Source organism: Aquarana catesbeiana, linkage group LG02 (genome assembly GCF_042186555.1).
Source record: "Aquarana catesbeiana isolate 2022-GZ linkage group LG02, ASM4218655v1, whole genome shotgun sequence".
NCBI lineage: Eukaryota > Metazoa > Chordata > Amphibia > Anura > Ranidae > Aquarana > Aquarana catesbeiana.
This window is the reverse complement of record NC_133325.1, coordinates 29,858,680-30,065,828: the sequence shown is the minus strand read 5'-3', so window position 1 is coordinate 30,065,828 and position 207,149 is coordinate 29,858,680. Positions and strand designations below refer to the sequence as shown.

At 44.2% G+C, this 207,149-nt stretch overlaps 2 protein-coding genes across 7 annotated transcripts; both read right to left on the bottom strand.

Moving 5' to 3' along the window:
* Positions 1–11,333: 11,333 nt before the first annotated feature.
* LOC141126753 (ecto-ADP-ribosyltransferase 5-like) lies at positions 11,334–81,565 on the bottom strand. Of its 2 annotated transcripts, XM_073612728.1 has the most exons (8): positions 81,355–81,563; positions 81,194–81,241; positions 76,878–76,943; positions 66,855–67,536; positions 58,453–58,485; positions 55,800–55,875; positions 46,542–46,615; positions 11,334–11,628 (listed from the first exon to the last, which is right to left on the bottom strand). In XM_073612728.1, exons 3-8 carry the CDS (start codon positions 76,935–76,937, stop codon positions 11,582–11,584), a joined length of 972 nt encoding a protein of 323 aa, XP_073468829.1. In that variant the 5' UTR covers positions 76,938–76,943; positions 81,194–81,241; positions 81,355–81,563; the 3' UTR covers positions 11,334–11,581. The 2 variants fall into 2 exon arrangements, with proteins under 2 accessions (XP_073468829.1, XP_073468828.1); XM_073612727.1 differs by lacking the exon at positions 11,334–11,628 and having other exon boundaries at positions 46,328–46,615; positions 81,355–81,565.
* Positions 81,566–93,648: 12,083 nt separating this feature from the next.
* On the bottom strand, positions 93,649–196,213 carry LOC141126752 (ecto-ADP-ribosyltransferase 5-like). Of its 5 annotated transcripts, none has more exons than XM_073612722.1 (6): positions 196,016–196,213; positions 189,909–190,093; positions 178,956–179,041; positions 140,040–140,745; positions 100,291–100,323; positions 93,649–94,396 (listed from the first exon to the last, which is right to left on the bottom strand). In XM_073612722.1, the coding sequence occupies exons 3-6, from the start codon at positions 179,007–179,009 to the stop codon at positions 94,305–94,307; spliced, it is 885 nt and encodes a 294-aa protein (XP_073468823.1). In that variant the 5' UTR covers positions 179,010–179,041; positions 189,909–190,093; positions 196,016–196,213; the 3' UTR covers positions 93,649–94,304. The 5 variants fall into 5 exon arrangements, with proteins under 5 accessions (XP_073468823.1, XP_073468826.1, XP_073468822.1 ...); XM_073612725.1 differs by lacking the exon at positions 189,909–190,093 and adding an exon at positions 96,232–96,282 and having other exon boundaries at positions 196,016–196,212; XM_073612721.1 differs by lacking the exon at positions 189,909–190,093 and having other exon boundaries at positions 196,016–196,212.
* Between the last annotated feature and the right edge of the window lie 10,936 nt (positions 196,214–207,149).

Genomic DNA, 207,149 nt, shown 5'->3' with positions numbered 1-207,149 from the left:
GTGTTTCTCATTTATGTGGAAGGATGAAGGGGGCAACCAGGATCGTGCTGGCCTTGTACTGAGAGGGAGAATTTCGCTCTTGGTGAAGTTTATTTTCAGGCCAGAGCATTTGCGAAAGGAGTCAAATACTGTTTGGATGGCAGAAATATCAGTTTGGGGGGAGGTAGTGAAAATCAAGATATCATCCGCAAACAGAGCGACCCGCATGCCGCCTTGCCCGAATGGGATTCCTTGGATGGAGGATGTGGTACTGGGATATTGTGACAGGGGTTCCATGGCCAAATTAAAGAGCAAAGGGGAGAGGAGGCAACCCTGTCTCGTGCCCTTGGGTAGCCGTATGGGGTTGGACTGTATGCCTACAGCTATTACCGTGGCTGAAGGGGCAGAATAGAGACTATGAATAAAGTGATAGAAGGGGCCTGAGACTCCTAATTTTTGCATCACTAAAGATAGCCATTGAAAACTTACGTTATCAAAACCTTTTCAGCATCTAAAGTGATAATTGCTACCTCTTCCAACTTTTTTTTCCTTTCGCGATGAGCGACAGGCAGTGCTGACAGCTGTCTGGTATGACTCATGAGGGGGGACGCCGCGCCAAATTTAAAAAGACCAGGGCCAGGGTTGTCGGGAAGAGGCCCTTGTCCTCATCAACATGGGGACAAGGTGCTTTGGTGTGGGGGGGCCCGCAGGGCTCCCCCCCCCTTCCCCAAAGCACCCACCCCCCCATGTTGAGGGCATGCGGCCTGGTACGGTCCAGGTGGGGGGCGCTCGCTCGTCCCCACCCCCTTTCCTGACCGGCCGGGCTGCGTGCTCGGATAAGGGTCTGGTATGGATTTTGGGGGGGACCCCCACGCCGATTTTTCCCCTTACAATCCATACCAGACCTAAGGGCCTGGTATGCCCCTGGGGGGAACCCACACCGGTTTTTTATTTAAAATTTGGCGCTGCGTTCCCCCTCATGAGTCATACCAGACAGCTGTCAGCACTGCCGGTCAGGAAAGGGGTCCCCATGTTGATGAGGACAAGGGCCTCTTCCCGACAACCCTGGCCCTGGTCTTTTTAAAATTTGGCGCTGCATTCCCCCTCATGAGTCATACCAGACAGCTGTCAGCACTGCCTGTCGCTCATCGGGAAAGGAAAAAAAGTTTTCCTTTCCCGATAAGTGAGCTAGCTCGGTGCTCGCAGGTGTCAAATCTCGCCGATAACAGCGGCGAGATTGACACAATATCGCGGTCACCTACTGTAGTCAAGTCTGGCAAAAGAGTTATGAACCGGGGAGAAAAAGGTAAATTCTCTATCCAGGGGGTGGTGGAGCCTCCATGTATCTATTAAACAGAGGGCATGAACCATGTGGTAGATATGTGTATTGGTCAAGTGTGTTTGGTTTCGGACAATGGCGTGGACTGGATCTGTCTTCATTGTCGCTAAGGGTCGAATTAAAGTCGACCCCTATGAGGTGAGGGATATTACAATTGTTCCCTATTTTAGATGTTAAGTCAGTGAAATAGGACTTGTCTTGAGAGTTCGGGGCATAAACGTTGGTTATCCTTATTTTGCTTGTCGGAAATTTGAGGTGAATTGACACTAACCTGCCGTCCTCGTCGTTGTCAACGGAAATTAAATCGTAAGTTACGTTTTTGTGCAGAAGTATAATTATTATTATTTTATTTATTTATTTCAGGTACTTATATAGCGCCATCAATTTACTCAGCGCTTTACATATACGATTGTACATTCACATCAGTCCCTGCCCTCAAGGAACTTACAATCTAAGATCCCTAATTCACATTCATACATACTAGGGACAATTTAGACAGGATCCAATTAACCTACCAGCATGTCTTTGGAGTGTGGGAGGAAACCGGAGTACCCGGAGGAAACCCACGCAGGCACAGGGAGAACATGCAAACTTCAGGCAGGTAGTGTCGTGGTTGGGATTCAAACCATTACACCTGCCTTACGGCCTTTGGAAGCTGAGCCTTCCCTACCCATAGCTTCCGCTTGCGGAAGAAATCGCTTTCCACCAGGTGTGACTCCTGGAGTAAAGCGATGTCCGATTTTAGTCTTTTTAGGTGCCTGAGGATCTTAATTTGTTTTGTTGGGGAGAGTAACCCCTTAACATTCCAAGATGTTATTTGAATAGATTGCAAAGTGTATGAAGTTGTATGTGTATTTTACCTGCGAAGAGTATTCCAGGGTCAGATTAGGGTGAATTGATTTGGGTTGCCATCGGTGTGGTTGGAGGAACCTTTCCTTCTCAAGATAGGCGGGTGTGATAGGAAAAAGGGAGAACAGAAAAATGAAAGGTTAACGTTAAGAAATAAAACTTTATGTGACTTCACTTTTTTCTGTATGCAATTTCACCACCGGATGAACCGCTAGCCCGCAAGGCAAAAAGATGTATGCATAAGGTCAGGCGCTGCTCCTCAGACGTAGAAGATGTGTAAGGGTTGGGACTCCACATTCCTATGTCAGTGTAATGCCTTAATGGGAGTATCCTGCGATGAAATTGCATAGAGCTTCTCCAGTTGGAGAAAAGAACATGGTAGAGACTGCTAAACAAACTAAAAAAAACGTAACTGATAACTGATCAAACTTAGGAGAAGGTAGCATATGTATCCATATGTCCACCTGAAGGAACCTACTGCCAGGTGGCCAGTTGTTTTTTTTTTTTTTAATTTTTTATTTATATAAATTTTCCAATACAAAAAGAAAAAGAGGGTATATGACTCTCCTCCAACAGAGAGTCTACAACAACATCTTAACAATAACATTCCATTGTAAACCCTCTCACACCCCCCCCCCTCCACCCCCCATCCCCTCCCATCCCCTCCCCCACCCCCCCTGCAGATTAGGGTACTGCTTTTATGCCTGAACTATCCAAAATTCACTCCCCGTCAGTCACTCCTTGTTACCTCTTCCAGGTAACTCCATGACCTTTTGTACTCCCGCCAGCCTGTCCATTTATCCACTCGGTCCTCCCCCTCTTCCATACAGGTTCCCTCTCCATCTACACTCCATGTTATATATTTCATTTATACAGAAGAGCCAGTCTCGGATATTTGGACTATTTGGCTCTAACCAATTCTTCACGATCTGCCTCTTGGCCGAGTCCAGAAGTATAGGAACTGTAGAATTTTGATATTGCTTTATGGGCTCTTCTGTACCATGAAACAGACAAACCCAAGGATCTTCTACCACTTTTTTGCCCGTGATATCCTTAATCAGTTTTATTATCTTTTCCCAGAAGGTTTTGATGACAGCACACTCCCACCAAACATACGCCATCGTCCCCACAGCTCCGCACCTCCTCCAGCATTTGTCCGATCTTGCCGGGTCAAACTTGTTCATTTTGTCTGGGGTGGCATACCACCTTGCTAGACATTTAAAATTAATCTCGGTCCTCTTACTATCTACTGCTGATTTGTGTAACATCTTCAAAATTTTACCTAATGTGGATTTACTACACCGTGACCCTAATTCCCTTTCCCATGCCTTGATATACTGGGGCACCTCCTGCTCCTCCCTCTCGCTCAGAACCTTATAAACTTGTGAGACCAGGCCCTTCTGCCGCTCCCCCTCACAGAGCCGTTCAAAGGGCCTATACTCATCATCCCCTCTGAGTGGTTTCGGCAAATTTCCAATAAAAAGAGACAGCTGGAGGTACCTCCATGGATCAATAGCAAGGTTGTCAGTCTTATCTTTTAATTCAAAATACGTGCATATTTTCCCTTCACTAATTACATATTTTATTTGTAAACTGTCCCTTTTAATCCAATTCCCTCCCTCCTCCCTGGTTCAAAAAAATTATCATCTTTAAGATATATCAAAGGTGAGTTGTACGACCACTTATTGTGCATGTGTACCTGGTCCCACAACTTCAGTGCATTTTGTGTTAGTGCAGAAATCTCTGTGTTAAGTGCTCTATACTTAGGTGGGTTCCAAATTATGTGGCTTAGGTCCTTACCACTCATACTGTATTCTAAATTTACCCATCTCCTATCTAAAACCCCCTTTGACCATTCTATAACTCGTGTTAGTACCACCACTTTATAATATTTATTAAAATCTGGCAACGCCAGTCCTCCTTTTTCTTTCCTCCTACACAGGACCGATCCGGCAATTCGGGATTTTTTGCCACCCCAGACAAACCTCGATATCTGGCCTCTTAAGGCCCTAAAATACAACTGGGGGAGGGGGATAGGGAGCATCTGGAACTTGTACAATATTTTAGGCATAATAGCCATTTTCACCGCATTAATGCATCCAATCCAAGAAAGGGGGCGGGAGGCCAGGCCTCTAACCTCTCGTCTAATTTCATCTAACAGAGGGATGTAGTTGTTCAAATACAATTCCCTCAGGTTGTTCGACAATTTGACCCCCAAATAGCTTATAGCTTTCCTCCAAGGAAAAGGAAACAATCCTGTAAGGTTCTTTTCCTCTTGCATTCCCACACTCACATTGAGCACCTCAGACTTCCCGAGGTTGATTTTGAAATTTGAGATCTCCCCAAATCTTTTTAGAATCCTAAGAATATTTGGGATCGTTATCCTAGGGTTTGAGATGAAGAACATCACATTATCGGCAAAGGCCGCTAATTTATGTTCCTCTGCTCCTATCCTCACCCCACTACAGTCTGGATTATTACGAATGGTAGATAGTAAAGGTTCTAATGTTAAAACAAATAGTAGGGGGGACAATGGACAACCTTGCCTTGTACCATTATCCATTCGGAAGGGCTCAGGGGTCACTCCATTAGACTTTACAAATGCTGTTGGTCTAGTATATATTATTTTCACCCAGGAGATGTATCTCGGGCCTATTCCCATTGTTTCTAGTGTTTTAATCATCCACCCCCAGTCTACCCTGTCGAATGCTTTTTCTGCGTCCAATGACAGGAATAGAACTGGGGGCCCCCCTCGTTTGATGGACTCTGCCAGGAGTACTGAGCGCACTCCGTTGTCTCTACTCTGCCTTCCCGGCACAAACCCTACCTGATCTGGATGGACCAGGGTGGTCATTCTATCTCTTAATCTTCCTGCCAGGACTTTGGCATATAGCTTTACGTCGGCATTTAATAATAAGATGGGTCTATAACTAGAGCACTGATCCCTATTTTTGCCTTCTTTATGTATTAGTGTTAACAGGGCCTCACCCCCCATTGTACAGTCAGGGCCTAATTCATTCCAATAATGGGTCAATTTGGGTACCAGAATCTGTTTAAATTTTTCTAGGTATAATGAGGTAAAGCCATCGGGACCAGGACTTTTTCCCTTGGGGATACTCTTTAAAGCAGCAAGAATTTCCGCCTCCTCTATAGGTCTGTCCAGGAGATCTCTCTCCTCTTCAGAGATCTTAACTACCTCTGCTTCCTTTTGGAATTCTACCATCTTCCCTTCCTTTATACTTTCTCCTTCTCCCTTCTGTCTGATAGAATATAGATCTTTAAAATACTTTCTAAATTCTTCCACTATACCTAATACTTGTACCAACTGCTTCTCCTTTTTTATTTTGTATTTTCAGGATGTAGTTCCTCTCCCTTTTCTTCCTCAGTATCCTTGCCAGATGTTTGCTAGATTTATTTCCCCACATATATCTGTCTTTTGATAATTTATCTAGGGCCCTTTTTGAATCTTGCTCCATAATGTCCCTCAACTCTTCCCTTTTTGCAACTAACTGTCGATAGCTGTCATGACCTTGGCCCTTTGATTTTTTTATGATCCTATTCTAATGTCTGAATCTCCTCAATGAGATTTTCCCTCTCCTCTCTTCTTTTTCTTTTCACCCCTGCCCCTATGGAAATCAATACCCCTCTTATATACGCTTTAAGCGTCTCCCATAGGATCGCAGGTGAAATTCCTTCTGTATAATTAACTCTAAAAAAAAATTCCATTTCTTCTTTAATCTTATCTATCACTTTGGGATCTCGGAGTAAGTTCTCATTCAACTTCCATGAATATAACTGTCTTTGTGGTTCTACAAACCTGATCCTTAATGTAACTGGCGCGTGATCTGATACGGAAGTGGCCAGTTGTTTTAGTCCGTCTTAAGGGCTATAGGCTCTTGGGAGGTGGTAGCTCCTAAAAGAATAATTGCCCGCACCCCACTGTGCATGTGAGGAGTGTCATTGACTGTGTTCAGCGGTACTCAGGTTGGTCAGGTAGGGAGGTGGGCTTTAGACGTTTATGGGGGTCTTTCCTCGGGCTCCTTTGGTCTCTTGGCCCATGTTTCACTTTATCCGCGTAGGTGTCGGATGCTGCTTATCTGAGCGGGAGTGCTCGTAGAAATGCGTTTGCCTTTTCCAGAGACTGGAAGGTGAGCTGCTCCCCATCTGGGGCTTGTAGGCGAAGAATTGCCGGGTACGCCAATGTGAAGTGGATGCTCCTCTTGTAAAGCTCTGCACAAATTGGTTGGAATTCTTTGCGTTTATGGGATACCTCCACAGAGTAATCTGCGAAGAGTAGAAGCTTGTGACCCTCTATCACCACGGACCGCGCTTTCCTGAAGCTCTGTAATATGTCAGTGTGGTCAGCGAAATTGAGAATCTTCGCTATGACAGGTCTTGGGTGCTTACGATCATTTGCCGGGGCTCCGATTCGGTGAGCCCTTTCCACTGTACAGCGGCGGTTTATGCCGAGGGCCTCTGGAAGGGTGGAGGTACATAGGTTTAGTAAGGAGCCCTGTTTGTGAGATTCAGGGAGGCCAATTATCCTCAGATTGTTCCTCCTGGAACGATTCTCGAGATCCTCTATTCGATCATGCAGATGTTGCTGATCTTGTATGGATTTTTCCATTTCAGAGCTCATGTGATATTGATCATTTCCACTGATGATATGCGCTGTTCGGCTTTAGTCAGTCTCTGTGAGTGTTCTCCCAACTCTTTCCGCAGCTGCAGTATTCCCTCAGACACCGCTCTGTCTTCTGCAGCTGTGATGGTGTGTGAAAGCAAAGCAGCCACCGCCTGAGCAATTTTATCATGGGAGCTGTGTGACTCCTGGCTCCTTGTCAGGCTGGTTTCCATAGCCTCGTGTGGAGTCTCCCTCTCACTAAGGCAGCTGGGGATGTGTAGTTACTGAGCGCTCTGTGTGGGTGAGGAGGCTTGTGCTGAGGCGGCCATCTTAGATGACACAGGCGCTCCTGAAGGAGAGGGAGAAGTGCTCCTCGATCTGGAGTCTGAGCGCGATCGTGGCTGGTTAAGGTACCACTTTATCCTCGGCAGCATGGGGGAAGGTAGATGGGTGGGTAGATGGGTGGTTTACCGGGGCTTTATAAACCGATATTTCTGTACGGCACCGGAACCGGAAGTCAAAAACTCCTTTCCAACGCCTACCTAACCACTTGTCCCCTGGACCCTATTCCCTCTCAAACACTACGGTCGCCCTCTGACTCTATCCTACACTCTCTAACTCACATCTTCAATCTCTCCCTCACCTCTGGCATTTTCCCCAGTGCTCTAAAACATGCACTGGTCACCCCCATACTTAAAAATCCGTCCTTGGACCCCATCAATCTTAACAACCTACGCCCTATCTCCTTGCTCCCCTTTTCCTCTAAACTCCTTGAATGTCTGGTTTACAACCAACTGAGCATAGATGTGCGCAGCCTATTGCATTAGGGTGTGCACCCCAACTCTCAAACACACATGAACGCCACCTGCTGTCACAGAAAGGAGGCTCTGGTGGTGGGAGACAGTTGATAGGGAGCATGTTAAGTTACGCCCTAAATACAGGTGTAACGTGTTCCTACTGTTGAACCTAGCCTTTAATATAATGAGGGCATTTACACTGGTCACTGGCACCCTCAACCACCCACCTGGTGCTGTTCCTGGATAATGCTAATGAACATGGGGTGATTAGGGTGTGCCCAGGCACACCTGGCACACCCTGTGCGCACGCCTATGCAACTGAGTGACCACCTCATTAAGAATAACCTTCTTGATCCCCTTCAATCTGGATTTCGCCCTCAACACTCCACAGAAACTGCTCTTTTAAAACTCACAAATGACCTCCTAACTGCAAAAACCAACAGACACTATTCTGTACTTCCTACTTTTGGACCTTTCAGCTGCCTTTGACACGGTTGACCACCCCCTCCTCAAAAAAAAACTTTACTCCCTTGGTCTCCGTGACTGTGCTCTTCAGTGGCTCTCATCCTACCTATCCCATCGCACCTTCAGTGTCACTTACAACTCTACTTCCTCCACTCCTCTTCCCTTCTCCATCGGGGTTCCCCAAGTTTCTGTTCTTGGTCCTCTTTTATTTTCAATCTACACCTCTTCCCTGGGTCAGCTGATAGCCTCTCATGGCTTTCAATATCATTTCTATGCTGACGACACACAAATCTATCTCTCCACCCCTCAACTCACTCTATCAGTCTCCTCACGCATCACTAACGTACTAACAGACATATCTGTATGGATGTCACACCACTTCCTCAAACTCAACTTGTCCAAAACCGAATTTATAATATTTCCTCCCCCACGTGCCTCTTCCCCTGACTTGTCTGTCAAGAGAAATGGCACAACAATCCACCCATCCCCACATGTCAGCATGCTAGGTGTTATCTTGGACTCTGAACTCTCCTTTCGGCCCCACATCCAATCACTTTCCAAAGCTTGCTGCCTCAACCTCCACAACATCTCTAAACTACGTCCTTTCCTAACCAATGAAACCACAAAGCTCCTGATTCACTCCCTGGTTATCTCTCGCCTCGACTACTGCAACTCACTCCTCATTGGCTTACCTTTAAATAGACTATCCCCCCTTCAGTCCATCATGAATGCTGCTGCCAGACTCATCCACCTTACAAACCGCCCCTCTCTGCCAATCCCTCCATTGGCTGCCACTCACCCAACAAATTCAATTCAAAATACTAACAATAAGTTACAAAGCCATCCACAACTCTGCCCCCAGCTACATCACTAGCCTAGTCTCAAAATACCAACCTAATCGCCCTCTTTGTTCCTCCCAAGACCGCCTGCTCTCTAGCTCCCTCATCGCCTCCTCCCATATCCGCCTCCAGGACTTCTCCTGAGCCTCGCCCATGCTCTGGAATTTCCTACCCAATCTGTCAGACTGTCTCCAAATTTATCCACTTTTAGGCGATCCCTGAAAGCATTCCTCTTCAGAGAAGGCTATCCTGCCTCCAACAACTGCACTATTTTCTCCATTAGCTCATCCCCCACAGCTATTACCCTTTTGTATAACTTCACCCTTCCTCCTAGATTGTAAGCTCTAACGAGCAGGGCTCTCTGATTCCCCCCTGTATCGAATTGTATTGTAATTGTACTGTCTGCCCTAATGTTGTAAAGCGCTGTGTAAACCGTGGACGCTATAAAAATCCTGTATAATAATAATAATCTTTATTTAGTATATTTTTGTAGTTTAAGTCGTGTTGCACTAATTGCATATTGATTATAAAAGCAAAGGGCCACATCTGGGCCACGGTTTGCAGACCACAGCTCTATACAGTATAATAAAATGAAAACTGCCAAGGTTGCCCCAGAGTGGCAAATTCTCTCTGTGAGTCTTTTTTTTGTATTTATATTTTTTGTATTTTTTGGTATTAGTCACATTTATAAATACTCTGCTTTGTTGGCAAAATATTTCTCCTTCCAGGCACTATGATGTATTTTTATTTATTTCATTATAGTCAGGGCACTGGAGTGCAGTGCAGGGGGAAAACCTATGGCCATAGGCTACCCGACCTTCCACTATGCAATGGGAAGAGCAGGCAACACCAGCAAATAGTGGAGAGAAATTCTATGGCCAGGAGGAAGGGAAGGTGGCAAGATTAAGGTGTGGCTGCAAAATAAATATACAGAATAGCAATCCTTTCAGATTCAATTATGATTATGAGTAATGAGTTAGCACATTTTATCTTTCTCCTTTTTACCCCTATGACTTTCTTTGTTTGCATTACGCATTCAGATTTCCCTAGGTGAATTTATCAGCATGTCTGCAGACAAGTAAAAATAGTTATGAAGTGTACCCAGACTTAGAGAGATTTGACAGAAGTGTGGCATACTAAGTAAAGTTTTAGTGTAACATTTCCAGGTATTTATTACATCTCACAGAGATCACTGTATGCCTGCTGACAATACTTTCCTCTGCTTTTTTCTCCGGAAGGATAGCACCATCTTTGTTCAGGAATCAAGGTCACAATCTACTTTCTAGACTTTAATGGTGGCTCAGAGATGACACAATTATGTAAATGCTGGACTCTCTGAGTCTGAAGTAACCTTTATATTCTGGGCTGTTTCGTATCCATGGTGCCTTAGTGGGCATGTCACCAGGGCCGGATTGGCCTACCGGGAAACCGGGAAATTTCCCTGCCCTGGGGCCGCTTTGAGGGCAGCAACGCCAGTAAAAAATATAGCTTCAGGCCAACATGTCAACTGCCCATGTGCCGCTCAGGAAATCTCATACACGCTCGGCCATTTTCAGGCAGGTGGGCGCATGCGCAGTGACCTATTGGCGCCGGGCGGCACCATTTTTAAATGTAAGACAGCAGAGCAGTGGCACTCGTCTCTGTGAGATCTCAGCAGTGGCACGCGCCTCATCACAGCCTGGTAAGACCCCTCTGCAGCCTCTGACCACCTCCTGTTATTGCTCTCCTGTACCACGTCCACAGCCTCTGCATCTCCTGTACTATGTCTGCAGTCTCTGCACCTTCTGTACCATGTCCACAGCCTCTGCACCTCCTGTACCATGTCCGCAGCCTCTGCACCTCCTGTACGATGTCCACAGACTCTGACATCTCCTATACCATGTCCACAGCCTCTGACATCTCCTATACCATGTCCGCAGCCTCTGACCATCTCCTCCTGTACCATGTCCACAGCTTCTGACATGTCATCCTGTACCATGTCCACAGCTTCTGACATGTCATCCTGTACCATGTCTGCAGCCATGTACCGTCTTGACATTTAGCACAATTCAAGTCCATTGTTCGCCATGGCGCGAGCCGCATTGTTTCTTCTGTGCCTAGGTCCCACTTTTTATCTTGCACACAGACCCACTCATTTTATGATACGCCCCTGTGCCCGAGCCTGTGACTGGACAGTTCAGAAGCAGAAAGACACAGATTAGGCAATCACTGTACTCTCTACCCCTGAAAATGGATATCAAGAAAATGAAAGGATTTAACCCCCCCCCGCCAAAATCCCAAAGTCTTAGCTCCCTCTTTTTCTCCAATTTTTCCATTTTTCTTTTTTTTTCAAGGCCTTCCCATCTTTAAGCCCCACTGTTTTTAAGCTGTTTCTGCTGCGGCCATTCCTCTATATCAGGGGTCTCCAAACTGTCAGAAACCATGAAATTAGACCGAGACAGAAGTACAGTTAAATCACACTTGTTTAATAATAAAAGTAAAAAGAACAAAACGTAGTCAAAATATAGCCAAAGTTCATTAACCGGAAACGTTAGTCGTCCAAGCCAGAAGTCAAGGATCAATGTAGTGGAACAGCAAGCAGGATATGGAGCCAGAAGGGATGTCAGCCAAGCAAGTCTTTAAACAGGAACGCAGGAGATAGTCTCTGTAATGTTGACCAAGGCGAAGGCAGAGATCCTCTGGGCTGGATGGCTTAAGTAGGCAGGACTGACGAGCAGGATATCATCAACAGCTGAGTAACTGTGGAGAGATAAGAGCTGGCAATTAGCCGACAGCTGAGCAGCCAGCTTAGTGAAGGAAGGGCTGAGCCCAGTCCTGACACAAACTTTCTAAACAAAGGGCCAGTTTACTATCCTTCAGGCTTTAGAGGGGCTGGACTGTGGCCAGTGGGAATAGAAAATGTCCTTGGGTTGTTAACAATGCCCCTTTACTGGTGTTCATGAGAAGAATAGTACACCGTTATACTTGTCAGTAGGAGGAATATCGCCCCATCGTTGGTATTAGTGGGTTGAATATTGCCCCATCATTGGTGTCAGTGGGAGGAATAGTACCCCACTGTTGGTGTCAATGGGGGGAATAGGGCCCCACTGTCGGTGTCAGTGGCAGGAACTATGCTCCATTGTAAATGTCAGTTGGAGAAATAGTGCCCCAAGGGCTGGATAAAGGCAAGCAAAGCCCCTACTCTACCCCTACTGAGGAAGTCCACACCCAGGGACGTAAGGCGTATGGGTGGGCAGAGCCTTCTGATCTGATTTCATCCCATGGCCATCTTGTTGTATAGAAGTCTAACTGATAGGTGTGTAACAGCTAGCACTGCGGAAGTGCCTTATATGTAAGTGTACCACTATTTTTGTTTTTGGGATTAAAATGTATAAATGGAGAACACTAGATGTTTTATTCCTCTGTTTAAATTGCCATACCCTGTGTGTACCTGAGACTTTGGGAGGTGACAGGAGGAAATTGGAGGCACGGAGGACTAGAACGCTACACAGACCTCACATTATCCCCTGAGGAGAACAGCTGTTTGTGACCCACTGGTGAAATAAGGGGTCATAATGTTAGGTGAGCAGTTGGAATACACTGGTGGAGGATAAGCATAAGCACTTTATGGATTTATTTTATTCACATTATGGTGGATCAGTACCTGATTGAAATCACTTATCAAGATTAAAGGATCATTTAATTGAAGTTGATCTATTTATGGACACTTTGCACTTTATTGAAATGGATTATTTTATGGACACTTTGCATTTTATTCACTAATAGTTTGATCATAGGCGTGCGCACAGGGTGTGCCAGGTGTGCCTGGGCACACCCTAATCGCCTTGTGTGGTGCATATTCCCCCCTGTTTAGAGCACTGATATTTCATCACAAAAAAAAAATGTTACAAAATAAAATAATTTAAAAAGAATAAAAATAAAACTACTGACACTGTCCACTGCCCTACTGACACCATCAGTACATATACACATGCATATGTATTTGAGCTTTGGGGTGCACACCCTAATGCAAGAGGCTGCGCACACCTATGAGTTTGATTATAACATATGTGTTGTGTATAATGTTGAACTTTATTTATTTTTTTTTTTTTTGTTTCTCAAAGGTTTGAACTTTATATAGTAGATGCAATTGTATATGGTTTGTATTTGATACATTGTTGTAGGTTAGACAGATATTTGTAGTGCACTGGTATACACTGAAGGTCCACGGTTTGCAGACCACTGCTCTATATAATCAAGTAAAAATTGCCAAGGTTGCCCCAGAGTGGCAAATTCTCTCTGTGAGTCTTTTTTTTTTTTTGTATTTATATTTTTTGTATTTTTTGATATTAGTCACGTTTATAAATCCTCTGCTCAAAATATTTCTCCTTCCAGGCACTATGATGTATTTTTATTTATTTCATTATAGTCAGGGCACTGGAGTGCAGTGCAGGGGGAAAACCTATGGCCATAGGCTACCCGACCTTCCACTATGCAATGGGAAGAGCAGGCAACACCAGCAAATAGTGGAGAGAAATTCTATGGCCAGAAGGAAGGGAAGGTGGCAAGGTTAAGGTGTGGCTGCAAATTAAATATACAGAATAGCAATCCTTTCAGATTCAATTACGATTATGAGTAACTAGTTAGCACATTTTATCTTTCTCCCTTTACCTCTATTGACTTTCTTTGTTTGCATTACGCATTCAGATTTCTCAAGGTGAATTCATCAGCATGTCTTCAGAGAATTAAAAATAGTTATGAATCTTTTCTTTATGGGATTACTCAGTTACTTCTATCTATCAGGTACATTATGACATATACGCACCCAGAGGGGAATTCTTAAGAGAGTGTTAACCAGAGTATCCGAAGTACCCCTTCTTCTCCTCGCTAGAAGTTCACTAGTTATCGCTAGTTACACTCTCTAACTCACATCTTCAATCTCTCCCTCACCTCTGGCATTTTCCCCAACGCTCTAAAACATGCACTGGTCACCCCCATACTTAAAAATCCTTCCTTGGACCCATCAATCTTAACAACCTATGCCCTATCTCCTTGCTCCCCTTTTCCTCTAAACTCCTTGAATGCCTGGTTTACAACCAACTGAGTGACCACCTCATTAAGAACAACCTTCTTGATCCCCTTCAATCATGATTTCGCCCTCAACACTCCCCAGAAACTGCTCTTTTCAAACTCACAAATGACCTACTAACTGCAAAAACCAACAGACACTATTCTGTACTCCTACTTCTGGACCTTTCAGCTGCCTTTGACACGGTTGACCACCCCCTCCTCCTCAAAAAACTTTACTCCCTCTGTCTCCGTGACTGTGCTCTTCAGTGGCTCTCATCCTACCTATCCCAACGCACCTTCAGTGTCACTTACAATTCTACTTCCTCCACTCCTCTTCCCTTCTCCGTCGGAGTTCCCCAAGGTTCTGTTCTTGGACCTCTTTTATTTTCATTCTACACCTCTTCCCTGGGTCAGCTGATAGCCTCTCACGGCTTTCAATATCATTTCTATGCTGATGACACACAAATCTATCTCTCCACCCCTCAACTCACTCTATCAGTCTCCTCACGCATCACTAACGTACTAACAGACATATCTGTATGGATGTCACACCACTTCCTCAAACTCAACTTGTCCAAAACCGAGCTTATAATATTTCCTCCCCCACATGCCTCTTCCCCTGATTTGTCTGTCAAGAGAAATGGCACAACCATCCACCCGTCCCCACATGTCAGGGTGCTAGGTGTTATCCTGGACTCTGAACTCCCCTTTCGGCCCCACGTCCAATCACTTTCCAAAGCTTGCCGCCTCAACCTCCGCAACATCTCTAAACTACGTCCCTTTCTAACAAATGAAACAACAAAGCTCCTGATTCACTCCCTGGTTATCTCTCGCCTTGACAACTGCAACTCCCTCTTCATTGGCTTACCTTTAAATAGACTATCCCCCCTTCAGTCCATCATGAATGCTGCTGCCAGACTCATCCACCTTACAAACTGCCCCTCTCTGCCAATCCCTCCATTGGCTGCCACTCACCCAACAAATGAAATTCAAAATACTAACAATAAGTTACAAAGCCATCCACAACTCTGCCCCCAGCTACATTACTAGCCTAGTCTCAAAATACCAACCTAATTGCCCTCTTCGTTCCTCCCAAGACCGCCTGCTCTCTAGCTCCCTCATCAGCTCCTCCCATATCCGCCTCCAGGACTTCTCCTGAGCCTCGCCCATCCTCTGGCATTCCCTACCCCAATCTGTCAGACTGTCTCCAAATTTATCCACTTTTAGGCGATCCCTGAAAGCATTCCTCTTCAGAGAAGCCTATCCTGCCTCCAACAACTGCACTATTTTCTCCATTAGCTCATCCCCCACAGCTATTACCCTTTTGTAAAACTTGACCCTCCCTCCTAGATTGTAAGCTCTAAAGAGCAGAGCCCTCTGATTTCTCCTGTATTGAATTGTATTGTAATTGTACTGTATGCCGTAATGTTGTAAAGCGCTGTGTAAACTGTCGGCGCTATAAAAATCCTGTATAATAATAATAATAATCTTTATTTAGTATATTTTTGTAGTTTAAGTCATGTTGCACTAATTGCATATTGATTATAAAAGCAAAGGGCCACATCTGGCCCCTTGGCCACGGTTTGCAGACCACAGCTCTATAAAGTATAATAAAATGAAAATTGCCAAGGTTGCCCCAGAGTGGCAAATTCTCTCTGTGAGTCTTTTTTTTTTTTGTATTTATATTTTTTGTATCTTTTGATATTAGTCACGTTTATAAATCCTCTGCTCAAAATATTTCTCCTTCCAGGCACTATGATGTATTTTTATTTATTTCATTATAGTCAGGGCACTGGAGTGCAGTGCAGGGGGAAAACCTATGGCCATAGGCTACCCGACCTTCCACTATGCAATGGGAAGAGCAGGCAACACCAGCAAATAGTGGAGAGAAATTCTATGGCCAGAAGGAAGGGAAGGTGGCAAGGTTAAGGTGTGGCTGCAAATTAAATATACAGAATAGCAATCCTTTCAGATTCAATTACGATTATGAGTAACTAGTTAGCACATTTTATCTTTCTCCCTTTACCTCTATTGACTTTCTTTGTTTGCATTACGCATTCAGATTTCTCAAGGTGAATTCATCAGCATGTCTTCAGAGAATTAAAAATAGTTATGAATCTTTTCTTTATGGGATTACTCAGTTACTTCTATCTATCAGGTACATTATGACATATACGCACCCAGAGGGGAATTCTTAAGAGAGTGTTAACCAGAGTATCCGAAGTACCCCTTCTTCTCCTCGCTAGAAGTTCACTAGTTATCGCTAGTTACACTCTCTAACTCACATCTTCAATCTCTCCCTCACCTCTGGCATTTTCCCCAACGCTCTAAAACATGCACTGGTCACCCCCATACTTAAAAATCCTTCCTTGGACCCATCAATCTTAACAACCTATGCCCTATCTCCTTGCTCCCCTTTTCCTCTAAACTCCTTGAATGCCTGGTTTACAACCAACTGAGTGACCACCTCATTAAGAACAACCTTCTTGATCCCCTTCAATCATGATTTCGCCCTCAACACTCCCCAGAAACTGCTCTTTTCAAACTCACAAATGACCTACTAACTGCAAAAACCAACAGACACTATTCTGTACTCCTACTTCTGGACCTTTCAGCTGCCTTTGACACGGTTGACCACCCCCTCCTCCTCAAAAAACTTTACTCCCTCTGTCTCCGTGACTGTGCTCTTCAGTGGCTTTCATCCTACCTATCCCAGCGCAACTTCAGTGTCACTTACAATTCTACTTCCTCCACTCCTCTTCCCTTCTCCGTCGGAGTTCCCCAAGGTTCTGTTCTTGGACCTCTTTTATTTTCATTCTACACCTCTTCCCTGGGTCAGCTGATAGCCTCTCACGGCTTTCAATATCATTTCTATGCTGATGACACACAAATCTATCTCTCCACCCCTCAACTCACTCTATCAGTCTCCTCACGCATCACTAACGTACTAACAGACATATCTGTATGGATGTCACACCACTTCCTCAAACTCAACTTGTCCAAAACCGAGCTTATAATATTTCCTCCCCCACATGCCTCTTCCCCTGATTTGTCTGTCAAGAGAAATGGCACAACCATCCACCCATCCCCACATGTCAGGGTGCTAGGTGTTATCCTGGACTCTGAACTCCCCTTTCGGCCCCACGTCCAATCACTTTCCAAAGCTTGCCGCCTCAACCTCCGCAACATCTCTAAACTACGTCCCTTTCTAACAAATGAAACAACAAAGCTCCTGATTCACTCCCTGGTTATCTCTCGCCTTGACAACTGCAACTCCCTCTTCATTGGCTTACCTTTAAATAGACTATCCCCCCTTCAGTCCATCATGAATGCTGCTGCCAGACTCATCCACCTTACAAACTGCCCCTCTCTGCCAATCCCTCCATTGGCTGCCACTCACCCAACAAATGAAATTCAAAATACTAACAATAAGTTACAAAGCCATCCACAACTCTGCCCCCAGCTACATTACTAGCCTAGTCTCAAAATACCAACCTAATTGCCCTCTTCGTTCCTCCCAAGACCGCCTGCTCTCTAGCTCCCTCATCAGCTCCTCCCATATCCGCCTCCAGGACTTCTCCTGAGCCTCGCCCATCCTCTGGCATTCCCTACCCCAATCTGTCAGACTGTCTCCAAATTTATCCACTTTTAGGCGATCCCTGAAAGCATTCCTCTTCAGAGAAGCCTATCCTGCCTCCAACAACTGCACTATTTTCTCCATTAGCTCATCCCCCACAGCTATTACCCTTTTGTAAAACTTGACCCTCCCTCCTAGATTGTAAGCTCTAAAGAGCAGAGCCCTCTGATTTCTCCTGTATTGAATTGTATTGTAATTGTACTGTATGCCGTAATGTTGTAAAGCGCTGTGCAAACTGTCGGCGCTATAAAAATCCTGTATAATAATAATAATAATCTTTATTTAGTATATTTTTGTAGTTTAAGTCATGTTGCACTAATTGCATATTGATTATAAAAGCAAAGGGCCACATCTGGCCCCTTGGCCACGGTTTGCAGACCACAGCTCTATAAAGTATAATAAAATGAAAATTGCCAAGGTTGCCCCAGAGTGGCAAATTCTCTCTGTGAGTCTTTTTTTTTTTTTTTTGTATTTATATTTTTTGTATTTTTTGGTATTAGTCACGTTTATAAATGCTCTGCTCAAAATATTTCTCCTTCCAGGCACTATGATGTATTTTTATTTATTTCATTATAGTCAGGGCACTGGAGTGCAGTGCAGGGGGAAAACCTATGGCCATAGGCTACCCGACCTTCCACTATGCAATGGGAAGAGCAGGCAACACCAGCAAATAGTGGAGAGAAATTCTATGGCCAGGAGGAAGGGAAGGTGGCAAGGTTAAGGTGTGGCTGCAAATTAAATATACAGAATAGCAATCCTTTCAGATTCAATTACGATTATGAGTAACTAGTTAGCACATTTTATCTTTCTCCCTTTACCTCTATTGACTTTCTTTGTTTGCATTACGCATTCAGATTTCTCAAGGTGAATTCATCAGCATGTCTTCAGACAATTAAAAATAGTTATGAATCTTTTCTTTATGGGATTACTCAGTTACTTCTATCTATCAGGTACATTATGACATATACGCACCCAGAGGGGAATTCTTAAGAGATTGTTAACCAGAGTATCCGAAGGACCCCTTCTTCTCCTCGCTAGAAGTTCACTAGTTATCGCAGTTGTGGACTGGATGTGGACTGGAAGTGGAGGGCTCCGCTTTTATAGCCCTTCCAATCAGTTCATAACGCTCCTGGGGGAGTTGGCTGATTCAGGGCAGAACCTAAACACACCTACACGAAGATCCCACAGGGGGGGTGTGTGAGGGTTCTCTGGGTCATCCGGCATTCATCCCTCAGAGACAAATCCCCACATCTACCTTTCCTCCCGCACAGATGGGCTCCCTCGGGTAATTCCGTACAGTAAATACAGACTCACTGACTCGAATGTACCTCTCTGTCTCTTGAGGTCTCCAATGGAAATCGCAGAAGGTTCATTAATTGTCATATTACCCTCATGGGGTTATTCTCTGATCCTTGAGCACCTGTATAGTTCTCTGACATACAGGACTGTTCATACTTTGTTTATTGGTTTCTTTATATTAATACATCAAAATGTTTTTCTTTTTATTTCTTTGCTTTGAACAGAGAAGTTTGCTACACTACTGAGTTAAGCTTGACTACAGGACATAACTGAGCCTCTTATAGCAGTAGTGAGTTATTTTGGTAGTGACAGTTTTGCAACTTTAATACTCAGTTCAACTTACAATTGATGCTCACAAATGTAAGATACTTTCTGTGTAACTTTTCTTACTTCATTTGAAATGTACGCAATTTCTTGTACAGTATCCAAAAACTCTAATAAAAATGATTTAAACTAAAAATAGTTATGAAGTGGACTCAGCCTTATGCCCCGTACACACAATTGGAAATTCCGATGTGAGCTTTTGGTCGGAAATTCCGACCGTGTGTATGCTCCATCGGACTTTTGCTGGCGGAATTTCCGCCAGCAAAAGATTGAGAACAGGTTTTCTATTTTTCGACAGAACAAGTTCCTATCGGAAATTCCGATCGTCTGTAGCAATTCCGACATGCAAAATTCCTATGCATGCTCGGAAACAATTTGACACATGCTTGGAAGCATTGAACTTAATTTTCTCAGCTCGTCGTAGTGTTGTACGTCACCGCGTTCTTGACGGTCGAAAATTAAGAGAACTTTTGTGTGACCATGTGTATGCAAGGCAAACTTGAGCGGAATTCCGTCTGAAAAAGCATCCAAGGTTTTTCCGACGGAAATTCCGATTGTGTGTACGGGGCATTAGAGAGATTTGACAGAAGTGTGGCATACTAAGTAAAGTTTTAGTGTAACACTTCCAGGTATTTATTACATCTCACAGAGATCACTGTACGCCTCCTGACAATACCTTTCTCTGCTTTTATCTCTGAAAGGATAGCACCATCTTTGTTCAGGAATCAAGGTCACAATCTACTTTCTAGACTTTAATGGTGGCTCAGAGATGACACAATTATGTAAATGCTGAACTCTCTGAGTCTGAAGTAACCTTTATATTCTGGGCTGTTTTATATCCATGTTGCCTTAGTGGGCATGTCACCAGGGCCGGACTGGCCTACGAGTAAACCGGGAAATTTCCCGGTAGGCCGGCAAGGCCGCCTGCCCTGGGGCCGCTTTGGGGGCAGCGGCGCCAATAAAAAATATAGCTTCAGGCCAATATGTCAACTGCACATGTGCCGCTCGGGAAATTACATACACGCTCGGCCATTTTCAGGCAGGTGGGCGCATGCGCAGTGACCTAATGGCGCTGGGCGGCGCATTTTTTTAAATGTAAGGCAGCAGAGCAGTGGCACTCGTCTCTGTGAGGTCTCAGCAGTGGCAAGCGCCTCATCACAGCCTGGTAAGAACCCTCTGCAGCCTCTGACCACCTCCTGTTATTGCTCTCCTGTACCATGTCCACAGCATCTGCTTCTCCTGTACTATATCTGCAGCCTCTGCACCTCCTGTACTATGTCCACAGCCTCTGACATCTCCTATACCATGTTTGCAGCCTCTGACCATCTCCTCCTGTACCATGTCCACAGCTTCTGACATGTCCATCTGTACCATGTCCGCAGCCTCTGACATGTCCCCCTGTACCATGTCCACAGCCTCTGACATGTCATGACATGTTGCACAAAATAGTCATTTGTACTTAGTGTATGCTTCCCTAAACACAAGGCATTTTAACCAACCTTAAAGCTGAACTCCTGGGACTGGTAAAAAACAACCCTTGCAGTAGGGCTAATATTAACAGTATATGTGTGTGTAGCCCTAACCCTGCAGGGGCCACTGATATTAATTGATTCTTTCCCAAACATTACAGAGACCATCAGTTGCCCAAGCTACAATCCATTCACTCTGGCTACAATAAACAGTCTAGGGCAGTGGTTCACAACCTGGGGGTCAAATGATGATTTGCCACGGGTCACCAAATCCTTGGCTGTTCCTGAAGCCTGCACCGCTCTCCCAGCCTTTTTGCAGCCGCCCAGCAGGGCTGTCCCTGGAGCCTGCAGCTGCCCACTCAGTCTCTTCGCAGCCGCCCATTCAGTTCACGGCATGGCAGGGGCCGAGACTAGAGGTCAGCTGACTGGAGAGGAATGTGAAGTGGGAGGGGCTAGAGGAGACCCTATCTCCTGATTTTGGCATAGGTGTCACTGCTACGAGACACCATTTAAAGGTCCCCACTACAGTTCTCAGATCAGCAGATGACCTTGATCAAGAGCACCTAAGTTGGCTGATCAGAACTCCCCGCCAACACTGCCACTTATCCCATTCCCCCCACCAAGTAAGAGAAGGAATAAAAATAGAGAATACATGGAAGGGAGAGGAAAAAAGGGGGAGGTACAAAGAAAAAGGGAGGGAAAGAATAAGAGAAAGAACAAGAAAGACGTCTAGAAAGAGGGATGGGGGAAAAAATTAGGATAGTGAGAGATAAAAGGGAAAGAAAGGAGAACAAAGAGAAAGAGTGGTACATCCTAAAATGTACCATAAAGGGTTTTAATACTGTACGAGTGGAAGGGACTCAGGAAGTGCAAAATGTCCATGGGTTAGGGGCACCAATTACTTGTCTTTGCTTGGGTGCTAACAACCCATGCTACGAAAATAATTTTATGGTTGGGGGTCTCCACAACTTAGGATATTTTATCAAGGGGTCATGGCACTAGAAGGGGTTGAGAACCACTGGTCTAGGGGATGTCTTTTTGTAATTTATTGCCTGTAGATCTTGTCACGGAGAAGGGTTAAGGGCATGGAATACTCCAAAATGCTCAGCAACATTGACCAGAGGACACTCTTCTCCTTGTGGATATAGCACAGGCTAAGGCAGAGGTACTGAATTAAAATTCACTGAGGACCAGTCAGTAACATTTTCTTTCTCCAGGGGTCCGAATCTCATTTTTGTTCTATGACTCAGGTCCTTCACATTACAGCCCCCCCTTTACATCAGTGTCTTCAGTCCCCTCTTTCACATCATAGACCCCCCTTCACATCAGAGCCCCCTCTACTCACACCACAGCCCCCTTTTCATCACAGCCCCCCCCTTTCACATCAGAGCCCCTTCTCCTCATGTTGCAGCCCCCCTTTTTATCACAGTCCCCCCTTTCAAATCAGAGCCCCTCTCTCACATCATAGCCCCCAAACTTCATAGCCCCCACCCCTAACATCACAATCCCCCTTGCAATCACAACCCCCTACATCACTGCCCCCCGTATCACTGCTCCCCCTCTTACATCACAGCCCCCAATATCACTGCTCCCCCATCTCACATCAAAGCCTACCCATATCACAGCCACCCATATCACACTCCTCCCTCTTACATCACAATCCCCCCATATCACTGCTCTGCCCTCTCACATCAAAGCCTGCCCATATCACAGCTCCCCTCTCACATCACAGCCCCCCATCTCACTGCTCCCCCATATCACTTCTCCCCCCTCTCACATCACAGCCCCCCTATATCACTGCCCCCCCCCACATCAAACCCTGCCCATATCACAGTTCCCCCCTTTAACATTACAGCCCCTCATATCACAGCCCCCCCCATATCAAAGTTCCCCCCAAACACAGTGCTCCCTTGCAAACACAAACTTCAGTCCATCATTTAGTGACGCCTGGCCTAAGGCCTTACAGCTGAAGACCATGAGGAAAGTCTCTTTGGCATCTGGTTACCCTGGAGCAGGGGTAGGCAACCTGGGGCCCTCCAGCTGTTGCAGAACTACAGGTCCCATCATGCCTCTGGGAGAATTTGTAACTGCCAGCTTTGCAATGCCTCATGTGAAATGTAGTTCCACAACAGCTGGAGGGCCCCAGGTTGCCTACCCCTGCCATGGAGGATTGCACAGCTAGAGGTACCCTGTGCAATTGTAGGGCAATGTAAGGGTATTTTCTCATAAGTCCCCAGGACAGATGGCTCCTTCTAGCCTACTCCAGACACAGTCCAGTGAGTGAAACTCCAGACTCGATCCCCTTGTACAGAAATCCTGCATTCAGCTCCAGATTATTGCCAGGTCTCCAGCCCTTCCACAGCTGAAACCCTACAGAACAGCAACTCAGTCCATAGGATGTCTCAGGGGCCCCCTAAACCTTTCCTGATAGGAAAAAGAACAGTCTTCCCAGGGCTCCAGACCACCTCCCGGACCACCTTCTGGACACAACTGCCTAGGGATTCGCCAGGGCATGGTAAATATTCAGACCAGTTATCTCAGCCTGTGAAACCATGAGAAGACCTCAGCAAATAATAAGTGCTGCCTTGTTTAACCACTTCCCGTTGGCCGGCCGTCAAATGACGCCTGGGCGGTGTGGCTCTCTTTCTGGGTGGACGTCATATGACGGCCTCCCAGAACGACCGCTCTTGCGTGCCCCCAGGGGTACTGACAGAGTGTGAGGAGAGGAGAGACGATCAGCGGCATCTCCTCACAGGGGACAGCTAGGGATGTAATCAGGGCACTGATCATCAGTGCCCTGATTACAAGTAAGTGCCCACCAGTGCCAAAACTCTGTGCCCATCACTGCCAGCAATCAGTTCCAACCAGTGCCCACAATTGCCACCAATCTGTGCCCACAAGTGCCAGCAATCAGTGGCCATTAGTGATGCCAGTCAGTGCTGGCTATCAGTGCTGCCCATCAATGCCCCTCACCGCTGCTCATCAATGCTCATCACTGCTGCTCATCAATGCCACCCAATGCCCATCAGTGCCACCCATCCATGCCCACCAGTGCCACCTATCTGTGCCCAGTGCCGCCCATCAGTTCCGCCTATCAGTGCTCATCATCAGTGCCACATATCAGTGCCACCTATCAGTGCCCATAAGTGCGGCATATTCATGCCTCCTCATCAGTGCCACCTAATCAGTGCCCATAAGTGCCACCTCACCTATAAGTGCCCATCAGTGGTGCCTCATCAGTGCCCATCAGTGAAGGAGAAAAATGACTTATTTACAAAATTTACTGACAGAAACTAAGAAAAACTTTTTTTTTCAAAATGTTTGGTCTTTTAATTTTTTTTTTAGGAAAAAATAAAAAACCCAGGAGTGATTAAACACCACCGAAAGAAAGCTCTATTTGTGTGAAGAAAATTATAAAAATTTCACATAGTTACAGTGTAGCATAACCAAGCAATTGTCATTCAAAGTGTGCAGCGCTGAAAGCTGAAAAATGGCCTGGGCAGGAAGGGGGTGTAAGTGCCCTGTGACTGGACAATGTAGGAGCAGCAGCACACAGATTAAGTGATCACTTTGCTCTCTGCACCAAAAATGGATATGGTAGGGAAGAGTGGTATCTTTTTCGTTTTCTTTTCTTTTATTTGATTATTACTTGTGTACTCATAGGTGCAAACATAAATAAATAAGTCCACAAAATGTATATAACTGAATCAAAGTTCATAAAATTAACTAGTGACTGATTAGTGGATCCAAAATTATCAATTCATCCAAGGTGCCAATATTCAAAAAAGTGTTTATGCTCGCCTCCACCAGTATCACAGGCTGCTCACCTCACATAGGAGTCAAAATCAGCAGTGTTCCCCTCTGGGGATAATGAAGATTACTGGCGTAGTGTGGACACTTAAACTTCTTTATCCCAGACACCTTCTTTGGGTTCTGCAGAACCCGGATCGCCCTACCAAATAGGATATAATATGCAAAAAAAGGCAAAGTCTAGTGCTCTTCGTCTGAGATTAACATAAAAAAAAATGATAGGCAAAAAAAAATGAAACAGCATTCAAGCAACCAAGTCTCAAGATGGCCGAGATGTAACGTCAATACGCAGGCTCCGCCCCTAGACACGTGTCGTCAGGGCGTTGACTTCTTCAGTGGGGCGACTGGCCACTGCTGATCGGCAAGAAGGAAGATAGGACCGATTGGCTTGTGCTGTGACTAATCACAGCCAGCACACCGGGCGTGTGTGCGCACCCCCTACTTGGAAGTGCTGGATCACATACTGGGGACTAGATAGATGGCTGGCCAGAACTCTTGCGGGAACTCGGCATTAGATCAGATAACTGTTTTCCACAGAGATAACTAACGGAGTCTCTAAGGGGATATTTCCTTTAACAGACTTCCCTTCCCCAGTGGCACTGTGCAGTGCCACCTACAGGAAAGAAAAATCACTACACCTGCCTACATAGCTAAATCCTTTTTAGTTTTGGATGGAGTGAGTTAAAATTAGAACCCCTGTCTTGTTTTTACTGCTATCCAGGGCTCCTTTAGAAAGATTTCTCCTCTCTTGTCACCGTGACAAAAGTTTTAGAATCAAAGCCTTTGAATCGGCTGAGAGGCCAGATAACCAGCATTTATGAAAAGGAGGGTTCAGTAATGGCAGTTTATGTTTACTTCTAAGTACACCTCTCCTTTAAAGTGGTTGTAAACCCTGTTACACCACTTTTACCTACAAGTAAGCCTATAACAAGGCTTACCTGTAGGTACCTTGAATATCCACTAAACTTGCACAGTTTAGGAGATATTGAGTATATGCGCTGCTGCTGACGTCATCGGCACATGCGCACTAAAGAAACGGGCCGCTGGTGCCATCTCTTCAGGAGTCATGTCATGACCAGCGGCTCCCGCGTGCATGACGTCATCACAGCACCAGAGCCACAAACCCGAAAGTAAATCTAGTGGAAGATGTCTGCGCTGTACTCGGAGGGCCGACACCGATCCAGGGCATAGTTCTAAGGTAAGTATTTCATAATGAGCTAGTGTCCGATACATACTAGCTCCTTATGCCTTTGTCTTGCAGGGTTTGTTTATTTTTTTTTCTGAGGTTTACAACCTCTTAAACTATGTGGCTGGTTTCACATGGGCATTCCGTTTTTTAGTTAATTTCAGTCACGTTTGTTGGTAAAAAAAACGTATCAAAAACGGATACGGATGTCAATTTTTACATCCGTTTTCATGTCTGCTGACATCCGTTTTCATGTCCACTGACAACCGTTTTTTTGTTTGTTTGTTTTTTTTAGAAAATGTATTTTATTGAAAAATAAGAAGCATTGACAAGTATCTTGAACAACAGATATACATTGGGGATTTACAAGGCCAAAGACTACCACAGTATAAAACAGCGTATACTACAAAGTTATAACATGTGTGGAATGAGGTTAGGGGTGATGCCCCAACCTGTTAGTCTAGGCATGTTGAAATATAACAGGCAACAGAAACTTATGCCACGTACACACGATCAGGATTTTGGTCGGAAAAAGGTATGATGACTTTTCAAACAGGATTCCGCTCAAATTTCATTTGCAATCTGTAATCTATATGTCAAATATACAATGTGACAAACTGAAACAAAAACACATTTTTAAGAAGTGTCCATAAACAGTTATTAAGTACAACAGGTTCTCCGTGTAGATGAAGATGAAACTCAATCTTGTAAATAGGCGAATAAACCAAATTGTGATGAAAACCACCACCAAGTAAAGGGGAGGCTTACCAGAGAGTTTGAACACGTAAGAGCATATGCTCAACGTGTCAAACTAGCTTGTATATATTGAAAATGGACTCTGGATCGATGTCCTCAGGCTGGCGTCCCCCAAAGATTAGAATCACATGGGATGTATTGCAGCAAACGAACCGAAACTCAGATGTCCTCATATATGGAAAGTTGTCAAAGAAGAAAGCAAAAAAGGACCATAGCGTAATTCCATTTATAAATTAAAATTTAATATAATGAAATGACACTCACATGATTGAAGATAAAAACAGCGCTGATATAAAATCGATACAGACAACAGTGAGGATTGTCCCCGGTGAACTGGTCGATAGGTGGAGCGCACGTCGGATGTGTGCATAGTGCGCGCACCCAGGGCCCTTAGAATACCATTATCGTGAGACTATTAGGTTCAGTCTTTCGATGCACAGCGTCGGATCACGTGTCCCAGCCGATACACGGAAGTTTATTTTTGTTCACGCAGTATTTTCAGATGCTGGCAACGCAAGTTGTAATGAATGGAACGCATCTTCATATTGCTCGGATAGCGGCGTGGAATGCATGCCAGATCGCCATTTTAAACTACCGGAAGTATACTCCCCATACACCGCAAAGGCCTGTGGGCTGGACTCTTATGATAGGGGTCATATATTCTATATAATAAGGATGGCAACAGTAGAGGGGCACCCCAGATGATGTCCTATAGAGACGAAACGCGTCGGGGCGATCCTCACTGTTGCCTGTATCAATTTTATATCAGCGCTGATTTTATCTTCAATCATGTGAGTGTCATTTCATTATAATAAATTTTATTTTATATAAAAAAAAAAGGGACAATCCTCACTGTTGCCTGTATCGATTTTATATCAGCACAGTTTTTATCTTCAATCATGTGAGTGTCATTTCATTATATTAAATTTTATTTCATAAATGGAATTACGCTATGGTCCTTTTTTGCTTTCTTCTTTGATAACTTTCCATATATGAGGACATCTGAGTTTCGGTTCATTTGCTGCAATACATCCCATGTGATTCTAATCTTTGGGGGACGCCAGCCTGAGGACATCGATCCAGAGTCCATTTTCAATATATACAAGCTAGTTTGACACATTGAGCATATGCTCTTACGTGTTCAAACTCTCTGGTAAGCCTCCCCTTTACTTGGTGGTGGTTTTCGTCACAATTTGGTTTATTCACCTATTTACAAGATTGAGTTTCATCTTCATCTACACGGAGAACCTGTTGCACTTAATAACTGTTTATGGACACTTCTTATTTTTTTTTTTTCGTTTCAGTTCATCACATTGTATATTTGACATATAGATTACAGATTGCAAATGAAATTAGAACATATTTTATGTCTAATATTTTTATAGGCAATCCAGAACGATAGTTTGTATCTAACTCACTCACTCTAAACTCATCTCCTGTTTTCATTGTTATGGAAATTCACCTATGCATATTGCACTAGGCACGTCATTTTAGCGCTACACTTTTGCTATATTTGTTTTGTTACCATTAATTTTATATGTGGTGTGTCAGCTGCTATTTAAGAGCAGCGCAGAATTTACTGGTTTTTATTTCGGGATTCCGCTCAAGCTTGCCTTGCATACACACAGTCACACAAAAGTTCCGAGCATGAGTCGAATTGTTTCCAAGCATGCATGATTTTTTGCGTGTCCGACTTGCATACAGACGATCACTTTTTTGGATAGGAACTTTTTCTGACCGAAAAATAGAGAACCTGCTCTTAATCCTTTGCTTGCTGGAATTCCACCAGCAAAAGTCCGATGGAGCATACACACGGTCGCATTTTGCGACCAAAAGCTCACAACGGTCTTTTGCTGGCGGCATTTCCGATCGTGTGTACGGGGCATTAGAGAAAGAACTAAAGATAGTACGATAGGGGCTTGGTTAATAAGATCTGTGTTACGGAGAGGATGTCAGTCGAACGTGAGGAATCCACGTAGTATACTTTCAAATCAGTGGGAGGGTGGTCAGAAATAAGGTAGAGAGAGCTGTTTCTTGGTCCAGGACCTCATAAATGGGGAGGGTGGATTAGCAATGTGTAATGTAGGTAGATGGTGTTAGTGTGTGGATATGTAGGTGGAAGATTTGGAAGGGATGGGGTAAGATGTTGATGGGATGAAGGGAGGGATGGGAAGGGGGGAGGGGGGGGTGGATGGGGGATGAATGGGGAAGAGGAAGGGAGGAAGGGAAGGGGGACGTGTCTGACTTCCCGTGGCTGTTTATGTTTGGAGGGGGAGCTCCAGCTTAGAGAATAAGTGTGTGTAGGTAAGTGGCAATCTCGAGAAGGGAAGGGGTGTCAAGAAGGGGAATGGAGAAAGGTGAAAGTGGGTTATAGAGTGCAATAGGTGAGGTCTATCATGATTCAGGTTGTTGTAGGAGTAGATGGATCCATTATATTAATGTATTCAGATGTTGTCTGGTAATGGGACCAGCAGGCCCACTTTTTGCTAAATTTCCTGGGAGTGTCTCGTGCAATGTGGATTTTTTTTTTTTTCATTTCAGCCACTTTGCGGATTCTGAGGAACTATTCTGTGAGTGTAGGTGTTCGAGTTGAATTCCAGTATAAGGGAATACACTGTTTTGCTGCTTTGATTATATGCATCACTAATGATTTGTGGTATGAGTTGTGTGGTATGGATGAGTGGTGGAGAAGGAATTGAGCTGGGGAGAGTTCTAGGGCATAGGAAGTCACCTGGGAGGTGATACGACAGACTTCCTTCCAGAAAGTTTGTAGGGCCGTGCAGGACCACCAGATGTGGAGTAGAGAGCCTTTTCCTGATGGCATCGCCAACAAATATCTGGTGTAGCGGGGTTACATTTATGTAGGAGGGATGTGGTACGGTACATCGTAATCCGGATTGGATTTTGTATCCGTTTTCTTGAGTGGTGACATTTGTGGACCCTTTATGAATGTTTAGAAAAATCTGTTCCCAGTTCTCTGTCGAGAGTGAGATGGCTAGGTCTTTCTCCCAATTTTTGCAAGCAGGGCTCTCGTTGGTTAAAATGTCAGCGAAAATGAATTCATGTGTAGTAGATATTAGGTGAGGTTGTGGTGTCTTCTGAATACATAATCATAAGGGCGTGAGCTGTCTTGAGCTTTGCAGATCTCTGTTTAGGGATTTTAGAAAGTGGGTCAGCAATAGGTAAGTCCAAGGGGGGATAGGTGCTTTTTCCAATTTGGTGGATAGCTGAGAAGCGGATAAGGGTTCGCTCTGGTGAAAGAACTGGCCAATTTTCTGTAAGAAAATGGCTATGCATTCCTAGCGGGAAGTCAGGGTTTAAGAGAGTCCAGTCGCAGGTTGGTGAAAGATGCTTCCAGGGAGACTCAGTCTTTTTGAAGTGAATGTACATTCCAGTCCACTATTCTTGTGAGATGGGTAACTGTGTGATAGTTTAGGAGGTCTGGGAGGCCTATGCCTCCAAGTCGCTTTGGTCGGGTAAGTAATGAGTAACGTATTCTGGGTTTGCGGTCCCCCCAGAGGAATCTGGAACAAATACTTCTGTACGTTTTAAATAATGCAGGTGATGGTTGTATAGGAACTGTCTAATATGTAGAGCATTCTCGGTAAAACATTCATTTTTAGCACTGCCGTTTTGCCAAACCATGAGAATAGTGGTTTGTTCCAAGATTTGAGGTCAGAGGTCAGTCTATTTAGGAGGGGGAGATGGTTCAGTGTATATAAATCAGAGAGCTTGGATGGGAGCTGTATACCCAGGTATGTAATTGATTTGCGTTTCCACTGGAATGGGAAGTTTTCTTTGCATTGGGCTACTAGAGATGGAGGCAAGGATATTTTTAGGGCAAAGGATTTTGAAAAATTAATTTTTAGGTTGGAGAGTAGTTGGAATTGTTTGAATTCTGACAATAGCATCGGTAGGGAAGTTACCGGGTTCGTAAGGAATAGCAATATGTCATCAGCAAAGGCGGCATATTTATATTCCTTTTTGGGCGTTTGGATTCCCTGGATATCGGGGTTGAACCTCAGTTTACGGAGGAATGGTTCGAGCGTGAGTATGAAAAGAATGGGGGATAGGGGGCACCCTTGTCTCATTCCGTTACGGATGGGGAAGGCATTCCACAGAGTGTTGTTTACCCGGACTTTAGCTGATGGGCCCGTGTAGAGCGAAAAGGATCAGGTCAGATAAGTGTGGTCCCAGGCCTGTTTAGAGCCCTCTCATGTAGTCCCATGCCACTCTGTCGAATGCCTTCTCTGCATCTAGGGATATGAAGAAGCCTTTTTGGTTCGTATGTGTCATCAGGTGGTGTAAGTTAATTACATAGTTACATAGTAGGTGAGGTTGAAAAAAGACACAAGTCCATCAAGTCCAACCTATGTGTGTGATTATGTGTCAGTATTACATTACATATCCCTGTATGTTGCGGTCATTCAGGTGATTATCTAATAGTTTCTTGAAGCTATCAATGCTCCCCGCTGAGACCACCGCCTGTGGAAGGGAATTCCACATCCTTGCCGCTCTTACAGTAAAGAACCCTCTACGTAGTTTAAGGTTAAACCTCTTTTCTTCTAATTGTAATGAGTGGCCACGAGTCTTATTAAACTCTCTTCTGTGAATAAGTTTTATCCTTATTGTGGGGTCACCAGTACAGTATTTGTAAATTGAAATCATATCCCCTCTCAATCGTCTCTTCTCCAGAGAGAATAAGTTCAGTGCTCGCAACCTTTCCTCATAACTAAGATCCTCCAGACCCTTTATTAGCTTTGTTGCCCTTCTTTGTACTCGCTCCATTTCCAGTACATCCCTCCTGAGGACTGGTGCCCAGAACTGGACAGCATACTCCAGGTGCGGCCGGACCAGAGTCTTGTAGAGCGTGAGAATTATCATTTTATCTCTGGAGTTGATCCCCCTTTTAATGCATGCCAATATTCTGTTTGCTTTATTAGCAGCAGCTTGGCATTGCATGCCATTGCTGAGCCTATCATCTACTAGGACCCCCAGGTCCTTTTCCATCCTAGATTCCCCCAGAGGTTCTCCCCCCAGTGTATAGATTGCATTCATATTTTTGCCACCCAAATGCATTATTTTGCATTTTTCTACATTGAACCTCATTTGCCATGTAGTCGCCCACCCCATTAATTTGTTCAGGTCTTTTTGCAAGATTTCCACATCCTGCGGAGCAGTTATTGCCCTGCTTAGCTTAGTATCGTCTGCAAATACAGAGATTGAACTGTTTATCCCATCCTCCAGGTCGTTTATGAACAAATTAAATAGGATTGGTCCCAGCACAGAACCCTGGGGAACCCCACTACCCACCCCTGACCATTCTGAGTACTCCCCATTTATCACCACCCTCTGAACACGCCCTTGTAGCCAGTTTTCAATCCATGTACTCACCCTATGGTTCATGCCAATGCACCTTATTTTGTACAGTAAACGTTTATGGGGAACTGTGTCAAATGCTTTTGCAAAATCCAGATACACCACGTCTACGGGCCTTCCTTTATCTAGATGGCAACTCACCTCCTCATAGAAGGTTAATAGATTGGTTTGGCAAGAACGATTCTTCATGAATCCATGCTGACTGCTAATGATATCATTCTTATTACTAAAATATTGTATATAGTCCCTTATCATCCCCTCCAAGAGTTTACATACTATTGATGTTAGGCTAACTGGTCTGTAATTCCCAGGGATGTTTTTTGGGCCCTTTTTAAATATTGGTGCTACATTGGCTTTTCTCCAATCAGCTGGTACCATTCCAGTCAATAGACTGTCTGTAAAAATTAGGAACAACGGTCTGGCAATCACCTGACTGAGTTCCCTAAGTACCCTCGGATGCAAGCCATCTGGTCCCGGTGATTTATTAATGTTAAGTTTCTCAAGTCTAATTTTAATTCCGTCCTCTGTTAACCATGTAGGTGCTTCTTGTGTTGTGTCATGAGGATAAACACTGCAGTTTTGGTTATTGAAGCCCCCTGATTCACTCGTGAAGACTGAGGAGAAGAATAAATTCAATACCTTTGCCATCTCCCCATCCTTTGTAACCAGATGTCCTTCCTCATTCTTTATGGGGCCAATATTGTCTGTCCTCCCTTTTTTACTGTTTACATACTTAAAGAATTTCTTGGGATTTTTTTTGCTCTCCTCCGCTATGTGTCTTTCATGTTCTATCTTAGCCATCCTAATTGCACCCTTACATTTCTTATTGCATTCTTTATAAAGTCTGAATGCTGAGGATGATCCCTCAACCTTGTATTTTTTGAAGGCCTTCTCCTTTGCTTTTATATGCATTTTTACATTGGAGTTAGGCCATCCAGGATTTTTGTTCGCTCTTTTAAATTTATTACCCAATGGGATACATTGGCTAATGCCCTTATTTAATATGCTCTTAAAGCAAACCCATCTCTCCTCCGTATTCTTTGTTCCTAATATTTTATCCCAATTTATGCCTTTTAGCAAGGTTTGTAGTTTAGGGAAGTTGGCTCTTTTGAAATTCAGTGTCTTTGTGTTCCCTTCATGTTTCCTATTTGTGTGATTTATACTGAAACTAATTGACCTGTGATCACTGTTACCTAAATTGCCCCGTATTTCCACATCTGTGATCAGGTCTGTATTGTTGGTAATCAGTAGATCCAGTAATGTTTTATTTCTAGTTGGTGCGTCTACCATCTGACCCATAAAATTGTCCTGCAAGACATTAAGGAACTTGCGAGCCTTAGATGAATGCGCGGTTCCCTCCGCCCAGTCTATGTCTGGATAATTAAAATCCCCCATTATGATAACACTTCCCATCCTTGCTGCTAATCCAATTTGTGATAGGAGATCCGTCTCCACTTCCTCCCTCAGGTTAGGGGGCCTATAGCATACTCTCAGTATTATTTTCCCCTTAGCTTCATCCCTTTGGAGCTCTACCCATAAAGATTCCACCTCCTCCCTAGCTCCCTCAGTGATGTCATCTCTCACATTTACTTGTACATTATTCTTGATATATAGGCATACCCCTCCCCCTTTTTTACCCTCTCTATCCTTGCGGTATAGGGTATACCCTTGAATGTTTGCCAGCCAATCATGAGAGCTGTTGAACCAGGTCTCTGAAATTCCCACAAAATCCAAATCCTCCTTGTACAACAGTATCTCTAGTTCACCCATCTTGTCCGCCATGCTCCTGGCATTAGTGAGCATGCCACATAGTTTAGACCGGTCGCATATTGTCCTCGTATTGGGTGTTTCAAGATTGCAACTAGGACTTGCTACTATACTCACCTTGTGTTTTTGTGCTTTGGTTAACCTACCACTAATGCCCCCAATACTACCCTCTGGAATATCTTCCGTGCTGGCTATCACTGTCTCTGGACCCTCCCCCCCATCGCCTAGTTTAAAAACCCCTCTAACTTTTTGGCCATCTTCATTCCCAGCAGATCTGCACCCTCCTCATTTAGGTGCAGTCCGTCCCTTCTATAGTACCGGTTACCGACTGAGAAGTCGGCCCAGTCCTCCAGGAACCCAAACCCCTCCTTACTACACCAGCTCTTCAGCCACTTGTTTACTTCCCTAATCTCCCTCTGCCTTTCTGGTGTGGCTCGATGTACCGGTAGTATTCCTGAGAACACTACCTTGGAGGTCCTTTTCCTCAATTTAGCACCTAAATCCCTAAAATCGTTCTTTAGGACACTCCATCTGCCTCTGACTTTGTCATTGGTGCCAACGTGCACCATGACAGCCGGGTCTTTCCCAGCCCTTCCCAGTAATCTGTCCACAAGATCCGTGATGTGCCGAACCCGAGCGCCCGGTAGACAACATACTGTTCGGCGCTTCAGGTCTTGGTTACAGATTGCCCTCTCTGTCCTTCTAAGAATTGAGTCCCCTACCACCAGAATCTGTCTTTCCTTTCCCTTTGCTGCCCCCCCACTCTCACTGGAGGAGTTCTTCCCCTGGCAGCTAGGAGAGTCCCTCATCTCCAGCAGTGCTGGTCCCTGACTGGTTTCACCAATGTCACTCAATGGAGCGTACTTATTGGGATGCTCCAGTCCTGGATCGGCCTCTCTGGCACTTCCCCCTCTACTCCTCCTGACTGTCACCCATCTACTCTTTGCTAGTGCCTGCACCTCTTTGTCTCCACCCGCCTCTGTGCTGGCCCCTGCCGGCACCTGCCGTGTACGTTCCTGGCTCACCTTTAGTATGGAGGGACTTCTCAGTGCTGACAGTTGCTTCCCCAGATTCAGAACCTGGGCTTCCAGGGAAAAAATGTGCTTACATTTTTTTTTTTTTTAATTGTATTTTTATTAGGCTTTTTTTTTTAACATTGTAGAATGAACAAGTACAGCAGTAATGTTGTACAATATAAAATATAAAAATTTGAGGACATCTTTATAACGAAACAAGGTAAAATACATAGGAACAGAGTTCACAATTACAGGGCACAAATCGCTCTGTACTTTTTGTTCAGGATACAGAAAAAGAGTATTCCTAAAATAGAAGTGCAGGATCAAAGGTATAAGTTAGTTACATAAAAGAGAGGAGCATAGATTCTATGAAGGATATGTGGTATGTAATAATAAGTTCTGAATAACACATATGAAAATGGGGCAAATGGGGGGGATGGGATTTCATGATCATATGGGATGCCCATGCCAGTATAGAACAAAAAAGCTTAAAGAACGGTGTTTGGCATAGGAGTCCCAAATTCCGACTCATCCCAGGGTTTCCACAATTTTTCAAATTGGGGGATAGTATCATGTACTGAGGCCGTTAGATATTCCATCCTTCGGATATCAGTTACTAATTGTAGAAATTTGGGCCAAGGGGGAGGGGCATCGGACAGCCAACACAGGGGAATAAGTCGTTTGGCAGCCAATAGTATATAAGAAAGAAGGCGGTTAGCTCTTTTGGTTAAGCCAGGGAAAGGAAGGCTCAACAAATAGTGTAATGGGTCTAATGGGAGAGTTTTATCCAGCACTTTCTGTATCAGGAGCCCCACCTCCCTCCAGAAAGGTTGTATCCTTGAACACTGCCAAAATATATGGAATAAAGAACGCGTGTCAATCCCACAACGCCAACAGCGCAGCGGGACTGAGGGGTCGTACTTATGGATAACGTCAGGGGTTCTATACTAAAACATAAGAATTTTCATAGAAGTCTCCCGTTGGGTCACACACTTAGAGGACTTGGAGACAGAAGACCAAATCTTGTCCCATAACTGAATTGAGATAGTTCTGCCTAACAAATGGGACCACTTTCCCATATAATGATGCATGGTCTCAGTCAGAGGTGTCGACTCATGAAGGATACGATGGATGGTAGATATTAAGTGTAACTGGTGGGGTCCCTGAGCACATATGTGTTCGAAATTAGTTAGACTTTCGAGGGATAATGATGAAGATTTAGAGTGGAAAAAGTGTCTGACCTGCAGGTAGAAGTAAAAAAGTTGGTGAGGGATATTAAATTTCTCACGTAAGGTGTCGAAGGGATGTAGCTTTCGCGTAACCGGGTTTACCAGATTTCGAAGTTGAAAAAGGGAGGCGTTAAGCCATGGGGAGATCCTGCTCAAGGACAAACTGTCTGGTATGAGTGGGTTAAACAGTACATTGATGAGCGGGGAGCAGGGCGAGACGAGTTGGTATTTTTTGAAACATTTACGCCAAATAGTTATAGTAAAATTCATTGGGCCAGTGCACTGGTGTCTAAAAGTGGGATCTATAGGAAAGGAATCATCCCAAACCAAGGTACATGGGTGAACCGGGTATATCACACCCTTCTCAATAGCGGACCATTGATTTGGAGCAAAGAGGGATGCCCAAGAAATAATAGGCCTTAAATGTGAGGCATAATAATATTTGAAAATGTCCGGTGCACCCATTCCACCCCTGGACCTCGGAGCAAACACCACTGAACTGGCTATACGGTGGGCCCTATCGCCCCATATGAACTTTAGAAAGTTACGTTGGAGTGTCTTTAATTGGGATGAGGGTAAAGCAATTGGTAACGTTTCAAAATAGTATAACAGTCTAGGTAAAATAGACATTTTTAAAATGTTTATCCTGCCCAATAAGGATAACGGATACTTAGTCCAAGACCTCAAGGATTTATTAATTTCTAAAACTAGGGGTGGAAAATTTGCAGAGTATAGAGAAGAGTAGGATGGGGTGAGAAGAATACCTAAATATTTGAGAGAGGTTTTACACCATTTATAAGGATAGGACTCTGAGTTGTAATAGTATGGGTAATGGGATATGTATGGGCAGAGCTTCAGTTTTAGACGTGTTAACCTTATAGCCCGAAATGGCCCCAAAAGAAGACAACAATTTGTATAGGGAGGGGAGAGAAATCATTGGATTAGTGATCGTGAGCAAGATGTCATCCGCAAAGAGTGATAGTTTATATTCCCCTTGTCGCATTACCACCCCCTGTATATCCGGATGGGTGCAGATGGACTCGGCCAGGGGTTCCAGGCAGAGAATAAAAAGCAATGGCGACAAAGGACAGCCCTGCCGAGTACCATTAGTCATGGGGAAGCTTGGCGACAAGAAGGATGACATCTGTACTTGAGCTGTGATTGTTGAATATATAGCCTTCAAAGCCTTCAGATAAGGACCCCTAAAGCCATACATCTCTAAAACATTGAACATATAGGGCCAGCTTAACCTATCAAAGGCCTTTTGTGCATCTAAGGATCAACGCCTGTCTAGAGGTTCTATCTAAAAGATCTATCAGGTTAATTGTACAACGGGTGTTGTCCCCCGCGTGTCTACCAGGCACAAAACCTACTTGGTCCCTATGAATCAATTTGGGGATAATCCTAGATAATCTGGATGCAAGAATTTTTGTAAAAATCTTATAATCTGAATTTAGAAGAGCTATCGGCCTATAATTATCTGGGATAGAGGGATCCTTACCCGGCTTCGGAATGACAGAGATAAATGAATGAGAGAATTGTGAGATAGGAGATATACCTTTAAGCAGGGATTCATAGAGGGTTAGCATATGTGGAGATAGGATATCAAAAAAAGATTTGTACTAAAAATAGGGTAGACCATCAGGGCCGGGCGATTTGTGTAATGGAAGTTTCTTAACTATGGACAAAAGTTCTTCAGTCGTTATATCTATATTCAAACTGTCCAAGTTTTCAGAAGTCAGCTTCGGGAGTTTTATATTAGAAAAAAATGTTTTAAATTTTTCCTGAGTAAAGTTAAAACCATGCTCAGGAGTGAGGCAATTATATAATTTATGGTAAAATTTGCCGAAGGCGCTAGACATTCCACGGGGGCAGTAAACTCTAGATCCATCTGTCTGCTGAAGGAAATCAGGGAATGAGTTGAAAGGACGTGGACGGAGTTTATTTACTAGCATTCTATGCGGTTTATTTGAGTACTCGTAAAACTTCTGTTTTGTCCATAGCAAAGATCTGACTGCCCTACCCAGATGAAGTGATTTAATTTGCTCCCTAAGAGAGGTTACCCTTCGAAGTTTTGAAACTGTAGGGCCTCTCAACAATCTCCGCTCCGCAGCAACCAAAGCAGCGGTAAGAGATTGCAAAAGACTATTTCTATCCTTCTTTATCCTGGAGATTTCGGCTATGCAGGCGCCGCGAAAGACAGTTTTATGTGCTTCCCAAAGTGTGGAGAAATCTGAAACAGAACCTATGTTATGTTGAAAAAATTCTTCTAAATTTTTTGCTAGTATATTACGTGAGATCTCGGATTGTAGTAGATGGTCGTTTAGGCGCCAATGACATGACTTAGGGTAGGCCTGGAAAAGCACAAGATGTAACATAATGGGAGCATGGTCTGACCATGTAATAGGTGATATATCAACCTCAACCACATAAGATATGAGTGGGGCCGATATAAAGAAGTGGTCAAGGCGTGAATTCCTTTTTATGGGCCGAGGAATAGAAGGTGAACTGTTTAGAGGAGGGATGTCTGATCCTCCATGAGTCGAATAACCTATGAGATCTTATACATTTGCGAAAAGAGTTAGCTTGGGATGAAATCTTTTTAGAAGGCACAGTATTAAAAAGGGTTTGTCTGTCTCTATTGGGGGACATAACCAGATTGAAATCCCCTCCTATAATCATGAAAGGTTGCGATGGATAGTTAGGAGAATCAAATAATGTGTTAAGGAATTCAATCTGGCCTGTATTAGGAGCATAAACATTAATGAGAGAAAACGATGTAGTCACATAATCACAATCCAGAATGAGATATCTACCTAGAGGGTCAGCATAAGATCTTTTTACCTTAATAGGACATGACTTCCTAATCAAAATCGCCACCCCTGCCCTGCCCGAGTGATCCGAGGCAAGGAAGGAAGTGGGGAAATACCTTGAGGCAAATTTAAGCGTACCAGTAGACTTAAAATGGGTCTCTTGAACCATTACCACATCTGCGTTAGAGGCCCTGAAATCCTTCAGGGCCATCCAGCGCTTACGGACAGAACCCAGACCTTTGACATTATACGACATAATTTTCAAAGCCATATGATTAGACCCATTAGATTCGCTTTTGTAAGTTTGCAGACACTAAGGGATGAAGAAACATACCCACATATCAGCAGACATAACCCACAATAAAACTGCATTTGATTAGAAAGGTAGGAATAAAACATTTGTATCCTTAGCACCAGAGTGATATCCTTGAACATAGGAAAAAAAAGAAAAAAAAACAAGAACCAACTGAAAAAACAATAAGAACAAAAACAAAAATTCTCTAAGGCCTGAGAGGCAATTGCGTCTCAGGAGGCCTTGAACAAATGTCAAGGCCAGGTAGGGGCGTATACTGACTTCCATCAGGAGACTCCAGGTGGAGAACTGGGAAGTACCCGCCGCTCACCTTATGAGCTTGTTAGCATAAAAGTAAATTCTGCCATTGCTAAAGTGATTAGCAAATCAGCGAGGTATATTAAACGATATGTCAGCTGAGTCACTCATGACCGGGAAGAAGAATGGGCATTAGCTATAAGATTACGCAGGTTTAAGAAGAACCAAAACCAAAAGGAGCAGGGTGGGCGCCTAAAAAAAAAAAAAAAAAGAAAAAAAAAGAAAAGTTATAATAGATCAGAGTATTAATTTCTACCACTCTAAAAACATATAAAATGTTCCGAGTAGTACAATGTGTATGGATCCATGAAAACAGGTGTTGAGCCTTCAAGGAGGTTGCTTGGAGTTACGGAGACGCTGAGGTGTGGAGAAGCGTTTCCTGGTTCTGTCTCTCACTGGAGTCCAGATGCGGCTAGGTGTATTGGGAGGAGGACGAGCCTGATTATTTGGGGGGATTAAATCCTCTTCCGGGAGTGGCGGTAGACCCAGACTTTTCAAAAATGCCTCACCTTCCAGTAATTCACGTAGAGTATGCTGAGTACCATCTTTGGATACGGTGAGGCGAAATGGAAAGCCCCAGTAATATGGGATCTTATGATGTTGTAGGTGGAGTGTGATTGGGCGTAGGCTCCTACGTTTGGCAAGGGTAATGGGAGACAGGTCGCTGAAAATTTGAAGTTTTGCCCCCTTGTATGTAAGTTGGGGTTTGTTGCAGGTGGCAATAATGAGTGCTTCTTTGCATTCGAAATAATGAAATTTCACTATGACATCTCTGGGTCTGGCTCCCGCTGGAGGCCTGGGGGCCAGAGACCGATGTGCCCTATCAAGGCGCCAATCAATATCCACCACTGTAGGGGCCAGAGTATTAAAGAGACCCAGAAGATAGGTACGTAGATCTGAGTCTTCCACCGTCTCCGGGATACCTCGAAAGCGTAGGTTTTGTCTCCTTTCTCTATTTTCCAAATCCTCCTGCTGTAACTGCAATTGAGAAACTGATAGGCGCAAATTGTGGTTTTCCTCTTCAATTGCTTGTACATAATTTATCATCTCATCAAATTTATTTTCAAGAGTATCAGTGCGTTCGCCGATTTGATCGATCTCTCCTCTTAGTTCCGTAGCTAACTTATTTACCTCTAACGAGACATTATTTGTAATTTGTTGTAACAAGAGCTGTAATTTGGCATCAAGTTTGGCGTCTAGTATGTCTGGGGTAAGAATCTCACGTGGGGTGCAAGAGTCGAGATTTGGACCTTGAGCAATAGTAGATAAGTTTACAGTGTTTTCTGCTCCCATGGATGTGTCCATCACCACAGCGGGGTCTGTGGGAGTGTTTGAGGTCATAAGTTGTGGTCTGGTGACATAGCGTTCCATATTTGAACCTTCACGTGACCCGAATAGGGGTTTATATGTTCGCTGTTGTTGGCCAACTTTGCCCATGTAGTAAACAGGAATTGTGGCAGGGAATCTGGCTTACCTCTGAATCTATAGGTGTTTAATATGGCGTAGCAGAGGTCTCGGTGAGCAAACGGGTCTCCAAGCTCATTTAGTGCACATAGTTCATTCTCAGCGGAACCGCCACCATTCGTTCGTTATTTACATCTGCTTGAGACACTGTAGGTTGGGGTGCTTGGGGCACTGTGGTGTAGGATGGGCTCAGATCACCGGTCAAATAGTGCAGGGGTATATTGCAGGCAGAGCAAGACGGGTGAGGTGTGTATATACTCCCGTCCCCACACGGGCCTCTTAAGATATTGTAAATGTCCAGATTTAAATTAACAACAGAAGATATATAGCCCAGCTGTATGTATAAAGGATCTTGCTGAAGGATGAGTGCTATGGGAGAGATTTAATGAGTCAATAGAGCAGGGAGGCTGAAGGAGTACCTGGAGTACCAAGATGGCCGCCGTCCTCCAGATGTAGGCCGAAGCCGGGGACTTTCCTGACGGCTGTAACCGGCCGGGTGAGCGCCGCTATTATTAAAGGTTGTGGAGTGAGTGAGGGGGGTAACTGCTACTCACTGCGGTCCAAAGAGGGACAGATCCGCTGTATGCCAGCTCCCGGAATGTAGATAGTGTAGACTGGAGGCTTTTGATAAGCAGCAGGCCGCGGGATGGAGTTAGGCCTCCGTGGAGCCGGACAGAGGGGCCGGGATCACTGGCGCTTTCTCCCCCAATTATCCCGGAGGGCGGAGGGCTGCCCGACCGGGATGATCGATCCCACAGTGCCCGGTTTATAGGGGACGATTGCCAGAGGCAGCGATCGGGCCGTAGGCCCCAAGATGGCGGCCGTCTTCTCTGGCGTGGATCAATCTGTAGGCCCGGGATATGGAGGACAAACGATCTGAGAAATAGTTCTCTAATTGTGTAGCAGAGTGGCCTAGAATGCTATTTAGATGTATGATTAGGCTCTCAGGACGGATTGGGGCCTGGATGGAGTTGGATTGTCCAAGCCTTGGAGGAGCTCAGCCGAGACACGTCCTCTCCTGTGTACGTCCAGACACGCCCCTCTTATGTGCTTACATTTTGCACAGCAGTATTCGCCCTCGATCGGATGATCAAGGAACGCATACATGCGGCAAGATGTACAAAGAGTCGCCTCTCCACACCCGCTGGGAATCGTACCTATTGAATATAGTGAGGATTTGGGGATTTTACCCTGTCCAAATTACCTAACAGCTAGCTTCCTGGCACTAATACTCAAGACAATACACAGGTACACAACAAGACAATACACAGGTACACAACAAGACAATACACAGGTACACAACAAGACAATACACAGGTACTCACAGACCTATGTGCACTCGCAATACACAAGTATACAGTACACAATACACAAGTACTAACGATCCACACACACTACTCAGACAACACTCAGATACTCACACTACACAGGTACTATGACCCCTGTTATAACCTCCTGTTTTAAACTCTGTTTTTTTAACTCCCACTTATTCCAGCTCCACTTACACCAAGTTCCACAGCTTCAGACTGAGCACGCTCAGACTGAGTCCTACAACCAGTTAAATAGGCACCTGTGAGCAATTAACCACACCCCTTAATTGATGGTACCAGAGAAAAAAAAAAAAAAAGCTATTTAAAAAGTCACAGCAAAAGGCAAATTAAAAACTAAAAGGAAAAGCCCCAAAAATGCAACCCAGTAAACAAACAGCAAACAAACAGCAAGCAAACAGCAAGATTTGTACACTCTAACTCTGTTTTTTTAACTCCCACTTATTCCAGCTCCACTTACACCAAGTTCCACAGCTTCAGACTAAGCACGCTCAGACTGAGTCCTACAACCAGTTAAATAGGCACCTGTGAGCAATTAACCACACCCCTTAATTGACGGAACCAGAGAAAAAAAAAAAAAGCTATTTAAAAAGTGACAGCAAAAGGCAAATTAAAAACTAAAAGGAAAAGCCCCAAAAATGCAACCCAGTAAACAAACAGCAAACAAACAGCAAACAAACAGCAAGCAAACAGCAAGACTTGTACACTCTAACTCTGGTTTTTTAACTCCCACTTATTCCAGCTCCACTTACACCAAGTTCCACAGCTTCAGACTGAGCACGCTCAGACTGAGTCCTACAACCAGTTAAATAGGCACCTGTGAGCAATTAACCACACCCCTTAATTGATGGAACCAGAGAAAAATAAAATAAGATAAAATTGCTTTAATGGTATTATCTCTGGCTTCTTGGCCAGGGACAAATCCTACTTGTTCCTGGGAGTAGCGGTAAGAGTCTGTTTGCTAGTATTTTTGAAAAAATCTTAATGTCCGCATTTAATAGTGATATTGGTCTGTAGTTACTTGTACATGTAGGATCTTTGTCATCTTTAGGGATGACTACAATGTGAGCTTCCAACATCTCTCTTGTAAGAGGGTTTGAGGGGAAGAATGAGTTGAAGGCATTTAAAAAGGATGTTTGGAGGGTGTCAGCGAATGTCTTGTACCATCAGGGCCTGGGCTCTTGCCTGGTTTCAATTGTTTTATTGCCTGCTTCCATTCTGCTACAGTGATCGGGGATTCAAGGTTTGTGACAACGTCTTTGGGAATCTTTTCTGGGGCATATTGAGCTAGGAATGTTTTTATTTCTAGTGCGTTTGGTGGGCGAGGTCGTAATGGGATTGGACGTGTTGAGATCATATAGGGAGGCATAGTATTTTTCAAATTCTTCTTCTATTTCTATGTTATTTGTAAGTGTTTTGCCTGTGTGGGAATGCAATTGGTGAACCGTGGTGTTGGCTCTTTTCTTACACAGGGCTTGCACGAGGAGGTGGCCACATTTGTTTCCGAATTCGTAAAAGAGTTTCTGGGATAAAGTGAATTTTTTCCTGAGATTTTGGCCTAATTCCTCCTCTATTTGAGTGCGTGTTTCAATTACCGCTATTTATCGGCGTATAACACGCACTTTTTTCCCTTAAAATCAGGGGAAAATCGTGGGTGCGTGTTTTACGCCGATCCCCCGCTGATTGTGAGCGGAGGATCGTGCCGCCGAGATACATAGTCGAGTGTACTCGGTTCGGCTCACAGTCATGCCCAGTCCCGCCCTATGATGGACATAACACAGGGACTGGGCGTGACTGTGAGCGGAGCCGTGCTTAGTACACTCGGCTACTTTCGACTCCGCTCGGGACTGCGAGAGGACCCAAGAGCCGCCGAGAGGACCCGAGTGCCACTGAAAGGACCCGAGAGCCGCCGAGAGAACCCGATAGCCGCCGAGAGGAGACCGCCATTTTTAAACTGGAAGAATGCAATGAAAAGGCTGCAATGACAATTCTGCACTGACAAGGCTACACTGCAAGGCTACACTGACAAGGCTACACTGACAAGGCTACACTGCAAGGCCGCACTGACAAGGTACACTGACAAGGCTGCAAATGACAATGACAAGGCTGCAAATGACACTGACAAGGCTGCAGATGGACACTGATAAGGTTGCATTGATGGGCATTTAAATGTAAGTTTTTTCCTTAAACTTCCCTTCTAAAAGTTTTTTTCCTTAAAATTCTCTCCTAAACTTGGGGTGCGTGTTATACGCCAATAAATACGGTAGTTCTCGGTGTGTTTGTGTAGCTAGATTGTGCTTATGTAGTTTTTTAAGTTTGGTGTAGAGTGTAGCCAGTTTTATTTAAAGTCCCATTTAAAAAAAAAAAAAAAAATTAAAAGTCAGCAGCTACAAATACTGCAGCTGCTGACTTTTAATCGGACACTTACCTGTCCCAGGGTCCACCGATGCGGGGGATCAAAGCCCTGCTCGTCCCCCCTCCGCTCGGTGGCGCCGGCATTTTAACTGTGGGTGCCCAGCTGTGGCTTCACTGCCGGGCACCCACTGTGCATGCGCGAGCCGCGCCGCGCGCCGTCACTGGCCCCATAATCATCTGGGACCGGTCACGTGTCCCAGATGATTGACAAGAGGGAGGGTGGAGAGGCGATCTCCCTTCCTGCGCCGAGGGAAGTGATGTCACCAGCCCAGGCACCAAAGGAGGCAAACTACGAGGGACCCCCTAGCAACAGCCATTTAGAGGTGAGTAAAAAAAAAAAATTTCTCCAAATGTTTTTTTTTAATTTTTTTTAAGCACATTACTATTTTTTTTTTTGGGTGGAACTCCACTTTAAGGATATCAGCCTGCCCCGTATTACACATTTCTGGGCCTCCCATTGTGTCAGTCTTGAGGTATCTGGGGTGTCATTTTCGGCGAAGTAGTTGGGTAAGCATTTGCAAATCTCTTGTTCTTTTGTGTTGTCTGTTAGGATGGTAGGGTCCAATCTCCATATGTATGTGTGGTTGAGTTTGTCTGGGAAAGTGAGTGTCATTGAAATAGGGTGGTGGTCTGAAAGTGTCATCTGTTCTATAGTTGCTGTTGTCAGAGTGGGGAGGTCTTGTTGCGTAAGGAATAAATAGTCAAGACGTGAGTAGTGTACTTGTGGGGAGCCGAGAAAAAGGTGAAGTCTTTATCACGCGGGTGAAGGGTACGCCAAGTGTCATGTAATAGTAGGTCTTGGAAGCATCTTCTGATTTGTTTGAGAGCCCTGTGGGGCGTCTGAAATGTTGATTGGAACATTTTTGGATAGGAGTATTGAGGTTCCTTTTGACTTTGAGATCGGGGAGGTGGAATGGTAGCTATGGAGGTAGAATCGGCTTGTTAGAGTTGGTACTTTCTTGCCGCAAAAATGGGTTTCCTGTAGAAAGATTACGTCTGTTTTCATGCTTCTCATATTAGCTAGTAGTTGGGAACATTTCTCTGGGGTGTTCAGGCCTTTGGCGTTCAGGGATAGTAGTTTTAGGGAGAGGTTAGAGGTGTTAGGCTTCAATGATGTCAGGGTAAGTGTAGATGTGGGGAGTCCCAATCGTTTAGATTGGTGCAGGGAAGTCAGAGACGTTGGGGGGGGGGGGGCAAGGAGTAGTGGGACTTGGTGTGTGGGTAGGGGAGGTAGAGTGGGTCTGGGGTAGGGAGGGGTAGTGAACTGTGGTGGACTAGGATATATTAGAAGCTAAGAAGGGGGGATCGTAAGATTGTACCGGATGTGGGAATTGACTTGCAAGCCCACCTGAGGATAGGGGGAATTCCAGTTCGCATCAGCGGTATCTACCAGAGTCTGCTGTTGGTGGGGGTAGTAGGTGATGCTCAGCAAGAGGGTGAGTTCTGTGTCCCTGGGAGGTCTATAGGGTTGTGTAAGACGTTCATAGTGAGTGCTGTCGGAGACCAGGTGAGGGTTAGACACCCCTCCTGATCTCCCTGGATAGCCAGTCAGAAATATGTTGGCATGGTGAGAGAATCAACATTTGATGTGATAGGACAGATCCGGTTTGGGATGTTTGTCTGGTGAGAAAGGGTTCTAGGTCTGTAAGATTATATGCGGGTACGTGTGGGGTTCTAATTTGTCAGGAGACATGGGCGGGAATAGTGTCCAGGAGGAGTTTTATGGCTTGAGTTTGAATGTAGTATTATCATACAACTTAAAACTTAAAACTGGGTGTTTAAAGTTTACATGACTCAGGGTAGGAAACTAATGTTTAAACAAGAACATCAACATCAACAATAACATCATTAAAAACAGTATCAATGATAACTAGAACTATAAATGTACCCGTGTAAGACATGAGTAGTATTCTACAGTACGTTCCGAGGGGGCTATGCCCAGCCCTGATTTAGAAGGCAAAGCCGTATGAGTGGCCCTATATGGCCAATGAGAGAAGGATGAGGTGTAATTTTTTTTTTTTTTTTTTGGGGGGGGGGCATTCACCTGCTTCAGCAGGGAAGATGAGCATGTGAATGTTCTTAGGCTTTTTGACAGTCTTACCTGAGCGTGGTCCTCTCGGAGCCCTGGTCCCATGTTCGTGGCTGAGCCACGAGAGGAGTAGTTGCCATGGTTCCCTATGGTAGGAGAAAGGGTTAGTAACATGACAAATTTAGTACGCATATTAGTAAACATTTGTTATCCTGAGAACTAGTACCAGAAAAGAGGGGAGATAAGAGTTGAGGGAGAGAGAGGGAGGTGGAAAAGACAAGGGTGAGGTGTAGAACCAGTTGTAGATAAAGAGAGATGGTAATAGGAAGGGAAGAAGAAGGGATGCAGGTAGTGGAGAGGTGGTGGTGAGAGCTCGGTCCATTTCTGGGAGGATTTGAGGTCTCCACTATCATGGTCTTAAAAGTCATTTAGGGAAGGTATCGTGGGGCATATGATACCCTATGGTTGTGTAGCATAAGTCACCTGAAGGTTCCGATACAGAACTGCAGAGGAAAAGAAAGCACCCGACCCGGTACATTGAGTACAGAATGGGTGTTGAGAATGGTGTCCAAAAGGGCAGGGATCCCTTGTCTTGAGCTCTTCAGGGCAGTCTCTTCTTTTGCATTGAAGGTTGGAAAGTATTAGTTCAGTGAGGGAGGGAGAGGTAGCCAGCGGATATGTTAGTGGGGATCATAGTCCTCAGCGTTTTGGAGTAGATGGACTCAGGATATGTTGCTTGCTTCTGACTTGGTTAAATTGATTATAGGCAACTCCTATTCTCATATTGATTAGTGGTTCCAAATTAATAATAACTACTGCAGTAGGGAACAGACACAAAAAATACGCTCAGCATCTTTCCAAATAACTGTTCTGCTTTATTATGACGCAATTGAAGGTTTTTATGCACATGATTACGTAGGTATCACATTAATATTACAATTGTATGTTTATGGTAACAAGGGGCGTTACATAGGCAGGCTAATTCTAATCAGGACTCGAAAGAATGTAAACATGTACTGAAAACATTTTTAGTGCCGTGTGCACCGTGATGGCAGTGTGCAATACATACAACATAGAATACAATTATATACAGAGCTTACAAATTTCCATTACACTTCTTTGGTTGTCCGAAGGTTGTGTCAATGGGACAGGACAATTGAGTTAAAGAGATCAAGCGGACCGTGAAAGTGGTGGTCTAGGGGCCTCTCTAGGAGATCATTAAAGATATTGGTGACCGTTAGGGAAAGATGACTGGGGTCGATTGATTCCGGGATTCCCCTTACCCTAAGGTTTTGGCGTCTTCCACGATTGTCCAGGTCCTCCATGTGGCGATTAATCTCTGTTGTCGCCTGCTGTCTGACATCTGTTATATAGCCATGGGGTGTAGCTATCTGATGACATCACCCGGAGAGCCCACCCTTGATGTCACAGGGGACAGGCTCTCCGGGTGACGTCATCTGATGGCCATGCACCATGGCTATATAACAGATTCCGGACAGCGGGCAACAATACAATGGAGGAAGACAGCCAGAGAACAACAGCGGCTTCTTTTTTTTTGCGGGTAACCAGCGGCGAGGAAGAAGACAGCACCAGGAGAGACGGCGGCAGGAGAAGACGGTGGTGGGAGAGACAGCGTCAGGAGAAGATAGCTCGGGGAGAGATGGCGACGGGAGAAAACAGCTCAAAGCTATTAATAAAGGACTTGTCAAAAACCGGCTCTTGTTTTTTTTTTTTTACTGATTTTTTGGTGAATGGGTATGGGTACTGATACCCATTCACATAGGGGGGTGTCGGGATCTGGGGGCCCTCTTATTAAAGGGGGTTTCCAGATTCTGATAAGCCCCCCACCCACAGACCCCAACAACCAGCGGCCGGGGGGGGGGGGGCAGTTGCTCATCCCCTCCCTTTCCTGACCTGCTGGGCTGCAAGCTCGGATAAGGATCTGGTATGGATTTTGGGGAGGAACCCCACGGCTTCTTTTTTTTTAAATTTGGCATGGCCTAGTATGGCAAGGGCCTAGTATGACCCTGCGGGGGGGGGGGGGGGCACCCCATATCGTTATTTTCCCAATTTTTTTTTTTAACTGGAATTTTTTTTTTTTTTTACATTCAGCTGTCAGTGTTAGCTGATGACTCATTGGTTGTTAAGTATGTGGCAACTGGCTTCCCAGGCCCCCTCGTTAGCAACCAGCTATATACAGGGTGTTTAATGAGGGAAAGAAAAAAAAAGGGTTTAAAAAGGATGTCAGCGGATCGGATGTAACAGAAGAAAAATAGGGTTTTCTTCCGTCTTAAAAAATGGAACTTAGCGGAGACGGATGTCAGCGGATGATCATCCTCTGACATCTGCTAGCCAAAGTGAAGTGCAGTCGCTGTAAATTGAGGGGTAGATCTGAAATGAGGGGAAGCTCTGCTGATTTTATTATCCAATCATGTGCAAGCTAACATGCTGTTTTTTATCTTCCTTGTATGTCCCCCTCGGATCTACAGCGACTGCACCTCCAAGTGCACTTTCAGTGCAATTTCAAGTGCACTTTGTACTTGTAGTTTGCACTTGTAGTGCAAAGGGGATTTGCCTTTAGTAAATAACCCCCTATATCTTTTACTTTTTGCTATAATAAATATCACACATTTTTTATCAAAAAAACTCATTTTTTCCTCAGTTTAAGCTGATATGTATTCTTCTACATATTTTTGGTTTAAAAAAATCTCAATAAGCGTATATTGATTGGTTTGCACAAAAATTATAGTGTCTACAAACGAGGGGATAGATTTATGGCATTTTTATTATTTTTTTTTACTAGTAATGGTGGTGATCTGAAATTTTTATTGGGACTGCGATATTGCGGCGGACAAATTGAACACTTTTGACACATTTTTTGGACCATAGACAATTATACAGCGATCAGTGCTATAAAAATGCACTGATTACTGTATAAATGTCACTGGCAGGGAAGGGGTCAACACTAGGGGGCGATAAAGAGGTTAACTGTGTTCCCTATGTGTGTTCTAACTGTAGGGGGGGTGGGACTGTCTAGGAGGAGAGAGAGATCGGTGTTCATACTTAGTATGAACACACGATCTGTCTCTACTCCCCTGAAAGAAGCCGGATCTGTGTGTTTACACACACAGATCCTAGTTCTTGCTCTGTCACAAGCGATCGCGGGTGCCCGGCGGTCATCGGATTGGCTCCGGGCACATGCTGCGGGCGCGTGCGCTCCTAGTGGCCAAAAGGCAAAGCGATGTAAGGTAACGTAGTTTCACCCAACCATGCCATTCTGCCGCAGTAAAACTGCGGCAGCTGGTCAGCAAGCGATTAAATTGGAAGTAAACCCATCCATTTAACAGTTTCGAAAAACACATTTCCGGCACGTGCCAGGAATGTAACACTCACACTGGTTGTGCTCTCAACCAAACTTTCAAACCATCCAATGGCTGGTGTCATAACTAATCACCTGTGCAGCATCATGGCAGTTGTAGATTAAACTGAGGCCAAGATGCACTTACCGACCGGCCACTGTATATATACGTCATTAGTTTGAAGGTAGGTATCTCGGTAACGGCAGCAGAAGCTGCCACAACCGAGGTATCCATCTTTAGGGCCGGCGGTTCTGTGTATGATAATGGTGGTCTCTGCGGTGGATTCGCCGCGAGATCACCGTTATTGGCAGTGGGAGGGGTGCCACCCCCCCTCCCGCCACTCTCCCGCACCCTCTGGCGCTTACCAGAGCCGTTGGTAGCAGTGGAGGCGATCGGGACCTGTCACGTCCATAAGTCTTAAAGGCATATTTTTTTGTTGTCATTTTTTCAAATGACAATTTTTTTTTTTTTTTTTTGCATTTAAGTCCAAATATGAGATCTGAGGATTTTTTGACCCCAGACCTCATATTTAAGAGGATCGGTCATGCTTTTTCTATTACAAGGGATGTTTATATTCCTTGTAATAAGAATAAAAGTGATCCAATTTTTTTTTTTTTTTTTTTTAAACAGTGAAAAAAGAAATAAAATAAAGTAAAATAAATAAGAAAAAAAAAAAGTTTAAAGCTCCCCGTCCCGACGAGCTCGCGTGCAGAAGCGAACACGTACGTGAGTAGCGCCCGCATATGAAAACGGTGGTCAAACCACGCATGTGAAGTATCGCCACGACCAGTAAAGCGAGAGCAATAGTTTTAGCCCTAGACCTTCTCTGTAACTCAAAACATGCAACCTGTAGAATTTTTTTAACGTCGCCTATGGAGATTTTTAAGGGTAAAAGTTTGACGCCATTCCACGAGCGGGCGCAATTTTGAAGCATGACATGTTGGGTATCAATTTACTTGGTGTAACATTATATTTTACAATATAAAGAAAATTGGGCTATTTTTACTGTTGTCTTTTTTTTTTTATTCAAAAAAGTGAATTTTTTCCAAAAAAAGTGCGCTTATAAGACCGCTGCGCAAATACGGTGCAAAAACAAGTATTGCAATGACTGCCATTTTATTCTCTAGGGTGTTAGAAAAAAAAAAACAATATATAATGTTTGGGGGTTCTAAGTAATTTTCTAGCAAAAAAACCTGTTTTAAACTTGTAAACACCTAAAATCCAAAACGAAGCTGGTCCTTAAGTGGTTAATGCGGCTAAATCTCTAATACCATTACTGTGGGAACAAAAACAGGATCCTACTATTAAACAGCGGTTTAAAAAAATTAACTAACTCAGCCTCATGGAAGAACTTAAGCCTGGTACACACGAACCAAATATCGGATGAATAATCAAACGTTTTTTGTTGCATGCTAGTCTGATATCGAAAGTGAAGAGGTTACTCAGCTTCTGAAAATTCTCGTATGACAGAATACAAACTTTGGAAGTGATAATGTGTTGAATTGTTTTGTAATGTAGTCTTTAATTTCCAAGCAGGCATAGCCTTGCTTTTACATTTTTTTTCAGATAAAAATTATACTAATTAAACAAAATCGTACGTTGTGTTCAGTTTGATTTACCAATATCCGTTTAATGCTGGTACACCTAAATGTTGAGATATTTTGTGAAGACTTGCATTTACCACTCTGGAGTTATACCTTTTCAACCATAGGTAATGTAAATGTTTACTCTTCTGTGTTGAACCAATTTATAACTGGTCATATATTCTCTATATGCAAAATTTCTTAATAAAAATGTATTAAACAACAAATAAATCAAGTACCAGTAAGGGCATAATAGAAATTAAAGGATAAATCATAATGATAATAATGATCATACCCAAGAAAATGTTGATAACAATGAAATTGATCAGAAAAATAATACTAAAAGTTGGCAATGAAGGTAAAGCACAAAATTGATATTAATAGTGATAATAATATTAGTAAAAGTGGTAATTATTATTAAATAATGAAACATAAAGAATAATGAGAGTACAACAAATAATAATGATATAATAAATGTACTACCATATTAAATATGGTTAAATTTAATTGTAATGATTTATTAATGTATGAAATGGAATAATTAAAAAAATCACACATCTTATAATATAATATTGTAAATAAATAAACAAATATAAAATTAACGTATAAAAAAATGATGATGGTAAAATGATGGTCTAAAATGCAATCCCTAAAATACTACTATATTTTTAACTATATAAAGTAAAAACTATGAATGAATATATATTAAGTAAAAGTAAAATATGTGCAGCAATACTTAAGATGTGAACTAATTAAGTGAGCACACTGCACACTATTTGATTTGAGTTACAGATTCACCTGAGCACCATGTGGACTTTTGGACTACACTTGTATATAATTTATCATTTGAACTGAGAATTTATGTGAAGATATTTAAGTATTTTATATTTATGTATTCTGATGATGGTAATTTATGTGTATGATTCACTTAACTAGTTCACATTGTAAGTAGCGCTGCACTACTGCAATATTTTTAGAGTGTGAAATACTTTATTGTGCTTTATTGTGGTGTTCGCTTTTAAGGGGAGTGCACAGGCAGAGGCTCAGAGCCAATAGCCGCAGCAACAGCATGGTAGCGGCGTGCGTTCCACAGCCTGCCTACCAAAAAACGGAAGTCTCTAGCAGAAAGCGACGTATGCGTACCACGTGATCATGCCTTACGCCTTTCGTCATCAAGACATCATCTGAAGCACATGCCGCCGAACGCCGCTACCATGCTGTTGCTGTGGCTATTGGCTCTGAGCCAGCCGGCGGAGCTGTGTCAGCTACACCTTTTTAACTGTTTTAAATAAATATCGCTTTTTGGATTTACGCTATGGGGCTCCTCTTTTCTCATTATTTATGGATACATGCCGGTGGGGATTACCAAGAAAACAGCAGTGGCATACTGGAATAGGAGAGAAGGATACTGCTGAGAGGAACATCGATCGCTAAGGAACATCACTACTGGATTGATATCTACATGCCTATTACCCCTGCAGGGGTTGGGCGCTCTGGTGAGGGCACAAGTGGGGGCACAACAGAAGACGGGGAACACCAGTGACAGCATCATTCCACGATTTTTATTGGATTATTTGGATGAACACATCACTACTTCATTGCAGTCATTTATAGAACACTTTATCGGTTTTTCTCACTTTTCATTCATCAAACAATTTTTTTGCTTCTTACTTATACACTCATTATCAATATTTGGGATTTTTTGTCCTTTTTTATACATTGGCTGAGAGAACTAATAGATGACATTTGATGCACTGTCACACTAATTTTTTGGGACTTCTACAATGATTGAAATTTGTATATATGTCAATTAATTCACAAATAATTTGTGTTATTTGTGTATTATAGCTTATTTGATATACACATTTTTAGGTTCTAGCACTTTATAGGATTTCATTTAATTTTAGGTGCAATTCCACGCACATACACTCCCCTTTTTTCATATATTTGTATATATTTATTTTCTGAACAGCGCCATTTCCCCTATCAGAGTTTTTTGTTTTTTGGATTTCACTTTGGTGATTTTCTTTTTTGGGGGGGCTGCAGTTCCTTTTTTCTCTGTCCTAAGAGCGGAATAATTGATTTTTAATACAAGTAAAATGATTGTCCAAAAGAAGAAATGAGGGAGACAAAAGTTACTGGGAGAAGAATATCCACAATCTAATAACAATGTGTTTTTTGCTCCTGTATCTGTCTCTGCTGGAAAAAAATCTACAAAAACCCAACAGAGGTCTTAACCTTTCCCAGCTCTATTTATCAGCTTGCCGACCGGCTCAGGCCGATATACATCGGCAGAAGGACATGTACAGGCATACTAACATACCTGTACGTTGCCCTTTAAGAAGCGGTTTGAGCACAAGCCCGCCGCGAGCTCCGTGAGTGTGATCGCAGGTCCCGCAGACTCGATGTCCGCGGGGATACCTGCAATCGTCTCACTGAGAGGAAGAACAGGGAAATGCTAATGTAAACAAGCATTTCCCCATTCTGCCTAGTGACAGGACACTGATCACAGCTCCCTGTAATCGGGAGCGGTGATCAGTGTCATGTCACACGTAGCCCCTCCCCCCCACAGTTAGAATCACTCCCTAAGACACATTTAACCCCTTCACTGCCCCCTAGTGGTTAACTCCTTCACTGACAGTACTGTAGGGTGGTGACACGAACTTTACGGAAGGAGACAACCATCCCACATCCCTATATTCATATACACTGGAAGATTTTTTTCCTCTTAAGCAGGATTTTAAAGGGCGGAAGTCTCAAACAAAATATAACAAAGTATAAAAAATATCAAAATTTTATTATATCAAAGATTTAAAAGTATGACATATACTGAATAGAGAATGAGGACTGTGGGAGGACTGGGAGGACACTGAACCTATGGTGCAGCTGCTATGACTTGCTCAAGCTGCTGAACTTAGACGCCTTTCTGCGATTCTTCCCTGAAGCGTGGTATCTAAGATCAACCAGCCATTATAGACAACACTTCTATGCGAGTCAGCATAGGGACTAACCCTCCACTATGCATCAATAGTCCAGAATACCTCATATAGTCCCCACAGTTGGGGTGTTGTCAGTTGCTGGATACTCGCTCCAGGAGTCAGCTTATAGACAATCCTAGTCCTCACACGACAATAGCTGATTAGATAACTTCCAACACAGCTGACGGACGTGACGCCCTTTATGTCTATTCCTGACCCGCTGGCGGTCTTGGTTTTGCAGCAGCGGCGCTATCACTCGGGTTTGGACCCCGGTGGCTAACCATTCTCTCCCTCCCCCATACCGAATTGGATGCCATATGATGTTGATCTCACAATAGCATGACAGATATACACTTCACCTCCAGCCCCTGAAGAAGAGGTTGCAACCTCGAAACGCGTTGGCCTGCACTGTCAATTAGCTCCTTGCTGATACAGCCTCAGTGGGGTTATGTGTAGTTCTGTCGACTTGTCGTGTATATCCTGGTTGTATTATCATTATTTGTAAATTTTGGCATCCATTTTTCTTTTATTCATCGTTCTCTATTCAGTATATGTCATACTTTTAAATCTTTGATATAATAAAATTTTGATATTTTTTTATACTTTCTGTTATATTTTGTTTGAGACTTCCGCCCTTTAAAATCCCCCTTAAGAGGAAAAAATCTTCCAGTGTATAACTCCTTCACTGACAGTCACATTTACACAGTAATCAATGCATTTTTAATTGCACTGATCACTGTATAAATGTGAATGGTCCCAAAATAGCTCCGATGTGTCCGCCATAATGTCGCAGTCATGATAAAAATCACTGATCGCTGCCATTACTAGTAAAAAAAAAAAAAAATCAATAAAAATGCCATAAAACTATCCCCTATTTTGTAGACATTATAACTTTTGCGCAAACCAATCAATAAACACTTTTTTTTTTACCAAAAATATGTAGAATACGTATCGACCTAAACTGAGGAAAAAAAAAAGTTTTTTTATATATTTTTTTGGGGATATTTATTATAGCAAAAAGTAAAAAATAATGCATTTTTTTCAAAATTGTCGCTATTTTTTTTATTTATAGCGTAAGAAATTGAAAACTGCAGAGGTGATCAAATACCACCAAAAGAAAGCTCTATTTATGGGGAAGAAAGGACGTCAATTTTGTTTGGGAGCAACGTCGCACGACCGTGCATTTGTCAGTTAAAGCGACGCAGTGCCAAATCGCAAAAAGTGCTCTGGTCTTTTGCCAGCCAAATGGTCCGGGGCTGAAGTGGTTAAGACTAGAACTAAAGTCTTGGATGGAGTTTCACAATGGCACCATATCAGCACATTTATCAAGATGGGATGGTGATAATGGAGTTTCACACAGTGCTGAGATGACACATTAGCATGATGAGACCTCAGAAAAAGATGATAAACCTTAGATTAAGTATAACAATCAGTCCAGTGATGATGAAGTGAGTCCTGGGCCCAGAATACAGAAATCCTGCTGAACCTGATGAGATGATGAGATATAATAATTAATTCAGGTCAATATGCCATCTGTATATATATATATATATATATATAATTTACAAAAATGTGAGGGGTGTGCTCACTTTTGTGAGATACTGTATATATATATATATATATATACAGTATCTCACAAAAGTGAGTACACCCCTCACATTTTTGTAAATATTTTATTCTATCTTTTCATGTGACAACACTGAAGAAATGACACTTTGCTACAATGTAAAGTTGCTGTCCCCTCAAAATAACTCAATACACAGCCATTAATGTCCAAACCGCTGGCAACAAAAGTGAGTACACCCCTAAATGAAAATGTCCAAATTGGGCCCAAAGTGTAAAAATCTTGTGTGGCCACCATTATTTTCCAGCCATCACGGAGCTGGTGGATGTTAGAGACCTTGCACTCATCCACCTTCCTTTTGAAGATGTCCCACAGATGCTCAATAGGGTTTAGGTCTGGAGACATGCTTGACCAGTCCATCACCTTTACTTTCAGCTTCTTTAGCAAGGCAGTGGTTGTCTTGGAGGTGTGTTTGGGGTCGTTATCATGTTGGAATACTGCCCTGTGGCCCAGTCTCTGAAGGGAGGGGATCATGCTCTCCTTCAGTATGTCACAGTACATGTTGGCATTTATGGTTCCCTCAATGAAGTGTAGCTCCCCAGTGCCGGCAACACTCATACAGCCCCAGACCATGACACTCCCACCACCATGCTTGGCTGTAGGCAAGACACACTTGTCTTTGTACTCCTCACCTGGTTGCCGCCACACACGTTTAACACCATCTGAACCAAATAAGTTTATCTTGGTCTCATCAGACCACAGGACATGATTCTAGTAATCCATGTCCTTAGTCTGCTTGTCTTCAGCAGACTGTTTGCGAGCTTTCTTGTGTATCATCTTTAGAAGAGGCTTCCTTCTGGGACGACAGCCACGCAGGCCAATTTAATGCAGTGTGCGGCGTATGGTCTGAGCACTGACAGGCTGACCTCCCACCCCTTCAACCTCTGCATCAATGCTGGCAGCACTCATATGTCTATTTCCCAAAGACAACCTCTGGATATGACGCTGAGAATGTGCACTCAACTTCTTTGGTGGACCATGGCGAGGCCTGATCTGAGTGGAACCTGTCCTGTTAAACTGCTGTATGGCCACCGTGTTCCAGCTCAGTTTCAGGGTCTTGGCAATCTTCTTATAGCCTAGGCCATCTTTATGTAGAGCAACAATTCTTTTTTCAGATCCTCAGAGAGTTCTTTGCCATGAGGTGCCATGTTGAACTTCCAGTGACCAGTATGAGAGAGTGAGAGCGATAACACCAAATTTTACACTCCTGCTCACCATTCACACCTGAGACCTTGTAACACTAACGAGTCACATGACACCGGGGAGGGAAAATGGCTAATTGGGCCCAATTTGGACATTTTCACTTAGGGGTGTACTCACTTTTGTTGCCAGCGGTTTAGACATTAATTGCTGTGTGTTGAGTTATTTTGAGGGGACAGAAAATTTACACTGTTATACAAGCTGTACACTCACTACTTTACATTGTAGAAAAGTGTCATTTCTTCAGAGTTGTCACATGAAAAGATAGAATAAAATATTTCCAAAAATGTGAGGGGTGTACTCACTTTTGTGAGATACTGTATATATATATATATATATATATATATATATATATATATATATATATATATATATATATATATATATATATATATATATATATATATATATAAAATCCCCTGGCTAATATATATATATTTTTATATACATTTTAATAATTTCATATAGCTCTGACATATACTGCAGTGCTGTACAGAGAACGCTGAGCCAGTCATATCAGTCTCTGCACCAGGGGAGCTTGCACTCTAATTCACCCCCCCCCCCCTCGTTCTATTTTATTCCTTCCCCTTTATGACTTGTTTACACTGATTTCACGTCTCTGCTTGCTGTAACAATGATCATAATAATAATATGTTTATCGCTAGTGCTTTCTCATATATAAATGTGTGGAGAAAAATGTTTTTAGATTTATAGCTGGACAAGTTTTAAAGTTTTATTCAAACAGGTTAGTACACCTTGAGGTCCCCTCCAAACACAGTGTCCTAATATGAATGTGCTCCTAATGCCTAGGTATCTGGCCACATGATCCCTTCTAAAGGGGAGAACTGGTCAGTCTGGACCAGGGTTGCCAACCGCTAGTAAATAATGACAATTTGTAAAAATCAGTGTTTTTTTCAACTGCCACTAAATATCAGGGGCTGATAATTTCATGCTGTGTTGACTTTTTAAGTCTAAATCAAGTAAATTACTTTGGTATAGGTATTGTCAGTTTCCATATCATGTTGGTTATACTGTTTAAATATTCACTGTGTTAGTTTTCAATAGGAGTTCTGTAATTTCTCAGGTTACCAGTAAAAAAAATGTGCTCTGCCAGTAAAATTTCCATGTTTTGTCAGTAAAAAATGCTGCGGGAGGTTGGCAACCCTGGTCTGGACACTGATCCGCCTCTTCAGCACATAACCCTATATATTTCAATTAGTACATTTTTAGTTCTCTTACCAGCATTGCACACAGGGCTGTCTCTCTTCTCACCTGTAAATATAAAATTATATTGGAAATTAATTAAATAGAACATTGAAAAATACCAGCCCCCATTCACATAATCGAACCTACATACTGTAGGTTGTAAACCCTCCAAAACGTAAAACTGGTTCAACTTTGAGCCCCGCCCCTCATCTACTGAAATCCCACTATCAATCAAAAAATGACCCATTTTTCACCCCTTCTAGTCCAAACTCCACCTTATGCAAAAACACGTCCACATTGCTGAAAATCCCCCAAAATTACAACATAATACAACCATGCCTTAGCTTGGTGAAATTGTACAATATTCTATGTAGCCTTTCTCACCCAGGGTTCTGTGGAACACTAGGGTCCTTCCAGAGGTTCCTTAAGCAAGGCGCAACTTCTGACACCAAGGATCTTTTTAGCAATCCATAAGGGGGGATCTTTAAAATGTCTGCAAGCAGTGGCGGCCACTCCATTGGGGGCACAGGGGCGCCGCCCCCCTAATCCATGCGCCTGGCCCTTAATCTACATGAAGAGTGCTGGATGCAAGAATTTCTATGGGGTTCTTTTTTGTTTTTGTTTTTTGAAGGACGTGATTAGAGCCAGAGGCTCTATTTGGCTTCAAAAAAGAGTGGGCTCGGGGCGCAAAGCACTGTGCCCCGAGCCCACTCACTTGTGTGACAATAGCAAATTAATATTCTCTATTGTCTTACTGCTTCTCCTCCCGGGGCAATCAGGAGGCAGGTCTTAAGACCCAATTGGCCGAGAGGAGAAGCAACCGTATTGGCTGGGAGCAGGGGAGGGAGGCGCTGAGGAGGAGACGCAGGGGGAAGCCTCCGAAGCTGCCCGCGGCCTGGTAGGGGTAAGTGCAGGGCTGATGGATGGATGAACAATGGGGGTTTTACCGACTGAACAATCGAGCAACGGTTGTGTGGGTTTTGACCGATCGATCGCCCGAACGAACGGGGGAGGGGGGTCGGTTGGTTTGTTTGCCGCCCCTTCTCCCCTAAGAAGCTAAGGATAATCTGTGAAGGCTGTTTGGATGCCAAGGTGGCAATTTTTGCACATTTTAAAGATTCTGATATAAGTGTAATGATTTTAAACTTTTTAATAAGCCTTGCAGTATTACACTATATGCCCTCTTCTCTTCACTTGTCCAAACTTTACTACTCCAACCGTCTTTGACTAAGTAAAGTATGTAGGATCTACATCAAGTGGTGGAGGAGAGGAGATTCCATTCTCTGAGGCACAACCAATCTACATATCTGCTGGACAGGAGACACCATCTTGATATACACAGGCGTATTTATCATCTCTATCTGGTGAGTGGGGATCCAGGAGGGGAGCACAGGAAGTCACCAAGATTACATCAATGTGTCACCAGCCCAGTACCTCACACTTGATGAACTTTATTGATTGCGCCTTATTTTGTATTTTTTTTAACTTTATTGAATGCACTTTTTTTTTTCACTATATTGGCACTTTGTTATACATGTTGTCATATGACACATATTTGATGCGAGTATATGTACATTTATGATTTAGAGAGGCAGCGCTGAGTATAAATTTTCTGTTGTCACTTTTTTGGGGTACTTACCTTGCCATATAGCGGCAGCCCTATTACATATGTACATGTGGGTGGGTGTGTAAACGCACACGTATATTTTGTATTTATTCTATCATTTATTTGCAATTTTATTTACAATTTTATTTATTCTTCTCCACGGCACGGGTCTATCTTTATTATCTTTACCAGCCACCACTGCCTGCAACTGGGGAGCATTATTCCCACTGACTATCACACTAATATACTGTGATCTGTAGATATAGTAATTATTATCAGGGGCTCCCTGAGACCAGAAAGTTATTTCAAGGGTTCCTTCATGTTAAAAAGTTGAGACAGGCTGTTCTAAAGAAAGTACATTTAAAGCCAAAGCATTTTTTGATGGAAAGGTGAGTAGTTAGATCCACTATTAGGGCTTTTTTACTCCATTGGAGAGAATCCATTGGGGAGAATTGCTATCACTTCCTGTCCTGGAGAGGCAAAACAGGAAGGGTGAGGAAATCTCCTCAAAGTGATGGGAAATCCAGCGTTTTCCAGGTGACCCCACTGGAAGATTTCCACTCTTTTCCTATCCTGGTGATGTGCTGTGCAGAAGGGCTGACAGAAGAGGTGGCTGCCTTGGGCACTTCAACAGGTAAGGCAGAATCTAAAACTAAAACAATTCAGATGACTAAAATACAACAAAAACTAAAATGGCATTGGCTGAATCTATGTCTATAGTGCATGTTGAAACCTTTAATACCATAAATAATAACATGTTATTAGATTTTTACTCCAGGAGCATATAACGAGTTGCAAAATTCTAGAGAAATAAATAATGCATTACAATTTAACTAAACACATTTGATTTTAGCCAACTAAAATTATTTTAGTAGACTAAAATGTACTACAGATTTTAGTTGACTATAATACGACTAAAACTAAAACAATTCAGATGGCTAAAATACAACTAAACTAAAATGGCATTTTAGTCAAAAGACTATGACTAAAGCTAAATTGAAATTTGACATAAAAATTAACACTGGTGCTGAGGGAGTTTACAGTTCATGGGGGAACATAGTTTGTCCTTTTTGCAAATGGGTGCTAAAAGACCTTGTCCCAGTGACAACTGTACAGTGTTGGATTTCACATTACTTTCTGTGTTTGTGACGATAGTCACTAGAACAAATGGGAGGATATGGGGGAAGGGCACACAATTTAGTTTGGCAGCATGGAGTAAAATTGGTGATCTAGAGTGCAAGGATCTTGCATTTGCAAGCCTTTTACAGTACATGGAAGGGCATCAAAAGGATATCTTGAAGTTGAGGTTAGGGATGTAGGACAAGAATACAGCAATGGTGCACAAACTAGATAAAGCAGTTTTTATGAAAAAAAAATGCTGGTGGCATTCCATTAAAATCTAACATGTATAACTTTATTGTTCCAGACAAACATTGAGCCACACCTGAGACCTCTTTGTCTAACCAATTTCACCCAAAAACTGGGCTTAATCATAGAGATCACTATATTATTAGGCCCAGTTTATTGATGAAACTCATTAGAGGAGCTCCAAGGCAGGGCTTCTTGTTTGTCTGGAACATTAAAGCTCCACATGTGGAGCACTTTCAATGTATTTTTTTATTAATTTGCACTTTGGGCATTGCAACAAGCCCTGCTTGGTTTTGGCACCAACTTGTAAGGGATATACCAGGATTATTTCACCACTAAATCCAATCATCCTCCAGTGTCCGCCATTCCTTCCTATCCAGCCATTAGAACCCTTGAGTTTTTGGCAGCCTCTGAATTGTGTTGGTTTGCAACCTTGGATTTTATGATGTCATAAATACTTTTTGACTCCAAAACTGTTGGTCTGGCTCCATTACTTCTACAAGCCCAGAAAATAAAACATTGCAGTGGTTCTCACCCTCCCCTGCTCCTTTCAAAAGAGGTTTAACCTTAAACTATGTAGAGGGTTCTTTACTGAAAGGATGTGGAATTCCAGGGCCGATCCTGGCCGGGGTGCATGGGGTGCAGTGCACCCGGGCGCCACAGAGGTGGGGGCGCTGAAGCGCCAGAGTGCTCCCCTCCCTCCTCCTCTCCTTGTCCTTAGGCGGCTCTCTCTGCCGGTCACCGCCGCCGCTGTGCCCATCCCCCCTCCCTCCTCCTATCATAGGAAGAGAGGGAAACAGCCAGTGACTCTGTGTACAGAGAGAGACCAGTCGCGGCCACGCAGTGACATCACGGGGGCGTGGGGGTGGTCTGAGCCCGACCCCGATGTGTTCCACTTCTCCTCCTGTGTAACTCCCGCCTGCTGCCCAAGCCTGACACGCTCTATTCTCCACCCGGGCAGCACGGCTGCACACCGTTCTCTCCTCTCCAGCTGCCGCCCAGGTGTTTTTAATTAGCCTAATGGAGGGGGGTGTCTGTACTAATGTAGGGGGGTGGTTTGTCCTGGGGGGTCTATACTAATGCAGGGGGGTGATTTGTCCTGGGGTCTAAACTAATGTAGGGGGAAGTGCTTTGTCCTGGGGGGTCTGTACTAATGTGGGGGGTGGTTTGTCCTTGGGGGTCTATACTAATGTGGGGGGGTGATTTGTCCTGGGGGGTCTAAACTAATGTGGGGGGGTGATTTGTCCTAGGGGGTATGTACTAATGTGGGGAGGTGGTTTGTCCTGGGGGGGTCTATACTAATGTAGGGGGGTGACTTGTCCTGGGGGGTCTAAACTAATGTGGGGGGTGATTTGTCCTGGGGAGTCTGTATTAATATGTAGAGGGGGTGGTTTGTCCTGGGGGGTCTATACTAATGTAGGGGGATGATTTGTCCTGGGGGGTCTGCACTAATGTAGGGGGGTGGTTTGTCCTGGGGGGTCAAAACTAATGTAGGGGGGAGGTGATTTGTCCTGGGGGGGTCTGTACTAATGTGTGTGGGGGGGTGGTTTGTCCTGGGGGGGTCTATACTAATGTGGGGGGGATTTGTCCTGGGGGGTCTAAACTAATGTGGGGGGTAATTTGTCCTGGGGGTCTGTACTAATGTGGGGGTGGTTTGTCCTGGGGGGTCTATACTAATGTAGGGGGATGATTTGACCTGGGGGGTCTGTACTAATGTGGGGGGGTGGTTTGTCCTGGGGGGTCTATACTAATCTAGGGGGGGTGATTTGTCCTGGGGGGTCTATACTAATGTAGGGGAGGTGATTTGTCCTGGGGGGTCTGTACTAATGTAGGGGGGTGGTTTGTCCTGGGGGGTCTATACTAATGTAGGGGGGGTGATTTGTCCAGGGGGTCTAAACTAATGTAGGGAAGGTGATTTGCCCTGGGGGGGTCTGTACTAATGTAGGGGGGTGGTTTGTCCTGGGGGGGTCTAAACTAATGTAGGGGGGTGATTTTTCCTGGGGAGTCTGTACTAATATGTAGAGGGGGTGGTTTGTCCTGGGGGGGTCTATACTAATGTAGGGGGGTGATTTGTCCTGGGGGGTCTATACTAATGTAGGGTGGGGTGATTTGTCCTGGGGGGTCTGTACTAATGTAGGGGGGTGGTTTGTTCTGGGGGATCTATACTAATGTAGGGGGGTGGTTTGTCCTGGGGGGTCTATACTAATGTAGGGGGGATGTTTTGTCCTGGGGGTCTAAACTAATGTAGGGGGAGGTGATTTGTCCTGGGGGGTTTGTACTAATGTAGGGGGGTGGTTTCTTCTGGGGGTCTGTACTAATGTAGGGGGGTGGTTTGTTCTGGGGGGTCTGTACTAATGGAGGGGGTGGTTTGTCCTGAGGGGGGTCTGTACTAATTTAGGGGGGTGTTTTGTCCTGAGGGGGGTCTGTACTAATGTAGGGGGTGGTTTGTCCTGGGGGGAGTCAGTACTAATGGAGGGGGGTGGTTTGTTCTGGGGGGGTCTGTACTAATGGAGGGTGGTGGCTTGTTCTGGGGGTCTGTACTAATGGAGGGGGGTGGTTTGTTTTGGGGGTTCTGTACTAATGGAGGGGGTGGTTTTGTACTAATGGAGGGGATGGTTTGTCCTGAGGGGGGTCTGTACTAATGGAGGGGGGGTGGTTTGTCCTGAGGGGGGTCTATTCTGATAAAGGGGGGTGTTTTGTCCTGGGGGGGGTCTATACTGAGGGAGGGGTTTATACTTAGTGGGGGTCTGCACTGACGGAGGGGGGGTCTATACTTAGTGTAGGGGGGTCTGTACTGAGGGGCAACTATAGTTGGTGGAGGGGGTGATACCATGTTTTGCCGCACTGGGTGACACCAACCCTAGTGACGCCACTGCAGCCGCAGGCTCTTGTTTCCCCTCTCCCTCTCCTCCTCGTGCGCGCTGCTGTACTAGTGAGTGGCGCACTATGTTTCTTCCCCCGCCTTCATATCGGCCAGGGAAGAAAAAAAAAAGGAGCAAAGAAGAGGATTGTGGGACATGTAGTCCCAAGGACTGGCAGCCCCACTGTAACACAGAAAATGCAGCCCACACAGCATGCTCAGCTGAATGGGAGAGAGAGAGCCAGGAGCCCGGGAAAGCTTTCAGGGAAGTGCACCCAGGACTCCAGAGGGAGAGGACAGTGCTGAGGGAACACCATCAGTGAGAGAACTCCGCTGACCTGCACCACATGAAGGAAAGCCACACAGCCTGGTGCCATCCCTGGTGGAGAAAGGAATGGAGTCATTGCCAGAATACAGATCTAGGCTCTACCCAGTGGAGTCGCCACGGGCAATTCAGAGTGAGCTGACTCCTGATCAGAGGAACCGTTGTTGCTGTATCGCTGGGTCAGGTGAGAGGGCCGATCGGCCATTATTTACTAACGTCCATAGGAACTGCAGTCTCTGACCATCTCTTGTAACATGTCTGCAGTCTCTGACCATCTCTTGTATCATGTCTGCAGTCTTTGACCATCTTTTGTATCATATCTGCAGTCTCTGACTATCTCCTGTAGTATGTCTGCAGTCTCTGACCATCTTCTGTACTATGTCTGCAGTCTCTGACCATCTCCTGTATCATGTCTGCAGTCTCTGACCATCTTCTGTAGTATGTCTGCAGTCTCTGACCGTCTCCTGTAATATGTCTGCAGTCTCTGACCGTCTCCTATATTATATATCCAGTCTTTGACCATCTCCTGCAATATGTCCGCATTCTCTGACCATCTCCTGTAATATGTCCGCAATCTCTGACCATCTCTTGTAACATGTCTGCAGTCTCTGACCATCTCTTGTATCATGTCTGCAGTCTCTGACCATCTCTTGTATCATATCTGCAGTCACTGACAGTCTCCTGTAGTATGTCTGCAGTCTCTGACCATCTTCTGTACTATGTCTGCAGTCTCTGACCGTCTCCTGTAGTATGTCTGCAGTCTCTGACCATCTCCTGTAGTATGTCTGCAGTCTCTGACCGTCTCCTGTAGTATGTCTGCAGTCTCTGACCATCTCTTGCAACATGTCTGCAGTCTCTGACCATCTCTTGTAACATGTCTGCAGTCTCTGACCATCTCTTGTAACATGTCTGCAGTCTCTGACCATCTCTTGTAACATGTCTGCAGTCTCTGACCATCTCTTGTAACATGTCTGTAGTCTCTGACCATCTCTTGTATCATGTCTGCAGTCTCAGACCATCTCTTGTATTATGTCTGCAGTCTCTGACCATCTCCTGTAGTATGTCTGCAGTCTCTGACCATCTCCTGTAGTATGTCTGCAGTCTCTGACCATCTCCTGTACTATGTCTGTAGTCTCTGACCATCTCCTGTACTATGTCTGCATTCTCTGACCATCTCCTGTATTATATCTCCAGTCTCTGACCGTCTCCTGTAGTATGTCTGCAGTCTCTGACCATCTCTTGTATTATGTCTGCAGTCTCTGACCATCTCCTGTAGTATGTCTGCAGTCTCTGATCATCTCCTGTACTATGTCTGCAGTCTCTGACCATCTCCTGTACTATGTCTGCATTCTCTGACCATCTCCTGTATTATATCTCCAGTCTCTGACCGTCTCCTGTAGTATGTCTGCAGTCTCTGACCATCTCTTGTATTATGTCTGCAGTCTCTGACCATCTCCTGTAGTATGTCTGCAGTCTCTGACCATCTCCTGTACCATGTCTGCAGTCTCTGACCATCTCTTGTATTATGTCTGCAGTCTCTGACCATCTCCTGTAGTATGTCTGCAGTCTCTGACCATCTCCTGTACCATGTCTGCAGTCTCTAACCATCTCTTGTAACATGTCTGCAGTCTCTGATCATCACCTGTACTATGATTGCAGTCTCTGATTACCTCCTGTAGTATGTCTGGGGGCTCTTTCTAACAGACTCTCTAACAGAAGCCATCTCTGTGTGTATCAGAGAGACTCCCCTCCAGGTCTCATTAGTGTAAGCTCTTCCTGTATTTTCTTTATTGTTAAAAGATCATGGGAGGATCCTAGGGTAATGAAGAGTTCTTAGGGGAACATCTCTGTGTTTGAGTCGTTGCCATAGAAACATTTGTAAAGGGGAGGAGTTGGTAAGATGACCACGCCCACTTGGGGGCGCCAGAAATATTTCTGCACCAATGCGTCTGTGACCCTAGGATTGGCCCTGTGGAATACCCTTCCACAGGCGGTGGTTTCAGCGGGGGGCATCAATTGTTTCAAAAAACTATTAGATAAGCACCTGAATGACCGCAACATACAGGGATATACAATGTAATACTGACATATATTCACACACATAGGTTGGACTTGATGGACTTGTGTCTTTTTTCAACCTCACCTACTATGTACTATGTATATAGTCCTAATTTACTCCACCACACCAATTTATGGAATTCTACCCCTTGGTAGGCACAGATTAGGACTAGTTTAGAATAACAGAAGGCTTTTAAACAGAGAGATGTAGTCCTCACCTCCTAAGTAAGCACAGTTGAAGTAGCTGCAGAGTTTGCCGGTGCTCTCTAGCTTATACGTGGCTTCAATCTTGTTTGCCAAGTTAAATGTTTCTCCAATGGGAATAAGGATTTCTTTCTGTTTATACACTGATAAATCTTCTATGTCCACACCATAGCAGGTTGATATGTTGAAAAAAGGGGTCTTTCCAAACCGTTCAGCAACTGTTATGTTTTCAGAGGAAGATGTAAACCGATCAAAACGCATTTCCTTAGCTACATCTACATCACCGATCCTTGTACCCCTGTAGACATGAGTCTCCTTCGCACAGCCTGTTCTCAGCACCTGTAAGGCTCGGGTCAGGTAAAAGTGAAGAGCTTTAAAATGGAAATTTTTCATGTAGAAATCTCTAGACTTTCCCGCTATTGAGACATTTGCGTTAAGCTGTTGGTATATGGGATATGGCTTTCCCATTGTGTACAATACAACTGCTATGCCATACTTGTCATCATATTGATTTAGGACTGATCTTTTTTTCTTCCATGTCTTACTAGCTTCTCCCCACATTACAGCAAACTGCTCGTCTTTCAGCTCTTCTTCTAGTATGTTTGGCATTTTGAGCTCCATTAATTCTGCGCAGCCAATATACTGGTCATCAAATGTATCTGGCATCATGTCCAAAACTACAGCTTGATGGCTCATCTGTGAACAAAAGTGTTTGGAAAATAACTTATTGAGAGTTAGCTGGTTAAGCCTTGAGGCAGTCAGAGCTCATTGACTCCTAGTATTGGTCAACCCAGATTACCTTTATAGTAAGATGGATCTGAGGTATAGGGTATATATTTTTACCAATTCCCTTTCTACATTTTCAAGTGATCAAGTAGATAGGCTATAGTACTGCAGTCAGCTTAGCTGTTACTATTTGATATGTATCCCTAAGCACAGAGTCTTATTTCCTCTGCCAGATTATGTTGAGCATGCAATCTCAGGTGCTGCTTGAGGAAAAATCGCTTGTGTTACCACCTGTGTTATACTTCTTGTAGCATGGCTTTTTATTCTAGACTCAGGCCGTAGGAGGATATGTGTAAACCCTCTATAGCTTTATTCTTGGGTTTAGACCTAAGAATATGGAAGCTGCAGGAGTCTTCCCTTCTGAAAAGCCCTTAACCTCCCTGGCGGTTAAATTTCAGCACCATTAGAGGTAACCCCGAGCCACATTTGGGATTGCATTGCAGGATCCTGGTGCGGTGTACTTACCTTGTTCCCAGGATCCTGCGATGTCCCCCCGCTGTGTCCGTGGGCTCTGTCCTCCGCCCGAAGCCTCTCTGTGCCGGGCTCCATTCCCTGCAAGTGTTGTCACGCACTGGGGCGGAGCCCGGTGGCAAATTCAAAAAAGTGATACATACAGTACACTGTAATCTTACAGATTACATTACTCTATGAAATTATTTCACATCCCCTTTGTCCCCAGTGCTTTGTCCAATGCCCTGCATGCAGTTTTATATTATATATATACTGTTCTTTCTGCCTGGAAACCTGAGATTGTCCATAGCAACCAAAAAGTGTCCCTTTACATCAAAAGTGGTTTTAGACCAGCTAGAAAATAGCGATAGTAAATTAGAACACTTGCAGAATTGAGCGATAGTGAATTGTGGGGAAATTAATTTTATTATTATTATTATTATTATTATTATTATTATTATTATTATTATTATTATATTATATTATTATTTTTTATAATTATTTATATTTATTTATTATATTATAATTTATGATTTTGTGTTTCAAACTTCATCATACCTGGGATATGTACTAGACTCTTGGTGGACAGATTTAAGTGTGTTATTGCTAAGAATTACAGTCCTACAATATAAAACGCCAAATTTCTATGCAAAATAATTGTACCGCTTTGAGACGCAAAAATATGACATAATCATACCGCCAGGGAGGCTACAGATGTTAACTTACTAAAGTCAGAGTATTTGGCCTTGAAAAAGCAGATGTGGCTGCCCCCCCTCCCCCCCATTGGATAGATGTGGTGAGTAATTGGCTGAGCGAGAAGATACCATTATTGGATCCTCTTCAGCTCTCCATCCTTGGAAGATTGAGATCAAGGTACTACAAGAACCTTCTCGGCTCTCCTACATTAGAAGTCTGTGATAGAAATACCACAAGAATGTCCTATGCTTTCCTTTAGATCATGGGTAGAACCATTAAACCAGACCTCCCTCTTATGACACCATCCCTTTTTCAATTTCAAGTACTATAGTAATATTTCTCCACTACCTCCATCTGGAAGTGGAGAAAGTGAATTGGAACTTTAAAAAGAACATAACCCAAGAGAAAATAAAATGAAAACAACTTTATTACATAGTTAAAATCTTGTTAAAAATGCAAGAAACAACACAAATCACCATAATAAGTTTAGTATAATGGACACATATTTGCAGCTCCAAGATGGTGTAATATATCATCAATGTACACCAAGATACTACATGAACCTTCTTACTCTCCTTCCTTAGAAGTCTATCAAGGTACCACAGGATCCTTCTCTGCTCTACTGCCTTATGCCATGTAAACACGGGTCGACTTTTCGGCATCAAAGGTCCGACGGTCTTTCTGACTGACTTTCGACAGACTTTTGAACGAACGGACTTGCCTACACACGATCCCACAAAAGTCCGACGGATTCGTACGTGATGATGTACGACCGGACTAAAATAAGGAAGTTGATAGCCAGTAGCCAATAGCTGCTATAGCGTCGGTTTTTGTCCATCGGACTAGCATACAGACGAGCAGATTTTTCGACCGGACTCGAGTCCGTCGGAAAGATTTGAAACATGTTCCAAATCTAAAGTCCGTCTGATTTTCGACTGAAAAAGTCAGCTGCAGGTCCGATGAAGCCCACACACGGTCACATTGTCCAACGAATTCGTCCCGTCGGGCCAGTCCGGTCGAAAAGTCCGCCGTGTGTACACGGCATTAGAAGTCTATAGTCAATATACCACAAGAATCTATCATGCGGCACAGGAAGGCAACCATTTAGCAGAGCACGTGGATCAGACAGATATTCAAAGTGATAAAAAGTAAGGCCTTTGACGAGGATTTGAGCTTAGTGTGGTGATTGAGACTAACTGTATTTCAAGGGCATCCTGATTCACCACTCACCCTTCTTCCCATATTTTTGCTACCTGTTAAAAAATGAGTATAACATTTTATCTAAAGCCAAAGCTTTTTTATATTTTGGATGGAGTGGTGAGAGTTTAGAACCTCTGTCAGCTCTTTTTGCTGTCTGTTTCCCTGCTGGGGAGATTCACCCTCTCTATTTAGCCTGGTGACCATTGTTACTCGAGACTGAAAGTTGTGGGAAATAAAAAAATAAAAAAAAAACGAGTTGTCATTAGAGCAGGAATAGAGGAGAAATCTTTCAATGTGGACACTAATGCCCTGTACACACAATAGGATTTTCCGATGGAAAATGTGTGATAGGACCTTGTTGTCGGAAATTCCGACCGTGTGTGCTATAAAATTTTCCGACAACAAAATCCGTTGTCGGAAATTCCGATCATGTGTAGACAAATCCGACACACAAAGTGCCATGCATGCTCAGAATAAATAAAGAGATGAAAGCTATTGGCTACTGCCCCATTTATAGTACCGATGTACGTGTTTTACGTCACCACGTTCAGGACGATCAGATTTTCCGACAACTTTGTGTGACCGTGTGTATGCAAGACAAGTTTGAGCCAACATCCGTCGGAAAAAATCCATTGATTTTGTTGTCGGAATGTCCGATCAATGTCCGACCGTGTGTACGGGGCATTATTCTGGTGGCAACTGTCTGATAGAACATTTCTCTCACTTTAGAGACAATTCTTTTCACTTCCTGTTGTGTCTATAAGACAGAAAATGAAAGGAAATCTCCCAAATGGAGCACAAAGAAGAAAAAAAAAAAACTGTCTACTCCCTACTCTATCCAATATGAATGAAATGCTTTAACAAAGTGACTGGTGCCTATTTTTGTTCGACAAGCTGGAGAAGAACCACACCCAGGACTGAATGTGCCTGTGTCTTTATCGCTATGTTTGTGTTCTTGAGATATTTGTAGTGCGGCTTATTTGTTTAGCTGAAGGTTAAAATTTTCTGAAGGGCTGCACTGAAGGTGCAATGAATGTTTCTGTAAAAACTAGAGACATTAAAGGCCTTGGATGGTTCATTTGAAGGAAAAGTATAGCACATATGTGCATATTTTGAGATACTGCTGCAAAATGTACCTTTAAAGTTGACCTTGTGTCACAGCTAACATCACTGTATATGGAGCTGAACAGGCTGATGTCTGAGGGAAAGTTTCCTTTCTGTGGCAGACTCAACCAGGACAGGGGCTTTTGGAGAGGCATGCAGGGTAGCCTCTTGCCTACTGACTATGGGCTCTGGTATTTGAAGGAGCTACAAGCATTCAGGAAGATGTCCTATTTTATGACATGTTATTAACACATTTAACAGTCAAGAAAGCCATTATGGTCTTTGCCAACGTGAAATTCAGTGAGAAGATGGAAGTGAAAAGAAAGCTGGTCAATGAGATTTGAACAGCCCTGGTTATTCTTAAATGATGAAGAATTGTTGCCGGACTATCTGGGGTGGGCACTCCCTGACTAATCACAGCTGTCTGGGTGCCTGGCTGTTGATTAGCTCACTTTTTAAGTAGGTTACTGTTAGCTGTTCATTAAATGTAGCGTTAGATGTAATGATGATGATATCACTGTTTAAAGTTTGCATTGTTTAGGCTAATGTGATCAAGCGCTTCTCTGATTTTGTGCGGTATAAATTCTATGCAAACTTACAATAAAGAGAGTTCCTGTTTGCATCTAAGCTAGTGTCGTCTAGTTCTCGGATGCAATTCCCAGCTGTAACACCCTTTTTCTGTGTTCCAGCAGCAAGGAAGCAGCTCTTTGCAGGGTGCCAGCTGGTCCATCATAATTTCCAAAAACCTTATTCACCTTTCTACTGAAGAGACAGGAAATGGATCCTAATTTCAAGGGTGTCACATGACACAGTGCACCCCATTCAGTGTGCAAATTTACCCAGGGACAGGGCCTCTTTAGGAGCAGAAAAAGCTACTGATTTAGGGCTACTAGTTTAGGTGGCCAACCAAACCCAGGACTAGCCATTAAATGGAGATAAATTCCACCTTTTTCATTTTCTGGGTTACAAAACTTCAACCATCTTGATTGGCTGGATAAAAATGACATAACACTTGCACATATGCACATATATGGGAGTTAATTTATCTCTTCACTGAGAGATGCTAAGGTTGTACACTGGGCTGAGCATGCGCAGGTTAGTGTATGTTCCAAAGAAGTTTGCAAGCAGGCAGGCAAGAAAATTTTATTACAGAAGTATGTCTTTTATTCAATAAAAACCTCTCTGCTCTCAAAGCTTTAGGATGAAGGCACCAGATTTTGAATGTCAGTGTCATAGTTAGGGATGGTCCCGATGTTTGAGTCAAACATAAGTGCGACTCGAACATCGGGTGTTCGCCGAATAGCGGTTACGTAAACGGTTACGTAACCGTGTGGCCCCGCCCCCCTCTGACGCTACGGGAAAGCCATAGAGATGTCCCCATGCATGAGAGGGGGGCGGGGTCACCCGGCGACGTAATTGTGTGGCCCCGCCCTCAGTTATAAAAGAGTTGTCACCTGAGAGCGGCTGGTCATTACAGCGTGTGCCCCCCATGGAGGCAGATCGTAGGCAACGTGCGGCTTTTTTTTTTTTTTTTTCAGTCCGTCGGAGCGTGAGAAGAAGAAGACTCCATGGGACAGTTTTATTTTTTGATTTTTTTAATAAAGGACTTGTCCCAAGGCGTGTATTGTGTTTTTTTTACAATTTTCACACATTTTTTGTGAAATGGTACGGGTACATTTGTACCCCATTACCATTTCACACGGGGGGGGCGGGATCTGGGGGTACCCTTGTTAAAGATTCTGATAAGCCCCCTGCCCACAGACCCCCACAACCACCGGGCAAGGGTTGTGGGGATGAGGCCCTTTTCCCCATCAACATGGGGACAAGGTGCTTTGGGGGGCTACCCCAAAGCACCCTCCCAATGTTGAGGTCATGTGGCCTGGTACGGTTCAGGAGGAGGGGGCGCTCTCTCGTCCCCCCTCTTTTCCTGCGGCCTGCCAAGTTGCGTGCTTGGCTAAGAGTCTGCTATGGATTTTGAAGGGGCCCCCACACCATTTTTTTTTAATTTTGGCACGGGTTCCCCTTAATATCTATACCAAACCTGAAGGGCCTTGTATGAAATTTGGGGGGACCCCCAGGCATTTTTTTTTTAATTTTGGTTCGGGGTTCCCCAGTGGGGAATTCCCATGCTGTTTTTATCAATTAACTTTTATGTGTATTGCCGGACCGACAATTCATTAATAGCAGCGAGTATTTTTAAATGACTTTTTTCCTTTAGAAATGTCATTTTGCTGTCAGACTGTTCTAAACACGGGAAACATGCCCCTCTTTACAGGCATACTATAGACACCCCCCGAGGTACAAATTTTAAAGGAATATTACACTTTTATTGTTTCACTTTAAGCATTATTAAAATCACTGCTCCCGAAAAAACGGCCGTTTTTAAAACTTTTTTTTGCATTGATACATGTCCCCTGGGGCAGGACCCAGGTCCCCAAACACTTTTTATGACAATAACTTGCATATAAACCTTTAAAATTAGCACTTTTGATTTTTCATGTTCATGTCCCATAGACTTTAATGGTGTTTGCGTGTTCGTACAAATTTTTTGCCTGTTCGCATGTTCTGGTGCGAACCGAACCGGGGGGTGTTCGGCCCATCCCTAGTCATAGTTGTCAACAGCCCCAAATTGCCTGGGACACTCATGAATTTGGAACAGCTGTCAAGGTATTTCCTTGTCCCGGGCTGATTCCCGGAAATCAGTCACAGACAGCTGTGAACTGTGCATTTAAATTATTGGGAAAAACAGAGCGGGGCTGGTTGCATCCAAAACATCACATGATGCGGCACACACTGCTGGGGACACAGATCGGATCCTTCCCCCGGACCTACCTCCTTCCCCAGCAGAAGCTGAGCTGTTCAGGCAGCTAAAAGTGGAGTTCCACCCCCCCAAAAAAAATATGCTTAAAAAAAATAAAAAAAAACATTTGGAGAAAAAAATTTTTTTTACTCACCTCTAAATGCCTGTTGCTAGGGGGTCCCACGTAGTCTGCCTCCTTCGGCGCCTTGGCTCCTGATGTCACTTCCCTCAGCGCAGGAAGGGAGATCGCCTCTCCCCCTCCCTCTTGTCAATCATCTGGGACACGTGACCAGTCCCAGATGATTGCGTGGCCAGTGACGGCCAGCTCACACATGCGCAGTGGGTGCCCGGCTGTGAAGCCACAGCCGGGCGCCCACAGTTGAAATGCCAGCGCCGCCGAGCGGAGGGGGGACAAGCGGGGCTTCGATCCCCTGCATCGCTGGACCCTGGGATAGGTAAGTGTCCTATTATTAAAAGTCAGCAGCTGCATTATTTGTAGCTGCTGAATTTTATTTATTTATTTTTTTTAAGTGGGAACCCCGCTTTAAGTATTCAGGACTCTCATTCACTGAGGTCTGGTGAGGTTAGGTAGAGCCTGCTTCTCAGTGATTGGGTGGGACTCAGGGAGGGGGTGTGGCCAGCCTCGGACGGGTGATGATCAAAATGCTAGCCTGCCTTGAGCCTTGAAGTGCAACACATGTGTGAGGCAGGAGGAGGCTTCAGCAGAGTGGACCCAAACGGAGGTATGTTTAGTGCTGCAATTTGGGCTCTCTCTGCATCTCCACCTCTGGGGGGAAGATCGTGATGGCTGGGGGGGGTCTCTATCTGTTTGCAAGCAGCAGCCCATTGGGGTCTCTATCTCATGGGGATGGCTGTCAGTCATCTCCATCCTGCACACTCACAGTCATCTCCATCATGTCATCTCTATCCTGTCTTCTCCATCCTGCACACATACAGTCATCTCAATCCTGTACACACACACAGTCATGTTTACATTCCTTGTAACAGCAATAAAAGTGATAAAAAGAAAATTAAAGAAACGGTGTAAATAAATAAAATGTAAAAAAAAAAATTAAAAGCACCCCCATCCCCCCCCCCCCCCCCCCCGTGCTTGTGCACACGGGTGAACGCAAGCGTTGGTCCTGCACGCATACGTAACCCATACATGTGAACTATCACTGCGAACAACAGAGTGAGAGCAATAAATCTAGCACCAGACCTCCTCTAAAACTCTAAACTGGTAACCTGTAAAGGCTCTTAAAATGTCGCCTGGGGCGACGTAGTTTGTTACCATTCCATGAGTGTGCACAATTTTAAAGCGTGACATGTTGGGTATCTATTTACTTGGCGTAATACCATCTTTTTTATTTTACCAAAAATTGGTTATTATATTGTGTTTGTGTGCATTAAAATTAATTAGTGTATTTTTTCCAAATTTGCTTTCAAAAATTGCTGGGCAAATACCATGTGACATAAAATATTGCAAAACCCACCATTTTATTCACTAGGGCCTCTGCTAAAAAAAAAACATAAATAATGTTTGAGTGTTATAGTAATTTTCTAGCAAAAAATCCTCTTTTTTACTTGCAAACAAAAAGTGTCAGAAAAAAGCCTTGACTGATGCCCCTCATTCTAAACATCCAGAGGCAAGAATCACTCCCTGAGATGAATGTGCCTAGGACCCTAATGGCAAGTATGTGGGCCTAGGACATGCACAATATACAGTAGTCGCTGGTGAGTTGAAAATTAATACGAGTGATTAGGGTTGCACCAATACAAGTGTCAGTATCAGCGCCGATGCTGAGCATTTGCACGAGTACTCGTGCAAATGCTCTGATAAGCTAATGGATACTTTTGTGGTGCAATTTGAGCCCATCCAAAATAAATACGCTCAAATCACACTGCAAAGAATTGCATTTGAGTTGAACAGAAATGCGGAGCGATTCCTGTCTGAATCCAATGCGGTTTGCGGCACCGTTCCTGTGTGAACCCAGGCTTGTCATAGTGACTTCAGCTTGGGTCCACACAGGAGCAGTGTGGGAAATCGCATGAGATTCAGACAGGAATTGCACCACATTCCTGGTCAAATCACATATGATTCTTTGCAGTGCGATTTGAGCCTATTCATTTTGGGTGGGTTCAAAGGTCATCCGTACTTGTATCGGCGGGTACTTGACCGAAAGTATCTGTACTCTTACTCGCTGGTAAAAAAAAAAATGGTAGTGCAAACCTAAGACTCCTTTCACACTGGGGCCATTTTCAGGTGCTTTAGCGCTAGAAATAGCCTCTGCAAAGCACCTGAAAACCGCCTCCCTTTCATTCCAGTGTGTCTTTTCACAATCGGGCGGTGCGCTTGCGGGACGTTCCGAAAAGTCCTGCAAGCAGCATCTTTGGGGTGGGTTGGAAGCGCTGTATTTAGCGCTCCCAAAACGCCCTGCCCATTGGAATGAATGTGCAGCAATTTCAAAGCGCCTAAAAAGCGCTTTGAAAGCGCCGCAAAATTGGACTTTTTGGGGGTAAAAAGCGCCCCACTAGCAGCCAAAAAGCGTTGCAAAAGTATCGCTTAAACAGCACTTAAGCACCGCTAAAACGAGCGGCCAGCGCTTTCAGTGTGAATATAGCCTAATAGTAATCATTAAAAAAGAGCTCGGGTGTCCTCCAAACCCATCTCTAACCCAATCCCCAAACCTGCTTTTTTGTACTCCAAGGAGCTGCAGGCTGGGCCATTTCCTGACCCTCAGCTCATGTGAGTACAAGAAAATGGCAGTTCGGACGTTAGAGATTGGTTGAGGACACCTAAGCTCTTCTCTAATGATAACTAAAGACAGAGCTAACACTCCATCGTGAAAAGCAGTTGTTTTTTTTCCATTAGTGGTTCAGTGTTATGTAACATTCCTTCACCCTCAGGTCACCAAGCCTCAGATCTCTGTGACCTGACCCCATGTGTAATAATATATATATTTATAGGACATGACTGAACGTTTCAGGGTGTAAGGTTTACCTGGAAAGATAAGAACAGGTGCAAAACACACAGCGTTTTCCCCAACAATTCCAACAGCATCTTTATCTGTAAAGACAATTGATGTAGATGTAAACCAAAGCACCAAAACCTCATATAAGCCAACACATGTTAAGGTCATTTTAAAGTCATTTTAAGTCTTTTCAAATCTGAAGCTCTTATTAAAATATTCCTGGTGATCCTGCCACATAGGTCCTTGTTCAGCCAGTTCCTGTTATGGGATGATAACTGTCTCCCAATTGTGCTTCTGCATTGTCACCCTGTCACATGCACCCTTGATGAAGGCCACAACTGGTTGTGCTAACACACCTTGCTAAGGCATGGTCCACCATTGTCACCACCAGGAATCCAGTCCACTTCAGAGCAAAGCAGTTGATCCTGGAGCAGGTGACTGTAGACAGAAAGTGGTTGAGAAAGCTTGGAGGAGATCTGAGGCACTTTGATGGTTAAAAAAAAAAAAAAAAATGTGACAGCAAGATTTATTGGGAAAAGAAAGCATGGGGATTTATGATACACTGTGCTGCCGCATACACACCCGAAGGTTTCTCCAACGGAACTCAGACAGAATTCCATTCAAGCGGTCTTGCCTACACACGGTCAAACCAAAGTTCGACCAAAGTCCAACTGTCCAGAACGCGGTGACGTACAACACGTACGACGGGACTAGAAAAGTGCAATAGCCAGTAGCTAATAGCTTCTGTCTTGTACTTGCTTCAGAGCATGCATTGTTTTTGGTCCGTCGGACCAGCATACAGACGATCGGTTTTCCCGATAGGAATTGGTTCCATCAGAAATATTTAGAACATGTTCTATTTCTAGGTCCGTCAGAATTTTCGAAAAAAAAATTCAGATAAGGCACACACATGATCGGAATAGACAATAAAAAGCTTCCGTCTGACTTTTTCTGTCGGACATTCCGCTCATGTGTACGTGGCTTTAGGGGTTGATTTAGGCTACTTTCACACTTAGGGTGGTTTTCAGGAGCTTTAGCGCTAGAAATAGCCTGTAAAAAGCTCATAAAAAACGCCTCCCATTCATTCCAGTGTGTCTTTTCAGACTGGGGTGGTGCGCTTGCGGGACGTAACGAAAAGTCATGCAAGCAGCATCTTTGGGGAGCCCCAAAAACACCCTGCCCATTGCAATAAAGGGGCAGTGCTTCCAAAAGTGCTTTGAAAGCGCTGCAAAACAGAACTTTTTACCACTCTTTTTTTTTTTTAAAGCGCTCCACTGGCAGGCGAAAAGAGCTGCTAAAACAGTGCTAAAGAGCTGCAAAAATGAGCGGCGCTTTAGCGCTAACGGCACAGGCGCTCAGTGTGAAAGTAGTCTTATGCCCTGTACACACGGTCGGACTTTCTGACGGAATATGTACGATCGGAGCTTGTTGTCGGAAATTCCGACCGTGTGTGGGCTCCATCAGACTTTTTCCATCGGAATTTCCAACACACAAAGTTTGAGAGCAGGCTATAAAATTTTCTGGCAACAAAATCTGTTTGTGTAAATTCCGACCGCGTGTGGCCAATTCTGACGCACAAAGTGCCACGCATGCTCAGATTAAATGAAGAGACAATGGCTATTGGCTACTGCCCCGTTTATAGTCCCGACGTACGTGTTTTACATCACCGCGTTCAGAACGATCGGATTTTTCGATAACTTTGTGCAACTGTGTGTATGCAAGACAAGTTTGAGCCAACATCCGTCAGAAAAAATCCATGGATCTTGTTGTCGATATGTCTGATCAATGTCCGACCGTGTGTACAGGGCATAACTAAAACTGCATAGTCTGGTTCACCTGTGAATGGTAGCCAATCAGCTTCTAACTTCAGCTTGATTAATTAAGCTTTGACGAAGAAAAAAAAAAAACTGAAAGCTGATTGGTTCCAATGCAAAGCTGCACCAGATTTTGCACTTTCCCGTTTTAGTAAATCAACCCCTAAATATCAATGTAATTTTCTAAATTTTTAAACCTGTAATTTACATTAAAGGGACCCTATCACCAGTCCATTCATTTCAACAACAATCTTCCCATAAGACTGTATGTGCATGTAATGTGTTTTATTCATCCTATTCACCTGTACAGCCCCCCTGGTGTAGACATGATAATGCCCAGAGACTATCGCTGTGCTCTGCTGTCTTGGATATGATGTCAGCAGCCCCAGCAGACTCAGAGCTGTCACCCAAGTGACCCTCTATAGCATTTGTCTTCTCTCCTCTCCCAGAAGCTATATAAAAGGTTATGTAGGTAGGCGAAAGGGAGAGGTGAAGGAGCTGGGCCAGCACAGACAAAAAATAGACACTCTCAGGAAAAGAAAGGGCTATGACGTGCAAGGAGGGAAGGACTGTCTCCTAAATGTGTTGCTGTGTTGTCATCCTGTTACACACACTGTGGGTGGAGACTGCAACTGGCCATTTCTACACACATTACATTTGCATGGTCTACTTTTGCCACCATTAGGCAACCCGCCCTGGGAAATTCCATGCAGCTATCCCTGGAGGGCTGGTAAATAGCAAGTGGATGCAGAGAATCTTCAGGAGATCAGTAGGACTGAGATTCAACAAAGGATTAAAAAAAAAGTAAAAACAATATTTAATCAAAAAAAAGTAAATTGTTTATGATACACCAAGTTGTAGACACTGGGCATACTACACTGAGCCTACATTGTTCAAACAAGAGAGACTGATACACAGTAACAATGTTTTTTAAACATTGATCATACAAGACCACACAAGCGATAGAGAGATACAAAGTAACATTGTTTATAAACATTGTTCAAGCAGCAGATAAAGATACAAAGTAACATGGTTTATTAACATTGATCAGGTAGGAGATAGAGAGATACAATGATCAGACATAGAGAGATGCAACGTAACATTGATCAGGTAGGAGATAGCGAGATACAACATGACATTGTTTATAAACATTGATCAGACAAGAAATAGAGAGATACAAAGTATCATTATTTATAAACATTGTATCTCTCTATCTCTTGTATGATCAATGTTTATAAATAATGCTACTTTGTATCTCTCTATCTCCCATCTGATCAATGTTTATAAACAATGTTACATGGTATCTCTTTATCTTCTGTCTGATCAATGTTTATAAACAATATTACCTTGTATCTCTCTATCTCTGTCTGATCAATGTTTATAAACAATGTTACTTTGTATCTCTCTATCTTCTGTCTGAACAATATTTATAAACAATGTTACTTTGTATCTTTCTATCTCTTGTGTGATCAAAGTAACATTGTTTATAAACATTGTTCAGACAGAAAATAGAGAGATACAAAGCAACATTATTTATAAATAGTGTTCAGACATGACATATAAAGATACAAATGAACATGGTTTATAAACATTCTTCATACGGGAGATAGAGAGATACAAAGTAACATTGTTTATAAATATTGATCAGACAGAGATAGAGAGATACAAAGTAACATTGTTTATAAATATTGATCAGACAGAGATAGAGAGATACAAAGTAACATTGTTTATAAACATTGATCAGATGGGAGATAGAGAGATACAAAGTAACATTGTTTATAAATATTGATCAGACAGAGATAGAGAGATACAAAGTAACATTGTTTATAAATATTGATCAGACAGAGATAGAGAGATACAAAGTAGCATTATTTATAAACATTGATCATACAAGAGCTAGAGATACAAAGTAACAGTGTTTGCAAACATTGTTCAGAGAGATCATAGAGAGATACAAAGCGACATTATTTATACATATTGTTCAGACAGGAGATATAAAGATACAAAGTAACTTTGTTTATAAACATTCTTCAGACAGGAGATAGAGAGATACAAAGTAACATTGTTTGTAAACAGTGTTCAGACAGGAGATAAAAAAATACAAAGTATTGCTGTTTATAAACATTGTTTAGACAGAGAGAGATACAAAGTAACATTGTTACTCTTTGGCTTGTCCTTCTGACCCTTTTTTGGAATATTGTGGTATCTGGACCTCTTAGCAGTGGTGAAGGGCTTCAATTTCTACACTACAAGCCAGAGACCATGAAGAAGCTGCCTGCCAGGAACCAGATTATTTACATCAACATGTAAGATAGCAATACCAATAAGATAACATTATGGGTCCAGGGGCTATTTTTCTACTTTTCTCAGTATAGGGTCTAACCCTTCCACAGTCGATCCAAAACAAAAAAAAATGTCTTTGATGCACATTATATTAATCCAGTTTTTTATCCATCAACTACGGCCATGAAAACAAGGAACAACAAGGGTGTAGGGATGTGACAATGGCATGGTTAATGACCTTTACTCACATTTTACGATGAGGACACAGTATGGAACCTCTGTGAACACGATGCAGCCTGTGTTTCAAAGAAAAAGGCCAAAATGGATGAGAAAAAAATATTTCCATATTTCCATAGTGTATTAAGATTACTTATGATGAGAAGAGGAATAAGGTGAAGTTGTATCTTACCTGTCTGCAGGTCTGTGTGTGCCCAATATCCCTCCTCTAAGATATATATACAGAATGGCAATACTTTCAGTTTTGTTTACCATTATTAATCATAAATGATGAAGTTGTATTACTTTGTCATACACCTCTGTGACTATGTTCCTTTGTGGCACACATTCAGATTTCTCCAAGTGCATTAATCAGCATGTTTGTAGATAAAAAACATAATTAGAAAGCAGACCCAGCCTTAGAGATATGTGGCAAGTTAAATAATGTGTCAGTGTAACAATTACAATCATGTACGGTATTACAGTCATAGAGATCATAGCACTGCCCCTGACAATACCTTTTCACTGCAGGACAGCCATATCTCTATTCAGAAACCAAGGTCACCATTTACTTCCTGGCCTGGGATGGCTGCTAAAGAATGCTCCCTTTACAGTGATGGTCATTGGAAAGAACGCTCCCCCTATAATGATGGTAAATGGAAAGAATCCTCTCTTTATAGTGGTAGTCAGTGGAAAGAATCCTCTCTTTATAGTGGTAGTCAGTGGAAAGAATCCTCCCTTTATAGTGGTGGTCAGTGGAAAGAATCCTCCCTTTATAGTGGTGGTCAGTGGAAAGAATCCTCTCTTTATAGCGGTGGTCAGTGGAAAGAATGCTCCCTTTACAGCGGTGGTCAGTGGAAAGAATCCTCCTTCTACAGTGGTGGTCAGTGGAAAGAAAACTCCCCCTATAGTGGTGGTCAATGGAAAGAATCCTCGCCTTTATAGTGGTGGTCAATGAACAGAACACTTCCTTATAGTGGTGGTCGATGGAAAGAATGCTCCCTTTACAGTGATGATCAGTGGAAAGAATGCTCCCTTTATAGTGGTGGTCATTGGAAAGAATCTTCTCTTTATAGCGGTGGTCAGTGGAAAGAATGCTCCTCCTATAGTGGTGGTCAATGGAAAGAATCCTCTTTTATAGTGGTGGTCAGTGGAAAGAATCCTCCCCTTATAGTGGTGGTCAGTGTAAAGAAAGCTACCTTTATAGTGGTGGTCAGAGGAAAATACGCTCCCCCTATAGTGGTGGTCAATGGAAATAATCCTCTCTTTATAGTGGTAGTCAGTGAAAAGAACACTCCCTTTATAGTGGTGGTCAGTGGAAAGAACATTCCCTTATAGTGGTGGTCAATAGAAAGAATCCTCCCTTTACAGTGATGATCAGAGGAAAGAACCCTTATAGTGGTGGTCATTGGAAAGAATCCTTTCTTTATGGTGGTGGTCAGTGGAAAGAATCCTCCACTTATAGTGGTGGTCAATGGAAAGAATACAGTGGTGGTCAGTGGAAAGAATTCTCTCTTTATGGTGGTGGTCAATGGAAAGAATCCTTCCTTTACGGTGGTGGTCAGTGGAAAGAATGCTCCCCCTATAGTGGTGGTCAATGGAAAGAATCCTCTCTTTATAGTGGTGGTCAGTGGAAAGAACACTCCCTTTATAGTGGTGGTCAATGGAAAGAATCCTCCCTCTACAGTGGTGGTCAGTGAAAAGAAAACTCCCCCTATAGTGATGGTAAATGGAAAAAAATCCTCTCGTTATAGTGGTGGTCAGTGGGAAGAATCCTCCTTTTATAGTTGTGGTCAGTGGAAAGAATCCTCCCTTTATAGTGGAGGTTAGTGGAAAGAATCCTCCCTTTATAGTGGTGGTCAGTGGAAAGAATCCTCCCTTTATAGTGGTGGTCAGTGGAAAGAATCCTCCCTTTATAGTGGTGGTCAGTGGAAAGAATCCTCTCTTTATAGTGGTGGTCAATGGAAAGAACGCTCCCCTATAGTGATGGTCAATGGAAATAATCCTCTCTTTATAGTGGAGGTCAGTGAAAGAATCCACTCCTTATGGTGGTGGTCAGTGGAAAGAAAGCTCCCTTTACAGTGGTGGTCAGTGGAAAGAATGCTTCCTTTATAGTGGTGGTCAGAGGAAAATACGCTCCCCCTATAGTGGTGGTTAATGGAAATAATCCTCTCTTTATAGTGGTAGTCAGTGGAAAGAACGCTCCCTTATAGTGGTGGTCAGTGGAAAGAACACTCCCTTATAGTGGTGGTCAATGGAAAGAATCCTCCCTTTACAGTGGTGGTCAGTGGAAAGAATGCTTACTTTATAGTGGTGAAGATCGATGGAAAGAATGCTCCCTTTTCAATGATGATCAGTGGAAAGAAAGCTCCCCTTATAGTGCTGGTCATTGGAAAGAATCCTCCCTTTATGGTGGTGGTCAGTGGAAAGAATGCTCCCCTTATTGTGCTGGTCATTGGAAAGAATCCTCCCTTTATGGTGGTGGTCAGTGGAAAGAATCCTCCACTTATAGTGGTGGTCAGTGGAAAGAATACAGTGAAGGTCAGTGGAAAGAATGCTCCCCTTATAGTGCTGGTCATTGGAAAGAATCCTCCCTTTATAGTGGTGGTCATTGGAAAGAATCCTCTCTTTATGGTGGTGGTCAATGGAAAGAATCCTTCCTTTACAGTGTTGGCCAGTGGAAAGAATCCTCCCTTTATAGTGGTGGTCAGTGGAAAGAGTCCTCCCTTTATAGTGGTGGTCAGTGGAAAGAACGCTTCCCCTATAGTGGTGGTCAATGGAAAGAGTCCTCTCTTTATAGTGGTGGTCAGTGGAAAGAACGCTCCCCCTCTAGTGGTGGTCATTGGAAAGAATCCTCTCTTTATGGTGGTGGTCAATGGAAAGAATCCTTACTTTACAGTGGTGATCAGTGGAAAGAATCCTCCCTTTATAGTGGTGGTCAGTGGAAAGAGTCCTCCCTTTATAGTGGTGGTCAATGGAAAGAATGCTCCCCCTATAGTGGTGGTCAATGGAAAGAGTCCTCTCTTTATAGTGGCGGTCAGTGGAAAAAATCCTTCCTTTATAGTGGTGGTCAGTGGAAAGAATCCTCCCTTTATAGTGGTGGTCAATGGAAAGAACGCTCCCCCTATAGTGGTGGTCAATGGAAAGAATCCTCTGTTTATAGTGGTGGTCAGTGGAAAGAATCCTCCCCTTATAGTGGTGGTTAGTGGAAGAATCCTCTCCTTATAGTGGTGGTCAGTGGAAAGAATGCTTCCTTTATAGTGGTGGTCAGAGGAAAATACGCTCCCCCTATAGTTGTGGTCAATGGAAATAATCATCTCTTTATAGAGGTAGTCAGTGAAAAGAACACTCCCTTATAGTGGTGGTCAGTGGAAAGAACACCCCCTTATAGTGGTGGTCAATGGAAATAATCCTCCCTTTACAGTGATGATCAGTGGAAAGAATGCCCCCCTTATAGTGTTGGTGATTGGAAAGAATCCTCTCTTTATGGTGGTGGTCAGTGGAAAGAATCCTCCACTTATAGTGGGGTTCAATGGAAAGAATACAGTGGTGGTCAGTGGAAAGAATCCTCTCTTTATGGTGGTGGTCAATGGAAAGAATCCTTCCTTTACAGTGGTGTTCAGTGGAAAGAATGCTCCCTTTACAGCGGTGGTCAGTGGAAAGAATGCTCCCCCTATCGTGGTGGTCAATGGAAAGAATCCTCTCTTTATAGTGGTGGTCAGTGGAAAGAACGCTCCCTTTATAGTGGCGGTCAGTGAAAAGAAAACTCCCCCTATAGTGATGGTAAATGGAAAAAATCTCCTCTTTATAGTGGTGATCAGTGGAAAGAATCCTCCCTTTATAGTGGTGGTCAGTGGAAAGAATCCTCCCTTTATAGTGGTGGTCAGTGGAAAGAATCCTCCCTTTATAGTGGTGGTCAGTGGAAAGAATCCTCTCTTTATAGTGGTGGTCAGTGGAAAGAATCCTCCCTTTATAGTGGTGGTCAGTGGAAAGAATCCTCCCTTTATAGTGGTGGTCAGTGGAAAGAATCCTCCCTTTATAGTGGTGGTCAGTGGAAAGAACGCTTCCCCTGTAGTGGCGGTTAGGGATGAGCCGAACAGCCCCCGGTTCGGTTCGCACCTGAACTTGCGAACGGACCAAAAATTTGCACGAACGTTAGAACCCCATTGACGTCTATGGGACTCGAACGTTCAAAATCAAAAGTGCTCATTTTAAAGGCTAATTTGCATGGTATTGTCCTAAAAAAGGGTTTGGGGACCTGGGTCAATGCAAAAAAAACTTTTAAAAACAGACGTTTTTTCGGGAGCAGTGATTTTAATGATGCTTAACCACTTCAGCCCCGGAAGGATTTACCCCCTTCCTGACCAGAGCACTTTTTACAATTTGGCACTGCGTCGCTTTAACTGCTAATTGCGCGGTCATGCAATGCTGTAACCAAACGAAATTTGCGTCCTTTTCTTCCCACAAATAGAGCTTTCTTTTGATGGTATTTGATCACCTCTGCCGTTTTTATTTTTTGCGCTATACACGGAAAAAGACCGAAAATTTTGAAAAAAAATGATATTTTCTACTTTTTGTTCTAAAAAAAATCCAATAAACTCAATTTAATCATACATTTAGGCCAAAATGTATTTGGCCACATGTCTTTGGTAAAAAAAATGTCAATAAGTGTATATTTATTGGTTTGCGCAAAAGTTATAGCGCCTACAAACTAGGGTACATTTTCTGGAATTTACACAGTCTTTAATTTATGACTGCCTATGTCATTTCTTGAGGTGCTAAAATGACAGGGCAGTACAAAACCCCCACAAATGACCCCATTTTGGAAAGTAGACACCCCAAGGAAATTGCTGAGAGGCATGTTGAGCCCATTGAATATTCATTTTTTTTGTCCCAAGTGATTGAATAATGAAAAAAAAAAAAAAAAATTACAAAAAGTTGTCACTAAATGATATATTGCTCACACAGGCCATGGGCATATGTGGAATTGCACCCCAAAATACATTTAGCTGCTTCTTCTGAGTATGGGGATACCACATGTGTGGGACTTTTTGGGAGCCTAGCCGCATACGGGGCCCCGAAAACCAATCACTGCCTTCAGGATTTCTAAGGGCGTACATTTTTGATTTTACTCCTCACTACCTATCACAGTTTTGAAGGCCATAAAATGCCCAGATGGCACAAACCCCCCCCCAAATGACCCCATTTTGGAAAGTAGACACGCCAAGCTATTTGCTGAGAGGCATGTTGAGTCCATGGAATATTTTATATTTTGACACAAGTTGCGGGAAAGTGACAATTTATTTATTTTTTTTTTTTTTTTTGCACAAAGTTGTCACTAAATGATATATTGCTCACACAGGTCATGGGCATATGTGGAATTGCACCCCAAAATACATTCTGCTGCTTCTCTTGAGTACGGGGATACCACATGTGTGGGACTTTTTAGGAGCCTAGCCGCGTACGGGACCCCGAAAACCAATCACCGCCTTCAGGATTTCTAAGGGTGTACATTTTTGATTTCACTCTTCACTGCCTATCACAGTTTCGGAGGCCATGGAATGCCCAGGTGGCACAAACCCCCCCCAAATGACCCCATTTTGGAAAGTAGACACCCCAAGCTATTTGCTGAGAGGCATGGTGAGTATTTTGCAGCTCTCATTTGTTTTTGAAAATGAAGAAAGACAAAAAAAAAAATTTTTTTTTTCTTTTTTTAATTTTCAAAACTTTGTGACAAAAAGTGAGGTCTGCAAAATACTCACTATACCTCTCAGCAAATAGCTTGGGGTGTCTACTTTCCAAAATGGGGTCATTTGGGGGGGGTTTGTGCCACCTGGGCATTCCATGGCCTCCGAGACTGTGATAGGCAGTGAAGAGTGAAATCAAAAATTTACGCCCTTAGAAAGCCTGAAGGCGGTGCTTGGTTTTCGGGGTCCCATACGTGGCTAGGCTCCCAAAAAGTCTCACACATGTGGTATCCCCGTACTCAGGAGAAGCAACAGAATGTATTTTGGGGTGTAATTTCACATATTCCCATGGCATGTTTGAGCAATATATCATTTAGTGACAACTTTGTGCAAAAAAAAAAAAAAATAATAATAATTTGTCTCTTTCCCGCAACTTGTGTCACAATATAAAATATTCCATGGACTCGACATGCCTCTCAGCAAATAGCTTGGGGTGTCTACTTTCCAAAATGGGGTCATTTGGGGGGGTTTGAACTGTCCTGGCATTTTATGCACAACATTTAGAAGCTTATGTCACACATCACCCACTCTTCTAACCACTTGAAGACAAAGCCCTTTCTGACACTTTTTGATTACATGAAAAAATAATTTTTTTTTGCAAGAAAATTACTTTGAACCCCCACACATTATATATTTTTTTAAAGCAAATGCCCTACAGATTAAAATGGTGGGTGTTTAATTTTTTTTTTTCACACAGTATTTGCGCAGCGATTTTTCAAACGCATTTTTTGGGGAAAAAACACACTTTTTTACATTTTAATGCACTAAAACACACTATATTGCCCAAATGTTTGATGAAATAAAAAAGATGATCTTAGGCCGAGTACATGGATACCAAACATGACATGCTTTACAATTGCGCACAAACGTGCAGTGACAACAAAATAAATACATTTTTAAAAGCCTTTAAAAGCCTTTACAGGTTACCACTTTAGATTTACAGAGGAGGTCTACTGCTAAAATTACTGCCCTCGATCTGACCGTCGTGGTGATACCTCACATGTATGGTGCAATTGCTGTTTACATTTGACGCCAGACCGACGCTTGCGTTCGCCTTAGCGCGAGAGCAGGGGGGACAGGGGTGCTTTTTTTTTTTTTTTTTTTTCTTTATTATTTTTTTGCTTTTTTATCTTATTTTAAAACTGTTCCTTTCATTTTTTTTTTTTTTAATCATTTTTATTGTTATCTCAGGGAATGTAAATATCCCCTATGATAGCAATAGGTAGTGACAGGTACTCTTTTTTGAAAAAATTGGGGTCTATTAGACCCTAGATTTCTCCTCTGCCCTCAAAGCATCTGACCACACCAAGATAGGTATGATAAAATGCTTTCCCAATTTCCCAATGGCGCTATTTACATCCGGCGAAATCTAAGTCATAAAATGCTCGTAGCTTCCGGTTTCTTAGGCCATAGAGATGTTTGGAGCCACTCTGGTCTCTGATCAGCTCTATGGTCAGCTGGCTGAATCACCGGCTGCATTCTCAGGTTCCCTGTTGAGACAGGAGAGCCAGAGAAAAACACGGAAGACGGTGGGGGGGGGGGGCATTCTCTCCCACTGCTTGTAAAAGCAGTCTCGAGGCTAATTAGCCGCTAGGATTGCTTCTACATGAAAGCCGACCGCTGGCTGAAAAGAATGATACCAAGATGATACCTAAACCTGCAAGCATCATTCTGGTATAACCACTCAAAGTCGTGAATGCTGTACCTGAAGACAAAAATATGGTTAACAATAAAGCACAGTAAACGGTAAAGTATAAAAAATTGCAGACCTGAAAAGCAAACATGATAAAACATAATAACAATAAAACATTGCAGAATAGAATACAGTAAAAAAGAGCAGAACAATAGAGAGAATAGAGAAAGAGAGAATAGAGAGAGAACAATAAAACGACAACTATTATTTTTTATTTTATATTTTTGTTTGTGTTTTTTTTTACACTTTTTTTGTAACTGTAACTTTTATAACTGTAACCGGTTCCAGGTTCGGGTCTCTCAAAATGCAATGGCATCTTGGGAGACCCTGTGAAAGTGTGCCTAGTCTGTGGAATGCTGTACCCTACGCTAATACTCAGCTAGTGAATGGTAGCGTTCAAAACATTCACCAATGCAAAGACCAGGATTGTCAGGACAGGAGGGACAATAATAGTGGGTGTCACGCCTATATCCGCGCTTGCTGCAGACACAACATCTTTTTTGGGGGGGTTCGTTGGGTAGGGGTACTCGGGAGGACATAAAAATGCCTCTCATGCAGCCGACTGCATTTGGTTGGGGATGTGAATGGGGGAAGTACGGGCGCTGCAGAAGTGGTGGGTTCCCAATTAGGATTGGCGAATGCAGCAGGAAGGGCACTATGGGCATGACGGGCCTGTGTTTGTCTTCTTGGTGGCAGCGGGACACTATTTGTGCTTGCCACCTCACCAGCTTGAACTGCACTTATGGGACTCGCCACGTCACCAAGTGTTACTGCAGTGCTGGTTTGACTACGACCGGGGTGTACTAGGCCGCTGGCGCTTGCCAGTTCACCAAAACGCTACCAAAAAAACTGTTAACGATCGCAAGGATCAGGCCTGACTCTGCGAACGCTGCAGTTATGCATTTAGTGTTTTGTAAGTGACAGTGATCGATCGATACTGCACTTGGGAGGGCTGGGCTGGGCCGGGCGGAGGGGCAAAACGCAGGTGCTAGCAGGTATCTGGGCTGATCCCGCTAACACTGCGTTTTTGGGAACCCTAAACTGCTGGGGACGCCAGTATAGATCTGATCGGATCAGATATTGATCAGTTCAGATACTATACCACTAAGGGAGGTGTACAGTGCGTGCGTGGGTGTTAGCGCTACTGGCACTAACCTGACGCTGCCTGGGGCTGGTGCTTGCCAGTTCACCAAAACGCTACAAAAATAATTGTTAGCGATCGCAGGGATCAGGCCTGACTCTGCGAACGCTGCAGTTATGCGTTTAGTGTTTTGTAAGTGACAGTGATCGATCGATACTGCACTTGGGTGGGCTGGGCTGGGCCGGGCGGAGGGGTAAAACGCAGTTGCTAGCAGGTATCTGGGTTGATCCCGCTAACACTGCGTTTTTGGGAACCCTAAACTGCTGGGGACGCTAGTATAGATCTGATCGGATCAGATATTGATGCGTTCAGATACTATACCACTAAGGGAGGTGTACGGTGCGTGGGTGTTAGCGGTACTGGCACTAACCTGACGCTGCCTGGGGCTGGTGCTTGCCATTTCACCAAAATGCTACCAAAAAAACTGTTAGCGATCGCAGGGATCAGGCCTGACTCTGCGAACGCTGCAGTTATGCGTTTAGTGTTTTGTAAGTGACAGTGATCGATCGATACTGCACTTGGGTGGGCTGGGCCGAGCTGGGCGGAGGGGCAAAACGCAGGTGCTAGCAGGTATCTGGGCTGATCCCGCTAACACTGTGTTTTTGGGAACCCTAAACTGCTGGGGGCGCTAGTATAGATCTGATCGGATCAGATATTGATCCGTTCAGATACTATACCACTAAGGGAGGCGTATGCTGCGTGCGTGGGTGTTAGCGGTACTGGCGCTTATCTGACGCTGCCTGGGGCGACGCATATCACCGCCGGGCGATCAGGGGGCTAAATCTTTATTCGGTAATAAACGGCGGGTGCCCTGACACTATAAAAAATAAACAAACTAACCAGCGTCACCCGTAACGGTTATACAGTGATCAGTGGTGAAAGGGTTAACTAGGGGGCAATCAAGGGGTTAAAACATTTATTAGATAGTATATGGGGGTCCCTGTCGCTATAAAACTCTGACGGCGAACCTAAATATTTACGTCCCTAACTAGCATCACCAGCGACACTAATACAGCGATCAGAAAAATGATCGCTTAGCGACACTGGTGACAGGGGGTGATCAAGGGGTTAAAACTTTATTAGGGGGGGTTAGGGGGGTACCCTAGACCTACAGGGGGCCTAACACTCACTGCCCTGACACTGTAACTGTCACAAACTGACACCAATACAGTAATCAGAAAAAAAAAAAAAAAAAAACCTGCTTGGTGTCAGTTTGTGACGGGGGGGGGGGTGATTGGGGGGGGATCGGGGGGCGATCGGGGGGGGGATCGGGGTGTTTAGTGTGCCTGGCATGTTCTACTGTGTGTAGTGTGTTGGTGCACTTACATTGCAGTCTTCTCTCCTCGGCCCGGAACGGAAAATACCGAGCCGAGGAGAGATGACATCATTTCCTCTGCCTCTGTGTACAATACAGAGGCAGGGAAATGATCCTATTGGCTGAGAGCGATCGCGAGGGGGGGGCCACGAATGGATGGCCTCCCCCTCACCTCCGATCGCCGGGGGAGATTTGCCGACCGCCGCAGGCACCGGGGGGGGGGTCCGATCGGACCCCCCACCCGCGGGCAGGCAAGGACGTACATACACGTCTTTTGCCTGCCCGTGCCGCTCTGTCGACGTATATAGTCGTGCGGCGGTCGGCAAGTGGTTAAAGTAAAAAAAAAAAAGTGAAATATTCCTTTAAATATCGTACCTGGGGGGTGTCTATAGTATGCCTGTAAAGTTGCGCGTGTTTCCCGTGCTTAGAACAGTCCCTGCACTAAATGTCATTTTTAAAGGAAAAAAAGTCATTTAAATGCCCCTGAGCGTGGCATACATCTAAAAAATGGTACGCAGAATCTGCCATTCTCATGGAGCCGATACATTGAATTCTATGATCTCCTAGAAGCAATACATTTTTGCTTTGATGTTGCTACTTGCACTATAAGATCACCACAAAACATCCTGATTCTCCTCAGTCTGCATCTTCCCTCCTCCATAAAAAGACCAAGACGTTCTGTAAGTAGTATCAGTGGCTGCCATTGGGACATTTCCTCACCCAGATAAAACTTTTCCGCCACTTCAACACAGCCATCAACACTAGAAACAGATAACTCCACCACAATGGCAACCACAGGCTTGAAGGTGGGGCCCCTCTTAGGTGCCTTGCACAAAGTGTATAATGCAATATCCTTTATATAAGTCTTGAGCAATTTTGTTGAAGAAACAGACAAATAGGTCGTTGGCAATGATATACCTAAATGCAATGCAAAATTATACAGCCTTGGTATTAACCAGATGTGTTACCAGAGGACAGCTTCAGTTAATGGAGGTAGTGTCCCTTCATGAAATATGTACTGGGAGCTCCATGCCTCCGTACCAATCACCAGAGTGTAGGCCCCCTCTGGCGGGAAAGCACCTGACCGGGAACACTTACAGAATGCAACAGTGATGTGTAGCAGGGCAGGTCTTGGATATGCCTACAGCATCTGAGGGGTGGGATGTCACCTGGCTGGTTTGTGCACAAATGGGGATGCCTCCAGGAAGGTTGGCTTGTCCCTATCTATTCCCTACTCATCTGGAATCTCTCCCCACATCTAATCACTGTCCCTGACAGACGGGTTACCTGTGTCCACACTACCTACGCACGAAATGCACGTCAAGTCTCAGAGTCATGGTCTTAAATAGACTCTGCCTGACCCAAGATTGCCACCAGAGTCACATGGGAAGGCAGCATCCAATCGGATAGCTTCCTCAGTGATCCAGGAAACCATAGAGGAACCATTTTCCTTTTGACTTCCTCTCCCTCTTCAAAGCCACTGCGGTTGAGTGCAACCTGCAGTAGAGAAAGTAGACCGCACCTTCCTACAACTGCCCTGACCTCAGCTTGTCTTGGAATAACGCTACCAACTACTGCCTGTCCTGACCACTACCAGCCTTTGGACATTCATAAGAACTCGCTTCTGCAGCACTACAGCTCCAGCCTGATCTGCCTCAAGACTACAGGTACTGTATCCTTTACCTTCACGCAGTCCCAGTGCCATCAAGCTATGAACTATAGCAGTGGTCTCCAAACTGTGGCCCTGGGGCCGGATGCGGCCCTTTGCTTGCACCTGTCTGACCCTTAAGGAACTATTCCTGCCACTGATACAAGGCACTATTTCCCCCACTGACACCAACAATGGGGCACTATTGCTCCACTAATGCTAATGATGAAGCACTATTCCTCCCACTGATACCAATGATGGGGCACTATTCTTCCCACTGATACCAATGATGGGACACTATTCTTCCCACTGATACCAATGATAGGGCACTATTCCTCCCACTGACACCAATGATGGGGCACTATTTCTCCCAGTGATAACAATGATGGGGCATTGTTTACTCCCAGGGCATTTTCTACTGACACTGGCCAAAGTCCACCCCCCCAATGTCTGAAGGACAGTAAACTGTCACAAGTGATTGAAAAATGACAAAAAAAATTACAGAAAGTTGTCACTAAATGATATATTGCTCAAACATGCCATGGGCATATGTGAAATTACACCCCAAAATACATTCTGCTGCTTCTCCTGAGTACGGGGATACCACATGTGTGAGACTTTTTGGGAGCCTAGCCGTGTACGGGACCCCGAAAACCAATCACCGCCTTCAGGCTTTCTAAGGGTGTAAATCTTTGATTTCGCTCCTCACTACCTATCACAGTCTCGGAGGCCATGAATTGATCAGACAGCACAACCCCCCCCTCAAATCACCCCATTTTGGAAAGTAGACACCCCAAGCTATTTGCTGAGAGGCATGTTGAGTATTTGGCAATAACTGCTCTTAGAAATTCCAGGCAACAATCACTAGAGCACATGTAGAGAGGACATGGCTGCAAAGAGGCTGGAGCAGATCAGCAGTACTAAGATGTAACAGTGGATGAACTTGAGGTGGAAACAGGTTTTTATTTTAAAAATAAATGCAATTGCTTATGATACAAGAAGGAGCAAACTAAATGTCATCCAGTCATGGTTCACATTGCATTAAAAATTAATTAAATCACAGAATTGTTTTCATTAAGAAAAGCTGCTAAAATCACTTAAAAGAAAATGTACCTTTATATTGATTACCCATATTTCCATCTCTGCAGCAACATTATAACTATAATTAAAGCTGAAATCCAATAGCTAACAAAATGTTATCCATCACACCACTTATGTATTTGCTGAAAAATCATAGAATGTACTTTTCACCAGTTGTAGATGTGGATGTGCTACACTCATCCAGAGAATCTCATGGAGGTACACAGGGCGTGTGTAGTACGTCCTGTCCTTCTGCATGCTGTCCCTCCCCCTTTCTTACAATTGCCAGCAATTCCCAACTGTCAAAATGACAGCCAAGTGTTGCTGTATAAATACAGTAGCTATTAGACTTCATGGCCATGGAGGGGCTGTACAGCATGCATAGTGACAGTCCTGGGAATAGAATGTAGCAAATCTGTCCTCAAAACAGTCATCATTCATTTGCATTATATGTTTATTCAGTCCAAATCAATTTCTTCATCCGCACTGCATTTCAACTCCAAATTCCAAAGTGTAGCTTCAGTTAATCAGGCCAAATGATGTGAGGGCAATGCTAAACCCGACCAGCAGGGGCGCTGTGATTTCATTTCTGTTCTTTAGTGTTGCTGGGGCTGAAAGACAAAATGTATAACAAAATAAAAAAACAGGAAAATGGAAATCTACACAGATAGGGGCAGTGCGGCGATCGGCGGTGCGCCATCTGCATCACAGATCATGGTAAAGAGCCTATGACGTAGGCTCTTTACCATGTGATCACCTGTGTCCAATCACACTTGATCACAGGGTAAACGGGCAAATGCCAGTTATCGGCATTCCTCTCCTCACACTAGGGTTGCCACCTGTCCAGGATTCACCCAGACTGTCCAGGTTTTGAATCATGTGTCCGGGTTTCAGTCCCCCTGAAACTCGGACACATTATTTAGACAAGAACAGGACCTGACAGGAGGGCGAGGGGGCACTATGCTGCATTATTATTCTCTTTGGAGCGCCCAAAGGTGTCCCAGGTCTGTTATCCTATAGTGTATATACTAAAACATTTTTTTTAAAAAGATGCTAAAGTGTTCGAGTTTGGCTTAAAGAAAAAGTGGCATCCCTACCTCACACTGACAGTGTGTGAGGAGAAGAGAGCCAGTAAGAAGCATTCCTCAGCGGGGACATCTGCACTGACAATCAGGGCACTGATCATCAGTGTCCTGGTGATCAGTGCAGCCCCAACAGTGCCCACCAGTGTTGACAATCAGTGCCTACTATCAGCCTGGGTTCACATGTGTGCGAACACAGACATCGCATGTGATTCGCACCTGCACTGCAGTGCCGATCACAGTTGTATTGTTGAACTTGCATTGGATTAGCAGGAAAATAGTGCAGGGACTTTTTTTATCCCGCACTGGAATCCCATGGGTGTTCTCACCCATTCGATCTGATTCCTGTGCGGGTTCACAGTTCGCACTGCGATCTGTGAACTGATCTGGGGTTGTCATTACCATTGTATTAACACCCGTATCGGTTCGCAGAGGGCAATGTGAACCGCCTGCGGGAGAGATGCGATGCGGAAACCGGCGCTGTAATTGCGCTGGTCCTTGCATTGCTACAGTGTGAACCCAAGGCTCAGTGTCCATAAGTGCTGCATATCAGTGCCCATCAGTGTTGCATATCAGTGCCTCTTCATCAGTGCCCATCAGTGCCAACTCATCAGTGCCTGTCAGTGCCAGTTCATCAGTGCCCATCAGTGCCAACTCATCAGTGCCTGTCAGTGCCAACTCATAGCGCACATCAGTTAAAGAGAAAAATTACTTATTTACTAAATTTTATAACAGAAACTAATAAAAAATGTTTTTGTTTTGTTTTTTTTTTCTATTTTCGGTTTGTTTTTGTTTGTTTAGCAAAAAAAAAAAAAAAACAGTGCTGATTAATTACCACCAAAAGAAAGTTCTATCTGTCTCAAAAAAATTATAAAAATGTCATATGGGTGCAGCGCTGTATGACCACGCAATTGTCATTCAAAGTGTCAAAGCGCCGAAAGCTGAAAATTGGCCTGGGCAGGAAGGGGGTGAGAGTGCCCGGTAGGCAAGTGGTTAAAATCAGCCTTTATGGGATTGGTGGTCATTTTGTATGGCCCGGGTATAATACAGGGGTGTTACTAGAACTTTACAAGACCTGGGGCCACCTTTTGGGCACCCGAACTGGAGCAGTAATGTTACGCGCACAGCGAACATTGGGTGTTGGCCGAAACTGCGTTGAACAGTGAATGGGCTTTAAAGAGCGCGGCTTATTGAATCCAACCTTTGTGAACGAAGAGAGGCTTTGATTGCTGTGCCACAAGAAATAGTCTCACAGATATGCACACACATCAGCATTATTGTTTTTAATAATGAAATGCTACCATTGCATATGACTTTATGTGCACTGAAAATAAACAGAAAGCTAACTCTTTGTCTGAGCCTACCTTAAAGAAGACCTTCCTTAAAATAGTCAGGGACTGATTAGCAACCAGAAACTGTGGAGACAATGAACACTTTGGTCAGAAATGTGTAATGTACAATAGTGTATAGTGTTTATAGTGCAGGAGTCTGTTAACCAACATCATCGATTTGCAGTGGTCACCTACTGGCATCATCCAGGTATGAAAATTTTAACTTGGCGATTCCCTCTAATGCAGAAGTGATTCGGGTGGCGGCAGGGGGGTGGCGGAAGGGGGGTTCCAACCCCCACCCCCTTTCCCAGGTTCTGCCATCTCGATTGGTGGAGATGGCTGCACAGAACAGAGAGAGAGAGAGAGAGGGGACCTGACGTCGTTCCTCCCACTCCCCCCCCTGTAGTGTGTTTCTGCAAAACTGAAATCACGCTAAAAAAATTCATAGGTGTGAACCAGACCTAAATTTTGATTCACCAGACCTCCTGTGTACCTCTAAGCTATAAAGGCATTTAAAGCGTCACCTATGGAGAATTTTCTGTGCCGTAGTTTGCCGCCATTCCACGGGCGGGCGCAATTTTAAAGCATGACATTTTATGGATCTATTTATTGGGCATAACATCATAACATCGGAGGATCGAGCCGCCGAGATACATAGCCGAGTGTACTCGGCTCGGGTCCGTTCACAGTCACGCCCAGTCCAGCCCTACAATGGACATGACAGGGACTGGGCGTGACTGTGAGCGGAGCCGAGCCGAGTACACTCTGCTCCGCTCAGGACTGCGAGATGACCCGAGAGCCACCGAGAGGACCCGAGAGCCGCTGAGATACAAAGGACATCCAGCTCTGTATCTCGGCGGCGCAATTTTTAAACTGGAAGACTGCAATGACAAGGCTACACTGACACTTGACAAGGATGCAGATGTACACTGATGATGCTGCATTGATGGGCATTTAAAAGTATTTTCCTTAACCGCTTGCCGACCGCCTCACGCAGATATACTGCGGCAGAAGGGCTCGTGCAGGCAGAATCACGTAGAATTACGTACCTATACGTTCCCCTTTAAGAGGCGGCCAGCGGGCGCGCGCCGACAGCAAGCTCCGTGAGTCGGGTTGCGGGTCCCGCGGACCCGATCGCTGCGGGGATACCCGCGATCGCCTCAAGGGGAGGAAGAACGGGGAGATGCTAATGTAAACAAGCATCTCCCCATTCTGCCTAGTGACAGTGTCACTGATCTCTGCTCCCTGTGATGGGAGCAGAGATCAGTGACATGTCACACACAGCCATGCCCCTCACAGTTAGAAACACGCCCCTAGGACACACTTAACCCCTACACTGCCACCTAGTGGTTTTACCCCTTCACTGCCAGTGTTATTTACACAGGAATCAGTGCATTTGTATAGCAATGATTGCTGTATAAATGACAATGGTTCCAAAAACGTGTCAAAAATGTCCGATGTGTCGCCATAATGTTGCAGTCACAATAAAAATCGCTGATCACCGCTATTTAAAAAAAAATAAATTAAAAATGCCATAAAACTATCCCCTATTTTGTAAACGCTATAACTTTTGTGCAAACCAATGAATAATCACTTATTGCGATTTTTTTTTTTTACCAAAAATATGTAGAAGAATACGTATTGGCCTAAACTGAGGAAAAAAAATATATATATTTTTGGGGGATATTTATTATAGCAAAAAGTAAAAAATAATGCGTTTTTTTCAAAATTGTCGCTCTTTTTTTGTTTATAGCGCAAAAAATAAAAAGCGCAGGGGTGATCAAATACCACCAAAAGAAAGCTCTATTTGTGGGAAAAAAAGGACATCAGTTTTGTTTGGGAGCCACGTCGCACGACCGCACATTGTTTTTTAATTTTTGTTTTTAAATGTTTTTCGTTTTTTTTTTCATTGTTATATGATGACGCTGTAGAGTACTGCACTGGTGACAGTAAGTAAAAAAAAAAAAAAAAAAGTAATTTCTTAATTTCCCCAAAAATTAAAACTCACCAAGCTTCTTATTAAAAAGACCTTTGACTGTCTACATTCCAAAAAGGGGCATTTTAGGAAATATTTTGCACTGTCCTGACATTTTTGGGCCTCAAGAAAAGATAAGCCATCAGGGCTGATCAATTTTCAAATATATCCCATAGTTTGTGGACTCTATAACTTTCTTACAGACTAAATAATATCCACTGATTTGGGTTATTGTCACCAAAGAAATGGAGCAGAATACATTTGGCCTAAATTTATGAAGAAAGATTATTTATTTGCAAAATTGTATAGCAGAAACAAAGAAAAATGCAGTCTTTCTTTTTTTTTTCATTCCGTCACGGCCATCTTGGTACACCCCACACTCGTCCACAGTAAGCCTACAGTCTGAAGTCGGCAAGCGGACATCTTTTTACACCCACCGAAATCTTGCATTTCACAAGAAAAATTTTAAAAGCAGCGGTCTTCTGTCAGATTAGCAAACGTGTGAGATCAGCAACTGCTTTTAAAATTCAACATCAAAACAGTGTCACAGACTTCTAAGCAGGGCCATCTTAATTGCATCATGGGCCCCTGGGCAAAGTAATGCACTGGGGCCCCTACAATGGAGATAGCGCAGGTAAACAGACATCAAGTAGATAGGAGGCAGACAAGCGGAGCTTCCCCTTTTGGGTGGAGCTCCGCTTTAACTACATGAACAATCATTCTGTACAGCAAAAAACAGTAGGAAAATACTACATACATAAAGTAACAAAGCTGTCCTCTACATATAATATATTTGCTAGAATGATGCTCAGGACAGTTGTAGCAAGTATAGACACGGCCACCAATAGAAATCATGAGGCACCATCCAGCCTGACAGGGCCTCAGATACCCCCAACATTGTAACCCCCTCTACATCTTATATACATCCAGCACTCCCAACTCCCCCATACACCCTTGATATCCCCCAGCACCATTATTCCATCCATGTAGTACCCCCCTTTCCAGTGGAGATACAGTGCATGTGAACTTTTGGCTATGTGCCCACCTCCAGCACTGTGACTCAATCAATATACCAATCAAGTCATGCAGGCAGAAGGAGGGGTGGAGGAGGAAGCATCCCTCCGGCATTCCAAGCCCTTTGGTGCAAACAGTGCTGGACAGCTGGGCTCACCATGACACCATCCACAGTGCCACTTCTGCAGGCGGGCTCTCAGTGCTGCCAACTCAGCAGCTCCCACTCCAGCTCCTAACCCACGGTCTCTGAGTCCCGAGCATTCAAGCTGCATGGGGCAGGGTCAAAGCATCACTGGCGCTCCAACCCTGTCCCTCCCTGCTGGATGTGAAATAGGTATCGTTCTGCACAGCACGGCGCACCGCTGCCAGCCCGCATCCCCTGTGTATCCATCACTCTGAGTGCCATCATGGAGCCCCCAATTTCCAGGCAGCGTGGGCTCAAGGAGCAGCTTCTTTGGAGAAAGTACAGGGGCCCCCATGCAGCTGGGTCCCCTGGGCAGTGCCCAAGTGTGCCCTCTCATTAAGACGGCCCTGCTTCTAAATACTGCATTTCACTATATAAGCTCAGTTTAGTGGTAAAAATAAGTGTGAAATACAAGACTTGGGTGGATGTAAAAAGATGTCTGCTTGGCGACTTCAGAATGTAGGCTTAATGTGGATGAGTGCGAGGTGTACCAAGATGGCCGTGATGGAATGTCACTTCCATTACGAAATCTGACGGGTCGCCTAATCTGAGGGACCAGAGGTACTAATCTGACCTATTCTAACCTTTCCAGCAGCCTGTGTGTTGAAGTACCACCACATTACTGCACTGCAGGTATTCCACATCTCCAGGTGTGTGGCTACCTGCTCCTTTTACTGGATGCAATGGTTTCTCTTGCTGACTTGTATGTTAAAGACATTAGAGATGATGGAAGGAACCATACTTTGCTGAGCAAAAAAGAAACAAGGATCTCCCACTTCTGCCGTCCCAGGGATGGGTGCCACGCATATCTTCTATTCTCCAAATCACAAAATTGTGTTTCACATTCCCGCCAGCAACCTCAGGTGTGATACACGATGGGCAAAGCCTATTTCTAATTCCAAAGAAAGGGCGTTCTTACCTGAATTGTATGTGCAGTTCTGTCTCTTAATGCCTGGAAAGACAAAACATGAGCAAGTGAGAGAGAAATTAAAAAAAATATATGCAAAAATATATGCAAAAAAAAAAAAAAGTGTATATATATATATATATATATATATATATATATCGTATTTATCAGTGTATAACACACACTTTTTTCCCCTTAAAATGAGGTGAAAATCGTGGGTGTGTGTTATAAGCCGATCCCCCGCAGATCCCCCGCTGATTGTGAGCGGAGGATCGAGCCACCGAGATACATAGCCGAGTGTACTCGGCTCAGCTCCATTCACAGTATATATATATATTATATATATATATATATATATATATATATATATATATATATATATATATATATATATATATATATATATATATATAAATATATGAGTGATGGTTATCACCAATGTTAATTTTGTTACCGAAAACATTTTCATCATAGTTTTCATCAGCTGCATGTTTTGAGTGCCGAAAACAAAACGAAAACATTTTTTGAATTAAGTCAATTGATGAAAACTATGATGAAAATCAATTTTTTTGTCAATGAATGAAAACAGAACAAAAGTGTGAGGGAGGGACATTTACCCACCTAAACTTCTGTTTTCCTTGGAGCTCCGCCTGTCTGTAAAAGCTCCAACCCCCTATGGGCAAGCTGTGTTGGGTGAGAGGAGCAGGCTCCCATCAATTATTTCCTTTTCTTATGCCAGGGGTGTCCAAACTTTTTTCAAAGAGGGCCAGATTTGATGAAGTGAACATGCGTGAGGGCCGACCATTTTGCTTGGAATTCTTTGAACCATTAAAATTAAATGCAAATTAACTAATACACTGCCCAACAAGAATTCTCTCGCCTTTGTGGCTGTGTGTGGTGAAGAGTCTAAGGATGAGCTTGGGCGTGTTATTTTGATATACCGTATTTATCGGCGTGTAACACGTACCTTCACTTTAAGAGGGAAGTTTCAGGAAAAAAATGTCATTTTAAATGCAGTGAAGCAAAATAAGGGTCAGTGCCCATCAATGCAGCCTAATCAGTGCCCATCTGCAGCCTCGACATTGCCATGAATGCAGCCTCACCATTGCCTGGAATGCAGCCTCACCATTGCCATCAGTGCAGCCTGATCCATGCCTATCTGCAGCCTCAGAGGGGACAGGGAGGGGGGCGGGACGAGCGCCAACAGATTACATAGAGAATCTCCTGTTTACTCGGCGGCCTCTTTAATACAAAGTTCTGCCTCCTATGATATACTGAACAGTCCTCCAATGTCAGCCCAGGAGACGGGACTTCCTATTACAGACGCCACAGAGTAAACAGGAGATTCTCCTGTATGTAATCTGATGGCACTCGTCCCGTCCCCTCCCAGGAATAATAAATATGGTATATATCTTTTGTGGCCCCCCCAACGAATCCCTGAGTGCCACACGGTGCTTGGGGATATGTTGGGGGCCACAAAAGAGATTATATATATATATAATATATATATATATATATATATATATATATATATATATATATATATATATATACACACACACACACATATACAAATTACCTGTGGGGCCATATGAAACCGGAACACTGGCCGCAATTGGCCCGCGGGCTGGACTTTGGACATGCTTGTCTTATGCAGTGCCACACATTACACTCATTAGCGCTATCTCTTTGGCACCCTCTGCTGGCCTTTTCTAAATCAACAACACAATTCCATCCCCAGCCTGTAATAATAGCACATTTAAAATTTAAACATGTTTTGCACTGTTGCACTACCACATAAGAATAAGTAGGGGGCATCTACTACGCTGATGAAAGGAAAATAAATTAAGAAAAAGGCTTTTCTTATTTTTTCTCAGTATTTAATGTTGTTAATATATTTCAATAATATGTGCAATGGTATTACAGTCAATAGAGTTTACAGTTTATTGTTTTTTTTTTTTTTTTTATATTTTAAAGTTGCACTTCTGTTTTTCAAAATGCAATATTTTTGTTTGTTTATGAAACTTGGTTTTATTTCTGAAGACGTTCTATATCACAATGGCTAAATTTGTGTCTGTAGTGCATGTTCAACCCTTAATACCAGAAATAATAACGTGTTATTAGATTTTTACTCCAGGGGTATATAATGAGTTTGGTAATTCTAAAGAAATGTTTAAAGTGGAGATCCACCCTTTTTTTCAAGTTCATAGTTTCTCAATAGAGAGAGAGTATCACTGCTTCAGGTGGTTTATATCAAAGTAAAAGGCATCTCCTTCAGTCTAGAAGTCTTTCAGATCTGGAGGCTTGACCGATTCGGGGATCCCCCGAATTTTGACATTGTTATGCCTCGATCTGTCCTCTAAATCAGCCAGTTTTGTTTTAATGGTGGTAAGTTCATCATCCTTGTCGTTATGGGTGTCTACCAGGTCATTGAAGGTGGACGCAAACTCACCCATCTTTGATTCAGTCTACTGCTGCCACCTCTGATTTGAATTGCTGTGTGATTGCTAACATGTCAGCATGTAAGGTAGAATGCAGTGACACCAACATGTCTTTGAGCGTCGTGTCCAAGACCAGCTGGTTTTGTGTGGGGAAATCTATAACGGATTCCTGTAGTTCCCTGGTATCGTCTAGGGAGGATTCAAATCCACTGATGTCTGCTGTATCTGCAGAGGCTGAGGACATTTTCAACTTGCTTTTAGCAGGGCTAGATGATGCAGATGGAGGTGGTGGGTACTGACCTTGTCCCTGTGATTTGTTGCCGTATGTGTGGCTGGAACCTTGCCTCCCATTCTGTCCACTCTGTGTGCTGAGGCCGCGTGTCTCTCCTACATGTCTGCCGGCGCCATCTTGGACAGGGAGATGGCGCGGCTGTATTAGAAAGTCTGTCATCTTCCCTGGTCTCGTGGGTTCCTTTCTTTTGCGGGAAGGCATCCGGGAGTGAGTCCACTGTGGGTCCGGTGTATGGTGCTGTGAAACGAGGCTCTGGGTCATTGTTTTCCCCCGTCTAAGCCCAGGATACTGTGGAGCTAGGTTAGCATGCGACCATCGTCTCCGCTGGATAGCCACGCCCCCCTGTTGGAGAATGTTTTGTAGTATTCGTTATTAAATCCATCAGGTCCTGGGGCTTTGTGTAGTGGTAATGAGGCCGTAGCTTTAATAATTTCTGATGGAGTAAAGGGGATGAGAGAGCCTGTATCTGTTCTTGGGAGAGTGAGGGTAGCTGTAACTTGTTCAGGAAAGTTTCAATATCAGCATGTGAGGGAGGTGACGTGGTAGTAGAGGACGTGAGGTTGTATAATTTAGCATAGAAAGAGCCCAATTGATTAGCGATATCTTTAGGATTAGTACTGTATGTCAGGTACCACATTGATCAGTGAGGTAGGGAATTTTGGCTTGGGCTAATTTGCATTTTACTTGCTTGGCCAAGTATGCACCGGGTTTTTTGTTTTGTGAGTAAAATTGTAGACAAAGTTGTTCGAGGTGGAGATCGAAATTATTATGAAGGTGATCACTGAGGGATTGTTTTACCGAGCGTAGTTCAGAGATAAGGAGAGGTGTGGGTTGAGACTTGTTGGCCCTCTCAAGAGCGCGTATTTGCTCTAGTAGGTGATCCATCATAGCATTGTGTTGTTTTTCCTTATTTTGATGAGAAGCCCTCTAATGCAGGTTTTGTGAGTGTTCCAGAGCACAGCGGGGTTACTTACAGATTCAACATTAATACTGAAATCGTTTTCAATTTCAGATGCAATCTGTTTTTGATAGTGGGGACAAGAGATGAAAGAGGAGTTAAGTCTCTAGGTCGTTCCTTTTTGGACATGTTGGGCTGGGTATAGTTTTATTGAGATAGGGGCGTGGTCAGACCATGTTATAGTGCCAATTTTGGTTTCCTAAACTGCTTGGAGGGTATGTTAACAATCAAAAACAGATCTATCCAGGAGTACGTTTTTTGCGTGTGTTAATAGAAGGTGCCTCCTTTCAACACCATGGAGGCACCTCCAAGGGTCGTATAGGTCTTCTGAGTGCACGAGGGAGGAGAGAGCAGTAGAGCGTTTGCAAGAGGGGTTTGAGGAATCTAGGGTGGAGTCAGCTATTTGGTTAAAATTATATGATTAAGGAACCCTGCCTAAAAGGTTTCCGTTTCTCCATAACAGTCTTATAGAAGCATTTTTGTTTAGTATGTGGGGCATAAATATTGGCAATGGTGATAGTGCAGTTATTGATGGAAGCATTTAGAATTAGGTATCTGCCATCAGGATCAAGCTCGGAGTGAAGACGTTGGAAGGAGACCGAGGAGCGCACAGCTACAAGGACTCCTGCTTTCTTTTGAGTGGAATTCGCAAAAAAAACAGTGTGGGAACTCTTTATGAGAGCAGGCAGGGAATTTGCGAGAGGAAAAGTGTGTCTCTTGTATGCATAATATGTCAGAGTTGGGCCTCTTTCCAAAGTAAGCTTTGCTTAAACGGAGAGTTAAGGCCCTTAACATTGATGGATGTGATGGTAACAGACTTACATGAAAAACAAAAAAAAGACAATAGAAATACTAAGATCACATAACAATAGAGAACAGGATCATATCAATCCACAGTAGTTTTGCTGAAACTTGTAATAAACAGTATAGCTCAGACATGGGCGTCCTCAGAACTTTTTTCAGGGGGGCATCATTTTAAGGTCACCCATACTATGACCCTTTTCAACAATGTCATTATCACATTATCACTGTCAGAGACTGCAGATGTAGTACAGGAGATGGTCAGAGACTACAGACATGGCACAAGAGACGGTCAGAGACTGCAGACATGGCACAAAAGACTGTCAGAGACTGCGGACATGGCACAAGAGATTACCAGAGACTGCATACATGGCCCAAGAGACTGTCAGAGACTGCATACATGGCCCAAGAGACTGTCAGTGACTGCATACATGGCTCAAGAGACTTTCAGAAACTGCATACATGGCTCAAGAGACTATAAGAGACTGCGGACATGGCCCAAGAGACTGTCAGAGACTACATACATGGCCAAGAGACTGTCAGAGACTGCATACATAGCTCAAGAGACCGTAAGAAACTGCAGACATGGCACAAGAGATGACCAGAGACTGCATACATGGCCCAAAAGACTGTCAGAAACTGCATACATGGCTCAAGAAACTATAAGAGACTGCATACATGTGGGGAGTTACAGAGAGAGACAGAGGGGGTGACAGAGAGAAAGGGGGTGACAGAGAGAAAGGGGGTGACAGAAAGAGACAGAGGGGGTGACAGAGAGAGAGACAGAGGGGGTGACAGAGAGACAGAGGGGGGTGACAGAGAGAGAGGAGTGTGACAGAGAGAGAAGGGGTGAAAAAGACAGAGGGGTGACAGAGAGAGAGAGGGGGTGACAGAGAGGGGTGATGAGGGGTCAGAGAGAGGGACCCCCTAGCCCTGTCTGCAGTCCCTCAAGTGCCCCTATGTCCCAGTGGTGTGTGTAATGCTCAGTACGGTACCTTGAATGCCAGTAGGATGTCCATGATGGCAAGCAGCTGGCAAGACCCATTTTCATTCTGGGTGAGGACAGGAAGTGCTGTGTTCCTTCCATCAGATCTATGATGTGACATGGAGCGGCCCCTGGATGCTTGCATTTTATTCCCGTCCTTGCTCTCTGAAATCCCAGTCATTCTGTCCTCCAGGCCTGGGAGAAGTGAGGAGGTTTAAGGAGTCCAGGTGTTCCAGGGTCTGGGAGGTGTTGTGCCCGATGTTCCTGGTGTCTTGCTGCTCTCCTTTCCCCGGCTTCCATCTCCTGGGCCACTCGCTCGTACTATGTAGACCGGGTGATGTCATCCTGCCCACCTCTTGAGGCCTTCACTGTCCCGTTCCTCGCACCAGCTGCCACCGGCCCTGCTAAACTGTGTACAGGTGCGAGCAGGGCCGGCGCTAAGATAAAAACAGAGTGGGGAACTCCTAATCTGATCCCTGATTCCGGGGGGGGGGGCTCTTGCCCCCCCTTGCCCCTACCTGCAGACGCCCATGAGCTCAGAACAGAATTTAAACATAAACGAGAGAAGGCAGTGAATGAGGAGAGGGTGCTAAGCACCGTTTACTTCTCAGGGGGGAAGAGTGTGAGGTAAAAATAGTGTCACATTCGTCCAAGACAGTCATTGAGTCATGGAAATAAGATAAAGAAAGCAGAATTGCACTTTTGTTAGGAATAACAGGTTTCATCCTACAACTGGCAGGCATGTTAGTGGTTAAAGTTAGTGATGAGTCAGAGCAGGTTAGTGCGCCGTAGATCCGGAGGTTGTGCAGGTGGTTGCTGCATCTGAGAAGCAGGTGGAGGAGAGTTAAGCAGGCTACTAAACTGGGGCCTGCTTAACTAATACAATACAATACAATACATTGCGTGGGTTTGACGTAGGTAGACAATTTGGTTTAGCAATTCTGTGTGCGCTGTCAATGGATATATCAGATTGGCTCAGTTGGGGGAAGAGCAGGAGAAATAAATGTTGTAGGTAGATTAGATCTTGAAGTTTTACGGTTTCTGGTATGCCCCTGAACTTGATGTTATTCCTCCTGGAGCGATCCTCTAAATCTGCCACTTTGGCTTGAAGGAAACTGATTTCTTCAGTGTGGTGACCATAGGCATCCGCCATTTCATTATAAACTGTAGTGTGTTCTGTTACCGCTTTCTCTAGGTCCACTGTGCGCTCCTCTACTTGATCAACTCTTTGCTTTAGCGTGGAAATAGAGGCACGCAGTTCATTACCTAAGTCCCTTTGCATAGATAGCAGCATTAGCTTTAAAGTTTGCTCTGATGCTGGCTGGTCACTAGCAGGGAGGGCTGCAAGGGAATCTGAACGATTCTCCTCAAGGCTTGTGTCTGCCTGTGACTCCCAGTGTTGCTTTTGAATGAAGAGGTTCTTTAGTAGGGGAAAGTGCTGGGGACAGTGCTGCCCTCTTACCTCTGTCAGAGGGTGATTGCTGGGGTGATCCAGGGTCGAGTGCCAAGTTGTCCATCGGTTCTGATTGCTCAGTGAGTCCCTGTGAGCCGCCGGTGTTCTGTGTGGAGGCAAGAGACCCGATCCGGTGCCATCTAGGAGTCCCTGCATTGTCCGCTTGGAAAAGAAGTCCAGGAGGTGGCGTGGCTTGTAGAGGCTGCTGTATTTCTTTTTGGACATGCCTGTAAGCCGCGGAGGATGAGGGCTCCCCTCTGGTGTGTCAGGGAGGGGAGAGATGCTGCAAGGTAACGCTAAGAGCCGCTTAATGTCCCGAGACCGAGCGGAGCTGTGTGATTAGGCATCCATCTTGCTCCACGGCCGGCCACGCCCCATATTATATCTTTTCATGTGACAACAGTGAAGAAATGACACTTTGCTACAATGTAAAGTAGTGAGTAGGGATGAGCCGAACACCCCCCTGTTCGGTTCGCACCAGAACATGCGAACAGGAAAAAAGTTCGTTCGAACATGCGAACACCGTTAAAGTCTATGGGACACGAACATGAATAATCAAAAGTGCTAATTTTAAAGGCTTATATGCAAGTTATTGTCATAAAAAGTGTTTGGGGACCTGGGTCCTGCCCCAGGGGACATGGATCAATGCAAAAAAAAGTTTTAAAAACGGCCGTTTTTTCAGGAGCAGTGATTTTAATAATGCTTAAAGTCAAACAATAAAAGTGTAATATCCCTTTAAATTTCGTACCTGGGGGGTGTCTATAGTATGCCTGTAAAGGGGCGCATGTTTCCTGTGTTTAGAACAGTCTGACAGCAAAATGACATTTTAAAGGAAAAAACTCATTTAAAACTACCCGCGGCTATTGCATTGCCGACAATACACATAGAAGTTCATTGATAAAAACGGCATGGGAATTCCCCAAAGGGGAACCCCGAACCAAAATTAAAAAAAAAAAATGACGTGGGAGTCCTCCTAAATTCCATACCAGGCCCTTCAGGTCTGGTATGGATATTAAGGGGAACCCCGGCCAAAATTTAAAAAAAAAATGACGTGGGGTTCCCCCTAAATTCCATACCAGACCCTTCAGGTCTGGTATGGATTTTAAGGGGAACCCCGCGCCAAAAAAAAAAAAAAAAAACGGCGTGGGGTCCCCCCAAAAATCCATACCAGACCCTTATCCGAGCACGCAACCTGGCAGGCCGCAGGAAAAAAGGGGGGGACGAGAGTGCGGCCCCCCTCCCTCCTGAACCATACCAGGCCACATGCCCTCAACATTGGGAGGGTGCTTTGGGGTAGCCCCCCAAAACACCTTGTCCCCATGTTGATGAGGACAAGGGCCTCATCCCCACAACCCTGGCCGGTGGTTGTGGGGGTCTGCGGGCGGGGGGCTTATCGGAATCTGGAAGCCCCCTTTAACAAGGTGACCCCCAGATCCCGGCCCCCCCCCCTGTGTGAAATGGTAAGGGGGTACGTAAGTACCCCTACCATTTCACGAAAAAAGTGTCAAAAATGTTAAAAATGACAAGAGACAGTTTTTGACAATTCCTTTATTTAAATGCTTCTTCTTTCTTCTATCTTCCTTCATCTTCTGGTTCTTCTGGCTCTTCTGGTTCTTCCTCCGGCGTTCTCGTCCAGCATCTCCTCCGCGGCGTCTTCTATCTTCTTCTCCTCGGGCCGCTCCGCACCCATTATCATGGGGGAGAGGCTCCCGCTCTTCTCTTCTTCTTTTCTTCTCTTCTTCATTTTCTTCTCCGGGCCGCTCCGCAATCCATGCTGGCATGGAGGGAGGCTCCCGCTGTGTGACGGCGCTCCTCGTCTGACAGTTCTTAAATAACGGGGGGCGGGGCCACCCGGTGACCCCCCCCCCCCCCTCTGACGCACGGTGACTTGACGGGACTTCCCTGTGACGTCACGGGGAATGCCGCAGGGAAGTCCCGTCATGTCCCGTGCGTCAGAGGGGGCGGGGTCACCGGGTGGCCCCGCCCCCCGTTATTTAAGAACTGTCAGACGAGGAGCGCCGTCACACAGCGGGAGCCTCCCTCCATGCCAGCATGGATTGCGGAGCGGCCCGGAGAAGAAAATGAAGAAGAGAAGAAGAGAAGAAAAGAAGAAGAGAAGAGCGGGAGCCTCCCCCCCATGCCATGGGTGTGGAGCGGCCCGAGGAGAAGAAGATAGAAGACGCCGCAGAGGAGATGCTGGACGAGAACGCCGGAGGAAGAACCAGAAGAGCCAGAAGAACCAGAAGATGAAGGAAGATAGAAGAAAGAAGAAGCATTTAAATAAAGGAATTGTCAAAAACTGTCTCTTGTCATTTTTAACATTTTTGACACTTTTTTCGTGAAATGGTAGGGGTACTTATGTACCCCCTTACCATTTCACACAGGGGGGGGCCGGGATCTGGGGGTCACCTTGTTAAAGGGGGCTTCCAGATTCCGATAAGCCCCCCGCCCGCAGACCCCCACAACCACCGGCCAGGGTTGTGGGGATGAGGCCCTTGTCCTCATCAACATGGGGACAAGGTGTTTTGGGGGGCTACCCCAAAGCACCCTCCCAATGTTGAGGGCATGTGGCCTGGTATGGTTCAGGAGGGAGGGGGGGCCGCACTCTCGTCCCCCCCTCTTTTCCTGCGGCCTGCCAGGTTGCGTGCTCGGATAAGGGTCTGGTATGGATTCTTGGGGGGACCCCACGCCGTTTTTTTTTTTTTTTTGGCGCGGAGTTCCCCTTAAAATCCATACCAGACCTGAAGGGTCTGGTATGGAATTTAGGGGGAACCCCACGTCATTTTTTTTTTTAAATTTTGGCCGGGGTTCCCCTTAATATCCATACCAGACCTGAAGGGCCTGGTATGGAATTTAGGGGGACTCCCACGTCATTTTTTTTTTTTAATTTTGGTTCGGGGTTCCCCTTTGGGGAATTCCCATGCCGTTTTTATCAATGAACTTCTATGTGTATTGTCGGCAATGCAATAGCCGCGGGTAGTTTTAAATGAGTTTTTTCCTTCAAAATGTCATTTTGCTGTCAGACTGTTCTAAACACAGGAAACATGCGCCCCTTTACAGGCACACTATAGACACCCCCCAGGTACGAAATTTAAAGGGATATTACACTTTTATTGATTGACTTTAAGCATTATTAAAATCACTGCTCCTGAAAAAACGGCCGTTTTTAAAACTTTTTTTTGCATTGATCCATGTCCCCTGGGGCAGGACCCAGGTCCCCAAACACTTTTTATGACAATAACTTGCATATTAGCCTTTAAAATTAGCACTTTTGATTTCTCCCATAGACTTTTAAAGGGTGTTCCGCGGCATTCGAATTTGCCGCGAACACCCCAAATTGTTCGCTGTTCGGCGAACTTGCGAACAGCCAATGTTCGAGTCGAACATGAGTTCGACTCGAACTCGAAGCTCATCCCTAGTAGTGAGTGTACAGCTTGTATAACGGTGTAAATTTGTTGTCCCCTCAAAATAACTCAACACACAGCCTTTAATGTCTAATTTTCAGTGGTTTTTATTGTAGTTTTTCACAGTACAGGAAAAGACCTTGACATCAATTTTTAACTTTTAACAGTTTGCATACTTTTTCAAATGTCTAATAAAGGTACTGTATAAACAGTATATCTTTTGTTCTTTTAAGACTATTTTTCTAAGGTTCTAGTACCTGTTTTGCCTTTCCTACTACATCAGTTGTGGTTTAAAGAACATACTATACTGTGGATTTTCTATCTTGAGCAGTATATCATAGTCTGTAGGCTTATGTTGTTTTCTTGATGTAGGTCCCAGAGCACGCCCCCCCGAACCAGGAGACACTCACACCCCAGTAAATCTCTGGGTGGGCCCGGTTACCCAGACCACAGAGGGACGCCCTCCAGATTCCGCAATGTCAGGGTCTTAGGCAGGATAAAAGGGGGATAGATAATAGAAATGAGGAAAGAAGAACTTGGAGGGGATGAGAGACAGGATTGGGGGGGGGTAATCCACGCTCCTGGTCTTGTTATTCAGGAAGGGTCCTGCTTAGTAATTGTCCGGGGGTCATTTGTCAAGTATCTGATCCATGGGTCCCATATTTTATTAAACAACTTAATTTTATCCTGTTAATCTTTCTTTTAGCATAAGCCAGGACATTTTAGTTGGTCGAATGGTAGGGCTGCTGACTTTCAGTTTCTTGCTATTGTAATTTTTGCTGAGATGAATATAAATGTGAGGAGCCTTTTTTGTTTTTTTGAGGCTTCTATTACCCTGCTACCCAAGAGTGCATGCTTTGTGGACTTATTGAGGTTAATCAGTGTAAGAGTGTATATAAAAATGTAGACCTTGATCCAAAACCTCCGTACCTTGGGACACGTCCACCATATATGGTATGCCGTTCCCATCTGACCGCAGCACCGAAAGCACTCTGGAGTAGCTCTGGGCACAAATTTTGCCAGTCTAGCCAGTACCATATACCACCTTAGTAGAACCTTATAATTTGCTTCTATAATGAAGGTATTAACAAGCGATCTAGAGGCTGCTATTGCTATCGCGTGCCATTCCTCTAGGTCCAGGGTTTCTTGTAAGTCCTGGTCCCATTGAGTCATATAGGTCAATTTTACTGAGACATATGTCAAAATTGTATATATTGCTGATATGTGACCTCTAATGTTATTATCTTGTCGACACATGTGTTCCATGGGAGACATTGTTACTAGGTCTCCTTTGCATGCTAAGGTTTGTACATAATGGTGTATTTGGGTGAATCTGTAGTATTCAGAGTTTGATATTTATCTATTAGTAAGCTTTTGGATAGCATACCTTTGTGGTCACAGAGAGTCTGCTATCCTCATAAAGCCCTTGTTGGACCACCACTCAAATTTCTCTATTACCCAAGAGAGGTGCAAGCTGATTATGGGGTGATTTAAATTTCTGTGTCCTTTAAAGTGTGTCCCAAATGTCTAACGACAAGGGGAGAGTGGGGCATAATATGGTCGGTAGCCACATAATATGGGGAATTGGGTTGGGGTGACAGGAGAAAGACTCCATGGTCATCCATAGTGCTTGGGGTTGTTGGGAGTGAAACTTAGTGAGCTGGGACAACTGGGCAGCATAGAAGTATTTCTGCAGATCAGGCAGTCCAAGACCTCCCTTTTGTTTTGGTGTAAACAAGGTAGCTTTGTTCATTTTTATTGGAGGTATGAGGATTTTCAGCGCCATCTAATGTCTGTTTATTTTATTTTTTCAGACATCTGATATAATGATGATAACTTACCTATAATTTCATGTTACATATTATATTGGGCCCATAATGGAGGCCTTCATGTTGTAAACATTTTTTTCTATCTGATAAAATCACAAATATTTAAAAAGTCTATAAATAAGTAGTACCTAACTCATTTTCAGATATTCAATTCAAATAGAATTTGGTTCAAATCAAACTCAAATCGAATATGGACAAAAAATTCTAATTGAATCAAGCAAAAAAACTAAATGAAAACTAAACAAATTACGAAAACAAATTATTCCAACATAATGAATGTAACTAAATGCAGTGTTTAGCTTAACAAATCCATCCAAAACTAAACAATTTTTGTTTTCATTCTGCACATGTCTGTGGCAAAAGGGCAAGTTCTCGCCTTAAAATTTAATAATGGACTGGACATGGTGGCCACCAGGTGGCTTGAGAGAGTGCCAGCCTGAGTTAGCCATCATTTACATTATGCAAATATTTATAGGAATTTCTAAGTAAGTTTTTTTAGGTTTGTTACGGAAAAGGCGTGTCACCCTCACATGGGGGTGGGGCCCCGTTTCATCTGTACTTATGTTTATATATATTATAGAGTGTATTTACACTGCTTTGTTGCTCTCGGCTGAGAGTAATTAATATTTAAGTAAAAGAAACAGGTGCGCTAATCTATAAGAATATTCATAGTGCAAAAATACACATGACACAAATTTAAGGGCATAAAGTCCACTCCTGCAAAAGCAATTGTATAAAAATAAATTAAAAAAATTAATGAAATGACTCATAAAGTGAAAAATATACGATTCAGTTCATAAAAGGTGTATAAAAAAAATGTGCATACAAAGATGTGCATAAAAAAATGTTCAACTGGCAAACCCTTATAGAAAAGGGAACTAAGTGAACCAAGTATGTGAAAAACTTCTGTGCTCTTCAAGGGAATTGGGTGAATTAAATATAAGGCAACTTCAGTGCTCTTCAAAACACAAAGACTTTAATATCCCATCATCACATAGATTTACTTCTTACCAGATAGCACTATTTTAAAGCATTGCATAATAATCCCACCATGCTCCATCAGAGGCGGGACTTCGTCTGACAGCCAGGTAAGCAGGAGATCCCCGCTCTGTATAATCCGGCGGCGCTCGCCTAGTGGGACTTAACGGAGAATGGGAGGAGGTGCACCGCCGCTAAGGATGAGCTTCAAGTTCGAGTCGAACTCATGTTCGACTCGAACATCGACTGTTCGCCACTTCGCCGAACAGTGAACAATTTGGGGTGTTTGCGGCAAATTCAAAAGCCACAGAACACCCTTTAAAAGTCTATGGGAGGAACCAAAAGTGCTAATTTTAAAGGATTATATGCAAGTTATTGTCATAAAAAGTGTTTGGGGACCTGTTCCCCTGTTGTAGCAAATTGGAGCATGCTCTGCTGGGGTTTTTGCCTTCCTCTGGATCAACTGAGGGTATAAAATTGGATATATTGGATTGTACGATAGTTTTTATTTTATTTATTTATTGTTTTTAAGGTTGAACTGGATTGATTGTGTCTTTTTTCAACCTGACTAACTATGTAACTATGTAACAAGCCGACCTCAATGTACTGTCTAATTGGGCAACTATGTGGCAAATGAGATTTAATGTTGATAAATGTAAAGTTATGCATTTGGTGGCTAGGAATATGCATGCATCATACATATTATATGCATGCATCATACATACTAGGGGGAGTACAACCAGTGGCATCTCCAGCTTTCATATTCAGGGGGGGCACATGGGGGGACAGGGACAAAAGTAGGGGGGCAACTATAAAATGCAATTATATATATATATAGCTCTTTTCCTACTGTATTGGGCCCCCCAGGGTGGCAGAAAACAAGAGATATATGTCACCAGCATACCAAGAAAAAATAAGGGTCCAAAGCAGTGGGAGAACTATCAGGGTTGCAAAGGTTGTCTTGCCACCGGGCACTGGTGTTCTGCCACTGTGGGGTTTCCCAGCCTCCTCTTGCTGTCCTGCTCCTGCTATTGACAGTGCTGGTCTGGCATCTCTTGGAATTTACAGGCTGGTTCTCCTGTCCTAAGAACGGGAGAAATCAGTCTGTTTTTTCAGTAACTGAGAGTCCTGGTGGAGTCCCTCCTGCAACTCGTTCTTCTCCCTGCCAATGAGAATGCAGGGGAAGGAGCAGATCGGGTGGCTGTGGTTGTGTGAGCGCTCGCATTATGCAGTGTCAGCAAGCAGAGGGAAGGGGGAGGAATCACCTGCAGGAGCTGACTGGGGACTCTCTCCCTCTCAATAGAGACTGTGTTACTCCATCGGCGGCCTGAGTAAGATGCGACGCATCCGCTATGAATGCAAACAAAAAGACAATTTTGGATCATGCTTTGCCAGGTTTTCGCCTTCCTCTGGATCAACTGTGGGTGAAGGATTGTGTATATGGGATTGTATTTTTTTTTTCTTGGTTCTACTAGATGGACTTGTGTCGTTTTCCAACCTGACTAACTATGTAATTATGTAATTATTAGAGTTAAAAAAGTGCGGAAACTTTTTAAAGAACCCTCGTACAATAAAAAATAAAAAAAAAATTGCAATGATGATTAAGTACCACCAAAAGGAGGCTCTTATTATCTGTAGTCCTAACTCTGTACATTTATGAAAGCCTTCATAGTAGAAGAACATGCATTCTAATGGATAGGTAGAGGGCAGGTGAGCCTGAAGGTGACCTCTTCAATGTGCTCCTTGCTGTGAAGGCCAGTTATAGGTGGGGGCAGTGGCCAGTTGGTTGTTACTGATGTAATACTGGTAAGGGAATGCACTGGACACCTTTGCTGCCATTGTGTTATGTGCTGGGTGTCCAGTGTGCCTCTGTGCCTTTGGGGAAGGGTGGGCCCCATCCAGGCTCACCTGCCCTCTATCTATCCATTAGAATGCATGTGCTTCTACAATGAAGGCTCTTTTAAATTTAAAGAATTAGGACTGTAGATAATAATGGGATGCCTTGGAGCGGCTCTGCAGCTTGTGCATGCATTTGCAAATGTGTGCTAACTAAACCCCTGCTTTTAACACAAATTGTTAGACAGGCTAATTCATTTGGTAGCAGGCTGGCTGGCGAGTTGAGCTGGGAATTTTCTTTGTTTTTTTTGTTTTTTTAAGTGCTCTTGTCATGAGAAGTAAGCAGCTAAATTCACCTCTCACCTCAAAAACAGTAACTCTCAAGTTCCCACTCTTCACACCGCACAATGTCGTCATCAACTCAAAAGCCCCGACCCTGGGACCCTCCAGCAGGGAATTTTCTCATTTACCTTAGAATGTCAAAGGCTTGGGCACCCTCTTCTGTATTGATCAGTGATAAAGTAGTTGAGAAAGCAGGCCAGCCCTTGATTCTCTAGGTAAGTCCAAATTTCCAAATCGCACCACTGGCTCTGCAGAGTGGTGCCAAAACTATGCAGGCACTGTCAGGTGGAAGACCAATCTGCTGCTGTTTAAAGAAAAAGTCACATTCCCATTTTAACTGTGTGTTCTGTTTCCCAAGGGACATATTACATTGCATTTTTCCCATCTTCCTGTGTGCTGTCTAATGCTTGTTGTGAGGTCAGACATGGCATCCCTCCTCCCTCCGCAGCTGTCCGACAATGCAGCTAGCAAGGAGATGCCTGCATTGACAAAGTGCACTTTTCTCCATCTCCAAGCTTTTAATGGTCATCCTGGAACCCTGTATCTAACAAGCCTCCATTTCTCATTAGCAGCTTGTTTTAGGCAAGTGCTTGGTGATAGAGTACTAGCTGCATTGCCGGACAACCATGAAAGGAAGGGGGTGTCCTCTCCGACAATCACAGCTAGTCTTAGACAGCACATAGTAATACATGAACTTTGCTGACTCCCCCCAACCCCCCACAGAACACAATTTAAAAATGAAAGAGAGATTTCTTCTTTAACCACTTCAGCCCCGGAAGGATTTACCCCCTTCCTGACCAGAGCACTTTTTACAATTTGGCACTGCGTCGCTTTAACTGCTAATTGCGTGGTCATGCAATGCTGTACCCAAACGAAATTGGTGTCCTTTTCTTCCCACAAATAGAACTTTCTTTTGATGGTATTTGATCACCTCTGCCGTTTTTATTTTTTGCGCTATAAACGGAAAAAGACCAAAAGTTTTGAAAAAAAAAATGATGTTTTCTACTTTTTGTTATAAAAAAATCCAATAAACCCAATTTTAGTCATACATTTAGGCCAAAATGTATTCGGCCACATGTCTTTGGTAAAAAAATGTCAATAAGTGTATATTTATTGGCTTGCGCAAAAGTTATAGCGTCTACAAGCTAGGGTACATTTTTTGGAATTTACACAGCTTTTAGTTTATGACTGCCTATGTCATTTCTTGAGGTGCTAAAATGGCAGGGCAGTACAACCCCCCCCCCAAATGACCCCATTTTGGAAAGTAGACACCCCAAGGAAATTGCTGAGAGGCATGTTGAGCCCATTGAATATTATTTTTTTTGTCCCAAGTGAGTGAATAATGACAAAAAAAAAAAATACAAAAAGTTGTCACTAAATGATATATTGCTCACACAGGCCATGGGCATATGTGGAATTGCACCCCAAAATACATTCAGCTGCTTCTCCTGAGTACGGGGATACCACATGTGTGGGGCTTTTTGGGAGCCTAGCCGCGTACGGGGCCCCGAAAACCAATCACCGCCTTCAGGATTTCTAAAGGCGTAAATTTTTGATTTCACTTCTCACTACCTATCACAGTTTTGAAGGCCATAAAATGCCCAGATGGCACAACCCCCCCCCCAAATGACCCCATTTTGGAAAGTAGACACCACAAGCTATTTGCTGAGAGGCATGTTGAGTCCATGGAATATTTTATATTTTGACACAAGTTGCGGGAAAGTGACATTTTTTTTTTTTTTATTGCACAAAGTTGTCACTAAATGATATATTGCTCACACAGGCCATGGGCATATGTGGAATTACACCCCAAAATACATTTAGCTGCTTCTCCTGAGTACGGGGATACCACATGTGTGGGACTCTTTGGGAGCCTAGTCGCGTACAGGGCCACGAAAACCAATCTCTGCCTTCAGGATTTCTAAGGGTGTAAATTTTTGATTTCACTCTTTACTGCCTATCACAGTTTCAGAGGCCATAGAATGCCCAGGTGGCACAACCCCCCCCCCCAAATGACCCCATTTTGGAAAGTAGACACCCCAAGCTATTTGCTGAGAGGCATGGTGAGTATTTTGCAGCTCTCATTTGTTTTTGACAATGAAGAAAGACAAGAAAAAACATTTTTTTTTCTTTTTTCAATTTTCAAAACTTTGTGACAAAAAGTGAGGTTTGCAAAATACTCACTATACCTCTCAGCAAATAGCTTGGGGTGTCTACTTTCCAAAATAGGGTCATTTGGGGGGGTTTTGTGCCACCTGGGCATTCCATTGCCTCCGAAACTGTGATAGGCAGTGAAGAGTGAAATTCAAAAATTTACGCCCTTAGAAAGCCTAAAGGCCCTGCTTGGTTTTGGGGGTCCCGTACGCGGCTAGGCTCCCAAAAAGTCTCACACATGTGGTATTCCCGTACTCAGGACAAGCAACAGAATGTATTTTGGGGTGTAATTTCACATATTCCCATGGCATGTTTGAGCAATATATCATTTAGTGACAACTTTGTTCAAAAAAAAAAAAATTGTCTCTTTCCTACAACTTGTGTCACAATATAAAATATTCCATGGACTTGACATGCCTCCCAGCAAATAGCTTGGGGTGTCTGCTTTCCAAAATGGGGTCATTTGGGGAGGTTTTGAACTGTCCTGGCATTTTATGAACAACATTTAGAAGCTTATGTCACTCATAACCCACTCTAACCACTTGAAGACAAAGCCCTTTCTGACACTTTTTGTTTACATGAAAAAAAAAAAAAAAATTGCAAGAAAATTACTTTGAACCCCCAAACATTATATATTTTTTTAAAGCAAATGCCCTACAGATTAAAATGGTGGGTGTTTCATTTTTTTTTTTTCACACAGTATTTGCGCAGCGATTTTTCAAACGCATTTTTTGGGGAAAAACACACTTTTTTAAATTTTAATGCACTAAAACACACTATATTGCCCAAATGTTTGATGAAATAAAAAAGATGATCTTAGGCCGAGTACATGGATACCAAACATGACATGCTTTAAAATTGCGCACAAACGTGCAGTGGCAACAAAATAAATACATTTTTAAAAGCCTTTAAAAGCCTTTACAGGTTACCACTTTAGATTTACAGAGGAGGTCTACTGCTAAAATTACTGCCCTCGATCTGACCTTCGCGGTGATACCTCACATGCATGGTGCAATTGCTGTTTACATTTGACGCCAAACCAACGCTTGCGTTCGCCTTAGCGCTAGAGCAGGGGGGGACAGGGGTGCTTTTTTTTTTTGCTTTTTTATCTTATTTTTAAACTGTTCCTTTCATTTTTTTTTTTTTTTTTTTAATCATTTTTATTGTTATCTCAGGGAATGTAAATATCCCCTATGATAGCAATAGGTAGTGACAGGTACTCTTTTTTGAAAAAATTGGGGTCTATTAGACCTTAGATCTGTCCTCTGCCCTCAAAGCATCTGACCACACCAAGATCGGTGTGATAAAATGCTTTCCCAATTTCCCAATGGCGCTGTTTACATCCGGCGAAATCTAAGTCATGAAATGCTCGCAGCTTCCGGTTTCTTAGGCCATAGAGATGTTTGGAGCCACTCTGGTCTCTGATCAGCTCTATGGTCAGCTGGCTGAATCACCGGCTGCATTTTCAGATTCCCTGTTGAGACAGGAGAGCCAGAGAAAAACACAGAAGACGGTGGGGGGGGCATTCCCTCCCACTGCTTGTAAAAGCAGTCTAGAGGCTAATTAGCCACTAGGATTGCTTTTACATGCTGAAAAGAATGATACCAAAATGATACCTAAACCTGCAGGCATCATTCTGGTATAACCACTCAAAGTCGTGAATGGCGTACCTGAAGACAAAAAAATGGTTAACAATAAAACACAGTAAACGGTAAAGTATAAAAATTTGCATACCTGAAAAGCAAACATGATAAAACATAATAACAATAAAACAATTCAGAATAGAATACAGTAAAAAAGAGCAGAACAATAGAGAGAGAATAGAGAGAGAGAGAGAACAATAAAACGACAACTTTATATATATATATATATATATATATATATATATATATATATATACTTTTTTTTGTAAATAACTTTTATAACGGTAACCAGTTCCAGGTTCGGGTCTCTCAAAATGCGATGGCATCTTGGGAGACCCTGTGAAAGTGTGCCTAGTTTGTGCAATGCTGTACCCTACGCTAATACTCAACTAGTGCATGGTAGCGTTCAAAACATTCACCAATGCAAAGACCAGGAATGTCAGGACAGGAGGGACAATAATAGCGGGTGTCACGCCTATATCCGCGCTTGCTGCAGACACAACATCTTTTTTGGGGTGGTTCGTTGGGTAGGGGTACTCGGGAGGACATAAAGAAAATGCCTCTCATGCAGCCGACTGCATTTGGTTGGGGATGTGAATGGGGGAAGTACGGGCGCTGCAGAAGTGGTGGGTTCCCAATTAGGATTGGCCAATGCAGCAGGAAGGGCATTATGGGCACAACGGGCCTGTGTTTGTCTTCTTGTCCCGATTGGAGGCTGTCCCGAATCGGGATTTTCCATAAGGAAAATCGGGAATGTTGTTTTTTTTAATTTTTGGAGCAGCTGGCTCCAGCAAAATGGCGGCCGGCGACGCCGCTCGATCTTCCCCCTAGTGTTCAGTCAGTGGAGAGAGGAAGGGGGCTCGATCCGTGCAGTCAATGAATCGGCATCTTTAGCTGCACGGCCCCTTCCCTCTCCACTGAAGACACAGCGCCGCCGAAAAGTTCCCCAGCTCAGCTATTTCCGCCGGCAGGGGATCCTTACTTGCTGAGGGGAACTTTCTTGGCAGAACACCGGCCGCTCCTGGACGAGAGGAGGGTCTGCACTGAGGGGGGGCTGCATTGAGGGGGTCTGCACTAATTGAGGGGGGGTCTGCACTAATTGAGGGGGGGGGTCTGCACTAATAGAGGGGAGTCTGCACTAATAGAGGGGGCTGCACTAATTGAGGGGGGTCTGCACTAATTGAGGGGGGTATGCACTAATTGAGGGGGGTCTGCACTAATAGAGGGAGTTTTGCACTAATAGAGGGGGGTCTGCACTAATAGGGGGGAGCTGCACTAATAGAGGGGGGTCTGCACTAATAGAGGGGGGTCTGCACTAATAGAGGGGGGTCTGCACTAATAGAGGGGGGCTGCACTAATAGAGGGGGGGCTACACTAATAGGGGGGAGGCTGCACTGAGGGGGGGCTGCACTGAGGGGGGGCTGCACTAATAGAGGGGGGCTGCACTGAGGGGGGGCTGCACCAATTGAGGGGGGTCTGCACTAATAGAGGGGGGCTGCACTGAGGGGGGTCTGCACTAATAGGGGGGGCTGCACTGAGGGGGGGTCTGCACTAATAGAGGGGGGCTGCACTGAGGGGGTCTGCACTAATAGAGGGGGGCTGCACCGAGGGGACTAATAGAGGGGGTCTGCACTGATGGAGGGGGTCTGCACTGATGGAGGGGGTCTGCAATGATGGAGGGGGTTTGATTTGAGTAGTCACTTCCACCAAGAATTAGTGATACATTCAAGCAGATGCTGCAAATTTTATAGCTACATTTGTGACTATCGATGAGGCTCAAGCACACCGCTATCAGCGCAAAACAAAGTATTAGTGAAGAATGAAAACACGCGGGGGGGCATGGTCTGCCAGCGTCAGGAATGGATGCTTAGACACTGAGCTCGTCAGCCAAGGGAGAGCACTGGAGCCACTAGGGCCCAAACCACGGCACAATCCACAGCCATCCTACCTCTGCACAACCTGCTCATCATCCCCAGCCATGTCACGGCTGACCGAGCATTACCCGCAGAAGCTGACGGCCTTCTTCAAACCGCCAGACAAGGTCAGTCAAAGCCAAAATGGCGCCGGCGCGGCCGTGACTTCGGCGGCCTATACTGACCTCCCGGAAAATCCGGACCCCACAGGCACACCCGACTCCTACACCCACAAAACGAGAAAAAACCCCATTACTGGCAGCCCAGCGAAAGCCCGCATGCGGATGGAGCCAGCACCGCCGCCGTCACAGTCACCAGCACAAATAGAGGCCCAGGCTTTCAACCACTTCCAGGCGAACCAGGCCCTACTATGGCCTCTTTCCCCACCGCAGGACAGCTCGTGCTCGACACCACATTAAAGGAGATGCTCCTATCACTCCAATCCTCCTTAATGACAGACCTCTCATTCCTCTTTACCAGAATAAACACAGACTTACATAATATGGATGGAAGAGTAGCTCACTTAGAAAACAGCATGGAAGAATGCACCACTACTGTAAATGATCTCATTGACACTTATGATTTGGAAGATCGTTCCAGGAGGAACAATATCAAAATTAGAGGAGTTCCTGAGTCCATCTTACCGATAGATCTCCCTAAATATGCCAAGGAACTTATGCACATGATCCTCCCAGACGCATCACCCAGGGATCTACTTGTGGATCAGATCCACAGAATAGCCAAACCCTCACATCTCGCAGCCTCCGTCCCTAGAGATGTCCTAATGAGGGTGCACTTCTTCCATATAAAAGAAAAGCTCCTCACCACAGCCAGGAACAGTCCTGCATTCCCTGCTCCATAGGAAGGAATTCTACTGTTCCCTGACCTCTCTAAATATACCTTACAAAATGAGGAGACAACTCAACCCGATCACTAAAGGTCTACACAACTACAGAATCTTTTATAAATGGCGCTATCCAGCAACTCTTCTAGTAACAAGAAAGTGAGCTTCCCACGTCATCCAATCTCTCCACAAGGGCATGCAACTGCTTCACACCTGGGGAATCATCCTGGACCCACCGCAAGACACCAACCCGCCGTTGGAACAAAGACAGCCACATCCTTCCCGTCGCACCCATGGCCACCGTGATACCTGAATAGATCATCCCTATCCTCATCACATGGGACCTATGATCTACATATTATTGACTCTCCCTGGCTAATCAGCCTTTTGAATTGTTACCTTAGTTGAGTTTGACTTTATTAACCCCCGTAGTGGCTTAGTTGAAATTTATTTTCACTCTACCACATACCGTTCCGAGTGGTGGTATATCCACCCTGCTACAGTTATATACCAGTTCCAATTTTTCTAGTGCTCAGTTTTACTTGATAACATTCTTTCTTTTCAGCTACCAATTGCTTGTCTAGAGTGAACTTTGCCCTTACCGATTCCTCAGAATATTCGCCGACCTCCGGATCCGGAGAATCCACCAGCCTACTCCTAACTGTAAGTGTATCTATCTCTACAAATACTCACTCAGCGAGGACAATGCCATTTACAGTGCTGTCCCTCAATGCGAATGGACTCAATCACCCAGCTAAGAGACATTCACTATGGAAAACAGCTGTAGATCTGAAATGCGATATACTCTGTGTACAAGAGAATTTTAAGTCTACAGCTTCACCTATGTGTACAAACAAACATTTCTCTCTTCTCGGCTCCCTACACCTCCCAGAACAGAGGGGTGCTGATAGCAGTCAGAAATTCTGTATCATTTCAGCTAAAACAGAGCGTTTCCAACCCTGAAGGGCGATATATTATTCTTGTATGTACTACTAATAATATTGACTATATGTTGGTAAATCTCTATGCCCCAAATATCAAACAAATCTGCTTCCTTCGTGACCCGATGAACGTCCTACAGCCACTAAAACAAGGTCATGTAATCATATGTGGGATTACAATCTAGTCCCAGAAATACAACTAGACTCCACTTCAGCGAAGACACGCAGGGAGTCCCCTCTAAAAAATTTATAAGAACACATGATTTGTTTGATGTTTGTCGGTGTTTCCATGGAGAGGAGAGGGACTACACATACTTCTCTCCCCTTCAGCGGACATATTCCCGCATAGACCTGTTCCTTACAGATAAATGGTTGCTCCAAAACATCAGCGCAGCTGTCATCCACACCACGACTTGGTCGGACCACGCGCCTATCACCATCTCTATATCCGATTCTCCTCAGCAGAAAAATACATTTATCTGGAGAGCAAACAATTATATCCTACAACATCCGCAATACTCTCCTGAAATAAAAAAACATATCAAGGAATATTTTGAACTCAACGCAGGCTCAGTGTCCGAACCAGGTGTGGTGTGGAATGCGCACAAGGCATATACATGGGGCATACTACTAAAATTCAGTTCCCATTACAAAAAACAGAGGTCTAACTGCATTGACACCCTTACAACACAAATAGTCAAGTTGGAAAGCCTAAACAAGGCCAACCCTCACTCCTCACATTCAGCACAACTCTTGTCTCTTAGACAAGAACTCAGACTACACCTTCTCCACTCCTTTGAACACGTACAGAGAAAACTAAAAGCCACTTCGTACCCCACGTCTAATAAAGCATGTAAAGCTCTTGCCCAACACATCAAAGGTAGGAGAACTAAAAATAAAATTGATCACATATACCACCACCAAACGAAAGAAAAACGTAGAAATCCCCAAGAGATAGCTGATGCTTTCAGTGCCTATTATAGTGACTTATACAATCTTCAACACGACCCAAATACGCACCAACCCTCTACCAATGACATTCAAGACTTCCTCCAACAATTAAACTTTCCTTGTTATCATCAGAACAATTATCGCGACTAAACTACCCTTTTACAGAACAAGAGATCATAGTAGCCATAAAATCCCTCCCCCCAAATAAAGCACCAGGCCATGATGGTCTCACAGGGGAGTACTTTCAGGAATTTGCCCACCTATTAGCACCTCACTTAACTATATTTTTTAATGAAGCAGCAATTTCATCACGATTCCCCAGAGAATCCCTACAAGCGCTGATCATCACCCACCCCAAACAGGGAAAAGAACCTATGGCCCCCCAAAACTTTCGCCCGATCTCGCTCTTAAATCTAGACCTCAAAATCTATGCAAAAATGATAGCCACACGTCTATTACATGTCATGCCCACACTAATCCATAGAGATCAATCCGGTTTCACAACAGGTAGACAAGTGTCAGACGCCAATAGAAGACTGATCAATATCATCCACCATGCCGAAAGCACAGGAACGCCTTCTCTGCTCCTTTCACTGGATGAAGAGAAGGCGTTTGACAGAATCCACTGGAATTACCTTCATCAGGTCCTCCAGAAATTTGGGTTCAATGGATTAATTCTGGACGCCGTGTTTGCACTTTACACTACCTCAGCCCAAGTATACGCAGCAGATATGTTATCCTGATCATTTGCAATAACCAATGGTACTAGACAAGGGTGCCCACTATCCCCACTAATTTTTAATCTGCTCATGGAACCCCTTGCGGAACACATCAGGCAAAACCCAAAAATAGTAGGATTCAACATAGGCCAAACATCGCACAAGATCAGCTTATTCGCGGATGATGTCATCCTTATGCTAACCAACCCAACATCTTCCCTCATTGAGGTACAAAAAAACTTTCGAATGGTTTAGTAAAATATCATACTATAAGGTTAATGCTACAAAATCCTATGTCCTTGACCTAGGTCTAGACGCCACTGCCAGAAACCTACAGACACAGATATAACATATCTAGGGGTACAATTAATGAAAACAACAAAAAATCTTTTTAAATATAACTTCAAACCATTTCTCAACAAACTCCAAAAAGACGTACAACAATTAGCTAAACACAAACTGACTTGGTCGGGTAGAGTAGCAGATTTCAAAATGATACACCTACCCCAATTGCTATACCTATTTAGAACGATTCCTATCCCTATCCCAGCATACTACTTCCAATCCCTCCAAAACAATACTCAACAAGTTACTATGGAAAGGTAAAAAACCCAGATGTGCTAAAATTACACTCACCAAACATAAATATACAGGGGGAACTGGATCTATTGACTTTGACGATTACTATAGAGCTTCCATTCTGACTCAATTACAGGACTGGTTCCGCCCGCACCCCCAAACTCTGTGGGGACAATTGGAAGCAACATCACTTAAATTTAACAACTTACGTAGCTGGCTCTTAGGTATCCCTCTATCCCATATCTCAGGCATTATGTCCCACGATACGAGCCTCGGCTCTAGCATGGAAAAAACTAATAAACTCACATCAGACTCAACCAAATACATTCACACCACCTCTCCCATTAAACATCTTACAACACTGCACTATAGACCTGTCACTGAAACACTGGATGTCAAATGGTCTACATTACATGCAAGATCTATTTCATGAACACAACCTGTTATCTTTTCCGCAAATTCAACAAAAATTCAATATTCCTCACGCGGAACTCTTCACCTACACTTGAGTTAAACATTGCATCTATCAGGTCACTACAACACAATACAAACTCCCTCAGCACCTGACTAACCCCACTCCACAAATGAAAGGTATCTCCCTTTTTTTATAACGCCTTTCACCAAAAAAAAAGTTTTATCAAAGCAAAACCCCACCTCCATTGGGACGCAGACTTAGGCCACACTTTCAATGAAACCCAATGGTGGACAGCCTTAAGATCTATCTATACAGCCACTTATAGCTCCACGCTTTGGGAACTCACACCAAAAATATCATTAAGGTGGTATTTAACACCCACTAAACTAGCGTCTTTCAACAGCAAAACTTCAAATCTCTGTTGGAGATGCCAAGCGGAAAAAGGTGATTTGTTCCACATCCTTTGGTCGTGCTCCCACATACAAGCCTACTGGAGAACGATCTTTAACATTATATCAGACATAACACTCAGCCATGTACCTCCCACTCCTGCACTGGCATTGCTTAACCTAACAATCGATAATATCCCCTCGCCACAAAGGAAAGTTACAACCAATATCCTTTTGGCAGCCAGACTGAGTCTAACCAGACTCTGGAAAACCGACCAAATACCCACTGTAGAAAATACTTTAGACATGGTTAATCTACATTACAACTATGAAATGATATTCACCTCAACTAAAGGACTGATGGGGAAAACTCAAACAGGGTGGCTTCCCTGGACCCGGTGGTCCCGAGCAGCAACATTCATATAAACCAAATGCTTTGCTGGTGAATCTGTCTGTAAAAGAAACACATACTCTAGACCCTTTTGTTAAACTGAAACCATTGTTTTATTTTCATGATGCAATGTTCTAATCCATACTTGGAAAAACACACATGTAAACATATGTTAAGACATTTGATTTTAAAAAATTGGAATGTAACTATATATTCTTTGCTTGTAAAATTTTGAAATCCAATAAAAACTATTGATGAAAAAAAAAAAAAAAAAAAAGAATGAAAACATGATAATTCAACAGGAAACAGAAAGGTCACACACAAATGATGTCACTTCCTTCTGTCAAGCTTTATTCAAAATGAACAAGACATGCTGCCAGGTCCTATCTGGGAACCGCCCCTCTGACACATTTCAGTTTCACAGGCTTAATCGTAAAGATTAAGAGCATGAGAGTGAAATGTGTCAGTGATGGGTGGCACTGGTAGTGTCTTGTTTAGAACAGACAACTCAACTTTCCCGCATTTGGGTGTGGGCTCCCGGTCCCCCGCGAGCGCTGGGCGATCTCCCGGCTGAGAAAGAACACAAAGGGAATAAGGGGGGAAAAGGGTAGGGTAGATTGGCCCGCTAAGGACGGGCCCTAAAAGGGGTTACTTTTAGCAACAGAGTAATCAGTGATGCTGATATGATAAAAGCATTACAATTTATTCAATTATAAAACATGAAATACACGTATATAACTGGCAGTGCAAAAATATATTGCAGATTGATCAAACTGTCGCGAACATTGACTGACAAACAAGACACACTTGAAACAAAAAGTTAAGCTTGCCTAATCTGGGCTATTGCCTCAGTCCTTTTGTGACCCTAAGCCGAATGGGCACAGAGGCGGCCAGTGTCTAGATAGAAATGCTGATTTCGGGCTTGATTGAAAATTTGGAGGAGTCAGGTAAGGGCTGAGGCAATGAAGGAGTGGAGAGAAAATAGAGGAAAAGTGCTGGTGCTGATCTAATTAATAGACCCCAATGTTTGGTATTAATGTCGTGTTGAAAATGAGCTCATTAAAGCAGTAACTGATAGTAGTGGATTCCACTCGTGACCCTTTAGGGAAGTACAGAGCAGTTCTGTGCCACATGCGATATATGTATTGGGAAATTCTCCTTCAGGGGATAGCTATCTGCTGACGGCTTAATATGTGCTGAAATAATAAGCCATGGGGTCAGTCCTGTTTCCAGGCAGTATATTAGGGGTTAAATGTCCTTTAACTAGACGGCCATTTAGAACTTCAATGCGGGATTCAAATGTATCGGGTGACCTGATGTTAATTCTCAGTAAGTGGAACACTGACATATAGTAGTAATCGTGTCAGTACGTTACCAGTCCATGCACGAGTTGCATCCCGTTGGTCGGTGCAGTAGTCTCAAGCTCTGTGACTTGTTAACACTTGTGTGCTGATTTGACATGTTGGGAGTGAGAGCAGTGTCTCATGTAGGGATGAGCCGAACACCCCCCGGTTCGGTTCGCACCAGAACCCGCGAACGGACCGAAAGTTCGCACGAACGTTAGAACCCCATTGACGTCTATGGGACTCGAACGTTCGAAATCAAAAGTGCTCATTTTAAAGGCTAATTTGCATGGTATTGTCCTAAAAAGGGTTTGGGGACCCGGGTCCTACCCCAGGGGACATGTATCAATGCAAAAAAAACTTTTAAAAACGGCCGTTTTTTCGGGAGCAGTGATTTTAATGATGCTTAAAGTAAAAAAAAAAAAGTGAAATATTCCTTTAAATATCGTACCTGGGGGGTGTCTATAGTATGCCTGTAAAGTGACGCGTGTTTCCCATGTTTAGAACAGTCCCTGCACCAAATGTCATTTTTAAAGGAAAAAATCTCATTTAAAACTGCTTGCGGGTTTAATGTCATGTCGGGTCATGGCAATATGGATGAAAATCAGTGAGACAAACGGCATGGGTACCCCCCAGTCCATTACCAGTCCCTTTGGGTCTTGTATGGATATTAAGGGGAACCCCGCACCCAAATTAAAATAAGGAAAGGTGTGGGGCCACCAGGCCCTATATACTCTGAACAGCAGTATACAGGCGGTGCAAACAAGACAGGGACTGTAGGTTTGTTGTTAAGTAGAATCTGTTTGTAATTTTGAACATTTTTAACGTGTTTAGCTCCAGCCAAAAAATCTTTTCTAAGCTTTTTGGAAAACATAGGGAAGGGTTATCACCCCTGTGACATTTGTTTTGCTGTCTTTCCTCCTCTTCAGAAGATTTCACCTCACTTTTTTGTCCCAATGAAAAATGTTTTTTGAAAATTTGGGTTTTTTTGTGGAACAAGGATTGGAAAGCATCAGTGGAAAGGAGAACTTGTTTTCCCATATTAACTCTTACAGGAGAGAATTTCCCTTCCTAGGGGTAGATTTCATCTCACTTCCTGTTGTCTCCTTCCGTTTGCAAGTAGGAGTCGTTTGTAAGTTAGATGTTTGAAAGTAGGGTCCTGCCCTATATACTCAGCAGAAATTTGGGCCTTAGGTGTTGCTGTGGCCACAACACTGTAAGCCCTCACAGGGCCCTGCTGTGAAATATTAGATCAAGAATTGTAATTACATGCCCCTGTTGAACAGGAGCTGAAAAATTAGGCCTTAGGCACTGGTGCTGGTGCCACAACACTGCAACCCCTCACAGACACTCTAGTTGGAACGCAGGAACGAGCCCTGCTGCAAATTATTGCTTCAAAAATTGTAATTACACGCCCCTGTTAGACAGGGGCAGAAAAATTGGGCCTTAGGCACTGGTGCTGGTGCCACAACACTGCAACCCCTCACAGACACTCTAGTTGGAACGCAGGAACGAGCCCTGCTGCAAATTATTGCTTCAAAAATTGTAATTACACGCCCCTGTTAGACAGGGGCAGAAAAATTGGGCCTTAGGCACTGGTGCTGGTGCCACAACACTGCAACCCCTCACAGACACTCTAGTTGGAACGCAGGAACGAGCCCTGCTGCAAAGTATTGCATCAAAAATTGTAATTACACGCCCCTGTTAGACAGGGGCAGAAAAATTGGGCCTTAGGCACTGGTGCTGGTGCCACAACACTGCAACAAGCTATCAGCGTGATGATTGAGGAGGAAGAGGATAATTACTCAGGGATAGTCACTCAGCATCAGCATAGGCAGTCTTTGAAGGGATCTGAGATTTCAAAAAAAAATTATTCGGTTACATCAGCATCAGGTACTTGGTAGCTGGTGGTGATCCAAGACTCATTCATTTTTATGAAGGTCAGCCGATCGACCGAGTCGGTGGACAGACGCACCCTGTGATCGGTTACCACGCCTCCAGCAGCACTGAATGTGCGTTCCGAAAGAACGCTGGATGCAGGACAGGCCAGTAGCTCAATTGCATACTGTGCAAGCTCTGGCCAGTGATCCATCCTCAAGACCCAGTAACCCAGAGGATTTTCGGTGGGAAAGGTGTCCAAGTCTGATCTTGCCCCTAGGTATTCCTGCACCATGTAAAACAGACGCTGGCGATGGTTGCTGGAACCGATCATACCTTGGGGCTGCGGACCAAAAAATTGTCTGAACGCATCGGTCAGACGGCCACCTTCTCCACCGCTCCTTCTTTGACTGACCGAAGCCTCAGCAACACGTTGTCCAGAAACAGGAGTTTGTAACCTCCCAGTCTCTGGGAACGCGTTGCACAGACCTTTCTGCAAGGCCTCCCGAAGATGTTTCATCCTCTGCTCCCTCTGCGATGGCAAGATAAGGTCCGCAACCTTACCCTTGTAACGTGGATCAAGGAGGGTTGCCAGCCAGTATTGGTCCTTCTCCTTGATACCACGAATACGAGGATCCTTACGCAGGCTTTGCAGGATCAGGGAGGCCATGCAGCGTAGGTTTGCTGAGGCATTCGGTCCGGAGTCCTCTGGGTCACTAAGAACGACATGGTCCGCAGCCACCTCCTCCCAGCCACGTACAAGTCCATGTGTTTCTTGGGACTGATCCCTTAAAGACTGCTGCTGATGCTGAGTGCCAGGCTCCACCTCCATACTGACACAATCTTCCTCCTCCTCCTCTTCCTCCTCGTCCTCTTCCTGTGTGATCGGCGGGCACGCAGGAACACTGTCTGGATAAAGGGGGCCTTGAGAGCTAAGGAAGTCCTCCTCTTCCTGCCTCTGTTCTGCCTCAAGTGCCCTGTCCATTATTCCACGCAGCGTGTGCTCCAACAGGTGGACAAGGGGGACAGTGTCACTGATGCATGCACTGTCACTGCTCACCATCCTCGTGGCCTCCTCGAATGGTGACAGGACAGTGCATGCATCCCTGATCATGGCCCACTGGCGTGGGGAAAAAAAACCAAGCTCCCCTGACCCTGTCCTGGTGCCATAGTCGCACAGGTACTCATTTATGGCCCTCTGCTGCGTGTGCAGCCGCTGCAGCATGGCCAACGTTGAGTTCCACCTGGTGGGCATGTCACAGATTAGGCGGTTCTTGGGCAGGTTAAACTCCTTTTGGAGGTCCGTCAGCCGAGCACTGGCATTATATGACCGGCGGAAATGCACACAGACTTTCCTGGCCTGCCTCAGGACATCCTGTAAGCCCGGGTACCTGCCCAAGAACCGCTGCACCACCAAGTTAAGGACGTGAGCCAAACAGGGCACATGGGTCATTTGTCCCTGTCGGAGGGCAGAGAGGAGGTTGGTGCCATTGTCGCAAACCACCATTCCTGCCTTAAGTTGGCGTGGCGTCAACCACCTCTGAACCTGCCCCTGCAGAGCTGACAGAACCTCTGCCCCAGTGTGGCTCCTGTCCCCCAAGCACACCAGCTCAAGCACCGCATGGCATCTTTTGGCCTGCGTACTTGCGTAGCCCCTTGAACGCCTACGGAGCACCGCTGGTTCCGAGGAAGAGGCCATGGAGGAAGAAGAAGAGGAGGGGGTGGAGGAGAGAGGTGTGTCACAATCAGCATTTTGGAGGCGTGGTGGCGGAACAACCTCCAACACTACTGCACCTTGTCCTGCATCCTTCCCAGCTGCCAGCAGAGTCACCCAATGCGCCGTGAAACTTAGGTAACGTCCCTGTCCATGCCTGCTGGACCATGAGTCAGCGGTAATATGCACCTTACCGCTGACCGCCCTGTCCAGCGAGGCATGGACATTGCCTTCCACATGCCGGTAGAGAGCCGGAATCGCCTTCCGTGAGAAAAAGTGGCGTTTGGGTACCTGCCACTGAGGAACCGCACATTCCACAAACTCACGGAAGGGGGCAGAGTCTACCAACTGAAAAGGCAGCAGTTGAAGTGCTAGCAATTTTGCCAAGCTAGCATTCAACCGCTGGGCATGTGGATGGCTGGGAGCAAACTTCTTTCGGCGGTGCAGCAGCTGGGGCAGGGAAATTTGCCTGGTACAATCTGACGTCGGTGTACCAAAAGCAGATTGCCCACAAGTACTTGGCTGTGACACACCTAATTCTACACCTTCATTCCTCTCACTGCAGGTCTCAGAGAGGACTGAAGGTCTAGTGGGGTTGGAAATCTCAGCTGATGAGGAGCAAGGAGAGATCCTCTTTGTTCTTTGGTGTGGGTCTTTTAGATACGCTTGCCAACGAACTGCATGGCAGGTCAACATATGTCTGGTCAAGCATGTGGTACCCAAGCGGGAGATATTTTGGCCACGCGAGATACGCTTGAGACATATGTTGCAAATAGCAGCGGTGCGATCTGATGCACTCGTCTCAAAAAAGGCCCACACCAAAGAACTTTTTGAATAACGCGCAGAGACTGCAGCGCCCTGCACATGTGGAGCTTTGGGGTGTGATGCAGTCAATGTGCTGCCCTTAGGCTGGCCCCTGGAGGGCATCCTGCCTCGTTGGTGATGTGCTGCCGCCTCCTCCTCCTCCTCCTCCTCCTCCTCCTCCTCCTCCTCCTCCTCTCTCCTATCAGGCACCCACGTTGAGTCAGTGACCTCATCATCCCCTCCCTCCTCATCACTGGAGCAAACCTGGCAGTATGCTGCAGCAGGGGGAGCATGACTGCCAGATTGCTGTCCTTCTTGGGCACCCCCTCTGTCCGCGCTCATGTTACTGCCTTCATCGAGCTCAGTATCGTCATCAGAGCCTTCCAAACGCTGGGCATCCTCCTGGAGCATGTACCCAACACTGTGGTCAAACAGTTCGAGGGAATCCTCATGAGGACATGGTGGAGCTAGGGAAGGAGTCACTGATGACATTGAGCTGAGGGAAGAGGCCGCTGCTTTGCCAGACAAAGCACCCTGGGCATGGGTGAGAGAGGATGAGGAGGATGAGGACGGCTTGGTCATCCACTCGACCAAGTCTTCCGCATGTTGCGGCTCAACATGGCCAGCTGCCGAAAAAAAGGCCAAGCGTGTCCCATGGCCACGTGCTGATGAGGATGCACCGTCTCCACGACCAGCACTAGACACAGAGCCTGCTTGCCCTCTCTTATTGGCTTGTGACTGTCTGCCTCTCCTTCTTGGCCTTCCAGACATACTAATGGCCTGTAGCTGCACTAAGCTGGGATAGAACACCTGTAATTTTCTTCAAGTAGCTTTATATACTGTAACCAGACAAGCCTGCCTGTCAGTAGGAAGATAAGAGGAACGGATCTAGCTGAACACTGTGAGCAGGACGCACTGTACTAAATGTAAATAGTCTAGCTGCCTGACCGTGGTACTAATAGGATCAAATAGAACACCTGTAATTTTCTTCAGGTAGCTTTATATACTGTAACCAGACAAGCCTGCCTGTCATTAGGAAGATAACAGGAACGGATCTAGCTGTACACTGTGAGCAGGACGCACTGTACTAAATGTAAATAGTCTAGCTGCCTGACCGTGGTACTAATAGGATCAAATAGAACACCTGTAATTTTCTTCAGGTAGCTTTATATACTGTAACCAGACAAGCCTGCCTGTCAGTAGGAAGATAACAGGAACGGATCTAGCTGTACACTGTGAGCAGGACGCACTGTACTAAATGTAAATAGTCTAGCTGCCTGACCGTGGTACTAATAGGATCAAATAGAACACCTGTAATTTTCTTCAGGTAGCTTTATATACTGTAACCAGACAAGCCTGCCTGTCAGTAGGAAGATAACAGGAACGGATCTAGCTGTACACTGTGAGCAGGACGCACTGTACTAAATGTAAATAGTCTAGCTGCCTGACCGTGGTACTAATAGGATCAAATAGAACACCTGTAATTTTCTTCAGGTAGCTTTATATACTGTAACCAGACAAGCCTGCCTGTCAGTAGGAAGATAACAGGAACGGATCTAGCTGAACACTGTGAGCAGGACGCACTGTACTAAATGTAAATAGTCTAGCTGCCTGACCGTGGTACTAATAGGATCAAATAGAACACCTGTAATTTTCTTCAGGTAGCTTTATATACTGTAACCAGACAAGCCTGCCGGTCAGTAGGAATTTAACAGGAACGGATCTAGCTGAACACTGTGAGCAGGACGCACTGCATTAAATGTAAATAGTCTAGATAGAAGATAACAGGAACAGATCTAGCTAAACTGAATACAGTGTATATATATATATGCAACACCTGGGATGCATATATATACACAATACACTGTAAGTGCAGCTAACTGACTGACTGTTCTGCCTAATCTATCTAACTCAAATCAAATGACACTGTCTCTCTCTCTCTCTATCTCTCAGCACACCGGAACACACACTACACAGGGCCGCCGTGCAGGCGGCCTTATATAGTGTGGGGTGTGTACTAAATCCCCTGAGCCATAATTGGCCAAAGCCACCCTGGCTTTGGCCAATTACAGCTCTCTCTACTGACAGCGCTGTGATTGGCCAAGCATGCGGGTCATAGTGCATGCTTGGCCAATCATCAGCCAGCAATGCACTGCGATGCCGCAGTGAATTATGGGCCGTGACGCGCCACACGAATTTAGCGCGAACGGCCCATAACGTTCGCAATTCGGCGAACGATCGAACAGCCGATGTTCGAGTCGAACATGGGTTCGACTCGAACACGAAGCTCATCCCTAGTCTCATGTCATCTCCTTAGTGTGTCAGCTGATACCAGTTTGAGTCCCGCAGTATGGTCTCATTCGGAGCGCCGATCCGCACGGCTATTCAGAGCTCCGGTCCTTGCCTCTCACATACACGCTCCTCAGAGCCTCCAACGCTCACGGACATGCAGCGTAGTGACGTCAACGCGTTTCGCCGTGACAAATGACGTAGCTTCTTCTCAGACGTTCATTGGTTAGGCCGCCACACACCCTTCTTATAGTAGACTTGCCGGTGGTGGCCACCAATGAGGTTTTAATAGGTAGAAGGGGCAAAATCCTGTTCGTAAAGGAGTCAGCTGTCCGCTTAACCAGTTGATGGGTATTGTTCACATAATCATTGGTGATAAATTTGACAATCAACAATATAAGTACAGTGTAACCACATGGGCCAATTGTGCTATTTCTCATTTAATTTCTAGGGGCATCTGTGAGTGAAAAGACATGAGGGGATAGAGAGCAGGAAATTCAATAGAAGGGAATAGAGAAGGGTTTTAAGTAGCATGCAGAGACAGTAGGGCAACGACTGTACCGCATACCAATGGGGATACAGCAGGTGCCCATGAAGGATTGCAGCCACTAAACATGTACAGGTTATGTACTTTTCTTATCAAATAGGGAACGTAGAACTGACACATAGACAATTTTATGATAGACACTTCACAATAAGCGCATACCCTGAATCATGGCTAATGTACTACAGTATGGTAGGTGCTATAAGATTAAGCAAGGGCATGTTTTACATGTCTCCTATCCATAAGGCCAAGAGACTGGGTAGAGCACTTGATACCTAAAAGGTAAATGTCTAGGGGTTGAATTTCAAAGGACCTATCAAGTCTCCAAAAATACCTGTAGGTTTAATTCGGTGTTCAACCCCACCGGTATTAGGGACCTCAATTTGTATACCCACCACTTCTCTTTTTGGAGGAGTATGCAGTCATAATCACCTCATCTGGGGGGTAGTTTTAGGGCATAAATCCCCTTTACAGTAAGTCCATTGGTGTTTCCTCCATGGCACAAAAAGAAATGTTTGGCCAAAGGTTTCTCTGGGATTTTTCCCTTGGCAGCAATTTCACGTAGATGCTCTCCTATACGTGTCTTTAGTGGCCTCTTAGTTTTCCCTACATAAATCTTAGGGCTGGGACAGGTGATTACATAAATCACTTGTGATGTTGAACAGTTGATGAGATCCCGGATTTCAAAAGTTTTCGTACCCAGAGCATCAGTGAAAATAGAGGTTCTGTGAACGAAAGGGCATACCTGACATCTATTGCAAGGGAACATTCCCTGGGAGCGAGGGTATTCTGACAGCCAGGTAGGGCTTGGTTCCTTAACAAATTTGGATTTAATCAACATGTCCCCCACCGGCAAGTCTACTATAAGAAGGGTGTGTGGCGGCCTAACCAATGAACGTCCGAGAAGAAGCTACGTCATTTGTCACTGCGAAACGCGTTGACGTCACTACGATGCCTGTCCATGAGCGTTGGAGGCTCCGAGGAGCGTGTATGTGAGAGGCGAGGACCGGAGCTCTGAATAGCCGTGCGGATCGGCGCTCCGAATGAGACCATACTGCGGGACTCAAACTGGTATCAGCTGATACACTAAGGAGATGACATGAGACACTGCTCTCACTCCCAACACGGCAAATCAGCACATGAGTGTTAACAAGTCACAGAGCTTGAGACTACTGCACCGACCAACGGGATGCAACTCGTGCATGGACTGGTAACGTACTGACATGATTACTACTATATGCCAGTGTAGTAGCCATTTGAATCCCGCATTGAAGTTCTAAACGGCCGTCTAGTTAAAGGACATTTAACCCCTAATATACTGCCTGGAAACAGAACTGACCCCATGGCTTATTATTTCAGCACATATAAGCACATATAAGCCGTCAGCAGATAGCTATCCCCTGAAGGAGAATTTCCCAATACATATATCGCATGTGGCACAGAACTGCTCTGTACTTCCCTAAAGGGTCAAGAGTGGAATCCACTACTATCAGTTACTGCTTTAATGAGCTCATTTTCAACACGACATTAATACCAAACGTTGGGGTCTATTAATTAGATCAGCACAAGCACTTTTCCTCTATTTTCTCTCTACTCCTTCATTGTCTCAGCCCTTACCTGACCCCTCCAAATTTTCAATCAAGCCCGAAATCAGCATTTCTATCTAGACACTGGCCGCCTCTGTGCCCATTTGGCTTAGAGTCACAAAAGGACTGAGGTAATAGCCTGGATTAGGCAAGCTTAACTTTTTGTTTCATGTGTGTCTTGTTTGTCAGTCAATGTTCGTGACAGTTTGATCAATCTGCAATATATTTTTGCACTGCCAGTTATATACGTGTATTTCATGTTTTATAATTGAATAAATTGTAATGCTTTTATCATATCAGCATCCCTGATTACTCTGTTGCTAAAAGTAACCCCTTTTTGGGGCCGTCCTTAACGGGCCGATCTACCCTACCCTTTCCCCCCTTCCCTTTGTGGTTCTTACTCACTTAAGGTTACAGCAACACTACCCCATCTGGTACAAGGTACAGTACTGGTAATCCCACTTTTTGACCAGGTACAGGTGATAACTCGCGCATCCCCATTCCCCCTTTCCCTTCCTTACACCCTGTTGTGATCTCCCGGCTGAGCCTGTCACTCAGCCACAAACAGAGCAGCCCGAGTGCCCAAATGGAGTATGGCATCTCAGGCTGCTCTGTCTGTGGCTGAGTGACAGGAGGTAGGGCGGGACTGGCCTACTGGGACATTTTCCGGTAGGCTGCCTGCCCTGTGGCCGCTTTGAGCTAAGCTGTGGCTGCCTGTAGCATTCCCTTCCCTCCTCCTCCTCTACATGTCACACACAGTAGTCGGAGCTGAGTGTAAAAAACTTTGGCCGTGCTGTGACAAAAGTCCCGCCCTCCTCTTAGACCAGCTCGTGTGATAGACAGGACACTGCGTCTATCACACGAGCTGGTCTAGGAGGAGTGCGGGACTTTTGTCACAGCACGGCCAAAGTTTTCACACTGAATTCCGAGACACAGAGGGGGATGCCTGCTGTGTGTAATCCAGGCACTGACCGTAGTGAGGCTGTGATTATGGGCATGGTAAGGCTGCAATTATGGGCATAGTAAGGCTGCAATTATGGGAACTGTAAGGCTGTGATTATGGGCACGGTAAGGCTGCGGTTATGGGCGCGGTGAGGCTGCGGTTATAAGCATGTTGAGGCTGCAATTATGGGCACAGTGAGGCTGCTATTATGGGCACTGTAAGGCTGCGAGTATGGGTACTGTAAGGCTGCAATTATGGGCTCGGTAATGCTGCAATTATTGGCACAGCGAGGCTGCAATTTTGGGCATGGTGAGGCTGCAATTATGGGCACTGTAAGGCTGTGATTATGGCCACAGTAAGGCTGCGATTATGGCATGGTAAGGCTGCAATGATGGGCACAGTAAGGCTGCAATGATGGGCACGGTGAGGCTGCATTTAATTGGGGGGGGGTTCAGTGGCGGCGCAAAACCTCCCTGAAATGAGTTTGCCACCTCCCTGAAATAAGTTTTTGCAGGTTGGCATGTCTGTTAGAATAACATCAAAGTGTAACTTGCGCTTAAGCTATAAGTGCAAAAAGCAGCTAGCACAGTTTGTTGATAGCAAACCCAAATAAATAATAAAGATAAATGTTCAGTGCCAAAACAATATAAAATCATGAATAAATGGAAAACAAAAACAAATATTGTGCTTAACTAAAAGAACATGAGAGGAATTGCATAATTAACAATCTATATACAGTCCATGTGCAAATAGAAAGTTTTAGTAGCAATGCTAAAACTGTAACTCCAGCTGCCGAAACATGTAGGGTGGAGCCTGACAGGATGTCATCGCACAAGTGGCCGTGGCTGCTTACTAAAGTATTGCATTTGCTTTTAACGATATGTCTGTCTTTTCGGGGTACCACGTGAGTGTAAAATCACTGTTTTGAATAAACTGAGGGCTTATATCACCACACTATGAGGCAGTTTATTATTTTTTTATTGCTGGTGAATTGGAATGTTTACTTATGGACATGCACAATCTTTCAATGGAACTTTAAAGAAGAACTCTGGGGAAAAAAAAATTCTCCCATGCAGAGGGGCTGTGCCCGCACTGCATAGGTTAATTAATCTTTTAGACTAGGGGCGCACCGAAAGGCTATACTTACCCAATCCTCTGGAAAACAGCAATCCCTCACTTACAGTGCTGGACTGTCCTTACATCAGAGCAGGTCTATGGGCATGATGACATCAGGAACAGTCCATGTACAAGACCAGTGGCGTCCGGGTGGGGGGGGGGGGCACAAGCAGCAGGGACCAGTATTGCGCTCAGAGGATCAACGGATTAGGTAAGTATATCTCAGCTCTTCTCAACCCTAGGCAAAAATGGAGCAGTTAACCCATACAGTGCGGGCACCCTGGAGTTTTTCTTTAATATTTGATATACTCAGCAAAGTTTTATTGTATAGTGGGGCCCCCGATAGGTATAACTAGCATTGCTTTTAGATAATATTTTTAAAGCGGAGCTACACCCAAAAGGGGAAGCTCCGCTTGTTTGCTCCCCCCTTCCGCTGCTACATTTAGCACCTGCACATTTCAGGGGGGAGCGGGTACCTGGTTTTGACAGGTACCCACTTCCACTTTCGGGAGACTTTGCCGCGGCAAAGTCACCCGGAAGTTTGGGTCCATCCTCCTTCCCTCGCCGCCAGACCATTCACAAAGCGCATGCGCAGTGAGGCCGCTGTGAGCCGCAAGGCTTCACTGCCGGTTTCCCTTACCCGACATGGTGGCGGGGGCAACAGCACCCAAGAGCCGATTGAAAAAATTGGCTGGGGTGAAGACAACGCTGGATTCATGGACAGGTAAGTGTCCTAATATTAAAAGTCAGCAGGTACAGTATTTTTCAGAAGGAGCCTGGAGCTATGCATTAAAGTTGATACCAATAAAAAATATAAGATGTATTTGAGTATGTTCTACATGGACCCATCTCAGAATAAACCAGTCTCCACCTTCCATTATATTTCCAATTAGAATGATTTAACTTACAGGTTTTTTGGTGCTTTCTCTAGTGGCAATACATTGAACATTCTTACTAAATGACTGCTGTAAGAAAATGTGTTGCCAATACTACAGCTTCACAAGGGCCCTCTGAGATTTGTAAACCATTTTTAGTATACTTTTATCTGCAACAATGTATACATCGAGAATAAGTGTTTATACTGGGACAGTAGTTGAATGGGAGAGACAAAAATGTGTTCTTAGCCAGGGGTCTATTGATGATTATCAACTAAGTCCTGCTGCAAATGTATTTACAACCTTTAGTATAGGCACTCTTGCAGCTCACAGTGGTGGAATGCTAAGGGTGCCAAAGTCATATAATCTGCTGGAGTGTCTTAGCCTGACCTGAGCTCTCCTTTAACTCACCTCCCAGGTAGGCACAATTGTAAAAGCTGCATCTCCTGCTGGATGACTGCAGGACAAACTTGTTGCCCCTCTCGATGTAGCTGGTAATATGGAAGACCTCATCCACTGGGATTAGGACCTCCTTCTGTGACGGGAAGTAGGAGAAGTTCTGTATGTCAGCCCCAAAGCATGTGGTGATGTTGAAGAAGGATGCATTGCCGAATTGCTGCGCCTCTTTGAAGTCCGTAGACGAAGAGGCAAATTGGCTGAGTCTGATGGGATCACCAGGGTTGGGAGGGGGCTCAAACACAATCCTGCTGGTACCCCGATATGTGATCCATGGCTGCCCAGCACACTCGGAACGGAGCAACATTAGGGCTCGGGTGAGGTAAAAATGTAATGCGTGGAACGCAAAGGATGATGGATTGGTGCCATATTCCCTTACTGCCCGATTTAACTGTTTGTACACTGTGAGGGTCATATTGCTGTAGACTAACAAGGCAATTCCATACTCATCTTGGAACCCAACTGGAAGAGATTTTATCAATGTCTTTCTGGTTGGCCATGCTTCAGAGGCGTCCAGCCAAGCCGCATCCAACTTCTTGTTTGTATGCCTTTCTTCTTTGAGTATATCTGGTGCCAGGGATTCCATTTTATCGACACATCCAACATACTGGTCATCGAAAGAGTCCTGGTAGATTCCCAGCTGCACCCGTAGACTCACAACCTGTGCAGATAAAAAAAAGACAGATTTGGAGCACAGGTTCAAGTTAGTCACTCCACATTACAACTAAATTGTACAAATTGTACACAGTCTCCTTTACATCAACCACAAATATGTAATGAGAGGGCGTAGCTAATAAATACTGTTCATACCCAATCACACAGGCCCTCACACTACATAGTTGCCAGTGTTCGGTCAAAATAGCCAATTCATCAAGATCTCCAATCAAGTCACTTCCTGTTACTGTAAACCATCAGTAATTAGAAATTTTGACGACTTGCTGTTTTGACACAACACTGGCAACCGTATACACTCCCATACACGGTATTATGAGCGGACATTGTTAGTCCGCTCCGATAATCGCCAACAAAATGGCCGCCTCCGAGGCGGCAAAAACTTTTTCCTCGTTAGCCGCAGTTGTGTCAAAACAGCAGTCTCTGTGTACCGGAGTGTGCACGCTTTCCGGTGTTGTGTCAAAACAGCAAATCGTCGAATTCTCCAATTACTGATGCTTTACAGTAAGCGGAAGTGACGTGATTGGAGATCTTGATGAAATGGCTATTTTGACAGAACACCAAAAAATCTAGGGGCCCGTTCAGACCTACCTATTGAGGTGTCAATCCTTGGCACCCCAAGGCAACGCCCCTATGGTGCACATGCATTGCAGCACACTATAATGCAAGTAAGTGCATTACCATGGTCCTAGTGTGCTACATCACTAAATATGGTTTATGTCAAATTTTTTGGTTAATTTCATCCCTACTCCCTGTTTAGCTTCTCCCTGGGGGGATTTGCCCTCTCTATTTGTTCTGGTCACCATTCTCACCAGAACAGGAAGTGAGGGGAAATCTTTCACAATTGGGGTCACAATTATCTAAATATGCTGTGAGCTATGGCTGCCCAGCACACCCACTGGTGAGGTAGATGTCCTCTAAAGTCCTGTTGTGGCTCTCGAAAAGGGTGTGAATCCAAACATAACACAAACACAACAAGGAATTTAATCATTCCATGAATACTGAAAAAAAAATTGTTTTAGGACTCGTTCACACCTGCTTTGGTCTCTGAAGAGTCAACCTAGAAGGTATTCATGCTATCTGGTTGCACCCAACAGTTCACAACAAATTGCCAGTCTTGGTTTAAAGTTTACAATTTATATGTATCTATATCTATATATACCATTCTATGCTCCATGCAAACTGAAAAATAGTTTTGACTTGCTTTGGTCACTGCAGAGTGATCCACATTTGGATCACTTTTCAGAGAGCATTTGACAGGCAGCCAAACCTGCTTTAACCCTTGAACTAGCAATAGTGCAAAGCCCAGTTCACTTGGCAGGGGTATAAACAACATAGGGTATCATTCCTGCCGTGACTGCGAAGCAAAGCATTGTGGCTACGGCATGTGTACACCCCTGGCCACTGCCTCTGCAGCTAAGGGGGTAGCAGTTGGAAGGGGGCGGTAAAAGCACTGCTCAACTGTGGGGTTTTAACACACCCCCAACCGCTAGTGTGAATGAGACTTTAGACATGCTGTAAAAAACCCAAGGCTTACAGTGGAGCTCCAGGCTCCTTCAGAAAAATACTGTAGCTGCTGACTTTTAATATTAGGACCCTTACCTGTCCACAAATCCAGCGGTGTCTTTACCGGAGCCGATTTTTCAATCGGCTCTTGGGTGCTGCCGCCGCCATCTCGGCTAGGGGAAACCAGCAGTGAAGCCTTGCGGCCATTTCACCACTGCGCATGCGCGAAGCGCACTGTGCCTTGTGAATGGCCCGGTGGCGGAGGAAGGAGGGGAACCAAACTTTCAGAGGAGTTCACCGTGGTCACCTGGAAGTGGGAGCGGGTACCTGTCAAAACTAGGTAGCTGCACCCCCCAAGGTGCCAGATGTGGCAGTGGAAGGGGGGAGACAAAAAAGTGGAGCTTACCCTTTTGGGTGGAGCTTGGCTTTAAGTTCCTTATTACATACTGCCTGCTGGTGACCTGCCATTAAAGTGGGTCTTCACTGCATCTGAGCACCACAAACCAAAAACACTGTTTAATTCATTTTTAATATTTAAAGCAAACTCCCCCATCCATCCATGTCTCCATGCTTTATATTGTTAAAAAAATCACTTAGAGAAGGGAGCATGCGCAGAGTTCCGGAAGATGGCCGCATAGTCTCAGAGCTCCGTCCTGCTCCGGCTCTACAGTGCTCCCAGTAACCGGCGGCATCACCCGATCCCACTCATCGCTAGTGCCAGCAAGTTGGGACACCCATGGGGACATTTTTATTTCTGCAGGGACAGCCAGGAGCAACCTATGGGCACAATTTAGCCCGATCCCGGAGCCTGACGAGATGTCCAAGATGGCGGCGGCATGGCCACTCCTCGAGGCTGCTTTCACAGGGATCTCTGATGACTCCTCCTGGCGGGACACGCTGCAGGCTGAGGTATGTGGGGGCACTCCTAACACTACTCCACTCAGGGGCACAACCTCTCCAGCGTCCACAGAATCCCTTATATGCCAGAGCCTGGATGAACTTCTAATATCCACCATGGGTGCAACTTCTCCTAGGCCTAGTGAGCCCCTGCACAGCACGGGTCATATCCCACCACAACCTCAGGATATCTCATTTATCTTCAAATTTGCTGAGATGCTGGACAAGGGTTTATCCCACAGCTGCCAAAATTACTTCAGACATTAAAGTGGACCTCCAGGCTCTGGGATCTTGCATTGAGATCATTGAGACCAAAGTGGCTGTCACAATTGCCCGGGCCAACCAAAATACGGACCACATCCAAGACTGGAACAATCAACTTGATGTTGCTATGGCCAAAATCGACGACTTTGAGAACAGGTCTAGACGGTATAATTTTAGGATCAGGGGGCTACGTAAAATCATCACCGATGTGCCAGAGGCTGTCTGTTCCCTCATTAAGGAACTTATTCCTGAGATTCGCTCACACAGGCTGGAACCTTATTGAGCTCATAGGGTTCTGGGCCCCCCGATCAGATGGTCTCCCTTGAGACATTGTAGTCAAGCCACTCTTCTTTTTTTTTTTTTTTTTTTTTTATTATTTTTTTTTTTTTTGTTAATATATTTTATTAAGTTTTAAACAACAGGTAACAGGAAAAAAGTATAAAGATAATGCAAAGATATTGAAATATAGACTTGCGGACGCAGCCGCTAGCAATGTGAGAAGAAATAAAGATATTATACAGAAACTGTAAAGGTTGATATCACATCACGAGTATATAGGTTATTGTGTAGTAAATATTGAGTACGATAGCAATTACGTTACTAAGTGGTAGTAGCCTATCTTTACAAGTTTTCATGGGTAATGATTAATGTGAGTTGTGCAGGAAGGAAAGTCATCCAGTCTTGATTTTTTTTTTTTCTTTCATGTTTGATGTTAAGATTAGTTCAAATGGTGTTACCTGTGGACAGGTAAGGGGGACGGGGGTTAACAGGGGGTAATCTGGAGGGATACAGAAGGGGGGGTTGTAGTGGGTCAGATCATTAAGGGGCGTGTATATTGTGAATAACATCGTGAGTGTGACGAGCTCTATTAGTTGTTCTTGGTATAAAGGAGAGAAGGAGAATTAATGGATAGGAGGGAAGAAGTAGTTATATAATGTTTTAGTTTAGTTTCCGCCACAGCCCCTACACTCCCCTCAGTCGAAGTATTTTTTATAATTATCAGTGGTAGTAAAGTGTATCCAGCATGTCCATGTTTTGATGAATTTAGTTGGTGTTTCTTTGGACTGATGTATGAGGTCTTCCATGACCATTGTTTTCTGTGTGCGTGTGAACCAGTCTGCTATAGTTGGCGGTTCGGTAGAGCGCCATTTGAGGGGGATACACATTTTAGCAGCGTTTACCAAGTGCATGGCTAAAGAACGAAAGTAGGTCGGAAATGGTGTCGTAGAGTGGTGGAGCAGGAATACTACAGGGTTGAAATCTAATATATACGTAGTTATTTGGCCTATTAATTTGTGGACTTCTTTCCAGAAGGGTTGGATTTTGGTACATGTCCACCAGATATGCAGAAGCGAGCCAGTCTCCTTTTTACATCTCCAACAAGTTTGGGAAAGGGTTGGATTTATATGGTGTAATATAAGTGGTGTTCTGTACCATCTGGAAAGAATTTTAAACGCGTTTTCCTGTATTTGTACATTAATGGAACCTTTGTGGGTCAGAGTGTAGATTTTTTCCCATTCCAGGTCAGTAAGGTTTACAGAGAGGTCTTGTTCCCATTGTTGGGTGGTCCAGTGTTTCGATGGAGTGCGGGTGGTGAATAAGAGGGCATATGTTTGTGATATCAGGTGCTTTTGAGGTTCGTTGCTTAAACATAGGTTTTCAAACGTGGTGGTTTGTCTGGACCATTCAGGTTTGGGTATAGGTTTGGTAAAAAAATGTCTTAATTGGACGTATGTCCAGAATGGGAAAGAATCTGTGTTCAATTTGGATGCCAACTCTGGTTGGGATAAGAGATGATTTCCGTCATAGAAATGTGCTGCTCTAACGGTAGAGTGGGGCCAAAGGTCTGCTAAGAAGGATATGTGCATTCCTGGTGAAAAGTCCGGATTTAGGCGGAGTGGGGTCATTGGTCCGTTAAGTGAGGAGATCTTGTGGTGGTTACAGGATGTACGGAATGAGGTCAGTGTTGGGTTAATTAGAGGGTGATGTTTATATTCAGGGGGGATGTTAAGTGTAGTGATCCAGGGAAGATTAGGTAGTGGAAGGTCAGAGAATGATTGTTCTAAATGAACCCAATCTTTGTGTTTAGAATGTACATTCCAATCTATAATTCTCGTGAGATGGCACGCTTGGTGATATTTGCGTATGTCTGGTAGACCAATGCCTCCTAATAGTTTGGGGGTGGTCAGTCGTTGGAAACTTAGTCGCGGTCGCAATTTACCCCAAATGAATTTTGTACACGCTTTTTGGTAAGTTGAGAAGAACGTCTGTGGGAGTTTAATTGGAATAGTTTGTAGAATATATAAGATTCTGGGTAAGATGTTCATCTTGATGATTGCGGCTCTGCCGAACCAAGAAAAAAGACCTGTGGACCATTTTTTTAAGTCTAATTGTATTTTTTGTAGGATTGTGGCGTGATTCAAGGAGTATAGGTCATTTAAGGAGGTTGGTAGGTAGATACCTAAGTATGGGATTGCCCGATTATTCCATGAAAATGGAAAGTTGAGTTGGCATTGTTGACAGGTTTCAGAGGTAAGTGAGATGTTGAGGGCTGTCGATTTCGAGAAGTTTATTTGAAGGTTGGAAATGACGTGAAAGGTTTGAAAATCCTTGAGGAGGTTGGGTAATGTTGTGAGCGGATCTGTAAGAAAGAGGAGTATGTCGTCCGCAAAGGCAGCTAGTTTATAAGTGCGTTGTTTAATATTGATTCCCTTAATGTCGTGATTGGCTCTTATGCGTCTCAGGAAGGGTTCTAGTGATAGGATAAAAATTAAGGGGGAAAGTGGGCAACCCTGGCGAGTTCCATTCGACACAGAGAAGGCGTCCGACAGATGGCCGTTTACTCGGACTTTGGCAGTAGGGTTAGAGTAGAGGGCTGATATGAAGTTTAGCATTGTTGGGGGAAGACCAATAGTTCGTAAGGTTTCTAACATATAGTCCCATGCCACTCTGTCGAACGCCTTCTCCGCGTCGAGAGAAAGCATAAATCCTCGTGAGCTACTGGATGTGAGCCAATGGTGGATATTGAGAGCTTTGAGAGTGTTATCTCTCGCCTCTCTCCCCGGGACAAAGCCAACCTGATCAAGATTGATAAGTTGGGGTAAGAAGGGTAGGATTCGGTTCGCTAGAGTTTTTGCATACCATTTAAGGTCAACATTAAGAAGCGAAATTGGTCTATAATTGGTTACTAGGGAAGGGTCTTTGTCTGGTTTAGGAATAACAGCTATGTGGGCAGTCAGAAGGTCCCGAGGCGGTGGTGTGGGAGTTGCGAAAGAATTAAAGGCTGTTATGAAAAAGGGGGTGAGGATATCTGCGTATGTTTTATAATACCCAACTGTTAGGCCATCAGGACCGGGACTTTTACCTGATTTTAATTGTTTTAGGGCTATGTCTATTTCTTCTCTTGTAAGGGGGGAAGCTAGTGTTTGAGCCGTGGAGTCAGATATAGGAGTTGGACCATATTGTTTCAGAAAGTCTGCGATCATTTCTTTTCTTGCGTTTTCATTTGCGGGGTGATCAGGTGGATGAAGGTTATATAGCTTGCTATAATATTGGACAAATTGTCGAGCAATGTCTGGGATTTTGGTAAGTTTGCAGCCCGACGGGTCAGTAATGGAATGAATTGTTGTAGAGGCTTTTGTTGCTTGTAAGGCTCGTGCAAGTAGTTTACTGGCCTTGTTGCCATACTCATAAAATGTTTTCTTAGAGAGGATGTAGTTGCGTCGGATTTGTGTGTCTAACATGTCTAATAGTTCTTTTCTAGTTTGGATTAGTTCTTCCATGGTGGATAAAGCTTGTGTATGCTTGTGTGTGCCTTCAAGTCTATGTATTTTGTTCAGCAATTCCGAGTAGCGTTTTTTTCGTTCGCGATTTCGTTTAGCAGCCGCCGCAAGCAGGACTCCCCGAATAACACATTTATGTGCTTCCCAATTAGTAAGCGGTGAGGTATCTATGGAATTATTCTCCTGGAAGAAGTGTTTGAGACTGGATTCTACCTCAGCCGCAATGGAGGGGTCAGTTAATAATGATGGGTCTAATTTCCAGGTGTGTGAGCGAGACGTTGTGGTCGGGAGTTTAAGTGTGAGAGAGATGGGGTGATGGTCCGAAATGAGCATGGGGTCAATGGAGGCTTGGTGGAGTAGAGAGAGATCTTGCTGTGTCATAAAAATGTAGTCTATTCTTGAATATCGGTCGTGCGGTGCAGAGTAGAAGGTGTAGTCTTTGTCGTTGGGATTCAGAGTTCGCCATGTATCATGGAGCAGTAGCCGTTTGAATGAAGATTTAATTGCCTTAAGGGCCACGTACGGGAATGAAGAAGAGCCGGTGGAAGTGTCTTGGATAGGGTTAAGTGGGACGTTGAAGTCTCCCCCTAAGATAAGGGTTCCTTCTTGAAAGGTCGTGAGTGTATTCGTAATCTTTTTGAAGAAGGGTACCTGACGGAGGTTGGGGGCGTATATGTTAGCCAAAGTAAATTTTCTATTGAGAAGAGACCCTTTTAAAATTAAGTATCTGCCTTCCACATCTATTAGTGAATCAGTGATTTGGAAGGGGCAGGATCTTGCAATAAGAATGGAGACGCCCTTTGATTTGTGTAACGGGTTGGTAGCATGATACGCTGTGGGGTAGCGGTAGTTCTGTAACTTTGGAGTGGCGTTAGAGCGAAAGTGAGTTTCCTGGAGAAATATAATATCGGCCTTGCTTCGGTACATGGTGAGGAGGAGCTTAGAGCGTTTCTCCGGTGTGTTAAGGCCTTTTGCATTGAGTGAAACTATTTTGAGCAAGGAGCTATTTATGTTGCTGGATGAGTTTGTCATTGTGTGAGAGTTTGTATGTACTAGATAGGAGAATAGGAGCTGCGGCAGTGAGTGTGATGGGTTGAAGCGGAGGATGTATGTGGATTGGTGAGGTAAATCAGAGAATTTGGGGGAGGGTGAATGAAGGACACCGGCGATAATTGATATCTCTATCACCTAAGTAGGTGAGTAGAGTCACAAGAATTTACTAACCGGTTTGGGTCAGTGGTCGTTCAATGTCAGTGAATACGAGAGATTCAGTAAAGTGTGCTTAACCACTGCGTGGGGGTTGGTCCGGCAATCGAGAGGTAGTTACAAAAGTGAAAAGATCGATTAGGAAGGTCATACTCACCAGCAGCCTTGGTGTATAGAAGCGGCGAGAGATAGGGGGAATGTATATAATACGTAGGCCAGGATGTGTGGTGTAAAGAGTCTATAGGTGCAGTTAAGATTCGGGTAGTTCGTGGCAGGGAGAGGTTTAGCAGAGTGTTATAATCAGCAGTTTTTATGTGAGCAATCTGGAAATGTGGAGCTTTCGTCTAATATGTGGTTTTAGGATAAGGACACATGAATGTAGTGCGGGTCATCAAGAGGGGATATCAATAACAGTCCCTTGCTATCGTAGATAGTAGGAAGTAAAGCTAGGTAGCAGGGTGATGCGATATGACAGCATAATGCAGAGCAAATAAAGCAGTAAGCCAGGTGAAATAACAGTCGTTAATCGTAATATAGCTATACATGTATGTAAGAAACTGATATCAATTAGAAAATAAAGTGAATACAACGTGTGTAGGGTAAGAAAGGTATGAGATTCTAATCAGTCGTGCGGATAAGTATGTGTTTTCGTGTTGAATTGTGGTAAATGTAATGCCAGTACGGAGTAAGGGTGGTGAGAGGTGTCAGTCTGGTATGAAGCACTGAATGTATAAAAATGTTTTTTTTTTTTTTTTTTTTTAATAATTTTATTCATTTATTTATTTTTTATTTGTTTATCTTTTTATTATTATTTTTTTTTTTTTTTTATTTATTTATTTATTTATTTATTTATTTATTTATTTTTGCAGTGCGTGTGGGTGACTGAGGGAACAGTGCGTGTGGAGGTGATTGTGATATGAACCAAATGTCAGCAGAGGGCAGTAGTTCATATAACTGACAGTGGCAGAGAGGTCCAATAGGATGGATGGGGATTAAATTGGCATTATGTTTATACAAGCAAGAGAGATTTGACACATACGTTATCAGTGTGTGGTGAGGTGTAATCGTGTCTTCCCAATACGGGAGGTAACCACAGCTTAAAAACACAACTTATAACAATAGTCTAACATTGTACATTTTACACTTTACCCTTCGGGTGTTTCTTAGGGAGCAGATCAGCGGGTAGTATGTCTGGTAAAACATACGCTGAGGTTCTAGATGTCAAGACTGCGTTGTTGCGTCTACTTTTAGCAGTACAGGAGAGAGATGGGTTGATTCATAGGAGTAGTCTATGGCACGTTAGTGAGTGATGTCTGCAGCGTGGAGGTTTTGGCTGGGATGAGGAGTAGAGAGATCAGTGTGCAGGCTCTTGGGTGGTCGTCCAGATCAGTGTGGAGGTGGAAGGGATCGGATAGCCGGTCTTGACTGCGGGTGATACTGCAAAGCGTTCGGGTGATACGGTACTATGTCTGGCGGGTGTCAGTAGGTATAATAGAGGCAGCATTCAGTGATTCGAATGCGAGTGTAGAGGAGAAGGTGAGAGGATTACGTGGAGAGTGACATCTTACTTGAGGGCACAGATGATCAACGATCCCGGCGAGCTCTGCGAGGCAGGGGCGCTGTCATGGGGCTTGGAGGCGGATGTCGGAGTCCCGGTGAAGAGTTGGGTCTGACAGGAGACGGCGATCTGCGTCTACGGAAACTGGTATTGTGGGCATCCATTGGTTCCTCAGCAAGTGGATGTCTGGCAGGAGGTGAGATATTAAATTCCGCATACCAGTTTGGGACCTCTACATATGGTATGTCTAAGGTGCGGCAGAATGCATCAAGTTCCTCTGGGACTCTCAGTAGTGCAGAGCGGCCCTGGTGGGAGGCAGATAAACCGAAAGGAAATTTCCATCGGTAGCGGATTCCTTTGGTCCGCAGGACATCTAATAGCGGCCGGAGATCTTTACGATTTCTCAGTGTAATTGCTGACAGGTCCTGGTAGATATAGATACGGCATCCATTATATTCCAATTGTGATTTATCACGAGTTTTCTTGAGTATTTCTTCTTTTATAGTAAAATCATTGATGTAGCATACAATGTCCCTCGGGGGATCTGCGTCTCTGCCTCTGGGGCGAAGCGCTCTGTGGATACGTTCCATTGCCAGTGGTGTTTGCCTAGGCCTATCGAGTAAGCGGTTGAAGAGGTCTGTGACAGTCGGGAGAAGCTGGTCTTGTTCCACTGATTCGGGCAGGCCTCTCACCCTTAGGTTGTGCCTGCGACCCCTGTTATCGAGATCTTCAACATGTCGCTGAAGATCTCTGAGTTGCATGGTGTGGGAGTCTACTTTGTAATGAATGAATTTCACTTCTGAGCTTTGTAGTGCCGCTCCTTCCTCGACACGCTGTATTCTCCCTGTGATGGCTTGCAGTTCATGTCGTAGGTCAGATATGGCTGTGAACAGGGTGTCCTTTATGTCAGCCGCCACTGCCTGGAGATCTCTTAGGCTCGGTTGACGGAGTGCAGTGCTGTCGGTTTCCAGAGGTGGAATGTGATGGTCGGTAGGGGTGAGGATGATCTCTGATTGTTCCTGAGGAGGAGACGAGGCGGGAAGAGGAGCCGCCATGTTAGGCCGCTGGGTGCGGAATATCTCTGGGATAGTGTGGTTCGTGCGGCCGGCAATTTCTCTCGGGGAGCGGGATCGAGACTGCGAGCTTCCGCGGGAAGAAGTTCCCATAATGGGTGGCCAAATAATGTCGGTGATCCCCGGTTTAGGCTGATTAACGGCTGTGGTGAGCAGGAGCCTGATTATTAGGCAGCCATTTTCTCTCGAGGCTAACCCACTCTTCTCCACTCTTCTACATGGTTAAGGAGGAATTAATGAAAAAGGCCCGCTCCACCCCCCATCTGCAAATTCTGGGGCATCCTATCCAGATTTTTTCTGATATCTCTCCCTCCACGATCCAAAGAAGACGGGCACTTAAACCATTACTGACGGCTTTGACTCAGAAGAACATTAAATATTGGTGGCTATTTCCCTTCAGCTTGAAATTCGAAATGAACAACAAGCCATTCCGATTTGCTACCTTTCCTGAAGGAGAGCACCTCCTACAGAACTTGGGCATTATCCCCAGAAAACCTCTTTCCCCGATGCAGACTTCTTCTCTCAGCACTTCTAAGCGGCCCCTACAGTTAGTCCACTTACTTCCCACTGGCAAAAACCCAAAACCAAAAAGGCTAAAGAGGGCCTTCCACCCTGAAACGGCTCCTTGATACCTGTTCCACCTCATCTGCTCTCTTTTTGAATGGACTCTGTTTCCTACTGATCCTCTTGCACCCAAGCTGAATGACTCTTGTTTCCTACCAATTTACTAGGCTTCCGCTGCAACCCAAGAGAATGATTCTTCTCATATCCTTCCTCATCTCTTTTCACAGTCTCCTGAACAATGTCTTCATTGCCAAGGACGCAACCTACCCGGAGTCCTTCTTTCTTTCTCCGAAACACCAGATGTACTCCCCTCCGGAACATAACTTCTCCATGTACACCTAAGTCCTACAAACTGGTAGTTGCCAACATAGCTATACTCTGTACGGGCGGTTCCGACACTCACCCTCAATTCCTGAAGGTCCCGTTTAGGTCTCACTAACCCCTTCCCTCTTGGATTGGAGCTGAGTTGCTATTCAGCCAAATTAGTGACTTTCTCTGGACTCAATAGGCTTTTTGACATATCCCATCATTTTCCCCTTTACTTAACTCCCCTACCCCCCCTCCCTTGCCTTTAAACACCGCCATACCCCTACCTGCTGAATCCTTTTGCTCACAACTTGCTTAACCCACCTAGGCATGTCTTTCCTGCTTTCAGGTGTTGGCGATGATGCCAAAGTTCTTGCAAACTCACATGTTTTCCACAAGGGAGTGCTGCGGCCGGAGCAGTACTCTTGCACTTCCTCCTGCCCTCGGAGACAAGGATTTTTCCCCCTCTCCTGGTCAGGATTTCCCCTCTTGTTAGGGGGGAAACGTTCTCACAAGTAAATGGTATGGGAGGTTCATCCCACCTATACCTTTTAGGTTTTGTTCTGTTCTTCTTCTTATGTCTCTTCCATCTGGATCTTTCCTTCTGTTCTAACTTTCTTTTTTCCTAGTGGCCGAGATGCCCTCGCATCCCTTCTGGACTTCTACTGACACCACAGTGTATGGGCTCATTTGCTTCCTCACCAGAACTCGCACCAGGTTGGGGGTAAGTGACTGGGGATCGCTGGCATTTATCTCTAAGCTGCTCCATGGCTGATCCACCCACACCAAGCCCTTCCTTGCACATTGCCTCGCACAATATACAGGGAACTAATTCACAAATCAAACTCATCTTCCTCACTCCTACACCCCCTCGTACATCCACCCCAAATTCCCCAAATTCCACCTTGCTAATGCGGAAACCAAAACGAAAGGGGTAGCTATATTTTTTTCCCCATAATTGTACATTTTCACTCATCTCTGAATTTAAGGACCTGGAGGGTAGATTCTTACTTATAAGGGCTTTATAGATGACCGCCTCTACTCCTTACTTCAAATATTAGAAGAAAAAGGGCAAGGGGAATATAGAGACTTTAAATTAAGCTGTGGCCTGGTAAGACCACATGCTTCCATCCCTATCAATATGGTACAAAAAATGAGGGCAAGAGCATGAGACTTTGAATGAAACACGTAGCAGCAACTGAGTATTGGATGAACATGTAAAAATGTATTTATTGGTACTGACTTGGTTAAATTGATGATAGGCAACTCCTATCCTCATATTGATTAGTGGTTCCAAATTAATAATAATAACTACTGCAGTAGGGAACAGACACAAAAGATACGCTCAGCATTTTTCCAAATAACTGTTCTCCTTTATTATGATACAATTAAAGGTTTTTATACACATGATTACGTAGGTATCACATTAATATTACAATTGTACGTTTATGGTAACAAGGGGCGTTACATAGGCAGGCTAATTCTAATCAGGACTCGAAAGAATGTAAACATGTACTGAAAACATTATTAGTGCTGTGTGCACAGTGATGGCAGTGTGCAATACATACAAAATAGAATACAATTATATACAGAACTTACAAATTTCCATTACAGTACAAAACACTGATATACACACACACTATATATATATATATATATATATATATATATATATATATATATATATATATATATATATATACACACATATATATATATATATATATATATATATATATATATATATATATATATATATATATATATATATATATATATATACATAGAGAGAGAGAGAGAGAGAGAGAGAGAGAGAGAGAGAGAAAGTAATCCCACATAATAACCATGATAATAATATGGATATCCATTGCATGACATAATAAATCACTAGAATCCACCAAATTTGATATGTATACAACATAATTTCAAGATAATGCCAGCATGCCCCATTATCTTACTTTTCCAAGTAAAGTTGATATGGATAAACATGATTATAAAAATAAATTGACCACATAATTGGTACAATACACGGCATATATATATCGCGGGTCATACGGAGGCATCATGGTCGGAAGCTGTGGTGGGGACATGTCCAGCAAAAGCGCCCAACAATGCCCAGCATCCCAGGTGACTGTGGGTCTAGGCATGTCCATGGTGCAATGTGGGATGGTATGTGAACCAACCAAATGGGTTGCTGTTAAGAAATGGTGAAGGTGGTTAGAAATGGACCCTATCTAGTGGGACAGAATGAAAGTGTAAAGGTGAAACCAAAACCAGTGATAAGCCAGTGCGAGAGGAGGGGGATGAAGTGAAAGTAAAACCAAAACAACCAAAAACCAAGTGTCCAGGAGACAATAGAGAATAGAGAAATAGACTTGAAAAACGTAACACCGGGACCAGATGGCTTGCACCCGAGGTTCCTTAAGAAAGTCAAGTAATTAACAGATCATTGTTACTAATTTTTATGAACAGTCTACTGACTGAAATGGTTCCAGCTGATTGGAGAAAAGCCAATGTAGCACTAATATTTAAAAAAGGACCAAGGTATATCCCTGGGAATTACAGACCAGTTAGCCTAACATCAATGGTATGCAAGCTCTTGGAGGGGATGATAAGGGACTATATACAAGATTTTAGTCATGAAAATGGTATCATTAGCAGTAATCATCATGAATTTGAAAAATCGTTCTTGCCAAACCAATCTATTAACCTTCTATGAGGAGGTGAGCAGCCATCTAGATAAAGGAAGGCCCGTAGATGTGGTGTATCTGGATTTTGTAAAGGCATTTGATACAGTTCCCCATAAACGTTTACTGTACAAACTAAGGTCTGTCGGCATGGACCATAGGGTGAGTACATGGACTGAAAACTGGCTACAGGGGCGAGTTCAGAGGGTAGTGATAAATGAGGAGTACTCAAAATGGTCCGGTGTGGAAAGTGGGGTCCCCCAGGGTTCTGTCCTGGGACCAATCCTATTTAATTTATTCATAAATGACCTGGAGGATGGGATAAACAGTTCAATCTCTGTATTTGCGGACAATACTAAGCTAAGGATAATAATTTCTCCGCAGGATGTGGAAACCTTGCAAGAAGATCTGAACAAACTAATGGAGTGGGCAACTACATGGCAAATGAGGTTTAATGTAGAAAAATGTAAAATAATGCATATGGGTGGCAAAAATATGAATGCAATCTATACACTGGGGGGAGAACCTCTGGGGGAATCTAGGATGGAAAAGGACCTGGGGTCTTAGTAGATGATAGGCTCAGCAATGCCATGCAATGCCATGCTGTAACAAGCACAGCAAACAGAATATTGGCATGCATTAGAAAGTGGATTAACTCCAGAGATAAAACAATAATTATCCCACTCTACAAGACTCTAGTCTAGCTGCACCTAGAATGGGGTCCTCCAGGGTTCTGTGCCAATCCTATTTAATTTGTTCATAAACGACCTGGAGGATGGGATAAACAGTTCAATCTCTGTATTTGCAGACGACATTAAGCTAAGCAGGGTAATAACTTCTCCGCAGGTTGTGGAAACCTTGCAAGAAGATCTGAACAAATTAATTGGGTGGGCAACTACATGGCAAATTAGGTTTAATGTAAAATAATGCATTTGGGTGGTAAAAACATGAATGTAATCTACTCACTGGGGGGGCAAGCAAAGCAAACAGAGTATTGGCATGCATTAAAAAGGGGATCAACTCCAGAGATAAAACGATAATTCTCCCGCTCTACAAGACTCTGGTCCGGCCGCACCTGGAGTATGCTGTCCAGTTCTGGGCACCAGTCCTCAGGAAGGATGTACTGGAAATGGAGCGAGTACAAAGAAGGGCAACAAAGCTAATAAAGGGTCTGGAGGATCTTAGTTATGAGGAAAGATTACGAGCACTGAACTTATTCTCTCTGGAGAAAAGATGCTTGAGAGGAAATATGATTTCCATGTACAAATACTATACTGGTGACCCTACAATAGGGATAAAACTTTTCTGTGAAAGAGAAATGAAAAAGAAATGTGGCCATTCACTAAAATTAGAAGAGAATCGGTTTAACCTTAAACTGCGTAGAGCAGTGGTCATCAACCCTGTCCTCAGGGCCCACTAACAGGCCAGGTTTGCAAGATAACTGAAATACATCACAGGTGATATCATTTGCTGCTCAGTGATTGCAATATTCTAGTCTGCATCGACTCAAGGTAATACATAAAACCTGGCCTGTTAGTGGGCCCTGAGGACAGGGTTGATGACCACTGGCGTAGAGGATTCTTTACTGTAAGAGTGGTAAGAATGTGGAATTCTCTTCCACAGGTGGTGATTTCAGCAGGGAGCATAGACGATTTCAAAAAACTATTAGATAGGGACCTAAACGACCTTAGCATACATGAATATATAATGTAATACTGACAAAAAAGCACACACACAGACTGGACTGGATGGACTTGTGTCTTTTTTTAACCTCACCAACTATGTAATTAACATAATTACAGTGCCATCGTCCCCATACAGAAAAAGAAGAGAGAATGTAAATTAAACATTTGGGCTGATTTACGAAAGGTTTGCACCATGAGTTGAGGCGCATGGCGAGGTGCAACGCACATTTTCATATTTAGGAAACATTTGCGCCGGTAACAGAGCACTAATCCCCATTTACTATAGTGATCTCAAGGCACGGGAGAATTAAATCTGAGTGCCACCATGGACATGGCGCACGACATCTTCAATTCAGTATTAACAGAAGATGGAGGGGCCAATATTATGGGGTGATGTGGGGAGATGTGAGGAAGTATAGTAACAACAACTGCCCAAGTAACAAATATGCCCAAAATAGAATAAGTAAGTAACTTTTTCTGAGCAAGCCTTCTGTGCCTGCAAGTACGTTTAGAACTGCGTGAGATCAATTTAAGCACTGCGCATGCGCAAGCGGCTCTTGCGCTCATTCAAATGCGTTGTTCACTGTGCGGCCAAAATCTTAGTAAATGTCAAGCAATGCAAATGCAATGCGTGGGCTGAACGGGCGCAACTCTAAACTTGACCTTTTTTTTTTCACCTTTATGTACTTTTTTTTTCACCTTTATGTACTTTTCGCTGGTTCACCTTTATGTCCTTTTTTTTGTTTTTTTAAATTGTTTATTTATAGAAATTTGTAACATTACATATAATGTCATATAGAAAAAATAAAGTCATTTCAACTTTCTCAAGTATGAAATGGCACATTCAAGCGGTTATAAATGTAAGACAATACAGATACAAGTATATTCAGTTGAAGTTTTTTCATATAAATGAGCATAGAAGCTAATTCAATATACTGTATCTATTAACATTCATTGTATAAGAAAGTTATCTGGCTCTAAGTAAGAAAGTGAGAAAAGTAATAAAATAAAATAAGATGTATTAGATGCAAACATGAAATAAACCCAGAGGATGAGGGCTACACCTTACAATCAGCGAGAGAAAAAGAAAACAACAGGGCTCTCAGAGGTCAGGGATATCTCCAGAATCTAATGAGAACTCCGAGTCATCCCACACCTGCCGCATATTATTAAAAAGGGGGAGAGTATCTTCTATCTTAGCAGTTAGGTGTTCCATCCTACGAGTATCAGCCGTTATTGAAAGGACATGTTGAATTGTAGGGGGAGAGGAGGAAAGCCAATGCCTAGGTATGGCTCGTTTTGCGGCCAGGACGATAAAAGACATTATTTTTCTTGAGATCTTGGGAATTCCCTGAAGAGGAAGGCCCAATATAAAATACATAGGACTTAGAGGAATATGTATGTTTAATAATTTTTGCAGAAGTTCTTGGATTTTGCTCCAAAAAGGGCTAATTAGGGAGCACTCCCAATATATATGAAAAAGGGAACCTACGTCCTTATTACATCTCCAGCAAAGCTTGGATAAGGTGGGGTCACAAGCATGCATCAGGTCTGGGGTCTTATACCAAAAAAACAAGATTTTACAAGCGGTTTCTCTCTGCACTACACAACGTGAGATTTTGGACCTAGATTCCCAAATTTTTCCCCAATCCAGGAATGAAATTGGACGTTGTAGTATATGAGGTCATTTGCGCATATAATTGTGCGTATATTCTGTTAAAGGTATGCTTTCATGTAGGATTCTGTAGATAGACAAGATCTGTTTGGGTTCATAAGGGCCACTGGCACATAAGATTTCAAAGGCTGTAGGTTTCTCTAGGGAGAGTGAAGGGGATTCAGAAAGAAAACAATGTTTGAATTGCGTATAGGAGTATATAAGGGAGGCAGGAAGGTCATGCTTTGTTCGTAGCTCCGAGAAAGGCAATAAGGTAAGTGAAACCGGATGAACAAGATGTCGCAGTTGAAAAATTCCCGCCTGAGTCCAAGGGTACATCCTCATAAAGGACAATCCATCCGGGATATCTGGGTTAAAAAGTATATTTCGAAGGGGAGAACACTTGGAGGAGAGTGAGAATCTATCTGCACATCTTCTCCAAATATTAAGGGTGAAGAGCATTGGCGCCAGACATAAGGATCTCAGCTGAGGCATAAATTTAGAAGATGAAGGCCATAGCATATAGCAGGGATGAACCGGGACTGTAATCCCCATCTCAATCTCAGCCCATCTACTAGGGGCTTATCTGGAGACCCAGGATGTCAATATGCGGAGAAGAGAGGCATAATAATATTTAATGATATCTGGAGCAGATAAACCTCCTCTATGTTTAAGAGCAAATATTACCAATCGTGCAATTCTATGGGAGGTATTATTCCATATGAACTTAAGGAATTGTCTCTGGAGTAGTTTCAACTGCGACATTGGGACTGATGTTGGAAGCGTTTCGAACAGGTAGAGCATCTTAGGAAGAATCCACATTTTAAGAACATTTATCCTACCTAGAAGGGAGAGCGGTAGAGAGGTCCAGGTATTTAAGAGACGGGTTACTTCCGCAAACATAGGGGGGTAGTTAGTTTGGTATAAAGTAGAATATCAAAAAATTAAAACTGTAGCGCTATAACCTCAATAAATATATACAGTGAATAAATGTATCAAAACAATATAAGGAATGAATGGCCATATGTAGTTAATCTGAAAAACTACTAAGTGAAACCATGGTACACCAAATAAGCAAATGTAACAGTGACTGATATGAAAGAAACAATAACACTTATATGCATTCAACACCTCAAACAATAAGTGAATAACATCAAAACATAATACTCGATATCAAATATGTGAAATATTTGTGAAAAGAACCAAAAGTCTATGGGGGTAGTGCATAGGCAATGATGGACGAATGCCTCCCAGACGCACAGGGGGATTGTTAGACCCAATCTGGCAGGTAAGTGGACGGTGGAAGGACCATAGGTGCACGGAAGATTGAAATCAGTGCAGGGACCATCACCAGAAAATGTGGAGGCTTACCGGAGTTTAATGGCCTGAAATAGCATACGCCATACAGGTCAAAAAAGCTTGATGACCAACAGGTCTGGGTAGTATGTCTGGTCAGATGTCATCACCACACGGCAGGAAGGAATATCAGCACGGCTTCCACATCTGATGCATGAAGAGTAATCTCAGAGGATTCTTGGACCAGAGGCTTGCAGCAAGCGATCACCCACACTACAGACACATTCAGTCCTTGGCATTGAAGATCTGACAAGTGGATGAGTGAAAAGTTTAAACGATGAGAGAGATCTGCCAGGTACAGCCAAATCCGTGCGGTGTGGAGCCCCCCCGAGTGATTCCATACGACTGATTTCAATCTTCCGTGCACCTATGGTCCTTCCACCGTCCACTTACCTGCCAGATTGGGTCTAACAATCCCCCTGTGCGTCTGGGAGGCATTCGTCCATCATTGCCTATGCACTACCCCCATAGACTTTTGGTTCTTTTCACAAATATTTCACATATTTGATATGGACTATTATGTTTTGATGTTATTCACTTATTGTTTGAGGTGTTGAATGCATATACGTGTTATTGTTTCTTTCATATCAGTCACTGTTACGTTTGCTTATTTAGTGTACCATGGTTTCACTTAGTAGTTTTTCAGATTAACTACATATGCCCATTCATTCCTTATATTGTTTTGATACATTTATTCACTGTATATATTTATTGAGCTTATAGCGCTACACTTTTAATTTTTTGTTGTTATTATTACCCTGAGTCTACGGGTGTGTTAGCTGCTACTCTAGTACTCTCCCTTTTTTTTAGCGCAGCGCTGTACTTACCCCTTTTATCAGTTTTTGAATATAAAGTGGAATATGAAGGTGTGATATATACTCCTAAATATTTCAATTTAGAGGGGCACCAACGGTAATTAAAGGAGTCTTGAAGGAGTTTAAACTGGACTGGGGATATGTTTATAGATAAAGCTTCCATTTTCGATCGTTTAATCTTAAACCCTGATATTGCTCCAAATGTGGAAAGAATATCGTGTAGGGCAGGTAAAGATGTATGCGGGTGTGTGAGAGTCAGTAATATGTCGTCAGCGAAAAGTGACAATTAATAATCCCTCTGTCGCCGCGAAACCCCCCTTATTTCTGAATGAGATCTGATGGCTAATGCCAAAGGTTCCAAACATAATATAAACAACAGGGGTGACAATGGGCACCCCTGTCTAGTACCACTACTAAGGGAGAATCTTTGCGACAAATGGGAAGACAGTTGTACTTGAGACAAGGGATTAGAATGTAGAGCCTGTAAGGCTTGGATAAAGGAGCCGGAATACACATATTTGGAAAGGGTTGCAAACATGAAAGGCCAGTTAAGGCGGTCAAACGCCTTTGTGCATCTAAGCTTAGAACAATGGCAGGTTGCTTAGTTTTATTTAGAAGATCTATAAGATCCACAGTCCGCCTAGTATTGTCCCCTGCATGTCTTGTGGGAACAAAACCAACTTGGTCCCTGTGAATCAACATTGTTAATAATGGGGAGAGTCTATTGGCCAGTATCTTAGTAAATATTTTATAATCAGAATTCAATAATGCTATTGGTCAGTAATTGTCTGGTGATGAAGGATCCTTACCTGGCTTAGGAATGACAGTGATGTATGCATGTAAAAATTGTGAATGTGGAATGGAACCTTTAAGTAAAGAGGAATATAAAGATTGTAAATGAGGGATAAGTTTCAGAAAAAGTCTTATAGTACATGTAAGGGAGTCCATCCGGGCCTGGAGATTAATGAGCCGGTAGAGCTTTAATCACCCCGTTATATCTTCTATAGTAATGGGGGCATTAAGGTAGATCTAGATGGGACATAAACTTTTCAAATTTATCTTGGGAGAAACTAAGTATTGTTTATGTACTTTTTAAAGGAGATTTGCACACAGGTCATGTTAGCATGTTAAGTTGCCAACATGTGATATGCACCTTGTTAAAATTATGTAAAAAGACTCTCTCTCCTCTAGCTCCTCCTAAAAGGGCATTTAACCTTCCCCCTCTAATGCATATGATTTCCTTGGGCTAGCTTTTGCTCTTAAAGGGGAACTCCACACTCCACTCCATTCTTAAAAGGCTATGACCTGCCTTCACCAATCCAAACCACATATTTTTTCAGAGCATACAACAGGGCCAGCTAGGAAAGGGGCAAGAAGAGCGATCGCCGCAATTTCCCAACCCCCTCCTGAACCATACAAGGCCACATGCACTCAACATAGGTGGCTGCCTTTTGGGGCATGTTGGGCTCAGTCCAATACCAACCACAAAGCACCTTGTACCCAATAGTTTAAAGGGGCTTTCCACATTCTGTAAAACCCCGTCTGCAGCCCCCCACAACCCCAGGCTAGGGTTGTGTGGAAGAGGCCCTTGTCCCCTTGAATATGGGAACAAGGTGGTTGACTTTTGGGGTGCCCGAGACCCTCCTGCCCCCAAGCATCCACCCCCCTTTCATGGGCTGGCTTGCTGTGTGTTTGGCTAAGGGTTTGTTAGTGTGTGGGAGGGGCACAATATTTTTATATTTTGGGGTGGTATTTTTCACGTGGGGGTTCTCATTTTAAGCCTTAACAGACCCAAAAGGCCTTGTATGTATTGGGGGCAGGCTATTTTTTGTTTTGGGTTAAAATCTTGCAGCTGCAATGTCGATTTGTAAGTTTTCTCTAAAGCTGTACGTCTTTGAAGCAGCATTTTGGATACATGCTACAGATGCACCACTTTACAGGCAGAGTAACCCCCTCCACACCCAAGTTACTAGCTTTAGGGGTAGTTCACTCCATAGAAATGCAGTCCAGATGCGTTCCAGGTGCTTTTCTGCATGCATGTTTTTCATGCGTTCCAGTACGTTTATGATACGTTTTGGTGAATTTTTGATGCAGTCCAGTACTTTTTTCCACCTTCTTTTTTCTTAAACTTAAATAAGGACATGCTGGATGATGTGCTTAATTTTGGACAGGGGGTGGCTTATTTTGTGCTAGCTGCATTTGGGTTGGTCTGGGCATGCTCAGGAACTTTGCTTTTTTTGTGCTTTTTGTGTGTGAACAGCACTTGGATGGTTCTGCACATGCTCAGAGAGTGTGTTTTTTGGGTTAGTAATGTAAGGACAACTTTAACAGGTGTACCCACTTTGAAATTCTGTCTCTACATTGGGTTAACTTGCATTTTGTGTGTTTCATGGACTGTGCATGTGTTTTCAATTGCCTCATTAGCACACAAACCTATGTTATATAAGGCTTGCAGATAGCATTCTTTACCTTGCCCTGAAAAGAGGCAAGATTGTGTGTGTGGGGCCGACAAGAGAGTACATTTGGGTGTCCTTACTGAGTTTGTAACACATGTATCTTCTCTTTGTATTTTGTTTGTTTTTCTTTTGCAAAACAGATGTGTTTTCAAGCAAGTTTTTTTTTTTACTTTGGTTTATTGTTTTTTTTTGGGTGGGGGACATTTTCCCCTGAAATATTTTTGATGTTGTCAATGTGTGACGTTTGTAGGTTGTTCACTTTGATTTAATTGTCTGTGCTGCATTATTTTGTAACATCTTTCTCAAGATGTTGTGACTAATGTTTAAATCCTTAATAGATATCCATTTGTGGGTGCGGTCCTTTTAACTCCTGTTAATTTCCAATGCAAAATGGTCAGACCTCAAAAACCATTTTCTGTTAGTGTCTCAAATGAACATACATGTGTTTTTTTTTTTTTTTGCTTTCCTTGCTCTTTTCCAAGTCCTGTTTTGTTGACCAATAACATTTGTAGCAAATTTTTATGTTTTATGTGTTTTTGTTACTTTTCATGCAACAGATTTCCCAGCTGCAGCTTAACTAGGCTTATTGGCATGGCAAGGCAAAACAAAAAAAGGTGTGATTTGCCTACAAGCTACTTTCCTGGTGCCTTCATGGTAGCATATGCATGGATTGTGCATATGCTGCCATGGATAGTCACCAGGAAGCAAAAATTACAGAGAGGTAAGTATTAACTTTACCATTTTAGTGCAGTGGATCTCAGCCTCAGTCCTCAAGTACCCCGGACAGGACATGTTTAGGAAATGTATCTTAGCTAAAACAGCTGTCCAAAATACAAAGCCATTGACTTTGATTTAAAGCACCTGGGCAAGATGAAGGAAAACCTGCAATCATGGCCTGTTGGGGGTACTTGAGAACCACTGATTTAGAGCACTGAGCTAAAATCGAGCTCTAGACAATCCTATTCTAATTGTGGGCATTTGAGGGAGACTAAGTGAGTCTTAGAACCCCTGCTTGTCTATTTTAGGTTGGGCTTTGTGTCCCTTTTCTTAAAATTTGGCTTCACTTCCTGTCATGCCAAACAGGAAGTGAGGGTAAAAACCTACCAATGTCTTTCTTTGAGGACACACAGATCAATCTAACTAGTGTCCCCATTAGGCAAATTGCCCTCTAGCACTTTGTTGTGTACACCCCACTTTATTAGGTCTTTTGGGGTTTATTAAAGGCAAATCCACTCTGCAAAAGTGTACTCGCTGTAAATCTGAGGGGAAGCACTGGTGATTTTATCATCCAATTATGTTGAAGCAAAGATGCTGTTTTTTTACTTTCCTTGCATGTCCTCCTCGGAACTCCAGCAACTGCACTTCCAAGTGCACATGTAGTGCAAAGTGGATTTGCCTTTAGTAAATAAACCCCAAAGTCCAAGATACCTGATTAATTTGGGGTGTACAGAGCAAAAGGCTAGACTGCAATTTATCTAATGGGGAAACTATTTAGATTGACCTGTGTGTCCCCAAGGAAAGACATTGGTAGGGTTTTACCGTCACTTCCTGTTTGGCTATGTGACAGGAAGTGAATAAATTTGAAGGAGAAAGTGGCAAAATTTGGGAGGCGTCTTCACCCTATCAGAGGTGCAGACATCCCCAAAAACTGACAAGACTTCTAATCCCTCTGCACTCTATCCCCAAGCAAAGATAAGAAAGGATTTCATTTAGTTTAACTTTGCAAAGACACATTCCCGAGCTCAACTGTGATGCATGTCAATGGCCCATTTAGACCTTTTTTAATATAACACACCAGTTGCCTTTCACTAGAAACATTTGTTAGTCTAGTCCTGGAAATCTGCATCTGCTTTACTATTAATTTACATTAAAATATTGATTCCTGCAGCTAATTGCACCAAATACATCTACAGTGGGGTTGGAAAGTATTCAGACCCCCTTAAATTTTTCACTCTTTGTTATATTGCAGCCATTTGCTAAAATCATTTAAGTTCATTTTTTTCCTTATTAATGTACATACAGACCCCATATTGACAGAAAAACACAGAATTGTTGACATGTTTGCAGATTTATTAAAACAGAAAAACTGAAATATCAAATGGTCCTAAGTATTCAGACCCTTTGCTAAGTATTTAGTAGAAGCCCCTTTTGATCTAATACAGTCATGAGTCTTTTTGGAAAGATGCAACAAGTTTTTCACACCTGGATTTGGGGGTCCTCTGCCATTCCTCCTTGCAGATCCTCTCCAGTTCTGTCAGGTTGGATGGTAAATGTTGGTGACAGCCATTTTTAGGTCTCTCCAGAGATGCTCAATTGGGTTTAAGTCAGGGCTCTGACTGGGCCATTCAAGAATAGTCACGGAGTTGTTGTGAAGCCACTTCTTCGATATTTTAGCTGTGTGCTTAGGGTCTTTGTCTTGTTGGAAGGTAAACCTTTGGCCCAGTCTGAGGTCCTGAGCACTCTGGAGAAGGTTTATGTCCAGGATATCCCTGTACTTGGCCGCATTCATCTTTCCCTCGATTGCAACCAGTCGTCCTGTCCCTGCAGCTGAAAAACACGCCCACAGCATGATGCTGCCACCACCATGCTTCACTGTTGGGACTGTATTGGACAGGTGATGAGCAGTGCCTGGTTTTCTCCACACATACCGCTTAGAATTAAGGCCAAAAAGTTATATCTTGGTCTCATCAGATCAGAGAATATTATTTCTCACCATCTTGGAGTCCTTCAGGAGTTTTTTTGGAAACTCCATGCGGGCTTCCAGGTGTCTTGCGCTGAGGAGAGGCCACTCTGCCATAAAGCCCCGACTGGTGGAGGGCTGCAGTGATGGTTGACTTTCTACAACTTTCTCCCATCTCCCAACTGCATCTCTGGAGCTCAGCCACAATGATCTTTGGGTTCTTCTTTACCTCTCACCAAGGCTCTTCTTCCCCGATAGCTCAGTTTGGCCAGACGGCCAGCTCTAGGAAGGGTTCTGGTCATCCCAAAAGTCTTCCATTTAAGGATTATGGAGGGCACTGTGCTCTTAGAAACCTTAAGTGCAGCAGAAATTTTTTTGTAACCTTGGCCAGATCTGTGCCTTGCCACAATCCTGTCTTTGAGCTCTTCAGGTAGTTCCATTGATCTCATGATTCTCATTTGCTCTGACATGCACTATGAGCTGTAAGGTCTTCTATAGACATGTGTGGCTTTCCTAATCAAGTCTAATCAGTATAATCAAACACAGCTGGACTCAAATGAAGGTGTAGAACCATCTCAAGGATGATCAGAAGAAATGGACAGCACCTGAGTTAAATATATGAGTGTCACAGCAAAGGGTATGAATACTTAGGACCATGTGATATTTCAGTTTTTCTTTTTTAATAAATCCGCAAAAATGTCAACAATTCTGTGTTTTTCTGTCAATATGGGGTGCTGTGTGTACATTAATGAGGACAAAAATGAACTTAAATGATTTTAGCAAATGGCTGCAATATAACAAAGAGTGAAAAATTTAAGGTGATCTGAATACTTTCCATCCCCACTGTAGATGCACGACCACTGTGTGTATAGGTATGTGCCTGTGGCGCATATCTGGTTCCTGGAAGGGGTGGCCAGCACACAGGAATGACATCAAGCCTCTAAAGGAAGTTGCCTGTACTGCTGCTAATTACTTCCCACCACCATGCCTCGCTCACTGTTCTGAGGAAGAGATGATCCTTATTTGCAAATTAAGAAAATATATATTTTGTTGGTCTACCATGAATAGATCAATTCTTGTATAGATTTTATGCGCTGCAGAAAAAAACGTAAAGTCTATTTCGTTGGCATGGAAACAGCGCCAAGCGTCATAGAGATTATATTTGTTGAGGGAAGTTGATAATGTAGGAGAATAGCGTATAGATTTAGATGTAGAGTCTAATGATGGGTCCGGGGTAGCATTAAAATCTCTGCACAGTATAAGCGGTCCTCTTTGACACTTTCTGATTTTTCTCATTAGCTTATTAAAGAAGTGTATTTGACGCTTATTAGGAGAGTAAGCTGTTACTAGTGTATACATTGAAGAATTCAGCTCGCATATCAGAATTAGGTATCTGCCCAGCGGATCGCGGATTTCCTGATGGAGAGTAAATGCTACATAATCTTTTATGGCTATTAATACTTCTTTTGTTTTTGAATCTGCGTTGGCAGTAAAAACATGCGGAAAGCTTTTGTGGGTACATTTCGGTGGTGCTTGGTTGCAAAAGTGAGTTTCTTGAACGCCTATTATGTCTCCTCGGTGTGTCAGTGCTTCTTGCCACAATGATTTGCGTTTCATGGGGTGATTGAGCCCCTTAGCGTTTATGGAGATTATATTAATAGGAATGGAGTTTAAATGAGATAAGCTTTACAATTAAGACCTTCATCTTAATTCTAGTGCTTAGTCCATCTATGTTTGGTGCAGTTATAGCTTCATGTAATAATGTAGACTTACTTGTACGGGTCAAAAGATAGGTTGTCATTTGATGCAAAAGAGGTTGACTGTTCTTGGAGGTCCAAGTCAAAGTCGGATTTGTTGGAGAGGTTTCCGTTGTTTTTCCTGTGTGGAAGAGGTGTAAGCTTGGGTGAAGCGATGTTGTCCATATCCCAGAGGTAACGGCAGGAGTATAGAAAAGGTAGAAAATATAAGTAGAAAAAAAAACAAAAAGTCATTAACTTTCAACTTTGGTATAGCACAATAAGTGCAACATATACGGGGGTATAGGATACCCAGGAACAGCATTTTGCTGTTAAATGTAACTGGGGGAAAAGTTCAATCTTGAGGACTTCATTAGTTAGGGACTAAAAGAAGTGATTGGAGATCATCCTTATTTATTCAAGAGTGAGAAGTGGCATTTTTCGCAGTAACTGTTTTCCATTCCTGTGACAAGTGGCGCGGAGTGCTAGTGGACGAATTTTCTTCTGGGGGGTCAGAAAGGATACCTCATTCAGAGATGTCACCGTGTAGGTGCGGTTACCCTTAGTAATATTTATTTTTGTGGGATACCCCCATCTGTACACAATTTTGTGGTTGCGTAGAACTTTTGTCACTGTGTTCAGGTTTTTGCGTTTTTGCAGGGTAAACTGTGACAAATCTGCAAAAAACTGTAGATTATGGTATTGTGATGGAATCTGCTCTTGTTTTCTCATTGTGGACATCAGTTGTTCCTTTACGTGAAAGAAATGCAGTCTGAGTATCACATCTCTAGGAATTAGATCTGGCAGATGGGGCGGCTTAGGCAGACGGTGAATTCTATCAATGGTTATGTCTAAGTCCGTAAGACTTGGTACAAGCGCTTTAAACCAAGTGGCAGCATACAGGCCCAGATCTTGTTGTTGCACCGATTCAGGGATCCCCCTGATTTTTAAATTGTTCCTTCTAGATCTGTCCTCCATGTCCGCCAGTTTTGCCTTGATCCATTCATTGTCTGCCTCAGTGTCCTCCTGAGCGTCAACTAGGTCATTGATAGTGGAAGCATATTCCCCCATTTTTGTCTCTATGTGGCTCACTCTATTCCCCACATCCTGTATGTCTTTGTTCATGCGGTGCATATAACCTGCCATGTCAGATTGCAATGTGCTTCTCAGAGATAGTAACATTTCTTTCAATACTGTATCTATCACAGGCTGGTTTTGTATGGGAAAGGATTTGATCGATTCTGGGAGTTCTCTGGTGTCCTCCCCAAAATCTGAGACCGGGCTCCCTGTGTCACGGAATCCGCCAGCATCCAGCCTGGGTTTTGTTTTGGCTGGGCTACAAGTGGATGGGGTGGGTGGATTCTGTGTTTTGTCTCTTGGGGAGCTTTTATTGTAAGACCGATTACCTTGAGATGATCTTTGTTGTGCAGGAGCCGTCGGAGTGGAGTAGGCCTCGGCACCATCTTGCTCCTCTGTTCTGCCGTTTGGGGGATAAAAGTCCGTGAGACGTTGGACCTTTCCGTCCTTTCTCCGCTTCCCAGGCATGGTTGTAGGGTCCCCCAGCCTTGCCCTCTGCCAGATTTGGTGCTTGTTTGCTTCGGATGGTTGTTTTGGGCCGCTATTGTCCCTTATCTCGCCGGAGCTCCGGGCTCACACGTCCATCCAGCTCGCGCGCTAGGCCACGCCCCAATATATATTTTTTTGGTAACATGGGGTGGTGTTTGTGTGGGACCCTAACACACATTCAGACATATTATTAGGGCCAATTTAGACAGGATCCGATTTACCTACCAGCATGTTTTTAGAGTGTGGTAGGAAACCGGAGTACCTGGAGTAAACCCACGCAGGCAGAGAGAGAACATGCAAACTCGAGGCAGATGGTGTCACAGGCAGGATTCGAACCAGCAACCCTTTTTGCTGCTAGGTAAAAGTGCTAACCACTACACCTGTGCTGCCCAAATATATATCTATAGATGTAGGTTCTTGTATCCTCTAGCAGAGAGAAGTTGGCAAGTATGGAGCCATAATAATGGTCTAGCTCGTCTTGAAAAAAGGTGTGTTCTCGTGTGCCTTGTATAATGCCCAAGAAATATCAATAGGAAAATACAAGTGGGTCATGGCACATCTACATTCCAAATTTGGCACTTAAGATGGTCATGCACTCTGATTGGCCAATCTCTGTACAACTTGATATTTCGGCAAATTAGGTAATATGAAGATGCACTTGAACATTTAATTCAAATTATAGGACAGAATCTTGCACTAAATCTAATTTTTTTAAGATCTAACTGATTGCAGTGTATGGTCACCTTTAAAGATCAAGATTGGAAAATATTCATTTATTGGGTTTAGAAACACTTCTCTGTAACGTACTGAAAGATTTGGGTAAGAATAGAAAAAAAAAAAACATTTCAAAGATATATTAGAAGTAATAGGAATGATATTAGCATCTAAAGGGTTAATTCACTGAGAACACCTACTAATTGCCTAACAAGACACATCCAATGAGGTGAAATTAACCAAATGTATTGGGCGTGCGCTATTATCAATGAGTAAACTGCAGTTACTGGAGCACCAGTTGCAGATAACATATTTATTATAGTCTGCATGCGCTGGTTCGCACCTTCAATCAATTACTTTTCCGACGCACCAATTAAGGTGTGAACTGGCGCAGCACATTCGTCTTAGTAAATCACCCTCAATGTGTGTTTAGTATCACTTTAACACCCCCCATGGAGTACCTGTAGTTACAAACACAGAAGAGGACATGTAGGAACAGTCTCCTGCTGGGGTGAAGTATTACATCTGCCTGTAAGTATCTGGTTAAAATAAGAACAGCCCACGTCCAGCAATATTATCAACCTCGGCTAATTTTCTCATATTTATTCCATTCAGAATCTGCCTCATATTCAGGACACATACTGTCAGAGACAAAAAAAAACTCCTCCCTGAGACAGGGACAGGGGACAAGGTGACCACAACCTCTTTATTTAAAATGGTCACAATCGGCATAGAATTTAAGTCATACAGAGGAAAGGATACACATCCCCCACAGAAGTTTTTTTCCCAGGGTTTGCTCACCTGCTGTTCCCATTATGAGGGGTTCCCACCATCCTTGTGCTGAGTTTACTAGGTCTGTACGCCTGCTGTGCCTATTATGAGGGGTTCCCACCATTCCTGTATTGAGTTCCTGGGTCTGTACACCTGCTGTGCCCATTATGAGGGGTTCCCCAAATCCCTGTGCTGAGTTCCTGAGCCTGTACATCTGCTGTGCCAATTATGAGGGGTCAATTTTGTTTATTGAAAAATCTTACAAACAACAACTTATATACAATAAAACCATAATAAATAAATAAAACATATTTACAAAATAATTGAATACGACTATACAAAACAAAAAAACAAGAACAAAATAAATGGTGCAAACCAAATTGCGCACAAAATAATCCCTAGGAGAGAGCCAGACTAAGGAACATCACCGTTACCATGCATGTAGCCTTTTATCAAAAATATATTTGATTTGAAAATCTAGGGGAGTGAAACAAGAATACAAAGAAAAGCCGCACATCTCGAGATCAACAGGCAGCAGCTACAGAGTCCTGATATTCCTCCACGCCCTTATCCAGGCCTCCTGCTGCCACCTGTCTTTCTCAAGACCCCGAATCTTCCCAGCCTCACCCAGAATGTCCTGCATCACCACTTCCACAGGGAGGATTTTGCTCCGTAAGGATACCTGACACCGTGCACTCCACGTGAAATAACAGACTACTAGACTAACTAAAAAAAGTGTTTCCAAATCAAAATCCCAATGAGTCTGGAATGCCCCATACACCCACTCTGCATAACTAATATGGGGGAGGCAGGGTATACTCAGAGCCCTTTCCAACGCCTTGTACAACTCTATATTAAAAGGGCACTGAAGTAGAAAGTGATCCATGGACTCCACCACTCCTCCACTCTCCACTCTCGGGCAGCCCCAATCACTCATGGAAAGAAACTTCAAGTTGCCCTTCACATATAGTTTTCCATGAAAGGCAAGCCAAGCCTGATCCCTAAACTTCATTGGGATTCTCTCCAAATTAATCAATCGCAAACCCACCCCCAAAACCAGGCTTGGACAATCCCTTAAGGCCAGTGGCTCTCAAAAAGCAGAGCTCACGATCCGCTTCTCAAGAAGTTTCCTTGGAAGAGACCTGACTTCTCCTGCTGTTACTTGCCACTGCCGAAGCATTTTCAAACAAGGGGCAACATAAGCCGGAAGCTTATCATGCTTGACCCCCAGGCTTTTCACTGGCCCACCATTTTCCCAGTCTTGCAGAAAGGGCCTAAACCAGGACTGGAAAATACCAACCCACCCAGGCGGTCTCTCTGCCAACATGTTACCAAAATTGTTCTTCACAAACATTAGAGAGAAAAAGACTACAGGGTTGATCATCCCTAGACCACCCTCCCGCCTAGGAAGGTAAGTCAAATTCCTTTTGACAAGGTTTATTTTGTTCCCCCATAACAGCTGGAAGAAACAACTATAGACCCTGGTATAGAGAGAAACTGCCAAAACACAAACAAAACTGACATACAGAAAAATTGAAATCAGGTAAGTCTTGATCAGATCAACCTTTTCCCTCAAAGAAAGCCACCAACCTTTCCAGCTTACCACCTTGGCATTGGCATTCTCCAGCCTGTTCACCCAATTTGCATGACCATAGTCACCTGGGCCAAATTCAATGCCTAGAACTCAAATTTTTTTGTTGGGGCTCCGGGAAGTCATCTGGGAGAACAAAGCTCTCACCTTCCATGCCCATCCAGAAAGCTTCACACTTGTCCTGGTTGACCTTTGAACCTGATGCCTCTGTATACTGCCTTCTAACTGAGACCACCTCCTGCGCCTCCCCATTCCCAGAGACAAAAACAGAAACATCATCAGCATAGAGAACAACCTTCAAAGAAGGCTCACCAGCGATGCCCAAAAGTACCCCATACAATGGTCTACTTTCTAGCCTTCTAATGAAGGGGTCGATTGCAAACACATATAGCAGAGGACTCAATGGACACCCCTGACACACACCTGAGCCGACCACAAAGGGCTGCCCGACCCAACCATTAACCAGAGGAAAGCTTTCAGCACCTACCTTTGTACAAAATATTGAGCCAATCAATGAAACCCCCCTCCAGGCCATATTTGCCAAGGAGGAGCCATAAGTACTCATGATTAACCCGACCAAAGGCCCGATCAGCAAAAATTTACCCCAACCAGCAGTCCTACAACGCTCCAAGTCCTCCCGAACACCTAACTCCGCTGAGAAAGTGCTTCTACCTTGGACTGAGCAGTGCTGGTGGTGTGATAAACTGCCTGCCACTGGTGATAATCGCCAGAAAAAAATCTTTGCCAGTATCTTTCTATCGACATTAATAAGGCTAATGGGATGCCAATTCCCAATCATTGAAGGATATTTACCCTTTGACAGAAGGATCACTGCAGATTGCCTCATGGAGGGAGAGAACCCTCTTGCAAACAACGATTAAAAACCTCTGCAAGGTAGAGAGCCAGGATCGCCTTAAAACATTTATAAAATTTGGCTATCAAACCATCTGGCCCTGGCGTTTTCTTGATAGCTAGTTTATCAATAGCCTAGATTACCTCATCTGCAATGATTTCATCTGTCAAATTCGTCAAAGGAACATTACCTTCCAGACCTGGTGTAGAGTCCAAAAAACCCAACATCCTTGTCCGATTAAGGTTCCTTCCTCCCAGGAGATCGGTATAGTATGACCTGTCAACCTCCAGGATCTGTGACCTAGACTTCGTCAGAGAACCCATACTGTCCTTCAGCCCATTGACCGTCTTAACTGCTACGCTCTGTTTATAGTTCTGGTAAGGATCAGGTGAATGGTAATTCCTGTAATCCCTCTCCTGAACCAAAGAGGCGCTTCACCTCAGAGATCGCCCCAGAATCTCCTCCATTCGAAACAAGGCGGTCAAGTTTCCTCCGCAAACGCTGGTAGGTGATATACTTATCTTGCTGCTTCTTTCTTCCTATGGCCTTGAAAACCCCAACAGTCCGCTGTTTTACAAGCTCCCATCATTCTGACTTGCTGTTGCAAAATTCTAGGATCGTTACCTGTGCTTGAAAAAAATCCTCAAAGGATTGTTTTACTCTCTCGTCTTCCAGGAGGGCCAAATTCAATCTCCAGATACCCCCCCCAGGTGGCATGTCTGAGGCATTCAGAGTCACAGATAGAATACAGTGATAAGAAAACTCCACTGCCCGACACACAGGTGCCGAAAAAGCAGAATCTCCCTTTAAAAAAACCTATCTATCCTACTCTAACTACTACCTTGCTGAATAGTGAACCCGTGCTGTCTGGGCAGTGCCTAATATGTGCATCTACCAGACCTGATTCCCTAACTATGGCATTGAGAAAAAGGGTGTCATAGCCTAGCTTATCTCTGAAACCTCTCCTGTCTTTAGACCTAGTAATGGTGTTAAAATCACCTCCAAAGATAACCTACTGGGCAGTAAAAAGAAAAGGCTTAATCTTTGTAAAGAGGCATTTCCTGTCCCACTTATCTGGGGACCATAGATGTTAATCAGGCACAGGTCCTGCCCTTCACAGAGACGTCCAAGACCATGCATCTTCCAATCTCTACCTCAAATACCCGCCGGCATTACCATACCAGAAAAAAGGACTGCAACCCCGCTGTAAGGCTCAGCCGCAAGAGATCAAAATGAGGGACCACGCAGTGTTAATTTTGGCAGCAAATTTCGATTTAGTTTTAGTCTTAGGACTAAAATGGCATTTTAGTTTTAGTCCCATTTTAGTCTTCTGCAATTGGTTTAGATTTAATCGTATTTAGTCGACTAAATCTCCAGTTCATTTTAGTCGACTAAAATGTCCTACGTTTTAGTCGACTAAAATCTCCAGTGCATTTTTGTCGACTAAAACTCATTTTAGTCGTCTAAAATCAAATGCGTTTAGTTAAATTGTAATGCATTAGTTAACATTTCTCTACAATTTCCAAACTCATTATATACTGCTGAAGTGAAAAATCTAATTTTATTATTTATGGTATTGAGGTATAAACATGCACTACAGACAAGTGTTAATTTTGAAGTCAAATTTCAATTTAGTTTTAGTCCCATTTTAGTCTTTTGACTAAAATGCCATTTTAGTTTTAGTCGTATTTTAGTCATCTCAATTGTTTTAGTTTTAGTCATATTTTAGTCGACTAAAACAGTATTCATTTAGTCGACTAAAATGTTTTAGTCGACAAAATTAACACTGGGACCACGTCTCCACTCCTTCTTTGCCAGATGTATATCGGCCAGACTACTCAGATGGGCCTCTTACAAAAAAAAAAATGTCAACATCAAACTCGCTGAGCAAAAATAAGGCCATATGACGAGCACTTACTGATCTTAAGCTGGCAACATTAATGGTTGCCACTTTTAAGGGAGTGGCAACTGCCATTAGGGTAGTTGAGGCAGCCGTTTCTTAGCCTGACTATTCCCTCTCCCTGGAGAACCAGCGCACTTCGTTGCACCCTGGCACTCATCATCCATAGAGGACGCTGAACTCAACGAGTCCCATTCATCATCATCTGATAGGACCTTAAACTTATTTTCCAAAGGCAAAACCTTAGGACTTAAGGTAACTGTACCTCTTATTTTTTCTTCCTTTTGCCCCTCCTCCTTTTATCCTCCAACCACTTCATATCATCCTTGGACAAACCAGAGTCAACAGTCTCCCCACACCTATCCTCCCCTTCACCCCCCCCCACTCCCCCTTCTTTTATCTACCACTAGGCCAGCCTCTTCACCATCCTCCCCACTCCTCTGCACCCCATGATCCTTAAAGTGGTGTTCCACCCTAAAAAAAAAAAAAAAAAAAAAAAAAAAATGCATGAATGTGCCTAAAAAAAAAACAAAAAAAAAACATTTGGAAATGTTTTTTTTTTTTTTAACTTACCTCTAAATGCCTGTTGCTAGGGGGTCTCTCATAGTCTGCCTCTTTCAGTGCCTGGGCTGGTGACATCACTTCCCCTCGGCACAGGAAGGGCTCGGCTCTGCTCCCTCCCTCTTGCCAATCATCTGGGACCCATTACAGGTCCCAGATGACTGAGCGGCCAATCACGGCACGCGGAGCCGCTCACGCATGTGCAATGGGTGCCTGGCTGTGAAGCCACAGCCCGGCGCCCATAGTTGCAATGCCGTCGCTGCCGAACGGAGGGGGAGACAAGCGGGGCTTCGATCCCCCGCATCGCTGGACACTGGGACAGGTAAGTGTCCAGTTAAAAGTCAGCAGCTGAAGCATTTGTAGCTGCTGACTTTTATTTTATTTTTTTTTAAATGGGAACGCCTCTTTAACAGAGACCCTGCAGCGTTGAGGGAGGGGGACTGGCACAGCACTTGATGCACCTGCCTCAGCACCTCTTGCTGCCTTTGCAATTTTAGAAGACACAGACACAGAAGGATTAGACACATTCTCGGTAACTGAAACCTTACATACAGACTGAGAAGACACTGGACGACATTATCAATTACTTTTAATCTTAACTGTACAGATCATCCCCCGTCCATATTCCCGATCGTCCAAAATCTTTTTTAGGGGGCTCAGGACGTCTCCATACCTCCTCAACCATACTGTTAAATCCCCTTGTGGTATGAACTCATTGCGGACCAAAATTGTGACCATTTTAATGAGTGGCTGGTGTGATATAAGTTTGGGGATGAGCCCTTTCCAGTCCGGCAGGCCCCTACACACGTGTTCATATTTCTCCAAAAATATATCCAAAGACTCCGGACAGATAAAAGACAAATCAAACTCATAGGAACCTGCCGGACTAATCAGGGCGAAGATATCTGCGGGCCTAAACCCCATTTGCGGAATCTTATCCACCACTGCTCTCCTATGTGGTGGGATTCCTCCTCCCTCCCATTTTAATTGAACGACATTCCTCTTTTTAAACAGGGAGGAAGATAAACCATTTCCATGCTCCTTCCCTGCTTGCTCCCCTTCACAGATTCTGTAGCAGCAACACCAGCATAAGTTTTTCTTACACCACCAGCATTTGCAGTCTTGTCCTGCACATGTCCTTGACACATTCAAACCTGCAGGCAGAGAGTCTGAATCAGCTGGGATAGCAGTCTTCTGATTAGCAGAGGCAGGACCCGCCCTTTCCCCCCCGCTCTGAACACACAGCTTCTCTCCTGGGTTCAATCACAATCCTGTCCACTGCAGACTCCTGAAGAGTTGTAGCACTACTGCACCCAGCATCTCCTCCACCATTCACAGGAACAGCTGTTGTGTCTGGTCCAGGCAAAGTCTCCATATTGTCCATGGAGCTCCTCACTGCAGACTCTTCCCCCAGAAGAATTACTCTCACCAGTAACATTTAAATCTGAGGTTTTGTTTCCAGCAGGTAAATCAGACTGTGCATTGTCTATGGGTCTGGGCTGACTGCCTGTAGGACTACAACCCTCAGCAAGCCCATTGCCACTAATAAAGTTCACACCACTATCCTTCACACACACACTGTACCTGCTTGCTGTGTTGTCACCTCTGCGATTTCATGGCTGACAGTTGGATCAGACTTCCCCTTAGCTGCTGCAGACTTCATGGTGGATCTTGTTCTCTCCACAGGTCTTTCTTCCACAGGGTGAGGAACGGTGTCCATCTCCTCATCACCATCCAGGGAAACTGCATCCGGAGGGGATTCCAGCTTGGTGATGAACTCCAGCATGCCAGTACCTTCAACCTCCTCAGATGTTCCATATTGCTGGGGAGTGAGGGGGACAGAGGCCTCCGCCATTGAGGGCTCAGCAGATTCTTGAGGCGTTGAAGAGCTAGGCTCATGTTCCAGGCTCACTTTCTCACTCTCTGCTGAGTCTGTCGGTACCTGGATCTCTTCACTGATTGGGTCACCTTCCATGCAGGAAGTGGCTCCTCTCCTCATGCGGTTGAATCTTTCCTCATTCCTATATTTTTCTTTAAATATTACACTATTCTCCTTCAGATAACTCACTAATTCTTTCTGCTTCCTCACAGCTTGTTCCAAGTCCTTTAACTCAGGTCTCAGAGACGGTCTCTTATTACTGTACACTTTGGCACAAATCAGTTTTTTCTTTCTACATTCAGCCATCAAAACCAACAATTTCTCCTTCCTCCTTCTCAATCCGCTTCAGCTTGCTGACAGTCCTCTGTCTAAACACAGACAGGGACTCATCTCTCCTTGGGCCAGGCCCAGTATCTTCCACAGGCCTACCTAGGGGGCCCCCGCCAGGGTCCTCCACAGGATCCAGCATCCCTCCTGGGGCAGAGAAGCAACTCTAGCCCCTGGTCTCTGGAAGCACAGGAGCTAAGGAACCAGCAACCTCACTGTCACGGAGCAGAATGGCAGTTTCCCACTATCCCTGTGCTGAGTTCCCGGGTCTGTATGCCTGCTGTGCCCATTATAAGGGGTGCCCACCTTTTGTGGCATTTATGAGGGGTCCCCACAATCCCTGTACTGATTTCCTGGATCTGTACGCCTGCTGTGCCAATTATGAGGGGTTCCAATTATCCCTGTGCTGAGTTCCCGGGTCTGTACACCTGCTATGTTCATTGTGAGGGGTTCCCACCATCCCTGTGCTGAGTCCCCTGGTTTTTAAGCCTGCTGTGCCCATTATGAGGGATTCCCACCATCCCTGTGCTGAGTTCCCGGGTCTGTACACCTGCTATGCTCATTGTGAGGGATTCCCACCATCCCTGTGCTGAGTTCCCGTTCCTGTTGTGCCTATTATGAGGGGTTTCCACCATACCTGCTTGATTTTACAAAATGTAATTTATATTATGGAGAATGTAACCATAATACAGAGCAGAATACAACAGAAATAGTCAGGAATTACAGCAGGGAGATCTCACTGTGATAAGATCCAAGATGTATGAGAAGCCAGAGACTGAGGCTGGGTTCACACTGAAGCATGAAGCGGCTCACAGCAGGGGTCTGGTGTGTCCCTATTCACTGTTTCAGGCCTGATTTCAGCCCGAATTGTTGTCTGAATACGGACCTGAAACAGACCGAACCATGCACAGAACCTCTGTGCAATTCGCACCGGAGCCGCTCCGGAGATGTGTGAACCGGCTCCATAGAGAGCCGGTCACAATCTCCTGACATGCGAATTGGATGCGGGAAACCCACATCCAATTCACAATAGTGTGAACCCAGCCTGACTCTGCCTTTTCCAATCCCATCCACAACTGATTCATGGTGGACAGACTCCTGACACTCCTCCCAGTACCCTATATTAAATATCTATGAAGATTTTATATAAATAGCAATAAATACCAGTTCAAAAAGTTATACATTTAGGAGAACACAATTGCCCAAACCCCATTTTGCTTTATTACTTTCGGAAGGAGCAGGGAAGGATTAGAACCCCTGTCAGGTTATTATTGCTGTTTGTGCCCTTGCTGGGGAGATATCTCTTCAGTTCCTGCCATGGTTTAAGACCCCATACATACACACTATTAGCTTTTCTGCTATTTTTTGTCTTCAAATTTACCAAAAACCATATAATATGAGATCAAACCTTAAGATTTTCAATTTGTATGCAATCAGACAGGCCCTTGTACTACACGGTTGTGGTAAATCTGAAGACAAAAATCTGCAGAATATCTAATAGTGTGTATGGGGCCTGCCAGGCCCCTCCCACAGCTCTGCTCTCTGTACAGGCTTATGTACAGCACAGTAATCATGCCAATCTAAGGTCCCTAACTCACATTCATATACTAGGGCCAATTTAGACAGAAGACAATTAACCTACCAGCATGTCTTTAGAGTGTGGGAGGAAACCAAAGTACCCATGCAGGCACAGGGAGAACATGCAAATATTTACTGATCCCGGAGTTCAGCTTTAATGTGAAGGCTGAGGAGCCAGGGCTCAGTTACAATGTGAAATAAAGATTTTAGTAAATGATTTTTTTTTTTTTTTACCTGTGTAAAGGTTAGCAGAAGGAAGAAGAAGCCGGAGACCAGGAGGACAGTCATTGGTCAGATGGATACCTGTAAAAACACAACCTCTGCCCCCAAAAATAAAGTCAGTGGCATTATCCAATCAGATAAGAGTTCAGATAAACAAGGAGGGAAGGATGGGAAGAGGAGTCATGAGATTCCCAAAGTAACAAAAGCACTTAAAGTGACTTTGAGGCCGGGTTCACACTATAACCCACTGCGGATTGCACAGGAGGGCTGTGTGTCCCTGTTCCCCATTTCAGGGACGAATCAGGGCTGATTCTATGCCTGAATTTAGCCCTGAAATGGAGCCAAAGACGCTCAGCGTTTTTTGTGCAGTGCGCTCCCCAGCTGCAACGGAGATATGTGAACCGGCTCCATAGGGAGCCAGTCACATTTTCCTGCTATGCGAATTGGATGTGGGGAAACCCGCATCTAATTCGCATAGGTGTGAACCCGCCTAAAGCTTTTTTTTTTTCTTCTTAATAACAAACACATTATACTTACAGTGCCTTGCAAAAGTATTCACCCCCCTTGGCTGTTTAACTATTTTTTACATTACAGCCTTTAGTTCTGTTTTTTTTTTATCTGAATGATATGTGATGGATCAGAACACAATAGTCTAAGTTGGGGAAGTAAAATTAGAAAAATATATACATAAAACTATTTTTTTAGAAATAAAAAACTGATAATTGGCATGTGCGTATGTATTCACCCCCTTTGTTATGAAGCCCATAAAAAGCTCTGGTGCAACCAATTACCTTCAGAAGTCACATAATTAGTGAAAGATTGCACACAGGTGGACATCATAAGTGTCACATGATCTGTCATTACATATACACACCTTTTTGAAAGGCCCCAGAGGCTGCAACACCTGAGCAAGAGGCACCACTAACCAAACACTGCCATGAAGCCCAAGGAACTCTCCAAACAAGTAAGGGACAATGTTGTTGAGAAGTACAAGTCAGGGTTAGGTCATAAAAAATATCCAAATCTTTGATGATCCCTAGGAGCACCATCAAATCTATCATAACCGAATGGAAAGAACATGGCACAACAGCAAACCTGCCAAGAGACGGCCGCACACCAAAACTCACAGGCCGGGCAAGGAGGGCATTAATCAGAGAGGCAGCACAGAGACCTAAGGTAACCCTGGAGGAGCTGCAGAGTTCCATAGCAGAGACTGGAGTATCTGTACATAGGACGACAATAAGCCGTACACTCCATAGAGTTGGGCTTTATGGCAGAGTGGCCAGAAGAAAGCCATTACTTTCAGCAAAAAACAAAATGGCACGTTTTGAGTTTGCGAAAAGGCATGTGGAGACTCCCAAAATGTATGGAGGAAGGTGCTCTGGTCTGATGAGACTGAAATTAAACTTTTTGGCCCATCAAAGAAAACGCTATGTCTGGCGCAAATCCAACACATCACATCACCCAAAGAACACCATCCCCACAGTGAAACATGGTGGTGGCAGCATCATACTGTGGGGATGTTTTTCAGCAATGGGGACTGGGAAACTGGTCAGAGTTGAGGGAAAGATGAATGTTTAACATCACTTCCTGTCCCAGATACACAACAAGAAGTAGGAGGAAACATTGTCAATGCAAAGGAGCACCCACTTTGACAGCTGTCTCTAAATCAGGTGTCTCAAGTGGAAGATTTTCCATCAGTTCCTGTCCCCAATTCACAACAGCAAGCAGGAGGAAACCTCTCCAAACTGAGAGAAAAACTCCACTTAGAGAGTGTCAAAAAGCAGATATCAACATTGGAAGATATCTCCTTTATTCATGTTTTGGTGACAACTGGACATTTTGGATTTCCAGTCACTTTTTGTGCCAGTTACAGATAGGGTTGCCACCTTTGCTTCAAGCCAAACCCGAACACTTTAGTGGTGCACAACATCTTTTTTTTTTTTTTTTTTTTTTTTTAGTATATGCTATGATTGTAAAAGACAAGACCAGGGACACTTGATTGCCTCAAGGAGAACAGTAATGCGTAGCGCAGTGGGTGTGGCCAAATTGTGAGTGTTATGCATGGAATACAGGGCTCAGCATAATTTACTGTGCAAAATGCAGGGGACAAGAGTGTGGAACGCATAGTAGGAGTCATGAGTACAAAACAAAAAAGAGTACAGCAGTCAGGGGTGTGTAACACGCAGTGTAGGAGTAAGAAGAGCTCAAAATTCCCCCGCAAGCAATACTCTCCTCCATGTTACCCTTTCATCAAATATCCCAACTCCCGCTCCTGCAAAAAAAAAAAAAAGCCAGCTTTTACACCTTCTCTGCATTGTTTTTCAAAATATCTAGAAAAACTACTTTGACGGCATGCTTTTCTGCCTAACAAGTAATCCGTCTGAAACATGTATTTTTAATGGTGTTAGTTAAGTTAAACAAACTAATCTTTATGCTCTTTCTCCACCCCACCAACAAAAATAATTTCTCCCCCTCCCAGAACAATTCCCCCCTCAAAACAAATCTTCTTCCCCCTTCCTCAGCACAAGTCCTCCTCCACTATCGGCAAAATCCCCAGTCCTAGCCCCCCTTCTTGCCCATCCCAGCATTTATCCCTGCCCTCCTCAATTCCCCCTCCTAATAGAAATCCTCTTCCCCAACCTGTACAAACGCTCCTTCCCCCAATAGCCCTCTCGAAATAAATCCTCTACCACCACCAAATCCTACCTCCCAGCACAGCCTCCTATTCCAGTAGAACACCCTCCCCCCAAAAAAAGTGCTGGAAGGGGGGGGTTGGATATGTGCTGGGGGGAGAGGGCTAGTGCTGGAAGGGGGGGGGGTTGGATATGTGCTGGGGGGAGAGAGAGTTAGTGCTGGAAAGGGGGGTTGGATATGTGCGGGGGGGAGAGAGCTAGTGCTGGAAAGGGGGGGTGTTGGATATGTTCTGGGGGGGTAAGGGGTTGGATATGTTCTGGGGGGAGAGGTTGGATATGTTCTGGGGGGGAGAGGGCTAGTGCTGGAAGGAGGGTGAGGTTAGATATGTTCAGGGGAGAGGGCTAATGCTGGAAGGGGGGCGGGGGGTTGGATATGTTCTGGGGGAGAGGGCCAGTGCTGGAAGGGGGGGTTGGATATGTTCTGGGGGGGAGAGGGCCAGTGCTGGAAGGGGGGGTTGGATATGTTCTGGGGGGAGAGGGCTAGTGCTGGAAGGAGGGCGAGGTTGGATATGTTCAGGGGAGAGGGCTAGTACTGGAAGGGGGGCAGGAGGTTGGATATGTTCTGGGGGGAGAGGGCCAGTGCTGGAAGGGAGGTTGGATATGTTCTGGGGGGGAGAGGGCTAGTGCTGGAAGGAGGGGTTGGATATGTTCTGGGGGGGAGAGGGCTAGTGCTGGCAGGAGGTGAGGTTGGATATGTTCAGGGGAGAGGGCTAGTGCTGGAAGAGGGGGTTGGATATGTTCTGGGGGGAGAGGGCTAGTGCTGGAAGGGGGCGTTGGATATATTTTAGGGGGGAGAGGGCTAGTGCTGGAAGTGGGGTGAGGTTGGATATGTTCAGGGGAGAGGGCTAGTGCTGAAAGGGGGGCGGGGGGTTGGATATGTTCTGGGGGGGAAGGGCCAGTGCTGGAAGAGGGGGTTGGATATGTTCTGGGGGGGAGAGGGCTAGTGCTGGAAGAGGGGGTTGGATATGTTCTGGGGGGAGGAGGGCTAGTGCTGGAAGGGGGGGTTGGATATGTTCTGGGGGGGAGAGGGCTAGTGCTGGAAGGGGGGTTGGATATGTTCTGGGGGGGAGAGGGCTAGTGCTTGAAGTGGGGTGAGGTTGGATATGTTTAGGGGAGAGGGCTAGTGCTGGAAGGGGGGCGGGGGGGTGGATATGTTCTGGGGGGAGGGCCAGTGCTGGAAGAGGGGGTTGGATATGTTCTGGGGGGAGAGGGCTAGTGCTGGAAGATGGGGTTGGATATGTTCTGGGGGGGAGAGGGCTAGTGATGGAAAAGGGGGTTGGATATGTTCTTGGGGGGAGAGGGCTAGTGCTGGAAGTGGGGGTTGGATATGTTCTGGGGGGGAGAGGGCTAGTGATGGAAAAGGGGGTTGGATATGTTCTTGGGGGGAGAGGGCTAGTGCTGGAAGTGGGGGTTGGATATGTTCTGGGGGGGAGAGGGCTGGTGCTGGAAGTGGGGTGAGGTTGAATATGTTCAGGGGAGAGGGCCAGTGCTGGAAGGGGGGCAGGGGGTTGGATATGTTCTGGGGGGAGAGGGCTAGTGCTGGAAGAGGGGGTTGGATATGTTCTGGGGGGGAGAGGGCTAGTGCTGAAAGGGGCTGTCAGGTTTCAAATTCATGCCACAATTCTGGCATATGTCCTTTTTCATACCAAAGTGCCCCCCCAGCACATATCCTCCTAACCCCCCTATCACTCCACCAAGTGTACATCCTTTTTGTTTCCTCCTTCCAAAGCCACTCTCTCCCCCTCCTACCTGTCTATCTACAAAGCATAGAAAACTCTGTACAGACCTGAAATCAGCGCATGTTCCTGCTCCCCCCTCCTCCTGTATGTATATACAGAGCTGAATGAAAAGGAGGAGGAGGGGGAGGAGGCAGCTTCGTTCTGCTGTGTGTGAGTGAGACAGGCTGCAGGGATGGCGGGGAGGGGAGACATGCAACAGATGATCGTGCAGACATGTCATTCCTGGTGCAGTCTGGTCTGAAGGATGTGTCCGGCTCTGGAGCAGATGAAAGCACATCATTTGAAAAACCAGACTGTCCGGGAGAAAACCGTGCAGGTGGAAACAATAGTCACAGAGTGCAAATATCTCCAGACAGCAATAAAAATCTGACAAGAGCAATAACCCTTCACAACTTTGTAAGGGCTGGGGTGGTGGTTGTTTGTCACTGTGACAGACTCCTGACACCCCACCTAGTGTAGGTGCCTCCGCCAGAAAGCTGCTTCCTCCACTCTGGAACCCAGGAACCAGGAATTATATCTGGGAATTGCTCCTACTGTGGAAACGCTCATAAATTCAGTAGTGTTAAGACTGCAAGCAATGTAAACGCAGACTGCTGGACAGGTTAATTCGGTTGGTTAGCAGACTGGTTGGCGAGTAGAGCTGGGTATGTTCTTTGGTTTTGTCTTTCATTATATCTGGGAATTGAACCCAAGAACTAGACAACACTAGCTCAGGTGCAAACAGGAACAGCCTTTATTTAACAGAAAACAGAGCAGAAAAAAAAACAAAGAAGACAAGAAAAGAAAGACAAGAAAAAAAACAATAAAAAATTACACATACACATACACTTATATACCACGCAAAATCAAATAAGAGCTTGATAGCTTGATCACAATCGCATTATCCTAAACAATGCCCACCCCAGACAGCCTGGCGCCTACACAGGAGTACTTGGAACAGAGACACCCATACAGTACACTATGAATCATTAATGGGCGATCCCAAGGTAGTGCGGGCAATCCCAGGATACCATTCGATAGTTCCAAGTCTCAAGATGATACAGTCCAAAAAGCGACGTCCTCCAAGGTCAGGGGCCAGAGCGGCAGCTGGTAAAAGGTACCCGGGAGCAGTCCCTACTGTAGCTGAACGAAAGTACCACAGCTACTAAACCCCGGTAAGGTGATGTGGTGCACACAAAGGGAGTAGTCCTTCAAAAATGTAACAAAACAGGAATTATAATAAATAACAGGTGGATGTGGACAGAAAAGGTTCCTTCAGCCAGTGTCTGTGACAACCGTCTTGGGGAAAGGGTTCCTTGTAACCCTAATAGGGGGGGGTCTCCTTAGTCCTGGGTCCGTAGTAGGTGGGAAGGAGCCTGGCCCCCATGTCTCTCCAGGAGCCCAAACCACAGAGGTTCTTGTGACAGTCACATCCTCCATGTTTTCCCATGAACTTGTTGGGTGCTAAGTGCTGGGTCACATGAAAGGCCTACCCTTTGTACAGGCTCACCTTACTACACATGGGGTACCTCTGTTTTGTGTCATCTTTACCAATGCCCTGGGACAAGGCTGAGGCTGCCATGGGGGAATACTTAACCTTAAGGTGGACCTCTACTCTTAGAGATGAACTTACACCATGAATGGTGATCAATGTACATTTTCATTTTGGAGGGACACGCTGAGCCAATGTCCACATCCACCTGTCTAGCATTTCAACTACAAACCCCAGTAGTAGAGCGGGCTGCATATGTGCACTCAGCGTAACTCGTGAACCTATGTACCTCTGTACAGGATGGGAATCTCTGCAATGCAAGCTGTTCACGTTGCTCTGGGAGACAGACCACTGGTGGAAGGAGTGTCAACAACAACATCTCTCACTGTTAGAGGCCATTCCACCTATAGCAGGTACACGCTACTGACAGGCTGCTTGTTACACTTCCATTACCCTATGTAACCACTTCTGTCTTCACACTATTCCACCCCACACCAATGTCTTCATACCCCAATGTGTTAGACCCACTTGGTGAACTATGTGTGCCGGTTACTCTCAATACACCTCTTTAGCAACTTCAGATGAGCAAAGTTTAAATACTTTACTTGGAAAAAGTGCAAAAATAGACAGCTTAAGAGATAACGGCATTATTATTTCCTTATTCCCTAACTATAACTACAGGCTTGTGTGCTGCCCCGGCATACCTGCAAAAGGTGTAATCCAGGAATCATAGTCCTTCAGAGGCATATCTCCAGCACTGGTGTCTTCAGTGCGAACCCCAAGTTAAAAGTCTCTACAGGCAGGCGGTAGTGAGCAACCTTCTCCTGCTCCCATGGGTCTCATCGTCCGTCTCCCTCCTCTACGGTCTTGCAACCCACAACTGTGCTGGAATTCTATTGAACTCTCCGGGTATTATCCCCTCTTCAACTGTCTCTAGAGGACAACCGCTTTTACCAGACTGCCGTGCCACTTTATAAGATACAGGACAAGTGGGCCGGTCCCAGAGCAGAACCCACCAAAAAGACCAAGGAATTCTAAAGAGAATTAACTTCTACCTCCTCGGGCCAGGACAATACCTAATGGACTGGTTCAACCTGCTTCAACACAAAAAGAAAGGTTTGGCTTTAGAGTAAGGCATGCTAAAATGACACACAAGCACACAGGCAGGAGTGTATGGAAGAGTCCTGTGGCCATCTTAAAAGTTTTTTTCTTACAGAATTGTTTGAAAGTTAGAATCCAGAGGGTTATTGTAGAAAAAAAGGATTTTGCCCGCAGTAGGGCTTTAAATTTTACAGATCTGGAACTGACATTGTAGTAGCATATCCCGTATGATAGATTATTTTTCAATGACCTTCAACACCAAAAATGCAGATTTAGAATTTGGTGCTCGCTTCCAGCACAAGCTCTGGTGTGCCTATATGTCTTAGAAGGCATGCCTCCCTAATGCCAGCTCTATATTATGCTGGCATCAACAGGGTAAAGGCAACATTTAAGTTTCAGGTGGAATGGAGAGGCATTAGATGCCCTGCCAGGTTTTTATTGCTGTCTGTGGCCCTATTAGGGTGACCCCCCCTCTCTATTTGTCCTATTTACCCTTAACATCAAATATGAAAGAAAATTTAAAATGTTGGGTTGTCACAAGAACAGGCATAGTGGGGGAATCTTCTAATGGGGACACTAGTTCTGGTGACATCCATGGATTCCCTCACTTTGGAGGGATTCTCTTTTACTTCTCTTTCACTTCCTCTTGTGACTATGTGACAGGAAGTGAAGGGAAATCTCCCCAATGGGACACAGATGGCAAAAAAAACCCCAAAAACTACATGACAGGGGTTATAACCCTCTCTTATTCTATCCAAAATTAAAGATGTATATTTTGCCTATAGTTCGACTTTAAGACACATTGAAAAGCATAACAATAATAATAATAATAATAATAATAATAATAATAATTATAATATAAATAATACATATATATAATTAATAATATTAAATAAAAAATAAAGAAACATACAATCCCTATAAATACAGTAGTTAAAAATAAAAGTAGATCCCTTATACAGTGCATCCGAAAAGTATTCACAGCGCTTCACTTTTTCCATATTTTGTTATGTTGCAGCCTTATTCCAAAATGGATTAAATTATTGATTACTTTCCTGAAAATTCTGCAAACAATACCCCATAATGACAACATGAAAGAAGTTTTTTATTTTTAATAAATTTGCAAAAATTTCAAACAAACAAAAAACTTCCCATGTACGTAAGTATTCACAGCCTTTGCTCAATACTTTGGTGAAGCACCTTTGGCACCAATTACAGCCTCAAGCCTCTTTTTGAGTATGATACTACAAGCTTGGCACACCTATTTTTGGGCAGAATTTCCCATTCTTCTTTGCAGGACCTCTCAAGCTCCATCAGGTTGGATGGGGAGCGTTGGTGCACAGCCATTTTTAGATTTCTCCAGAGATGTTCAATCGGGTTCCAGTCTGGGCTCTGGCTGGCCACTCAAAGACATTCACAGAGTTGTCCCATAGCCACTCCTTAGTTATCTTGGCTGCGTGCTTAGGGTCATTGTCCTGTTGGAAGATATCTAGTCTGAGGTCCAGAGCGCTCTGGAGCAGGTTTTCATCAAGGATGTCTCTGTACATTGCTGTTTTTCAGTGCTTCACTGTAGGGATGGTATTGGCTAGGTGATGAGCGGTGCCTGGTTTCCTCCAGACATGACCAGTGGCGTCTCCAGCTTTCATATTTAGGGGGGGCACATGGGGGGACAGGGACAAAAGTAGGGGGGCAACTATAAAATAGATAGATAGATAGATAGATAGATAGATAGATAGATAGATAGATAGATAAATATATACTGGGGCCCTTTACTACGACCCCACAATGGCCCTTTCACATGTTCTGCAGTGAGCTCCCTTCCTACTGTATTGGGGCCCCCCAGGGTGGCAGAAAACAAGATATATATGTCACCAGCATACCAAAAAAATATAAGGATCCAAAGCAGTAGGAGAACTATCAGGGTTACAAAGGTTGTCTTGCCTCCGGGCCCTGGTGTTCTGCCACTGTGGGGTTCCCCTGCCTCCTCTTGCTGTCCTGCCCCTGCTATTGACTGCTCTGGTCTGTCATCTCTTGGAATTTACAGGCTGGTTCTCCTGTCCTAAGGATGGGAGAAATCAGTCTGTTTTTTCAGTAACTGAGAGTCCTGGTGGAGTCCTTCCTGCAACTTGCTCTTCTACCTGCCAATGAGGATGCAGGGGAAGGAGCAGATCAGGCGGCCGTGGTTGTGTGAGCGCTCACATTATGCAGTGTCAGCATGCAGAGGGAGGGGGAGGAATCACCCGCAGGAGCTGACTGGGGACTCTCTCCCTCTTAGACATTGATTTTTTGTAAAAAAATATTTTTTATTTTTTTTATTGAGGGGGGCACATGGTGGGGCACAGCATAATGTTGGGGGGGTCAGGGCCCCCTCTGTCGCCCCCTAGGGACACCATTGGACATGACACTTGCCATTCAGGCCAAACAGTTCAATCTTTGTTTCACCAGACCAGAGAATTTTGTTTCTCGTGGTCTGGGAGTCCTTCAGGTGCCTTTTGGCAAACTCCAGGTGGGCTGCCATGTGCCTTTTACTGAGGAGTGGCTTCTGTCTGGCCACTCTACCATACGGGCCTGATGGGTGGAGTGCTGCAGAGATGGTTGTTTTTCTGGAAGGTTCTCCTCTCTCCACAGAGAAAACGCTGGAGCTCTGTCAGAGTGAGCATCGGGTTCTTGTTCACCTCCCTGACTAAGGTCCTTCTCCCCCGATTGCTCAATTTGGCCGGGTGGACCGCTCTAGGAAGAGTCCTGGTGGTTCCAAACTTCTTCCATTTATGTATGATGGAGGCTACTGTGCTCATTGGGACCTTCAATGCTGCAAAAATGTTTCTGTACCCTTCCCCAGATACAATCCTGTCTCAGAGGTCTACAGACAATTCCTTGGACTTCAAGGCTTGGTTTGTGCTCTGATATGAATTGTTAACTGTGGGAACTTATATAGACAGGTGTGTGCCTTTCCAAATCATGTCCAATTAAGTGAATTTACCACAGGTGGACTCCAGTTAAGTTGTAGAAACATCTCAAGGATGATCAGTGGAAACAAGATGCACCTGAGCTCAATTTTCAGTGTCATGGCAAAGGCTGTGAATACTTTATTATTATTTTAAATACATTTGCAAAGATTTCAAACAAACTTCTTTCACGTTGTCATTATGGGGTAAGGGGTATTGTTTGTAGAATTTTGAGGAAAATAATGAATTTAATCCATTTTGGAATAAGGCTGTAACATAACAAAATGTGGAAAAAGTGAAGCGCTGTGAATACTTTCCGGATGTACTGTAGATAAATAAAAATAGATACCCTATACTGTAAATATATAAAAATAGCCTCCCTATAAATAAATAAAAATAGACTCTGCATAAATAAATACAAATAGATTTCCTATAAATATATAGAACTATAAATAAATAAATAAATAAATAAATAAATAAATAAATAAAAATAGACTCCCTATAAATAAAAATTGACCCCTATAAATAATTAAAAATAGATTCCCTATAAATAAATAATAATAGAAAACAGATTCCCTAGAAATAAAAATAAAAAATGTATTCCCTATAAATAAATAAAAATAAAAATAGGCTCCCAATAAATATATACAAATAGATTCTCAATAAATAAATAAACGTAGATTCCCTATAAATAAATAAAAATAGATTCCCTATAAATATAAACCTAAAAATAGATTCCATATAAATAATTAAAAACAGAGTTGCTATACATAAACAACAATACAAATAGATTCCCTATAACTATATAATAAAATAGATTCTCTATACATAAAAATAAAAAAATTGTTTCCGGACCACGGCTGAAGAGGAGAATTCTTCAGATTCCAGCAGATCCTCCACCTCAGTATGTACAGATAATAGCCGCCCCAGAGCAGGAGACACTGACCTTTTTCCCCCTGACAGTCCTTCCACCCGCAGCCCAGCCAAATTTAAAAAGGCTAAGGGAGACTTACAGAAGGGCTCAGATATGGAGGAGAGTGCTGCAGAGCATTCCACCCAGATGCCTCCAGAACAGTTTCCTTCCTTTTCACAGCCAGTGTCAATGACAAACATGAAGGAAATGCTGATATCTCTGAGAGATTCCTTACACATTGACATGGTAAACATGCTGAGACCTGTCAATGCTTCTGTTCATGATCTGCAACAAAGAATGTCACATGCAGAGCATTAAAATGAGGATGCCTTTTCTCCCCATAATAACCTGATGCATACAAGGATCAACAAAATTATATTCAAAAAATGGCAGCAAAATTAGCAGATATGGAAGATCACTCCTGCAGAAATAATATTAAATTTTGCGGTACCGCTGAATCCACTTCTGCAACTGACTTAAAAGGATTTCTGCGTCAATTGCTATGTACTCTTGTGCCTGATGCGAGTGACATGGAACTGATAATAGATAGAGCACACAGACTGCCCAAACCGACCTTCCTTCCAGATACGGTGCAGAGAGATTTGCTAGCTAGTATACATTATTATCACATCAAAGAGGATGCAATGCGTGCAAAGAGAAAGAACCCTCACTTAAGTGGGCAATTTGCGGACATTGCGCTGTGCACAGATCTATCTCAGGCTACTATACAGCACAGGAAAAAGCTCCTTACTATCACAAAGGCTCTAAGAAACAACATCACCGACAGATGAGGGACCCCGTCAAAGTTAACAGTGTCATATCTAGACAAAACGGTCAACATATTCTCATTGGAATCCGGTCTCAGACTTCTTAAAGAATGTAAGATTCTCCCAGCTGAAGCACCACCAGAGAAACGGCCTTAACCAACTAAACTCATAAAAAGAATTGAAGATAGGGGAAGTGTTAAGAAGAGAGTGGGACTAAGTTTCAATGGACATTTTACCACTTCAGCCCCGGAAGAATTTACCCCCCTTCCTGACCAGAGCACTTTTTTGCGATTCGGCACTGCGTTGCTTTAACTGACAAATGCGCGGTCGTGCGACGTCGCTTCCAAACAAAATTGACGTCCTTTTTTTCCCCACAAATAGAGCTTTCTTTTGGTGGTATTTGATCACCTCTGTGTTTTTTATTTTTTGCGCTATAAACAAAAAAAGGCGACTTTTTTTTAAAAAACGCATTATATTTTACTTTTTGCTATAATAAATATCCCCAAAAAATATATTTTTTTTTTTTTCCTCAGTTTAGGCCGATACGTATTCTTCATATTTTTGATAAAAATAAAACATTGCAATAATTATTGATTGGTTTGCACAAAAGTTATAGCGTTTACAAAATAGGGGATAGTGTTATGGCATTTTTATTATGAATTTTTTTTTCACTAGTAATGGTGGCGATCAGCGATTTTTATTGTGACTGCGACATTATGGCGGACACATCGGACATTTTTGGGACCATTGTCATTTATACAGCAATCAGTGCTATACAAATGCACTGATTCCTGTGTAAATGACACTGGCAGTGAAGGGGTTAACCACTAGGGGGCTAGGGAGGGGTTAAGTATGTCCTGGGGAGTGTTACTAACTGTGGGGGGTGTGGCTACTTGTGACACGTCACTGATCTCTGCTCCCAATCACAGGGAGCAGAGATCAGTGACACTGCTGATGTTTGTTTACATTAGTATCTCCCCGTTCGTCCTCTCTGTGAGGCGATCACGGGTATCCCTGCGGCGATCGAGTCTGCGGAACCCGCGACCCGACTCGCGGAGCTCCCGGCCAGCGCGCGCATGCAATGGCACGGCGGCAAATTCAAAGGGACGTACGGGTATGCCCATTTGCCCAGCCGTGCCATTCTGCTGACGTACATCGGGGTGCTCCGGACGGGAAGGGGTTAATCAGAATAATTTTCTGAGCTGAAATTGTCAGTATCCGTCTCTGCTTCCGCAGCTACTCTTTTTTGTCCGTCATCACAATTAGGAACTTCTAAAAACTTAAGGTTTGACCGGACCGGTTCTTGTTACAATAGCAGCACAGCACCTCCTAAAGGAAGAAATGCATACTGTTCTTGCATTGGAGGGTTCAGTTTGTTACCCAGGACTTGCTTGTCCTCACTCAGTGCACAGAAATTAGAATAATCTGATATCATACATTTTTTTTAGAAATGATTTGGAAAATATTTGAAAATATTTTATTCATTGTGTTAAAATAAAATATTCCACATTTTTTTTTCTTTTTCAATTTTTCCAATCTTTTGGAAAAAAAACAAAAAAGCCTTCAGGAAAAAAACAGAACTAAAACTTTTTTTTTCCAAATGTTTCTGTTTTTTTTCCGGGCTTTCACATCTCTAGAAAGAACAGGCCCGGAACAAAAAGGGAACCGGGGTTTAGGGCCCACATGATTGGGGGGGTCGCGGGGTAGGTTGCACAGGTTAGTTCCTGCAAAAATGTGCAGGTCAAGGGGTGGGGGTGTATTTTCACTGGACAATAGCAGAGCTAGGAGGTGCGGCCTGTGTACTGATCGTTCCCGGGGGGCGGGGGTTAGTCTCAGTAAGGGGGCAACAGGAGAAGAGGCAACATCACAGAGAATTTTATTTCTCTGTATTTAAGCTGTGTGGTTTGTTTAACCGCTTCAGCCCCGGAAGAATTTACCCTCTCGTACAACGCTGTACCCAAACAAAATGGACGTCCTTTTTTTTCCCAGAAATAGAGCTTTTTTTTGGTGGTATTTGATTGCCTCTGTGGTTTTTATTTTTTGCGCTATAAACAAAGAAAGAGCAACTATTTTGAAAAAACACAATATCTTGTACTTTTTTGCTATAATAACGATATGTATTTTTCTACATATTTTTGGTAAAAAAAAAAAAAAAAAATCGCAATAAGCATATATTGATTGGTTTGCGCAAAAGTTATAGCATCTACAAAATAGGGGATAGATTTATAGCATTTTTATTATTATTTTTTTTTTACTAGTAATGGCAGTGATCTGCGATTTTTATCGTGACTGCGACATTATGGCGGACACATTGGACAATTTTGACACATTTTTGGAACCATTGGCATTAATTAATACAGCGATCAGTGCAATTAAAAATGTCACTGACACTAAAGGGGTTAACACTAGAGGGTGGTGAAGAGGTTAACTGTGTTCCAAGCTAGTGATTCTAACTGAAGGGGGAGGGACTAACTACAGGAAGTGACAGATTGTGGTTCCTATCCAATAGGAAAATACGATCTGTTTGCACACACTCGTCCCTGTTCTGTGTCTCCAGCTCACGATCGCTTGTGGCCAGTGGTCATCGCGACCGTCGGCCGTGAGCATCGGCACCCCCGCTATGCATCGGCACTACGCGCCTGCTATCCGGACCCCTCAAGCCTTCGTATAGCTACGTGGTTTCGCGCAGGGTAGCCAACCTGGCACAGTATAACTACGGCGGCTGGTCAGGAAGCGGTTAATGTTCTGTTTTATTGTTTTAGGTTGATTGGATGCAGGGGTCTCTGGTTCGTGAAGGTCGGAATGGTGGAAGGTATACAATATTGGTGTGGAACGGGTTTGTCTTATCTCAGTATGGGTACCTTCACTATCTGGAAATAATGGGCTATCAGTCATTGGGCTGCATTGTGCAAGAAGGTGGCAATAGTTTGTCCCTGAGCTGGTGGGATCGCAGCTAGAGGCCAGGATGCTGAGGTGATGGTGGTACAGCCGATGCAATCGAAAACCTTCCTTCATGAACCTCAGACATAGTAGTCACATACTTACGAACTGTCCCGGATTTCCCGGGACATTCCCGGGATTTAGACTCTTTTCCCGATTGTATTGTTTCCCGGGAAATGTCCCGACAAATCCGGTTTTTCACAAATTTTCGCTAGAGGTCCGCGGCCAGCGGAGACATTGTCTCCGCCAGCCGCCATTTTTAAGAAGACCAGGAACACGTCTGGGGGGCTAGACGGAGCTCCTGCGTCGCCGCCCACCCTCCGCCCCGCCTACCCCCCGCCCCGCTGCCAGTCTGTTATGGAAAGGGGCGGGGGTTCTATTATAACCATGCGGCCGGCGGAGGGAGACGCTATTTTGTATACCCCCTCTGTTCTGCAATGGTGGCGGAGGACACCTGATGTAAGGTGGGGCACCGCTGGGGACATCTGATGTAAGGGGGGCTCCACTGGGGACATCTGATGTAAGGGGGGCTCCACTGGGGACACCTGATGTAAGGGGGGCTCCGCAGGGGACATCTGATGTAAGGGGGGCACCGCTGGGGACATCTGATGTAAGGGGGCTCTGCTGGGGACATCTGATGTAAGGGGGGGCTCCGCTGGGGACACCTGATGTAAGGGGGGGGCTCCGCTGGGGACATCTGATGTAAGGGGGGGCTCTGCTGGGGACATCTGATGTAAGGGGAGCTCCACTGGGGACACCTGATGTAAGGGGGGCTCCGCAGGGGACATCTGATGTAAGGGGGGCACCGCTGGGGACATCTGATGTAAGGGGGCTCCGCTGGGGACATCTGATGTAAGGGGGGCTCTGCTGGGGACATCTGATGTAAGGGGAGCTCCGCTGGGGACACCTGATGTAAGAGGGGGCTCCGCTGGGGACACCTGATGTAAGAGGGGGCTCCGCTGGGGACACCTGATGTAAGGGGGGCTCCGCTGGGGACATCTGATGTAAGGGGGGGCTCTGCTGGGGACATCTGATGTAAGGGGGGCTCCGCTGGGGGCACCTGATGCAAGGACGGACTCTGCTGGGGGCACCTGATGCAAGGACGGACGGCAGGTGACATGCTCAGGGATCCCACTGATTCGGCATTATGGTGAGTTGAATGATTTCATTTTATATTACAATGTAATAATAGAAATAATGCACTTCAATCATCCTGACACCATAACAACCATGGTGCCGGGATGATTGAAGTGCTAACACCAGTTGTTTGGAGTATCTTTATCTGCTGAGTGTTAAACTTTCTAGAATACACATATTTCTATTGTTGTGTAGGATCTGGGGCTGCTGTCCCTCCATCCCTCTCCCCCCCTTTCTCTCTCCATCCCTCATTCATCTCAGACTCTAACCACACCCCCTTTGAGCCACGCCCATTTAAGACATGCCAACTAGTTTGCATAAACCACGCCCATTTTTCACATCGGCACATTTTTACTTTCCCCTGTGTCATGCCTACAAACGCATGCCCCCCCCCCCCCCCCAACTATAACAAGACTCCGCCTATAGCCAAAAAAGGGTGAATCTGAATCTTCTATGAACCTTTGGATTAAAACATCTACTATTAACATGGTATATAGCTTCTATTTGTCTACTTAAAATGTACTACCTTCTCATAATAAGACATAACTTTTATGGAATGAATCAGTCACAGCGGACTCCAAGATAATATAATAAATAAAAATAGACTCCCTATAAAAAATAAAAATAGATTCCCTATAAATAAATAAAAATAGATTCCCTATAAAATAAAATAAAAATACCCCCTATAAATAAATAAATAGAAATAGATCCCCTATACATAAATAAGAATAGACTCCCTATAAATAAAGAAAAATTGATTCCCTATAAATAAATAAAAATAGATTCCCTATAAATAAATAAAAATGTACCCCTATAAATAAATAAAAATAGATTCCCTATAAATAAAGAAAAAATAGATTCCCTATAAATAAAGAAAAATGTACCCCCTCAAAAGAAATGAAAATAGATTCCCTATAAATAAATCGAAAAAGACAGATTCCCTATAAATAAATAAAAATAGATTCCCTATAAATAAATAAAAATTGATACCCTATAAATAAATAAATAAATATAGATCCCCTATAAATAAATACATAACAATAGATTCCCTATAAATAAATAAAAATTGACCTCCAATAAATAAATAAAAAAACAGATCCCCTATAAGTAAATATAAATAAATAAAAATGTACCCCCTATAAATAAATACATAAAAATAGATTCCCTATAAATAAATAAAAATAGATTACCTATAATTATATAAAAATAAATTCCCTATAAGAAAAAAAAAATTCCTTTTTTTTGTGGACGAACACAAAAGTGTAGAGAAATTGATGAGAGAGGAAGGAAGAAGAGAAGACTGAAGGATGGCAAGGTTTAGGTTAGGCGGGGACATTAGAAAGGTGACTTTTGTCTCTCTCACCTGGTGGGCACTGCCCGGGCACCCTGATCTCACTTTCCTATTGCAGAGACGAGCTGTAAATAACAATGGATAAACTTTCTTCCTGAGCCCAGTCTATTTATAGGGCGAGGACCAACTGTACCAGCACAGCATAACGTGCCAGAGCGACACGGGATCAGACGCCAGAAATTGTGACATTTCACATTGCGACAGCACACTGACCCCCTCCCTCCCCGACACTCAGCTGACTTCCTTTGTAGGATTTCTCTGTGAACTTTGATCAGCATGGCTCTGCTGAATAATGAAGATTTCATCACCAGAAGATCAGACATGTAGATCCAGGCATGTCTGGGGACCACAACACGACATAAATCATTAACTCATTATAGTCCTAATAAAATGATATAAAACAATTCTCTGCCACACACGGTCAGGATTTTGTCGGAAAAAGATATGATGGCTTTTCCGACGGGATTCCGCTCAAGCTTGCCTTGCATACACACGGTCACACAAAAGTTTGCTGAACTATCGACCGTCAAGAACGCGGTGATGTACAACCCTACGACGAGCCGAGAAAATGAAGTTCAATGCTTCCGAGCATGTGTAGGAATTTTGCGCATCGGAATTGCTACAGATGAATGCATTTTCGGATAGGAACTTTTCCCGACCGAAAAATAGAGAACCTGCTCCCAATCTTTTACTGGCTGGAATTCGGCCAGCAAAAGTCCGATGGAGCATACACACGGTCGCATTTTCCGACCGAAAGCTCCCATCTTTTGCTGGCCAAATTTCCGATCGTGTGTACGTGGCATAAGGCTATGTTCACATCTAGACTCTTGAGAATACACATTTTTGTGCGTGGTTTCTTGTGCGCGTTTTCGTGCGTTTCCGCACTACATGCATAGGACAGCTCTTTTCATTTCAATGGACAGATCTACACATGACAAACGCACCAAAGAAGCTCATGTACCTTTTTCGGGGCATTGAGATTTATACTTTTTTTAGTCACTTGGCACATTTAGTACGTACCTCCCTCAGGGCTTGTTTACACTTGCAATTCGGGGCAGTAAAAAACACATATTTGAGCTGCGTTTTACCACCCCCAACTGCTCCCACGTAGAGTCCTTTCACACTGCTGTGCTGTGGTTTGGCTGCTCCCCTCCCCCATTTATATCACTGCCAAATCAGTCTTCCTAATGCCGCATACACACGGGCAGACTTTTTGTCCGGACTGGTCCGACGGACTTTCCGACGGACTTCCGACGGACTTTTGAACCATTGGACTTGCCTACACACGATCACACCAAAGTCTGATGGATTCGTACGTGATGACGTACAACTGGACTAAAATAAGGAAGTTGATAGCCAGTAGCCAATAGCTGCCCTAGCGTCGGTTTTCGTCCGTCGGACTAGCATACAGACGAGCGGATTTTTCGACCGGACTCAAGTCCGTCGGACAAATTTGAAACATGTTCCAAATCTAAAGTCCGTCAGATTTTTGTCCGAAAAAGTCCGCTGCAGGTCCGATGAAGCCCACACATGGTTGGATTGTCCGTCGGACCAGTCCAGTCGAAAAGTCCACCCGTGTGTGTACACGGCATTAGACTGACTCCTCCAATACATGGACCTTTTAACTTCCAGTGAATCCACTGCTGCAAGGACAAGTTTTCCTTCTAGTAACATCATCAATAAAGGGACTTTTCTTTTCTTCCAGTGACTCCACCAAAGCAGGGACATTTCTTCCTTTTATTGACTCCACCAACGCAGGGACATTTTTTCCTTTCAGTGACACCACCGATTTAGGGAGATTTTACCTTTCAGTGACACCATCAACGCAAGGGCATTTTTTCTTCCAGTGATACCACTGATGTATAAGCATCTTTTCTTTTTTAGTTACATCACTGATGCAGGAACATTTCTTCCTTTCAGTGACACCATGGACATAGGGACATTTTTCCCTCCATTGACTCCACAAACACAGGGACCTTTTACCTTCCAGTGACACCACCAATGCAGGGACATTTCTTCCTTTTATTAACTCCACCAACGCATGGACATATTTTCCTTCCAGGGACACCACAAACTCAGGAGCATTTGTCCTTCCACTAACATCACCAATTCAGGGACTTTTTTCCCTTCAATGATACCACTGATTCAGGGAGATTTTAGCTTCCAGTGACACCCTTTAACACAGGGGCATTTTTTCTTTTGTGTTGTATGAACATCTTTTCTTTTTCAGTTACACCACTGATGTAGGAATAGTTCTTCCTTTCAGTGACACCATGGACATTTTTCCCCTCCATTGACTCCACAAACACAGGGACATTTGTCCTTCCACTAACATCACCAATTCAGGGACATTTTCCTCAACGGATGTTGGATGAGAAGGACTGGCTCACAGACTCCCCTCTAATTCATCCCAAAGGTGTTCTATCGGGTTGAGGTCAGGACTCTGTGCCGACCAGTCAAGTTCCTCCACCCCAAACTCGCTCATCTACACTATATTGCCAAAAGTATGGGCCACCCCTCCAAATAATTTGGTTGAGGGGGGATTATGATGTGGGGGTTGTTTTTCAGGGGTTGGGTTTGGCCCCTTAGTTCCAGTGAAGGGGACTCTTAAGACATCAGCATACCAAGACATTTTGGACAATTTTGTTTCCCCAACTTTGTGGGAACAGTTTGGGGATGGCCCCTTCGTGTTCCAACATGACTGCGCACCAGTGCACAAAGCAAGGTCCATAAAGACACGGATGAGCGAGTTTGGGGTGGAGGAACTGGGTCACAAAAATCTTCTCCTCCTCAAATAATGGTGCTGGCTCATATGCTACTTTCGGGGTGGAGGAACTTGACTGGCCTGCACAGAATCCTGACCATCAACCCAATAGAACACCTTTGGGATGAATTAGAGTGTAGACTGCGAGCCAGGCCTTCTCATCCAACTACAGTGACTGACCTCACAAATGAGCTTCTGGAAGAATGGTCAAACATTCCCATAGACACACTCCTAAACCTTATGGACAGCCTTCCCAGATTTCTGAGTCACCCTTTGTCCTCTCCCCCTACCCACCTCCGAGCACCGTTCCCTGGTTCGACCCTCTACCCACCCCTTTTAACCACTATCTGCCCGCCGGCCATCAAATGACGGCTGGGCGGCGCGGCTCTCGTTCTGGGTGGACGTCATATGACAGCCCTCCAGAACAACTGCCCTCACGTGCCCGTGGGGTTGAGCATTGCGGCGATCTTTGTTGCGGTGTGTTAGCCTGACACACCACTACACCGATCTCGGTAAAGAGCCTCTGACAGAGACTCTTTACCATGTGATCAGCCGTGTCCAATCATGGCTGATCACGATGTAAACAGGAAGAGCCGTTGATCGGCTTTCCCTCACTGGCGTCTGACAGATGTGAGTAGCGGACAGCCGATCGGCCAATCTCCTGACAGGGGGGGGATCTGTGCTGATTGATTATCAGTGCAGCCCCCCCCCCCAGATGCCCGCTAAGGACCACCAGGGTGCCTTCAGGACCACCAGGGATTGCCACCACACTGGACCACCAGAGAAATGCCAACCAGTGCCCAGGCAGCTGCCAATCAGTGCCCATCCCCAATGCCTGCCAGTGCCATCAGTGATGCCTATCAATGCCATCTATCAGTGCCGCATATCAGTGCCATGTATCGGTGCCCATCAGCGCCCAGCAGTGCCACCTATAAGTGCTCATCAGTGCCGCCTATCAGTGCCACCCATAAGTACCCATCAGTGCAGCCTTTCAGTGCCCATCAGTGCAGTCGTGTATTTAGGTTTTGTGTTGCCCTAGGCCTGACTAAACTCATGCACCCCCCTAATTTAAATATGACATACCCCTTCCTGCCGAGGCCACACCCCTTCCTGTTTAAGACCCACCCTATCATCTGTAAACCACACCCCTTCCTCTTTAGGCTCATTTGGCACCTTTCAGGGGGGAGGGGGGAACGGGTACCTGTTTTTGACAGGTACCCTTCCCCACTTCCGGGAGACTGCACTGCCCCCTCTGAAGTTCGGCCCCCCTCCTCCTTCCTCCACTGGTCCATTCAGAAAGTGCAACGCGCTTCGCACATGTGCAGTAGGGAACCGGATGATTTACCTTACCATGAATGATGGTGGCAAAACCTGAGAGCCAATCGTAAAATCGGCTGGGGTGTCGACATTGCGGGATCCCTGGACAGGTAAGTGTCCTAATATTAAAAGTCAGCAGCTACAGAACTCCTCTTTAATGAGTTTGCATTGATTTCAGCATTGATGGAGCACTTTATTGCAATATCATGATCTGCATATCAATGCACTTTCACTAAGTGTGGAGTGTTTAATGGGTTTGCAATGATTTTAGCATGCATGGAGATCTTTGCACATGCCAGTGGCGGATGGTGCTCAAAATTTTTTTGGGGGGCACAAACAAACTAAAAAATTCTGAAAAAAGTACATCAATTGCAGACTCACTGTGCCCCATCAAACGCAGCAACTGTTCCATCAAATGCAGCCACTGTTGCAGACACTGTGCCCATCAATTGCAGCCACTGTGCCCTCAAACACAGCCACTGTGGCCATCAATTGTAGCCACTGTACCATGAAACACAGTCCCTATGCCTATCAAATAAAGCCATTGTGCCATCTAATGCCACCACTGTACCCATCAAATACCAACACTGTGCCCATCAAACGCTGCTACTGTGCCCATAACACTGATATAATTTATTCAATAATTTTACCTGCTGTCCTGGGGGTTTCCCTCGTGCTCCTCTCTCTCCTCCTCCTCCTCCTGACGTCACAGCAGAAGATTCATTGCAGGAAAGCAGTGCGGAGGAAGGTAGGCGGAGCATACGCCTCCACCTCCGCCAGTCACCTGCCGCTTATGGGGGCGTGAGTCAAATGCCGCCCCCCCCGCATGAGAGAAAGCCCCCCCATCCGTCTTCCCAATTCCTCAATACCTTGCTGTAGCGGCGCCGCTGTCTATGGGTGTGCTTGGCAGAGGGTGAGGGGGCATGAGTTACACACCCACCATCCTCTGCTAAGCATGCCCATACACAGCGGCGCCCATATACAGCAGCGCCGCTACAGCAAGCCGGCTGCCGTGGGCTGCATGTGTGTGGGAGGTGGCCGCAGGAGCCGGGAATTGGCAAGACGGGTGGGGGGGCTTTCTATCATGCGGGGGGGCAGCTTTTTTTGCCACCCCCCGCAAAGTGTCGGCCTAGGCCAAAACACAGCCCTACTAATCTGTGCCCATCAGTGAAGGAGAAAACTTACTTTTTTACAAAATTTTATAACTTAAACAAAAGAAAAACTTTTTTTTGTTTTTTCAAAATTTTAGGTCTTTTTTTATTTGTTTAGCAAAAAATAAAAAGCGCAGAGGTGATCAAATATCACCAAAAGAAAGCTCCATTTGTGGGAACAAAATGATAAGAATTATGTTTAGGTACAGTGTAGCATGACTGCACAATTGTCATTTAAACAGCGACAGCGCTGAAAGCTGAATATTGGCTTGGGCAGGAAGGGGGTGTAAGAGTGCCCGGTATTGAAGTAGTTAAATAATACAGAACTAAGTATCATTTTGTGGTGCTAAGAAATTTGTATGGCATGTGTTAATAATAACAAGAAAAGCAGTAAAATAGATCCCCTGTAGTTAGCAACAATAGACCCCCCCAAGCAACCATAGATCCACCCCAGCAACAATAGACTCGCAACAGCCAGCATCAATAGATCTTCAGCAACCAGAAACAATAGACCCCTCCCTCAACAGTGGATCTCTCCAGGCAACCATTGACCTTCCTTTGATACAGTTGACCACCCCCTTCTCCTCAAAAAACTAAATTTGCTTGGTCTCCATGGCTGCATTCTCCGTTGGTTCTAATCTTACCTCTCACATCGCACCTTCAGTGTCACTTACAACTCCACCTCCTCCTCTCCAACTCCTCTTACTGTTGGGGTCCCCCAAGGTTCTGTCCTTGGACCTCTACTATTCTCGATCTACACATCCTCCCTGGGTCAGCTGATAGCCTCCCATGGCTTCCACTATCATTTATATATTGATGACACCCAAATCTATCTCTCTGCCCCTCAGCTCACCCCATCAATCTCCTCACACATCTCTGATCTACTAACAGACATATCCGCCTGGATGTCACTCCACTTCCTCAAACTGAATCTATCTAAAACTGAACTCTTAATATTCCCTCCCCCACGTGCCCCCTCCCCTGACTTCTCTGTCGAGATTAATGGCACAACTATCAGTCCGTCCTCACATGCCAGGGTTACTTGGGCTAACCTTAGACTATGAACTGTCCTTTCAGGCCCACATGCAATCCCTGTCCAAATGACGCCGCCTCAGCCTCCGCAACATTTTCAGAATACACCCCTTTTTAACTAATGACACCACCAAGCTTCTAATTCTCTCCCTGGTTATCTCTCACCTCGACTACTGCAACTCCCTCCTCATTGGATTACCTTTACATAGACTATCCCCCCTTCACTCCATAATGAATGCCGCTGCAAGACTCATCCACCTTACCAACCATTCAGTGTCCTCCTCCCCTCTCTGTCAATCTCACCAAACTGGCTTCCACTCACCCAACGAATGCATTTCAAAGTACTAACAATAATTTACAAAGCCATTCATAACTCTGCCCCCAGCTACATCACGAACCTAGTCCCAAAATACCAACCAAGCCGCTCTCTATGGTCCTCCCAAGACCTCCTGCTCTCTAGCTCCCTTGTCACCTCCTCCCATATCCGTCTCCAGGATTTCTCCAGAGCTTCTCCCATCCTTTGGAACTCTCTACCCCAATCTGTCCGACTGTCCCCTAATCTATCCATCTTTAGACGATCCCTGAAAACCCTTCTCTTCAAAGAAGCCTACCCTGCTTCTAACTAACACTGTTTTACTTCCTCCATCCTCTTTTGTAGCAATTGACCCTTCCTCCTAGATTGTAAGCTCTAATGGAGCAGGGCTCTCTGATTCCTCTTGTACCAAATTGTAATGTAACTGTAATGTCTGCCTTTATTTTGTTAAGCCTGCGCAAACTGTTGGCGCTATATAAATCCTATATAATAATAATATTAATCTGATAGATCTTGAAGTAAACTTACTTTGTGACGACCCCCCTATATTTACTTCCTGGAATTCAGTGACACATAGTCACTATGCCCAGTGAGTAGGCTCTGCTGTGTTACACATTTCACAGGGCCCCGCCTTCTGTACTCCTTTACTCACTTGCTGCCCATCGTATGTATATAGATGTTCTGTCAGCAAGTGGTTATCACAAGATAATGGCTGCAGCTGAGATCTTGGTACCTTTTCCCAGCCAGTGAACGGCTGTTTTGTCACAGATCAATGTTACAGCGCTGTGAAGTACCCTCTCCTCCCTCCCGCTAATGCCCCTGTTGATTCCCTGGCTATCTCGTTTCCCCCCCGAGGAGCCCGGGACCACAGTGTATGGATGGGACAGCTTCATGAAGACGGATTTTTAGGAACATATGTTCCCCAATCTCCTCTGTGATGAACAAACGCAGAAGCAATGAGTATTTTGACACTTCCAGTTTCGGAGCTGTCATTCTGCGAGTGGTACAGCCAGGAAAGCAGCTAATCAAGTACAAACTAGGCTTGGTTAGCTCCTTTGAAGGGTGGGGGGAGGAGCATCTGGGAGTCTATTAGACCCCTGATATCTCCATAAAGAGGACCTGTCACTGTCCAAAGCTATCACAAGGGGACTTGTTAGCCCCCTTGTGATAACAATAGCGTTAAGGAAAAATGTAAAAAATAACCAATAAAAATAATTGTAAAAAAATTTAAAGCACTCCTGTTCCTCGTGCATACACGCAATTGCGCGTGTAGGTCTGGCAATGATTTCCCAATCAGTGATGGCATACCCATATACAGGATGGAGACAGAGTAGAATTATTTTCCAATAGGCAGTGTTGTACCTGTATTTGACCACAGGATGGCACCAGAGAGCAGACTGAATTCCTAATGGACAATGTTAGAACAAAGAGAGAGCAGCGCCATCTAAGTGCAGCAGTAAATGAACTTTTAATCCAAAGAAGACAATTGGGGCAATTCACAGGATAAAAAGGTATGTCAGTGTATTTAGGATTGTAATAGGATTCATCCACTCCCGGGAAAGACGGACTGCTCACAGGTGGAGAGGCAGCTGATGGATCCGGCTGCGCTGGTGGCTCCCAGCACTTCCAGAGACTCAGAACGGCCTGATGAAGGAGCATGCATGCTCTGAACACGCGCTCCTCCTCACTCCTTCTCTATCCGGTTGTGACGTCCATCACTGTCTCTGGAAGCGTTTGGAGCCACCAGCGCAGCCGGTTCCATCAGCTGCCTCTCCACCTCTGAACAGTCCATCTTTCCCGGGAGTGGATGAATCCAATTACAATCCTAATGCACTGACATACCTTTTATGCTGAGAGTTCCCACTTGTCTTCTTTGGATTAAAAGTTGATGTATTGCTGCACTTAGATGGTGCTGCTCTCTCTTTGTTCTTGCATTCCACAGAGTCTCTTCTAGCTTGTCTTGAGCTGGCAGCCATCCATAGCCAGCATTCTCTGAGACCACCAGTTGTTCTTTTATATGAACTCCCACATATGGACTCTCTGTGATATAAAGCTTTAATTGCCCACTCTCCTTCCATCCAGCTGATAGAGCGCACATGAGTATATGAATATTTTCCTAATGGACAATTTTGTACCTGTATTCGACCATAGGATGGCGCCAGAGAGTAGAATGATTTCCCAATGGTCAATATTGTACCTATATTTCACATCAGGATGGAGCCAGAGAGCAGAATGATTTCCCAATGGGCCATATTGTACCTGTATTTCACCACAGGATGGTGCCAGAGAGTAGAATGATATCCCAATAGGTGATGGTGTAAGTGTATTTGACCACAGGATAGAGCCAGAGAGTAGAATGAGAGTAGAATGATTTCCCAATGGACAATGTTATACCCGTATAGGATCACATGATGGAGCCAGAGAGCAGAAATGGACAATGCTGTAACCATATTTAACCACAGGATGGAGCCAGAGAGCAGAATGATTTCCCAGTGGGCAATATTGTACCTATATTCAACCACAGGATGGAGCCAGAGAGTAGAAAGATTTCACAATGGGCAATAGAATATGTATGAGCATTTGAACACAGGATGGTGCCAAAGAGCAGAATGATTTCCAAGCAGACAATGTTATACTTATAATTGACCACAGGATGGAGCCAGAGACTAGAATGATTTCCAAATGACAATGGTATACCCAGAATTGTCCACAGGGTGGCCCCCTTGTAATGGCAATAATGTTACATGGAAAAAAATGTTAAGGCTCCATGCACACTGAAGCTCATAAATGCCCGTTTTTGGGAGTTTGGGTGTTTTTTTTTAAACAGCCCATAAACTCCCCTCTATGTTATCCTATGTGTCCAGGCACACATGGACGTTTTTGGATGTTTATAAGCAGTGGAGTTTATGGGCTGTTTTCTGAAACACCATAAAAATTGCATTCAGGAGTCGTTTTTCTGTCCACAAAAAAAAACGCCAAACACTCATAAGCGCTGATAAACGTCGATAAATGCTCAAAAACGTGGCTCACCAGCGTTTAACATTTTTGATCCATTAAAAAAAAAAAAACGCTAAGAAAACGCTAACACGGAAAAACCCCAATAAACGCTATTGCAAAAAACTTTAAAAAACATTGAAAGACTCACTGCAAAGCTACTGGCGTTTTTATAACGTTATTATAACGTCCAGTGTGCCTGGAGCCCAAATGGAAAAGGAAATTTAAAAAGGGTAAAAAAAAATAATTTGGACAAAATAAATAAAAACGATTTTTAAAAATGTAAAAGTTACCCTGCCCCCCCCCCCCCCTTACATGCATATGCAAACATCACGCGGCATAGGTCCAGCACGCATATATAACAGCAATTCCACCCCACATCACCACAAATATCGGAGTGAGAGCAATCATTTTAGGATCATAATTGAAAATTTACTGAAAAAAAAAACTGAAAACCTGAGATGATGTTGCGCAGAGTAAAATGATACAAAGCATGTCAAGATTTAAAATTGGTATATAACCACTATGTATGTCTTATATACCATGAAAAACTAAATAAAAAATTTCAAAGTTAAAAAAAAAAAAAAGATTTAAAATTGCAAACGGTTGTAAAACGGCAACAAAACTCTGGTACTTAAAGTGGTTGTAAAGGTTCCTTAATGCATCCTATGCTTACTGGCCAGCCCCCGTTTACTTACCTGAGCCCTCGAAAGTCCCACATCGAGAACGTGCTGGATTTCGGCCCGGTCTTCTCGGCTCTTCATTGGATAGATTGATAGCTGTCAATCAAATCCAATGACGCGGGCACCGGGGGGCGGGGCCGAGTCCTGCACTTGGAGGCTATGGACGCCGAATGCAGGACTCGGGAGCGAGCCCGCAAGGTAAGCCCCCCCGGGAGAGCGCTTCTCCTAGGGGGTTATCTGAGACAGAGAGGTGCTAGGAGAGCTGCCGGGGGACCCCAGAAAAAGCCATTTGGGGGCCACTCTGTGCAAAACAAGCTGCACAGTGGAGGTAAGTATGACATGTTTGTTATTTTTAAGAAATAAAAATTGAACCTTTAGTGTCACTTTAAAGCGGAGATTCACACAAAAATTGAACCTCCGCTTTTCGGAACCCTCCCCCCCTCCGGTGTCACATTTGGCACCTTTCAGGGGGGAGGGGGCAGCACCCGAGGACCGAGGGACGGTTCGGTCTCGGGTGCCGACATCGCTGGACCCTGGGACAGGTAAGTGTCCTTATTTTAAAAGTCAGCAGCTGCAGTATTTGTAGCTGCTGACTTTAATTTTTTTTTTTTTTTTTTTTTCACGGGACTCCCTCTTTAACCACTTGCCTACCAGGCCAATTCTGACATTTCTCTCCTATATGTAAAAATCATCATTTTTTTGCTCGATAATTAAATAGAACCCCCAAACATTATATATGTTTTTTAGCAAAGACCCTAGAGAATACAATGGCGGTCATTGCAACTTTTTATTCCGCACGGTATTTGCGCAGCAATTTTTCTAATGCGTTTTTTTTGGAAAAAAAAACTGTTTTGTGCTCTAAAAAAAACCCAAAACAGTAAAGTTAGCCCAA

Excerpts from the sequence above, each read along its gene's own strand:
- LOC141126753 (XM_073612727.1), bottom strand. The coding sequence starts at position 76,937 with ATGCTGTTGGAATTGTTGGGGAAAACGCTGTGTGTTTTGCACCTGTTC. Across the intron at positions 58,486-66,854 it reads CAACTGTGCTTACTTAGGAG|GTGAGAAGAGAGACAGCCCT; the intron begins GTGAGGACTACA and ends TTATATTTACAG. Across the intron at positions 46,616-55,799 it reads ATTGTTATACTTAATCTAAG|GGAACCATGGCAACTACTCC; the intron begins GTTTATCATCTT and ends CTCCTACCATAG.
- LOC141126752 (XM_073612722.1), bottom strand. The coding sequence starts at position 179,009 with ATGACTGTCCTCCTGGTCTCCGGCTTCTTCTTCCTTCTGCTAACCTTT. Across the intron at positions 100,324-140,039 it reads CAATTGTGCCTACCTGGGAG|GCATTAAGAGACAGAACTGC; the intron begins GTGAGTTAAAGG and ends TTGTCTTTCCAG. Across the intron at positions 94,397-100,290 it reads GAACTGCACATACAATTCAG|CCCCAGCAACACTAAAGAAC; the intron begins GTAAGAACGCCC and ends TTTGTCTTTCAG.